The sequence below is a fragment of the Aspergillus campestris genome (genome assembly GCF_002847485.1).
Source record: "Aspergillus campestris IBT 28561 chromosome Unknown P168scaffold_5, whole genome shotgun sequence".
In the NCBI taxonomy this organism is placed as follows: Eukaryota; Fungi; Ascomycota; class Eurotiomycetes; order Eurotiales; family Aspergillaceae; genus Aspergillus; species Aspergillus campestris.
This window is the reverse complement of record NW_020194340.1, coordinates 450,558-682,707: the sequence shown is the minus strand read 5'-3', so window position 1 is coordinate 682,707 and position 232,150 is coordinate 450,558. Positions and strand designations below refer to the sequence as shown.

Below are 232,150 nucleotides of genomic sequence, written 5' to 3'. Positions count from 1 at the left end.
ATATATTAATGTCCGTTGACACTGAAGAGCGTTTCCAGCAACGTCTGTCAGTGTCAGCAACCACAAACTGCCTCTGAACTCCTGACCCAAGATAGTTAGAGTGGAGGAAAAGACACGGCACGGGCCCCTCTCAGGGTTGGATCGAGTCAGTCTAGGGCGGCTACCTCGACCAAGGGTCCCAAGGGAGTTGAACCGTAGTTGCGCTTATACCCTTGACCCGAGCCCCGGGGGCTGAGAGGCTGAATGGGGAGGGAAAGAATGGGACCCTTCAGATTGAGTTTCAATCGGATAGATTGGCTTTAGATTCATCCATGATTGGTGTTTGGTTTGGAGTTGGTAACCAGTAACCAGTCACCAGTGGTGGTTTTGTTATCCATTTTTTTTCTCTTTCTTTTCTCATGTTGGGTGGGCTTCTCGTTTGGAATTTTTTGTTTGTGTTCGAACTTCGCACGAGTTCATCCCCACTACTGGGAGAGTGAATCAATTACTAAAAAAAAATTAAGCAGGAAAAGAAATGAAAAGAAATAAAAAAGAGTAAAGAAAGAGAGATTCTGGTTTCCGTCACTGACTAGGATTGACACCTAAACGGTGAGGAATAAACTTCCAGGGTGACGACGCAGAGGATGCCTCATTGGACATGAGTAAACGAGACATGGTTCGTGTTTTTATTTTCATTTTCTTTCATTTTATCATTTGTCCTTTCTTTCGTTTTTATTTTCCGTTGCTTTTCCAACGGTCGACCCGGAAAGACCAAGACCAGTTTTGTCTTTTGAGGCCGTTGGGGTTGTCTCTGCTTACTTTCTGACCTGCTTCTGTTTTTCTTTTTCCCCTTCGTTTTCTTGGTTTTTCTCCTCTTCGACCAAAGGTCGCATTCGTCTGGCCAGACCCACGAGAGGCCGTTTGAAACGTGTCTGTAACTTACCCATCCGTCGCGAAAAAAGTTGATTTGCCCAGTAAGCTTCGGTTGAGGATGCTGTCACATCACCTTGCATGGCAGCCTATCATTTGACCGGCCTCGAGAGTGCCACCGGGACAATGAACGGCATGGCTGGCTGGCTGGTCTGGCCGTCGTAGCGATCTTATCCTGCTGATCGGGATCATCTCTAGGCGAGACCTGACAATTATTGATGGGGGCGCTTCACAGAAGGGACAGGGTAAATAGAAGCGAGGGTTAGTTTTGAGGTGGTGGTCGCACGAGGGAGAGAGATTTTGGTCGGCAGGACGGAGAATGAAGTAGCGAGCAACCGACAACTTGAACCGATGAAAGTGACTCCAGTACTAGCAGTAATGGCCATACCGTACACCGGGAACCAACAACCTGGAGTCATTCCCCGAGGTTTCAGTTCACGTCGCACACCCATATGCATCGCGTCCTCTGAATCTGGCAGCCACCATTTCGATTCTGATTGCCCGTTCTCGTGATATTCGAAGACTGGCGAGGCGTGAGCCCTACAGGGTCAATCCTAGGTAGGTAGGGAAAGTCCTGATTTCTCAGCAGCGTCGCACAAGGTCAGGGTGCACTGTATCAACCAGACAGTCCACACACTGCGAAGGAGAGAGAGGGAGAGAAAGATGGAGGAGTCCTCGAAGGCCGGGCGGGCCGGGCGGCTACGGGCATGGGGAAAGCCCTAAACCCGGCAGGCTGGGCGCAGCATCTGGTGCCTCCAGGGAACACAACTGGGCAAATCGGGAATCACGATGGTCCCCGAAGGGAAAAGGAATGAACCCCGATCAGAGAAGGCATCCAATCGCGGTCCCTGCTTTATCTTCAGGCCTTTTAGTCCTCCGCATTGCATCGCATGCTAATCCCCGGTGACATGGCGCTACGTCATGTCTCGGTACTCGTGCCATACAATCGTCCAGACAATCGCCAGTGAACCGCAGATGCGAGGCGACTGGTTGAACGGTTGATCGTGGAGAGGTCTAGGCATGCCAATCAAGCTCTATATCTATGGGTTGGCCGTTGTTGCTCGCTTTCTTGGATCTCGGGTCCAGACCCACGAGAGCTGTCATCTGCGTCGATTCTGACATTGACAGTTTGGCTCGTGGATCTCCATCTACTGTGTTTTAATCTGGTCGCGAATAGTACAATGCAGGTGTAGCTGGTGTTTGACTTCGAGGAAAGGGTTTGAATGTCTCAATGCAATGCACTGATTACAATATGCCGTGTAAATCTCCAGATATATATCTGTGCATATGTGCATGCACATAGTTGTACACTGGTGCATAAGATGCTTGGCGACAGAATATTTGGTCATGGGTTACATGTGCATCAATCATGGCCGACAAGACCGACACCATGAGGATTGCGGGTGAAACCTCGAGATCCTCAGATCGTCGTCCAGGCCGGCCGATTGGTACTGGCCTCGATTGGGCAGGAGACTGCGATTACGGAGTCGATCTAGGTGAAGGAAGCGAGGGCGTGGATCTAGGTAGAGAAAGGGAAGGAGAAAAAAAGGGGAAAAGCCGACAAAGACAGACACAATGCGAATGACGCCCAAAGACCAAGCCAAGAGAGTGACCACTAACCACCAAAATCCAGGTGGTCATCTGCAGGACCGAATTGGCTGCAGCCAGAGCTGGTATCCCACCAAACAGAACAAACTGCCCCCCTCCCAAAAAAACTCGTGAGTGCTCGGACCTCCTGAGGTTCGCAGACCGCGAGGCCCGACAGTCAGGAAACAGCGGCGGATGCGAGAGGGCCGTTCGCTCCACTCTTTGCTCCCCAGGGTAGTAGTCCGGCAATCCCTGCTTTATTATTATTATTTCAAATGATTTATTGATTTATTTATTATTGTTGTAATATTTTTTCTGTTATTATTTTGACTAATAATTTCAAATCCACTACTCTAGACATGCCTATGCGAGGTAACGCAACATATTTCGTGCGTGGCAGAAACCCCCTCCCCCTTGCTAGATGGAAAAAATCATCCACGATAATTTTCCATGTTTGTCCATGACTTTTGAAAAACGTGTTCAGGGGGGAAAAAGTAATCAATAGAAATTTGACAGGTAAGATAGAGTATTCTCCAGTTTTTCCTCATCAATCTAGTTCGTATGAGGAACGAGGTGATCCAAGTCAGAAGTTTCAGAATGAGACAGCCATCCTCCCAGCCGTTATGGGAAGTAGACTGACCCTGAACCCGTGCCTGAGGCAGACCGATTCAACCAGCCAGCCAGCCCCGGCGCTGATCGGCATCCAAGGGCCCCGTTGTTCCGTACCTGTAGGTCCCATCGCTCACTTCCTCACTCTCGCGGTACGGGATAGCCGATTGTTTTTCCTTTCCCTTTTCTTTCCCTTTTGGCCTGAATTCGTACAGGGTACATCCCGGTTAGGGGCGCTAACAATCCAGACTGCAGGGGTCGATATCAAATCCTGCCAGTGTCTCTGATTGGTACCAATCCCAGGGGACACCGGGGACCACTAACCTAGTCTAAAGCCGGCGTAGCACCGCGCATCCTAGTCCCTCGAGTGTACGGGGGGGAAGGAGACTCTTGCCCGGACTCTTCGTGATCTGTGAATCAATCAATTAAATCAGTCAATAAAAGCAATAAAAATCAGCAATTCATTACCATCAATCATAATGGCTGTGCTGACCAAACTTCCAGTCCCCCCCAAACTGCTCCATATATACCAACTTCTACCCGCGGAAAGCGATCTTATAGGCGAGGGAGAGCCTTAGTCCAATCTGAAAGACTAAAATAAGGAGATCGCCATGATGTTACCAGCCGTTTTACTGGGGGCGGATTGAGAGGGGGATGAATTATGACCTGTCACTTACACCTACATTTTCTTTTCTTTTTCCCTCTTGTCCTCTTTCTTGTTCAGGTTAACGGTGGTTGAGTCTGGCTTGTGTGTGAGACACCCTGGTGTTTGATCGGCTGTCTTTCTTGTCCCTTTCTATGGGGGCAAGTCTTTTCCTCAGCATTCCCTCCGCCCAATGGCTCTCGATTGGGATTGTCAGGGTCCTGGTATGCATGTAAGATGAAAAGATCGATGATCTATGTCCAGGGTGCGACGTCTGTCTGTATCGTCGAATCCTCCTGTATGACTATCTTGCCTTGTGTAGGTAACTACCCTCCCTATGTAGGTATTTGTAGGTATTCGTATGTACCAGTATGTACGGGCGTATGTAAGTATGTACGTCCGATGCGTTTGTACTCCTACACGGCAACCGAACCCTCCGTTCCACGAGGTTGGATGGCGGGCATCCGTCCACATGGCTCTCCCGTAACCCTCCCTGGCGTTTGATGCAATGCGAATAGTTCGTCACCGGGGTCCTGTTCTCCCCGAATGGCTGAATACATGCCCGAAGGTACGAAGGTGGCTTGTGTCTATATTCGAGATGCTGCAGAGTAGAGAGTTTAAATCGCAGTGATAGTGATGACTATTTGCTTTTGAAGTGGTAATGATTCTGAAAGAAGGTTCGCGGGTCGGGGATTGACAGCGGGAAGCATCGCTGCCGCCTAGTAAACTTTGTTGTATGGATGTAAACGTTGTTTGGAATGTGATCTACCTACCTTGCCTCGTACGGAGCTTTTGGATGCCCCCTTGCTTGGGACGCCATTGTATGGTGGCGTCTCAGCCCGGGAGTTTTGAGCCGGGGCGGGCCACAGGTCGAGGACCTGACGTTTGGCTTGCACTAACTGTGATAATAAACAGGATCAATTTAACCCATCATTAAGGGTGAGGACACGACACGATACAGAAGCTGGGTGGACGAGGAAAATGAGATCATGGGAAGTTAGCACTAGGGAAGGGAGACCCTGAGCTGAATGACATTATTCTGGTGACGAATCACCGAGTAAACCCGCTTGACTGGAGTCTGAGACCCTTCAGCGATCCCTCCTCCTTCCCTTCTGTTGACTAGGTGGTATATGGTTAGCACAGTTCAAGTTAAGCTGTTTGAGATAGGAACCCTAAGAGAAGCTAAGCCTAATCTATTCTAACTTAGCTTGGTAAATCGAGTAATCTGACTACCCAGTATGGATAACCACGCGAATATCAAACTCAACAAAACAGCGCGACTTTCAGGGCTCTTGCTTATCATTACCGAAAACTGTAGTGGGTTCCACCGGCCCCGCTGTACCAGAATGACAAATACCTTATTTTGCCGGCCAATCAGTCTCCCACATCCCCAAGGGTTGGCCTTGCACATCATGCCCGGATGTGGTTCAGGGGTTCGTGCTTCTACCCTATTCTGGCTTTTTTAGTCGAGATACTTTTCATTCTATTTTCTGTTTTTTATTTTATTTTTTATTTTTATTTTTATTTTTTTTTTGAGCCTTCCCTGTTCTCCATACGAGACTATAGTCCAAGTGCAGGTGACTGATATACTGTCTAGCTAACAAAGGACTACCTCCTATCTCCTTTCCTCACCGTGTCTTCTGACTTGTCCAGCCAGTCGGTTTCAACGGTCTTTAGCTCGTGGCAATTTGATAGGGTCGTATAGAATTCTTTGTATATATTGAAAAGAGCGACAGTTGATGTCCACGGTAAGTTTACTGGAATTGGGCAGCGTTGCTTCCCGTCACAATTGACAGCTTATCCACTTATGGCTGGCGGTTCAAAAGCCCGGTGCAGCTCCTGCTCTGTGCTTCATCGGATTTTGCGATGGCGTGCTCGAGGTGTTGACCTGGTGGTGATAAATTACCAGTACTCCGTAGTGAACGGGGTAACTTACAGAATCTATACTATAGGTTACAGCCTAGTGGATCGCGGTACGATCCATACTGCCCACAACCTACTGAAAGGCTCTCGTAATGACTCCCCTCAGCCCCATTTCCAACTAACCAGCGACCAGGAGTGTGACGGAGTGCGACGGAGGCCCAATGGCTCCATCTCTAGCCAAGTGGCTAGTTTGCATTGGGAGGTAAGGTCCGAGAAGGATGCCCTAAAATAATGCCCTAGACACACTGGTGGATGGAGGAGTCAGTGGATGATCTATCCGATCACGCACAGTTAGCCCATGACGAAGCTTATTACTCCCTTTTCCAGTGTCTTGGAACCGTGGTCGAGAATTCATCCGATGAGTCTCAGATCGGCCAATCAGCTCGCCCGATCTAAATCGATCCCCTGGGAAAATAGCCCGATGAGTCTTCGCTATGGACCCGTGGAGCATTCAATGGATGGCCCCGGGTGAAAGGAAACATCGCTAGTTTCAATAGTAGCTTCCCTTACAAATTTTTTCCCAATGCCCATCACACACGCACACAGTGACACACACACACACACACACACACACAGCCGGGTCCCGCACATGGCACTGCCCTCATTATCCGTGCTATTATCCTTAGTATCTTTTAGTTATCCATTTTTTTCGACGGCGGATGCGAGGTTCCAGTGTGCTGGGTACGAACAAACAGTTTCTCGGTCTATCACAATCATAGTAGCGCGATAGCGTCGACATTCTCCATGATGGAGGTCGCCATGCCATGCTCTCCCGACTTCCCCGAAATCGAAGTCGTGGGGCCTTCGTTGTCATATTGAACGCCTCGAGAATTTTCAAGACGCCGGTTCGTCTTTCGGTAGCTGAACTGCTGCGTGTGGTGCATGGCTAGTGGGTTGCGTTCCCCACGACTCTCAAAGACACACCGCAGCGCGTCGAACCTGTCTCTTTCTTCCCCTCCCCCTGTCCTGTTTCCAGGGGCAAGAATCCTTTGAGATCTGTCAATCGTCCACTAGTTACTGCTGCATATGCGGGCGGGATGGGGGACAACGCGAAAACGGGGCGCCCCCTTATGTTCCTACAGCGAATGTGAGCCCTTTTGGTTGGGTTCTATTGAATCATTGTGGTTGCATCTGCTTTTCCCCTGACCACCCCGCTCGCAGGAGGAAAATCCCGGTCATTCTAGCGTCCCTATTAGAATATTGTAGAACTGAACTGGTTCTACATGATTGTCTCGTGCTTCGTCGGACTATAATGAACCGTCCTCCCGATTGCCGGGCTTGCAGAGGGGCTGTGTTTCTTGTGGACTGGGCTGAGCTTGCAGACTGACGAAATCCGATGAATCTCGCTCTTGGGGACGTTGACGATCCCGGTCCAGTGTCCTGGGACGAGCTATTCGCCCTCTAGTAGCAGGTAGTACTAGCCTCCAGCTAAGCCATCCCAGGTGGCGAAAGTAGTGGTGGCTCAGTACGTACTGAGCTACACCGAGTCCGTACGAGTCCTTAGGAAACGAGCGAAGAAAGTCCGTAGGTATGTAATTTTCCATGTATTACTAATACAAGGCGTGGTACGGGGCACAGTACAGTTAGCGGGTTACATAGTTCATCTTCAATCTTTTCTCCATCCGTGCCCTCGGCGGCACCGACGCAAAGGTAACTTTCCCCCCTCCCAATCCTAGAATAGCGATTGCATACGATCAACATGTCGATCACAACCCCGTCGGGTAATGGAAAAGTCAAAAGATTCCAAATTCCCAAATTCCCAACGACGCTAGCTCATCCGTGTCCACATGAACGGGTTCGGGTTCATGTTAGTGGGTGTACTGGGCCCACGAGAGATCGGTCTGCTCTGTACCAGTGCTGTACGAGCCTATGAGCTGCTGCCGAAAAAAATATGGCTGGCTGGTCTCTGGAGCATGGCAATCAATAACCCGATCGAATATTGTGATTTAGTTTTATTAGTATTAGTGTCATCATTACTTCTGTGTATATTATTATTGATTTATTTTTTGACACTCTTGAATATTTTATTCTTTTTTTATCTCGTTCTCGTTCAATAGTGCCAGAGAAGAATCCTGCAGTCTGGTTACCTATGTTACTGAACAATGCACACCCGGCGGGACCTGCCGACTATGACGCTTTTTTTTTTACCCTTCCCTCGATCTTGGTACCCCTTGACTACTGAAACGCTAACACTTTCATCGACGGCAACTAGATCGGGTTGGTTGATTGTAATCAAATATTATTACAATCCGAATCCACTGGTTGTGTTTCCTCCCGTTCCCTTGGATCACTCAGGAATTCCTATTTCCGAACGGGTAGGGGCCCCGCCCCGCCCTAGGTAAACGATGGCTGTCGCCTTTTTCCGCACCGTTTCTGTCGCTCCAGTTTTCCTGTCAGGGACTGAACCTAGACGAGCATGGGCCAGTCCGTTGTCGGTCGGAGGGGGAACGGAATTGATTGAAGGGCTGTCTGAGCGGTAGGCAGTATCATGGGTCCCTAACTCCTCCCGTCCATTGGTGATGTCCAGGGTCCATCCATCGATTCCATGGGTTTGGTCGATGGATCGATCGCGCTGGAGATGCAGCCACCATGGAAATGGAAGACTTGGGACAAAAAGAGATGCAGCAGGTCTTGGGTGTGACTGGGATTGAATTTAATGGATTGATATTTATTTTTACTTCTTATCGTGTACTTTCTTTTTTCCCTTCCTTTCTTTTTCCTCTTTTCTTTTCGTTCGTTCTTTCTTTCTATCTATCTATCTCTCTTTCTTACTATTCTTTTCTTTTTCTGTTCTCTACCCTCTCCACCCCAGTCTTCCATAGTTCCATGGATCGGTGCCGCACGATCGGTCTCTGCACCCTTCTTCGTCATGCCTGCACATCTTTAATCTACTTCTCTCTCGTCCGTTCCCCATAACTCGTATACCGGGTGGCTTTGCTCGGGCGACCGTCTTGTTCGCCCCCTGAGCCCAAGTCTCCACACCACAGCTGTGACCAGATGGGGAAAGTAGTCTGGTACCTGGGCCATCGAAATAGATTAAAAAACACTGGGGACAAGCTCGCCAAGTCCAGGAGGGCCTGGTGAAGATCTTTTTTTTCTTTTCTTTTTCTTTTCCCATCTCACTTGGACGTCCCAGAATCAACGCTTAGCGTGACATTCCACGATTCCGACCAAGCAATAGTAGCGAGGAGGACTAGGTATGGCCCTGGGTATGTGGATATACCTGTCATGTGCCGCTATCACTTCCTCCATCCACCACCATCCACACTTGGACGACTGTCCAGGGTTCCCCCTGGCTCTTTTCCACTGTCTCTCCCCGTCTCTTACACAATGGATTCAGTCTGTGCTTCACTTTTCAAGGATAAAAATGAATCGAGAGAAATATGATGAAAAGAGAAAAAGAAAAGAGCCATACTAGTTGAGGCGCCTATTGTTCTTGTCTCACGTTGCAGGTCCTAGCACCGTTGTACTGACTCTGTAAACTATATCATATAGTCGAAAATCTTCCCCCACGATCTCTAAACAGTGGCGGTTGCAGTCTGTGCCTGGTTCTCACATACTCTTTTCTTTTCTTTTCTCTACTCTCCCTCCTTGTTCTGTCCTTTCTTTGCTTTTCTTTCTTTCTGGTTGTGTGGTTAGGTAGAGTGGATTTCTTCCCCATTGATGATGGGTCTGATGTTACCTAAAGAAGGATAGATAGTGTAGCAGGTTGAGTCCATCGCTGGGACCTCCCCACTTCTCGATCGGCTTGGATCTTTGTCATGATTGATGTTGATCATTATGATTCTGACAATACTCTATCTTGTCTTTTTTCTTCCTCTTTTCTTTTCTTTTGAGTTTTCTTGCTTTTTCTGGTGAGGAAAATCCTCTTCGTACGTAGCTACGAACCTATCTGTAATTCTGGAGTTTAATTCCTGGGATTCAACAGCTCTTGCACCTCTGGTTAGTTCCAGAGCTAGTTGATAGACTAGTACGGAGTACAGATTCATGAGGAAGGGGGGTAATGGTTACTTACCGTACGTATTGAATCGTTACCAACTGTAACAAAACCCCACCTGGAAAAAGAAAACAAATAAATAGATTAAAAAAAGGAAAAATCAAAATAAGATAAAGTCATAAATGGAAATTAAAAATTAAAAATCAAAAATCAATAAAATAAAAGAATTAAAAGAAATAAAATCATTTTCACTTGATTTAATCTATTTTCTTTTCTGGATAGTCATTATTATTATTATTATTCCTCCGACAACTGTCAGCTCCGAGATCTTGGATCAGATCTTCTCCTATAGCATGCTGGAAGGTGTGGAGCAACAGCCTTTTTCTCTGACCCGTCTCCTTGGTCATTGTATTCTGCTTGTAGCTATAATAAATCATCATCATCCCTCCTCCTCATGCTCTATTGTCCAACTTAGTCTTCCATCACATCTCGCCTCCCCTTTCCATCCCACTCTCCCTCGGTTTGATTATATCTACCACCTGGCAGACGCACCTGGGACTTCTCAAAATCCTCCTCACTTCGATCCATTTCCTATACCCTGCAGCCTGATCAGTGCCATTCACACTCCTTTGGGTTGCATTGGTCCATACTACTTCCTCCTCATTTTCACTCTTCCACCTACCAGACTATACTCGTCCTCTTCCAGCCACCTACTCCCATACCCGAAAGAGACCTCAACTCTACTACCGCTTCTCCCCGTGGTTAGCTTTCAAGTGCGCTAATTACACGCACTCACTCCTACTACTATCCACGGTACGTTGCCAACCCTTCCGGTTTTGAAGGAGACTTCAATCCCCCCGCGGCTCCCTCCCCCCGCGCGCGCCCGCCTTCCTGGTAGCCGCTCGCCCTGCGGCCTTACCTTGCCTGAACTTTGTCGCCAATCCATTTTAAACCCCCTCTTTCCCTGCAACACTTGTCATATTCTATTCTCTCCTTCAACCCTCTGATTCTGGTTCTTCTGTGCATTTGCGATCAGTCTTCTAATTTCACTCCAGAATAAACTGCCACTTTATCTTATATACAATGGCCCCCGCTCATCGCAGAGGACCTTGGGTTCCCGAGGAAGACCAGCTCCTCCTTCAACTGGTTCGCGAACAGGGCCCCAACAACTGGGTCCGCATCTCACAGCACATGCACTACCGGTCTCCCAAGCAATGTCGGGAGCGTTTTCACCAAAACCTGAAGCCGTCTCTGAACCGTGAGCCCATCTCCGCCGAGGAGGGGCTGATGATCGAGCGCATGGTCAACGAGATGGGAAAGCGCTGGGCCGAGATCGCACGACGACTGGGCAACCGCAGCGACAACGCCGTGAAGAACTGGTGGAACGGCAGCATGAACCGCAAGAGGAGAGGTCTCCCGACTAGCCCTCACCATTCCGCCTCCCGCACCTACAACGGCCGCATCGAAGCCCCGTATACGCGGGCCTCGATGGGCATGAGCAGCCCGACCAGCCAGTCTCGTTTCTCGCCCATCTCCAACAGCCGCCCCCTCAGCTCGTGGAAGTCCTCCTCGCGCCGGGGCTCTTGCTCGACCGCCTCGGTCGACTGTCCCCCGCAGTTGACCCCGATCTATACCCTTCCCGCCCTCAACCGCCCCATCGAGACCCCTCTGACCTCCCCTGCCTTCTCCGAATCCTCCAACACCCTCTCCATCGAGCCACCTTCCATGATCTCCGACCACAATTCCGTCTCCTCCGCCTCTCCCCGAACCGTCTCCTCTCCTCAGCTGCTGCCGCTCCCCCGTCAACACTATGGCGAATTCCGCAAGCACAGCGACGACCTATACTACAGCGGGTATCAACTGCCGAAACCCCTGGAGCCTTGTTCCGAGTTCTCTCTGAAGCAGCGGTGGATCGCGGATCACCAAGCCTGGAACCGTCCCTCCACCCCGTTATCACAGCCCTGGCATGCCCATCCCGAGCCTGCGCGGCCTGAGTCGTCGCGGGATTCCCGGATGGGCCTGGATGCGCTTTTGAATTAACGGCGATGGTTTCCTATCGCTTGATGACCGTATGAATTTCCTTGCCTGTGCTACTACTTTTTCTTGTCATCTATTTTTTGTCTTCTTGTATATGTGAACCCGACCTACGTCTGTCTTTAATCCTCTTTCTCCTTTTATTTGTGACTCTCTTTTGTTCTACATGGTGTACATTTTACCAGCTTCTCTTTCCACGGCGGGTTCGTGGATAATTTTGATAATCTTCTACTGGCGACTCGAGCCTGAAAGCCACTGGATGATTTCCCAGAAAGAAAGAAAATGAAAAAGAGAAAAAAAAGACTCTTGGGAACTTTTACCCTAATCACCATGTTTTGTTCTGGTTTCGATGGGTAATGTGATATGGTGGAAAAGGAGTACTGGCTGGGTTGCTTATAGAAAGGAAACTGGGAGTGATGGATGGATGGATTACCACTACTGTACTGATGTTTAAATTCCGGAGATTATGTGCAAGTGACCCGATTTGACTGGGATGGATTTAATAATACCCTTTGAAGCAGTCCATTATTGTCTTTGATTCTACCGTAATAGTAATCAAAAAATCAATCTAAATCTCCCGGATCACATTCAAATCAATAAGTAGATACTAGAAACCTAGACCCAACCAGACACTGCCCTACTACAGTTCAGCTAGGAACCATCTAACTTTCTCAGCTCCAGTCGATCAATCCATCACCCACCGACATGGGTAAAGCAAGGGATACACCCACTAACGAACAGAACCTGCCCTGCTTTGCTTTGCTTACCTTCCGTCGGTGGCTGGCTGTCACTGAACCGAGCAGCTGGCTAGCTAGCTAGCTAGCTAGCTACTCCCTGCTGTCTGTGTGTCTGTGAGCGAACCGAACCGAACCTCCACGGGAGGATATTCACGAGGGTGTGAGCAAGGGGGGGGGGGGAAGGGGCTGTTTCTGTGGGAGGGCGTATGGAGTAATTGTAATGTATGTATTGGATCGGAGGTTCCGAGGGAGGCACGACACCATCCTTGTGTGTTTTTTATTCTTGGGATTTGGGTAAGGGAAATCAATAGTAATGGGAATGACTACCTGGTCACTTAGTAGCTATATTATTCTAACAGTATTAGAGTGTGGATGTGAAGATGTTCGTTATTATTATATTATTATGAATAAATGAAGAAAAATGATAAAAAAAATAGTTCATATGCATGCAACACCATCCTTTAGGAAGCCCTGGATCGATAGGTCTCTTTGTAACCTAGCTGGCAAGACACCTACTTCCCTACCTAGCCTGGTACTGCTCGAAACGAGCTATGATTCGAGAGACCGGGGTGCGTGTGTCCAATGGATGGGGAGAAACGAAGATACTGTAGGGTGGTGGTGGTGGTGGTGGTGGAGGGGGCCGGGGGTAGGGTAGGGTAGGGTAGGGTATGGAATGGATGGATAGATAGGATGGTTCATGCATTGCTTCCCACCACCACCTTTTTCTTGCCACCCCTCCTCTAACTTCAGTACCTCTTGGGGGCAAAAAAGAGGTTCTGCTAGGATGTGAGTACACCCCTCCCCTTGGCTTTGCTTGGACCTGGTGACTGTTCGCGTTCCTTGGGGACTTTCCCACCGCTCATGTTTTGTTATTGGGGATAGGGCTTTTGGGTAGCTTTGTTTTTGCTGGTATACTTTTCTTTTATTTTACGTTGTTTAGTTTATTGTGACGTGTAAACGGTTTGAATTGCTGATAGAGAGGGCGCTAAGAGGGTTATATTCTCTGTACGAGTCGTAGATTACTTAGTACCTGGATACCCTAGGTAATAGGTGTAAGTAAGTGGCTATGTCTCTTCCATGAACTTACAACATCTACTTCCATGCAGCAGCAACAGCTAACTTCCCGGTAACTCTATAGCTCGACCACGAACTGCACAAAAGGATAAAAGCAATGCTCGTGACCCTATCTGGCAATCCTATCCCCCTACGTCCCTCTCCCGGGGCCATCCGCTGCAGCCCCCTTGTTGTGCGAGTCAGTTGGTTGTCAGTCAGTCAATTAGATCTTGCCTTCCCGACCCTTGTTCCCTCCTCTTCCTTATCCTCCTTGTCTTCCGTCCTGTCTTCGGCCGGAGCTAGGTTAATAACTAACGGTCGTGATGACGGACGAACTTAGGGGTAAGCTGCTGCTTTTTTTGGCTTGATGTTGGGTGACACTACCTTTGATGGTTTACGTTGACATGTAGGGATTTGTGTGTGCGTGTGTGTGGAGTAGATTTTGTTTCGTCTCCTTTTCCCGTTTCCGTGCTTGAAGAAGTCTGATGGTAAGGTATCCATCCATCCATCCACTTTACAGTCCGAGCGGGGATCTATGACTCGCGACGCTCACATAAACAAGGATAAAGGAAGTACAGACGATGATCCGTATCCAGGGAGGAAATTCGAAGCAAAAAACGAAAACGAGAAACAAATAAATATAAACCTGATAAATCACTGAGTCGAAGGAGTAAAGTCCCCACAGAGTACGTGCCACAAGACAGTCCACCCAGCCCGGCCTTGTCACCGTTTTCCGCCTAGCCATTAGTTCGTGGCTGAGATGGTCTATTGGCTGTCTTGGGTGGTCCTGACTCGCGACACGGCCAGCTCAAGCCAGCGAGTGACCCTGTGCTGCCGATCACACCTAGACGCTCTGCGATCTGACCTGGCTGGTTGGGCCCACTCTGGATGTGTCTACGGGTATTCAGTATTGATGATACGAGTACATTGCTATGGGAAAAGGAGGTATAGGTATGGGTAGGGAAGGACCAGTGTATGTGTGTCAGTTCCTTTCCGGGATGCTTCAACTGAGTGGTGATCTACTCGGAGACAAAGGTGGATTGTACGACATGCGATCCACATATTAGATAACCCTAACAATAGTGCCCATATAGCTGTCAATCTCGACAAAGAACGGAACAATTGGATTCCAGCCTCCACAATGCCAACGACACGACAACGGCAACGACAATGACATCCGTCAACAGACCCAACACTCTTTCCCAAACCAGCCAACCAAAAGCCAACTGAGACATCCCATCCATACGAACGATTGAAGATCTCTCACCTTGCCAAATCAAGGCAAGTCAAGTTAGTTAATCTCAGGATCCGATCCTGGAGCCATGATTTGGAATACTGGGCACTAGCGTCGCGATTGGGGCGGAGCTAGTGGGACCCTTTCCAGCAAGCAACACGCCGTGACGTATTGTACTACACCTCGACGTCTACGTCTGGTAGGTACTACCTTACCCTCGCAGGACGGGGGTTCCGATGCATCGTGAGGATTTGATAGTCGCCTGGTGGGGGCCCTTGACCGTTGCAGACATGCGATCCTTCATACGCCGGACATGACTCGATCGGGTCGGGTTCAACACCCGGTAGTTCCTTGTTGTACTTGGACTCACCTGTGATTTGATTGAGTAGGGGGCGCTGGAAGGTGATGGATCTTTTCGTTCTTACCAGTCATACTGATATATTAATCGTATATTAATTTATATTAATTGGTGGTGGACTGCATACCCCGTGTCTTGCTGTGATCTGCAGTGGACTGTATCTGTGCCTTTTTTTAGTCGTCCACTCCTGGTATGAAGCTTTCTTTTTTTTTTATCATTGTATTTTCTTATTGTCAATACATTTATTTCCTAAACACAAGATCCAAGTGGGGGATTACGAGCTTGCTCCTTCGTCTGCCCCTAGGGGCCACTAGGCTGATCACATTGTTAGACCTGCAGAGAAGGGTAAGGGTGCCTTGCACGTTGCAATCCATCCGCGGGGTTTCCCCTGGCTGATATTTTTTGGTAAATTATATTATATTACTGATACATGCATACATCATTACATACTTACATACTTTACCTAAATACATACATCCATATCGTATTCTCCGACTACAAGGCAAAACGAACACACTTTGTTTATACTTTATTATAGAGCGAAGCAAGCGAGCATAGTCTTAGATATTCAAGAAATCTCATACGGGGACACAGCAGCTGAAAGAATCCACTGTGAGTACTCCATACATGGGCCTGCTAACTGTCCATCCTTGTAGACAGGGATGGCCTGTCCCAGGTTAATTAGACTATCAACGTTCGATGCCAAACTAATTCAAGGGCTTACCAATCCGAAGCTCCCAATGTATTGCAGCTGGGATCATCTCACTGCAGCATACGCAGCTACGGATACAATCCTAGACAATGATACGAAGTGGAGGGAGTTCATTTCCTCTTTGGAACAGAAATTGATTTGTAGTAGATATCTCAAGTACTGTATCAACATTACTTTCCTTTTCTATCACTTTCTCCCTTTTCTACTAGATAATGTCATTATCACTGTCATTAAAAAAGCCACAATCTCAAACCCAAACCCAAGGATAGACATTATACAACCCTAGCGCGATACCCGATCGGGAAAACGCAGACGTTGCCCGCGCCGGGCTACACCTATCCCATCCCATTCCCTTACGTGGTTCCCGATCCTCACACAAAATTCTATGTCAAACACGACTCGGTGGGTGGCGGGGGTAATCCAATCCCACGGGCAAAAAAGAAAAGCATGTCATGATGATCTTCTGGTGGTCCCAGCTTTTTGCGCGCAAAACGCTCCCAGTGATTCAAGGCCGTGTGGGTGTGTGGCTCCCATGTTGAAACGGCTGCACCACAGTCAGGTCCTTCGTAGCTCCACAGAGGGGACGAGGGAGCTGAGTCGTGTTGTGCTGTTGGGTTTGCTTTTCCGGTATACTGACTCGGTTCATCTACACTTATTGGCTGTTCTTGTTTTTGTCTCTGTACGGTCTGTCGGTGAGATGCGGTGGATGTGGGACTACTGGATATCTTTTCCGTTTTTGATATGCTTGCCTTCCAATGATGCTGCTTGATTGTGGTGTCAGCGGTATTGTATATTGCAGGTGGTGTCTGACTCTGTAATGCCACCCGTTTAACTGTAATCAGCACTGACAGGCCCCATCGCTGTGTCAAACTCAACTAGTTTGTGTGGTTTCCATGCTGTGGGTTAAGCAGGGAAGTGAGTGCGGAATGCCAGGTAGAATAGCTTCCAAGAGGGCCTGCCAGGCGGTATTTACAACACATATGTCTATGCAATACGTATATACCTCCGTTGATGGTAAAGATGTTCGCTAACACGTCATAATTCGGTATATCGCAAAAAACGCTGACGGTGGATGATCGTAATGATGACCGAATACGGATCTGTCTACCGATATTTCTCGAAGTATAGAACCCCCAACTCTGCACAAACTAGGTGTATTAGCACTTTTTCTTCACAACAGCCTATCGAATCTGGAATATGAAGCTTACTAGCTATTTACAAGATTCCGTGCGAAACGTGCTGGTCAAAACCAGCAGCACCATTTTCAAGGCCATAGAGACCAGACTTGAGCATTCCGGAAAATGGGAGCAAGCTCAAAAGTTGCGCAAACTACAGCATCAATATATGGGGCTTACAGAGGACCAGTGGCAATATATTGCCGATTACTTCGAGTGTGAAGAGCTCCTACATCTAGCGACACCACTGCATAAAGAAGGGCTACGTCGTTGTAAAAAACTCAGGCATCAGCCTCCCGTTAACGATCCTGCTGAAGTGGACCGCCGCAAAGAACTAATTGAACGTTTTTGAAAGTACATTCGTATGTATGAGGACAATAGCCGCTCTGCTGAAGGGATTATGGGTCTTTTGAAGATCAAAATGGGACACACACCGTTATACCGAGCTATGACATCCAATCGACGCAATCCAGACTGGTATCTTAGCAAATGGCTTCGTGATGAATGTGCCAGCAAAGGGGGATGCTGTGGTCGATCCTGCGGCTGCTGTGAAAGTTTGCGATGCACCACGAGGAGTCAAAGGCTTTTTGGCCATTGTACTTTGTTTTGTGAATGTTGTGAGCGCTATACTGGTGAGGTCACGGCTTATGATGATGTCAGTTTGGTTTCGAGGGAAAGCAGAGAATACTTGCGATATGAGGGGCAGGTCATACTGAATCCGAGGGAGGAGGAAAAGGATACAAATTGTGCTCTTCTTATGAATTCCTATGTCTGGGGGCTCGACCTTGGGAAGAACGGAAAGATTACCAAAAAATCTGGCTCCGCGTGATGTTAAGTTTATGCAGGGTAGTTCAATGATACAAATGTAGTTGTCTCTAGATTCTATCTCGGATGGAAGCATGGACTGCTATTCAGTATGTTTCGTAGATTTAGAATATCATCTATTGATATTCTTATCACTTGTAGTAGTGCATATAAGAAGTGGCCCAGATGGCTATATTACTCTGCACGTTGAATAATCTGATATCCACTGCAAGTGTCTTCTGTCCAAGGCTATAGATGTTTTCAACTTACAGTGCCTAATGGAATCTACTACGGCTGTTGTGTTTACAAATACCAATTTCATTCACTGCAACTCAATCCCAGCTAGATGATACAATCTCTTCTAGTTCCAACGAGAGGCCCTGACGTGTATACTAGGTAGTGTAGAGGCAGTTATCTTGTACTGTCTCAGTGCCTCAACAGGCAAAGCTAGAGACCAAACCTAATCACTTGGAGGACGAGAAAGAGGTCTGCCACTATAGCCTTGTTTTAGACAATGATTATATTGGTGCGTGAATATACCATGTTTCATAGCTTTGGCTGCCTGCTTGAGTGGTATCAAGGAATTACTTCACAAGCTGTATCATGCTCCTGTAATCACTCAACATGGACCTACAATGAGTAACAGAAGATACTGTATAACTGTAGTGAATTGCCCTCTACTTCCCTTCTATGAAAAGGTGAATATATTCTGTAGATTTCTATGGGTGAATACTCCCACGATAGAGAAGGAGGATACTTTTCTCTTGATTTTTTACATTTCTCTTCTGTCTTCTCTTCTTCTATCTCCCACATATCTCTAAACCTCAGAAAGAAGGAGAAAGGAAAGAGCCCAGTTCTCTCCAGACTTACTAAAGCTTCATCTCTTTTGGCATATCCTCTTTCACATCAAGTCTCATATTCGCGTCTCTTGGCCTCATTGAATACCTCCTCTTTTCAACGGCCTTACATTCTTTGCACTTACTATCCTGTACTTTGCTCTCGAGCCAGGTAAGTAGCCAAGTGTCTTGAAGTGGTGCATTCACCATAATAACCCACAAGCCAGAACCCAAGATGGGAGGCTCCCACACGAATCTCAACCCAGAGGCCCCAGAGTTTGTCTACCACGGCGGTAAACCTAGTTCCATGGGAATCCCTGGAGAAGACGTGTCTACCAAAGATGCAGAACAGGTGACCTATCCCAGATAAGTCAAATATAGTACAGAGCGTTCCTAATCCGATCCACTAGGGTGACAACGACCAGAGCTTCGATGAGCCAAGGGCAAGTTTGCAAGGCGGCAAATTGACCGTCCATGAGGCAAGTTTTCTGAAGTTTCCAACGTTTTCCAAGAACCAGCCCTAATTTCATAAACAGGGCGAGCCAAATGATGTCTGGACGCACGCTGGTGACAGCTCCTCCACGGTAGGTCACTCCAATTGCTTAGACAAACCAAATTTGGCCATCCGAAGTATTCTCTAACTGATAATTCTTGGTTGTATACAGGAAAGTGAAAACGGAATCTCTGGCATTGTGGAAGACAACAGAGACGAAACACAGAACAATCTCATTGCAATGGCCGGTAGTAAATCCGCCGCCGCTCTGTATTTCAATGGCCCAAGAGAGAGCTGGCTTGCGTTTCAACTTCCCGATGCCGGGTTTCTCCCCGAGCAATCCCATTTCACCCACGGGGGCATAGCAGTATGCTTTCGGATATCTGACCGAAATGTTGCGTCAAAGCTCTCTGTTGAGGTCTTCGTGACGAAGGCAAACTCAAACGCCAAGCGAGCGTTGCACCCAGGCAATGTTGTTCATTCTGCTTGTCTGGATTTTACCTTGCATATTTCTGAATCGAATCAACCTCGTTGCATTCAGAGTTTTGCTTTCAGCACGCATTTTCCAATCAGGAAAGGAGGAAAGGTCGATGAAATCACGAAAGTCGAGTACGAAGACCCGTGCTATGTCGACATCGAGTTCACGACTACTGGTGGTGTGTCTCATGGGCTGTTAGACCCATGCGTTACCGAGTTTGATGATCAAGGCTAGAGACTATTTGCTTATCTGTACGGACTTACGCGTCGCGACTCTGAAGAGCTTCGTACGGTGAAGTTTCGTGTCGATGTTGGGGCCGAGCATGTTCGTGATACGGAAGGCCTCACTAGCGCTTTACAGCAACTCGCCAACGGTCTTCCCCAATCTCACACCTATGACCCTTACCGCTTGCGTGGAAAAAACATCCAAATTATGTATAAGCTACAGAGGCTTCGTGCATTTGTTCAGCAAGGTTGGGGCTCGGACATGGTCAAGATTCGTGCCGTGTCTTGTTACGAGGATGTCGATGCCTATCTAGTCAAGATGGCATACGGAGCTGTTCTCTAGTGGAGACGACCGTACGAGCAGATCAGAAGGACTCAGAGTGTTCCTTCGATGATTACATTGCGCAAACTCGGTCCCACTATAGTCGCAAAAGTTCATCTGGATCAGGATTTCTTGAGAGACGACAAACTTCCCTATGAGACGCAGGGATCGAAAGTCATCTTGCCTGAGTACACTGATGCCAAATTGACTGTTCGCATTCCCCAGCGATGTGGTCCCTCAAGCAAAATCCATGGATGCGGTTTTACAATTTCTGGATATAATGAGGACGCAGCACCAGGAGATATCCACGTCATCCTCTACGGGAATCCTTTCGGGAAGTTGCTTAAGGACGCCGAAACCTCCGTTGCCCACCCTGGGGTGATCGGGTTCGACATCAATGACGCGCCAGTGAGGCGCCAAATAGATGCTCTGGTGAAGCTTCAGTCGAACGAAAACGGGGTTGGTCGGTGGCTTGACCTCCTTCTCAACCAAGAACCCAACGCATTGCCAAATGTAGACCTCCTACGGGGCAGAGACGTCAAAATCATCAACTCTGCAGTGGGTCGACTGCTTAGTCTAAAGCATTGGAATTCCCAACAGAAAGCCGTGTTTAGGTTCCTTCGCATGACGAAGGGGGGTTGTTCCATCTTAGAGGGCTTCCCAGGGTGCGGCAAGACCACTGTCCTGGCCGCGACGGCAATTTTCCTTTACCACTGCGGCTTCAACGTTCTTCTCGTCGGTGCAAGTAACGCCGCTGTTGATGCTCTGGCCTATGCTCTTACCACACTGAATTCCATATCGTACATGCGTATTCGTCGTGTAGAAGTTGAAAAAAGAGCTAGAGTGTCTGCCAACCTGCGTGAGCCCGGTGAAGTCGAGGAGGCGAACTCAGAACTCGGGAAGCACATTGCACTGGTCGGCCTCCTACAGACCCTCAAGGCAACACTATCCCGAGATGCCGAAGGGAATCCCGAATATAGTCTCTTGATACATGTGAAGCGGAAGTGTACCGAAGCAGTCGCCAATGGTAAAAGGTATTTGGTAAACGTGGCGCGAGGGGCACTGAAATCGGACACCGAAATTCTGGACGGCAAAGCGGACCCGAAGACGCATGATATCCGAAACGCCTACAAGGTGGTTGAGGAATATCTCTCGCAGCCAAACACTCCACGCCCTGGTTCATCTTCCCCGGAGCACGACGAATGGCTCGCCCGAGAAAGTGCATTCAAGAAATGCTATGACAGCGTCGCGGACGTCGTGGTACAAGAAGCGTCTATCTTAGCCTGTACCAACAATCTGACTGGTTCACATCTTGTCAGAAGAAAATTTCGCAAACGGCAAAAGCATAGTTGTCATTGCGGATGAAGATGGGCAGGCTTTAAAGCCAGACGCGATAATCCCACTCGTGTCCCTTGATAGGTCACACCTCGTCGTTGGAACGATTCGAGGAGGCGACCGAGAGCAACTCGCGCCTCTCGCCATTACCGCGAAGGAGGTTCCGGGTTACAATGAATTCGGGTACCAGATGGGTAGATCACCCTTCGATAGACTCTGTCGTGCCCGATTCCCAGTGAGCGTTGTCTCGAGACAACATAGGATGGATCCCCGCCTCGCCAAATTTCCATCGAAATTCACATACTCTGGCCGAATGTCCGATGACCCCAGCGTGAATTTCATTTCTGTCAGGGCTGAGCTCGCCAATGCTCTTCGAGATTGGATAGAGACGAAAGCACCAGGAGCAAATTTCGAACACGTGGAATTGATCGGAATCGATGTCACTGACGGCACAACATCCAGAAATAGTCAAAACCAATCGAGATCAAACACCGAGAATGTTGTTGTTGTCATGGATCTCGTTGAATTTATCGTCCGCCGTGGTGCACTAGAAGATGTTACCTGCGCCATCATCACAGCTTACTCAGATCAGAGAAAAGAGTATGTTGGGAGACTGATGCGTCTGTCCGAGAAGCTGGACATTGCCTGGAAGGATATGCCTAAAGTTGCGACAGTGGATTCCATGCAAGGCCACGAAGCGGACCTGATCATCCTAGATTGGGTTGTCATCTCGGGGAAAAAGTCTGACCTCGGCTTTGCGGCTGATAATCGCCGCGCGAACGTCGCCCCCACGAGAGCAAGATCGTGTCTGATTGTTGTTGCTAACGGGGAAATCATCAACAATGACCGCCTCAGCGAGGCGCGGCCGAAGGAGTTCCACCCGGAGATCCTGGCTCATTGGCAACATCTCCTCTACAACGATTTGATTGTGGACGTGTCTGCTGCTGCGCTGATGACATGATGGTAAGGACGCCGGTGCATGGTGATGGGCAAAACTACTTTGTGATTTTGTCTCTCGCTACTCGTGGTAATTTCGAAGAATAAAAATATTCTTGAAAAAAAAAAAAAAAAAAAAAAAAAAAAAAAAAATCAGCCACTGCACCAAAATACTGAATCGATATAAGTTTGTATTCAACATCACAAGGTCCAACATCTTAGGGCCTTTGGGCTCTCTTGCCTTCATTTCTGCCTCCTTTTTGTTGTTCCCTCGAATTTCGACCTCGTTAGTCCTTTTGTCGGCATATTCGTTCCATCTCTTTAGGGGTGTATTGCCCTTATGGAAGGAACGCTCTTGCTCCTTTGTGCTTTCCTCCATTGCAGTTTCCAATATAGAAGGCAATCTAACATAATTTCTACGGTAAGTTGCTCCTTGAACACCAAACACCATCTTACCATCAACTCCATCTTACATCTGCGAAGGCATCCACTCTATCTTTTCCTGGTATCAAATCAGCACCATATCCAATTTTGTCCACATCTGCACAACTTTACTTAGCAAACACATTTAGTGCAAAACACGCAATCATCTCTGGTACCCGCGGTTCTCAATCCTGCCATGCCATCGATGCCGGGATTAGCCAGCAGTGCCCAGCACTGCAGGTGGTCCCTGGTGGAGCCCGATGAAAAACTACATTATAGCAGCTGCGATGACATGCTTTCCTATGCTAAATTATCTGGTTGGGATTCTTTTTCGGGGTCGGTGAGTACACAGATAATATGATCTCTGGGCCATATGTGTTCGATACAGTTGTTGACTTTACTTATAGCAAGCCAGTCATTGGCTTCTCAATTCAACGGCAAGCTGATGCAACCTGTGGGTTTGCACACTGTTGACAAAAGGAAGAGTACATCACTAAGATGATGAAACTCTCCGAGAAGCTCGATATAGCCTGGGAATAAACATACAGTTGCAATTATCGACTTCATGCAAGGTCATACAGCAGACCTTATGATACTGCATTGAATTGTCGACTCTGGCGTAAAGTCTGAATTAGGCTTTGCGGCAGACAATTGCCGCGAAAATGTGCTTTTTTTGTGAGGCATACTAGGCTATTCTAGTCTTCACTGCTTCATATATTGAGGTGGATGTTTTTAGGCACCAGGCCAGTGCCACAACAGATACTTTGCCCGTGGGACGAACTGGCTTTAGAGCCAGACGATGTCATTTCTTATAACATCCAAAAAATCAGACCTCCATGCCAGTAGTACTGGCTCTCCCAACATCACAAGCGGCAGCAGCATCACCAACGCTGTCGCAATCATCTGGGCCCTAGTGGACTGCTGTAGTCAACAACTCTGTGATAATTGGTCTCACGTGTCTAAGTATCACAATAGGCTTTTTGCGCCTTTTTCTGTTTAAGATCAAAGTGAGTAAAAAACTAATCAGGTCCTTGAGTTAAACGTGCCAGATATAGTGATTAACTTTACTTATAGATTCCCAAAACAACGTCTGTCGCCCTCCATGATCTCAGGTTCATGGGCCCCCTGGTGCTTTGGCGAAACTTCGAAAACGACGTACGAGATACATTTCGGAATACGAGCTGGGAACAACATCAGGCTATACAGTAACACGTCAATCAGAGTCAGCTACGGAATTTATATAGTTGACAAAGATAAAAAGTAGTATGCTACTCTTCTCTAGCCTTTGATCATGCTTATACTGACCTTAGGGACCACAGCAGCGAAGAACCCTCGTCCCCGGCCCCGGCCTCGAACACATACCAGATGGGGATATATATGTATATATATATATCTATGATCACTTTTTGATCAATTTCACCGTGCTCGGTCTCCACCAGGTGCCCCCTGGTGGGGTGTCCTACTGGCAGGCCTCGGCGCATGTGCCCTCAGCATACTGGGCAGCGGATTCGGGTTGTGGCTCTGGTTTTATTTCCGGAAACGGTGAGTACAAAGATAATATGGGTCCCCGAGTCATACGTGCTGGATATAATTATTAACTTGACTTATAGTTACGGCCTCATAGAGGCGAGCGTAACGCGGGTGGCGAGCACCGCAGGAGAGTTCGTGCAACTGGTAGAGTTACGTGGTATGATAGTTTTTACTAGCCTTTAATACTGTTTATACTGACCTTGGGTACCACAACAAAGGCCGCGACCGCAGCACCTCCCCCCTCCCCCGCGACCGCCCCCCAGCAGTGTCACCTCTCCGATTCCCAGAAGCAGGAATTGCTCCCCTGGCACCACCTCGGAAGGGAACAAATAAAGGTACTAAGATGCATGATTTGGGGGAAAAGGTTTAGTCAGCGCGCTCCGTGTGCTGCATGTTTTTGTTTTTTGTATACTTATTTGTCGCAATATAAAATTGCCTATATAAGAGTATCCACAGAGCTCAGAAGTGTCCAGACTCCAGACATCTTTTGTAGCCGAGTGGTATTCTTTACCACATTATCTCAACCGCATGAATTCTCTGTATAATTTCTGCAAATTAAATGATTATTAGTTCTTTGAATTTGTAAAACTAATATCTATAGCACATGTTCAGTTGGGATGCGGCCGACCACCACCATGCGTGCTTTATTGTAAAGGTCAAAAAAGCCAATAATCAGTCTAACACACGAGAATTTGGGACAAATATTTGGGCAAATACACATATGCATTACTATGAGTGTTGGAAAATTGGTTCGGACACATTTACTCTCCTAGTCATATGAGGACAGCACTGCGCTCTTTAGCATAGAGAGCAATGAGACATGCAATCAACCATGTCAACTGACTTGCAGTGTGTTCCCATATAAATCCTTATTGACTCTTATGTTTTTCTAACTATTCACAACCTTTTTATGGCTGCAAGTCTCATCAATATCATCAATATTTTGACCATTTCGATCCTCTCACAGAATCCCACAGAAACCAGGTAAATGTACTGGACAGTCTCTCAAAGCCTTTATAATCATAGCATTCGAGGTGCCAACGCTGTGGCAGTACACCGGGAACCAAACCTTTGCATACTGAATACTCAAATAATGGAAGAAAGGAGTGACTGTTCAGAGTGACTGTTCTTCTCACCTTCTTTTTTATATTCTACATTTCCTCCTTTCTTCTTTCTCTTCTTCTCTTCTTCTCTTTATCTCTTCATCTCTTCATCTTCTCCCTCAAGGCCCCTACATTTTCATACTCATCCTCATAATCGCATCTCACCTCCTTTATTACATTCAAAATTGTTAGCTCTTCATCTCAACATGCCAGTAATCCCTGTCATTATCTTCCCTCCCATAGAGCATCAGAGGGGAACAATCAGAGGAGGTGACCGACAGCAAATCCCCCCTCTGGCAATTACTGCCAACGAGGTGCCAGCTTACAACAAATATTTGAATTCCAGATCAAGAGAGAGATATATATATCAATATATATGATCACTCTTTGATCAATTTTACCGTGCTCGGTCCCCACCAGGGCCCACCTGGTGGGGATCCATAGTGGCAGGCTTCACGGTGAGCTTCATGAGCATACTGGGGTCAGCTGTCATCCAGTGGCTCTGGTCTATTCAAGAAAGATGTGAGTAGAAAGATAATATAGGTCTTTGAGTCATACATGCTAGATATGATTATTAACTTCACTTATACGTATCTATGCGATGGCCGAAATCACAGCAACACGAGTTGCCGAGTCACAAGTAGAGATCGAGCAGTTGGTCACCCTGGAAGGTCTGCATGCTAGTTATCTCTCGTTTTTAATACTGCTTATACTGACTAGTGACCTTAGGTCTGCTCAACGTTTGGAAAGCCAAGGCAACGAAGGGTCGGTTCAGAAGTCTGCGAACGTGGTGGAAAACATGTGAAAGATCCTAGGGACCTAGACTTAGTCTCAGAAGCACGGAGTAAAGGTTCCTTAAACCTGGACGATCTGCTATCAGGATTCAGGGGAATGCTGGCGCTGATACAGGCGATTATGCGTTACTATGTATATATCAATATGCAATACTTGATAGTCTGGTTATGCTTAATAGTTCTCCCACAGAAACTAGGAAAATCATATAGGATAATCTGGTAAAGCCTTTATAGCATTTGAGGTGCTACCTAGTACCTAGTACCTACTACTGAGACACTGCATTGAGAACAAAACCTTTGCTGTCTTGTGCTTACTTGACACCTGAGTAGTAACATTATAAAGCTCAACTATGTTATACTAGCGTTTCGTGGGGTCAATCAAGCAAAATAGCCAAGATTACTATTGACAGTCCTGTAACTATCTATACTCTATGATCTGCTATGTAAAGTCTAGTTAAAACCCAGTGAAATCCACCAGCTGGCGAATAGCGACAATACCCATCAACACAGCATTGTCTGTCTAACGACGTTATGTCCCGCGTATCCAGTGCTCCGTTGGTTGCACTGTCTTGCCTTAAGTCTGGGGACTCCCTACCAGGGTACTAGGATCAAGAATCGAGTCTACGTACGGATATTCCGGAGTAAGTCACAAAAACCAAGCAGGGAAGTACGCAATACCTCCAGACATACAGACAATACGGTATCGAACGTGTATTCCAATATAGAGAATACCAGTGGATCCAGACTCTGGTTAGCGCGGGCCGACTGATCGATTCCAGCCGGGGCGTTGAGATCAGACCCTGCGCAAGGGGCATTGATTGGCTGCCGGAAAATCTCGGGGTTGCACTTTTGATCGGCTAGTCTGGAAGTAGCTTAGTGTACCCGCCTTACCGGTCCGCCCGTGATCGGCAGAAGAAATAATTATTGATTGAGAATCAAAGGATTTGGTGTGAGATATAGTACCGTCGTGGTATATTACCTGTTTTGTATGGGTGCGTTTGCTTTCAGCTAGCCTTTTCTTTGTTTTCTTTTCGCTTTTTTCTTATTTGTTTGTTTTTCTTTTTCATTGTTATGGTTAACCTCTAGACTGTTGGATTATTAACAAAGTATTGCCATAATATATCCCTGATTTGATTTGAAGTGTCATCCCGCAGCTGTCATTTGACCCATCCTCACCACGATGGCATCCTCGATACCACCAGCGGCAACGAGTACTCGCTCCGGTCATTATAGGGTTCATCCCCCTGCCTTAGCTCCAAGACCAACAAAAACAAGCGTGCAATACCCAATACAAGTCTGATCTAACCCGACCACCCCTGTTGGGACGACAATCAGCGGCAGAGGTATTTGTCACGGTGGAGCTGTCTCTGTTCAACGTAACCATCTCTATGGACGAGAAGGTGCGTCGGTGGGGACGGCCACACCATCTACTCGGCACGACAGAGTCATGGCCACGGACAAATCAGGTCCTCCATCTTGAGGATGCGCGTCGAGAGGTCCAAGCACAAACCACTCTCGCCAAAATAGTTCCTGCCCTGACCACGTGGACTTTTTGTCACATACGGGCCGTTGCCGTTGACTTTCGTACCGTACCGTACCGTATCGGCTTTACCGAGCATATTGACTGACTCGCTAACGGTTTTTGGCAGACGTGCCTGGACCTCCTGGTTTGATTCGAGTTGATTGAATCAATTTGTTTTCTATTAATCTTGATCCATTATTTATTTTATTTCATCTTATTTTATATATTATATTCACATATTATTTATTAAATTATGATCATAGCATAATCGGTGTATCCGATTGCTCCATCCCATCGGCTACTCTACAACGCCGGGGCGTCTAACTATCGATTTGGCGAACTCAATTTGTCCCTAGATTTCAATTTCCATTCTCCCCGTTGAACAAAGGTCACCTCCCTAGCCAATGAGCCCCCCGGAGCATTGGCTTCCCTCACCCCAGGACCCATGTCCAATCTAATCCCCGATACAGGGCTCTCTCCCCAGAAACAACGCTATTTCCTCCCCGTCCCGAAGCCACCCAAGAGTCTTTCCTGCGTCTGAGTGGACAATCATATCTCTGCGCGTTGCATGCGGCGTCTTTTGATTCCAGCCTGGTCCCCGGCGTGTCGCTTGGGTGGTTGTGGTTTATTGCTTGCAAATACAAATACATCCCTGTTTGCTCCACTGTTGGACCCCACTGGGTTATTGGGTGCCATGTTTCTTCCTCGTCGCTAAGACGGATATGCTCGGATGAGAATGGTTGGATGGATGGATTTTCCTGATTGACTGATCGATCGATCGATTGAGATGCAGTCGCTTCCACATACCGAGCTTGCCATGGCTGACTTGACTTGACTGTCCTGGTTCGAGGATGTTGTGGCTGGCTGGATGGCTGCTGGCCGGAATGGCCGAGATGAGCGAGGCTGAGCTGATCGACGAGGGGAGGAAGCCCTCCACAAGTACCCATGTAAATGGGTATATTGGACTTTCGCCACGGCTTGTCCAGCTAAGCCATTGATCTTCTTCTCTCTCGGGTATCACGTACAGGATACATCCCTGCATACCAAGAGAACAGCACCCTGCTCTTCTTTTCTTTTTCTGTACGAAGTACTGCAGTAGCGAAGACAGGATGAACCTCCATGGTTGGCCCAGCCCAGCCCGGTTAGCCAGCTAGCCGTTCATCTATTTAGCCAGTCAGTCGGAACTCAAAACCCTAACTCCCTTCCTCGCAACTGGCTAGCTCCCTGTTCATCCTCCGTTGTATCCCATCTCGTCCATTTTGTACCGCGTCTTTCGCGGCTACTATTAGCTTTCGTGGCTGCTACCCCTCCCAGTGGCACATAGCTAGTGCGGAGGCGAGTTGAGCTTGGGCCGTTGGACTGAGGTGGTTTAATTCTTGGCTCGGTGGGCCTTGCTTTGCTTACATGGTGGTAATGGGTTGGTTTGTTAGGATGGTAAGATACTCGATTGATACGGTTATGCATTGACAGAGGTGTAAATACAGATGGATGGTGGGTATATGAGCAGATACAGATGAGCATTTGAATAGATAGATAGAGAGATACATGACCATCAGTGCTTCGCACCAAATAAACCAACGACACCATACACAAGACAGTACTATATCATCCTCATACCTAGGACTAATCCATGTGGGCGTACGGTTCCCGATTTCTTTTGTAACGTCCTCGCAGTGGACTTCTTCTTCCTTTCTGTTTTTCCGGTAGAACGAGTGTTGCCATGGATGTGACAGACGGGTTTGACTGAGGTATACGAAAGGTGAGCCGTGCTACTACTGCTCTCTCAGCTGCGGTTTATCGGTCGAGATTTTGGTAAAACGTAGGTAGTGATTTGGACTACTGGTGTGGGAATGGGACTGGATAGGTCCTTCCTTGTCTGTGGTGGTGTGGAAATTCTGGACGTAGGGATGTGGTGGCGTGGAACTGGCTACACCCACTGGTGTGGGGAACTGATGTCTAGATGCTTTTGGTTAGGGCTGTTTTGAGAGGCTGTGGCTTGTTGATGTGCCATGGTAGTCATTTGTTGCAATATAAGATGGCTGTAAAGGCGGACTCACAGAGCTTAGAAGTGTCTAGATCACTTATGTAGCCGAGTAGTATTCTTTGCCACATCATCTACGGTCAATTGTGTATTGAGTAGTATCAACTATGTATCCGTGCACTATAATGGAGAGAGAGGGTGTTACTGTGGAAGTGACTGCAATCGGTTGGCATGTCAGGTGACCTGCAGCATTTGCAGAGTCCTTTTCCCACTGTGCTTCATCTTGTATTTTCAACCATCAAGCAGCATTCTCCATAGTCCGAATATCATCAAATTCAGTGTTTAGGACATGTGTCCCTTCTCTGTTTTCACAGTTACTAGGTTGGGCTTGATAGGATTGAGTAGATGTGAAGGTAACTGGATTGGTGAGCCTACGACATGTCAAGAGGAAGCCCGGATGATATTGTAATCGACACTGCATCAAAACACGGATGGTGCTGAGGCAGAACACAACGTATCTACATCCGAACAAAAACCGGCATAGTGTCAATCGGACAGTCGACCTCCACTTCCTGCCCTCCCTCATGAACACGGCCCTCACCCCACAGCTTCCACGATGCTCCCTGCGGAAGATAAGCCCTTGTCTTGCGCTGTCCCGCCTCAAGGACCGGCACAACGAGATACTTAGAACCATACAAGTACTCCGTCTCGACGTCCCAGGCCTTCTTATCCTGCGGGAACTCATAGAACAGGGTGCGGATGACCGGCGTGCCCTTCTCGTGGGCCTCCCGCATCAGACCTCGCGTGTAGTCGCGGAGCTCCTCACGGATGAAAATATACTTCTTGCATATCTCGTATATCTCCTCCCCGTAGGACCAGATCTCATTGTTGCCTCCCGCGGCCGTCGGCTGCCCCTCTGGTTTGGGCTCCCTGTCCCCGTGCAGGCGCATCACGGGGCAGAACGCTCCCCACTGGAACCACCGCGTGAATAGCTCCCTGAACGCTGGGTCGTCTGGGTTGCCGCCGTGGAAGCCCCCGATGTCTGTCGTCCACCAGGGGATACCGGCCAGGCCCATGTTCAGGCCAATGGCCAGCTGATTGCGGAATGCTCCCCATGATGACGCGATGTCGCCGCTCCACACCAGCGCGCCGTACTTCTGGCTGCCGGCCCATGCGCTGCGCAGTAGATTCACGATATTGGTCTGTCCCTCTGCTTCCATACCTTCGTAGAACCCCCGTGCGTATTCCTTTGGGAAGATGTTGCCGATCTGGAGGTTGCTACCGGCGTGGTAGCGGTAGATGTCGAAGTCGTAGATGGAGTACTCTGGCTCGGCCTCGTCTAGCCAGAAGACTTTGATGCCCTTGTCGTAGTAGTTCTTTTTGGCCTTTTCCCAGATGTACTTTCGGGCTTCGGGGTTCGTCGCGTCGAAATGCGTCACGTCTCCGTCGCATTGCATGGCGACTCGCATGCCGCGATCGTGCCGGATTAGGAGTCCTCGTTCAAGCATCTCGGGGTAGTTCTCTGAGGAGTTCTCGACTGTTGGCCAGATTGATACCATTAGCTCGACGTTCATCTCTTTGAGCTCTTTGACCATCGCGTCTATGTGGAGGTTAGCTTTCGGTTTGTTTCGGGTGATGCGGGCTGGATCGCCATACCTGGATCCGGCCAGAATTTGGGATCAAAACTCCATTCTCCCTGGTGCTTCCAGTGGAAGAAGTCAACGACGATGACATCCAACGGGACCTTGCGTCGCCGATGCTCACGCGCCACTTCGAGCAACTGCTCCTGGTTCCAGTACCGAAGCTTGCACTGCCAAAAGCCCAAACCGTACTCCGGCATCATGGGAGCACGACCGGTCACTCTACTGTAGGCCTCTTCAATCTCCGCGGGAGTGTCGCCCGCCACAACCCAGTAATCCAATGATTTGGTTGAAAATGCCTCGAAGCTCATGGTGTTTGTTCCTAGCACAGCCCTCCCAAGACCTGGATTATTCCACAGGAAGCCATATCCGAGCGAAGAAACAGCAAACGGCACACTGGCCTGAGAATTGCGGTGGGCTAGTTCGAGATCAGCTCCTTTCAGGTTGAGGAAGGGCTGCTGATATTGGCCCATGCCAAAGATCTTCTCTTTGGGGTCCAGCGACTCGAAACGCATCGTGAGATGGAAGTCTCCTCCCAGGATTGGCCGCAGCTCACGCGCTTCAACCTCCAAAGCGCTGCATTTCGGGTCGGTCGGATCGCGGCGATGGCGTGCGTACTCTTCCAGAAGTTTGTTTCCCTTAGAGTCGTATATGATTATCTTGCCGCGATGGGAGACCGTCGCTTTGATCTTGCCATTGGAGATGCTGGCATCTTTGCCGGCTTGGATATCAATTGACGGTGGCTGGGCTAGGTTCGTCTTTTCAGATAGAGCCCAGTCTTCAGTCGGCATGGATGCCTGCTTTGTGGCTCTGATACGAAACGCATTCTCGCCCCATGGCTGTATCCAAAGAAGATGGTCGTCAAATCGAAAGACTAGCTTGTCGTCTTCGGCGAAGAGCATGATGGGAGGATAGATGATAGCTTGTTATCGGAAGAGCAGTTGGTTTTGATCGACCTGAGAAACCTGGAGAGTCCAAATCTGCAGTCGCATCTCAACGGATTGCTGGTCAGTTAAGAGCAGCAAACCTCTATTGATTTGCTTCGTCATTGCCCCTCATCGATCCGCATTTCCCCAACTGCAGTACCACCTGTTCCATAAGAGTAGGCCAATCCCCAACTTCATGCACAGGCTTTGCCCCGCTGCAGTCGTGTCACCAAATCCTGAACCCATTAGCTCTCGTTCTCCTCGTTAGTTCCCCTCGTTGGATGGACCAGCATGAGTGGTGGAATATCTCATGTCACTGAGCATGGCCTGTTCAAGATATTCCGTCCAACAATTGATGTTAATCACCGGGAAAACGCCTGGTTTAGATTGAGCTGGGACTATAGCCTAAAGTCTTGATAGATTGCCCAGTAAGTGCCATGGTCACGAGGCGGGGAAGGCCCGTGACTGAAACGACTTGACTACAGGTTAGTGTTTTCCAGTTTCCCGCATTGTCTCTTCATCCACGATTCCTTGGCTTTGACCTTCAATACTACTGGCTCGTCGTGGGCTTTGATGCAGCTTTCCGTCGTCATAGCTTCTCTAGTCATAAGAATGGACAATTCGCGCAGACCCATTACCTTTGACGTGGCGATGAGTTCAGAAGGGCCATACCGATCATCACATGCTGTCGTACTTCTACTCTCCCTCATAATGGGTAACTAGACTCATTCCATTTAATCATTCTGAGCTTCTGGTAGGGTCGGTTCCGGCTAAATAAAGCGTTGCAAATAAGACCAGGGACGACGTCTGAGAATGTGACTCGACGACAGCAGGGATGGTGGCCAATGGACGACTGGGCGGCCTCTAGATTCCACCAACACCCTGGCTTCAAAAATAACAGGATTGCGGGGCTCTATGTGCCACTATACTAGAAGCTTTCTGGCGGCGCCAGGACGACGACTTAGTCGTATAGTGGCTGTCAAGCCTCGTTGATTGGGATGTTTGAGTTATAGAAGTCATTCTTGATATAAGCCCGCTGTGGCCCCTTGCATTTTCCCAAGGACAGCTTTTAGGGACGACTTTCGAATACAATCGGATGAATTACTCTTAGAACGAACAATGGAGGCAGAAAATGACTCCAAAAAGGAGCAAAGTGCTCAATTAGAGCACCCTGATCTCGTCAAGAATGAAGCCCAACAGGCCTCCGAAGCCGAGCACCAGGCGTCATTCTGGGAAGCCCTGAAGACCAATCGCAAGGCTGTTTTATGGTCTGCAGCGATTTCTCTGACTATTATCATGGAAGGATACGACGTCGGTAGGAATAGCATTTGTCCTCAGTGCGGTTTCTTTGCGTCCTGAAGAATTCTGACAGTGATATATCATTTTAGGGCTGATCTTCCAGTTCTTCGCATATCCCACGTTTCAACGAAAGTTTGGGGAATACCAGGCGGATAAAGATGGTTACGAGGTATCTGGGCCCTGGCAAGCTGGTCTCAGCAATGGTGCCAATGTGGGAATCGTCATCGGTGGTTTCTTGAACGGCTTCTTGTCCACAAAATATGGGTACAAGAAAGTTCTCTTGGGCTCGCTGTTTTTCATGAACTGGTTTATCTTCATTTTGTTCTTCGCCCCGTCGGCCCCAGTCCTTCTAGTCGGTCAGATCCTGTGCGGGCTCACCTGGGGTGTGTTTGCGACGACTGGGCCTGCTTATGCCTCCGAAGTATGTCCACTGGCATTGCGTGGGGTCCTGACGTGCTATGTGAACCTGTGCTGGGCGATTGGCCAGTTCATCGCATCCGGTGCCCTCTACGGTCTATTGAAGATCGAGAATGAGTGGTCCTACAGGATCGCCTATGCTCTGCAGTGGATATGGCCGGTTCCTCTTTTCATCCTGATCTTTTTCGCCCCAGAATCACCGTGGTGGCTGGTGCGAAATGGCAAGATGGATGATGCGCATAAGGCTCTCGGGAAGCTGGACAACAAAGATCGCGAATCCCACCAGAAAACGGTGACTCAAATGCAACAGACCCTTGATCTCGAAAAGGAAATGGACGCGGGTTCGAACTACCTAGATTGTTTCCGGGGCGTCGACCGGCGCCGGACCGAAATCGTGTGCCTGGCCTTCGCGGGACAGGTACTTTCTGGGGCACCTTTCGCCTACACACCGACCTACTTCTTCGTCCAGGCCGGCATTGATCCGAGCAAAGCATATCAAATCGCAATAGGCGGCACCGCCATCTCGTTTGTGGGGACGATCATCTCGTGGTTCTTGCTGGGGTGGTTTGGTCGTCGCCAACTGTACATGGGTGGCATCACTACCTTGGCCTGCCTACTGCTGATCATCGGCGTGATCGCCTCTGCGTCCGAATCTGGCGGTGCCAAATGGGGCCAAGCTGCAATGTGCCTTGTGTGGCTCTTCACCTATTCGGTCACGCTTGGTCCCATCACCTTCACCATCATCTCCGAGACGTCATCGATTCAACTGCGCGCTAAGTCTGTGTGCTTGGCTCGAAACGTCTACAACATCGCCCAGATCATCGCGAACGTCATCGAGCCGTATCTGATCAACCCGACCGAGGCCGACTTGAAGGGGCGGACGGCCTATTTTTGGTTTGCAACGGCCACGTTGACCGCGATCTGGGCTTATTTCCGACTCCCTGAATGCAGGGGTCGGACCTATGATGAGCTGGATGTCATGTTTCATCAGGGCGTGTCTGCTAGGAAATTTGCCGACTATGAGGTCAATGTGTATGATGGGAATGCGCTCCGTAAAAGGAGCGTGGGGGACGAGAAGGAACAGACGGAATAGAATGCCAGTGGATAAGAGGAGGACAGGGACTTGTGTACGGAGTAGTTATGCCAGCATATAATCATTGCAGTCAAGGTTTATTTAGATACTGTGGACACCCTCCACGGGGCCTAGCTATACAGTGCGCAAAAGAGACAACAAGGATAAGAAAGAAGGCCGATCTTCTCTACGTACGCCGCCGTGGCTGAGGCTACATACATACAATCCCCCCCACCTTCCGCCCGCCCAAAAGACCTCCGCGCAACATGCCCCAATACCAAGATAAGTAGTTTTTGGAAATGGGGGATGGAAACACGTCCGAGATAATGATGTTGATGATATTCAGACCATGGAAAAGCTTGTAGATTGGTCAAATTAGAAGGTGGTCAAATGTGTGGGGAAAGGACTGCAAACGCCGTAGATCAGCTGACCGTTTGGCCGGTTGCCAGTCACTGCTTTTCCACGTAATTGACCTCAACAATTTACATGCAAACCAGCGACTATTCTGGCAGGCGCGAGGAGGGACCCGCAACAGATACACATGTCAAATAACCAAGTTACTCAGCTCCCAAGAGACCGTTGTAACTGCTCCACAGTTCACCAAAAACCTTTAAATCACACCAATGATGTCAAACGGTCAACTCCGCCACACTTGACCGGGCGGTGAGAGAGGAACGTCTCATTCTCATTGCCGAATCTGACAAGCTCCATCACTTGGCGATCAAATCGCCTCAACCCTCCACCTCACTCTTGCTTTATTTATACCTTGCTACTCCCCGTTGAATATCAATTTGTTTATTCTGCTCTGCAATTCCCCCGAAGAGTATCTTCACAATCACATTCGGTCCACCGTGCGACCCCACCATGGAGGTCATCGCCAGTGCGGACACACCTCTCCAACCGGGACCCTCCTATGGTAATCATCCGTTTCCCAGCGCCATGGACGCTTCTATGGATATCGATATGGACCTGGACCTAGGTCCCATGCCCGAAAACGAGCAAAGCGAGACCGTTCGGGATCCTATGACCGGGGCATCTACCGCCACCGAAGGCGCGGTAGACCCCGAAGAAGTGCTGTATGAAAAAGTTCACGTTAGAGGCGTCGACGAATTGACTACAGACAACATCAAAGAATTCTCAATGAGCCACTTCGCTGGAGAGAAGCCGAGCCGTGTCGAATGGATTGACGACACGTCCGCGAACCTGGTCTACTCATCGGCAGATGTTGGCCTTCAAGCCCTCTCCGCCTTGACACAAATAACCGAAGAAGAGGACGCGTCCTCCCTACCCGCCCTGCGCCTGCGTACAGCCAAGTTGCTAGCTAGCCACCCCGACTCGGTTCTCCAGGTGAGATCGGCCGTGAAGACAGATCGCAAAAAGGCACGCGCCCACGAGTCCAGTCGATTCTACCTCATGCATCCCGAGCACGATCCGCGCGAGAGACTACGACTGGAGCTTTCAGATCGACGGCGTCAAGGTGGGGATAGTGCCGATGGTGATTATAGACGAAGACGGTTTGACGATCGGGAGTTGCGCCGACGACGGGACCGCGATGCGGATGAGCAGTTTGGCGCGAGCATGTACGATGAAGGGGGCGCGACGAGCAGCGACCATACCGATAGACGACCGCGAAGAGGACACCAGGAGCTGTTCCCCGAGGACGAAGGGCGATCTTCTGGTCGTCTCCGCAATCGCAGCGCGTCCCCCGGGCGAGACACTTTGGTGGAACATGGACACTCGGAACCTGACGAGCGCGCCTCGCGCAGACGGTTCCGCGAGCGGTCGCCTGGCCGTCGCAACCTCGGAAAGGAGCTATTCCCCTCGTCCGGTGCGGGTGACAGCGAAGCTCCGCGGGAGCTGTTCCCGAACAAGCCCACTTCAAGTTACCTCAAAAAGGAACTTTTCCCAAATAAGGTCAGCAACCACCGTCGTTCCGACGCGATCGATGTTGCAGACGAGACTGCAGACCTTTTCGCCCGGAGAATTTCCCTTCCTTTAGTTGACGGTCAACAGGAAGAGGCACCATCCCAGCGCAAACGAAACATCGAACTTTTCCCGGATTCATCAGCACCAGCGGGTGCCCGTATTCGAGGATCCTCTGGTCGGGACCAAGGGTTTTCTATCCGCGGGTCTGCAGATGAGGGGATCTCGATCAAAGGACGGGGCGCTTCTGTCCGCGAACTTTTCCCGAATAAATATAACGGCAGCGGCAGGGCCGGGAGCAATGCGAATAAGGAGTTGTTTTCCGATAAGATCGAGGGACGAGGAGGCCCCCGGCGGAAGGCTGAGGATTTGTTTGGTTGATTAGGATTTTCGGACATTCGCCATGAACTTGATCATATACACACCATCTTATGAGCCATAATCGTTGTTATATTCGGGGGGATTTGCATATGGGGAGACCACTAGTGACGCCACTCAAAACATCGTGATACCAAATTAATTTTATACCATGTGATTTGACTCATTCTGTCATCCTCATTTTAAGCCCTCGTAAAAGAATTGTATACAAATACGTCAAGAGACGGCGGAGATTATTCCACACTCCAGATCCCCCGCGGTTGACGTGACTTTACCCGATACGATAGAGCGATAGTGATGGAGCGGGCACCACCGCTCCATCCCACTCCCTCCCAAACATTATCCCAGGGACTTCGGTCCCCTTCTGAAAACCGCCAGCGACCATGACTTCCCAGTCCCAGTCCCAGACCCCCTCCCTACCAAGCACCCTCGTGGCGCGCTTTCTACGGACAAATAATTACACCGAGACGCTCCGCGCATTCATCCGGGAGGCGGGCCTCCCGAACAACGTGGGGCAACCGAGTATCAGCAGCAGCAGCAGCCAGAACAACCACGGCGAGAGCAGCTGGACCATTGAGGGGGTGCTGGAGGAGAAGAAGGCGTTTGACAAGAGCGTGAATTTCGAGCGGTATGGGGGAGATGAGAAGGAGCGAGGGGAGTGGAGTGTTCCAGGTATGTACATATATCCCACAATTCACGTTTCGTTTGCGTGCTTTGACTGACGGTGTTGCTTGTAGCGCCCACGAAACCGAATCCCATTCAAACGCCTAATTCCGCGAACTTGTTGGCGTGCTCTGTAGAGCCGTGGAAGCAGGCTGTCGGCGGTGACAGGGACGGGGAGGAAGAAGAAGGAAAACAAAAAGAGAGCGGCGCGTATCTCGTTGCTACCGGCGCAGACAGACAGCTCCATCTATTCACAACCGCTACGGGAAACCACGTCGTCAAGTCGTTTTCGAGCCTCTCCGACTCGCCGATCTTGTCGTATACGACTGTCCGAAATGGCAGATACGTTCTCCTGACGAATATGTCGGGCCAGTTGCTCCTCCAGAGGGGCGCCGAGACGCTGGATTGCAGGAAGGACCATGCGAAATACGCGGTTAAAGTGGTCGCGCATGAAGAGGAGGATGCAGTATGGATTGCTACGGCTGGGTGGGACTCGAAAGTCGTTCTGTACAGATTGAGTATTCCCATCGAGGAGTCTGAGACAGGCGGCGGTGTCACGCTCGGGGAACCCGCTGCGTATATCACCCTGGCGTCTAACCCAGAGTCCATGCTCTTCGTCCGCCACGTCGACACGGGAGAGCTCATCTTGCTTGTCTCCCGGCGCGATTCGACACATCTCCACTACTATCAGGTCAACGACTCCAGTGCGCTGACACCCTACGAATGCCCTCTCCTCGGGACGCAGAACCTCGCCCCGCACTCCAACGCCTGGGTGGCCTTCTCGCCATCATGTCTAGCACTCAGCCCGGACGACCCGGGCCTACTAGCCGTCGCGGCGTCAACCACCCCACACATGAAGGTCCTCCTCGTGCGGTTACTATTCCCATCGCAATCGGAAGCCTCAGATGGCGACGGGACCGAGCCGCACGCCACGCAGGCCACGCAGGCGCTTGCGGCCCTGTCGCTGCAGAATAGGGAAGACGCGGCCATTCTCATCCAGGCGAATACCTTTGCGCCGCAGACGGCGTACTCCACCCCGCAGGTTGTATGGCGGCCTGATGGGTCTGGGGTCTGGGTGAATGGTGATGATGGGGTGATTCGGGGTGTTGAGAGGAGGACGGGGAAGGTCGCTGTGATGCTTAAGGATGGCCATGATACTGGGTATAAGGTGCGGTCTATATGGGCGGGCTGGGTCGATGTGGTTGGGGATGGTGGTGAGGTTGTTCGTGAGGAGTGGTTGGTTAGTGGGGGGTTTGATAAGAAGTTGATTGTTTGGAAGGCTGGTTGAGGTTGCATATGTAGGCAGTTATTTGTCTTGGTTTGGAGCATTTTCATTGGATTGTAAAAGATAAGCGTTGCATTGCATAATATTGAATCATATGGATTCTTGATAACTCTTGAAATGACTACGAGAAATCTGTAGCCCTCCGTCCATGCACCCTCGACCATAAGAAAACGAGATGTAGGGTGTTTGGTAATTGGAGGGCTTGGGATCTGATCTTGGCACGTTGATAAATCCTTCAGCTAACGCGTACGGGGTGAAACCGCGGTGCTGTACACACATATGCCTGAAAACGAAACAAAACAAAACGTAAAAGCAGAACTACTTCCATCAATCGACCAGCCCGTTCCTCGAATCTGATCAAGGAGAAATCACAGAGCCAGGAAAGGGAGGATGATGGTGTGGATCGAAGAATGGGACTTGGGGGTTGGTGATTGTATGTAACAACCGTCGCGGAACCAGCCCAGCCAGGCTATCCGACAGGACAGGAGGGGACGCTTTCATTGTCATCGCACGTGGGAGAGTAAAGGGAAAAAAACAGCTGCCGACTAGATCGAAATCGCTCTCATTTCAGAATTTTCGGGTCTTTTCTATTATTTAGTAGTGGACCTGATCTATGCGATCTCGCGCTTGCCCTCCTTGCGCTCCTTCTATTGGGGGTGTTAGCGATCTGCAGTTTCAATGCGAAATTGTGGTTTTGGATCGGGTGGGAGGCATTCGTGTGGGTGTCGTGGAGTAGGAAAGGTAGGAATCTGCCACGTACCAGAGCCTTCATGGTGCCATGAAGAGCGTGTCTGTGGTTGCGGCGGAACTTGGGGTCGACACCCTTGAGAGAGGGGTAACGGTTGGTCTTAGGCTTCTTGATACTGTTGGGAGGAGGGAGCAGTCAGCGGCGTATTCCGATGGATGAAAGACCGGACGATGTTGCGAGAGATTGGATGTGGCATGTTTGTTCGCATCAAGGTCAAGTCCCATCAACGTCATTCCAGGAAGTCCTCTCAAGCCGTCCAACATTGCCACATCCATCTCTTGGTTTCCCGTTCGCAACACATCCGATCAGATCAACCGGGATATACACACCCGTTACGGTGAGCCTTCTGGCTGTTGTGGTGCTGAGACGCGTTCTTCGACTCTGTAGAAAGGAAAGGCCTTCGTCAGCGATTCATTCCGAGCGACGTGGGAGAAAGATTCCCATTTTCATTGGATCATCCATATCCAAGAGAAATAGATGCCCGAGAAAACATAATGTCGAAGGGATCACGTACTGGCCATCTTGTCGGATTTTGTCGCAACTGGGAGACGGTTGACGGAAAGATGGCGGGTGAGGGTATCCTGAGATTGAAGCAATGGGCCGTCCGGCCAGCAGCGCTTCGGCTAGGGCTTCCCACTATCCTTTTTGTGTGGGATTTCGCTTACCGGGCGCGGTTAGCGCTGGTGATTGGTCCGTTGCGGCATTCGGGCATTATGTAATCTAATGTCCTCAGGCAACTATCTCCTTCTGACTCTCTTCTTGAAACCTCATGATTGCTTCTAAGTAGCATTTCATGGTCATGCGTGGTAGTATTTTGGCAAGGCAGTACATCTTATCTGACTGTTTCAGGTATTCAAATGGCTGGAGTTGCCATACCGTTTGTCGTCTCGAGGGGATAGATAGATGGGATCCCGTGATCGGTGACTCAGCTTCCTTACGAGCGTCGCATTTGTCTAAGTCTAACAGCGGGGGAAGTATCAAGACAAGTGCCAGTATTATTGTCCCGTCCATGATATATTATTTGGTTATGGACAAAGTTGACTATCAACCACTTGAGAAGGCTCTCGCATATCCCCAGTTATCTGAGAAGGATGCCGTGACGGAGTATTGCGGTTCCCAAATCACGTGATATCAAATGTTTGGACAATCGTCTGGACAAAAACAAACCAAACAAGTAATCAGTGGGATGTTATCAACTACAGAGTTAACATCGAATCAGTCTTTTAGGCAGTAAGAACTTCCAGCACCCTTTGGTGTCGCCCCAGGCGAATCAAGTCGCCGGACAGCCGCAGGGACGAAAGATGAAGGTACGCGTCGAGTATGTTCCTAGTAGTAGTATTCATTATTTCGTATGCGATATGTAAATGCTCTCTACCAATGTATCTCCCTATCAATAAAAAAAAGAAAAAACAATTAAGGAACCGACAGACAACCATATGTTATGAGGCAGAGGAAGACAAGAGTATGCTGGTGAATCACGGGGTGTGGCTGTTCGGTCCGGGAAACGGTAGGGCCACGTGACCGCAAGAGCCGCTAGGGAACAACCGGCATCCGACTTCGACCTTTGCACTTCAACTCAGGTTCCAGAGGGATACTATCACCACCGCTTCTATCCACCCAATTACACCATGAGCTCTCTCCGTTTCGCTCGCGCTGCCCTCAGGGCTCGTCCCGCTGCCTTCGGCGCTCCTTTCCAGCGCCGCGGTTACGCTGAGGCCGTCTCGGACAAGCTGAAGCTGTCTCTGGTTCTCCCTCACCAGGTACGACCCTTCGAACAGGACCACCCACTTACACGCGCGCATGTTCTCGAAACTAACCAAGATTTCTCTCCTTTAGACCATCTTCCAGTCGACCGGCGTGTATGTCAACCCGCCTTTGCCCTTACCATTTCCTTGATTCGCCGGAGGACCTTACGCCCCCCTCCTCTAAACGATCCCATACTCATCGATTCTTTCTCCATACAGTGTCCAGGTCAACATCCCCGCCGAGTCCGGCGAGATGGGTGTCCTCGCCAACCACGTTCCCTCCATTGAGCAGCTCAAGCCCGGTCTCGTTGAGGTTATTGAGGAGAGTGGTGCCAACAAGAAGTTTTTCCGTACGTCCGACATATCATCCGATGCCCGCTTCTCCGGAGCCTCGCATCGCCCTGACCGACAAACGGTCCGATTGTGAAAATCAACTCTAACACTGATATTTCTTCTTATTGTAGTGTCCGGTGGCTTCGCTGTTGTCCAGCCCAACTCCCAGTTGAGCGTCAACGCCGTCGAGGGTTTCGCTCTCGAAGATTTCAGCGCCGACGTATGTTCCGCGCCCAGACATACCTATCACTTTATACTAATGGATTACTCGTCCTGTAGGCCGTCAAGAACCAGATCGCCGAGGCCCAGAAGATTGCCGGTGGCAGCGGCAGTGAGCAGGATATTGCTGAGGCTAAGATCGAGCTCGAGGTAAGCCGTTCTGACCCGAAGATTATAACTACATCAGCGGCTAATCATGCAATAGGTGCTGGAGACCCTGCAGGCTGTGCTCAAATAGATACCTGGTGTACATATCCACTTTTGATTGCAGCTCTGAACGTGTAGAATTATAACAGCTCCATTGCGAGTTTCACTGATACTTCACCATGCGTCCATCCAAATAGAATCTCTCTGTTCTAGTACCCTTTGCAGTACTTGTCCAGTCACCTACCTGTCCGGGTATATGTGATCTTAATATTTAGGCTTTTTTTCTAAGGTCGGGTCGTTCCTTCCCGAATGGATGTTGAGCGCATCTGATAGCGTTCCTCCCCACCGCCTTCTATCCGGATGCTTTCTACATCCCCTACTCCCCCTCTTTCCCTCTTGCCAGTCTATTGCTCTACGGACATCGTTTCTATGAACTGATACTCTACAGCAACAATCGGGACATCCAATCAGCAGTAAAACAGTCAAGATGCAGTCACATCCGCCCTCTGTACTGAAAACACTAGACTGCAACTCGACGAGCCTCTCTACCCATCCGACGTCGTTAACCTCACCGTCATCTCCAGATCAGACCTCTTGCCTGCCAGCAGAGGAACACAAACCAGCGGCTCCATGCTGCAGCGATGCGCAAGACAGTGGTCCTTGTCCAGCTGGACATGACAATGACCCAAATCAAGCAGTATCTGGCGAAGGAACCGCCCGCTCGCCATTTGTTGAAATACCATTCCCTAGTTCAAATCTGGACTTGCTAGCCGAGCTGACGGACAGTGATTTCCTATTCGACGGACCGGAAATGCCCCTGAACCCCCAGAACACACCCGAGACTCGGGGTGGATCCTCGAACAAGTCTCGGGACAAGGTCTTTCAATCGTCTCCATTGGCAGAGCCAACTGCGCTAGCCTGGCTGACCGGTATATTCGAGAACTACGATGATTCCATTATTCAAGATGGGGCAGGTTCGCTCTCATCGGAGCCACCAGCAAACAACCGCCCAAGCCCAGCGGCACAACCTGCCCAGGACACGCATCAATCATGCCGGAAGTCGAGCAGTCTTTGCCATACGACGACGCCTTTGAGTCCTTCGAAGCCGAAGAGTACCCACATCCATTCCAAGGACCAACCTGAACCGGATCATGAAATAGAGCACATAATAGCAGAGAAGCCGAAGAAATCGTCAGACAAAACAAAGCTCAACCGGAGACGTTACGTTGCGCGGACTCTACGTCGAACTTCTTTGAAAAGCTTACGCACGTCGATGGACTACACATCTAGGGATCCAGAGCTACGTACTTGTGGCACAACTGAACCGCCACCCAATCTGAGCTCTGAGCCATGCCAGGCAAAAGTACCCGGGTTTGTTTGGTACGGCAAGTTGTGGAGTGCCACAGACAGCCCATCACGAGGCACCCGAGCGACAGGGGGGTCTACAGATGGTATGGCCACTTCGGAGACCTTGAAACGAATCGGTAGAAGCTACCTCCCTTTGCTCGAGGAGCTGGAGCATGGCCCGTTGTTCAAATGGAGCTTTTATCATTGCCAGGTGTGGATAAGCTTGTCTCATGGGGAAGGTGCAGAGGATCACAGGGCCCAGACTACTCGCACCCACAGGTATCAAATCAGTCTAAATATACCTGCGCTGCTCCTCTATGTCTTCGTTTTGATCATCACTGCCAATCTCTATATTTTCTCATTGAGCCTCTTTTCCAGAGCCCTTGATCGCGCACACCGGCTGCTGTCTCAATTCATGGACATTGTTCTCCAAGAATTGGAAACACTGCGCACCGATCCTTCCACACACAGGCTTCCGCCGTCCGTCACAGACTGTCTTTCCTGCTTGCAGAGTAACCCTCCCATTGATGTCGGGTTTGAGCTGGAAAGGGTTCATTGAACTGGGCCAGCTTCTTTGCCACTTCTTCCGATATTTGCAATGATGGCATTGCCTTTTTTTTTTTTCCTTTTTTGTCTTTCTAGGCCCCTAGTCCTTTGTCCTTTCTCTTTTCCCCCCAAATACTTTACCGTATACTTATACCCGAGCCCATGGGTCAAATTATGATCTACTCAGAATGACTTGCAGGGCGTGGTATCCCGATGACGGAATGCTTGGACGATCTCGATGGCGGTTCATAAGACTAAATTGTATTATATATGGGCATTCTTCTACCTAATTGTCATGTGTATATTAGTGTTCAAGATAACCAGATCATTGTCACAAAAAGCCTTGATGTAGAGTACACCGAGTACTGAATCAATTACTACATTGTCTGTCTTGCTTTTCTAGAACGATTCATCCGTCGACGATGGCATAAAAATTGTGATAAAACTATGAACAGACTACATAATACATTACAGATCTTGGGTAGCTCCATCCAGACTCTATCTAGACTGAGATAACAAAACAATAAATAAATACATACATACATAGAGGTGTATACAAAAAGTTAAAAGTAAGACGTTCTTCATACTATGTGCATGGGATTAGAGCAACAAGAAACCCCAACCACCAATACACTCTGCTTTCTCTGTCGAGAGTGAGAAGACCAAGGCAAACAGGATGACAAAAGAAGAGAAGAAAGCAAAAAAGCAGGAGGTCATGATATAATATGCATCCATCCAACATCGTTAATTGAACAAGCAAAAAAAGAGCGGTTGAGGTGGATAGGGAAGAAAATAAAGTATAACAAAAAACGTACATCCATCCTAGATTGATTTCGTTCTAGCACGGAGATTGGGTGGGTGGGTGAATAGATAAGTACATTGCGGGAGACATCATTCAGTGGGTAGGTAGGTAAGGTATTTGTTTTTCCTGAATCGTAGTGTTCAGAGGTCATAGGCTGTAGGCATCATTGGAATAGGGAGTCATTTTTTTGTCATCTTTTGGGGTCATTTTTTTCTTCGTGATCTTCGAGGTCGTGGGTAGTGTTTGAGTAAGGGTCGTTATGGTGAAGGGACATGAACGGACATGAAATGGAAACGGAAAATGAAAACAGAAGGAAATAGAAAATTCAACGCTCGCGACATAAGCTTATCGTCTCTTCCTGGTGATTGCGGAGAGGGATATCGTTCATGATAAGGGTAAGTGGGTAGGGCAAGAGAGGGGTTTTGGAAGAATAATGTAGGACAGGGTAAGGCAGGCTGGTTGTACTGTATCAAGTAAAGTCCACGCTGGGCTGCTGACGCTCTTGTCGCGTGCGGGCTCGTTCAGCACGTCTTCTCCGTCGATTATTGGCGTAGTCGCCGCTAGCTTCCGTTCCCGTCCATGTGCCAGGGGAGGTGACACTGCCGGGGCCGTAGGGCAGGCTAGAAGGGACGTGGGGCGGTGGGGGAGGTGCCATGTGGCTCATATCCATGTTCGACGGGGGATGCATCGCGGGAGGGACGGTAGAAGCGGCAGCGGCGGCTTCCTGCTCTCGTTGCATCTGCTCTTGTTGTTGGCGCTCGAGTTCCTCGACTCGGCGCCATCGGGAATACCCGCTCTCGTTGCCTGACAGTGAGCTCGCGCTTCCTGTACGGCGTCGGGAGCTCCGTCGGTCTCGGCGCCGGTTTTCGCGGTTGGCGGCTGCTTCCTCCTCTGTGAGCCTGCGGAGCGTGACGTGTCGGCCGTCTTCGTGCATCTTCACTTTGAGGGAGACGGGGGGCGACTCGACGTTGTCTTCTCGGTGTCTGCTGCCGCTTCGGCGACGGTGGGGTCCGGGAGCCGCGCCCATTGCCGGTCCGGCGGCGAAGTCGGAGACATCGGGGCGAGAGGGGTCGTAGGGTGGTACGTCCGAGGGGTGGTGGATTGGCGTAACGGGGGGTAGCTCGGAGTGTGGGCCGTCGACAGGACCGGAGGAGGCAGCGGGGCCTGGGTGGCCGTGCGCAGGGCCACGAGGGGGGCGTGTCATGTCGCTGGTGAGATCGGTGGCTGAGAAGGACTGGGTTCTCCGGTTGTCTCTTCGGTTCTGCGGGTAATAACCGTCACCGGTGTATCGGCGCTTGCTATTTGCTCGAGCCAATCTCTCGTCTTCGATCTCCCGACGACGCAGTTCCTCTATGCGGCGTTGATCGTCGTCGCCTCTGCGGCGGTTGAATATGTTTTTTAAGGCCGCAAACGCCCCGGCGCCTAGAAATGCATTGCGCGCCTTGTGGGTGCCGCCGTGATCGTGATGGGAAAGGTAGGTGCTATCGTAGAACTCTGATGATCCTGGGCTCTGTGGTCGGCTTGGGGGTCGACTCGGAGGCCGGTTCAGAGGCGTTCGGTGGGTTGGCTCCGGCCGTCCGTCTTCCATTCGGCTCATGGTCGCCTCGGTCATACTGTCACTTCGCGTGTGGGCGCGACTATACCGGCCCGATTCTGTATCGTCGTCTCGATCGCGACGCCGGTCAAACAGCTTCTTAGCAAGGAAGGCACCGCCACCCAGCGCGCCCAGCTTGAAAAGTTTGCCGCCCCAGCCGCCACGGCGCGACTCCTCGTCGGAATACTTATCCTCCGTATAAGATACTTGCGAGTCATCATGGTCTCTCTTCGAGCGACGCCTGAAGAGCGCAGCCAGCCCAGCGGCCCCCGCGCCCGCGGCGGCCATCCGACCGAAGTTGTGTTGAGGACGATCAGGGGGAGCCGAGGGACCGGAAATGTAGCTATGGCGACTGTCGTAGTCACTTCCCATGTGATACCCATCTGTGTCGTACAGGTAGGATAGCACGAAAAAGGCGAGCAGCAGACCGAAGGCCGCAAGCGCGAACAGGATAAACAATAACTTCGGGGAGCCATACAGGGTGAGTCCTAAGGGGATCTGGATGAGGCCCAAGAGGGCCAGGGCACGGCCCAGCCATCGATGCAGCTAGAACGATCAGAAGAGTCGCGCAATGAGACAATTTCACGGGACTTACCACTAGTTTCAGAGGGACATGAACCCGCTCGCGCTTGCTTTCTACCTTGTGGAGCAACCAGCCCCAAAGAACTTGGACAATCACCATCACATAGATCGCCAGACCGATCCCGTGATGAGGATTGGTCAGGCTCCTTCGCGGACCCACCGCAAACCAGCCCAGGACAAAGACGACAGTGGTCAGGAACAGAGTCAGGACCTGGCACCAGACATGCAACTTGAAAGCCCAGAACGGATTCGAGCGGGAGTAGTATCGAATGAGCATCACCGAGAGTGGCACAATCCCCATGAACACGATCGTTGCGATGACGGCATGAGCGATGACGAAGGTATGGTACTGAGGCATGTCTCTGAAGCGGTTTCCCATCCCTAGACCACAATGAGTACGGCGAACGCTTCTAGAATCCCGGACCTGGACTTACCGTTGTATCGCATCGTCTCGAAATTCACACCCATGAGATTGGGCAGCAAGAACGTATCGCGTCCGGAGTCCCATGTCCCATCACCCACGTGCAGTGTATTCGAGGCATAGGTGCTGCTGCCCGGATCTGTGAGATCGGAATTGGACGACATCGCGTTTACCGGGGCTTCGTATCACTCGCGGTCGTCGGTATGGATATCCCCACGGAGATCTATCGAGATCCCCCACTGCGGAGAATCCACCATGCACCGATCGCACCAGTCAATCGACGTTCGCAGCGCTTACCGATTCAATCCGGTGACAGGATGGAGACGAAAGAATCGAGAGGGATTGGGATGCGACCGCGATGGTTATCAGTTGTTCGGTGAGTTGAGGGCGTACAAATAGTCGGCGGCAACGGGTGAGAAATAATAACAATGGCCGAGTAAGATGAGAGCGGGGAAGCTGAAACGGAAGGGATGGAAAGCAATCGTGGTTCGATGCGAGGAGGCCAATAACTATGTCCGGTCTAGACCCAACCAATATACCAACTGCAGGACGGACAATTTGAGATTGAATAACAACCACGATCGAGAGAACCAAGGAAGAAGATGGAGAACTGAATCGATGGAATGCGATCGAGATCCACCGTCCAATCCGCATATCAACTGTTTGCCGTTTGGGGTTTAGCGTGCCAGCGCATAACCAGGACAACCGCTGACTCAGCAGCACTATCTCTCGATCACGTTATCTTTATCTTATCAGTCCAGGTGATCAACTCCATCTTCTCTTCGTCTAGATGTCTACACTAGACATCCATCTCTTGATCTGTGGAGATTCTCTCATTCATCCTTCCATGTCGCATCTGTAAATAGTTTCTCATCACTATAGCCAATCTTCCAGCATGTCTCAGCTCGAGATCTTTCTCAAGGCGCTGTCCCGGTAACGTCAACTGTCCCGTCCCTCGCGTGCTGACCATCGTGGGGAGCGTGAGGGAAAGGATATAGTGGCTGACCTCTTGGGTCTGTAGACTATTAGGGTGGATATAGTATGTGAATGGAGGGATATCGACCTCTGATGACCCGGTTCCTCGGAGATAAGACTAATCCGCGTTTACTTTGCCAGTACTTTTTGCTGGTCTGCGTCTTTTTATCCCCAACCAATAAGCAATTTCCGACGACGGTCGACGACGGGACTCGCCATCGATTTCCCGACAATCAACGTCCTGGGGTTCATCTGCTACATGGGGTATACCGCCGCGTTCCTTTGGTCTCCCGTTATTCGTGATCAGTATGCGGCCCGTCATCCCTTGGCAGAAGAGCCGACCGTCCGCTTCAACGACTTCGCCTTTGCCATCCATGCAGTCGTCCTCAGCATCATCACCTACACCCAGTTTTGGCCCCGGATTTGGGGGTTCGAGGTGTCACGTTTCCAACGCGTGAGTAAGCCGGTGGCCGGTCTTTTCTGGGGCTCGATTGCAGCCGTGGTCCTGGTGGTCTTCGTTGTGCTGCGCCAGGGCCCCAGCCAAGGTTATGATCCGTCGGCATGGGCATGGATTGATGTTGTAGGTGTTCTCGAAACAATTGACTTTTTCTCTTCATTCTTAATTTTTATTTTTATTTTATTTTTTATTTTTATTTTATTTTTTATTTTTTTTGTTCACTTCATCTAACTTGGAGGGGGTACAGGTTTATACTTTGTCCTACGTCAAATTGATCGTCACCATTGTCAAGTACGTTCCACAGGCATGGGTCAACTATAAGCGGAAATCCACGGCCGGCTGGAGCATTGTGCAGATTCTCCTGGACTTGATGGGCGGGGTCCTCTCCCTCGTCCAGCTGGTCCTCGACTCGAGCTTTCAAAATGACTGGAGCGGCATCACCGGAAACCCCGTCAAACTTCTTCTGTCCAACGTGAGCATCGCCTTTGATGTGGTCTTTATGGTTCAGCATTATCTTCTGTATCGAGATGTAGAGGATGGCCCGGGCAAACCACCCAATGCCGGTATCACCACTCCGCTATTGGACCCTCAACAACGGTCAGCGAGTGTCTAAGGTGGGGTGAGGGGAAAGGAAACTATTCCCGAATAGGAGAAAACTGTGCAGGACCCACGTCTTAGTCCACATCCTTGTCCCGGTCGAGATTGATGCCTGATTAGCCCATTTCTGGAATTTTCGTGGTTTTGTCTTGTTTTTGGTGAACATTCGCATTGGTCCAAGTTCCGGGCCCCATCGATTTTACTCGGTGGTAACTTTTTATTTACATGCTTTTTTATTTTCAATTTCAGCTAGTGAACGCCATAAACCAGCAACGAGCGGATGACACCGCTCTTTGGGCGGTCGAATTCATGGACGCTCCCAGAAACCAACCAGTCAGGGAAGGCGCTGCAAGGGCCGAAGATTACAGAGCAACGATCTAAGCCTAATTATGTTCAACGGTTGCACACTCAGTGGGGTCGCATTGAGGCTTATCAACCGCTCTCTGAGCGGTCAGATTGCTGAGGATCGACATTCCTTTTCCTCAGCCATGTCCGCCAGCCTCGTATGGACCGCCTGACACCCCTGTTCCCTGGGTCAGAAAGAGACTCGTGTTTACTTGGCACTTCCCCATTTCCGGCCGGTGGATGCGTGGAGTTCGATGCATGGATTTCCATGTTTCCCAAAAAGCATATTCTGTCTGGAAGTCTGGATGCCCCCCGAAAACTAAGCCTCCTTCCCCACCGACAGATTTGTAGCGATCGATGCCCTGCCCTGGGGCTCGGGCGGCGGTCTATGATTAGATGCGATGTTCCCAGCGAAGACATTGGCCCCTGTTTTTGCCTGCATGAGTTAGTTCGCAGCCTCCGTGGTGATTTGGTCTCCACTCTTGTCAATAGACAGCTGCCAATGGTAGTGGGGGAGGTCTCGTCTTTCGTCGAACGGGTTAGCACTCGGTCTTCAATATCGTTCGAGGTGCTGTCTGTCATTACCTTCCCAGGGTAAAGGCCAAATCAACGCTGCACGCGGGTGGAGACAGGAACCATGTGTCTTGGGTGACTCGATCCAAGCCACCATTTCTTCTTCCGTCTTGAACACAGACATCCCCGGACATACCCGTCGTACTCGCTTCCCTTTCATCAGCCCTACCATGGTGTTGACTGATCCCCCCTCCCCATCGGGCCACTGTCTGTTTCCCATTGTAGATCCCGTCACCCCGGATCCAATGAGGCTCCCTTGATCCCCAGGAAGACATGGCTCAGGTCCGTCAGATGGCCAATCACCGCGGAGGGTCCCCGCGACATTGAGGGACTAATTTTATCGCGGCCAGAGAATCCAACGGGGTCACCGAGCCCTAACGACCGATATAAGCGGTGGTTTCCTTTCAGCTGCAATCTCGCACCATTCTCGTTTGAGGTTCACAACTGCTATCTCCCTCAGCCATACTATTCTCGCTTGGGTAAAAACCCTGTAGACGGCTTAGAGCTGGAGGACGCCCTTCCCTTGACTCCTTCTTAAACCGGCCCTTCCATCGATGACTCGACGTGACATGCATATCAAATGTATTTATATCAATTTGTCATCTGAGAGTCGCTTTCACTCAGCTAATCTTGTCATTGTCAGCACGACCGATGGGACATGCATAGCCACATCTGACAACCTACCGAGTTCGGCTGTTTCCATTTATTACCATAGATCCACCTTGGCTCGATTTAAATATCCGCGATCTCAAAACGGGCACAGGCTAAGCAGAACAAGGTAAACCATATAGTTCCTTCCGTGCACTGACCCCATGGTTATTTATGAAGGCCCCGTTTCTTCGCCTCATACTAAAATGGACTCAAGGCACGCCTCCAGCACCCGCAGAATTCTACCCTCCAGACCCTCTTCGAGCCCTGCAGCCAACCCCACATCAGTCCCCATGACCGACGCTGCTTTCTTCCTACCTGGCTCCTCAATGATGCGCTCCGTGCCGGTGCCGTCACAGCAGAGCTTCTACTCCACAGCGACCTATAACCACCATCCACTTTCCGACCTGCACGACATGTCCGATATCATTGCCTACCAGATGGAGCGCGACCAAACGCGCGACCCCAGCATGGACCAGCTCTTTGCGCAACAGTCGCCCGCGTTCTTCCAATCCGACCTTGAGACCGCGCCGGGTCTGTCCGCCGGCGAGCCGTATGAGAATCCCATGCTCCTCAGCCCTAACCGGGGCTCTCACTCTCACTCCCATTCCCACTCGCCGTCCACCTCCACCACGACCAGCGCCGCCTATTCCCCCATGTCCGATCAATGGATTCACCCGGGTCCCGACTACTACCCCGTCCCCACATCCAGCAGCGTCTGCAGCCGCCGCAACAGCATCAACAGCCTAGCCTACAATCCCCACTCTCACCATCAACAGTCCCATCACCACCACCAAGACTCCTGGGACCACCATCACCAGCAACAGCAACAACAACAACAAAACGTTCCCTCCAAAGACCTCACCAGCTACGGTCTCCCGTTGGGAGACGGCACCTGGCGCTGCGCCTACCCCGGCTGCACGTCGTCGGCCGTCTTCCGACGCGGCTGCGACCTGCGCAAGCACTACAACCGCCACCGCAAGCACCTCTTCTGCCGACACGACGGCTGTCCGCAGGCGGTGTCCGGCGGGTTCTCCAGCAAAAAGGACCGTGACAGGCACGAGGCGAAACACAATCCCCTCGTGGAGTGCGAGTGGACTGGCTGCGGACGGGTGTTCAGCCGGGTTGACAATATGAAAGATCACGTGAAGCGAATTCATCGTCGGAGGGAGTTTTAACTAGCCCTCTCTTTCCTTACTTTCTTCTTGCTGTTTTGCTTTCTATCTATCTTGTTTTTAATGCTTTCTGCCGTTTATTCTCCCTTTGTTTTGGTCTTTATTCTGAGCGCTTTTGGCTTGCGTTGAGGGTGTCTTTTCTGACTGGGGACCTGCAGGCGGGTTTTCTCTCTATATTAGTATTACATTATGTCTATCTATATATTGTGATTGCTTCCTTTTTGTTTCATTTTTTTTTTTACTTTTATCGTTTGTTTCTATCTTGCATCGCCTTCACAAGTCATCTCATCCGGGGAAGGGGGAAAAGACACCGCCTCTACATCTGTATATTTAACCCTGACGATGCAGAAAATACAGTGAAGCATGTACACGAAGACACTAGGTATCATTCAGAATACTCTCATCCTTATTGAATATCCAAAAGATCAAAACATACTCCGTACTAAACTAGTACCGTAGCCCTACAAATCCATACATAAGGTCCAAAAACCAGACATACACATAGACTCCAGTAATCCGCATCCACCACAAGGCTAAGCTAAGCTTTTACATATTTAGCACACACACACACACACACACACACACACACAGACACACACATCCTCCTCCAAAAAGGTACCACGCTCCTTCGTACATTCTTCTTGAGATTAGCGCGGTAGCATAAAGCGTTAGATTAGAACGGGGCTGAGTCGGAGGCTGACACAGGCTGAAGCGAGGGGCGAGATTATGTATTTATGTTTCTCTTCTGTACGTATGTAGATATTAGTAGTTCCTGATGGTTTATGTTTGTTCATCCTGCGAGAGTATATCTAGCTGTTTATTAATAGTAACTTGATCCTCAACAATATGGCCTTTGTGCATTGACCTTACTAGCATACTTTTCTATATAATCTCCTAGACGAATGAGATCTATTGAACTATCCTAAACAAAGAAACCAGGTGTCTCATATCCTACCAAGTATCCATAAACCCGACAATGAACAAAACAAAGAAACCCACCATCCAACCGGCCAACCCGTATCTCAAAACCATCCATCTCAATCCCAACCACCCACCCAATCAAACTACAAAAAAACACACACACCAATGCAGCTGAATCGATCAAACCCTGGTAGAGCCCTACCTTGTACCTACCTCGCTTAGTCCTTAGTCTTACCAAGCTGACGGTGGATACCATTGGCGATCCCCCGAATACGACCGCGCGAACACGAGAGGTGTCGGTACTCGGTGGGGCTTTAGTTTGGATCTTACATATGTACTTGCTGTTTCTCCACTTTTGTTATGGTTGTTGGTTACTCTGTGGGTAGCTTTAGCTATTGCCTTGTTTGGGTTGCTGGATGGTGATGTGGGGGTTTAGGTTGGTGTGAGGTAATCTGTTGGTTAGTTGGGGTAAATATAGTTGTGACATTGGGAGGGCACTGCCTACCTATTGATCTATATATATATATATATATATGTATGTATACATATGGAAGGTAGTAGATATGTTGGTAGATCCGATTTTATCTGTCTTGTATTTGTTTAGATAGATTATCTAGATTCTAGATCATTCATGCTGGATGGCCAGGCAGGATAATACCAATATACCTGATTACAGGAGATATGGGTATTGATTAAAGGATACAGTGAAAGGTATATGGCTTTATCTGAGGGTTACTTTATTAGATAGGCATTAACTTGTCGCCCCTTCTCCTTGTGACCACGCGCCAGAAATACTTGCATAGATATATACGATATACATACGTGCTTGGGAGGCATATCTCTACTTTATTTTGGTATGATAAGCGGTATCTATAGTCAAGCATAAACAAAGCAGTACTTACAGCATCACCAACACACACACACACACGCACACACACCAGTGTTGCATCTATCTACTCTACGCCTCCATCTTCATCTAGATATGTATATTTGGGATATCCCAGTTTATAAGTTCAATATTTCACATAGATTAATGACGCCATCCCCTTTCAACTCACTCGACCACTCCGGACTACATCCCTTTTTACTTGCTGCTATCATGAAGCACCACTCATCATCCTATTCAAGTTAATCTGATTTAATTCAATTTAATTCAATTCAATTCCATTCCCAAGACGCCGTAGCTTTCTCTCATATAGGATATCCAGAAATGAAAACAAACAAACAAACAAAGAAGCAAATAGAAAGATAAAGATAAATATAAAGAAAAAAAAAAAAAACGAATGACCGAATGAACGCCGCAACCGCAATCTTATACAACCCCCACACTCCACCCATTTCTGGCAAAATGGGATGAGAACTCGTGTTATATGCGAAACAGAATCAAAAACACAAACAGAACAGGAGCGAATGACAGTGATATCTCGTAACTCTAGCAGCTGGTATCATTGATGAAAGACAAATCGATCAATCCAAGAAGAAAAAGAAGAGAAGGGGGAAAGAGTGAGTCATGATGCACATATAAAGGTGGCCGCGTTATTCTCGACTAGGCCGAGAAAGCCATCGAAAAAGAGAAAGAAAAGCAAGGAAGAAAGAAGGAAAGGGAAAAAAAATAAACAGGCAATGCTACGCTGCGTATATGCAAGAAAAAAAAGAATATTAAAGCAAGATAGAAGGGAAAAAATACTACCCGTGAGCTCGTCGTCGCCGTCCACGGGTGCTACCTTCGGGTCTGAGGGAAAGGACACTGTGTAACGCCGGGTCATCTCGACTCTTGTCCACGTGGTGAACCCGTACGTGTCTAAACTCCATTAGTATACCGTCACAGCCAATACAACCTTAGAAACATACCGCTGGAGATTATCTGGTCGTGGGTACTTATGTTGCTGGTCGGGACAAAACGGACACACGTATCCGGGCGAATTATGAACCAGGCCATGCCGGATCATTTCGTTTTTGCGTTTGAATCCTTTTCCACCCACGCCCCGAGAGCATCCGTCTACGGGACAGAAGTGGGGACGGTCTTGAGAATGGACGTTTGCGTGAGAGCTATGACTGTCAGTTCTGCACAAGGCGGTTACAAAGAGTAATGAGAGAGAGAGAAAGATGACTGACTTTAATAGGTATTGTGTTTGGAAAGGGGGAGCTGTGCATCCAGGATGGCGGCATTTATATGAACCGGTAGGGACTACCCCGTTGGGCGACGGATTCGCGGGGCTGAACGGCATCCGTTCGCATCCTCCCGCCGGTGGCGTGGGATCAACCGGGGTTGGGTAGTGCCCGGTTGGACTCTTACCTACCGGGCTGGCCGTATCGTACGGGGAGGTCAGATAGTGGATGTCGGATTTAAGGGGCGGGCGCCAGTAGGGAGCCTGGGAAGCGGGCGAAGATACGGCGGATAAATCTTTCGTACTCGCCGGGGACATGTGCGAATACGGGCTCGGTGGGATCTGCGGCGGGGGAAACGGCCCCGGGCGTTGGGACTCCCACGTAAAGTCATTCCGCGGTCTCTGTGGGGGAGACGTGGTGACCGGGGGAAGGGGGTAGGGCGATGTCCGATTGGTCGGACCGGGCGGCTCTGGGGGAACGCCCATCCGATACAGCGTGGTCTGGAGCGACGGCAGACTGGTGTGATTCTCCGGGGAGTTGGCGTTCGCGGTCGGCGGATGGAGCGCTGGGAGAGTATTCCGAGTGGGGCCCTCCGATGGTGGAATGATGAGCTTATTCCAGCTGAACGGCGAGTCGGGTTTCGGTTCCACCGGGCTACTCGGCAGCGGAAGCGTGGGAGACCGCGGCTTCGAGTTGAAGAAGCTGTCCTGAGGCGGGAGCGGCGCGTCCGGCTGAAGCATTTCAAGGGCACGCGATGCGGCCTCGTTCAACCCTTTTTCGTGATCAGATTGGGCCGTCGTTGGAGCCGTCGTTTGGATCGTCGGTTGCCCGGTCGAGTCGGTCGTCGCCGGGTTTTGGAAAGTTTTCCCTTTCGACCCCGGCTTGTAATCAAAGTCGACAAGATTTTCTAGCTTGAAGGAGTGAGTTCTCTCATATTCAGCAAGATCCGGACGGTTGGGCTCTAAATTTCGAATCAGCGCCGAGTTGCCTTCCGCCGAGGCATGTGTGGAGGTTTTCTGCAGGCGCTTACGGGATCCCGGCGATGGTCCCTCTCCTGTAGATTTCGCATCTTCGGCGTCGGTCGACTGCTCCTTCTCGTCAACTGCGAACGGCGGCGGTGTTGGTTCCTTAAGTCCATAGTGGATAACCTGGGGTTTTAGCTTGGGGGTGCGATAACCCTCATCGGAATCGGAATCAGTCATGGAGGCGGTGGTTTCGGACGCATTAGGCGTAGTAGCCTCTATGTATCCTAGGGATCCTTTCTTTTTTTTTTTTTTTTTTTAATATGATATCCCCGTGCAGCTTTGCGCCTACCGGGGAGACAGTAGGGCGGAGTGATTCAACAAATAAAGCACGAGGCGGTGGATGCCGTGGGTTCGGCCAATCAACGGGAGGTGCCACGTGCCCTGTCGAGTCGAAATCAGTATACGCGCCCAAGGCCGAGTTGAGGGCACGGGAGGTGGGCCAGGCAACAAAAAATAGACGAGACAACTACATGATTACACCGAAGAAAGCCAGGGAAAACAGGACCGGGGATTGAGTGGGGTGGTGGAGGAGGGAAGCCCGGATAAAGCATAGGCGGTGGGAGTTTGGAGGTCAACCGGGGACAAGATGGTAAACATTCATTTACCTAGACTTGGGTTCCCACCGGTCTAGGGAAAATCAAAAAAGGAGGCTGACCCAGCGGGAGAAAATTGGAAAGGAAAAAATGGAAGGTTGAGGAGAAAAGGGGGGTGAGGAGGGGAAAGAAAACGAGAAGACAAGAGCTGTACATGAATGGGGAGAGTGTTGCGCGCGAAATCAGATACAAACTGATCCCTCACTGGATAATTTGCAGCTGATGGCCCTGTTTTGGTGGCAAGTTTAATCCGAACCCCAAGAAACCAGCAAAGCCTTCAGGGAGGGACTCCACCGGGGCGCGCTTCGCGGGCCAGAAAGCCAGGCCTTTATCCAAGGAACATCAAGATCATCCCCCACCTTCCAACCCCCCTTTTTGAGGGCAGTGCAAGATGTAGGGGCGCGACAGATGTAAAAAAGTAAAAGATAGAGGATTGGGAATAGCCAAGTGTTTACCACATGTAACCAGAAAAGCAAAGGAGGGGGGAAAAGGGCCATCAAAAGGAGAAAATCGAACAAGGAAATTAAGCTTACCGAGTGAAGGTTCTCCAGGAACGGAGGACACGGCAGGAACCAGTCACACTGGCGGGTCTCAGATGAGGCTCAATCGGAGACTATTTGCACGTCACAATCGAGGAGCGGAAGCAACATGCCATGCGCATGAAGAGACTGCCACAGAATCGAGGAAGCGGCCAAGCGAGAGACAGGTTTCACCACAGCCCACGGACAGACGGAGATCAATCAATGATGCGATATTCCCGATCGTGAGAGAAGTGGAGGGGGAAAGAACCACGAGGTCATCCAAACCATAATCTCCTGACCGGTGTAGAAGAGGAGAGAAAAGAGTTGCAGTGGATGAGGGGAATCAAGAGAATAGTCGTAGTAATAACAATGGCGATAAAAATAAGTAGTTGGAGTAATAGTCGCAGTCGTAGTAGTAGTAGGAGTAGTAGGAGTAGTAGTAATCACAGGAACCACGATGGTAAGAATCGGGGCTAAATCGACCAGGTCGCCGATGAGGCTACCTTGGTTCGTTTGGAACGGGAGGTAAAAAAGTTCTTGGCAAGGGAAACACAGAAACAAAAAATAAAATAGTCAAAGTGGGAGAGTCAGAGGGGAAATCCAAAGCACATCGAGGGGAGGCGAAGAAAAGGTTGTTGGGATGGGAAGCGGTCAAGCGTCACTCTAAACAGTCACGGCAGAATAAGACCCCAGTTCTGGATGGTCTGGAGACTGGAGATTGGAGGAGATCGATGGATGACTGGGGTAGGCAGAACAGAAATAATGACCAGGTCAGAACCTCGTCGGGAGGTAGAGAGGTAGAGGTAGAATGATGGTCAGAAGGAATGTTTCTCCAAGAAGGACCTATGAATTCGAAAGATCCACTTTTGAAGGTGGAGAAAGAAGTTGAACCAGCCAGCAGGCAGGCAAGTTTGCTCTGGTTGGTCTTTAGGTCAGGGCCAGCTTGACTTGGCTGTTTTTTCCTTGTTCTGTGTTATTATCTGAGAGAGATCATTCCTTTCTTTCTTTTTTTTTGCTGCTGATTTATTTGTTGATCGATTGATTGATTGATTGACCTTTTCTTTTTTTTTTCTTTCTCCCGGATGACCTCTGTTATCTCTTTAAGAGGGAAAAAAACCCCCCCAATGATCAAAAGAGAGACCAAGACCAGGTCTGGAAGCTGACTCCAGACGCCACGGCAGCAAACAAAGTGGGGGTAGACACAGAGTCTAGTCGGGTTTATACCGTCCAGCTGATGTCGCAACAACAACACGTCGTCGCAATACCGATCACCTTGGTGCCTTAGGTATCTTCCCCAGAGTAAAATAGAGAAGAATCAAGGATCCGTCAAACCGATCGAATAAATGTCCTACTTGTCTGGTTTATGAAGAAGAATGATGACGATGATTATTATGGTGGTCACGTCCACGAGGTCGAGCCAGCCGCAGTCCGAGACCCGGCACTAAACCCAAACGGAGCCTCCACGTCCCGCCTCGGCGCGGCATGAGGCTCTCGTCTGTCCCGCCGGTCATTGGCGGATGCACGAGGGCAAAACGAGGAGGCTGAATTATTCCTCTGCATCGAATCGTGGAACATATTATCTATCTTTCTTTCTTTCTTTTTTTTTTTTTTTAAAAAAAATACAATTGGATAAATAGTTATACAAGCTGGTACGATCTATGAGATGAATCTATGATTAATCTATCATTCTCTATGATATTTATTCATGATCAATTCAGGGAAATAAAGAATATATATTCCAGAATAACAGAGATCCCACAGAGATCATCCCATGATTAGTAACCAAGGTGCTTCCACCGCCTTCCCCCTCCCTCGTGACTTGACCGCCACAAACAAGAGCCTTGCTGGCGCTATCAACTTAATGATTATAGACTTCGAGCCTGGCGTAGACGGACCCCGTCCGGATGGCCTTCCGATCCTCAATCAGCCGGACCGGGTGCAGGAAAGAAAAAAACAATAAAACAGAAAATTATGAAAAAATAATCGACTTGGCAGACTGCAAAGTACTGAAGACTCCGTATAAGAGGGAATGCTAATGAGCCAAATTTGATTAATCTTTCAATCTACGTATGGTTTTTTTTCCTTTCCTCTACGGAATACACTTTTGTTTTATTTATATTTCCCTTTATTGTCCTCATCCCCTCTGACTATTGATTAAATATTGATCCTACAATCAATCACTTCCTTCCGGTTGATATTTCCGGCCTTGGCAACCGTCGTGGTGTTTGGTCCAGTTTTCCTGGAGTGGATACCAGGTCGACTAAGTCGGTCGAAGATGATTGCCTAGTTGAGAGTAGGAGATGTGAAATATCTCTCGCGTTTTACTTCCGTCCAGAAAAAGAAAAGAAAGAAAGAAAAAAGGAAGGAAGAAGGCTAGGAAAGGAGAAATCAAGAAGCCTGACGATTGTGATTGCGACCAAGCGGGACACTTCAAAACCAACCAGAACGAATCGGATGCGTTCAGGAGGGGACCACCCTGCCTGAAGAATGGAATCTGAGTCGTTTCGTTGGAGCCGCCCGCTGCTCGATACCGTGGACCAGTCGACCGCATATTTTTGTAAGCAGAAGGTTTGGCTAGGTCGGTAGGGGAGAGAATTGGGGGAATTGGGAGGGAACTGGGGAGGGAGTTGGGGCAAAGAATGAATGGGTGGGGGGCAAAGATGAGATGAAAGGACACTAAGAGGAGGGGAAAGGAGGGGGGGAGAGCCGATCCATCCGGGATTACTGACTGGGCTATAGCCTAGTTATGGCCCAGTGCGACAGATTTGCCTCGAGGGAGTCAATCAATCATAATCTGCAGGGAATGGAAAGAGTATTACTGGAGGAAACACTATCAAGTGACATGGTACGATCAGGTTGAGGTGATAAACGATGGGGCAAGACAAGGCAAGGTCCACTTTTGCCTCTTTTGTTGGAGAATCAACCGCACTCCAGAGCATGAGCCACATCAATCTTACGACTAGATCCTTATATAGCGGATCTTGGATTCCACTATTAGTATCTAGGATCATACCTACCTAGGTAGGATGATAGGTTAGCATAGTACGATAGTAGTACCTAGGTAGCTACGAACAACCCCAGGTATAATTGGCCCTACTATCCTACTACCTAATTAGGCAGCAGACTAGCACAATTTGAACGATGGAACTATGTCTGACCATCATGGTATCATATCACGATCCCTGTTAAGGTGAACGGGCGACATCATCGCCATCGTCGCCCTCAGAAAGCACCCCCAGCCTCTTCCCCCTCCCGCATCCTTCCACGCTACATATAGTAACGGGAGCGACGATCACTCCACCTTGGAGAACTAACTACAGGGTTTCTTCAGATCGGTTACCAGCCTCACGTTGACAATCTCCATTCCTACTAGTATCTACGGCGTACATAGTACATACTCACTCGGACTACTCATGCCATCTGGTTCAGATAATTGATCAACACTGTCCATTATTATCAACACTGACACTGACTGACTGCCCGACAAGACTGGAATAACCCACCTAAACAACATGCGGCGCAAGCCACAACCAACGGGCATGCCACGGAACTCGGCGTAAACATTTCCTTCCATCGGAGGTCCAGCTATACCTACATTATGCATACATATATCCTTACCTACCTACCTACCGTAAGTGCGCGGCTGAATCCATCATCCATGGATATGTGTACGGAATACTCGATTAGGAAATAGGATAAGCAGACAAGAGTGCCAATCAGATACATTCACAACAACAAAGGAATCTCTTCCGCCAGACTAGAATAAACCATAAGGGTTACAAAAGTCAAAAGAACAGAAGGATCACACAGCTCGTGGGAGCCGCACCCAATAATACCTACTTACCTCCCTACCTCTATCTACCTACCACTTACTTAGCATGGTCCAAGCGTGGGGCTTAGTAGATGCGCTGTTGCTGACATGCATTCGATCTAGTCCCACTCGTTGGGGCTTACGGAGGAAAGCATGTAGGTAGGTAGGAGGTAAGGTGGGTTTGAGTTAGGACTAATCAATATCTGCTCATACAAGCACGACGTGAGAAGACACCAAGAAGGAATTATAATAGAGTAGGTCGGGTGTTTCCTGGCTTGGCGCATATACGAGGTGAAGGAAGGACGAATTTGGATTTAGGTTGGTGGGGTGCTGACGCTGCTGATGGATGGATGTCTGCCCACCCAGTACTCATCCTGGCGAGTGGGGATCGCGGGATGTTGACAACTGGCAAGAGGGTGGTGGGATTACTCTGACGTGCAGATTCGAGTTGCACTGCAGTTGGGTGGGTGTAATACTTTGGATTGAGTATTGATGGGGAGGATGATGGTGATGATGGTGATGATGACGATTATGCAGTGGGTGGGTGGAATGACTATGGATTGGACATGCGGCTGGTCTTCGCTATTCAATGAAACTGCATAAACAAACATCTAGATACAGGTCTACGATGATCACCGTAGACTGTCCCCTCTAAAATATTCTAGCTAGAATACCGTCGGGCCACCGATTCCTGCTTACCATGCATATACGGGTGACGTGCCTTACTCCACAAAAGAGGAGGTTCTGTTTGATCACCAAAAGGCCCGGGCGCAAATGAAATTCCTCTTTTTCTAGAGCTTGCCCTTCTGGCGCACCGCCGCCTGAGCCTGCTTGACGCGCTCCCAAGCTCCCAACGCAAACGGGGTCGTCTTCTGCGCGTACTCCGCCGCCCGCGCACTGCTGGCCTGTCTCAGCGCATGCCGGGCCTTGATCCCCTGCATGATGACCGAACTCCGCCATTGGAAGAAGGCATCCCCCCAGATGATGTCCGGCACGGGGTTCCAGCCGGCCACTTGGCCATACAGCCGCAAACAGTCGTCCCGCGTCGGCAGGCCAGCCGTCACGCCCGGCTGGAAATTCGCGACCGTGTGGTCCGTTCCGTCTAGGAAGTAAGGACTGGTCAGGTTGCAGACGTCCGACAGCGGATGCCCGACCGTCGCCATCTCCCAGTCCAGGATGCCAATGACGCGCGGCTCCGTCTTGTGGAACACCATGTTGTCGATCTTGTAGTCGCCGTGCACTAGCGTGCCTCGGTCTTGCGGCTGCGTCGCCTTGTTGGCGAAGAACCGCACCATTTCTGCGAAGTGCGGCAGCTCGCCCACGGGCTCCTTGCTTTCTACGTCCACGGCCTGCGACTGTGCCTTGGACACCGCGGTGAATGTGGCGATCTGGCGATCGTAGAACCCAGACGGCTTTCCGAATCCCTCCAGTCCGATGGATTGAGGCACAACCCGGTGGAATTTGGCGAGCGTCCGCACGGCGTCTTCCCAACTGTAAGGGCGTCAGCCATGGCCCCCCTTAACTTGACACACAATGGGGATAAGGGACATACAGCGCTTTTCTCTCCTCAGGCCCAACCTCAGGCATGGCCGGATCGATGAATATCCGCCCGTCCAGAAACTCCATGATATAGAAAGGGGTGCCGACGACGCTGGAATCCTCGCACAGGCAGTACGTCTTGGGCACGGGGACGTCGGTCTGTTCCAGCGCATGGATGATCTTGTATTCGCGCTCCACCTTGTGGGCCGTCTTCGACAGGAGCTTTCCGGGGGGCTTCTTCCGCAGCACGTAACGCTGTCCGTCGACGGTGGTGAGCAGGTAGGTGGGGTTTGATTGGCCAAAGCCGAACTAGACATCAGTTAATTACATACTGTCCTGGAATCCAGAGGCTGAAGGTATACACACCTGCTTCACCTGCAGGGGAGTCTTGATCTCGGGCACATTGCGATCGAGATAGCGCTCCAAGGACGGGATGTCAATGGGCTGGCGCACTGCTCCAGCCATGATCGCGAGGATAATTACCGACCGTACGGGTCAATGTAACTTTGGATATATACTGTGTATGGGAAACACACGATCACAGACCAGCTGGGACCAGTGCTCGAGGGGCTCGTAATAAGGGACCGAAGAGGCACTCTTTCTAATCGTCGCAGCCGTACCCGGACCGAGGCAAAACAGCCGTGTTTGATTGGCACCGGCTGCGGGGATTTATTAGTGCCTTAGCAGTAAGGACGGTAGTGTCAGTGGGCCTTTCAGCTGAAGTTGATCGGTCATAAAATTACTCATCCGATTATGCACAGCAGCAGTGCAAAATAGACAAATAGTTAAAACAAGGCAAACTAGTCAAACAGACAAACCACTTAACGCGGGACGCGTCTCACCGCCAGACGCGTCTCATCAAGGACTTCACTGGTTGGAAGCAAAAGAACGACAGAGTAAGGGCCCTGTCCATGCAGCAGCAATCCATACACCGCATATCTCGAGCCCTCCTCTCATCCAAACCTCATCATCCTTTTTCATCCTCCATCCGCCCATCCCTCACCTCCTCACCCCAAACAAGAAGTATCATGACCAAGGAGACCACGCCCCCACCTCCCGCTGCCACCGCCGCCACCCAACAAACCACCGTCCCCCACGAGCCTCCCTCCCTCCCCAACTCCCCCCTCGCCAAACGCACCAAGACCAACACCACCCAGGAAGAAGAACAGACCCAATCCGCCACAATGACCAAAGACCTCTCCACCTCGCAGGCCCCGCCTCCCCTGCTCGTCAAGAAGCTCAATGACAAGGCCCGTGCCCCCACGCGCGGCTCTGCCTTCGCTGCCGGCTACGATGTTTACAGCGCTAAGGAGACTGTCATCCCGGCTAAGGGCAAGGCGTTGGTAGATACTGGTATTGCTATTGCTGTTCCGGCTGGGACTTGTATGTTTCCTCTAAATATTTGAAGAGATTGGAAAACTCAAGGAAGACTAACTGGAATGAACAGACGGCCGCATCGCCCCCGCAGCGGCCTCGCGTCGAAACACTTCATCGACACAGGCGCGGGCGTCATCGACGCTGACTACCGTGGCGAAGTCAAGGTGCTGCTGTTTAACTTTTCTGAGGTCGATTTCACGGTCCAGGAGGGGGATCGCGTTGCTCAGTTGATTGTGGAGCGGGTGAGTTTTCTTCTCTTTTATTCTCATCTACATATATATATGATACTAACAGTCTTATGTGTACAGATCTACACTCCGGAAGTCACAGTCGTCGAAGAGCTGGAAGAGAGTGTGCGCGGCGCGGGCGGTTTCGGGAGTACTGGTACTAACTAAGTAGCACCTAGTGCAGGTGTCTTACTAGTTAGGCTTGGTTATATCAACGAGAAATATGAAAACAAAATGGTTAGATAAAATGAACAATCATGAGCTATTATACAGCAGGATAGTACTGGTTACCATGGTGGTTATTCAACCATCTCTTGAACCCATTCTCCGGTGTATATAGACGGATGCTAGATATCATGATGAAAGACTACCATAGAGCATTCTTCGGGCTTTTACATCGGTTTCAATAGTCTCGGATATGCTATGCTTATGTATGTCATAATCATTTCTATACTTCATAATAGATTCTATAACATCGCCTCAAACATCCATCTCATCCAAAAGCAAGCCAAGAAAAACCCAACAATTCACCCGCGACGAATCCCCAACACCATAATCAACCCACTCCGCGCAGAATACTTCTCCCCACTAACATCCCCCGGCAACAGATGCCCATCCCCATTCGCAACCAGCGCCTCAGCAAGCGTACACTTCCCCACCTCCGCAAACCCCAGCCCCCGATACAAGCTGACCGTAGCGTGGTTCTCAGGCTTCACCATCAGCCGCACCAGAACCTCCCGCGGAGAGACTTTGTAAGAAGCAAGGTAATTCAGCGCCTCCTGGCACAGTTTCTTTCCTAGCCCCCGCCCGCAATGCTCGGGGAGCGTGAACAGGCTGAGCATTTGCCATAGTTCTTCGCCGGTGGGGCTCTTTTGCCCTGATTCGGGGGGGAGGGCGAAGTCTGAGGGTGATTGTGGGCCTCGGAGGGTTAGTTGGCCGATCCAGGTGCTCGCTAATGAGCTCTGCGAGTCTGATGGATCGTTGTTTTGGGTGGGTGTCGCGGCGCAGATGAATGTCTCTTTTCCGGTCGCTGTGAGACGGTTGATCCATTCGGTGTCTGCGAAGGCGGATTCTATCTCGTAGGTCGAGGAGAACGACGTCGGTGCCACGGAGAGGGCATGCAGGCGCAGCTGTTTGTACTTTTGGGCTGTTGACGCCGTCACATCTTCTTTGGCGATGCGGAAGAATGAGTATTCGTAGTCAGTTGACATGTTGGAGATTGTAGGTGTGGAATGGTTATTTATGAGTTATATCACGAGAGTCATGGATGTCTGGCGAGCGGAATCGCGGGGGTTGTCCGATACACAAGTTAAATGACGGCGATCTTGATGCGCTTTGCCGGGATTGGTTCAGCGGTGTGCCGAGGATAAGGTGGAGTTTCAATCCAATTACTGGAGACGATGGAATCAAAGATAGAAAAAGTGTCCATTATAACTACCAGGTGGGGCGGATTTCGCTCTTTAGGTGTTATCACTTTATAGGACAAAATTCTTATCTAGCAAGAGACGATTTCGCCCGCTTTCTCACGCTATTATCAATTTCCCAGGATATCAAGACGTAACTATCGCTGCGCTCAGTTAGGTTCTTAGGGGACGCTTATAAACCGTTGTTCACTGTCTAATCTTATTATCTGATACTTCCCTTACCGGAATGAGTCAAAAGCCATTAAAGGCACATGTGTATATGTATGTTTCTGTTGAAATATTCTATTCGTATCATGACATCGGTATAATGCGTCTAATGCTAGTCTTTAATCTTTTTCTACTTTCCGTGTATGTGCTCTACCGAGGTAGATCCTCCTCCTTCCACTCCTGCGGGTGGAACTCCACCGTAGGCTCACGGAGGAACCGGGCATTCCGCACCAGCCGCACCTCGGCGGCTTTCGTCTGGCGGAGATGGAGGCGCTTCTGGGCGTCTACCTGAGCGAGGGCATTGTCGTCCGGGGCAGTCGGCGTGGCGGCTAGCTCCGCATTGCGCGCCTCCATGGTCTTCTCCAGCACGTTGTGCATGCTGGCCAGAACCTTGACAGTCGATTGGGCCAGGGGGAGATCCGTTGCCTTGACGTCATCGGGGGAGACCCAGGACCGCGTCGTTCTGAGGGTGGGTGAGGCGGCGAAGACGGCCTCGCGGAGTCGGGCGACTGTTAGCGCGGCGAACATGTCGCCTGTGCCGCTGAAGTAGCAGTCTAGAGCGGGGACGTCCACGCGGAAGAGGCGCGGGGAGCCATCGGAGCGGGTCGTGGATCCGATGACTGTGAGGGTGGTGGGTGAGGTAGTGGTGGATGGGTTGGTGGTGAGGTCGGATAGTTGCACGGAAGTGATGATGACGTGGGGGACATTATAGGTCTTGTGGATTGCGCTGATGGCTTCGGCGAGGGTGCTGAGAGAGGTGATTTTGACTCCAGAGAGAACTCTGCATGGATTAGTTTACCAGACGGAGGACTCGATCTTTATTCGATGCGAGGAGACAAATGAAAGAAGATCAAAGAAGAGAAGGATGGCGTACTCGGCTTCGAATTGATTGGGTAGAATCAAGTCGGCATGATGGATGACGTTTTTGTAGGCGGGAACCACATCATCATTCACATATAGACGGCCCTGGTCGCCCATGACAGGGTCCAACACTAGGGGTTGTCAGAAAAACAGAAAACACAAATGGCGGTAGGGTCTTACCCCAGAAGAACGATCCAGGGTTCTTCTCAGTCTTGCGCTGGAGATCCATGCCAATAGCTCCGACCGCCTCTACGGCAGCGGCGCTGGGGGCGTACCCGGACAGCATGACATCGAAGTCAGTGAGATTGCTCTGGCGCATGCCTTCATAGATGGTAGTGATCTCATCCGCAGTGGCGCGCGTGCCCTTGAATTGCCGGTATCCGGTGTGGTTGCCTAGACTTCTGATCAGCTGGAGGATTCATTCGCGTCATTGATGGTGACTATTCCGATGACTCACTGAAATGGACGGTGTTCAATGCGGCCACGTCGCAACCCAGTAGTTGCATGACCGCTGTGGCCATTTTGTTCCCGACATATCTAACACCAGAAGATTAGTCGCCATGGCCTGTTTATATGGCGGTGGTAGGGGTTTCAGCTCCCCCGATATCAAAATTGCGGGGGAGGGGCACCCTCCGGGCCGTATGGGGGTTGCCTCTGGGTTCACAGAGTCAGAACATGAACATACCCATAGGCTACCTGTTATTAAGTTCGGTTAGTATCACAGACATCACGCGTCGTTTAACGTTTTCCCGTGGCATACTTACATGACTGGCAATCGCCAGGACCCTGGTCTCGGGGACCACAGGATCTGCGGACATGACGGAGGGGCTGATCCTGACACGCACGGGGTAAGGGCGGGGAAGAACAAGAATGAGCTCGAGTAATATCGACAGGTTGTTTAATTCAGAAATCAATCAATTGTGACAAACGTGGGGATGTCAGATCTGAATTGAAGTCATCCAGGCTGGTTAGTCAGGAAAGATCGATGTTGGCCAAATGCGATCAAGTTCGGCGCCGGTGGAGATGGAGCATTCGGGGGGCCTTGATTGGCGGTGCCGGCCGGTCGGTCACATCCGTTCCATTCTTTTTTCTTCCATCTACAATCCTCACTTGTAGTCTTTGATTTTGATCTAACTTTGACTGATCTTTATCTTTTAGTCTTGGATTCATGCTAAGTTTTATTGAATCTAGTGAGGCATTCTAGCTGTGGATTCTCTCTCATTGTGTTGTTTTTTACGGAATGCAGGTGACTAATTCATAGAAAAGATTAACCTGCTTGACCTACTGCGGACTAAGGACATACGTCTTGCCATGACTTGAACTGCGGTGTTGCTGTGTGCTACTATTAGAAGAACCTCTAAATGCAGGTGCAGTGGAGGGATCTAGGTCCCATACTCGGATAGCTTGTCATCCCAAATTCATCGCATTGACTAACACTACTGAACTCGTCTTGCCGCGGACGATGAGAGTCCGCTCCATTCAGCATCGGACAACGCAGGACGTCTGTTCCGGGGCTTCTGCAACAGCGACTTGATACTCGAGATTGACTGAACGTAGCGGCCACTCTCCCTGAGGCTCAGCGTTATCGGATCATCTAGCTGCTTGCTATGACGCGCTTGCCAGATTTTCCGAATCGCAGCCTCCACGTCATCTTCACTGTAAGCGGCAATTGCCATGGCGGCAGCGAGGTATTGTGACGGTTTTCGATAATAGGGCCCTATCTTTCCATCATGGAAGATACCAGATTGTGCTACCTTGCGGGAATAATCTTGGAAGGTGGAGTATTCATACGCCCGAGATGTCTGGGCCTGAAACCAATCCTCGATATTGGGAATCCTGTACAGTCCCAGGAGCTTGGCATACTGGTTGGCTCTCTTATTCATTTGGAGCCGATTGATGAGCACGCGGCGCAGGCGCAGCTTCCCGCGGACGTCTAAGAGGCCTTCGTAGTATTCGCGGATCGTTCGGAATACCACTTGATGCTCAATCGTCTGATGCCCCGGGTTGGAACTAGAGTACTGCCGCATTAGGTACTTCATAGACCAGGGGGAAACCAGACCCCGGGCAGTCCTTCCGTAGCCACCAGTCGCTTCAGGGAAGTCTTCATCGACGACGAGGGGATGGCGCTCCTTCCAGGCAACAATCTCCGGATCGTCACCGTCGATGAAGCCTGCTTCAAACTTTTTCCTATCCCGCTTTGGGTGGGGATCAGAGGCCAACGCCGTGGGTAACTTGTCGTAGTTCTCTTTGTAGTGGTGCAGACTGTAGCCCGTCCTTTTCCAAAACTTTTCCTGCGATTCTGGGTCGCTAAAGACCGGGGAGGATCCGTAACCGTAGTCGATGTTAACTGGTAGACAGAGCCGGTGCATTTCTGCTACCAGGGCAATCGTCAATTCCCGATACTCGCGGGATGTGTCCTCATCCGGAGCCGGGGGAAGAAAGGGTGGTTCTTTCACGAGCTCGGAAATTGCGGCCGATGAAAATAGCCCACCAGCGTGTCTCTGCGAATTCGACCATGCAAAACCGAATGATTCCTGTTCCGTTTCTGCTGCTGCAAGGATTGTCGCTGTCAAATTTCTGCCGCTGAAATCTGTGGTCTCAACCCAATGACCGGAAAAACACGATGTCATAAACATAGTCGTCCGGACGCTTGGGAATTCCGAAAGAATGGATGCGATATGGCTGGGTTTCAGGTACTTTTGTTCACAGTCGCCGTCGGTAAGCAGATCAACACCGAGGCATAAGCCACCGGCAGAATCATAATCGCCGTGTGAGAAAATCATGATAAGTACGTCATCTCCAAATTCTGTGGCATCAGCAATCGTATTCTTTAGTTGCTGCATGAAGAAGTCTCGCAGGTCGTCTCCTTTCGGTCCGATCGTAACCTTTGCCAGTACCTGAGGTAACAGGTTCTCGTCGAGAACGACTTTCCGGGTTTCAAACGGATCCCCATGGATGAACCCAGAAGCCCATTTTGTTCGCACGGGCTTCGTCACTTCTGGTTCATCGTCATCAATTACTTCTAGCGTCACCTTGTCTTCTTTGCCGTATTTTTGCAAAAGATAATCGGGAGACATCGAGGTGATCCATTTTTGGGCTTTACCCATGCCGTCGAGAACATGCAGCCACAAGTAGAAATCGGATACCATCCACCCGTCACCTAGGGATGGGCTTGCTGCCTTTGAGGCGCTCGAAGGTTCATCAACGCCCAGAACAGCAATGACGCGGGTTTGCGGTGTGACATTGGGAGCATTTTGCGTGTCGCGGGTGGGAATCACAGGATCAACCTTGAGCCGCTTGCTTGCGTATTCCGCGTGCGCCTTACAGGCTTTGCCAGCTTCGTCTATGCTCCCATGATGCGCTTCTAGCTCGCTTTTTGCGTGTGCACGATCAACCTTGTATTCTTTCATGAGCAGCCGGGTGAGATATTCAGTCTGAGCAGCCTGTAAACTATCCCCATATCCACTGTCGATGATATCCTGGACTTCTTGAAAGTATATTTCCTTCCATTCTCTCAACAAGGGCACGATGGCGCGGGTAATTCCTCGTCTCTCCACGATGTCATAGAGGCTGGCGGTATCACTGACCGCAATTTCCTCCTGTGCGCAAATGTGCTCCACATTTTCCGGCTCAAGGAGCAGTAGGTATGCTTGCCATGCGACTAAAGACGCTTGTTCCGAGACTTCGCGAGTCTCACGAGCACCATGTATCATGTCCGCAATGGATAGTGAAGTCTGGAAACATCTGGCTGCTCGTGCTTGTGAACAGTTCAAGACAAACTGGAGAATGGCACGCTTCCCATCCTGCTCCGTAAACTTGGACTTTTGCATGAGACTCTCGAGCGCCTGCAGAATGTTGCCTGGCTTCTTGAGATTTGCAAGAGTCTGCTGGGCAGTTTCGCGGTCGATGTTGACAAGGCATTGGAACCTAGCGAGACATTCCCGCCGCCTGTCTCTGCCGTGATACATTCCCTCCGCCCTTGCTTTTAGAAAGATCATGTACATATCCTCATGTTCCGCAGTGTCACTTCTGAGAAGAATCCTGATAACCTTTTTGAGATCCTTTCTGGGTAGCTGAGTGAGCTCACCCGCCTGCTCTAGTAGGTCTTCAGGCACCTTCTCCTTCTTGAACGCCTTTCGCAGCATTGTTGTTATTTTGTCGTAAATCAGCGGACTGGCGTCTGAAAGTAAAATATTGGTGTTGCACTGTATGATGTAGGGGTTTCCAGGGTTGAAAGAGAGATGAAAAGAAGGATCAAGAGTAAAGTGAGAGATGGAGAGATGGAGAGATGGAGAGATGGAGAGATGGAGAGATGGAGAGATGGAGAGATGGAGAGATGGAGAGATGGAGAGATGGAGAGATGGAGAGATGGAGAGATGGAGAGATGGAGAGATGGAGAGATGGAGAGATGGAGTAAAGTGAGAGATGGAGTGATGGCGAGGTGGAGCAAAGTGAGGGATAGAGTAAAGTAAGAGATGGAGTGGAGTAAGAGATGGAGTGAAGTAAGAGATGGAAAGTGAAGTGTAAAGTGAATGGTGCTCTCAGACACTGCCCTTGAAGGGAGTGAATGAGTTGAGGTGAGTGATATAGATCCATGTGAGCGCTGACATGCCTAAAAGATAAGGCAAAAATCATGTCATGATGAGGCAATCATGTATTTATCCTTACAATAGTTTGGATATGCTATCTATTAAATAGCCAAATAGCTTCTTGTTATTCTCCTTCCATTCTAAAAATCTTGACTAGTTAACATAACGAAGTAGCTCAATATAGCCGATCGTTTGTATAGCCTCAACCTGATCTGAGATGTATATATGATCGGCAGGTCTGGGCCCACATTGATCTTATTGAGAGCCTTGGGGCCTGGGGGCCTGAGGGCCTGAGAGCCTGAAAGATGTGAGCCTCGAGCCCCAGTCATCAGTCTGCGAAGAGATTCTCCGGCCGAAGCCGAATGAAAATCGACACACCTTTATACTCTGTGACCACAATTGAGCGACCGATCAAACTTATGGTTCAATGTCCTGAAACATAAACAGGCATTCAATATGCAGGCCGATGATGAATCCATCGTGGCTGTCACTCTGATCAATCGATCCTGTGGATCTCCAACAATGATCAGCCTAGTATTCAAAGCCACATGAGGGTAAGATCACTTGCTGCCATCGTCAAGATCCCAACAGTTTGTGCCCTTGCAACACCACCCTGATGGTTCTATCCAAGACGGAATGGAATGTCGGAACTGGGACCTTTGCCTTCCACGGTTTCTGGGTGGGTCCCGGTCGAGTCTAGTGTCTGGTCCAGACCGCCGTTCGTCTTGGCCGTCAAAACATTTGATCGACTATTGAGGAGACAACCACGATGATCACCGGTCCTGCTGCAGTTGGGATCACGAGAATGTCCCCAGCCCGGTCGGCTCCAGGCATCCTCCAAATCCATTCGAGGATGACTATTGGGAGTTTGAACAGCCTCTCAATCCGGTTCTATCCCCAATTGACCCAGAAACCCCCCTCGTGAGCGATATGAAGACCGATAGTTTCTCCGACGCCCTGGGGGGCTCATCCTCCCATGGGGTGTATCGCATCATCCGTCGTCTCGATCACAATGTGTCTTTCCCTTTGTATTTCTGGGATGGTCCCTGGAGTGCGGGATTTGCACCCCGATGAGCTTGATCCTTGAGAGAAGCGACACCAGAGGATAGCCTGAGACCCACCAGAACAGGATCGGATAGACCAGGGTGTTTGCGCACTGGTCCACGGTCTCTCGGGTGACTTCCTGTCGTGCAACCCGGAGTCCGCCATCCCAACACACAGCCCTGTTCCTCTTGCCAGGGAAATCATGTAATCAGGGACGGTGTTGGAAAGCAGACTTTTCCATCTCGTGGGGACCCCTGAGTCAGGCTGTCAAAGGAAATAATTTCCCGGACTGCATTGATGGAGATGATTTGTCGAACTAGGCGAATCAAATGAGTCGAGGATTAATTAAAATACCTACACACGGGCAGTGACCTTGGGTCCCTACTGTAGCGGAGCCCTGGTCTGTAGTCTGCAGTCTGGACTGTTGTCGATGTATCATTCAGTTATTATTATTATTATAAACTCGGGGTTCTTAGGTAGTTGCCTACTAGTTCTTTCTTTTTTCTCATCGCCGGGCTGACACTCTTCTCATCTCCTCACCACCAAAACGGTGCGCTCGTTTTCTTTCATGGATGCAAGGGTTTATTTTCTTTTCCTTCCTATCTAGATGGTATTCTCTCGTTGTCATCAGTTATCAAATTCCTCTTAATTGTCCTCCCCCCCCTTCCCTATAATAGTTGTCACATCGGACGGGACGCTGGTGCAATGTCTCAATAGCCAATCCCCCCTCCTTCCTCTTGCGTTCTTTGTTAGTCCCGGTCTTTCATTTCGGACGCCATTATCTCAGTCCGAATCGCTTCATTCTCTCGTCACTCATACACCCTTCATACGCCGTGTAGATCGCTGGCGCCCAAGTCCGACCGTGGCGCGCCAATATGCACTGCCAGGCTCCTCAGCGGATGACGTCCCACTTCTCCCTGTACCTGTTGGCGACCATCGCGATAACATCTGTCGCAGCATCGGCGCTGCCTTCAGACGCTCAATCGGACCCGTCACCTTTCCAGAGTGGAGAGATCGTCGGCGTTGATCAACAAGACCGATCCGATGGAGCTCCACCACACGATCAGGCACCGTGGGAGCATCTGATCGTCCACGAGGGGAATCGGGGAAAGCAGGACTCCGACAAAGAGGGCGCGCACCAATCGCATTCGGACGCATCAGAGGAAGAATCCGGCGAATTCGACCTGTCCCTATCGGATCTGACACGGCGATCCCCCATCGACACATCCACCATCGACTCGGTTCCCTTACCGTTCGATACCAGCATCCTCAAGAACTTCACTGTCGCGAGTTGCCCCAAGTTCTTCAAGAAATTCCTCACCGACAAATCCATCAATGACTGTCATGGCATCTCCCTGCTCCTGCACGACTCCACCTCTTTCTTCCACACTCTCTCTTCGGCGCCGGCCACCTCCCGCATCTTGGATCAGTCCTGTAACGCGGACGTCAAAAAATGCTCCACCACCATGCGCAAAATGGCCGAGGATCTGATCAAAGACGACCACTGCGGGAAGGACTACCGAAACGGCAACCCGAACGTCGTCAATGCATACACCGACCTGATCATCTACGAACCCGTCTATCGCGCAAGTTGCCTTAAGAACCCAGACACGAAAGACTACTGTTTCGTCGACGCTGTCAAGAACCGATCCAACGCGGCCAACTACGACATTTACTCCCTGCCATACGGCGTCTCTCTCCTCAAAGACCCTTACCCAGACTGCAACGAATGTGTGCAAGCCTCTCTCGATGTTTTCGGCCGGTGGGCAGAGGTCGATGGCCAGCCCCTCGCGCGATCGTATCTGCAATCAGCCAAAAACATGAACGAGAAATGCGGCGCGAAGTTCTCGAACACGAACATCACAGCCGGTAGCGCTAAGATGACCTCCGGGGCGTGGGGGACCGTCGGTCGGCCTGACGTGGCTCTGGTGAGCTGCTTCATGACACTCTGTCTCGGGGTCGCCTTCATGGGAATGTTGTAGACTTCCCCTCCCTTGGCTGGATCCATCCTGGTTCGATCCTGTCTGTTTCAACAAGAAAGAGATTGAAGAGGAGCCTTCGCTTCCGTCCGGTCTCGCCAGCTGTCTTTACTGTCCGTTCACCTTGTATGAATACAGTTCTGACACGAAGCTCTTTTCGGTTCTTTTCGGCTTATCGTGGTAGATATGACAGCGATTGCTTCTTCTTCGTCTCATTCTTATTCTTCCTCTTTCATCTTCTTTTGTTTATTTTTATTTTTATTCTCTGATGGATATAAGATCTTAGCATGTTTGACTTGATTAGCAGATACAGCGGCATCGCATTCTATTTCATTTAATACCACCAATTATTTTTTTTCCCACATTCTCAAACATTATCAATTGAACTTTCCCGTAGTAAGTTCCTATATGAAGCATATACATACTCTAGAGTACACTCTAGGACGATTAGCCAGATCTAAGCAAAGGCCGATCATCGTGCCAAGCCCCGCACGTGCCCCGGTGCCGGGCCGACTCGTGACTGATTGTTTGTTTGGCTGTTTTGCCTTTCTAGAAACATACTTATCAGCCTGGTTATCATTGCATCTGAATGTGATCGCAACACTTTTGAATTGATATCGTCAGGAAGCAGATCTTGTTGAGAAGGATTGAGACACTATTTACTCCCTGATTGTTTTCTCTGCTGCGACGACCTGGTTGTCGGAGAACTATCCCCTTCAAGAGTCAATTCTGGCAACACTCACGGAGTCGAGTGCTTCTATCCATCATGGTAACTATTCACCTTCTAGATTTACAGGAAGGCCCTTTCTGACATTTTCTCCCCAGGTCCCCTCCAACGCCCCCTTTAAACCCTCCCCTCTCTCATTCGCCTCTCCCCGCGCGTCCCCTTTCCGCCGACCGTCGACATCCAGTTCCCCGCCCGCTGCCCAGACAGGCCGACCCAGCACCCCCGGAAGCTCCCCGGCCGTGGCTACACCCCGGTGGTGTCCCCAAGCAAACTGAATCAATCATACACAGCCGCCGACGAAGATTGTTCGCCCAAGAGCAGGGATCCGATTCCCCAGCCGCGCTTCACTAGAGAGGTGTCTCCCTCGCCGACCCGGGGCGGCGCCGCCTCCCCCGACCGGCCTGCCTCGAGCTTCACAGGTGTTAGAACGCAGGGCATGATGGGGGGGAGGTCGGCTGACGCTGCTTCGCGCTTGTCGCCTGCGCAGCTGAGGGAGATTCGAGAGGCGTTTCAGGTTTTGGATCGAGACAATGATGGCTCTGTTGATAGGGAGGACGTCGCGGATGTGTTGTCGAATGTTGGTACGTGTGATCTTATTTCCCCCATCTTGGATACCGTGGAGCTCTTGTATACCGTGGTACGGATACTGACGGTACCGTGGAATCAGGCCAGGACCCGTCTTCGCTCTCGCAGTTCTTCCCCCCGGGTTCGCCCCAGACGATTAATTTCCCGACGTTCCTGAATATACTATCTACGCTGCTGGATCCGCTTTCGTCGCGACAGGAGCTCGTCAATGCCTTGGCGGCGTTTGATGAGGACGATAGCGGTCAGATTGATGTGAAAGAACTACGGGATGCGCTGCTCCATACGGCTCCCGAGGACGGGGAGCGGCCCCTCAGTGAGAGGGAGATTAACCAGGTCTTGAGTGGGTTCACCGGTCGCCGCGCGTTTGGGGCTAAGATGTCTGGAGGGGCGAAGAGGGGCGATGTTTTCAAATACCATGAATTCGTTGACGGGATCATGGGCGGTACGACGAACAACGCTGCGTCCCAGGGACGGGCTCAATCGTAATGATGACGATGGTGGAATTTGGCGTTTTGGGCTGGAATTTCCGTATGCATAGATCGCTCTGGCAGCCACGATTCACGTATATTATGACTCGAACTGTATTGTTGCTCCTGCTGCTTCTGCTGCTGGTATTGACACTGCCGGTCTAATAATAGTAAGAAAGTATAACATTTACTAGGTGTATACTAAGCGACGCTGGGTGGAGCAAGACCTGACTATCGCATGCATGAGACGGCCTGCAACCCATGACGCCTCAAGTGGGCGGGTCTGACGCAGGATAATTGGATCTGAGACAGCGGACTAGATCGGACTATTGAACTGGACTTGGCTGGTAGCTGAGTACTGACTCGGGGAACTCATCATGGAATCTACCCTCAGGGTTTCTTTTAGGTCATAAGGATTCATGATCATCTTGAATATGCCGTAGCAACAGATCTGCTGTCCCCGCATTCCTCCACCCGGCAGAAAAAAAAGGAAAAGAAGAGAAGACACTAAGAGTGACGACGACTGACTGTCTATCATCTCACCAAATTTTGTCCTCTTCTTCTCTTCTCTTCCTCGACAATATTCCCCTGGTTAATCTGGAAGATGGTTTGTTCTTGTGGTGGGCTCCGGCAGACATAATCTCCCCCCTCACTCTCCTTCCCCTCCCCTGAACAAACCACCAGCCAGCCCCGACCACGCTACCCAGCCACCCAACCAGCATCAGCACCAGCATCAGCACCCAAAAGTCGCTGCAAGGCGTCACGGCGACGCCCGCCGCCGCCGCCGTCGACGAACTACGAAAACGAGCACGACGACGACCACCATGTCGTCCTCCCAGCCCACCCAAGCCCAGCTGAACCTCGCCGCACTCGCTCGTTCTCCATCACCACGAGCCATGCGAGGCCTTCGGAAGATTCAGTCCCACGGGGTCCTCTCCCCCAACTCTCCGCAGCCGCCGCGGCCGTCCGGGTTGAGCAGGACACCCTACACGTCACAGCCTTCTACCGCGCGCACGTCCGCGACCGCAGAGGAACTCGCCCTGTTGGATTCCCCCGTGCGGTTACGGTCTCATCGTCGCGCGCGATCAAATAGCGATGCCGGGTCGCGCGAGCTTCCGGCTATTGGGACGCAGCGTCGCTCTAGGAAGACTGGGTCGGGGGTGGGAGTGAGGAAGTCCGTGCTAGAGTCTTTCCTGAGGGATGGTCCCGTGGGAGGGGATCTTAGTGAGGCGCTGCAGGAGCTGCGGTACTTGGTGTTGTCGACGCGCGTGGAAGCTGATGGCGATGGCATGGTATGGAATACTAGATTTTATTTCCCTTCCTGTCGTTTCGCGTCGTTACGCGTCCCGCTGACCAGTTCTCTAGTCCACTTATCGGGTCTACCTTTGGCTTGTCCTGTTGGATATCGCCCCCGTACCGACCGACAACTACCTCTCGCTCATCCACCGCGGCCGCTCCCCGGCTTACACCAAAATCCGCAACGATACTTTCCGCACTCTAGCTACCGATCCGCTGTTCAAACGCCGCGTCACGGAAGCCAGTCTGATCCGGCTGCTCAACGCGGTCGCGTGGACGTTCCACGACGAAAAGAGGAAGAAGCTGCGCTCCAAATCCCGCCCGTCGGCGCGTCGACGCGACATCGAGCTGCTTATCAACACGCCGCCCAGCATCGCCGAGGAGGAGTCCGAACCGAGTATCGCAACACCGAGTACCAGCAGCGTCACGGGCCACAGCGGCAGCAATATCACCATCGACTCCGCCATCTACGTGCAGGGCATGAACGTCCTGTGCGCGCCGTTCCTCTACGCCGCCCGCAGCGAGGTCGAGGCCTACGCGCTCTTCCATACCTTCGTCACCCGCGAATGTCCAGGCTACATCCGCGGCGCTATGGACGGCGTTCACCGGGGACTGCGCCTCGTCGACCGCTGCCTTGAAATCATCGAGCCTAAGCTCGCGTCGTATCTGTTCTCTAAGGGCATGCACGCTGAACTCTACGCCTTCCCGTCCGTCCTGACCCTCTGCGCCTGTACCCCACCGCTCCCGGAGGTCCTCCATCTATGGGACTTTCTCTTCGCATACGGTCCCCATCTCAACATCCTCTGCATTGTCGCCCAGCTCATCCGCATGCGAGACACCATCCTCAACAGCCCAAGGTACGTACAGTACAGTACATACAATACATACATCTCTTTGTCTTCCCCTCCGCAAAAACAAAAATCACCCCAGCAACGGAACAGCCCCCACGATAAACAACAAAGAGAAGGGAGAAAAAAAAACGAGCTATCTTCGAGCACACGCGAAAAAAAATCAAAAAGAACCCCACAATCTACACCGACAGATCACCTCGACCCCTCACATCCACCTATCATATCCTGATTTCTACCTTGCCCTGGGATCCACCCATCCAGCTTAATCCTTTAGTATACTCTGCTAACAACACAATCAGTCCAAACAAAATCCTCCGCTCCTTCCCACCGCTCGACGCTAAAGAGATCATCGCTTTGACGGTGTTGATCGTCCGAAAGATTCCGGAACCGTTGTTCGCGGAGCTGATCGTCCATGCTAAATAGCCGGCGAGACGTCATACTCATACCTTGAATGGCTACGTGCATTGTTGTGTGGGTAGACTAAAACTAAACTTCTGGTTTGTCTGGTTCGGTTCGGGTGATTGCATAGTTCGTTTTTTTCTCGCGGCACTTTTTTTTTAAATTTTTTTTTTTGACGTGTATTATCTACTTCTGCATGATTACCCATTGTTGTTTTGTTCTGCTTGCTGTGTTTCACTTTGCTTACCCTGATTGTTCTGTCTGTTTGCTTTGTTCCCCTCTCCGATAAGGTGTTGTCTTTTCTCCTGTTTTTCTTTCATATTACCCAGTGGTCGGCGTTGCGAGTCCCTTATCCTTTTTTCCTGCATGTTACTGCCCCGTTGATACTATGTTTTCTGGTTTACTTACCTGTGTCACTGTCAGCGCTGTACTATTTCCCCCTTCCCGCAAAACTTCCCCCTCCCCCAACTTTACTTGATTTTCTACGCTTATGCGATAAGATGAGATGAGATGAGATGAGATGAGACGACACAAGACAAAACGGATGCGATGAGATGCGATGGATGAGAAAAGACGGATGATACAGACGAGGAGATGATGAAGATGAACTCCATGAATGATTGAATTGAACTGAAACCAGCCAGACTGCCTGGGAAAGACGAGAGACATGGGACTGTGCATAGCATGCGAAAGAAAAGTCAGTCTAGTCTAGTCTCCCCAGATGACTTTTTTTTCTCCTGATGAATATGGATATGGATATGGTTATGATCATGAATATGAATATGAATAATGAATGGAAGTTGCATTGTTTAGTTTCAACAGATTTTATTCTTTCTTTTTATGATGGGATACAGTATAGTGTAGACTTGAACGATAACAATAACTATTCTTTAGACGGTCCACATAGCCAGATAGCTACGTACATGATCAAGCTATACGAAAGGAAATGGAGTCAGAAAACTACTGCCAAAGACAATAATAGGATTAGGATTGATTTGATTTGGTCCGGTCAGTTGTACTCATGCTCTGGAGCTCGAAGATCCATCCATAGGTGACTGATAGATGACTTAGGGCTGTGGCTGCCGTAAACGGACAATTCATAGAAAGCAGTGTATAAATCAATGGTTATACTCAGCTAGTAAAGCCCGGGGGAATGTGCTGTACTATTGAATGTATAGATCAAGATTACTTGGCTTGATATCTCTTCTTTATTTCTTGGTTTCTTCGTCACGCTATATACCTCCCTCCTGTATTCGATCAAAGCTCGGTAGAAACAACAGCAAAAGAATTGTGAAAGGAAAACAAAAAAATAAATACAGGACAGAAAAAAGCACCTACCCAATATCACAACCAAACTACAAAACTTAGATACAGACCTATTTCGGCACCTCCTTTCTTCATGTACCAGTAGATAGGGGAGAAACAGAGAAAGAAACGGTTATTGATGCACAATATTCAAATATCAAGTCAAGCCAAGTCAAGTCACCACTGTTCTCTGTCCCACCCCTGACCCGTTGATCACTAACGGCTGGCACCGATCGGTAGTGGGCTTTTGCGGGGTCGGGGCGCTGCGCGGTGGTGTCTCGTTGTGATCTTGTGCGGCGTCCTGAGGGACGATGACGTCCTGCGCGGGAATGGCCGTTTCGGTGGTTGAGGGACTGTTAGTGTGGACGCTACTGCTACTCGTGGTGCTGCCGCTGCCGCTGCTGTTGCTGGCACTGCTGGCGTTGCTGCAATCTGACCTGGTGGAGCCGTGGGAGAAGCTGTGCGCCAGATTGAGACTGCGGTCCATCTTGACGCGGATTTTGGCGCCCTTCAGGAACCCGTTGTTGAATAGCGCTACGGCACGTTTGGCCTCTTCGCCGTGTCGGAACGTCACTCGTGCAAAGCCCTTACAACGTCCGGAGTCGGCGTCAGTCGGCATCTCGCACTGGTCGATCGTCCCTGCCTCGCGGAGGAAGTCTCGCAAATCCTCGGTGCCCGTCGTCGCGCTGAGGTTCTGGATGAAAATCGTCCGGCGACCCCCGCCTCCAGGGTAGCGGCCAGGAGGCCCGGGTGCGGCGGTGGGAGGTCGGCCTTGGTAGATAGGCTGAACTGGGTAGGCTGGGTACATGACTTTGGGAGGAAGCACGGGTGGCGCACCGCTGTGGTTGCTATGTCCCCCACTGAAGCGCATTTGGTTCTCGGGAAGGCCTTGCGGGTGCGGCATGGGGGATATGTGGTACGGAGGGAAGACGGTGAAGGTGACGGGGTCGCAGAAAGAATGTCGCATAGCCGGAGACGGCGGCATCCCTGCCATAGATTGAGACAGAGCATCGGCGAAAAGTGGCATAAAGGGTGGATGGGTGAAGCCCATGGGGTTGAGAACCGGGCCATATTCGGATGGCTGAAAAGTCGGGCTTCCTGACATAACAGGCCTTCTAGGCATGTTAGTTTGCCACCGATGGCTTTATCTGATCGTGGGAACGTACTCTGGAGACATGGGGGACGCAGGGACGGCCAGATTTTGCGTGATCCTCGGAGGAGTGGTGTATCCTGCAACGTAGCTGGGCGGGATGACGCAGCGCGGGCTCTTAGTTGGGCCAGCGATAGGGCGAGTTGGGGAGCTGGTTCGAGCCAAGGTGACGACCAGACTTTGTCCTTCCCAGCCGGTGGTGGATAACCGGTCTAGAAATAGAGGTACCGTTAGCGGGTCGATTCCAGATCTCGGTCTGACCACACCGATACGTACGATAAGTCCGCCACGCTTCGTCTTCATTCTTCACGATGATCTGCCCCAGACCCGTGGGGAACCCGTGTTGGTCATCGTATACGACGGCTTGTCGGATGTGCAGCGCAGTCTGACGGACCATGTCCTTCAGCTCTTGCCAACGACAGTGGGCTGGAATCTGCATTTTCAGTAAGACTTGTCATCTGGGAGGCAAAGGTGGATTTGATCGCACTTACCCCCTGTAGAAAGAGAACAAACTCTTCCTCAGATCCCCTATGCCTCGTCCCTCGTCCTCGCGCAGGGGAAGGCATGGTGTCTGCGGTGCGGAAGTAATGATGGCGATCCACTGACTCTGTTAAGCTAGCAATCGCTCGTGCCACGATCAAGAGCCACAGCAAAACCCAGGTCACGAGACTAATCCAGCCTCCGTTTGCAAGATTCCGGTCCAGATGGGGCCTAACTGAAACTCCAAAGAAGAGGGTACAGATATAATGATACCTCACTTAACTATCAGCATCATTGCCTTGAGAGAACTTGATCTAGCTCTTACCCTGGGAATATTCTAGACAGGGTTGCAGTAGTGAAAGCTGCAGTCCGATCTCAAAGAAAGAAACAGATCTAGACAAGCAGGTGCACGATGGAAAACAGAGACCCTAGGCCTTTTAAAAGAACGGGAAGAAGGAGCAGGCAAAGAGAGAAGAAAGAGGCAAAAGAAAGGTAAAAGAAAACTACAGTCCAAACCGATCCGAATCGATCTGCTTCCGTCATGGAGACGGGTCCCACATCTGGCGCGAGACGGCTCAGAGGCGGCGGCAGGAGTCAGTAGTAGGTAGAAATGCAGAGGGACAGATAATCGACGAAAGCTGCTGATGCATCTGCTGACGAATAAGGGGCGAACCCTTGACGGTCTGTCGGAGCAGGACTGGGTCGATTTCTGGCGCCTGGGATGTGTCAATTTGTTGCCAGTCTACTGGAGTAATCGGAGTGGATGTGCGGAGCAGCCTGATATGTCATGCATCAGCTACGATCGCCGGGTGTGATGGATAAAAAGGGAAAGAAAAAAAAAATCTACATAAAGAAGAATAGCGAGAAAAGCGGGATTATGGAAAGACAAACAAAAAAGGGAAAGAAAGTAGAGTGTGTGAGGGAGAAAGAGTACACCACCAAGCTCGTTCCTTACTTCTCCCGTGGATCTGACTCGAGGCCCTGGAATTGATTCCCCGAGCTTGACGGGCTGGCTGGATGGAAAGGGTTCGTTGTATGGAACGGACAAGGGATGGGATGAGTAGGGCACAGCCAGACTGTGTTACCACCCGAACAACGCATTCATTCCCTCCAGCTCTATTCCCGTCTCCCTTGGCATAAACGTTACACCGCTAGATCTCAGGGCAGCCACTCCAGCAATCGTTGGGGAAGTCCGTCCTGATGGATCATCATTCGCTGCGTTGGCGATTCTGCTGGTCCTCCCGAATGGCATTGTTCAGGATGAAGACCACCTGTCTCCCTGAGATTGATGAATGAAGAGTCAACCGAAAGGGGAGATGGTTTCATTGTGGAATAGAAGAAGAACAATCCATGTCCAGCGGTGATTGGAGGAGAGGCCTCGACTGTAATGTGAGAAATCACGCGTGGTGGTTGCTTTTTCCTCTCTTGTCGTTGAGAGAAAAAGAATAAAATAAATAAGTCGAATGTAATTAATAGGTGTCAGAACAAGAACCCCAGATTCGGTGGTGCTGGACCCAAGATGGTTGACGTATCAAGTCTGATAAGCGGTATGCACCAGCGGGGCTTGACTCGGGGGAGGGACGATCAATTTGGTACATATTATCCCATCACCCTCGCCTCGTTTGATGACGATCGTTCAATCCATTGTCGGGAGCCGATTCCGACATCTGAGCAACCGAACCGATCCAGTTTGATCAGAACGAGTACCATGGGTGTTTGCAGCATGTTTTCGTGTCGTCGCGATCCGTGTTTCAAATGGAGCGGGGGGATCCTGGCATCACCCGGCATGTGAGGGATCAACTCCTCACTGGAGACACTGGGGATTATTGCCACGTCCGGTTGGACTTTCAATTAACCTGGAAGATACTCCGAGTGGCACTCGCGGTGGGAGTGAGGCTCGAGTGAGGCCGTGGAGGAAGAAGAGAAAGAGGGAAAGTAAAGCCCAGAGTTGAAGTCACAAGATATCCAACTTAGTCATGCCCTGCATAATAACTTAACGAATATCTTCATTCATCCATCGCCATCTCTGACCAATTCCAACATACATACTCCGCACAATCTTGTTGGAACCAAACGGATTGTCTTGAATCAGAACGCTACTAAAAATCGATAGTCGGTCGATCGATCGATAGCCCGAACCGCCTACCGTGGAACGGGTCCCAAAGCGCTGGAAAGATCTGCCACTAGCCTGGTGGAAGTTTATCTCAAAGGCTGGGGCTGGTGGGTATTTTCCTTGCTCTCGGAAATTCGCAGACCTATCTCGCGTCGACTATCGTATTCGCAGACAGGATCATCCCGGGGGTTTTGACGGTCTACTCCGATGCAATCTGAATAATATTTACGAGACTGCCACGGTCATGAGTCGATCTGCTTTGTATCTGATCTGCCCGTATTCTGTCTGGCTGATAGGACAGTACTACCAGGTACAACCAGGTCAAGAAATAATTACTCGTTGCTGGTGGAGAATGTCTCGCGACAATATTCTAGCTACAGACATATAGCTAGTGAGTAGAGGGCTAGCCACGTAGCCTGGGCAAAGTAGGGACTAATTATGCGAGCATAATCTGTTTGTACCTGGTTCAGTGATGTACTACTACATTAATGATGGCAGATATATGTTATCAACCGCCTTTATAACTGAAACGCTTATACTAATCAAGCTATTCATCTTGCCATGTTATACATATAGTAAGAACATAGAGTTTGAATCTTGATATCGTAAAAACAATACATATGATGCATGTAATCATGTCTTATCGATAGCTGGCGTTCGCAGCATGACTGCCAGATCTATGACCAGATTTGTGTAGTGCGCTCCAAGGTCACGTTCAATTAATCCGTACCCACCCTGGGGTATGAGTCCTGACCATTCTTGGGTCCTAACTCAGCATACATACGTAGCATTTAATTGTGGATCCTGTCGTGGCCGAGCCGTGACCGGTTTCCTTCTCTCATCCGTAAACAAAGAGAGCAGTATTCCCGAGTCGATTGGTCCGCAGAGAAAAGTCCCAAAATGCCTCCTCGCTGCAAGGCCTAACGTTGAATCCTAGAAACACAGGCGGGTTTAGACCAGCGCACCTATTATATGCTTGTAAAAGCGATTGGGTGGTTCCTCAGAAGCAGCATGTTTAGCATGATAGTCCGCCTCTTTATTCCAGCGTCTCGAAATACGCCAGAATTCAATTTGCAGGCCATCCTCATCGCACCGTTCTATCTCTCCGAGTAGACACTCCCACAGGTCCCGGTTCTTGACCGCCGCCCCGGTGCTCGTCCTCCAACCACGCCGTAGCCATCCACGCACCCAGGATGTCGCGCCCTCAGCCACGTATCCAGAATCCGTCGCGATCACAAGTGTGCTGAGCCCTTCGCCTTCCCAGGCCCGGAATCGGAGAGCTGCTATCACAGCGCGGAGCTCGGCCCGGTTGCTGGTTTTCTGGTGCACTTCGCCTGTTGGTCCTTCGTTTTCAAGAGGGAAGCGTGTGAAGCCTTCGGATCTTGAACCGGAAGGCTTGAAAACGAAGCTACAGCCGGCTCTGGGATTTGCGCCCCCGTTGTCCAGGCATGCACCGTCCGTGTATATGAGGAACCGGGTGGCGTTGGTTCGATCAATGAAACGGCAGACGCGTGGTCTGGCTCCGTAAGTGAATTTAGGTGAGAACAGTGACCCTGGAAGATCGGTGACCCCGGGAGGGTCGAACGCGGTGGGAATGACGCGTCCCGTGCCGACTCTGGGGTCACTGGACAGATTGTGCCTCTGTATTATCTTGGGGCTCTCGTCTTCATCTTCAGAGGTTGTATATTTGTCTTCGGGGTTTTCATGTTCATCTTCGGAGTTGGTATCCTAGTCTTCAATTTCTGAATCGTCATCCAGAATTTCCTCCATGAAGCTATAGTCAACGGTGCACATGGGACAGACGACAAGCTCGTGCGCGCCACAGACTAGACGACCATTGGGAAGTTCGATAGGGCTGTCTGGGCGAAAAGACATTTTCCGGTCTGTTTTTTGCGTGAAACAGCGCAAATGGTCAGCGATGAATTGTGCGAGAGATTGCGGGCGAGAGAGTGGTATTTCCTCGTGGAGTGAGTAGGACTGTTGAAGGACCGTGGAGAGATGAAATTCTTCAGCACAGGTCTATCAAGTGACGCGTTTCTGCTGATCCTCTGAGAGATCAAACATAATGTACCCCAGATCAATGCTCGGCACGGATTGGAGAATGAGTGTTTTTTGAGCCACGCCCACCTACATAGTGCGTTTTGCTCAATCCATACGTCTTTCTACTTATATAATTTACCATATTTTGATCTATTGGGTATGTTCAACACTGAATCTTACTATACTTTCAGCGTGGGTCAAGAGACGGTGGCAAGTCTCTTCTACGCCGATCTTTCCTAGGATTATACCGAACCAGGTCCGCTTTGATTCATGTCGCACTGGATATAGGGTTACTTACGAGGCCAAACGTGTCATGATATATTTTGTAGATGGATGGTAATTTCCATTTCTATTGCCACATAACACTAACATGGATTCTCTGCAATTTATCACCGTGGATCAAGAATCCCCGCTGATGATTGATGGGCAGCGCGGTGTGGTCCCCAGCGGTATGTCCTTAGCAGATACAATCAAAAGGGTCTATTCAGATCCATCGCGATAGACAGTTGAAGCATTCAACTCTCGTGGAGCCCCTGCAACAATTGAAAGACGTCATGATGTCCTCTCTCCCTGACACTCGACAACACCCCGCGAAACCACTCGCTCTCAGGGTCAAAATGCACCTTCTCGTGTCCGATCAACAAGCGCACGGTGCTTGTGTGTCCACCGAGTGCAGCGCTGGACACAGGCGTGTTGCCAGCGTGGGCAGCCCGGTTTGGGTTTACATCGGGATGGCTTAGCAGCAGCTGAACCACGCCATCGTGTCCATTGGCTGCAGCCGCCATGAGAGGGATTTGACCGGTGATATCAGGCGAGTCTGCCTCGGCGCCTTTTTCTAAGAGAAGTCGAGCGATTTCCTCGTGCCCTCTATCAGCGGCCATCATAAGTGCCGTGGCGCCGTAGGTCGTTGTGAGGTGGACATCCAGCGTGGGATTTGCAAGGAGTAGCTGCACAATTGCTTGATAGCCCCCGTCAGCTGCGATGATAAGAGCGGTGGCTCCTTCTTCGGTCTGCATATTCACGTCTATGGTGCTTGATGTCAATAGCGTAGATAGAGCGGCGACACACCCAAGGTGAGCGGCCGCTATCAATGGGGCACCCCCGTTATCATCGCATCGGCAGTTCACGTCGACTTTGGAGCATTCGATCAACAATTGAACAATTGAGACAGTTTTATATTTAACGGCAGCATACAGTGGGGTCATTTGATCGTCGTTGAGTAAATTTGGTCGGTATGGGGATTGGAGAGCAATGACTCGATGACGGGCACGTCTCCCTTACGAACGGCATAATGCAGTGGGCTGTCATTTGTAAAGTTCTGGGCATTGGGATTGACATCCTTGCGTCCAAGGAGCAAATCAACGGCGTCTGTCTTTCCGTCTCTAACAGCTATGTGAAGTGCAGTCATACCGGAATTCTGCTGTAGATTCGGATCCATGCGACTAGCGATAATTAGCTGCGTGATGTCCGAGTATCCGTTCGAGATTGCATGCATCAAGGGCGTCATCCCATGTCGATCCTGGATATCATGCACTGTTCGGCCATCAGACAGAAGAAGGCGGGCAGTTTCCGCGTGATTGCCCTCGGTGGCAGTCATCAGCGGGGTTTTACCTTCCCAATCCTGGCGGTTGGGGTTTGTATCACGATGTTCTAGTAGAATCCTGACTACACCGAAGTGGTTATGCTCTGCTGCAAGATGAAGTGGTGTGCCGACCTCGCCAGTCGATCGACTATTCGGGTCTGTCTGGTGTAGTTCCAATAGTAACTTGGCAATCCTTGTCATCCCAGTCAATGCAGCCCACCGCAACAATCGCGCTCTCGAGAAGCCTCTAATATAAACACCGTCTCTTTCAAGTAATAGTTCTAACACATCCACGTGTTTCATCCAGGCCGCGAGCACGGTCGGAGATGGTTGACGTATGTGTGTTGGATACACATAAAAGCCAGAGAGGCTCAAGAGATTTTCGACAATTTCACTATGCCCTTTGGAAATAAAGGTCTGTAGCCGGGTTTGTCTCTTTCCCCGCGAGTAGACACTGTCGCATTCCAGCAAAATCTGGACAACGGCTTCGTGACCCTCTCTAACCGCCGTTGACAGAGGTGTGTCTCCAAATCTATCTGTGACGCTTGGGTCAAATGTTCGTGTCTCCAGGAGTAGACCAACAACGTCAGCGTGTCCATTCTGCGCTGCAATATGCAGAGGAGACCTTTGCCACTGGTGTCTGATTTTCAAGTTGGCATTCTTCTGCGGGAGCAGAAGCTGGACAATTCCCTTATGTCCTAATGTTGCAGCCGCTTGCAAGGAACTTCCAAAAAGCCCGTAGGGCCCAAGGTTCCGGTTCTGCAGCTTGTCTGTATTCAAAAGCAGCCTTGCAACTTTTTCAGAGCCTCTGTATGCTGCGAGTTGCAACGCGTCACCGTAAGCACCTTCTTTTTGACAGGGATCCGCCCCATTGTCAATCATAAATCTTGCCAGAGGTTCGTCATCATCGTATGCGGCGGCGTACAATGCATTTCCCAGAAGACCGTGGCTTTCAGCAACCTTTTTGTAGTTTGAGTTATCCATGCAGACAGTAGTTAGTCCCAACCATGCAGCCACGACCATCAGGAAGTCACCCTTCAAGATAAAAAAGGCCTCGCTGTCACTGTTTGTGGCCGTCAGGCTCTTCAGAACCCATTCCCTACCATTGTGCAGAGTCGTAGCGACACTTATCGCCCGCCGACAACTATCAACGGTGACGTGGTCGTTTGGATTGGCAGCTATACTCGACAGCGCTTTTAGTTGTGAGATGATTTTTGTAACCTGGAAGTTGCTGGCTGTATCCTTGTTCATCCGTTCGAGAAGGATCCGCGATATGAGGCGGTCTCCCGCAAAGGATGGAACGAAAGTGATGTGGAGAAGGTTTGATATGATAATTCCATCAACATATCCTAGGAGCAAGAGTTTCAGTATCAAGCTGCTAGATTAATGTGAGAGTAACAGCACTTACGGCAGACACGTCTCAAGCACAAAGATATCCACGAAATCCAAGCATCTAAACGCGAGGCATAGAACCTCCACGTTGAGATCTTGGAATCCCATCTTGTATCCCCTTATCGTTTGTGCCAGTCTGATGGGTTAAATAAAAATCTAGTCTGTGGAATAGAGTAGAATAGCCGATTCAGGGACGCTTCGAACGGTGGACTAGTACAGGAGACAGGCGGCTTAGTGAACCGCTTTCTGTATCGGTGCAAGCCACATAGTCATCCTTGAATCACACCAGGTACGGAATACCGGGGCTTGGCAAGTTGCATAATAGCCTTCGGGTGATGATCCGCCACTTTCCGGTTTGTTCATTTAGCAAGTGATTGCCTAGGTAAGAAATACAGATGGTGCAAGTGACTGCAATCGGTTGGCATGTCAGCTGACCTGCCGGGCGTTTCCCACGCTATCTTATCATCTATATTTCACTCATTCCTGCAAAGTTCTGCAACCTCTTCATAGAGAGAAAGTCATCAATCTCATCCTTTCTGGCGTGTTTTCATCGTGTATTTCCACACAGATGGGATGTCGTTGAAGATGATACCTTGGCAGGAACCCACTGCAGCGGTTACAGCAAAGCTTACCCGCATGTCGATCTCTCAACAATCAATGATCCACTGAGATCCTTGTCAGAAGTTGAACCCCTTTGGGTTAGTGGATATGGCGACAGGAACATTTGGATGAAATGATTTGATTGATTTAATCTACTGTTTTAATATGAAACCGACCTCTTTTCTACTTCAACCATTCATTAACCAGGGCTGCAGACAATGTCTTTTGGTCTCCATAGGCTATAACTAAAACTAGTTGGTGGGTCAGGTAAGGCTGTGTACCATAGCCCATTTCTGAGACGTTTATGGATTGGAACTATCAGTTTGACCGCTGATGATACATATACATCAAGACAATATCCTTGATAGCTCATACACGATAGTCCAACCCATCAAACAAATCCAGATATCACACCAAAGTGACCACAACAACCAGCAATGGCAACTACCTAACCACCCATTAACCCACAAACACCACCCAGTCAATCCCTATCCTACCACATCCCCAATACCAGACCCTGACAAACTCAAACCCACGAACGAACAATCAACGGCAAAGCCCAACCTTACTATATTATCGTAATAGGTACGGATAGCAGGCAGGTACATTATGTCCCACCTCCGGTCGAGACCCACCAACCCGCCCTCCATCCCACGGTTCTAGACCCAGACCGCCGCCGGAGTCCAATACACTCTCCGTTTCGGGTCCTACTATACTATCGACTCCTAGTATCGATCGTATAATATAGTGTAGTATAGCGTAGCATAGTGTGTATAGATTGTGGGGGTATCTATCCGGTGGGGCTTTGGTTCATTCATGTAGAACACGGAGGAAGGTGTGGATCTTGTTCATATAGATGGTTGTTAGTTGGATTTGTGGTGGGGAGGGATAGGAGGTTCTTGGCTGATCACGTAATGGGTCGGTCTAGATGGGCTGGAGCTTGGATGGATGGATGGATGGATGTCCGGGTGGATGGTAGGTCTGGTTTGGTTAGGTACCTGTGGATTGGATTGGATTGGATTGGATCGACGGATTGGCATTGGCGCTGGTGTGGTCGTGGTCGTCGAATGAAGTCGCTCGCTGGTCGGGATTTACTTTGTACTGTAGAAACTACGGTATGATTATTTGACCAATGATCAAGTTTGAATTGTATTCCACCGGCTAGGCCAGGCGGTGGTTATATCACACATGGATGGTTGTTGGGGACTCCGACAATGCTTCCCAGTCACAAATAAGTCTGGGTTTGGGTAATGGCAACAGCGCAGCTAAATCATATTCAGCCGTAGTATATGGATACAAAGTTCAGGGTCGCTGCATGCATCACAGCGCTGAAGGATACAAAAAAAAAAAAAGAAGAAGAAAAGAAAAACAATGCTATGCTGGGTTATTTCCACATGCACAGATCTAAGCGAGTGAAAATCATCATGCAGGGTATCTCAAAACGAAAAAACAAAGCTTCTATCGAGGATGCGCCGAAGTCGCACGGGTAGTGGTTCACGGTGGATAGGTATCAACGCGGATGCGAGCTAGTAAAGGGTAATCAGGCTCAGTTTGATCGACCGTTATTGCGCATTGTGTCCCGCTGATCCTTCCATCCCACCGCCTCGTCGGAGCCCGGGCGCAGCGATCGAATTTTCAATGTCGGTCGGGCGCCATTGGGCAGAGGCGAGGGGAAGTCGGTGGAACCGGCCTTTCCCCGAGGGAACGGAGGTCCGCTACTCGACGATTCAAATGAATCAACTGCGCCAGCACAGTGGAGTCTGGGGGTCTCCCGCACATAGGAGACGGTATTTGAGCGAGTGACCAAAAAAGGAAGAATGAAAAACACCAGAGAACCAATACGTCAGGACTGGCTGATTCTTAATTCGTAGGAACGATCGCAAATGGTAGGTAGCGAAGGTGATGACGAGGGGTGAATTCGCGATGATGTTGTTTTCTTCGTTTCTTGTAGGGTTGGGGTTGTTTGTTTGTTTGGTAAGAATTCGCTTCAGCGAACGAAGCCGACCATGGAGGCGCAGCGACTGCAGTAATAGGAATTCATTCCGAAGCGAACCACTCCCGGAGAGGACTCATTTTCCAGACACAGCGAGCGCTGACATCGCGAGCAGCGGACGATGTCGAACGACATGGCGTCGGGCGAGGAATCCGGCGATGGATGGGAGGAAACACCCTTGGTGGTGTTGGGTTGTGGCTGGACTTGGAGCGAGGGAGAGCTCATGGTGTCGACAATGGGAGAGATCGAAACCACTTCGCGCGGCAACCCAGGTCGCCGTTCAAATAGTGCGACCAGGTCGATTTGGAGGTGTGGTCTGATTCTGAAATTTTCCGGATCGCAGGTGCGTTGATGCCGAATGTCGATAGGAGGAAGAGAAACGGGAGGAAAATCGAGGAAGGAAAATATCGAGCCAAAAGTATAACCGACGACTGAAACAGGTAGTGATTAAAAAAAACAAGGCTGAGTCAAGCCACAGTCAATGGATATCCACGAGGTTCAGAGCGGAAGACCAATAATGTTCGTAGGATGTTTAGGCAGGAAAGGATCCGAGCACAAGGATGAGTTTAGAGTGAGATGGGATTGAAACAGGGAAGAGAGAGCGAGGAGGGAAGGTTGGAGGAGGAGAGAGAGGGGGGGGGGGATTTAAAGATGAAGATTGAAGAAAGAGCAGAGCTGTGGATGGAGATGGAAGAGTCAACAATGAAATAAGAAACCGGGAAATCATTCGAATGAAATAGAGAAATCATAAAATCAATCGTGGAGTAGGGAAATAAAAATGAAATCATAAAATAAATAATCAGATAGAAAATAATGGACAATAATAATGGAGGTAAATAAAATAATAATAATAATCAAATAATCAAAGAAAAGAAATTAAATCGAACAATTAACCTGTTTTCTTCTTGCCAGGATTAATGAATGAGCTGTCGCCAAGGAGAGCAGAGTGGTTGCAGCAACAGATCGATCCACTTTTCCTTTCCCTCCCCTCTCCTTCGTCGTGATTAGCGGGAACTTGGGAGGACCGGATAACACCACGAGGGGGGGATAATGATGATCAGGAGACAGGATGGGACAAGATGGGGGCGATGCGAAGAGATATCTGGGGCCCATCTAAGGAATGCTAATGTCAATCATTAGGCTGATACTCCGCAGGAGGTTTCCGCATCGGCATGGGGGGTTTCAGGATCAGGATTTCCACAGGGAAGGATGTCCACAGGCAAGATTGGCGCGTGTTTCCCCTCCAAGGCTGAAGGTGTCAGTCAACTGGAGGGTCAGGGAGAGGACGATCTGCCATGGAGATCCTCTCGGGGACCAGAGGATGGAGGGAGGAGGGATAGGAGAGGTAGGCAGAAGGACGATCGAACTCCGATCTATGGTCTGTGGGATTTATATGACAGTCGACAGAAGTTCTGTCCCACTGTTGAGGGTCGACATCAGAGTATGAAAATCAATAAGCTCCTATTGTTGACGGTGACAACCATGGTACGGATTGACCACGACTATAGCTATAGTCATTGTAATGTGATTACTAGGAAGACAGATGGCATCCCATGCGGCATCGGCCATCGCTATCCCAGCCCCCCAATCAGGCTTGGTTCCATACATTCCTCCCCGACGAGCGCCAGTAATCTCCGTCAAACGACTCGTGGAGACTAAAGATGAAATATGGTTGCCTCCTTATCTCAAGGTCAGTCATTGTCGTCATGGACTTCCTGACTGAGCTTGGGCGAATGGATTTCAGATGATCGACTGGGATGGTTCGGGCGTCTAGGCCGATCATCTTTCGTTAACTGTCCCAGTGTCCCCCCAGGAACACCGTGAATGGGTGAGTTTAATTATCATGAACAACTTTGAAACGGAGACCACCAATCCTCGAACTCGCCCATTCCTCCCCCCTTTTTTCACTTCTCGATGGGATAGGGATCTCCCCCATTCGGAGTGTCAATCAATCGACTCATGTCAACTCCTCCTCGTTATTCGTGGGCTGGCCTCCCTTCTCCCGCTTCCTTTGCGCTCCCCACCCTGGTTTCCGCAAACGGGTTTGTCTCGGGCTGTCTCATGGTGCTGGATCTTCCCGTTTGAAGGACCGCTGACTTTCCCCCAATGTCGACGCCCATTGGGTACCGAGTACCGAGTTCTGGTGCGAACCACCAGCTCAGTGGAGCCCGTGGCGCTGGGCGAACCATGAGCATACTCGGCTTGTCCCCGATGGCGAAGAGCCCATTCGACGAACAGTAACAGCTGTTCAATTGATAGGTGGAATGGACATATCGATCTATTCTCCAAGCAATCAACAAACCAAAGAGCATCGACCGATGTGCCTCGTGGGAAAGATGACTAACTACTAACTTAGCTAGCTAGCTAAACCATAACACAGACTAACCAACCTAACAGTGACTACTAGACTAGTCCAACCAAGAACGAAATCACAAACTGTGGCGGCAAGAGTGGTTCCATAATCCATAGTCTGCTGCTTTCTCCACCCCGATTGTTTCAGGATTGCGCCGTGACATGATTTGCAGAGAGACCAAGAATGCTCATTCCACCAACCCTATCCCTTTTTTTTTCGAACCCCCCCAAAATGAGTCCAACGGGCGGAGACATTTTCCCTGGGAGCTTGGAGCTAAGGTCGGTAGGTTCTTTGACTAGGGAGTAGTCGGAGTCGGAGGTCCTCGGCAGGACGATCCATGATAGGGATATAGGGGCAATCACCTCCATACTACCTATTCCTTGTCCTGCGTTCTAAGGCGAAGGTGGATTGAAGCGCTTCGTTTCTGCAGTACACCTATATCATTCTTATGTAATCTATTATTATCTAGGTTACTATGTATAAATTAATCCTTCCCACTACATATGAGCATTACAATCCTAGTATCCGTAGATAAGTTAGGCTTAGCGGATGGTCTGACCATCATGACCGGCGCCAGGCTAATAAATCACCTGCAGGACGAACAACGAACGAGTCCTCTCTAACAACCCTTCTAGGCTTAGACCCAAAAAGAAATGAAGATTAGATTGAAAAAATAAAAAAATAATTTAGGAAAAAAAGGTCAATCATCACAAGGAGAGAAAAAAATCTACCATGGCAAACAAGACCGGACTATCGGTTTTAGTAGGGAGCTAACTGGGGAATTCCCCAGCATGGTTGAACTTTCTGTTCACCTACATTTCCTTAGTTGGTAATAGATGGTAGACCTCCGGAGTATCCGTACTACCTACATAGGTAGATAGATAAGTGGTAGTGTCTGGTAGTGACCATAGTGTTTGTCCCCCCCTGGCCTGTCCATGCGGAGGACTCTGATCCAGGGGAAATCATGCCGAGTCAGATTATCTGCTAGTTTGGAGTCCGAGATAGCTACTGTTTTCTTTCCTATCTGTTCCTTAACATGATCGTGACTATCATTATCACCCGCCCCTTTTTCATACATACACCCTAGAGAATCTAAAAAATATAACCATAATCATCATCATAATCACAATAATCTACAATACCCATGCCTAAACATAATAAGGCAAAAGGCAACTCAAGTCTGATGCACCTGGTATGTACGGAGTAGACACGCACATAGATTTCGTACCTGGAGATATCATCCATTCATTCTATCTGTATGCACTCCTATCCACGTGATGCACAATCCAATGTCGGACAGCATCAACACCAATCGATCCCTCTCTTTTTTTTTTCTTTTTCTCCCCCTTCCCCAGCTTTTCCCCAGTCCACATTCCCTGCGCCCCGATCCTCTCTCTCCTTGCGTTTTTGTCCAGCGGACACGGTGCATCCTATCTTACATTTTACATCCTGCACATCGCTATCTTAGTCTTGACGACGTGGATGGAAAGAATCCAGTCACCTGACTGGGCTCAATCCCAGAATGGAGGTCTGATCAACACGTCAATCAAACGGACTAGAGATGCAATCCCGATCGATATCTTCATCCCACAGGAGTGATGTCACATTGATGATATGATGAAGATGAATAGAATGTCTTTACGAAAGCCAACAACGATAACAAGATATGCATCTTCAGACTCAGCCACCAAAACCCTGGCAATCATATGCGCCATCCATGCCATCTGCACTCCCCATACCTAAGCGACACCCCATATACGGAGTGCATGCATACATACCCATGTAGGTAGGCGTGTAACTACCTGTACCTATATACGGATATTGATATTATGGTTTATATGTATGCACTCCGCACATCCCCCATCCCTCCGCATCACATGTATCACCATGCAGCATAGCTATAGCATAGTAGTGCCTGAAGCGAACTATTCCCGTCCCGGTCGGCGTCTATTCCCACCCACCCCTCCTCTCCACTACGGATTGTCCGCTCTGCAAGCGCGTAAGCTAAAAGGAAAAGGGAAAAGCGAAACTGGGGACATCTGCAGAATGGTGTAATGGTGCGTGAAGTGCGCGGTCCGCTCCTCTATCGTACATAAGTTTGACAGCGGTCATCCTGCACGAGGCCAAATCGGTCGATGGTCCATCCCCGCTAGGAATGGTCTCATCGGAGTTGACGGCGAGAAGGGGGAAGCGTCCAAGCGAGTGAGTGATTTCTTGATTGGGCTTGAGTTTTTTTATCTTATCTTATTACTTCTTTGAAGAGAAAAAAAAATTTGTTTTCTATTTTTTCAACTTATTTTTGAACCGATGGAATCAAACAGACAAATTAGTGGATTTGATGCAATTCGTGCAACTAAATTCCAGTAACTAGGTATTAATTATGGACAATTCAGTGACATCATCGCACATACAATACCTTCCCTCTATCAGTCAAGTCCCCTCCCTTGTGCACGAGCTTACTATATTTATGCGATTCGGGGGTCAATAATACAAAGTGCTATGATGATTCCCGGAGGAAGTCCGTTTCGGCCGACGTAGAAATCTCTCTTGTCTGGCATCATCGAACTTGTGTCGCCCGGATGGAATGATGTCTTATCAGCGCTTGTTTTGTCCCCTGTTACATACCTCTGTCGGCGTGTCCGTATCGCATCCATCCCTTGGGCAGAGAGAAGAAATGATAACGTCATAACCTCCACCGGTAGAGAATGACGACAGTTGCCGAGGAAGGCGGGATTCTGACACTGCTCGTGTGATGGCTGGGCTAGATTTGATAGATTGGCTCGGGGATAGTACTAATCATTGCAGTTCTAGGTTGACCTTGTTTTGAGGACTGAAATGAATCTCCAAACTAGAAAGAAGGATGGAGGATGGAAGGATGAAGAGGCAGAAATTGAAGGCAGATCGAAGGCAATTGAGGGATGCGGCAGGAACGGGCAGAAGAAAGTAGCCCCGCCGACCCCGCCGGCTCCAAGCTCCGATAGCAACTTGGTACTGCGACTGCGACTGCTGCCACTTTACCTACCTCACTCACCGTACTCTCTACTTTCTCTTCCTTCGCTACCTTTATCTACCAACTACATCCTCAACGATACACAACGACAAACCTACCGAACAAACAATCGAAACAAAAAAACCACGACATCCGTCCTATCTTCCTCCAATTTCAATATGGCGAGTCCCGCTCCCAACCTCTACAGTTTCTCCGACAATGACGCCCTGGCCCAACAATTACGGCCCTACGTCCTCCGGTGTCAGAACACGGCCCTGACTCGACACACCAGCTTCCGCGTCGCCGTCTCAGGCGGATCTCTCCCGACCGTCCTGGCAAAAGCCCTCCTGGCCCCCGGCGACGGAACCCCGGAGGATACACCGCAGTTCGACAAGTGGGATGTCTTCTTCGCAGACGAGCGCGCCGTGCCCCTCGACCACGAAGACAGCAACTACCGCCTCCTGAAGGACGAACTGGTGGACAAGATCCCCTCGCAGCTGGGCAAGCCGCGCGTGCACGCCATCGACGCCAACCACGTCAACGACGACGACCCGCAGGAGCTGGCCGACTTGTACCAGGAGGAGCTGATGCACATATTCGCCGCCAAGGACAGCGTCAAGCTGCCTGTTTTTGACCTCATCCTACTGGGCTGCGGCCCCGACGGTCACACCTGCAGCTTGTTCCCCGGCCATGAGCTGCTGCGCGAGAAGGACGCTTGGGTCGCTGCGGAGTCCAACTCCCCTAAGCCCCCGCCTAAACGCATCACCTTGACCCTGCCGGTTGTCACCCACGCCATCCAGATCGCTTTCGTCGCTACCGGTGCCGGGAAGAAGGAGATCATGAAGCAGATCTTTGACGCTGGGGAGGATGGAAACCTGCCCGCCGCCTTGGTGAACCAGGGGGCCGGGGACAAGGTCAGCTGGTTTACCGATCACGCCGCTGTGGAGGGGGTTTCTTTCCCCCGGCGTGGGAGTCTGTAAGTGAGGATGACTGGCGGCTTGGGTGTTCTAGTTTTGGATTCATCCTGGAAATTGGTTGTACATGCTATGATGTGATATGGCCATTCTCTAGCAGTATGGAATAGCCGAGCATCGATTATCCGACAAACAAAATCAAAAACTTATTAGAAAAAGAAGAAAGAAAGAAAATCAGAGGAAAGATTGGGGGCAAAGGAAAACAAGCCAGGCTGCGATGTTTACTGCGGGGTATGAGGTCCTCTGTTGTGTCCATGCTTTTTTTCCTTTCTTATTCCTTTAGCTTAGTTCTTGTGTTTCCTTTGCCAGCGTCCTCTATGGCAGATTTGATTCCTGTCTGATGTGACCTTGTGTGTAAAAGTGTTGCTGCTGTCTATTATTGATATCACAGACCGTTTCATAATGGAGTAATGAACATTTCGCAATCCAACCAAAAATAAAACCAAAAGGATAGACAAGATGCTCTGTATGATTTCTGAAAAGTCATCCATCTGCAGTACGTCAGGAGAAAACCACCTACTAATAAGGAAGATGAGTCTTTGTCTGAATGCCGGACGATCTTCCCCCGTACGCCAAGAACCAGAAGGGTTGGTTGAGTTGGGACTGACCGCCCAATTATTCGATCTCCATCCATCCCTCCCTGTTTGTTGTCCCTCCTTTGCTTTCTACTCGACGACTCGGAGTTCGGTCGAATCACTCTAGAATCTCGATCTTGAGATTCAGCTTGTGTTGGACACAAGCTGCAATACAGGATAATCCATCATGCCGATCCCCACGCGCACAGTCTCAGTTCGCAAGCAGGTCAGTGGCCCCAGTTAATTAATTAATCTACTCCGTACTTGTCATCTACTCTGTACGACCTACCTTACTACCTATAATAACACCCTTCCTTTCTTAGCTTCTCCGGTGAGAAGATCCCCCTGTGTTCATCCGCGCATTTTAGGGATTATTTCAGTGGCTGACAACCTTTGAAAGCCCTCTACTGTAGGACGCACCACGACAGCCACGGCCACTTCGACAGCGGCAGTCAGCAAAGAAAACGCCCCCAACCGCCCGAATAAGAGCCTCCTTCCCGTCCGCGATGAAGTACGTCCCTCGGGCATCGCACGACCACAGAAGCTGGAGCCAAGCCGGCCTGTCCAGCGGGGTATCAAGCCCCCCAGCAAGAGCTCGGTGTCTCTTCCACAGCGACAACAAGAGTCGCGACCCCAGTCTTCGTCGTCGGAATCCACCACCACCGCAGCAGCGCCGGTCGCTCGCCGCCAGAGTCTGGTCCGTCCGAGTCCGCTGAAGAGCATCAGACCGCTACAGCCACCGACAGCTAGTGCGACTACGACCCCAAAACGGACGACCCCCGCAATCGGGCCCCCGTCGCCCTCCAAGCAAAATGCCCGCCCTATCTCCCCGCGGAAACCTCCCTCAAAGAACGACATGCTTCCTCCTCCGCGTCCGACACGGTCGGCGTCCCTCCGGCAGCCGGCGAGCTCGAGCGCAGGCGCGGGCGCGGGCGGCCCGACCGCAGCACGGGGCCACGTCCGACACCGCAGTCAGGTGCTGGCGCCGACCTCGAGCCAAACCGCCCGGAAAATGGAGCCCCCATCCCCAGCGACAGCAGCGCCGCGTTCGCGGACGCAGTTTTCAACCTATCAACAGCATTTCTCCCCCAAGAAGGCCACTCGACCCCCGCCTGCCGCGGCCCCGCCCCCACCGTCTACTTCGGGCCCTCCTCTCGATGCCTCGCTGATTCTTCCGTCGTCTGCGCCGGAGCTGACGACGCTCCAAACGGAGCTACTCCAGCTGAATCTCTTCCACCTGTGCTCGACGCGCCAGGACGCAGAGTGGAAAGCCGACGCAGAGACGCAACTCCGGAGCAAATACGACGCGGTCGCGAAGAGCTATCGAGTAATCGTGGGACAAGAGAAGGACCACCAGCGGCAGATCAACGGACAGGCCCTCCAGCACTGGGTGCAGAACTGCCAGGAACACAATGGGCACCAAGGGTTCGCAGAGCAGATCCAGGTCCTGTCGCAGGTTGCGCAGGAGGTGTGCGATTTGACGGAGGGTCCGGGCAGCCGATACCCGCGCATCGTGCAGGACTTCGAGGAGTGGTTTTTACAAGCGGATGAGATCCAGGACTACCGGGCCCACCCGCCGCAGTCGGGTGATCCTGCTCCGACGGCGGTATTCATCGACCCGCTGGACGGCGCATGGAAGGAGTCCGCTCAGGCGCTGGAGTTGAAGCTGGAGCACTGCCTGCGACAACTACAGAGCCTCGATATCCTCGGGTATCAAGAGATGGAAGATCGATTGGAGCAGTCGGCGCTGGTGCGGACGGCCCGACGGCTGGACGAGATGATCGCGATGATGGTGGAGGAGCTCGCTGTGATCCGTCGGATTGAAAGCGACGTCGTCAAATCGGAGCGTCGGTGGGTGAGTGAGCTGGCGCAACAGTTGACTACTGCGCCGACACCGCCGACCGAACGAGGGCCGAGATGCGGGGTGTGGAGTCGAGCGTATTGATTTCATGATGGTCAAGACTTTATTTTTTTTTCTTCGGGTTTTGGATGGACAACAAGCCAAACCAGGCACATAGGAAATGTGTCACGTCTATGAATAATGAACGAATAATGTGTTTCGAATCAACTGCCCCCCTACGACTATCATGGAAGCAACAAGTCTTCAACTATCCAGTAGTGTAATCCACCAGCCAGTCACAGTCAACCCATGCAATTGACCGCCGGTCATCACGAGGAAAGAAGGTACTGGATATAGAAAACCCATCCCCTGTCAGCCCTCAGCGAGTATTCCGGTTCCCCTGGACGTGGATGTCTGATATCGGGCATTAGTGTCGCATCGCGAACCGGTTTTCCTGCGCGGGATTATATTTCTCCTCACCTCCCTTATCAATTTCATTTGCCTTTGGTCTTATTTTATCTTTCCTGTTTTTGTCCTCGTCTCATCCTATTATATCCTTGCATATCGTGAAACCGCGATTAATCCCTCGGGGAAAACTTGTAAACAGGTTGGAAACAGGTTGAAAACAAACGCACAGACAAACCAAGCCAGATCCAGAACCGGTTTTCGTCTGTCCTGACCAGATTGAATCCTGGGCTACAAACAGATGGACAAATCATCGTGTTTATATTGCATCGGCCGAAGCTAACTACTACCTAGGTAGACTGAGATCGCGAATAGGGAAGTAGGATTGGTTGGAGGGAATCCTTCCACCTACGAACCTTTTTTTTTTCTTTTCTTTTTTCAAACTTGGTATTGGGATTGGTTGGTATCACTGTTAGGGATATCATCGTGTTGGTGGTAAATGTAATGTAAATTAAAGATGGCTTGATGGGATGTCCTTCATGGTGGAGGGAGATTGACGGTGCTAGTCGTGCGGTTCCAGCGTGGGAGAAGCTTGTATCAACTCTATAGATATATATATAGGTGTATAGTAAAAATGAAATTGATATCAAAAGTAATGAATCAAATAAAGTCAATCAATCAATCAATGAAACATAAAGTCAGGTACTTAGATAATACACCCAAAAGACACCTACTAGGTACATATACAAGCTGGTAAGCTACCTAGTACCCAGGTACAATAGTACTCGACAGCAAGAGAGGAACAGGAACGAGAAACCTGAAAGTGGAGAGTGCTACACTGATACTTTATATTCATACACCGTATTCTTTATCATATAGTAAAATCCTCCATATGATATGGACCAGAGCTCAGTCCCATGTGGAGAACCAGCCAATGGTGACATTCCTTAGATCCACCATGAGGTCATTGGCAGTCTGACATTTGCTTCGTTGGGATTAACCTTGTCTCCACTTTGCTTTAGCTCTTGACATTTATTGAGTTTTTGGAGGTGTATAGTATAGATGAATGATTTATATGGTTGATTGATATATATGCTTTTTTCTTTGACCAGTATATGGATATTTGATCTGTATAGATGTATAGATGGATAGAGATCTGTGGAATGTCCACAACTATCAATCGATGACTTCATGAGTTCTGCTTGGTTCTGGGCCGGCCGATCTGGTGATGCTCTTGTCCACTGGAGATACAATCAATTACTTTATAATCTAATAAGAATACATATATAGAATAGAATAGTACAGATAGAATATATATCTATCTATCTATCTAAGTGTATATCAATCAAAGATAGAAAGTATAGATGCAGAGTAAGGTACTATAGTTACCGAACCATACAGCCTTCGGCAGGGAAAAGTGTGCCTGTATCATACCGGCCCCGGGTCATTACCGGTTCCAAACCGACATTTTCCTCTCTCCTGGTACCTCCTCTCGTCTTTCTCCTCGTCTCTCTCCACATCTTTCTCTTCTCATCATCTTCTTCTCTTTCTCTTCTTCTTTTTCTTATTTTCTTCTTCATCCTTCATTCCTGCGTCTTCATCCTAAATCTTCATTCCTACATCTCCCTTGCATGATACATCCTGTCATACTGTCATACTGTCCTCCCGCCTCACATCAAACCCCACTGACCACTCGCCGCACGTCGATCCCCACTCAATTTCTCCCACTCTCCGCCTCGCTATGATCTAGTCTCGTTCCTTTTTACCTACCCCCCGGTCAGCCTCTGCCCATCATGAAAAATCATTCGATCTCCCTCTACGATCGCATCTGGCGTCGGGAGGCCGGCGATGCCTCCCCCTCGGCTAGCATCCGGGGCCTCTATGGTTCCAAGGAATGGATCGACAATTTAGATATCGTCAACGAGCTCGGTGGACACACCGGCTGTGTCAACGCGCTCTCGTACGTCTCGTCTTTCCCTCATCCTTATTCTCTTCATATCTGACAATGACAGATGGTCGCGTTCGGGTCAACTGCTGGCCTCGGGCTCCGATGATCATAACCTCAACATCTACTCCTACCAGCCCGACTCGTCCACCGCCCCATTCGCCCTCAACACCACCGTCTTCACCGGTCACCGCGCCAACATCTTCTCCGTCAAGTTCATGCCTCACTCCAATGACCGCACCGTGGTCACCTGCGCCGGCGACTCCCAGGTCCGCGTCTTTGACATCGAACACGCCGCCGCCAACCGCGACGTCGCCGCCACCTCCGCCCTCTCCGCCTCCGCCCGCAGTCAGAACTTCAACAACTTCTTCACCAACACCCGCTACCTGAGCGAGGGCAACACCAATGTCCGCGTCTATCGCAGCCATGCTGACCGTGTCAAGCGCATCGTCACCGAGTCCTCCCCCCACCTCTTCCTGACCTGCTCCGAGGACGGCGAGGTGCGCCAGTGGGACCTGCGCCAGCCCTCCTCCGCCTACCCCAAGCCCCGCGGCGGCCAGGGCTTCATGGCCTACCGCCCTGGCCTGGTCCACGACGACTCCAACGTCCCGCCCCCCTTGATCTCCTACAAGCGCTACCAGCTCGACCTCAACACCATCTCCTGCTCCCCCTCTCAGCCCCACTACATCGCCCTGGGCGGCGCCCACCTGCATTGCTTCCTGCACGACCGCCGCATGCTGGGCCGGGACCGCATCGCCGAGACGGGGGCCCCCACAGGCGCCCCACCCCGCAGCATGCGGGATGACGAGGTCATGGGCCAGGCCACCCGCTGCGTGCGGCGCTTCGCCCCCGGCGGCCGCCGGCACATGAACCCGCGCAGCGAGGGGCACATCACCGCCTGCAAGATCAGCGATGCCAACCCGAACGAGATGGTCGTGAGCTGGTCCGGGGACCACATCTACAGCTTCGATCTCATCCGCAGCCCCGATGCCGCCGCCGCCCGGGCCCGCGGCCAGTCCGTCCGCCAGACCCACGACCCCCGCCGGGTCGCCCACGCTCGGGATCGCAAGCGCAAGCGCCAGAAGCAACCGTCCACGTCGTCCACATCCAGCGGGACGCAGCCGCGCCGCCGCTCACGCCCTCGCGACGAGGACCCCGAATTGAAGTTTCGGGTCCGCTACGGCAACGGCGCGCTGGAGGACATCTCCATCCCGTCGCTGGCGGACACCGTCGGCGACACCCAGCAGAACGTCTTCGAGCAGGCCCGGTACGCAGTGCTGAACGACGCCCAGCGGCTGGGGATGGAGATCGCCAAGGGTCTGGTCAAGCTCCGCAAGGCCTTGTTCTCCCTCGACGCCGCCGTGCGCGAGTGGGACGGGTCCACCGAGGAGGCGCCGTACGCCGACGCGCTGTCCACGGCCTTGACCCAGGCGTCCCGGTCCCTGCCGCGCATGACGGCCGTCATGCGCGACTGGCGCTACCCCCTGAACCCCACCTGCCACGTCGTCAACATGCAGCAGACGCTGCGGCACAACCGAGAGTCGTCCTGGCGGTTCGTGCAGGCGGCCGGCACCTTGGCCAAGGCCTTGGGGGCAGACGTCCGGGAAACGGCCGCATCGGATGACGAGAATGATGATGATGATGACGACGTCGATGCCGGAGAGCAGTTCGACCAGATCCGGCTCGCCCCGGGTGAGAATAACTCCGTGGATCGAAGCGCTCAGTTCGGCTACGACTTCCTCAAGTCCATCCTCCTGTTCTTCGCTGGTGGTCGAGAGGCCGTGCGGGCCGGGTTCCAGCGCAACTCCGCCGCGCGACGCAACCAGGCGCGATTTCCCCTCGCCGCCGAGGCCGACGACAGCGCCATCGAGTCCGTCCTGATCCCCTACCTGCAGCGTCTGGCCGGCGACGACCCCGTGGTCAACGTCGACGCCTCGCGCTTCGAGCACGACTCCAGCCGTATCCTGTTCCCGACTCAGCAGGCCGCCGTGACCGCGTTCAGCCGCGTAGTTCAGCTGCCCTTGGAGGATCTGGGATCCGCCGCCTCGCGGGCCGACCCCGGCACCGGGGAGGAACGGAGCGATGCACCGCCCGTGCGCGCCCTGGACAGGTCTGCGGCCGCACGCTTCTGGCAGTTCAAGGTGGGTCGCGGGGTCTTGATGGCCGCGGGGTCCGGCGTCAACTATGCCTTCGTCAACCAGGCCTTTGGCGGGCTGCGTATGACGGTGGAGGACGAATCAGAGGAGAGTGAAGGGGCGGTCCCAGAGCGGTCGCAGGACGACACCGAGGCCACCCGGGAGGAGGAACCGATCCGCGACGTCCGTCTGATGATCGACGGGGGTTCACCAAGCGGCAGTCCCTCGGACCCGCAATCCCAGCCGGGACACCGGCATGAGACAACCATCGGCCGGATGTCTGCCAGCGGCAATGCGGAGATCAACGAGGACTTTTTCGAATGGAAATCGCGCGAGGATACGGAAGTTGACGGCGAGCCGGATGGCCCGGTGGAAGACGACGACGACGATGACGACGATGACGACGGGGAGGATGAATCCGAGGATGAAACCTCGGTCAGCGAGGATGAAGAGGACAATCTGGGCAATCTCATGGACGATTCGTCCGACGCGAATGATGATGATGATGATGACCTTACGGGTGATTATGATATCGATGCTGATGATGGTTCTGGCAACGAGCGCTTACTCCGCAACTATGGCTTTCAACGCACCAAACGCCACAATGTGCATTCTGACATCCCGTGCTCCTCGCACACCCGGGTCTATCGGGGGCATTGCAATGTTAAGACCGTCAAGGATGTGAATTATTATGGGATGGACGACGAGTATGTGGTGAGTGGTAGCGACTCGGGGCATGTGTTTATCTGGGATCGGAAGACTTGCGATTTGGTGAATATTCTTGAGGGGGATAGTGAGGTGGTCAATGTGGTGCAAGGTACACCTTTTCTCTCCATCTTTCTCTCCGTCTGTTCTCTCCCTGAACTCTGATGCTCATTCCCCAGGCCATCCCTACGAACCGACGATCGCCGCGTCAGGCATCGACAACACGATCAAGATCTTCTCGCCCGACCGCCACGCCCAAGAGAACGCCCGCCGCGGCATAAACATCCTCGACCCGAATAATCCGGCCAACGCGCTAGGTCCAAATGTGGACAGCTCCATCGGAGGCCTCAAAAGCTGCAAGCGCATGCACGATAGCTACCGCATCATGAACCAGAACGACGTCAACCGACAAGGTGGTTTAGACGATGCATTCATCACGGTGGGTTCCCATTCCCCCGTTCCCTGGTCCCAATCGCCTCTTCTGACTTGAATCAGAGGAACATGTTGGCTGAGTTCGCGTCGGCCCTGAGGGAGCGACAGGTTCCTGGTGGAGCAGGAAATAACCCTGGCGTGCAGGATGGACCTGCCTTGGTTCTGGATGATAATTGCAGCGTATGTTACCCACCTCTCTTTGGTTAGGGCATTAGGACTAACGGTTGCAGGTGATGTAACGAACCAACCACAAGGCGAAGTAAACGGGTTTCACGGCGGGTTCTTCCAAACGTGTCTTCTTCACTTTTATTTTTTCTTCAATATGCATGAGTGAACTGGCCCTATCATGTTAGTGTGCGTTCTCCTCGCGGGTGTTTGATTAATTTCATGGCGGCGTTCTGGAATTGAAAATGAATTACGGGGAGTTGAGAATGAGACTGTCTTTTCGCTTGAGCTTAACAAATACAGTGGTGTATGCACATGAGGATGTAGGTAGCTGTCAGCTGTTAGCTGTAGTGATGCTATAGATTGAGTGGTGCCTGAATATGCAGGTATAAGTCAATACGGTATCACCACGTGACCTTATCGTCTTCCCCGCATTCTTTTTTTTTTTTTTTTTTTTTTCCCTCCAACTCACCCAACAAAGCCTCATCTTATCGCAATCAATCCCTTATGCGAATAACCACCCAATAACCAAGAACACACGAAGTGACCACAACTATATACAATACAACTACCTACTATAATATCCTAAAATGCAATCCCTCCTCACCACCCGCTCCGAAACAACCTCCCGCCTCTACGCAGACCCCCACAACCCCCACCTGCACCTCGAGCGAGGCCGCGTCCACGAGCAATTGGGCTTTCCGGACTTGGCGTCCGCGGATGCGTATCGTGCGTTGTCATTGTTGGACTCGGTTGTTGATCCGGATGGGTGTGAGTTTCATGCGAGGCGGGTAGTAGATCAGGATCAGAAGGATAGAGATGCCGTCAGCAGGAATAGCGATGAGGATGATGGGGAGGATGAGGATGAAGATGACGATGAAGGATTTGCTCCCATAACGCAGGACGAATACGACGCTATAATCGGCGACGTGTACGCCCTCCTCGTCCGGAGTCTCGTCAGCTGTGGCTGTTTCCGCGATGCGTATGACTTTGCCGTGCGGGGGCTGGCTCTTTTGGGGGATAAGTCGCAGTCGACAGCGGCGGATGTGCTTCGAGAACAGATGCGCAATATCAAATCTGCATATAGAGCTCGACTCGGATCTGACGCCCCTGCCCCTCCTACCACCAACGAAGATGATATCCAGATCGACCCCAGCCGACTCCCCGCGCAAGGATACGCCCGCCGTGTCCTTTACCCGTGGAACACGCACGAACCGGACCGTAAAGCCCCTGAGACACTGGCGCTGCTCAACGAGCGGTTAAAGACGGTTGCGCCGAAGTGCGAAGTCCGTGCCGTGGCCTTGCCAGCCTTACACAACACACCCACCCCAACCGATACCAAAGAGCAAGGGCAAGAGCAAGAAGTCTCCATCCAGCTCGGCCTCTTCGCCAAAGAAGACCTCCACCCGGGTGAAGTCATCCTGCGCGAATCGTCGCTGCTTACCGCGACGAACCGTCTTCATGACGACCTCTGCGACGCTTGCAATGCGCCTCTCCCGGCTATCGACTCTGAGAACCCGCCTGTTCCGTGCGAAGAGTGCGCTGATGAAGATGATATTTTTTTCTGCAGTCAGGCTTGCCATGATGCTGCGCAGAGTGCCTACCACGGTGCTGTCTGCGGCCTCATGCATAACCTCGACTCTATCGGAAAAGATATTCCTGATAAAAAGGACAAGGCTGATTATCTTTACCTGCTGCTTCTGGCCCGCGCGCTCGCCATGGCAGCCACGCAATCCCTGCACCCCCTCGACCTCCCAGAAGTGAAATACATCTGGGGAGACTTCCACCCTTACCAAACCGACCCCTCAACCGAAGAGCAAGAAAAACAAAAAGAACTCCCCTTCTCCTTCCACCTCTCCATCCTCCAGCCCATGCGCTTCCTCGAAGAAATGTCCCTCGACCCCTACACGACCCTCCCCCACTACGATACATGGGTGCTTAACTCGCTGTACGCCAAATTCCGCGGCACAGCCTCAGGCAGACTGTCTACCTGGGACGGCGGCCCCGAGCTCTGCGCTGTGCATCCGCTTTGGTGTCTTGCGAATCACTCCTGTGATCCGAATGTGCGGTGGGATTGGGCGGCGGATATTTGCTTTACGGTGCGGGATGGGGGGAAGGGGGAGAGGGTTGTTTGGGGGGAGGGAGCTTCTTCTGGGGGTGGTGATGGTGGGATTAAGAAAGATCAGGAAATCTTAAACCATTATTGTGATATCGGCATGGATGTTAAGCAGAGGAGGGAGTGGGCTTGTGGGGCTCTTGGGGGGATTTGTCTGTGTGAGAGGTGTGTTTGGGAGGCTGAGCATTGTTGATTTTCTTGAAGTTCTTTCCTTCTTTTGTTCTTTTTTTTTCCCCCCTTTTGGGCAATGCTTGGTTGGTTGCTTGTTTGCTTGGGTGACTACTACTCGGACTCTGAAAATAGACTATATAGATAGACGATAATGTAAATAGATGACAGTTAAATAAAGATACCCTGTAATAATATTCTACCAGAGGATTCCCTTCCTATCCTATCATACTATCTTATCCTAACCCCCATACTCCTCCCAATACTACCAATAATACAATCCACTCCTTTCCATCTCATGTCCATTCTTCCAGCTCCCTATCCCCATACTATGCTACCTAATCGCGACAAACACTCCGACTCCGACTCCGACTAGGAGATCTCCGCCTCCGAGGCGGCGATCGCGACGGCGATAGCGAGTCGGAGTATCTTCGGCGTCTGGGTCCGTCCTTTGCTCGCGGTCCGTCTTTAGCTCGTGGTGGTGGAGAGCGAGATCGAGACAAAGACCGAGAACGAGATGGAGAAGGTGAGTCGCGACGGCCTGCGCGTCGAGGTGGGGAAGGACGTCTGCGCGGTGGGGTGATGGATCGCGAGTAGCTCCGTGCTCTGCGGCTGGATGGGCCGGGGCCTCCCTTGCGCGGCGGTGGACTGACGGAGCGGGAGGGCGAACGACGCGCGCGGTACGGGCTGCGGCTGCGGCTTGGGGACCGCGAGTCGTAGGACCGCGCGCGGGTGCGTCGTGGTGGGCTGCGCGACTTGGACACTGATGGCGAGCGGCTGTAGGTGACTGAGCGGCGGCGGCGGCTGCTCTTTGGTGGTGGGGAGCGCGACCGCGACGGCGTGTAGCTGTAGCTGCGCGAGGAGGCTGAGTAGGAGCGGCCTCGGCTGACGGAGCGGGCGGGGCGTCCGCGGCTTCGGGATGGCGAGCGCGAGCGCGAATACGATCTGGAGCGGGAAGACGGGCAGGTTGAGCATGATGCCGGGTGCGAGCTGACGGAGCTTGAGCGCGAGTCTGCGCTGGTGGCGCGGGCGGCTGGTAGTGCGGGGACGGTCGGCTTGGGGAGGTTCTTCAGGTGCTCGCGCATGTCCTCTGTCAGAACACCCAGTCCGATGCTGGTGAAGTAGTTGACGGAGAAGCGCGTCTTGCGGGGGTCGTCGAGCGGGAAGAGGCCCTCGAAGCTGGGGCGCAGGATCTCGTCTGCCGTCAGGCGCTGCTTGAGCTGCGGGAGGCCGAGGTGCTCGATTAGGTTCTGGAAGAGGATCTTGACGAAGATACGGCTGCTGGAGGTCGTCTCCTCTTCGTTCATGTGGATGACGGACATGACGTGCCATCCGATCGCGTCCGTGCTGAACATGTGTCCGAAGAAGGAGGCGATGTTGCGCAGCCGGTTGGTCTCGTAGCGGTGGATCGTGTCGTAGTATTTGGCAAAGGCGGCCTCGAACAGGTCCGACCAGAGACGGTTGATCTTGGCGAATCGCTCGCCGATCAGACCGTAGAACTTCGAGAATGTCCGTTCCTGCGAGCAACACTCGATGATCATCGACGGCAGCTCCGGCTCCAGGCCGGCCGGCAGGGAGATCTTCATCAGCTTGTGGCAGCATTCTTCGAAGTCGATACTGGACATGATTGTTAGGTAGATCGTTCGTCGCAGGTTGACGAGATCCGTGTTGCTCTGGTCCTTGATGTCCATCTGTTGCTCCTCGTCCGACTCCTCGTCGGAACTCTCGTCCGAGTCGGCCTCTTCGTCTTCGTCGCTGTCCTCACCCAGGATCTCCGCCTTCAGCCTTTTGTAGGCATCCTCGTGTTCCTCCCACTGGGGGTCGTATTTGAAGATGTTCAGGGTGTCCTGCGTCTCGAGCTCGTCGTCGAGACCGACCCGGTGGGTTATCTGGTCCTCCTCCTCGATCAGGTCCAACTCCTCTTTGACCGCCGGGTTGTCCTTGAAGCGATCCTTGCGGACCTGGAACAAAACCTCAATCATGTACTGCACTCGCTTATCAATGTCCGCCTCGTGGAGGATGTTCCGAAACTGATCGAACACGGCCAGGGCGATCGGGCCGCTCATGGCTTCCAGATGCTGCCCGACTTCCCTCGTCAAACCAACGGCGATCTCCACACTATCGTCCGTCGGCTTATGGAGCAACAGCAAGAGAATCTGGGCGGCAACCATCTCGTGCACCACCTGCTGGTTGCACAGGTGGGCGATAAACGTCGACGACGCGATACAGACAGCCTTGTCGTTTCGTTTAAACGCTTTGCGAAACTGCACGACCAACCGGTGAAGCAGCAGCTCGCCCACCTGCGGTAGCTTTGTGTTGACAATCGCCGCCATAGCAGCGTAAATCGGGGTGAAAGGCAAACTCGCCGCTTGGGCCTTCATGATACTCCGGCAGAACAGACCGCGACCGCGGACCAGGTTCTCGCTAAACAATTCCGGAACGATGAACTTAATGTTCGACACGTTCACCTTGTTGATGAGACCGTTGATCGACTTTTTCAACGCCTCCCACGCCATCCGCTGGTACTCCTTGCTCGTCTTGTCGGTGATCTGCGACTGCAGGGCGCGGAGTCGAGCCGGGGGAATGTACGTGCCGCCCGATCGCATGTTGAGGAGCTTCTCGTATTCCGCTTTGGCAGACGCCTGCTTCTCCTCCTCTGTCATGGGTTTGCGCGCGGCCTCCTGCTGCTCATGTTGACGCAGTCGCTCCGCCAGCTGCCGCTCTCTCTCGATGGCGCGGTCGGGGTCGATTCGCGGTACATCGCCGCCGTCTTCATTGTGGGTGTCCCCGGGAGGCGACCGGCGACGATTGGGCGAAGGAGATCGCGATGGAGGGGACCGTTTTCGCGATCCTGTGGGCTGAGGCGAGTAGGAGGCGCCTGGGGGAGGCGTCGGCACACGGACGGCGGACTGCAACACCACGGGGTCCGTCATTTTCCTGCGCCTTTAATCTTCCTCTTTCGGCTCGTATGTGGATGTATGGAGAATGGAATCCACGACCACACGGAAACGCTGTGAAAAGGAAAGGAAGGGGGTGACGGTGAGCTGATGGTCCGTCTCAAGAAATCGTGAGGCGGCGAAAAGGCAAGACGGCCGCTGGTCTTGGCCGGGAGTGTCACGTGACGCGCTCAGGAGTTGCGGCGCGGTGGCTTCTTGTGTTGGCGCGCTTTACGGAGTACGGGTCTTCCTCATCGTCAACTTGAAGCTCTCTCGTCGGTCGCGTGTGTTGCTTTTAGAAAGTGATTTCACTATGGTAAGAATTGATTTGTTTTTCTCCCAGCTGTACTTGGCTTTGTTTACAAAGAACTAACTGGTGGAAGCTGGGACAACTTGTAGGATCCGCCATGCTTTTGGCCGCAACCGCCATCTTCCTCTACTACACCACATGGACGCTGCTCATGGTAGGCTTCGCGCTCGGGTTCCCTACGATTACATACTGATTCTATTTCCAGCCGTTCGTCGATCCGGGCCACCCTCTGCATGACCTCTTCCCGCCCCGTGTTTGGGCCATCCGCATCCCCGTCATCCTGACTCTCCTGGGCTCCGCTGTCGTTGGAACGTTTATCGGCATTGTGATGATCAACAGCAACAAGAAGAAGGCCGCCAAGGCCAAGGCGGCAGCTGCGAAGAAGAAGACTTGAACGCGGATCCGAGGAAGAGGACCGTTGAGATGGGATAGGGTGAAGGGAGTGCCAAAGGTGGCTGACCCGAAAGTACCTACAGCTTCGGATGTGCCATCTGTCTGATATGACGTGTAACAATACCACTTTCTTTTTATTTTGGTTTCTTTCTTTCTTTCTTTCTTTCTGTCTTCCTGCACCAGCGTTTCGTTTTCACTGCATCGTCATAAAAGGGATAATGTACTGTCTCAAACGGAAAGAGACCAAAGATACGGAGACATCCCTCGATCTTCACCAATAATGACGGTGGGGAAGAGAGCGGATGGAAGCAGCCACTGAATTCAACCAGCCTTGTAGTAACAAGCCACTCCATTCAGGTGGTGAATTCCAGGCCACCCCTTCGTAAGGAACACCCGAAACCCCACGACGACACTTTCCTTGGCGTCGACTCCCATCCATCGCGTCATCGTTCAGTCACAGCCCGGGGGCGTGTACCAATGACGGACAGGGGCCTTACAGATGATGGGCGGTGCTGGACCCCTGCCATGCGACCCGTGACCGTGTCTCGAACGGAACCAGAGGACCTTTTCAACTACCGCAAGGGCGTTGGGCATTCCACCGGATCGTCAGACGGCTGATTGGGTCGACTCGAGTGGCGGCTAGGCCCGGAATATTGATGGAACGAGGATGAACCGGAGGAAGCTGGAGAGGCAAGAAACCTCGTTGATGACCGATTAGTCTCACAGCCTCATTTGTCAAGAATCTCCGGGTCATGACGATTGATGGTCATCCAGGGATCTTGCTGCTCTGGGCTCACTGGCTGCTCCGCCCAGGCGCATCACGTGGCAGCCTGCATTGGGACCGCGTGTGGTGTTTGGCTTGTTTGTTTCTATCACGACAACTCAGAGAGTCAAAAAGCGCAGTTACCCCTCATGACTGTACCAATCAATAGTACTCAACCGTTGAAGATATGGCTATGGTTGGTCCTTCATTTGCCAGGTAGTCAGTCTCAGACCTCGGATTGAGGGTTAAAGGCGCAGTAGTGAGCAGTTACTAGTCGGTGGTCGCAGGAGTCGATCCCCCACTGCAGGAGATGCGATAAGTCATTTGTTACGTATCGTGACAGTAGATACCATTATTACCGTACCTTGATACCATCCATCTCCCCAGCCATCCATTTCAGGTGTCTTCTCAGGTGTCTTGTAGATCAACCGATCATGGGAAAGAAGTGGAAAATACCGTCATTTTTAACTGTCAAGAAATATTAAACAAGTAGAAATATTGAACAAGTAGATGACCAAGATACCCTCGAGACCCAACAAACCAAATGATCACGATCCTTCGGGGATACCACCTGAGGGCCTCCTGAGGGTCCTGACAAAACGGTCATGCGGGGGATGTCTTACCTGATGATACAGATCAATACATACCAGATAGTCCCTGATACCGATACCGATAACAGATAACCAGTCAGCCCGATGTAGTCATCCAGACTCCTGACCTTCTTCTCCCCCTCTCCCACTCCCCCTCCTTCTTCCCTCTCTCTCTTCTTCTTCTCTGGACTACTTCTCTTGTCTACTTCGTCTATCCATCTTCACCTCTTAATGTACTAGTTCAAATCATCATCCCCACTTGTTGTTCTCTTGTAACTCTACTATACTAGCCGTATCTCGCCTCTGACGCTTGTTGTATCTCGGACATCGAAGCAGTGCTTCTCGGCCTGTCCAGACCTCCCGAGACCTCAGATCTACATCCTTCGCGTATCTTCAGAGTGCCTTTCACTCCAGGTACGCGACGCCACTGCGCTTGTTCCCGGGTGCTTTTGATAAGCCCTCGACAATCAACGGTTCTTCGTGTCGGTGGAAGCCTCGACACCGGTTATCTTTCACAGGTAGATCGTACGTCGCGTTTGACTCATCACATCTCCGTACCCCTTACCAGTGTCTCGAGGCTCTTGCTAACAGAGGTTGGTGGCGTTCCATAGTGCTCGCGGACTCGCTCCGATAGCATCATCTACCGTATCCCCTGCCTCGGTCGACCACGTCACCGGAGCCCTCGTCCTCCGTTCTCAGACCGATCCCGGGTCGTGGGAGCGGTCTTCCCCCTCGACATCTCATTGCCTCCCCGGAGGCAATCCCACCCATTTGTATGCCCCCGGTAGCCTCAGACGATCTTCTCAACCTGCAAAACCGGTCTCAAGCCGACCCGAGCCCGCTCCCCGAGGATCTGATTACGGTGAACCCGGAGAATGACCTGGGTGGGAGAAGCAAAAAGAAGGGGAAGAGCGGCAAAGGGAAAAGTAAAGCCGCCAAGGCGGCTGCAAAGCCCCCTCCGGACGACCTGTATGTGTCTGAACCCCGTTCACGGGAGGCTCAAGTGGCTGATCGTGGACCCATTTCCATCCACAGGATCGCAGCCTCGCCCCCGCTGCTGGAGCCGTCGTCATGTCCAGACCCCCCCTTACACCCCCCTGCAAACAATCATCATATAAACCAAATCTCCTCCCCAGTGCTTGATGCACTAGAATCGATGAGGGACACCCCCGATAACGATCTTACCTATCGTACGGATAAGTGGGCCAGGGCCATCCCCGTGGGCAAAAGCCCCCCGAACGATGCCGTGGACGGTGAGATGCCCAGCGGCTCCCCACTTGGCTTCCTCTCAACGGCGGACAAGGCAGGCTTCAGCAATCCGTCGTCGGCATCGCCCCCTGCCCGGACGAGGCCCCTCAGTTACGCGTCAGGCTACTCCAGCAACAACGACTTCTCTCGGCAGCAGTCGGTGGATCGCCCCAAAAGCTACTACTCTCTAAGCAATCCCGTCTCCACCCAGATGCCACCTCCGCCCCACCTACCGCAGCCGCACTTCTATCGGGCCCCGGAGATTGATCTCCCCATGTTCTCCGGGCAAGGCCGCGCCATGTCCGACGGTTACTCATTCTGTGCCTTTGACACCATCCCCAGTCCGTCGGCCAAACCGTCGCGGATGGGGGGCAATGTTCTCCTCGTCGGGTCCGACGGCGTCCTCGAGGTTCTCGCCATCGAGGACCGCAAGTCCCGCGGCGTGGGCAAGCTGAGCGGCCTCAATGGTCGGGTGGTGGATGCGAAAGTCCTACCGGGCGGCTCGTCGGATGATCCAGGGGTTCCACCGCGGCCGCATGTCGTCGTGATCATTCACGGGCCCTCGGGCCCCCCAGATGACGAAAGCCACGCCTCCTCCGCGGCGTCGGAGACACACGAGATCCCTGCCGCTGGCCGACAGGCAGATCACCCCCGCGATGAACCCAAATTTTACCAAACCCGGGTGGAAGTCTATTCGCTCCGGACAGGGGACCATGTCGCCACGCTGTTCACGACCAAGCCCACTCCGTGTCTGGATAATCTTCCTGGGCTGCCCGCGTTTGTGCCCCCACCATCAGGCAATCTGAAGCTCCTTGCGGGCGAGAGCCACGTCATCTTAGCATCGGGCGTCAGTGGGGAGGTCTACATCTACGCAGCGCATAGCTACCGGTGCCTGGGGAAGACGTGGACCAGCATCCAGCCCAAGGAAGCGCGGCGGTACTCGACGTCCTCCAGCTCCACTGACCCGGACGGATCGCGCACCGACTCGCCCAACGGTCCCGCCAACTTCGATGGCGCGATTCTTGCGCTGAAGGGCCGATGGTTGTCGGTGGTCCCACCGTCGGCGTCGGCCTATCGTCCATCCATCCGCGGGGTGGTCCCCCCGGCTCGTCTGCAGGGGAAAGTCTACGGGATCGAGACGCATAGCCCTCCGACAAAGCCAACCGTCAACTGTGACGCGGATGTCGGGGACGGTGAGAGCCTGTTCGACAAGCTGGCCCGGGGCGTCACGCAGGAGTTTGTCCGCGGCGCGCGGTGGGTCGGCGACCAGTCGCTGCAGGCCTGGAACAATTACTGGAACAAGGAGCAGCAGGCTGGACCCCCGGCGGCGCGGCGCTCCCCGCACATGCCCGACCTTCCCCAGCCCGGCTACGGTCTGTTCCCACCCACCCATGCCCAGGAGACCCCGACCGTGGCCGAGCCGGACCTGGTATCCATTGTGGACCTGAAACGGCTCGAGGATACCGGGGACGCCCGGAACGCACTGCTCAATCCCCTAGCGACCTTCCCGGTCCCGAACGGATGCAGTTTCCTATCGTTCTCCCCCAACGGGCTGATGCTCCTCACGGCCAGCAAGAAGGGGGATGTCCAATACGTCTGGGACCTTCTGCAGGTCAAGATCTGTCGCGCAGGCGCCTTTTTGACCGACGACGCCCCGCCACCCGGCCCCAATGTGCGCCAGATCGCGCGGTATCCCCGGCTGACCACGTCGCAGATCGTGGACGTGATCTGGTACCCGCCGTCCGGGGAACGGCTGGCGGTGATTACCCGGAAGGGGACGGTCCACGTCTTCGATCTGCCGCGGAGTGCCTTCCAGTGGCCCCCGTTCCGTCGGGCTCGCCCACCGCCCAGCAAAACCCCCGTCCCCGACCCGGCCACCGACGAACTGGCGGACCGCGCCGCCGGCAAAAACGCGCTGTCTGCGGCGATCAAACTGGTCGGGGGCAAGACGCAACCCATCCTGGCCGCCGTCCGCGGTCGGACGCCGTCGGTCGGGGCGGCTTTACCCGCCGTCGGGGGGTTTTCGTCCGCCGCCGGAGTCCGCGGCGGGAAGGTCGTGGCGGCCGGTCTCAGCAAATCCATGGGGGCCGCCTCGGGGACCGTCAACACCCTGCGGCACGTGGGCGAAAACCGCCTGCACCTAGCGGGGCTGAGTCGCGATCCGTCCCCGGGTCGCGTGGTCTGGATCAACCACCGCGGGCTGCCCTTCTTAGGCTTGGTGGACTATGGGTTCTTCCGGCTGTATCGGGTGCGGCGGTCCTTGTCTCCCCAGAAGCCCCGGCACCTCCAATCAGTGATCGGCAGCAAGGAGATCGAGTACCGTCTGCCGCCCACGCTGCAGAGTACGTGCGGCCCCCTGTCGATTCGGACCTTTCCTCCGGGGCCCGTCGCCTGCGCTCCGTTGGCTTTGCCGTCGGCGAATTCCCGGCCGTCGCCGGCGAGCAAGTCGAAGTGCCAGCCCCTCTCCCAGGCGGAGATTGAGACCAACGCGCCGTATCAGCCGTTCCACACCGATCAGCGCGTGAGCCTCTACATCTACACCGAGACGGCCGAGACAGACGAGCCTCTGGTCCCCACGGGGCAGTGGGTCTTTGGCGACGATATGGCGACGTCCAAGCTGCACGTGCGACCCTTCAGCTCCGGTGGCGACGAGGAGGCGGACGACGAGGGCGACGTGATGCACGGGCAGCGCCCCGGCTTGGGCAGCGGGATGGAGAACCACATCCGTCTGGGCAATAGCACCGGCCACGGCGAAGAGGTGGTCATCACCACGCGCCGGAAGAAGAAGCGCTTCCCCTCGACGACGTCGGGCGCGGACGAAGGGTTCTTCGAAGACGACTGCGACGTGGTAGACTGGCCCGAGAACCGTGTATAACCTCGGTCTTTATTTCGGCGGGGTGTGATTGACCTGATTTATTGATTGGGATTTGGGACCATAATCAGACTTAGACAGTATACGGGGTTTGGCGTTCTGAATTGGGTGACTGATGTACACTGATATTGGATATTGGATATTGGATATTGAAACTCGTCCTGACGGATTGGTTGACTGATCGATCGATTGATGATGAAATTGTGTGGGCTGAGTCCACCTTACCTTCGTTTTGCGCTGGCGTGCTTGGTTCATCTATCTGTCACACAACCATACCCTAGTTAAATCTCATAGAATTTTGAGACTATCCGGTCGTGATCGTTCGTAGATTGTAGACTGGAATTCACGGTGGATATTATGAATTCTCCACATGCTTGAACTACCGCATTTTGAACTAGATGAATCCACTCGCTTGATCCATCCATCTTTGCGAGGCCACATTCTTGAATACCTGGTCTGGTCAACTGGTTGTGATTTTCTATTGAACCTGGGTCTTGGTTGGATAGTGAGTGATACACGATATATATACTGGAATCCATCAACAGTGATCAGACCAACAAACATCCAAAAAGACCAACAAGTGGTTTGAAACATACTATGTTAGCTAATAGCTCTTATACTACATATATGACCATACCACTTAAACCACCAGTTTCGCATAATCATAGAAACACTGCATGGTATTGACACATATGATGGACATACTACCCAGTTTCGATTGACATTAATTAATATAGTATGCAGGACATATACCGGACACCCCCAGCAGTATAATATACAAACGGTCCTGTGGTCTAGTGGTCATGACGTCGGATTCTGATTCCGTAAGCCCCGGTTCAATTCCGGGCAGGACCTCTTCTTTTTCTTTTTTGGTTTTTTCTGCCCATTCTCCTGTGACGGTGGATGGAGTTGCCTATTCATTTTCTTTTATTTTGGTTTCTTTTGTATGGTGGGTCGGTTATGATTGTCGGTGAGGTTCATGTTGTTAAGTGTATGAATAAATGTTTGATTCGCGCATATAGTTAGTACCTGCGAAGTAGTTTATAGTAATAATGCCCTGTCTACTCCCGTGTCTGGAGAGAAGATTCATTCGAACCTCATGTGAGACATGTTTTTCTTTCCTGATAGCTACAGTATCCGAACCCTTGCATACTATATGTGGTTCTCTTCCAACAACAAGACCACCATGTCATAGTACAGTCTGCACGTACACTTCTTTGCTGCACGGCATGCTATGCTATGCCACCTAGAGAAGCCTGCGACACGTATAGTAGACCCTGTGCTTCTTGTGACAGACATAAATTTCCATGTATACCATGGGGTAGCCCGTACCTGCTCAGCTGCGGCCCTTCTTTGTCATGTGAAGTGATCCAGGTGGGTAGGCAGGTATATTCAGACTCTCCGCAGCTGGTGGGAGGCACGAGGATACAATGCAGGACATATATTTAGGAGGGTTCATCACTTAGAAAGCATCACAAGCCATGATACCAACACAAACAGAGTATATTAGTATCCACAAGTAGAGCCATGACAACAATATTCAAATAGATACAGCCCAAGGAGCCCCGCGATGAAGGGACCCCGCCCTAGCACCGTTCATTAACCCGAAAGTAACACAAAGAAAAAATACGAGCAGACTAGAATGCAACAACCAAAAGAAGTAGAAGAAAAGAAAAAAAAAATCAAAAAAGAAAAAGAAGAGGTCCTGCCCGGAATTGAACCGGGGCTTACGGAATCAGAATCCGACGTCATGACCACTAGACCACAGGACCGTTTGTTGATTGGGCAGATAGTTTCTGGTACTATCAGCGGATGTGTCTGCCTATTATCTCCTGCCCTAAATCGGGCTGTTTACCCGTATCTGGGTTTGATTGGGGTCGATTTTCAGAGTGATACTGGTAGATTCAACTAGATGTGTTGACTGAATTACATTCACTATTTCGAGGCAGTGACTGGATCTTCAGCTTTTCTCTCTCCTTCTATGGAAAATCATCTTGTTTGCAGATTAGTGGTAATACCAATGCTTTGGTTCTTGACGATATGTCTGGTTTTGCCTCTAGATATATAGTGCTATCAATCGTTGGATGTCTTACCTAGGCATCTACCTCAGGGACGGTAGCTGGAAAAAATAGTAACATCTAATTGCAAGCCATGAAAAATGTAGTCAATAAATTACCGCTAGACTCAAGTAGACTTCTCTTATAGATAGCCCAATACCTACCTGAGTTAATCCGTCTCATCCATCTCACGATTATCTAGCCCCCACTCGTAAAAGATAGACGTATATTTGCTCCCGAAGTAGAAATCCTTCGCACTCTCTTCTGAAACAAAGTAGCAATTATCGAAGTCGATCAAATAGCTAGACTGCGTCTTAGCCCAGGACATTGCCATCATTGACTGACAAGGGAAGGAGAGCAAACCATTTCCCCTTTTCGCTATCCCAGATTATATTCCGAAAGCCGGGGTCTCCGTGGTGGATGCCACAGCGGATGAGGTCTCTGCAATAACGATCAATCAATATTAACTCAATACCAAAACAATCTCGCGGTATGATGATTGGGAAGAAGGAATGACTTACAAAAAAGCCTCCTTGAAAGCCCCTCGTACCCGATCTCGTTCTCCGCGCTCAAATGCCCAAAAGTCACAGATATCAGTCCCCGACAGCCTCTCCATAAATATAAAAGTGATACACCCGTTAGGAACCCACAGGTTTTCTGTCTGCGTGCCACAACACCAGTATATCAGACGCGCTGTGGAAGCACAGTTCTTCTCATATAACTGGTCCAGAGCACAACATTCGGTTACAGCCATGGGGGAGCGTCTTGGATCTGCTTCTATTGCGCGAGTGGCGGGATCGGGGTGGACGAGCCTATCTGCTGACATTCTAGATAGTTAGATTGGAATGCATGGTATCAAGGGGCTGAGAAAGCTAGGCTCCAACACGGGAAACGTAGGTAAGTACGTACTGAGCGCGAATTTTGAGAACAGCTTCGTGGCCAGTATCGGGAGTGACCTGCACACAGTCGTAAATTTGGCGAATCTCGTGATAAGGACTGTCGCGATCGTATGCAGCTTGGGCTATTCTCTTTCCTAGTTTCCATCTGTCGCCGTTAGGTAGGTCGATTGTTTCGTCTTCGAGGTGGAGGTCGAATGGGCTGCGGCGTTTGGTCATTTTTTACTATGAGGTGTTGCGAGGGAGTTATGTAGAGCATGTAGAGAGGAATGACTAGTAATGCTTGTCTTTGTCTTGTTGTTGCCTGAAGAAATATGACTGTTGGTGGAGTACATGTTATGTAGACGCGCCAAGATCTCGGGCCCTCCGCAGAATGGGAACAGATGTCCAACATTGAATTAATCCTAATATCCACGATGTGATCTAAACTCTGTTTTGAACTATCCTGCTTGGTATTTATCTACATACCTCCATCCTACCCATCTGCCTGGGGTAATTAGGTATGTAGGCGGCGCCAAATGAACAGATGAAATAGATGTGTACCTCAGCGCACCGACCGAGACCTGCAGCTCAGTGCATGTCATATCATATCGAGGACTGCATTGGCAGATGGTCGGATTGGCACATGGTTGCGTGATCGGTCGGCTGTCCGGAGTGTTATATCTGGGGTCTTATTATGCGGGGTGATCGGCGGTGGTCTGTGTTGGAGTGGAGGTCCGTTGATCTGCTGTCAATCATGAATTTTTTTTTGGATATATTAGGTATTGTATTTTGGTTGATTTATTTATTTTGTATCGATGGATGGTAGACAATTACGAAAATACAAGACAATGCAAGACAATGCGACTAGGATTATTAGAACAGGCTATTGATATCAGGATAAAACACCGTATTGAACGCAGATTATGCTCTCCTCATTCTTCCATCTCTTCATACTGCGGGGAAATATTCATGGTCTGACCAATCCCTTACAGAGCCCAGGCAGCCAGAGCGAAGCCAACCAGACCGGCAGCGGACGCGCCGACCGTGAGCTGACCGGCGGCGGCCGCATTGGGAGTCTCGGAGGCAGAGGGGGCGGAGCTGGACTTGGAGCCCGACTTGGAGCCTGTATTTGGTTAGTGAGCATATGAAAGAGGGGGGAATGAAGAAAAAAAACATACTGTCGTCAGAGTCTTTGTCAGAGTCCTTGTCAGAGTCTTTGTCGTCCGACGAGCTGCCATCGGTAGCGGTGGCATCGGCGTCCTTGGCGCTCGTGGCGGTGCTACCGCTGGAACCAGTAGCGCTGGCAGGGAAGAAGTGGCTGCTGTAGCACTTGGACTGGCAAGCGGCGTACTTGTCGGTATCCTGGGGGGAGCCGGAGCCCTGGGGACAGGCGGCGACGCAGCTGGTGGTGTCGTTGGCCTGGGAGTCGCTGGGGCAGGGGACCTTGTAGCAGGCGGCCATGCAGCAGACCTCCTTCTGGTCGCCTATAAAATGTTATGAATAATCTCCTTGATTGTAAGAGAACGAAGAGATAACTCACACTTAGCAGCGCACTTGGCCTCGGGGGTGAGGGTGGCAGTGGGAGCAGCGGCCTCCGAGCCGGTGGAGGACTGGGCGACGGCCACAGCGACCAGAGAAGCGAGAACAAGGCTGAGCTTCATGTTGAAGGTTTGAAGAGACTGGAGATAATATTACTATTAAGGGTAGATTAGAGGAAGTAGATGAAAACGGAGGACTTCAAACGAGTGAAGAGGAAAGAGTCAAACGAAAGACGGATGGAGAGGAAGAGAGAAGAGAAGAGAGAGAGAGAGAGAAAGAAAAAGCGAGAGAAAGGAGAAGAGTTTGGTATAAATAACCATCACAAACCGGAGTGACAGCGCGGTGGCCAACGGGGTTAGTCGCAGCGCCTCTTCATTAGCGGGGTTTCACTTCAGCCTGGCAGCAAATGGGCCGATTGATTGAAATAATCGATCATTCTCATGAGATATATCTTTGTTCTTATATGTTTATTTATCTATATGGATATTTCTAAGATTGGAGATAGATAGATATACATATATATATCTTCATATACATATATATACATCTACTCTGCACTGAATATCAAAACATAGAAAGACCAAAGAGAGAAGTCTGGGGACAACAAACATGACTAACCCGATTCAGACGCCCTATTAATATCTTCAATCTTGCAGTCTCATCTCCACCTCAAACTCTGCATTTCCATCTTTCGTACTAGTGCTGTATGGTCTGGTATCACTTTCTCTCTGTCTCTCTCTTCATCCATGGTCTCACTCTGTACGATTGGACTAGACTCGACTGGGTCGACTGGTCATTCCTTGCTTGTCACCTCTAGCTGCAGCAATCCGGTGCATTCAAGCCAACCCTAGACTTGGCTCGGACCTATTTGCTCCATCTCTCTCTACCTGGACTCGGACGATCAGTGTTTACCTACTTATCTAGTACATCTAGTACTATTTGGACTATCGAGCTATCTACTATCTACGATCTACCATCATTGATAGGCCAAACATCCTCTCCACTCGGCTTCGCTACCCGTGCCGATCTCTCGCTTCCTGTCTGTCTCCACTACCCATCCCAACCCCAACAACCCCAATGACTCGCCAAGTCGTGTCCCCGATCCACTCGTGGAGAAATCCTGCAGTCATGGCAGACCTGGCAACGGGATCACAGTGTCTTTGACCAACGATACAACGCTCGAAAAGATCGTCTAGCCCCAACATGTCACAACAGTCACAACAGTCGCAACACCCCAACCCCCCCTTGCGATTCGCCGACGTGAGTCCTGTTCTATCGCCCCTCTAACTATCGCCATCTCGCGGACGTGACTAAGAAATGATCCGAGGTGGCCGTCACCTTCACGGCAGACCAATTCCAAGGCATCTACCGCGGCAAGAGATACCATGATCCCGACTTTGCACAGGTCTTGCAGCGCGCCCGAGACTATGGCTGCGAGCGCGTCATGTTGACCACCATGACCCTCGCTGGCGCCCACGCCAATCTGGAAGTCGCCAGGGAGTTCTCCGACATGTGTACAGTGACCCTCGGTGTGCACCCCTACCACGCGGGCGAGATCTACGCTGTCGACGGAAAGGCACACCTGCAAGAGCTGCGGGAGCTAGGTGTCGCTCTCCTCGCCGAAGGTCCGTTGTCGCCGCTGGTGGCGTTTGGCGAGATCGGTCTCGACTACGACTATCTCAACCGCGCCGACAAAGACACCCAGCAGCGCGCATTTCGCGACCAGCTCGACCTCGCCGTCGAGCTGCAGTTGCCCCTCTTCCTGCACGTGCGCGAGTCCTGCGCCGACTTTGTCGACATCATCACCCCCTACCTGCCCCGGCTGCCGCGCGGCGGGCTCGTCCACTCCTTTGCCGGGACCGCAGACGAGATGCACCAGCTCGTCGACCTCGGGCTGGAGATCAGTGTCAACGGGGTGTGTTTCCGCACCGACGCGCAGCTCGACATGGTGCGCCAGATCCCGCTCGACAAGCTCCATCTTGAGACCGACGCCCCGTGGTGTGAGGTTCTGGCTACCGATGAGAAGATTGCACCCTACTTGGCGGATGCGCGACCGCAGCCGCCGTCGCGCAAGCACAACAAGTTCCTCCCGGGCCAGATGGTCAAGACCCGGAATGAAAGCTGTACTATTGAGCGTGTGGCCCTGGTGGTTGCGGGCTTGAAGGGAGTGGCCGTCGAAGAGGTGGCGCAGGCTGCCTGGAATAACAGCGTGCGTCTGTTTGGGCTGCACGTGTAGCCCATCGTGGCTTGTATAAAGCATCTCTACATGTTGATAGATCCTAGACTAGAATTAGAATTGAGCAGTGATGTCTGCATATGTATTACACTCACTCATTGGAATTACAAGGATAATGTATTCTAATGATTATTAGTTAGTTGATTGAAGTCTATTAGGGAACAATGCTGTAGTGTAGTGACATCCTCTCTTTATCAATCCAATGCAAACACCCCAAACATCACATGACACCGCGATACCGCGACGCGCCTACTGCAATGAAGTCACCACAACTTCCAGAAACACCACAACCAGCGAGGTCGCCATGTCCGACTATGACGATTATTTCGACGACGGTGGCATGGAAAATTCCCTAGATGACCTCGCCCGAATTCCCCCAGCCGACGAAGTCGATCAATCCTCCCCGCGACCGACAAAACGCCGCCGCCTACACCGCGGCAAACCCACCCCAGCAAATCGCGACAGCGACAGTCTAGAGTCAGCCTCGGACTCCTTCGTAGACTACGATACAGATCCCTGCGAAGATGACATCCCCTCCCCAACCCAGTCGTCGCGCTACTTCGATGATCCGACCCCCCCGCCGCGCTCCAGAGTGAAGGCCTTCGTGCCGAAGCGCAGCGTGCCCCAGGAGGATATATTCGTTACTCAGTTGACGCAGCCGTCCTCGCCTCCGGAGCTGATTCGGGGCCCGCGATGGAAGAAACCTGATCCGAGACCCCCTGTGATGAATACCGTTCCGGCTGTACATCGTGGGGATGTGGGGGGGAGAGCGCCTGCGCCTGCGCCCGCGCCCGCCGGCGCGCAGGCTGCGGATGATGACGATGACGATGATATGGACGCTGCTATCGCTGCGTCGCTCGCGTCGTTTGAAGAAGAGAACTCCCACGGTGGCTTGTTCGTAACCCCCGAAGCTCCCGAGCCGGCTCGCGCCGCGCCTGCTGTGCAGGAAGGTAAGGCGGAGAGCGCGTCGTTCGATGACCTCCTCGACGATATCCCCGATGATGCGTTTGACTCGGATCTCGAGTCGTCGCCGCCGCCACTGGAAGATCCACGTGGAGGATCACGGCCTGTGGCACGGCCTGCGCAGCCGACGCCGATACAGTCCGTTAACCGGCCGCTGGGTGTGCGCCAGACATCGCTGTTTGAGATGGCCTCACAGAATCGAACGGTTCGACCGCCGCCGGTGGGGGAACAGGTGTTTGTTCCTCCGGAGAAGACAGAGCCTCCAACGCAGCACAAGCTGGACCCGGACGCACTAGATGCATGGCTCTACCCGACGAATCTGGGCAAGACCAGAGACTATCAGTTTAATATCGCGCAGAAGGGACTGTTCCACAATCTGCTGGTGGCGCTTCCAACGGGTCTGGGAAAGACGTTCATTGCAGCGACGATCATGTTGAACTGGTTCCGATGGACCAAGGACGCGCAGATTATTTTCGTCGCCCCTACAAAGCCCCTTGTGTCGCAGCAGGTCTCCGCCTGCTTTGGCATTGCCGGCATTCCACGCTCGCAGACAACCATGCTGACAGGGGAAGCGGCGCCGGGCATTCGGGCCGAGGAGTGGAAGGCGAAGCGGGTATTCTTCATGACACCGCAAACGCTCATTAACGACCTCAAGTCGGGGATCGCCGACCCCAAGCGCATCGTCTTGCTGGTGGTTGACGAAGCGCACCGCGCAACCGGCGGGTACGCGTACGTGGAAGTAGTCAAATTCCTCCGACGATACAACCAGAGTTTCCGCGTCCTGGCTCTGACAGCAACGCCGGGGTCGACGGTCGAATCCGTGCAGGCTGTCATCGACGGACTGGATATCTCGAGAGTGGAGATCCGCACCGAGCACTCGCTCGACATCCGCGAGTACGTCCACGCCAAGCACACAGACGTCGAGACTTTCAAGAACTCCGAGGAAATGGTCTTGTGCATGGACCTCCTGTCCAAGGCGTTGCAGCCGCTCGTTGATCAGCTGCGGAACCTGAACGCTTACTGGGGCCGGGACCCCATGGCGCTGACTGCGTACGGTCTGACCAAAGCCCGTCAACAGTGGATGCTCTCCGATGCGGGCCGGAACGCACACTGGGGGCTGAAGAACAAGCTCAACGCGATCTTTACTGTCTTGGCGAGCGTGGCCCACGGCATTGATCTCCTCAAGTACCACGGCATCACGCCGTTTTACCGCCATCTGCAACACTTCCAGTCCAATACCGAGGGGCAGAAGGGCGGCAAGTACCAGCGGGAGATTGTGAAGGACGAGCACTTCAAGAAGCTCATGAACCACGTCCAACCGTGGGTCAAGGACCCAGAGTTCATCGGCCACCCGAAGCTAGAGCATCTCAAACAGGTAGTGCTGAACCACTTCCTGGACGCCGGCGAAGGCGCCGAGGGTCAAAACAACGCCCACTCGTCCACGCGCGTTATGATCTTCGTCCACTTCCGCGACAGCGCCGAGGAAGTAACGCGGGTGCTGAAGCGGTACGAGCCGATGATCCGACCTCACGTCTTCGTCGGCCAAAGCACAGCCAAGGGCTCCGAAGGCATGGGCCAAAAGACCCAACTGGACATCGTGCAGAAGTTCAAAAAAGGCACCTACAATACCATCGTCGCCACCTCCATTGGCGAAGAGGGCCTCGACATCGGCGAGATCGACCTCATCGTCTGCTACGACTCGTCGGCTTCGCCTATCCGCATGCTGCAGCGCATGGGTCGTACGGGCCGCAAGCGCGCAGGCAACATCCTCCTCCTCCTCATGCAGGGCAAGGAGGAAGAGTCTTACATCAAGGCCAAGGATAACTACGAGAAAATGCAGGAGATGATCGCCAGCGGCTCCCGCTTCACCTTCCACGACGATAAGTCCCCGCGGATCCTCCCCGCCGGCGTACGCCCTGTGTCCAGCAAACAAGCCATCGACATTCCCGACGAAAACGCCGACCAGGGCTTGCCCGAGCCGCGGAGACGAGCCCGCGCGCCCAAGAAACCCCCTAAGAAATTCCACATGCCCGACAACGTCGAAACGGGCTTCACCACCGTAACTTCATTCCTCACAGGCGGCGACCGCCAACCTCAACCCAACAGCAAGAAAAAGACAACCCCCGCAAAAAAGACACCCAGGAAAACCCGCACCCCTACCCCAGAACCAGTGGCCGTCCCACCCCTAGAAGACGTCCTCCTGACAGACACCCAGCAACGGGACCTCGAACGCCGCTACTGCAACGTAGTCGGCACCAGCCCGCAATTCATCCGCTACCCGCGAAGCGACGCCTTCCCCCGCCATCAGCTACAGCCGCGGCCTACGAACGCCGTCAGACATGGCTCGTTGACGCAGCGGATGATTGGTGCCCTGCAGAAGATGGACCGGGTGGGATCTGATTGCGAGGGTAGATATAGGGAGGTTTTGGCGCGCGAGTCGAGCAGACGGTCAGGCGATTCGGTGCTTGATCCGCCGTCTCCGGCTCGCCGTGTTGCGAAGCGAAATCGGTCTGAGCAGTCTGGGACAAAGGATGGGGATGAGGGTGAGGAGGATGAGTTGATATCGCCCGAGCAGTTGCTGTCTTCGTTTTTTGGACCTTGACATTGGACTAGAATCCCGACGAGTTTATCGATGGATGGTTTGGATTGGTGTTTGGAACTATATTATTGATATGGATAGGTTCTGGCTGGTGTTGGCGCAGGCGCCGCACTGGCTAGACTGGACTGTTTTGATGACGACGTGATGAGTGATTTCGGTATAGGCTTGGGTAGAGAGGATGTATAAGTTTTTGAATACGAATACCTGACCCTATAATTTCACAACTGATTTACTGTAATATAATATGACAGGAACCGGTTTATATACCTGATATAGTATAATAGAATAGTATATGACTAGTGGCTACAGAGTAGAGTTAAAAGAATTGAATTAAATTAGAAAAATCCTGGCTTGGTATTAACACCAGCGCTGTACTGACTAGATGAATTTGTTTTGATAAAAAAATAATAAGTAATCTTAGTATGGTTTGGTAGAGATGAAGTGTAAGTTTTTCAAAATGAATATTTGACTCTATATATCACTCACAACTGGTCTACTGTAACAAAGACATGCTAACAAAAACCGATCCATACACCTGACACAGCGCAATAGAACAGTATACAAACAGCAACAGAAACAGCAATGGCAACACCAACCGGCAAAAAAGACAAACAAAGAAAGGAATAGAAAACAAAAGAGAGCGAGAGAGAAAGAGAAACTAAGCCTCCTCCTCCCCACCATCCGCCTCCGCCTTCAATCCCTGCGCCCAAGAAATCACCTCCCCAGCCGCCTTACCCTTCACATCAGCGACCCGAATCACCGCCGGCTGCGTCACAAACGGCATCTTCTTATCATCACCATCATCCTCGTCGCCGACCACCTCCGTCCGGAACCGAGTATGGGTCTCGTTGTCCTTGTTCCACAGCGCGAAGCTCACCGCGCCTGCCTCTTCGTACGCGACCTTCAGCTCCTCAAACCGCGCCTCTTCCTTGTCTTTCTTGGCTGGCTTGAGCAGGTGGCGCAGCGGGGACGAGTCGTTGCACAGCGGCGACAGTCGCTCCATGGCGGATTCCCAGAGGTTGGCGCTCGCGGCGGCGGCGCCGGCTTTTGAGATGGCGTATGGGGCGAGGGCTTTGCGCATGATGTGGGCGTATAATTCATCTTTTATTTGTTAGCTAGGCTATCTCTTGTCTTCTATTTTCTTTCCTATCGTGGTAGAAAAGAGATGGTAGATGGGGAAACTCACTCTCCAAACGTGTCTTCTCCCATGTGACCCTTCTCCCCTCAAGGATCGTCCCCTCCGCCAGAGCCAGTGGATTCTGCACCACATTCTTGAACACGTCTTTCGCCAGCACGACCACCGCCAGCGCCTGGGGCAGCTTCTCCACTGACCCCGGGGGCAGGCTGTCCACGAGCGCCTTCCAGCCGTCATCGGCCTTGGTGCAGTACTCGCCTAGCGCGCGGAGGAGGGCATCGCGGGCGTCCAGAGGAAACTCTTTGTCGCCGGGGAGGGACTCCACGGCGTGGTCGCGCGCCCAGTTGTCGAGCTCGGTTTGGATGGTCGCCAGGTGGGCTTGCAGCTTTTTGTCGGCGGCGGAGACTTTGGTGGTTGCGCGGGTCTTGTGGGCCTTGGATTTGGGGGCTTTGGGGCCTGCGGTGCGTTGTTTCTGGATGGGTTGTTGGTTAGATACAATACCTACTACTTAGCTATGGGGGAGGTCTTACTTTGGCTGCGCTGTCTGAGGCGCTGTCGTTGTCGGACTTGACCTTGCGTTTGGGAGGCATGATGCTGGTTGGATTGTAGGGATTGGGAAGTAATATGCTTGTGAGAAGGTTTGTGTAGAATGAAGAAGTGTACAGTCTTGTAGGCTGGTTGAATGTTCTGATCAGAAGGATATCGAGCAGTCTGTTAGGGCTTTATATATCTGTTCTTGCGATGTCCTTCCATATGTCCATGTTCAACTATGACTTTCCCCTCTTCCCCCAGAGATCCGTCTGCTCAACCTTACGCTTTGTCTTTCGAAATTGCATGGCAAGTGGCTTAGATCTGTCGGTTAGTACGTCCTGAGAAGGCTTTCTTTGTGGTTCTTTGAGTCGTTCTTTTCGAGTTCTTTTCGCCCTTTGACTTTCTTTATTCGATGGATCGGGCGTTGGACGTAACCAAGAACAGAGAGTCCTCAGAAAACAGAGAGAAGAAGAAGATGCCGAGAATACTATGCTTCAACTGAGAATACTACTCCGTTGTCGACTCCTTTGTTGTTTATTTTGAGAACCCCGGTAGACCTCGTCCGTTTGATCTCTTCCACCGTGGATTTCTTTTTCTTTCTGTAGTTTCTGTGACTTCTTTCATTTCATTCAAGCCATGACATGAACTGTATCACCCTGTCAATCAACTCAGATCTGGATCAAAGAGGTTGGACGTTGTTGGAAGTAACGGGGTAAAAATAGATGTGACGCTGATATCTCTCGGACGGACCCACCTGAAACGGAGTCAACAACACTAACCAACGACTCTACTCCCCTCCATCCTGAACCACTCATTCCACCGACAATCAGCATCCACCACAATCCTCCGTCCTTGTCCTCCCATTCCTTCATTCTCACTCTGAAACCATGGCAGACTCCCAATTCGACAGCGCCCTGTGAGTCTCCCTCCCCTCCCTCTTTCCCTCCTATCTCCCCTCCTATTCCTACCCCACACTGACACCCCAAAGCGACCTCCTCCGCCGTCTCAACCCCCGCGACACAAAACAGCACCTCAACGCCATCACCTCCATCGTCCCCGATCTAGCCGAAGACCTCCTCTCCTCCGTCGACCAGCCCCTCGAGATCCGCCGCTGCCCCAAATCCTCCCGCGATTACCTCCTTTGCGACTACAACCGCGACGGAGACAGCTACCGCTCCCCCTGGAGCAACGAGTTCGACCCCCCGCTCGACGACGGCACCGTGCCCAGTGAGCGCGTGCGCAAGCTGGAAATTGCGGCGAACGAGGCTTTTGATGTCTACCGTGAGCTGTACTATGAGGGGGGTGTTGGGAGTGTGTACTTTTGGGATTTGGATGATGGGTTTGCGGGGGTGATTTTGTTGAAGAAGGGTATGATTCTCTACTTTCTTTTCGTCCATCCCCCTCTGGGTTAGTGATCGAAATTGAAAGAAAGAAAGCTAATTTATTAGGTGTCACCCCCGGCGGCAAGAGCTCCGGCGAATGGGACAGTATCCACGTCTTTGAAGCGACCGATCGCGCCCGCATGTCCCACTACAAGCTGACCAGCACGGTCATCCTCCACCTCGCCAACGAGACCGAGGCCCTGGGCGAGATGGATCTCAGCGGGAATATGACCCGTCAGGTGGAGGTTGATCTGCCCGTCGAGTCGGATGCCAGCCATGTCGCGAACGTGGGTCGCTTGGTTGAGGATATGGAGCTGAAGATGAGGAACTTGCTGCGTATGTTTTGTTCTTGGTTTGGTCAGTTTTGGAAGGAGATGCTGATATAATTTACAGAGGAGGTCTACTTTGGCAAGGCCAAGGATGTCGTTGGGGAGTTGCGGAGTACGTATCCCCTTTTCTCTCTTTCTTTCTTTCCTTTGTTCGTGCTAACGAGATAGGCGTCTCTTCCCTCTCCGAATCCAGCAAGGAGCGCGCAAACCACGCTGAGATGATCCGGTCGATGCACGGGTAGTAGTTTACTTTGATTGTATGTAGATGAGCTGAGGTCCTGGTGATCCGCAGTTCGAGCGTGCCACTGGACTAATAATGGATTGCTCTCAATAATATGGGTATCATAACGCTGCCATTCCAACTGTATCGCCGTTCCTTATTCCCCAAGGGAGTAACACACAACTTCTCTTCCCTCCCAATGTTCCCTTCAAAACCAGTAGTTCATCAATCCACCTCCATCTTGCCTTGTCCCCCCTCCTGCCTCCCCTCTCTCTCCCCCGGACCCATCTGCTCCACAAACTCCCTCGCAGCCGCCCACAACTCCGCCTCCTTATCCTTCCCAACCGTATCCTTCCGACTATTCAACCAACTAATATCCAACGGATTGGCCGCACCAGCAGCCACCCCCGCACCCCCGCCGCACCGCCCGCCACCCCACCCACATCCGACAACTCCGGCGGCAATATGGCGGCCTCCTCCAGCGCGTAAGCCTGCCGTCGCAACCGGACATCAATGGAGGACAGCAGCGCGAAGTACTGCGCGGTGGCTTCTTTGAAGCGCGCCTTGTGGGCCTCGAGGGAGCGGTCGGCGGCGTCGCCGGATCGTGCGTTCGTGAGGGCTTGGATGGCGAGGCCGGCCGAGTGAATCAATTGGGCTACATCCTGAGGGTGGTGATATATGCTTTAGTGGGGGGCTGTATGTTTTTGGTTTGGTTTATGTGAAGCTGGGTTGGTTGCGCTGCTTGCTTCTTACCTTGTCTACCTCGTTTAGTTGTCGGATGCGATCTGCGGATGTGAAGACTTGATCGGGTTGTTTTGCGGGCTTGGGGTCGGCCATTGTGTCTGTTCAATTCCACAGAGGAGGGTGGTCCAATGCAGTAGAGGAGAGAGTATGATGTCTGTCGGATGAGCTCCAAATGAACCAGAGAGGCAGATCACGTGCTGTACCTGGGGAACCACACTAGTCTACTTTCAGACTAGTGTGGTTGATTGATGACATAATCTGCACTAACCCTATCCAGCCTAGCCAATATCAAACCCCAAAGCCGCAAAACTCCCCGTTTACATCAATGCGTACATCATTCTCCCCATCCAACTTCGCCGGTCGTTCATCTCGCTCTCATCTATCCTCTGGCAGCTGCAAGAGAGCGCGACCACCCCACCATGTCTGCGCCAGGCGGGGCCCCCAGCCCTGCTCCCCGAAGTGGTAGTCTCGGGCCCGGTGGAGGTATGCCTTCCCAGCAGCCCATGGGCGGTCCGTCCACCCCCGTCGGCGCGCCCACCCCGGGCCCTCCGCCGCCGCCCAGCGGTGCCATGTCGCAGCAGAATCTGAATCAGATTGTAGGTTTTATTATTCATTGATTTTTGTTGTGCGATTAGATGGACGTCGGGGTGTTTTATGTTGGGCTGGGATTTGTTGGAGAGCTTGATTGCGCAATTGCCTTTGTTGTTTGCTTGGCGTTGTCCTTGCTGTGATTGCGCTCGTGCCTTTTATTCATGTTTAGTTCGCAGAAGTCGCGCTTGGATTACTGACATGACTAGGTCATCGACTACCTGGCCAAGAAAGGCTACAGTCGTACGGAGGCCATGCTGCGCATGGAGTCCGCAAACCAAGAGATTGATGGCCGTCCTCTCCCCGCCCTGGGTGAAGACGCCCGACCTAAATACCGACAAGGATTCGGTGGGTTGCTCTACCCAGACTATCTAATTGACCGTGCTGACCACCTTCAGACCTGATAAAAGTATGGGTGGAAGATAACCTGGATCTGTACAAGGTATGGCCGAATGACGCCGTGCATTTGAACCCTCCCCGCTGACGGCTTCCCACAGCCGGAGCTCAGAAGGGCCCTTTGGCCTCTGTTTGTCTACTCCTTTCTGAACATGGTGACCTCGTTCTATCCCCAAGAGGCCAAGCACTTCTTCGAGTCCAACAAGAACCTGTTTCTGCCCGAGCACTCGGAAGACGTGCGCACGCTGGAGCCGATCGGTCTGCCCGAACATGTCCAGCACAACTCCACCGCCAAGCTGTACCGCAACAACAAGTACCGCTTGGTACTCAGCAACCCGGCGTTTGCCAACCTCATGCAGTTCCTGGAGAGCAAGCAAAAAGAGGGTGGCTCCGTCATGTCCGCCATTCTGAGCAGCTTCTGCACGATCATCACCCGCGAGCGCGCCGTCGATGACCGCTTCAGCTTCGCTGCCATGCTGGGCCAAGCCGGCGCCGGTCACACGTTCCCCACCGAAGATGAAGGCATCCCGGGCCACCACCCGGGATCGGCCTACACCGGTGACAATCCGGCCATGGCGGGCACCCTGCCTCGACTTCGCTTGGGCAGACTCCCCATGGAACAGACGCTCGAAGGGGACGTCAGGGGCGAACTCGCGGACGAAGACGCTAAGAACCCGCCGGCGGCGGGCCAGAAGACCCTCATCCAGGAGCTGGACCACATGATCAAGAAGGAGGACGAAGACGAAGCGCCGACGCGGGCGGAAATCCCCTACCCGCCGTCTACTGCTCGCGATGTGGCCATGGAGGTCCAGAAGGTCAAGGAGAACCGTGACCGGTTCCAAATCGAGGGTCGGTCGGGCGGCGTCGGTCCGGGCGTCAGTGTCTGCATGTTCACTTTCCACAACACTTATGATGGGTACGTTCTTTCTTTCTTTTTTTTTCTTTCTAGAGAAACAAGGCTAAACCCCACCAGAGTCAACTGTATAGATTTCTCCGACGATAATATGCTCGTCGCAGCTGGCATGCAAGAGTCATATATCCGCGTCTGGAGCATGGACGGAAAGAAGATCCCAACGACATACGAAAACGTAGACGACGGTTCCGCATCGAACTCCCGGCGTCTCATCGGCCACTCAGGCCCGGTCTACGCCGTAGCATTCGCCCCCTCCATCACCCGCACAGAGAACGCAGTCGCGCCGACAAACACGCGCTGGCTGCTCTCATCCTCGTCCGACAAGACCATCCGACTATGGTCGCTCGACCTCTGGCAATGCATGGTCGTCTACAAAGGCCACGACCAGCCCGTCTGGGACCTACAATGGGGGCCCTACGGACACTACTTCGTGTCCGGCGGACACGACCGCACGGCCCGCCTATGGGTAACAGACCACATCCGCCAGCAGCGCATCTTCGTCGGCCACGACCAAGACGTCGACTGCGTCGCCTTCCACCCCAACTCAGCCTACGTCTTCACCGGCAGCTCCGACCACACCGTGCGCATGTGGGCCGTCACAACGGGCAACGCGGTCCGCATGTTCACCGGCCACACGGGCAACATCACGGCCCTAGCCTGCAGCCGCAACGGCAAACTGCTCGCCTCCGCCGACGACCACGGCTCCATCTTCGTGTGGGACCTCGCCCCAGGCCGCCTCGTCAAGCGCATGCGCGGCCACGGCAAGGGCGGCATCTGGTCGCTGAGCTGGAGCGTCGAGTCGACCGTGCTCGTCTCCGGCGGCGCTGACTCCACCGTGCGCGTGTGGGACGTGACCGGGCCGACACCCGACGCGGGCCAGGGCCGCGTTGTAGGCGAGGCAGGCGGCACAGCCACCAAGATCGATGGCGGTGCTGCGCCGTCTGGGGCCGCGCAGTCGTCGAGCGCTGTGGGACCTGGCATGGGCAAGAAGAAGGGCAAGGATGTCGTCGTCACGCCGGATCAGATTAGCGCTTTTCCGACGAAGAAGAGCCCCGTTTATAAGGTGAAGTTTACTAATATGAATTTGATCATTGCGGGAGGTGCGTATCTTCCTTGAGCGATGATTATTTCTTATATTCTTCTTCTTCTGCTCTGTCTTCCTCCCCATTTCTCTTCTGAATATGGACTTGAGATACCATCTCCCACATCCGAGCAATGGGAAGACAAAGGAACAACAAACCAAATCGTGTATTTCACAATACTAGCAACTATCTAGCTAGATAGATAGATACAGGCGTCGGGGGTAGGCTACTAGGCTAGGTTAGCCAGGACGGGTGTTTCTTTTAATTCTATTCTTATTTATTTCATTTTACTTTTTCGATCTGGCTAGTACAATCCCAAAAGCACACGCAGATTCATTCATTTATTCATTTACATCTATTCCTGGTCCGTATATAACCTGTATACTGTGCAACTAAGACTTCTTCAGCGACCCCGTCCGGTCCCCTTTTTGCGCAGCCAGCACGCCGGCCCCAGCCCCAGCCCCAGCCCCAGCCGCAGTCCCCGATCCAGACCGCATCGCAGCAGAAGCCTGCATATCAGCCACCTTGGGCGGCAGCACCAGGGCACTGCGATCATTGCGCTTGTAAAAGTCGACGAGGATCTGCGCTGTTTTGCTCGGCTGGTCCTCCTGGATGAAGTGGCCTGCTTCGGGGAAGACTTGGAGTTGGTATTTTCCTGTAGCGTCTCGTTAGTACGTCTTTGACTGAAAGACAGGAAGAAATAAGGGAAGGGAAGAAAAGACAAACCCTGCATCTGACCAATCATCAACTCCTTATCCAACCGGTCTGTCCCAGCCAACAGCAACAACTTGCCTCCCCTGGCTTCGAGAAACTTGCGACTGAGGCCTACGAACCAGTCTTCCCAGAAGGGCTTGGTAGCTGCTAGGTTGGTGCGCCAGACCCAGGGCTTTTGCGGGTCGGAGGGGGAGGACTCTTCGTCGAGGAGGGAGGGCACGGAGACGCGCGCGGAGGCCTTGTTGCGAATTGTGCGGGAGCGGGTGCTGATTTGTTTGCGATTAGCGGGCGTGGATAGAAAGAGGTGTTCTGTGGAGAGGATGCATTGCATACTGCCAGTCTATGCCTGATGCGACGGATGGGAAACGTGAGGGTCGTGTGGAGAGGTACTGTTCCATGCTTTGGAGGGCGTCTAATGCGGAGCCTGTATTTAACCGTGATTTGTTAGTGTGTGTAGATCATATAGTATAGACCAATGCTCGCTACACGAGTGAGCCAGGAGGAGAAAGTGCATACCCTCCACAACATCCAGCACTGCATACGCCAACAACTTAGCCCCCAGCTCGCCGCTCCGCGCAACGTCCGTGATGACCGCGCCCCCGAGGCTGTGGCCCACGAGGACCATATCCGGTGGCTTCTCCCAGTGCATGCGCGCGTGTGTCTCGCGGATGACGAAGACGAGGTCTTGGGAGAGCGTCTCCAGACGGAGATCCATGTTGTCGCCTTCCGCTTGTTCTTCTTCCCCATTTGTACCTGCTGTTTGGCCGTGCGCGCGGGCGTCGACGGAGAGGATGCCGGCGTTGGGGAGGATGTGGCGGATCTCGTCGGCGCAAGTCGCGAAGGAGAGACCCGACGAGCCTGCGCCGTGGTGCATGACGAAGAGCGGCGCGGAGGCGGCGGAGGGAGGCGTTAGATAGACATGGTGCGTGATGTGGGTGGCGGGGTTGGGGAGGAAGAGCTCCTGGGTGAAGAAGTCGGTCCAGGGGAGGGTGGATTGGGTTGTCCTATATCAATTAGTCTTCTAATATTACTTTTTGAAGAAAGAAGAAAGAGAACGGACCTGTCTGGCCGGGAAAATAGCTGGCGGCTGGGAGAGGGAACCACGGTGTTGGAGGACGAGACGGACGAGGACTCATGCTCCTCGTCGTCCTCCCGCGGCGGGTCCATGACAGGGACGGGTGGATCCGCGGGGAGTTGAGCGAGCTTGGCTTTGGCAAAGGAACGGAGAAGGTCACTCATGGGGAAGGGAGCAAGCAATATAGAATGTGTGGGCTGATCTGGCGATGTTGAAGTTTCCCCGAAGCCCAAGACGATGCGGGGGATTGTGTTATCTTATCGGTGTTGCTTATCTAATTATACAGATTATGCAGGGCATAATTATCGGCCTCAGGTATATAGACTCGTGACGTCACACATCACGGCCTTCGTCTTTTCTCCTCATCCACGTCCAACGTCCAACGTCCAACAATCCAATTCTATCGATATCGACCATGGACGGAGTGAAACAGAAGATTACCAAACCGCAGGCTAGCGTCAATCTTGTTCCGCTTACCTGTTTGAAGAATGCTAAATAAGCTTCATCGATTGAGTTATTGGCTCCCCCATGACCAATGACCTCATCACCACACCGATAGTCAGTTCCACGGCAATCGTGTTGTGTATGAGACTGTGTCACTTATTCTCCCATCATGACATCACCGCTGCTCATCAGGATCACCATGTCGACAGCCTCTTATCCTCCATCCTAGGCCCAACCACCGTCCATCGCCGTAACCATCGCATCCCATCGACATGTCGTCTCTCTGGCCGAAGAACCGCTCCCCATCGCGTGGGGGCAGTCGCAACCACAATAGAAATGGAAATGGAACTGGCGATAGTAATGATCAAGAGTCTGGACGACCGTCTGTATCTCGCGATCCCGACGAGCGCACTCGATTGTTACCGCATGGTCAACCTGGTTATCTGAGCCCGGACGATCCAGCCGTATGTCTTCCAACAGAATCTAACGAAATATCCCAAATTCCTGACAAAAGAGAAACGACAGGTCTCCCCATACAACCTCTGGTCTATCCGCGCCCTGCGCAGCATCACCGTCATCCTCTTCGCCGTGACCTTCATCTGGTGGACATTCCTCCTCGTCTCACTCTTCGTAACACCACCCGGCATGCACACCCGCGGATCAGGCTTCTTCGCCTTCGGCTTCACGACGCTCACGCTGGCGGGCCTCTCCATGAACCTTCTCCTCTTCGCCATCCCCTCCCTCCCAATGACAATCTGGGGCTCCATCCTCGCAGGCCTGCTCACAATCGACTGGATCATCATCCTGTCCGTGCCGCGCCTCCGCGTCGAAGAAGGCTGGGTCGGCATCGCCTCCGCCATCTGGGCAATGGTGCTCGCCCTCTTCTATGTCCTGCGCACCCGCTCCGTCGCCTGGGGCAAGCGCGAGGAAGAAGAGCGTCTCACCGGCCGCGAGGAGACCCGCCGTCCGCTCCGCGAATGGGTCGCCGTCTTCGGCGAGACCGTCACCATGGCTGTTCTTGTCCTCGTCGCGCTCCTCATCACCGCGACTCTCATCCTGCGCGCCCGTGACGCCTCCCTCGCGCCACCCGGAAAACGCTACTACGTTAACGGAGACACTTACCAAGTGCACCTCGCCTGCGTCGGCCCTCCACCCCCTTCCACGTCCGCCACCAACGAAACCCTCCCCACCGTCCTCCTCGAAGCAGGCGAAGGCCCCGTCGAAGACTCCCTGCAGCCCTTCCTAGACGACATGCGCCAAGCAGGCCACATCGCGCGCTACTGCTACTGGGACCGACCCGGCCTAGGATGGTCCGAGAACGCCCCATCACCGTACAGCGCAGGCATGGTAGCGGACGCACTCTCCGAGGCTCTCGCGCTAGCATCCACCACAGACAAGGACGCCGACCCCCGCGCCGAGGGACCCTGGGTGCTCGTCTCCGCCGGAGTCGGCAGCATCTACAGCCGCATCTTCGCCAGCAGACACCTCCTCCAGGTCCAGGGTCTGCTCCTGATCGACCCGCTGCACGAGCAGTACCTCAATAGTCGGATCGGGGCCCCAGGCCGAGGCTTCCTCCTCTGGCTGCGGGGCATCCTATCCCCGCTGGGTGTGGACAGACTAGCGGGTGCGATCTTCAAGGGCCGCACGCGCGAAGACCGCGTCTTCGGCCGCTCTGCGTACCAGGGTGGGAGGGCGATTCGCGCCAGACTGCAGGAGAACCTCGTGGCGCGGTCGCTGACGGCGTCGGAGATTCAGACGGCGCGGCATGTCCAGATGGCGGATACGCCGCTTGTGGTTGTTAGCTCCGGCGTGGAGGTCGATCGGAGTGAGCGCTGGGGGAAGGCGCAGGAGGAGTTGACGCGGGTGACGAGCAATTTGAAGCATTGGGATACGGTTGAGGGGGCGCCGCATGAGGTGTGGAGGGATGTGAAGGGACGGCAGGTTTTGGGGGAGAGGTTGCGGGCGTTGGTGAGGGGTGGGGGGGAGGATGTCTGATTGCTTTCCTGGTTGGTTATGTCGACGGGAGGTGTTGTGAGAACATATGTAGTGGATTCTTTGTTGAAGGGTGGAGGTGATAGGTTTGTATATTTGCCTTATGTCTTGATTTGTGAAAGGCCAGATTGAGATAAGCGAGGACTTGAACTGAACATGTCGTCTGTACATTACCCAATGAAGAGTATATGCCATCCATTCCAAAATGTCAAATGTTGATACCTAGGGTCCGATGCATCCTGGTTCATAGTATATCCTATTCCGATTGAAGATGCATTGAGGCAATGTCCGCTCTGACACTTAGATCAACCGGATCCATGCACTAGCTTATTTATTTATCCTAGGTAGAAAGCCCATCATAACCATCGTCATCCAGCCAACCATTCCATCATCAAACTCGGAGCTCGATTCGAGTGGGCGCTAGCGAGGAATAAGGATATCGAGAAAGATCGGGTCGAGTCGGATATTTACCGGGTCGGGGCACAGATACATTTCCCTCGCTATCTTTCCATCTTTCCCTTGACTAAACTTCCATCTCCGCCAACGACCCGAATCGGATAAACGGCGAGGCGATGCACCAGTCAAATCATTCTAGACTAGCTCCCTTGAACCGCTTAGCAAGTTGTTCACTGTCCGACCGGGGAGATTCTGCCCGGGCAGTGGCCAGGCGGCGTTTGCCCGGTGGGACCACTAGGGAGGGAGATGCGTCCCAGCGGCGCTTGGGGGGGCGCTCACCACTTTCCTGAAGAATTGTCACCAGCGTCGCCCATCCGGGGGTGTTGATCAGCTGCATTCCATCCACCGGCCGCTTCGACGTTGCCACGCGGGCCAGCAGCGCTTCCTCGTCCTGGAATGTGTCAATCGACTTCCATATAGGTGGGGAGGGAAGTAAGAACGGGGGGGGGGGGATGCTACCTTGTTGAATGTCGAGAGGGAGTGCAGGAAGCATAGAAGGTGAAAGTCGGACACCGCGCGGATCGCTTGGTCCGGATCCCCGTGGGACACCAGCTTCTGGGCCACATGGCGCAGCTCCTGGCTCTCGCCGATGACCTCGCGGTTTTCGATGGGGAACTTGCTGTCGGTGAAGAGGGGTGCCGTGGCCGCTCCCGTGGGGAACCCGTGCGTTAACGTTACCAGCAAAAACTCGACGGGGAAACTCGGCTTGGCGTTCTGTTGGGCACTGACGCCGTACTCGTTGATCTTGCGGTAGAAGACCTCGGGGATATAGCGAGACCGATTCTCCGGGTCGTCCTCCTCCGACTGCACCAGCATGACCGACGGCTCGGCGGATGGTTCGACAATGTCGGCCCGCACCATCTCCACGGCGCTCACCGAGGCCTGGTAAGAGCTGACGGAAATGGCGCCGGCGTCGTCGCCGCTGAGGACGCACGTCACGAAGTTGGACCCAAACCGACCCGTGCGGCTCCACTTGGTGGCTTTGGGATGCTGCGCCTGCAGCCGCGCGGCGAAGGCGATCTCCAGCGACGACAGATAGTACGAATCAATGTGGCGCTTGCAGACGACGGAGCCGTCGCCTTGACCGGCGTCCAGCAGGTCCGTGAAGATGACGCCGACCTTCTCCAGGCCGCAGAGGCGCGCAACCTCGTCCACCTCTTTCTCGTTGGCCCACTCGTGCAGCGTGACGCCGTCGAGCTCGTTCATCTGCGGCGGCTCGTAGATCGCCTGAACGACGGCCTTGACGCCGAGCGGGACCTCCGTGTACTCCTCGTACGTGCCGTATAAGAAGCCCAGGCGCTGGGCCCCGGACTTCCGCCAGAAGTCCAGCAGCGAGTTGATGAGGTCGGGGGAAGAGAACTCGACGTGGTCGACGGTGCGAAACTCCTGCGGCTGCAGACTGATGGCGCTGGGCTGACACTTGCTGCAGATTCCTTCGGGCCATTGGGGATGGCCCGATGGGCAGTCGCGTGCGACCCGGTAGAACGGCTCGCTGAGCGGGGGGATGAAGGACTGCTTCAATTCGGATTTGTTGGTGGCGGCGTTGATCTTGCGCATGTACGAGTGGAAGGACAGGTGTTTGATCTTTTTCTCCGCGAGATATTTCGGGTCGTAGGGTTCCAGCGGCATGCAATAGTCACACATTCCCTTGGGCCCGTGCTTGCACATCTTGGAGTCCAGCTTTCGTGGAATCTTACCATCCTTGCTGTCCAACCTGTTGTCCAGTGGCGACTGTTGCACGACCTCCCACGGATTCTTCCCCGAGACGGCGGGGGTCTCTTTCTGTGGCACGGGGGCGCCGTCTAGGCGCCGGGACGTGTCATTGCTGACGGTGTGGCCGTTGGCGGTGCCATCCTGGGGTCCTTTTTCGGTGTATCCAATAAAAAGTTTGTCGCCGTGCCTGCGTTGAAAGGTGTCAGCGAATCCCGCACCGACCGGGAACTGCGGGTCTCCGATGACCGGCTAACCTTAGACCGACTTGTTCGATGGCAACGCCATCGAGAGTATTCAGAAACCGTTCCTCGCCACCAGTACCGATCGGTCGGTTGGACAGGCAGACCGATGATGGATCCACCTCGGAGGGAAGATGCTCCACGACCTAGGAGTGCGAAGAAGTCAGCGCGCTGTGATCTCCGCCCAAAGACCAGTGAGGGGTTTCGTTCACCTTCTCGTGGAGGGTGGGGAAAAGGTCCTTGGGGCTAACGGTGAGCCGGAACTGGCCATTTCGGCTTTCGAATCGGAGGATAATAGGGCGTTCCGTCATGGTGTCGAGATGCAGTTGGTGATGGGACGGCGAGGAGGGCGACGTAGGAGGGGAAACCGATGGCTCACGGCAATGGTGGAATGGGAGGATTAATCATTCAATCGTCAAGAGGGTTGCAGGTAATCAGTCAAACGGGACCATGGCGTTCGAGAGAAAGACAGATAGGGTAGGGGAATGAAAGAGAAGAAGAGTTGGTGGAAGGGAAAGACAGTAAGCTGAAGAGGGAAGAAAGAGAAGCTGAAGAAAGCGGAGGTTTGAAAGGAGCTCAAGGCTTATCGTCATCGGTATGGTGGTTACCATTGTTACCGTATGATATTGGGGGGGTATGACGTATTTGGAGTAATCTGGTTACCCGCCATACTTACCTTCGGACTACGGAGTACTCACTATAGAGGTTTATAGAGTAGGGGAAATAGCAGCCTCATTCTTACATATACAAACTACATGATAATTATAGTTCAAAGTGTCATGATTAGAAGGCTGTCTTCTACTTTAAACTTGAATAATTCAATTCGTGTGGTAGATTGCCTCGTGTTATGTCTCTCGTCCACAGTGATCAGTTTGACCATATACTGTAGCCCTAAACACGAAGAACTAACCACGGCACATCTAGCTGGTCAAATCTCCCAACCCGATAAACCGGACACATAAGCCTTCATGAAAGGTAAAGACCGTGCTGGATCATTTGACCTCTGCCGAGTCTCCGAAATATCGGTCATCTTGTTTGACATATAAGATACTTGCTCCGGTAGGGCTTGGTAGGACGCGCGGAGAAAAGATTTTATAGTATGCTATGAGAGCAATAATCAATTCCAAATCTCGGCATTTCTCTGGAGCCTCACCCTGTATCGTCCGAGATTTTGATTTATATACGTCTGATGCGTCCCTGCAAGGGAGATCACACCAAGAGCTAGAAAGGATCACGATGAGATTAAACTACGGAGTAGTATTGCGGACCTATCCTGACTTGCCATGGCTCTCGAAAAAGCAACGCACAACTTTTCCCCTTTGGAACGGACAAGGCTCTTCTTATATCCAAGGAATGTCGATCTGCAGGTATCAAAACAATCCGACAAGGATAAGGTCGTTTTATCTCCGAGTCCCAAAGGCAGCCCAGTACACTTGATCAGTCTCCCATCACTACTCCCACAATATCATAGAGACCGATAATTTAAGTATATGCATTCATTAATTATTCAAGAGGATCTAGATGTATACCCATCATGACCACACCGGGTATAAAATATAAGAGAGTCTGACAGCGCGTTGCCATAATCAGAGGATGGTGCACTTCTTGGGCAATCCACACGGACCCCCCTCCTCGCTCTTCGCCGCACGGCTCGCCTGCTGCTCTCCGCTCGGGCGGCTATTCTTCTGCGGGGGTTGTTGTTGTTGTTTTTGCTGGTTTTGTTGTGTTTGCGAGGGCTGGGATGAGGCGGCCGTGGCAGTGTTGCTATCATGTAGTCACGCGTGGTTGACACGAGCAACGTGCTCGTAGAAGGCCTTGCCTTGGCTCTCGGCGAGCTCGAGCTCCAGGGGAGTGGGCTGGCGCGAACCGTCGGGGCCCTGCATGTCTCAGTCAGATCTGACATCCTAACCAGGTAAAAGATAAGAGTAAAGAAGAGGAGATACATACGGCAAAAGTACCCGCACCCCAAGCACTGCCACCGTGGACCTCATTCAAGTTGGCCAGCAGAGGGAAGACAGTCTTGTATCCAAGCGGCACATAGATGAAGCCGTGGTGGGCCAGGGTCGACATAGCCGCCAGACAAGTGGACTCCTGACCACCGCCCTGGGTACCGGTCGAGACGAACAGACCGGCGTACTTACCCCAGTAGCCGCCCGAGGCCCAGATGCCACCGGTGCGGTCCCAGAAGGCCTTCCACTGGGCGGGGAAGTTACCGTAGCGGGTGGGGATGCCGAAGAGCACGGCGTCGTAGTCCTTGACGGTGTCGACTGTGGCGACGGGGTGGCTGGCCTTTGCGGGAGCGTGCATTTTGGTCAGGGCGTCCTCTGGGAGGGTCTCGGCGATTTGGTAGATGTCGGCTGTGCCACCCACGGCTTCGATGCCTTTCTTTTCGGCTTCGGCCAGCTTGACGATGTGGCCGTACATCGAGTACTGGATGGGATGGGTTGGTTAGTTTCTTCTCCCCCAGGATATTGAGTTTAGATGAGGGGAGGTATACATAGATGATAGCGATCTTGGGAGCCATTGTGACGGATTCGATTGATTGAATTGAATTGAAAAGAAGAGCTGAGGAGAGAGTCAATGCAGAGAGAAGATGCAGATAGAATATTGGATACTGCCAAGTGATGAGGGGAGGTAGGGAAGTTATATAGAAAGGCAGAACCCCTCCACTGGAGCTCAGCGTCCCACTTCTCCATCGTTACCAAGCCGAGTGTCAGCATCCTGTAATCGACTGAAAGTGGGGCTTTTCTGATGTAACTCCAATCATGTCGCGTTTCTCCCACTTAGTCGACTCTGACCGATCGTTGACAAATGAACAAGATCGGCAGTATGAACCTGTTTCTCTCTCTCTTTTGATGAACAAGGGTGGTGCATATTATTAACGATCAATAATAGATTATGAATACCAGTCTAGATCCAACTGATCATCGCGTTCTTTTATTTGAGTCTCTGTTCTAGTATATTCCCCATGATGGAGTTCTAAGCTACCAAGCTGTTTGCAGAGATCGTGATGTCATCTGTCGATCCACTTAGTGGCACCACCAAAATCTAGAAAACTAAATACAACCGAATTCCAGATGAAAATGTTTCCGCTTGGTACATTTCAGGATAAACCATTGGTTATTGCGGATATGGTATGCAGCATACCGAATTGTACCATGTTCATATAGATAACAACAACAAGAATAATAGATCATAATACATGGGTCAAGCTACCACGGGGTATCGAGGGATGGAAACCAATCTCCGAAAAAAAAGCCCAAAAAGAAAGCACAAAACAAGAAAAACCCAGCTCTAAACTATCCCCGTCCGCGCCCCCGATACCGTCCCCGCATGAATCCCCCACCGCGCCCACGCTCGCTGCGCCATTCGCGTTCCCGCTCCTTCTCCTTCTCCTGCTCCTCCCGGATCAACACCCGCTCCTGTTCCCGTTCCTCCTCCGTCTTCTCCACGCGCATCGACGGCGGCGGCAGGTTCTCCGACCACCGCGCATGTGCCGACTGGCACGCCTTGCCATCGGGACAGAACCCGGCCAAGTAGAAGGGACATAACCGTCGGCGGACGTGGCGTTTGGCGCACAGCGGTCCCAGCGGGCAGAACCCCCGATCGTAGTGCTCACAGGGCGGCAGACGCGCCTCCTCGCGCACGTGCTGGTACAGGCAGTCGTCGCCATTGGGACAGTAGCCGGACCGCGAGAAGGACTGGCACTCGGGCATGCGCCGCAGGTTGTATTCGTGGAGATACTCGCACTTCAGCCCCTTCTTGCAGAGCCCCTTGAGGAAATGTTTGCACACCAGCGACCCGTGCGTGGTCGACGGGGCCAGCCCCGATGCCGTGGTCGTGGAGGTAGTGACGCGTGACGGCGTCGGGTGGCGATCTGGGCAGGCGGGTCCTAGCGGACAGTGGCCTTCGCTGTAGGCCTTGCACACCGGCACGTCGCTGGCCAACCCGAAGCCAAAACTCTTGCGTAGGAACGGGGCGAAGGAGAGCTCGTCATAGTTGGGATCACGCGTCCGGTCGGTGGAGAGGATTTGCGCCGCCGTATGGTGCACGTCGGTCGTCATGATGGGCGTCGGAGGGAGGAGATGTGGTGATGATGAGGTGTGAAGCCTGGTGTGACCAACGGATAGGTTGCGTTGAGGACAACAGATAGGAGGTAATCCGTTGTTTAACTGGAAATCCTGGTTGATATCAATACCTCCGCCGGATTGAACACCCGGTTATTGAATGTCGCGGGCGAAACGGGGAGATGTTGGAGTTGGAGATGGAGCAAGACGAAGAAACGTGAACTTATCGACAATATTGACGAAAATGGAAGGCGGTGGCAATTTACCCACACCTCACCCAGCTCCCTCGAGTCCACGTGACTCGCTAATCACTATATAGTTCTACACCCAAAGATCATCGTGCAACAAAAATATATATAATCATTTGGCTTCTTTAAACAACCACCACACCTGCAAATTTCTAATAAACCATATGAGATTTTTAGTAATGATGGACTAAAGGACTACGAGTGTGGTAAATTTAATTTTGAAGCTAATACCTAGTATACTAGCCCTTCGCGATCAGAATTGCTTGTACACGCCGCGGCATAGACTCCACTAACCAGTCAAACTTGCCCTATTTCCTCCCACGCTTGCTCAATTATGGTTCTAAAATGAGGACTAAAATCCGCGTTGATTTTTCCATATGACTATATATTAGGACCAATCTCATAGATGCGTTGTTTAAGCATGGCCCGCGCGTGTTTAATGGGGTTGGAATCCGGTGAGTATGGTGGCCAGTCTACACGAAATGCCGTGATCATGAAACCATTCTTAGTTAACCAACTAATAAACAACTGGCTACAATATACTCTTAGCCGCTGCGCCAAAACGCTGATCAGCGTTTGGTGCTGAGCCCAACCCGACTGATATCTCCAATAATCAAAAGACATCGTGCCACTTTTGCGCTCTGTGCGTAATCATATGACATCTTATATTGCGACATCTACCAAATCATGGCAGATAGCGTAATTAAGCATGACATGTATACTATATATGTCATCAGTTGCTAAAATAGAGTACGAGTTTCAGTACTCAATAGTAATATTGATCAAAATATTAGAGTACAGAATAGGACATTGTGATATCGACAGCCTTTGCATTCGCACAGCAGTACAGGGAAACACAGTCAACCATAACCCAAAAAAACCCATACCAAGACTTTCTGGGCATGGCGCGCTTATCTAGCACTAATGATCCATGTCTAGTTAGACGATATATTCCGAGGATATTCAGTGATATGGATAGTTGACTAACCTCGCAATATCCGGTGCCGGGAATAGGCCCGCGGGAAAAGTCACAGCAGTTGCGCTGTTTAAGACCAGTCATTAATTGTATTGCCTCAAAAACTGTGTGAATGGAGACATAAACTTACATCTGTGCAGGCATCGCCAGCCCAGCAAAGTCCCTGGGTTTGGAAATTGCTGAGAGTTTCACCTGCGGACTGCCCTTGAAGGTTGGTGTCGGCGCTAGGAGCCGCCGCCAGGATGGAGGCAAAGAAAGAGGTGAAAACGACGAGAGATTTGAACTGCATTTTGGATGGTAATGTCTGATGCTATGGGAAGCTCGGGGAAAGTTGGAGCCTGAGAATATTGAGAATATTGAGAGAGACGGATGGTTGATTGATGAGATACTATTCACCTGGGGTAGTAGCCTCTTTTTATACCTGATGTCTATGGGGTCAACTCTGAGAAGTGATATATTAGGGCTCGATTATTTCGAGCTCTTCAACTCATTCCATTCCTTTGCTGTTCTAAGTCTTTATTCATCCTTGATATACTAAGGAATGTCTGGACCGGGCGACATCCCGACATTCCATTCCCAGATCACACAGCTTGTTGAGGATAAGAATGATATCTTTATGTTTTGGCTTTGCTATCCGCTGTGTCAAGCAATGAAAGATTTGCATGTTAGGGTTTGTATAGAATATCTAGGTTCTCTCTCTATCCCCCATGCGCTTACTACCTTATTAAAGGCACCTATGATTCTACTATCCGATCCCATGTTGTTCCAATAAATTCGAGTCTCCTTCTTGTCGGGAATGTGAGATAGCAACTCCTCTTTAGTAATGAATATAATGTGCCCGAAAATCTTTCTCTATATACGGTATAGTCTAATGGAGTACCCATGGACAATGGTTCAGGTGTATAGAATGAACATACCATCCCTTCTATCACTGGAAGTTTTCCAAGTATTCACCTGCCTGGGAGCTGGAAGAGATGGTCGGCATAGGAGGGAAAGTGTGCATCTTGCTCATTGCGATTTGCATGACCGTGCTCATTATAACGCCCTCCGTGCTAGTCGCGGATGAGGGTTGAGAGACCAGCTTGATAGCCTCACTTTAGTGCGTGTGTCATTCCTTTTTTAAAGTATCGGCTGTACAAACAGGTTTAAATTCCGGAGAATGGAGGGGGAGACGTAGAGGAAGAGAGAGAAATGTGCACTGTATTGGTATGCTGTGGCTGGCTGTGACATCATGAATGGCTTTTATAACCATCTATCTGTCCTCGTATTTGGACCCGGGGGATGATGATCAGCACGCGAAGTCTCGAACTTGATGAATGATCATTGAACAGTAAGGAGTGGAGTCTAGCAACACCATACTTGAACCGTTGAATGAAAGAATCCTGCAGTTACAGTTGGGCATATCAGGTTAAGTTCCATACCAAACGCTGGCCAGCGTTTTGGCGTAGGGGGTAAGAGATTCTCCATTCGAGGAGTACATGATCGCTGAATAGGGAAGTTTTCTCAGCTGCGGCCGGAATTCCTGGACTTCATGGTTTCCATGAGAGTAAAGAAAATCAAGACACTGTGGATGATCTCTATTATTTGGCTCATTTGCCTATATATCTTAGTTCCAATAAAAGATGCAGCTAGACAGGCTAGATGACTGGTAAGAGAAAGCTTATAGTAGGGCTACTGTTTTCTGTAACATCAATATTTGCGAGGAATGACTGCATGAGAGAAATACCAGCCTATCCCATCGAGAGAACTATAACCAGACCAACTGGGCCCCTCCCATGGATTGACTGGGGTCAGTAAAAGGGATAAAATATGGGAGATCGGCATACCGCCTGCCTTGATACCCTAAAGGCGAAGTATGATAGCCCCCAGGGCTCCCCCTGAGTTAAGAAATGTGAGTGAGTGAGGGCCACAACGGACTAGAACTTTAGTACAGTCCCAGTACATACCTCGAAATTGCTGGGGACTCACTTGAATCCTCCCCAGCTTAATTCCAAGAGCCGGAATGCTGTCAGTACTGGAAATGACATCGTGTTTCGGGGCCGAAGTTGCGGTCGAAGCAAACACCGGTAGTTATTGAATGTTGATCATTTGGCACAACAGACGCAAAGTAAAACAAGGACTAGCAATTGTTCGGCCGAAGACATGAAATTAATTGAATGTGGAATGCGCCTTTTCAGAGTGCCTCTCGCATTGGCGTACGGCCATATATGGACTGGCGTAGGCACCGAACGATCTTGTAGCTAGATATGATTTGCTATCGTAATAGGCCGTATATTGTTGGGTATATCAGTCAGGTTAAGCCCTATACCGAACGTTGGCCAACGTTTTGGCGTAGCGGCCTTGAGATATATGCAATAGAGAATATTGGAAGAGAAATAGTAGAACCGGCACCCAACTTACAGATTCAATCAATGGCATTCTACGAAAGTGATATATTCTTCAATTCAAATATCCCGTTGTGAAATCCGCTACTCTTTTCGGTCCAAGCGACCTCTCAGATTACCATCATCCAAGAAACTACCCCACATAGCCGCTTCGAAGAGGCGATTCACCTGCCAGGCATGGTGGCTCGCATGAGCGAGTGACCAGGCCAAATCATCCACTAATCCATGCGCATACATCACTGCCATAGTGATTCTCAATTCTTCCGCAATCTCGTCTTCTTCGACCTCGGACACCACTCCTGCCGTGACGTATTGCAGAAGGCGGCCGGAGAGAAGCCACCAACATTCATCGAATATATCCTGCTCACTGCTGGATTTGGCGCGTTGCTGTACTTGATCGCATCGTTCAAGGCCGTTGCAAGCAGTAGCCAAATGCCTACTGAACCCTGTGGTGCGGAAATCCACATCGAACGCCTCTTCAAGGTCCGCTTCCCTTTGGCCTCCCGCAGTCCGTCTGACTTTCGAAAAGCCAAGCAATGCGCGTCGCAGGAATCCGTGCCTATTATTCACAATATGCCAGGTAAATAATATGGAAACCATCCGGACTCCTGAGTCTGACCACCGCTCAGTATACATCCGCCCGCACGAGTGCGCATACGCATCATACACCCGTTGCAACGCTTCCTCGGTGACAATTCCAGTGTCTGTCACATCTGCAGTACCCAAGACACTGTTGGCTAGCTCGGAATTGTAGAGGTCGGATCCTACGTCGACGATATCGGTTTGCGGGTTGCTGAAGACAAAATCATGCATCAGTGCCGCTGGATCGAATCCCCGGGCTGCTGCCTCCCCTGCGGGTCGTGTGCTCCAATCAGCATGTTGACCATGCCGATGCCAAAAAGCGTATTATTCGTCAACAAGGGCGCCGGCCAGTTCTCAATGTGCAGGGTTTCAATCACTTTTGCTGATGTCATTGTTAAACCGTTTCCTTTGCTTGGGAGAATACGCCCGAGCTTGTGTTGATCTTCGCGCGCGCCATCTTTCCAGATCTTCACTCAGGGTTAGGTCCACAATGGCTTTCTTTGTTTCGGCTGGGTTCTCGAGGGTCTCGAAGGCTCGCATGAGAATGTTAATGCCTTCTTTTATTAGGCGCTCGAAATTTTGGACGTCTCCGTCACCGATCAGCTTGTGGAGCTCTGAATAGCCAGTCACTGTGGCACGCATCGTACACCAATAGGGCTCATCTATCTGGTCCGACAATCGAGTCCTTCCCTTGATGTCTTGGTTTATCAAAGACTTAGGGGAGATCGACAGCTCCCTTGCTTCCTCACACTGGGGTACACTACCAGCGATAATTGCCATAACTAATTACTAATGATTCAAGGCTTCAAAGGATATCAAAACCAGCAGAAGCAAAAGCAGGCGTGATCGTCAATTGCGAGACACCAGAGCGCTTTTCGCCCCGATATCTCCCTCTCTTTATAGTTCCTTCGAGAGCACTTCCCTAGCATATATCTCTTTGACTTAATAGGCTCACTAACACACGATTATTCACTGAACTTGCCACAGCAAGGTTTGTTTCCCCCAATATGGGTGGTCGATGCAGATACGAGCAAAACTTACTCAGTTATCCCATCCGAGTAATCTTCACATGAACCATCTTTTTCATGGGATCTTATCAGATTTTAGACACGAGATGCTCCTCCGAGCCAGTGCTTGGTTATACCTGTTTTCTCACGTGTAGGGTGGGTTGCATCACCGTACTCGAAGACAGACGAAGTCTTGATATTGCCTGGCGTAAACCGTCCTCTTTATAATAGATACATAGTAGATAGGTAGGTGTTAGGTGTTAAACTAGAAGATCCTTCCGTAAGCGCAGCCGGTGACACAATTTCCAGCCGTAGGGTTGCATCATCGATGTATGTCCTAACTAGACCTGAGCCTTCTTAAGGCTGTGTTCGTATAGTCTCCGGTATACACCGGAGAACATACGGATATACTTATCTTGTGCGCTTATATTAGATTATAGTATGCAATTAGTTTACTTATGAAGTAGATTGGAGCTCGTTGAAAGGTCAGATCGTCGGGGATTTCGGTTATGGTGGGTTGTTGGATGTTATGGGATGTGCGGGGGTGGATGCCCCGGGTTATACTAGGTCATGCTATGGAAAGATGGGATGGTTTGTCCATTGTAGATGGAAGTAGATTCCGCTGGTGTCTCTGTCTATGATGAACTGGAGATACGGCGTCTACGACATCCTTATTCAGCAATGGACGAGTTACCTCGACATCTCGCTACAGACTACTGACAATGGTGATATCTGGGTTGTAACCAGAGAGACCTCTCACTCTACACGTCCATGATCGAACAACACATGCAGCGGAGGATAGTCAATCTCACTGGCGCAGTTGGAAGTGTGCCACGAACCAGGGGGCCTGTCAGCCTACCGTCAGCGGAATACGGGCCCTCTAATTACTGAGCAAGTGAGGACCGAAGCTCCATTCGCCGCATCGTGACTTGGGTAGTTTTGACTATCTGTCTGCCCACGATGCCCTTCCGCGGTAGGCAACTGCTTCCGATAAAGATCACATGGCCTAGAATTCTAGGCTAGGATCCCCATTCCCTGTCACCGTACTTACTTCCCGCGGTGTGTCTCGAGGACCAGACGGATACCCTGCATTAGGGAGTGACCCCGAGCGAGCGACGACAACAACCAGTCAAAGTGGCGGCGTCGAGACTCGCAGTCTGTCATGCGGGGGAAAAGGAAAATCCCTTAGTCACTCGGACTAGGCGGCGCTTGCATTCTCTCCGTCCCCACATCTGCTGGTAGGGGCAAAAAGCAACTTCCAGGCTAGAGGCGAGTGCGAAAAAGCAAAACGACACCAAGAGGAAAGACGGGGAGAATAAATAGAGCATCGCCTCCCAACAGATCGTCCGGTCTAGGTAGAAACCAGCACTAGTCCCTGACCTTGAGTGAAGATTTTTTCCCCCTCATCGTCTGGCCATCCTCCTCTCCGCTTCTTTTGCGCGGTCAAACCTCCCGACAACCATGGCTGTTACTGGAGATCCACCCACGGAGCCTGGGTTTGGGTGTGAAAAGGAATGAACGAGGTTGGTGCGACCAATTACCGCCAGAGCTTTTCTCACCGAGGTCTGGCATGAACTTAAGCCAGCATGATCCTGTCCGTCGAGAGGCTGCCAGGGCATCCAATAATAGCATCTTCGTGATCTGGGGGATCCGATCTGGGGGGCAAAGTCCGTCGTCACTGTGCGATTCGGGCCGCAACCAGCTGGTCACAATGACAAGCGATGGTTCCCCGTATCGAGGATCCGATTCAACCAGCTGGGATCCATCAGATGAAGTCCGTCCAACCGTCAATCACTCACGTCGTCAATCGCTTTGTCGAGAGGCAACCTCGTAGTTATCGGGAGGCGGGGGAGTCCGACGTATCATATGAGAGTAAACTGGGCGTAGATTATGATTGACGGACCGAGCTGCACGGTGAATTCGAGGGAGGTCATGTCATTCTGCTTTTGGGCGAGCTGATCGGGTTGCCTTTCATTTATTTTATTGTTTACTTATTAATTTATTCAATCTTTGGGTCCACCCAGCTCTTTGTTTGTGACTTGGGCCGTTGTCCACAAGATGTGTGTAGGATTGGAATCCATGGGGCGTTCTCGATGGGATTACCCCACAGTCCAATGGGTCTGGAATGAATATATGAAAAAGATATAAATCAATAACCACCGAGGGGGAACAAGAACTATGACGGAGAACGGAGGGAAAGAAGAGAGAGAGAGAAAGAGAAAGCTGGAGAAGAAGGAACCCCACACGTGACAGTGAGCTGATTGGGGCAGTTGCGCTTCATCCATTCATCTCCATCTTCATCTTCATCTTGTCTTCGTCTTCTTTCTTCTGCTTCGTCCAGACTTTTCTTTGACTTCTCTTTTTATTTTTGTATTTATTTGCCTTCCTGACAATCTCCCATTTTCTTGGTCACTTCTATACCTCAACCCTTCCTCGCAGAATCCCCATGTTCTCCGGCTCCCTCTTTCCCCACTGGCGCCGCAAGGCCGCCGAACGCTCTAGCAGCAGCTCATACGAGGTCCCCTTCTTCCTCAACGCCGCTTACTATCCCAATTGGCGGATCTATCGCAAGCAACCGCCGTCATCCCTCCGCCTGGGCTTTATTTCTCACATTTTCTACGCGTTTGCCTGGTACTAAACATACTCACATTGCATACCGATACGTATATACATCCCCACGGGGGATCCGGTCGGGTCACTGGTTAACCAACTCCTTTTTCTTCTCTCTAGGGTCAAAGAAGACGGAACGGTCTATGTATTCTACCCCGTGGTGCATGTGGGATACAGTCAAGCTGACTCTGCCAGTTGAGCGATGAGTGGGCCGACACACAGATGCCGGTAGACGGCACCCAGGGCTGCCTCCGGGCGTTCGCGCAGATGAAGCAGCAGTACTCGAAGATGAAGATCATCCTCTCCGTCGGAGGCGGCGGGAAGGGGAGCGAGAACTTCGCCGGCGTGGCTCGGAGCCAATCCCGCGTCGAGACATTCGTGCGCACCGCCCGCGCCTTGGTCGACCAGTTCGGACTCGACGGCATCGACAGTGGGTTTCCTGCTCTCCTTGGTTGAGATCCACAATGGTGAACAGTCGGTATTGACTCCACGCTTTAGTTGACTGGGAGCACCCCTCGGATCCGCAGCAGGGTCAGGATTACGTTCGACTGTTGGCGCGACTTCGGGAGGGGTTGCCGACGCCGCGGTATGTATTGGCGACGTGTCTGCCAGCGGGCCAGTGGGCTCTCCGCAACATCGATCTCGGCAAGGCGTCGCTGTACGTCGATCTACTGAACATCATGGCGTACGATTTCGCTGGTCCCTGGGCCAATGAGACGGGCCATCAGGCCCAGCTGTATGGGCGCTCCAACGGCGCCATCTCGTGTCAGTCATCTGTCAACTACGTGCTGCACCAAGGGGTCGATCCGAAGAAGCTCCTGCTGGGGGTGCCCGCGTACGGGCGGTCGTTCTTGGGGAGCAGCAATACCGGACAACGGTACGCGGGGTGCGGTGGAGAGGACGGCGTCTTCGACTACAGCGACCTACCGCGACCGGGGGCCAAAGAGCACCACGACGACAAGGCGGGTGCGGCCTGGTGTTCTGGGGGGGATGGTGGGTTTGTGACGTACGACACGCCGCGGACGGTGCAAGCCAAGGCCAAGTTTGTCACCAAGACGAAGCTGGGGGGATTGTTTTATTGGCATATCGGCGGGGATGCACGGGGTTCGCGGAGTTTGATTGAGACGGGATATAATTCATTGCATGATCTTTGAATGGGGAGCCTTTCAACCAGACGAAAAAAGGGAAGGAAAAAATAAGAGAGAAAGAGAGAAAGAGAGAAAGAGAGAAAGCGAGAAAGCGAGAAAGCGAGAAAGCGAGAAAGAAAGAAAGAAAGAAAGAAAGAAAACAAAAAAGCAGAATGAAGAATCAAAATGGGCGGCTTCTTGATTTATGGCAGCAATATTCATGACGAAAGGATCAGGGGGAGGGACCGGGGGGAACAGCGATTGCTTTAAATAACTAGTACAGAGTACAGAGTACCCCCGGACAGTCTATAAGTATACACAGTACTATTGTTAGTTTGGTTTAGTCTATTTCATCCTTATTTATCATTTCTCAGTTCTTATTTACTATTTGTTGCTCATTTTCAACTGATAAGACGATGAAAAGCAATTTGCCTGTTTGCAGCGTCCTGTATGTACCTCGATTAGTTCGGTACTGACTAGCGGTGTGATAAGCATCACTTTTAACTTGGTATATTCCTTCTAGATAAACTAGACTTACTGATATCTAGGTGGGTACGGAGTACAATAGTACTATAGTATAAATAATTCTCCAAACTAGATAGATATTATATAGGAGGTATACTCAGATCAATCTTAGAATTGAACAGGTAGGTGGCTGGATACCCAGGTTAGGTACATCAAACAGATCATCAATGTTTGTAACTAGACAAAGCTACCATATCGATCACGTTTCTCTTTCTGCTGGAGCACGCCATAGGAGTCGGACTTACTGTAGTACTTTACTTTACTTTACTTTACTTTGACTACTTTATCTTACCTTACCGTGGGTACCTCTGGGATCTATGTATACTTGTATACACTACTGACAGGCTAGCGATAACGACAAACAAGGATTCGATAGCATCATTTTTGCCCGGGGAATGGCTTTTTTTATTTTGTGGATAGACTAGATACCTAGAACAATTTGTTGATCTACTCAATTGACAAGAGGGAGGATAAAAGAGAGAGAAAACCATCAAGCATCTGTGTCATTACATTATGTCGATCTCGCGTAACTACATTTGGTCTCTTTGCCTTTCCCTTCAGAAATGAATAAAAGGGGGGAAAGGGTCCCGATCAATATAGATGAAAGAAGAGGCCAGAGAAAGTAAACAGTTCTGTAGGCTAGACCTGGGATAGGGAATCGAGAGAGAGAGAGAAAAAAAAAACATGAAGAAGGACATTAAAAATCAAAGAAAAGAAGAAAATGAGTTAATGAAAACAAAACAGGATATGATATCAACGACATGATTTACTCAATCAATCAATCTAGCAAAGTTCAAAGAAAAAAGACGAAGAAAGGAAGAAGAAGAAGAAGACAGATCAATCACTTCCCTTCAGAATCTCGCCCACATCCAAATCCACCTGCAACTTATTCGCCGCCAGCGCAGCCGCGAAATAAGGCAGATCCTGGCCGTTGTAGGTCGTCGAGTTGCCCGTGATGTCGACGGGGATGATGTTGTTCTTGTACTTGGGGAGCAGCTTGGTGACGGCCATCAGGTCCGTATTGGCGGACATGTCGAGGGTGTTGTCGCCGGGCTTGAGGACGAGTTCGTTGAGGAAGGATTGGCCGATGGGTTTGCCGTCGACGGTGAGGTCGAGGGTTACGTTGCCCTGGACATTATTGTTAGAATTGTTGTTGTTATTGTTGGTTTGGGAAAGATGGGGTGGCATACCATGGTGATTGTCATGACGGATGGGTTGGGAATGAAAACTTCGCCCTTGAGGTTGGAGCCGTTGGGGCCCTTGGCGAGGTGCATCTTGCTGAGTTTGAAGCCCTCGAGCTTGTTCAGGCCTGTGATGGTCAGTCATACTGATCTTGATAGTGACAGAGTGGTAGTGGACCCACCCTTCATGGTGACGGTCTTGTTGTAAGTCACGTCGATAGTCGGCAGAGCCCCCTGCTTCAGGTTGGGCACGCCATAAACATTGAGCTTAACCTCCTTCTCGAGCATCACCGCCTTGGAGAAGTCCTTGAAGGCATCCACGCTGGCCAGGTCCAAGCGCTGATCGATGTCCATCTTCGTGCCATCATTGGCCTTGATCTCCGGCACGCGGACCGTCGCGAACGCGGCGGACCCGAGCAGCGACACTGCGGCATCGAAGGCGAAGATCGTCGGGTGGAAGATGCTGTCTGTGCCGATCACCTGGGTCTGTTTCAAGGTGAAGGCGTCCGTCGCAGGCTCCGTGATGGCCATCGCGGTGATCTTCAGAGTGGACTCGTTGATATCATCCTGCGCGATGTTCGGATATCCGACGTACACACTGCCTCAGACAAGGCATTATTAGTTTCTGCCCGGATTCGCAATTCAATTCAACCAGGGGAACATACACAGGAAGAGCGATCACCAGGACGACCGCGATGAAGATGATAACGTGGACCCACCACCAGCGCTTAAAGTGAGCGGCCACTCGCCGCCCAAGCGAGGGCCTCGACGACACATCGCTCACGCCCACCGCAGTGACCCCAGCTTTAGACATGTTGGGATCGATGCGAGTGGTGAAGGGTGAGGTGGACTGGTACTGGAATCAAGTAAACTGTGAGGGTCAGTGTGACGTAACACAGGAGAGAACTTTGTTACTCAAGCGACCAATATGAGGACGAGAAACAAAAGCCACCAGAACGGGGGGAGGAGAGCGGGGATTGCTGGGCAGTTGCTGGGCATTTGAGAGACGAACCGATGGTTGAGGGCGAAGAGGCTGATTTCAGCTCTGGATGTCCTGTCTGGGAAGGGTTAGTGACGGTTTCATTGACGACTGAGAAGGCCCATTTGAGATTAATGGTGAGAGAACGCTGACCTCTGAGGGGAGGGTTCTGCCAAACGGTTGAATGAGAGTGACCGTGAGATGAGGAAACTATCTAGCTATAAGAGAGAAACGAACGAAACGATAGTATCCCAAGTTTACCGAAAGCAACAGACCGTCCACGTCCCTTTCAAACAGAATCCAAAGCAAAGAGAACCGGAAATGGGACCCGCCAGACCATTGCAGGTCCCCAGGGCAATATATCTACTCCGGACAATCTTAAAAGAGGGCCAGACAGACCATCACATGTCTCCACCAGACAGTTCAAAGTGGTTTAGTTACTCGAGTCCAGCACCGCGGACCTTCTTTTAGTGTACGAAACTCGTGCAGAAGACACCTTCCACGCTGGCCGGGGTCGGGAGCTAGCTACACTGGAAGGCCCAACGCTCCAAAAAAAAGGGGGCAACGAAGGGACATTACTTAGTTAGTGGCATGGGCAATCTGTCAATCTCTGCAGACCTCGGCGGAGGATCACCATTTCCCGCGACATGGTTCTGAACCGGTTGATATCTGTTTCAAACAAACAAACCCTCGAGATATTTTCGGAACTTGTTGGAACCTAGGGATGATAAACCGAGGCAGGTGCCGTTTGTCAGACCGAAAAAGAAAAAGACAAGAAAGTCAAAAGAGAGGGCCACGGTGCATGTCAAGGAAGGTCAGATGGCAAAAACGACCAGTATCGGCGTCGAGAGCGATTGGTGGACCTGGGCAGAACTTTTCTCTCTTCCCTGTACTCTTACACCGGGCAGGCGATGCAACCCAACCTAGCGCGGGGCGGGGGGGGGGGGGGGGTGCGTGCCTCGCCTATTTCCCCAAATTTCCCCATGGGCGATCGGAGACTTGGCGGGAGCCAGGATCTCATTGGGCTCAAACTGAGACTAGCAAGCATCCAGATATCCCGAATGGGACTGGCGGGGCCAAGCCCAACGCGCCCCCCCGGGACACGAGAGGCGAATACGGAGAGACGGTGGCTGACCACCGGCCTGCTCATTGGTGTCACCCTTCGCAGGGAGATTGTGACTTTTGATTCGAACTTGGCCCATGGTCAGCGTTGGCGTCTGACTGTCTTGGCCCCCGGTCCCAGGGGAGGGCACCAATAGGCTCGATGGCCCCCGCCAATTTTTACTCCGGGGTTCTTTTTGCTCGCATTGTTTCGACCCCTGTTAGCGAGGGAGTCAGTCCTCATGTCATTTGTGGATGGTCCGAGATCGATCGACACGAGCAAATCAAACTGGGGGGGGGGGGGGGGGGGGGGGGGGAGAAGGGGGTGAGACAAAACATGTGGAAGGCTTACGGAGTCTTAAAGATCCCGGGGAATGGAGAAGGATGGAGGAATGGAAGGATTGACGAGAAGGGAAAGAGACCAATTTGGCTTGGCTGAGGTCAGGTGTTGCGCACGGGATCTGCCACTGTCACGGGACTGTCTGACATTTATGACTTGAGTTTGAACAGCGCTTCGACATGCATGATCACTCCAGACTTTGTCTCGCGAGGTGTTCGACAGAGAATGCACTCCATACTCCACGTCGATCTGCTCCACTACTGGAACGGGGGGGGATCCTCTCTGCCCTGTCGATCACCACCATCACACTTGACGGCGTCACAGCAGGTCCTGTTCGACAATACCCCCCGCTACAACTACTCCAGGGACTCCTATGAATACTGGTAAATAGCAAACTATCAATCAATTGCTGAAAGACATGCGACTATATATGATCATGAGTATCATCAGGTGTGATCTCTCCAACACAAATCAAGGAGCAAAGGAAGCGAATGATTCACAAGAAAAGAAATATGTGGAAGAAGAGGTAAGCAAAGAAAGGTTCAAGAAACAGGGAATCAACGAAGGAGAATGAGGTAGATCAAAGGAAAAAAAGGTAAAAAGAAAGATCACACAGTGATTAGAAATTATGGGGTATCCAAGAAACGAAGTATGGTGCCCACATAGAGCCGGTGGAAAAAGCAATCATATGCAAGTTCCGCTCAGTCAACAAGAAAACCTGCAGACCCAACAGAGAAGGGAAAGATGAAGCAATGGGAGATAAGGAGGGAAAGAATGGAACTGCCACGAGTCATGACCCGGGATCTGGTAAGACGGGTGGATTTGGTAGATGCGAAAGAAAAGGGAGAAGAAGAAAGAGAAAAGAAGAGAAGAGCAATGGAAATAAGAATGGGAGAGGAGAAAACAAGAAAAAAACAACGATGGAGAGATCAGGCTTCCGCGGTGGTCGACTTCTTGCGTTGGAACAGACTGCGGGTGCGAGACTTGTTGCGCAGCTGTTGTTTCTTGTCGGGCGTGCCGTTCGCTCGGCCGCGGCCGCGCGACGACGACGCATTCGCTTCCTCATCGGACATGTATTTCTCCTTGTAGATCCTAGAAAAAGTAATAATATGGTTAGTACAGGGCGAAAACAATCCAGGACATATCCCCACATACCAGCTATTTCCAACCATGCTGAGTCCCTTGGCCTCCGCCGCCCGGTAGAGGCGCGCGGCTTTCTTCAGGTCCTTCTTGCAGCCCACCCCCTCGGCGTAGCAGTAGCCCGCCTCCGCCAGCGCGTCGCCATCACCCCACTGGCCGGCAATCTCAAAGCAGCGGAGCGCAAGCACCTTGTCCTGCTCAATGCCCCACCCGTTCAGGTGGCTCACCCCCAGCTCGTAGACGCTCAGGGCGAACTGGGCTCGGTACGTCTTCTGCAGCTCGCGCGTCTTGGCGGGGACCGACGTGTTGGCCTCGTCCATCAACTCTGGACCGACCGAGCCCACCGCCTTGCGTAGCCACTGCACCCCCTCGCGCTGGTTGGGGCGCATGCCCCACCCGTGTCGGCAGGCGAGCGCGTAGAGCAGCATCCCGGTCGGGTGGTTCTGCTTAGCCGCGATGCGCAGGTGGTAGGTGGATTCCTTCAGCGAGCCCTTCTCGTGGCATTCAATCCCCTTGGACACATGGTCATCGGCCGTGACGACCGACGATGCCGTCGCGGAGGACCGGGCGGTCTGGGGGCGCACGGTCGACGCGGAATCTGCCGAGGACGTCGCGTCGGTCCGGTCCTCGGGGATTGAGGTCTCCGGCGCAGACGGTCCGCCGGGCGCCGACTGGGGGGTGGTCGCCTCCGGCGAGGGCGGGGCCCGAGCGGAGGGCGAGACGGCGGGCTCCGGCGTCAACAGACGGCGCTCGTGCGCGGCGGGTTCGTGGAGCGAGCGGGCCTTGAGCGACGAGGCCGACTGCCGCGACGGCGGGGGCGACGGGGAGCGCGCCGAGCGGGGCCGTCCCGTGGGACTCAGCAGCTGCTCCGTGCCCTCAAACAGCGGTTCCTGCCACTCGAAGTGCGGCGTCTGCAGTCCGGAGAAGACGATCGAATCCCGGGACGTCATGCGGCCGCGCGGGAGCGAGTACTTGGCGTAGATGTAGGAGGCCGAGGTGCCTGAGAGCGGCTCCTCGCCGGGGCGGCGCTGGGACTGGTCCAACGTGGGCACGAGGATCGGGGTGGGTTTGTGGTCGCGGTGCATTGACGTGCGGGCATGGGGGGTGGGGGGTTCGGGGCCCCCATCTGCGGGGCGGAGAGGCTGGTGCTGGACCGGCTGAGGGGGCGCGAGAAGTTAAAGGAGGGGCGGGTGAGGTGGTTGCCGTTGTTGGAGGTCTCCGAGTTGATGGATGGGGAGCGCGGGCGCGACGACCGGTTCATCGAGGACATGGGCGATTGGGGCATCGACATGACACTGCCGGAGGAGAGCTTGCGCGGTTTGGAGAAGGTCGAGCCGGCGTTCGAGCTGCTGTAGTCGTCGTCGGAGCTCTCGGGCTGCGGGCCCCGCGAGCCGGTGGACGGCCGCGAGAAGGGCGAGATCGGCGGGGCCAAGTTGTGGCGCGCAACGTTGAGTCGCGAGGCGGAATCGGAGGAGGAGGTGCGAGGTGGGCCGGTCAACGAGACGCCTGGAGGCGCGGGGGCATAGAAGCGACGGGGGTCCCCGGGTGGTCGGAGATGGACATGTCCTCCTCCGGGGAGTCGGCGCGGAGTATGTCAAAGGGGTTATGGGCGAGGTGGTAATTCCCCGATTCCACCCGGGGGGTCGCACTATCATCGCGGGGATCGCCCTGTTCATTTGCCAAGTGCGAGACTGCGCTGAGACGGGGGTGTTCGGACTGCGGGCGAAACTGCGGTTCCTCCACCTCGACGTTGGTGGTGTGCGTATGTTGGCGGGAAAGGCTGCGGGGGGCGCCTCGCGACAATTCCCCCGAGGACGGGGATCGGAAGTAACCCGGTCGCGGTTGGGACAGAGAGCGGGCGACGCTGGCCGGAGGTAGACGACTCAAGCGGCGGTCCCGTTGGGCGGACTCTTCGAGCTGGCGAGCCAGCAGCCGACCCTGGGCGGCGAAAGCGTCCAGGGGCGAGAGAGCGGGGGGGATTTCTCCATCGTAGTGTTCGATGCGCGGCGACGGGGCGCCGCTGCGGAAGGTCTCGTGGGATTGCGAGCGTTGCTCCCCCAGCTGCGGCCGGAGATTGATGATCGCACCGGGATGGGTTCGATCAACCATGGTCAGGAAGTCTAAAAGTAAGAATATAAAGAATAAAGATGAAAATCGAAACGGTCCAGAGCAAAGTGATCACAGGTCGGTCGGGTTCCACCAAATCATTTATATACGTTTCGAGGCGAGATTGAGAGAGGTGTCCGGAGGAGATTTATCAGGAGGGGGCCAATCTGACGGGGGCGGATTCTCCGGTGGGTTGGGGGTGGTAAGCCCCGGTGATACGGCCCGCTAAGGTGATGGAAAAGGGCGGAATACGAGAAGGAATGACAGCCCAAGAGAAGGTGAGAAGGGTAGGGGGAGAGAGAGAGGAAGAGAGAGAGAGAGAGAGAGAGAGAGAGAGAGAGAAGGAGGGAGAGAGGAAAGGTAGGTAGAGTTCAACGGGGTACACGTGAAGAGACCAGCGTGGATAGAGCGGAGGGTCAAGGAGCGACGGGGGTGGGAGGAGAGGGTGAGAATGGAAGGATTGGACGGGATGGATGGGATGAGTGGAGGGAAAGGGATTAGATCAGGAAATCAATCTCAAGCCCAGGGGAGACAGGAAGAACAGGCATCGTGAAGATGATGGAGGAAGAAGAGAGAGAGAGAGAGAAAAGAACAAAGCGGGAAAGGATGAAAGAAAGTGAGAGAGAAAAAAGCGCCCACGGTGGTTGTTGTTGTTTCGCCCTGACGATCACCCACTCCAACGAGGGTCCGTCTCCACGGGGTATTCTCTGTTACCATATTGTAATCTATCCACCTGATTCTTTTGTTCACTTGATATATTAGTATCTACCTTATTGTTCTATCGATACTATATTGCTACTCGGTATATTATCAGAGTAGAGAATAATACCTGACATGTTGAGCGGGGTGCAGCAGCAGCAGCAGCAGCAGCCACTGCAAGGGACGGGCCGTTTCAGGGGAAGAGAGACATCGTTTGATTGGTATGTTACGTACCGTACATTACATGATCTATACCTCATATACCTCCCGACGCTATATGGAAAGTACAATTCTCCGATTTATTGATTGCCTCAAAGTCAGTCCCTGCGATCAATTCCGGAACAGGCAGAGAGTGGACCATCCGCATGAATTCTGTCCAGAAATAGATCATTCATCGGGGGAGGAATGTTGTAGGCTGACCGGGTGAGAATTCTAGAAAGAGGAATGGAATCTTGGCCGGGATGAGACCCATGGTTGCAGAACGTCTGGAGTGGGGTCTCCTCTGGTCTATATATATGCTGCCATTGGGATCCATGGTTGTGGACATTGGAAATCACCATGTTGATTGTTATCATACCACTCTGTGTGTATTAATCTATTTGTTTATTTTATCATTCTTCTTCTTCTTCTTTTCTTGCGCTCTGCAATGGAGTACTTGAAGAGGAAAATTACCATCAATACGAGATTTACACATAGTGTGCCCCGTAAATCAGGCATCGTTGGGGTTAATTGCGATTCTCTCCACCTTTACTGAGAAGAGTTAATCCTCTTTCAACCTCACTCCACTTTCTCTCTCCCTCGATGGTTGAAGAATGTTCATCCATCTCTCTCTTGTAGCCGATAGGACCAGTTTCAATGGCAGGAGATCATCCCCACCTTGATATAATAACGGTACCGTTAACTGACATGGACGTTGGAGTCGGTGTACCATCTCTTCGACTATCTCTATCAACCGCCTCCTATCGACCATCTAGTATCTACTGCTGCCCCTCAATGGCGGTAGGTCTTAAGGGGTGAATCCATTGTGGGTCAGACTCACACTAATCTATTTTTTCCTTCTTCCTTCTCTCTTTCTGATATCGCTCCTATCCAGAGTTAGGTCTGTACTCTCAAGTCCCGTTAAGCTTATTCGAGTTACATCGTACAATCCGACCGGTCCAATCGCAGCGGAATCCCATCCCGCGATCTACTTACTATTTTTCCACTATATATATATTATTTATACTCCATCCTAAAATTACCCAACACACCCCAACTCCCATTGTAAGGCTGATGTAAAACCCAATCCCTTGGCATCCTAGCATCAACACGGCATCAATGGTGTGATTCCCCACCTGATGACACCACTCGTTCTTCCTGTCCTTGGCAGGCTGATCGTTGTCGGACAGACTATTCACTACCGAGTTGATCCTGATCTCGGTCGCGTCCATCAATCAGGTTGAAAGATGGATATCGTGGAGGTCCGCAACGTCATTTGTCTTCGGGGATGTGAAACTTGGGTTTGCTTCAGCTTTCTCCTGATCTACTTACATCACTGCCTGGGTAGGGCTTCGTTCTCGTGGAGGCTACCGTCTATGGTCAGTGCATACTAGAGATATACTTCGATGATTTTCTTTTTCTATCGGACGACTGTGGTTTTAGATTATGTTGTAGGTATATCCTTTTTGCTTGTCCTCCTTATATTATATCATTTATATATTCCATATTGTGGTGTCCTCTAAGTAATCGGCCGGGATGTCTCCGACATATATACCGTTAGTGACGTCGAGTCGCATATTCAACCCCGCCTTTCATACCCCATACCCCAGTCATCCCCATCACACATGCATTTTATAGTGAATACCGACATTAACAATCGACAACCACTATGATGATAATCTACTTGCTGTTGAACCCCACATTAAGTATCCCACCTCACTTTTCCTCGTGTTATCTAGGCTCTGTTTCTGCTCTCCTGCTACGTCTGCGTTTCCTGTCCCTGTTTGATTAGAGTTTCACTGTTGGAATCATTGGTGGGGTTGGATAAGAGGTGGTTGGATCAAGTATGTCAGCCTAGGAGATCTGGTCATGGATTCGATTATTTTTCGGTCCCGTTAAGCCAACGATTATGAGAGAAGAGTACATGCTTGCGCCACAATACCAAACCTTACCAATGCCGTCAAAATTCCACCCCCAAATAAAATGATAGAAATAAGAATGATAGAGAGGAGAGAATGAGAGAATGAGAGAACGAGAGAGAAAGGAAATAGGGAAGACAAAATTATACCTTCTCCCAATTCGTCTCGCTACTGCTCCCGCTGGGGCTGTCCCCCGGCGTGCGCTGTCCCGATCGCATCCCCAGCATCCATCCCACCAGTCCAGCCGGCACCCACTCACCAATAATGCTGTAAGTCCGCGCCCCTCGCCCGACAAACATCACCGGGCTTTTGGACACCTTGCGCCCGAAGATGTCCCGCGATGCCGGCTCCAGCGCGTCCATCACGGCGTAGTGCAGACTGCGTGCTGGAGATCCCCGCACGGTGCTCGGTCCCGCCGAAGCCACGGGCCGCTGCTCGATGCTGGATAGGTACTGCGGCCCGTACAGCGACCGCTGCTGCGCGCTCCATGCCAGAACCTCTGTGCCGGTGATGTGGCCCTGCGCGTTCCGGTACGGCGCGCCTAGGTCGATGTTCCCGAGCTTCAACTCGACCACGTCGATTTTGCCGTGTTGCAGGAGACTGAGCTCTCGTCGCAGTGATGTGGCAAACCCGGATAGTGCGCGGGTGGTGGTGACTTCGGGGCCTGTGAACGGGGCTGAGAGCGACGAGGAGATCGAGGGGTAGACGAGGACGATGGTGCTGTTGGTGTTGCGGACGGTGAGGAGTGGCAGGAAGAGTTGAGTGGTCAGAATGGGTGACAGCAGTCGCGCGTTAACGGTGTCGGCCCAGGAAGAAGGTGGGATCGTAGCCACGGGTCCGGTGCTGTAGTTGGGCGATGGCACGAGGATGAGCCCACTCAGCTGGCAGGTATGTGGCGGCACACCGGCCATCGGACTCTGGGGTTGGGTGATCAACGAATGGATCTCATTCAGACACGGGTGGATATCCGAGGGAGAAGACGTAATCTGTATGTATGAGTCAGTGTCTTTATTGTCCACTCCAAGGGAGTGCGGTCCGGCTTACCGTCGTAAGATCCAGCCAGAGGCTGCGAATATCCCCTCGATTCTCCGCCTGGACCAGACGCTCCTCATCTGCAGACGCCACGGTAATGTAGACGATGTATCCCCGACGTTCCAAATCCGAAGCGATGGCTCTGGTCATCGGCTCATGAGGTGACCCGGCGACAACTGTCTTCCGTTAGACTCTAGATCTCTCGGTTTCACGCAAACCGTCCAACTGCGGGCAACATACCAACTATCTCCTTCCGAGCGCCATTCCCAGCCCTGCGCGCCCTCCTTCGCCGACCGCCCAGCTTTTTATTTCCATAGTACAGCACGCAGCTAGTTCCCACAAAGGCGAGGATGGCAGCGCTCCACGCTCGGTTCCGGTGGACCCAGTCCTGCGCCCGTGTGACCAAGGAGCGTGAAGAATGCAAGTCCGGGGTGCGTTTAGGTATAGGTCGCACTGAAGAAGGTAGCCATGACTGATTGGAAAGCAGATCTCGAATTGTCGTGGCGGCGTGGTCGACCTGCCGGTCGATAGAATCTGCTACTTGCGTGGAGTACCGCCTTACGTCATGGGGTATCGTGGCAAGCTAGGGAAGATAGCAATAGATTAGAGTCGGTTTTGAAAGAAGAAACTGATCTCGAGTAATACTCACGTAGTCAAAGAAGAACTGATCGTCACTCGTCATTTTGAAAGGGGATGAAGACGGACTGAAGCTTTTGAAGACCAGGCAGAGAGGTGATGCCGTGAAGAAATCCACCGATGTTAGCAACGATACGGGCAAGTCACATGAGTCCCACTCGGACCCACCATGTGCAAGCTACATATCACGTGACTATACCACTTCCTAGAAAAAGCCATCACGACATCCTCCTATACAGATGGGAACTGATATGTGCTAGTTATCTTCAACTTCACTCTAGGCGCGCTGACAAACGATAAAACGACAAGTCTGATGAGTGAGTTACGAGTGGAGAACGTGCACTCGCCATAGGGCCGATGATCTCGGACCCTCGGTCATCTATCGGTCTAGACGACTATGCGTTGGATTATTCTAGAGACTAGTATATGAGTTGTCTACCGCAGATAGATTCAATCATCAGGAACAAATGCCTGGAATCGAGTGTATGCTCCCCATGCAAGTGTACAAATCCTCAGGCATCAATTATATCACGTGACCACATTCCTGGCAGGTTCCGTGGATTATCAATACAATTTCCTCGTCCTTTCAACTCCCAAGTGCCACCCTGTTCCATGACGCGGCTTCATCTCTGGGCTGTCTGCCTGGACTGTGGTAAATGATTTTATCGAGAACCTTCGGAAGCATAGAGTGTTCGCTCTGATGGATGGACACTGCTTTTTGCTAGGCTGGAGATAACCTGGCGGCAACGGTCCACTACATTCTTTACTACCTGCTAGTACTATACTACGGTTCCTCAATTTTAATTCACGATTTTGATTATCTGCACGCGATATCTCTTTGTCCTACTCTTTTTGGATGTTCAAATCATTTTTGTATTGCTTAGCCCTACAAAATGCGTGAAATAGACCCCCTGGTCCTCGAATACCAGCATGACAAGCATCGGCCCAGAGAATCTGAAGCCTTGATGGTTCTCCGAAAGGTTGCCTCCCTGGTCAAGCCAATCATGCGCCGAAGAGACTGGAAAGTTGGGACTCTGGCAGAATTCTATCCAAACCAGAGAAATCTGTTAGGTCTTAACATCAACGGCGGCCTGAAGATATGTCTGCGGCTGCGATACCCTTCCGATCAACGCCAGTTTCTTCCTGTCCAGGATGTGGTGGACACTATGCTGCACGAGTAGGTGGCTAGCTCCTTACTACAGATACATTGCTGACATACATAGACTTTGCCACATCGTTATTGGGCCCCACAACCAGCAGTTCCATGCTCTCTGGAATCAGCTGCGGGACGAGCATGAAGAGCTCGCCATCAAGGGCTACACCGGAGAAGGTTTCCTGTCCCAAGGCAAACGTCTTGGCGGGCGCCACATGCCTGTCGACGAGGCCCGTCGACAAGCGAGAGCAGCTGCGGAACGCCGGAAGACGCTCTCTGCTGGTTCTGGACAGCGGTTGGGTGGTGCTCCAGTCCGTCGAGGTACAGACATCCGCAGGGCCATTGCCGATGCTGCGCAACGGCGCATCGAGGTGACCAACGGCTGTGCCTCTGGCGCAGAGAACAGTACTGAGCTTGCGGACGAGGCTTCTCGGAACAACTTCAGCACCAAAGCTGAAGAAGATGATGCAAACGAGCGGGCGATCATGCAAGCTTACATTGACTTGATCGAGGAAGAAGAGCGGGAGCGGTACGGGCCTGGCTATATCCCTCCCAGCCAAGCGATCCCTGCCGGACCTCGCTCCGTGCTTTCTCCACCACCTCAGAGCGTCAATCCTCCTGCGCCGTCAGGGCCGTCTCAGTCAGTAGATCCCATCGACTTAACGATGGATGATCGACTATACGAGTCACCGTGGACATGTCCTACCTGCACCCTCGAAAACCCCGCCAACTTCCTCTGCTGTGACGTTTGCGCAGCCGAGCGGCCTCGACCATCCAAGCCCAGATCTGTGTCGGGCCCTGCCACTACTAGACCCAATGAGTCAGAGAGTAGGAAATCGAACAAGAGACCCCTTAGTCGTTCCGCGGCCCAGGAACCGTTCAGGAATCGAACCAGAGCTGTCGAGTCCCTCACATCCCTAGAACAGAAAGCTGCCAAACGGCCCCTGGGGTGGCTCTGCGACGACTGCGGCAGCTTTATGGAAACAGAATGGTGGACCTGTTCGAACTGCGGGAAAATGAAGCGGGCGTCATGAGATTGGCTCGCGCAAGAGTTGCTTGCACCTCCTGGGCTGGCCCGTAGCATAGCAATGTGTCACGGATTACGAGACATGAAACTTAATAGATCTAAACTCAAAATCTTTGAATAACAACATGATCCAGAGCTCGAGAATGCGGAATCTCTACAAATATCATTGATAGATTAGGCGCTCGAAGTTATCCAGTTATGCACACATAGTTATCCACAATATGCCATGTATGACTAACTATACCCTACCCGGCCCGTCCATCATCCCGATCCCGACGCCAAAACTTATTTTTACTCGTTTTTTTCCTCTTTCTTTTCTCCTCTTCTTCTCCATTGTGGAAAAACTCAACCACGAACACCAACAATAATGAGATAATGCTGTCAATCCACTGACCATCAGGTATGCTCACAACATCCAACTCTACCACAAACACAATCAATTCCCAAACCAATCAATCAATCATCATCACCCCGCCATGACCACAAAGCCACAAAAGACAAGACAAGGCAGGACCAGACAGGAAAAGCAGAGCACAAGCCAAACCAAACCCAAACAAACACAATAATAATAAAACACACCCTCGACACCTTAAATGATGAGAACGTTTCTCTAGAACCGGTATTTTTTAGGAAGAGCCGGAAAAGGTATGGCAGGGATTGCCCTTCTCAATCCTATGAGAGGGTGTCTTTTGTCGTCGGTGCTTAGAATGGTTCTTCTGAGATGGTGTCTTGGATGTGTTTTATTATTGTTTTTGTGGGTTTCGCTTGGTCTTGGGGGGGAAAGGGTGGAAGGATCTTTTCGATCTTTCTGTCTAGAACCCTCGCTGGATTTGGTGGTTACTCGCCTATCTGGCTAGCTGTTGGCTACTTGGGTCCTTGGCCTTGTCTTTGTGCTTGTCCTTTGTGGTCGGGTCTTTTTTTTTCTGCTTTTCTGGTGGATCATGCTGACTCGGTTTAGTTTCTAGGTTTCTTGTTTATACGCTGTAGATTAGTGGAGGCTACGGGGGACTATTATAGGGTAATGTCTAGTTATATTGAACATAATGAACATATTTTAATTACATCGAAGATATACATAATTTTTTTTTAACCTACACCCTCCTAGGTAGAAAAAAGCGTCTTGTAAACTCCCGGATATATAACTTTTGGTAGTAGTAGCCCATGAACCAACACCTCACAACGCCAATAGATATGCTCGTACAATAGGACAGACTCAGGCAACGCTAACAAACTGGCGCTTCTTGCCGGTCCCCGTCGTCCGCTGCTGCTTCTCGTAGAGCTCCTCGTCGATGTAGTCCTTGGTGCTTTCCTCCTTGACCTGGTTGCTGATGAACTGCAGCGCAGACAGGTTGAAGCCCATCTCGTCTTTCTGGCGCGCGAGCACCCGGCGCAGCGTTGACCGGATGCTGTCCAGCATCGGCCGCATGGTCTTGCTGGCGACGATCTGGCGGTGGTGCGTCTTGAGGATGAAGAAGAGGATCCGGCAGGTGAGGGGCACGTTCCACTCGCGGGTGGCCCAGATGTTCAGGAAGGTGAACAGCGGCGGGACCTTGGAGAAGGGCAGGACGAGCAGTGCGTCTTGGAGAGATGCGGCCGGGATCTTCTGCACAACGCTCAGGACGTGCTTTTCGGCGGAGATGTTGCCTAGCGCCATGTAGAGCGGGTTGCGCGTGGGAGGCGCCGCGTTGGGCTGCTTGGCTTTGACGGCGCGCCATTCGCGCACGATCTCGAGATCTTCCATGCCTAGCTCTAGCGCTTCCATGATGCGTTCACCGGCCATGAGGGTCAGCGTGGTCTGTTTGCCGGCGTCGACGGCTTCGGCTTTCTCGCCGTCTTTGTCGTCTTCCTGCTCGAAGGACGCGGTCAGGGTGTTGTCGTACACCTCCTCGAGCTCCTTCTCCCGCTCTTCTTCGAGGAAGAGCGGCTCGTCGGTCTGGTCCCAGGTGCGGATGCTCTTGTCGTGACTGGCGGTGACGACGAACTCGCCGGTTTGACTGATTGCCATGGCCCAAATCTCGCCGTGGTGGCCGCCCAGTCGCTGGATCTGCTCGAACTTGTCGCCGTCCCAGTACTTGATGGTGCGGTCCTTGCTGGCGCTGAAGAAGTTGTGCCCGTTTCCTTCCTTGTTGGTGGGCACAAATGCCACCGCCATGATACTGTCTTCGTGGGCCAGGAATGCCCTGTGGCAGTCACCGAAGTCCAGACCCCACAGACGGACCGTCTTATCAGCCGAACAGGTGACAATAAGCTTACTGTCGTATGAAATGTCCATGTTCAACACAGGGAGTTTGTGGCCGTAAAGGTTCAGGAAGAGCTTCAACGAGTCGGTGAAGAACACCTTGACGGTGTTGTCGAGCATAGCAACAGCCAACAGCCGGGCATCGGGCGAGAAACGGAGACTTAGAACATCGTCCGCGACCTTCAGCGTCCGCGTGTGGACCAGCTTCAAGCGCGGCGTGGTCCGCTTCGTGCCGGGAATTTCTTCTTGAACCACTTGGAAGTTCCAGAACTTGACGGATTTATCGGCGCTACCGCTCGCCAAGGACTTTCCATCGGGATGAACATGGAGAGACCACACCGGTCCATCGTGGGCGTTGATCGTCTCCAGGAGAGTCGAGGAGGCAATATCAAAGACTTCGAGCTGCCCCTCCTTGTTTCCAACGACAACGATTTTGTCACCAGGAAGGAAGGCGGAACAGAGAGAGTAGCCGCACTCCAAGGAACGCAGGCAGCTCTGGGTCCGAGTGTTCCAGACCTTGAGGCTGCCGTTAGAAGCAGACGCTAACATTCGATCATCCGAGCTCAGAGCAATGGACCGAATGTCGGTGCGGTGTCCCGGTATATCGACCGCGAGGTTTCGCGTGTACTCCGACTCATCCTCGTCCTTGTTCTTCTTGTTGGCCATGGCGACGTTGTAAGACTCCAGTTGATTGTTGGTGGTCGCGACAAGGAGCTGGAGGTTGCCAGTCGACTTGCTTCCAATCCAATCGAAGGAACGGACCTTTCCGCCGGTGCGGACGATCACGTACGAGACAAAAACTTCCGACACGGGTGCCGAGGAGATGTCGTCCACTTTGTCGTCGTCCGCTGGCGGAGCAGACTCGCCCTTCTCGGCGGCCTTCTGAGCCTCCTTCTCCCTTCTTCTCCGGCGCTTCCTCGCCAAAGCCTTCTGAATCTCCGTGGCAGAGCGGATCCGCCAAATCTCGACAGACTTCTCGGATCCATGGAATGCGACGTAATCAGCGCGCGGGTGGAAGCTGATTCCGATCGTGCGGTCCTTTCCATTCCGGTAAAATGTGCCTCTGTCCGTCAAGATCTTCATATCCTCCGAGCCGACTTTTTCCTTGGAGATCGTGATCGCAGCGCTTTCGTCGATCGACCAGACCCTCAGCTCTCCATCGTTGCCGGCAGTGATACAGCCACTCTGGTCCGGGGACAGGCCCAGACCCCAACACTCCCCGTTGGACTGTGCCACGTGCGTCTCAATGCAATGCTGCGAAGCCAAATCCCACACCTTAATCAAAGAGTCTTTGCCAGTCGTGATCAGGAATCCCGCGTGCTCACTGAGTCCGGCCGCATTGAGCATCTCCAAGGACGGAGTGAGGAAGTGAAGCGACGTGACTTGGTCGGTGTGTCCTCGGAGCTTGAAGAGACCGACTTCCGCCACAAGATCCCACACAATGATATCCGTGTCCTTTGAGCCACTCGCAATACGGGCGCCGGTGCTGTCGAACGCGATCTCCGTGATCGCGGTCTTATGGCCATTGAAAGAGATGATTACCGTGGCGGTTCTTGAGTCCCAGACGCGAATACTTCCATCTTCGTATCTAGAATAAAATACAGCACATGATTAGCATCATGACTGTCTCTCAGTTGTTCAGATCGAGTAAACTTACCCGACCGCAAAAATATCCTCATCAGTCGGGCTATGGGTGATCGCCGTGACCTGCGCTTTACACGCCGAGTCTCGCCATTTCCCCAGCAACTCCCCCTTCTTTATATCCCAACACAGGATCTCCTCACCGGCCCCGACGAAAGCCCTTCCGGAGCCCGTGCGGCGAGCAGCGCCTGCGATCCCATCGTCTCGGGCCCAGACAGCATTCGACGTCGCGGACGTAATGAGCCCGAACGTTTTCGAATGTTCGAATTTTCTGTCCCAATTAGCCTTCCATATCCAATCGGCGAACCATTGAACTTACAAGTATGACTTGACCATCGTTGGGTGACCGAGTCTGGAGAATAACTGGAGAGCTCCAAAAGATGGTCGACTTTTTTTTTTTCTTAGGCGCAAAAGAGAATAGCACGGGCGGCAACAACTAAGGCGGGCAGAACCATGTCCACCGCCTACCCCTTTCTCTTCCCCCCTCCCCGAAACACTTACGGGGGTTATCATGGGCAGCGAACTACGTAACTGCCTGACTCCTGCTCCGTACTCCCTTAATCTTATAATTTACTCCCCTTGACTCTTTCCAACCTACTTTCGCAAACAAGTGCTGTAGAACACTTGGGGAATTGTTATATTTTCAGTTGTTGATGGTATAAACACCAACAGAATGCTGCTTCTTGAATACCATAACGTCCTCATCCACACCCTCCTCACGGAGCGGTTCTCGGGGTACGGCTCCCCCTCCCCCTCCTCATATTCACCCCACCAACTGCTGTATACATCTACAAACATGTTTTTTGCTAACAAATGATCTTCCGAATTTAATAGTGCTCCCCCGGTATCAATTGATCAAGTCGTTTCCGACTTCGACGGTGTTACCTTCCATGTGTCTACCCCCGAATCGAAGTCCCAGATCCTCATCTCGATCAATGTGAAGTGTTTCAGAGAGCTGGTCCAGTGTGGTGCCCAGCAGGTCCTGGAGAGAGAATATGGGTCGTACATTGTCGCCCCCGAGCCGGGTTATGATTTCTCGGTATTGATCGACTTGGAAAACCTCCCCGCTGACCAGGAAGCGCGGGATGAACTCATCATGCGGCTGGCCCTGATGAAGCGTAACGCCATGGCGGCTCCGTTCGAGAAAGCCTTCAGCGAATTCTCTAGCCTTGCGGAGGAGGCTGCCCAATACACTTCTGAGTCAGCTCCCCAGGGGGTGAAGGAGGGAGGACAGGTGATGGCAATCCACTACCGGGAGGAGGAAGCCATCTATGTCAAGGCCAGCTATGACCGAGTCACGGTGATCTTCAGCACCGTCTTCCGTGAAGAGACCGATCGCATCTTTGGCAAGGTCTTCGTGCAGGAGTTTGTGGACGCTCGTCGCCGTGTATTGACTCTGCAAAACGCCCCGCAAGTGCTTTTCCGGAACGACCCTCCCCTGGAGTTGGAGGGTGTTCCTGGCCTTGCCAACGATGGCAAGACTAGCTACGTAACTTTCGGTAGGCTGTTGTGGCACCCCCCGTGGCACAAACATTGGCTGACGATGTGTAGTGCTCTTCCCCCGCCACTTGTCCGCCCAGCGACGTTACGACAACATCTCCCATATCCAAATCTTCCGCGATTACTTCCATTACCACATCAAAGCCTCGAAGGTGAATACCCAGTGCTGCATTTTTTGCGATGGACTGTTCGTTGCTGACATGTGTTTCTTTCCCCAGGTGTACCTCCATACCCGGATGCGCAAGAGAACCGCCGACTTCCTCCAGGGTAAGCTCAGAAACGACCTCCAGTGTCGATCCCATATGCTAACAGAGGGTAGTTCTCAACCGAGCTCGGCCGGAGAACGAGGAGCGGGAGCGAAAGACCGCCAGTGGCCGGACTTTCCGGGTGCAGGCGTAGAGCAACTGGCGGTGGAGTGTATGTGGTTTGTGTTGACGAGGAAACAAACGAGGGTCAAGCATACATGTTACACAGACAAACCGAATATGCGAATTGTACAGGATGGCGTCTCCAGAGAGATATCTCTGTGGCTCCTTTAATATATACTGAGCCCGTACATTCGTATCTTCCGCATTCCCTCCTACCAATCAATCGGCCAGTATAGAAACGGCGGTAACCACAACCAAACAGCATACTCATGGTATGCTATTTTCTGTAGTCATATCCAGAGTTATTGAGGAGACATGCTTGTTTCCACTGGATCAAGTTACGACGTGCAGGTTAAGTGGGGGAGCCGATGCGCGCGACTCGTGATCCATCACATTTATTTGTCTTTCGGCCGCCTTGCTTCTTTTTTAGTCTCCCACAACACCAACACCCTCAATTTCCCATTTTCTTCCCGACTTCTGGAACTTGTCTATTGTGAGTCGGTGTTCTGGCTTGTGGCTTTCTCTCTGCCACAGCAGGAGTCATTGTTGATTTCCATGTGTCTTTCCATGCCCCATGGTTCTGGATCGCTGGAGCGCCGTCTCAGCCAGGGATGTCAGCCCATCCAAGCTAGTTATCGAACCCATGACTCTGGTCTCACTAGTGACAGACTACTGCGGTGATCGGCCCTCTAGCACTGTGCCTCGTACCCAATCTGTACAATCTCCAGACCCTCGGCCTCAACCCGCGGCGCCGAAGAAAGTTGGACCTAATCTGGGTGAAGTGGACCCGATCATGCCCGTCCGATCCTCCCGGCCGATTATGTCCACCCAACCAGAGACAGGTTTGGCGCCCCATCTGTAGTGAGCGATTGGACGATCTAAATCTCTAATTTATTCCCTATTCAAGCGATCAACACCATGCTGGTCGACTATCCTCATCTGACTGGGACGGCTTCGATTGGCTAGACGGGCCCGACAAACTGGTTCACGGTCACGCAAACAATGCAAGGAGAATGGATTACTGGCCCACCTGGACGCGAGCTGGGACAATCCTTGTCTGCATCCGAGGAGTTGGGCGGAATGGAGACTGGGACCAGGCGACAACCCGATTGACTTGTGGTTTCGCTGGATCACACAGGCCCGAAAATTGTGAGATTCTCGGTCGAACAGGATCAGGGATCTGACATCTGTCACCTTCCCGTCGTTGCAGGACATTAACCTTTCGGTTATCCCGGATCAGTGAGAATCATTCCACCCGTGGGATTTCCCTCGCTTTGGTCGCAAATGAAAGGAGAATCCAAGGGTTTGTGACGGCACCCCACCCCCTACATACCTGCTTGCGTGATCCCGGCAGATGAGGCTAAGGCTGCATTGGCGTCTCCCAGTGTCCCCAGCACTGGGTCAGCCTAAAGAAGGAAGAACGCCTACGCCAGCAGACATTACGAATGCTGAGGGCCCCATCCATGCACGTCCTGGTTGTACACAATTCCAGCCGACCCGCCTTGTGATTTGAGGGGATCATGCCACAAAAAGAAACGTTGCCATCGTCGCATTCTTGTCCAACCTGTGCCTGCAACTCGATTTGTGCTGACCCAGGTAATTGGGCCTTTGGGGCGTCTCGCCAAGTCCGAGGTGCCCCCGGATGCAACTGCTACAACGTATAGATTCTGGCATTAGTTTGGTCTGGACTAGGTTCTGGCATTTCCCCGGCTCCTCTTACCACGTATTATTCCCCGTGTTCTAAGAGAGGCTCTCCGCCCTCTGGTCCATTCCCGGGTTTATCCCAGTCAACAAAATTCCTTACTTCGGAACTAATACCGCTTGGTCCTCGGCATCACACAGGACCTGTTTCTTTTACTTCTTTGTCTCTTCGTCCCCGGAATCAGCGCTCTGACACCGCTCTCTCCTCCCCGGCCAGTTCTCTTTCCCTGACTGATTCCCGGATATAACGTGGGCGGGATTGAATGTAATGACATGCGAGTATTTTGATTCAACTCCGGTCTAAAGTAAAATCTCCTGTCAGCTTTGTGAGTCTGAACACTTGTTCTGCCTTGTTTTATCACCTCTTAAAATATTACTCTTCCCCGAGATTCTATGATGGTCCTTTAGAGATCATCCAATCGAATCAGTCTCATGAACCCATTTCTATATCGTTATATCGTTCATGATTCCATTGCCGGGTTGCCCCAACCTGCCTACGTACCTCAGTTCAAGGGCAATGGCCTCTTTGGCTGCTACAATTTGTACCAGAATGTGCAGTGCGAATACCAAATCTTCTTCATCCCTATAGTCAAGCACGTTTTCAAGATCTCTGGCACGGCGAATCACCGCTCCTCTTCGAGAAATCGAGTTCAAGCGGAAATTATGTACTAATGCATCGATAAGCAGAAAGAAAAGCACAATTCACAATCATTCTGCCAGCGGAAGCAGAGGCCCTATTGACGAGACAACGGGCGGGAATGAGAGAAACAAAGGCCTCATGTCTAGCCATTTCAACGCCCTCCCGCTGGAGGTTATCCTCCACATCCTGTCGTATCTTCCCTTTGAGGCACTTGTTGCCTTCGGCGGGGTATCTCGCGCAAGTTATCGCGCACACATCCTGTGTCTACGGCGCCTGCGGTTAGCGGTCTTCGAAAAACGGATCCACTGCATGATCTCTCATCTCCAGGCGGGATGGGCTACTCCCGAGCAAGTAGGCAAGTTTGCGGGGGATGAGGATATCCGAGGAGACTACACGATCTCTATCATCCAACCCAATGTCAAACGCATCGACCACGACGCCGCCCGCAAGCCGTCAACGAAGACGAATGAGCCAAGAAGCCGCAGCCAATCGCAGCAGGACAGATCTCGGGTCCAGGACCAGATGATTCGCATGCAGAATAGAGTCTTCACCAAGTTGGTGAACCGGTACGGGCCGTCACTGATAAAATTAGAGTTCATGGCGTATGACATCGACATCGAAGGTGCCCAGGCTTTGTCCACCAAATGCCAACACACCCTGCGTCATCTGGCATTGCGCTTCGAGCATCCGCATATCCGAGATGGCTACATGAGGCCTAGTTCTTGGCTTCATCCTGCACCAGCCAGCACTGTCTGGAATCTTCTCATCGGCATTGGACAATATCAGGGCATGGGAATGTCGGGCCTGGAGTCCCTGGTAATGGAGAGGGCAGGCATCACGCCGTGGCAACTAATGATGCTCGTGAGGAATAATCCACGACTAACCGTGCTCAAAATGCGGACTTGCCGCGGCGTGCAGCCCGAATTCCTCGATTGGCTCGGAGGGGTGAGCAGAGACACAGAAGAGGAGGATTTCCTGCGGACCGAAGATAAATGCCATGTGCCCGGAGAGAATTTGGAAGTCCTCTGGCTGGAGAATTGCCACCAGATTGTGACCAAATCTCACGAGCATCCCAAGGACCTGGCCCATGACAGCTGTGATCTTGGGCTTGAATGGGTCCGGGGTCTGAAGAACCTCAAGGTGTGTATATGGTGTTGTGTTTTTTCAGACCGTAAGCTAACCGTCATGCCGAAGTCTCTCTCTCTCAACGAATGTATGAATATTTCATCCGAGTGCGTCGATCGGGCGAATCAGACTATTTGGAAGATCGACGAAGTCGTCTTGCCATACTCTTACCACTCCCCTGACTCAACCATCGAAGTGGACCCGGCGTTGCTATAATCTATGACGATCAATGGGCGTTTGGTGGGACTGGCACATTGTCTTGCATATCTCTTTATTTGGTCTTGTTCGGATTAGCGGGTAGTTTGGATATTGAGCGGGATTTTGATTGTCCTTGGATTGCATATCAAGAATGAACGATGTCATTAATGTTGGGGTCTAAACAATGATTCTAGAGTGATACACATTGCGTCTTTTGGTTCTTCTGGTATCTTTATCAATGTGTCTTTCAGCTAATCCTGTAAGGTGTATGGCTTGTCTATATTTGGTGTTGTCTCATTAACACTTGCAGAAGAGATATCTATGTGCCTTCCAGTCGCATTCAACCACATATAAAGCCCAGGTGTATAATAACCTGATGTTGTTGTGTCCTGCATATAATGTTTGCTAGTGATCGTACTAGACCAAATCATAGTAGTCACGTCCTGCAAAGTGACTGTCAAAGGAAAGAGGCCTGGGCCGTTCCAACCTGAGGCAGTGACTGAGCCTTCACCAAGAACTCCTCACCAGATCATCCATCATGTCCACAATCACTAACAGTCCAGCCGTCTCACTCCAACCTCAGCTGGAAGGGAAGAGAAACGAGAGAGAAAGAGAGTGAAAATGTACTCTTATGACTTTCTTCAATGCCTTCTCACTCTCGTCCGTTCTGTCCCAGAACTCCACATCACGAACTGCTCACCTCACTACTTAGTTTCAGATCGCATCGTCGACAGCGTTCGCCAGCGACGGTTCTCGGCGCTTACAGTGAACGACAGTATGGGCCCTACAGTTCGCAAGTCCCCCTCCCGTCTCTGGGGCCTTGTGCGCCAGAAAGTTTTTCACAAACGTCCTTCCACTCCGTCTGACCAACTCACCTACCTTTCCGACAGCCTATCCACAAACGAGGAGATTTGCCGCCTCAAAGCGGAGAAGGTAGACAGCATGGATAGCTACTCGCAGGCTATGATGGAGAAGGAGCGCAAGAAGATGCAGGCTCTGGTGCAGCAGAGATCTGACAGCACGGATGTTTCTTACCATTCTGCTGTGAGTTGACTGCAATCATTTGAGAGATAGATCTGACGAAAGAGCAGCTCATGATTCCGGAGCGTCCTACTCTTCCCTACACCATCAGCGCGCCTGAATGGAACGTCTACTCGTCTGCGGTCAAGTACCTGGAGATTCAGATCGATGAGGCGGAGGCGTGGCTGGCGAGCGTCTTGAGGGTGTTCACGAAGGTCTATACTATTTCAAAGATCTTTGTCATGATCCTTCGTCACTATGGCGTGGAGGTAAGGAGCAATGCAGTCCAAGTCCCGCGGTCGGGTGTCAACGGTGTTCAACTGACTGGGCTAGTTGGATGACGGTCCGGACGGCATCATGGCCCATCTCAACAGAGCGGAAGAGCTCGCCACTTGCGATTCGGTTCTCGCGCTGATCGAGAATGTGGAGAACTTGTACTATGCCGCCTATGCGCGTCTCATCATGGAGATTGCGAATGTCGAGCTGTGTTCCTACTTCACGGCGGATCTAGCCCCCGCAGGCCATCGCAGAGAGTCGCGTCTGCCCGAGCCCAAATTTCTGGTCAAGATCCTGCTTTTCTGTAAACAGGTGCTGGATTCTCCCTCCATCTGCGTCGTTCGCAACAAAAAGCTGGTTCAGACGCACCAGGACTATTTTCTCCGCTACTCCATGGAGAGATTCGTTGGCCATGCTTTCCCTCTGGACGATCTGCTGGGCTACCGCCGCTTTGTCCTGCGCATCGTCGGCGACCCGGACTCGCAGTTTTGCCAGAAGTGGGCGTCTGACAACCCGTCCATCGAGTACCAGCTGCCTGTGCAGGAAGTGCTGGCTATCCAGTCGGAGAAATACCTGACCTTTACCCCCAAGGCGCTCGTGGCCGACGAGATTCCTACTTCCGTCCTGCCGCTGGTCCGACGCAAAGACGATCCCGCGCGCTGGGAAAGAGAGCTGATCCGCGACTATCGCCAGGCGACTCTAGCCAAGCTGGAGGGCCGCTGCATCGGGGATATCCGCCGCGAGGACGACCGCCGACTGCTGGTGGAATACGCCAAGGAGCGCAAGTGCACCTGTCGTTCGGCCTGCGTCTGCGCCTGGGACTGCACCATGTTCCCGGAGCGTGTATGCCCCTGCGGAGACCGCGTGATGCGCGTCATGTTCGTCAAGCACCGCAAGAACCACGCTGATCGCCCTGTCGGTGTGCGCTGCAACAGTCTGGCGCGGGCTGTGTTCCAGGGTTTCTCGTGTCTAAAGCGTGACATTGACGACTTTGAGATTGCGGTGGAGCTCAACCGGGCGTTTTTGCTCTTCGCGGAAGAGATTCAGAAACAGCGCGTGGCTTCGATGACTAGTATGGCTAGAAATGGTCTGTGAGTCGTGTAGAGTTCTGGGGTTGCCTCTCTTCTGTTGCTTTATTTTCTCTTTTTTCCCCTGATTTCTCGGTTTCGTGTTTTCTTCTTTCTCCCTGCCTTCCTCCCTGTTCCTATCTTTCTTTTGTTCTTTTTTCAAAACACGTTTTGACGATGACATGACGCGACGAGAGATGCCATGATACCCCGAAACTGCGACGGATAGTCTACAATTAACGAGACCAACGAATACAAGAGATATGAATTGCATGGCCTGGAAGTTTGTATGTGTCAGTGTATATTGTACATGCGTGTAACTAGTAGCAGGGAGTGTTGCGTTCGTAATCCACCGCAGCAGCACTAATAAACATACGGTGTGATCCCTGGACGATCTCCCGACTATTCCCCGTGTCATCCAAACGCCTCACTCAGCCATAACAGCTTCGACCGCAGCAAAGACCCAAGACCAATAAACAACACGCCACTTCATGATGAAGTCCGAAACAAACGAGGCCATCCCACATCATGTGATCGACGGGTGGACTAGGGACTGTATCCATTGATTTAACCCATTTCATCAATTCTATGGAGTCGATCCTCGGGTCTAGTGGGTATCATGAGCCAAAGAAAACGGCACGATGATGTCATATGGTAATCAGATAGGTTGTAAACAGGGCAGATCATTCATTGAACTAGAATTGCAATTCTTAGGTAGTATGTCAGGAGATGGGATAGGAGGATTATGATATGTTTTGCGACAACTGTTCTAACGGTAGTCTAGAATGACACCAGTGGTGGCGACAACCAGGCTAAACCTTTAGGGCCAAGATAAAGATAGAATCAATCCACGTCTATCAGTTGATCCATTTGATCCATCAGAGAGCCTAACAGTAACGGGGAATTGCTGATTCGCCGCCTTGTGGTTGGCCAACTGGCGTGCGGATGCCTGGGTGCCTTAAATAGCATAGAAAAAAAAAATATATGGAAAAAAGGAGAAAAGAGAAAAGATTAACAGGGTAAAAAGATCCCTGGAGGATTTACGTTTCTTACTTACCTGAACAGGAAAAGAAAGGAAGAAAATAAAATAAAATCTGAAAAATAACGAGGGATTGAAAGGATTCTCGACCGGTTCAAATATGCAACTCCCCAAATAGAATTTTCCCCTTCTCCTTCTCCTCCTACTTTCGATTCATCTATCCATTTATTGTCCTCTTCCCTTTCCTTATTTCGAATGTCTCTCGTTGGTCTTTTCCTCCCAGACACATCACACTCGCGGGCATGGTACCTCCGACCGGTGCCTGTTCCCCCGTTAGACCCTCTTTCCGGATACTTGGCTCCCTCGCATCGCACTGTCGATTGCCCGGTCATGGTCACCACCACAACCACCACCTCAATAACCACGCCCTGCGGATCCGCGGCTCGATAATACAGTCCCGCCGATACCAGGGCGCCGTTTGGCCCTCCTACGGTATCACCACTCCCGTCCCCGATCCGCCTCCGCAGTTCCCTATCGCCAAATCGCCCTTCCGCTTCCAGACGGGCTATGCCTTGCGCGCCAAACGACCCTCACGGCCCTTTCCCCCGCCGTTCCTGTCGCCGCCGTCGTCTTCCTTCTCCGATCCTCTGACTACCCATTCCTTGAGTCAGGATAGGAGATTGTCCGTTGGGGGGGAACTCGTGCGAGGGCTCAACAACGGCGACGATGCCGTCCTCGTCGCGGACAACTTCCTGGCCGTCAACGATGGCGTGGGAGCTTGGATGACCAAGCCGCGAGGTCACGCTGCGTAAGTCGACTCCTTAACAGACGAGAAAGACCAAAGAAAGAAATCTCCTAACCTGATCATGCACTCCCTAGTCTCTGGTCCCGACTCCTCTTACACTTCTGGGCCCTCGAGGTCGAGCGCGAACCCGACGGCGAAAACCCCCCCGATCCGATCGAGTACCTCCAGCGAGCCTACGAAGAAACCACCCGGGCCACGACCACCCCGAGCGCCTGGTACGGCACAACCACCTCAGTAACGACGCTACTACACTACTCGCGCGACAGCGAGGGCAACCCCAAACCCCTCCTCTACGTGACCAACCTGGGCGACTGCAAGGTGCTTGTCATCCGGCCGCGGGAGAAAAAGGTGCTCTTCCGCACCGAAGAACAGTGGCACTGGTTCGACTGCCCCATGCAGCTGGGGACTAACAGCGTCGATACCCCTCGCAAGGATGCCGTCTTGTCGCTGGTCGACCTGGAAGAGGATGACATCGTGCTGGCTGCGTCGGACGGCGTGCTGGACAACCTGTGGGAGCACGAGGTGCTCACGCTGACGCTGGAGAGCTTGGAGAAATGGGAACAGGGCCGCCACGACAGTGAAGCTCCTGACCAGACGCATCCCGCCATGCTGACCGAGGAATGCATGGTGTTTGTGGCGCGCGAGCTGCTCCGCGCGGCCCTTGAAATCGCGCAGGATCCCTACGCGGAGAGCCCTTATATGGAGAAGGTGATCGATGAGGGACTGGCTTTTCAAGGGGGTAAGCAGATCATCCGGTGTTGAGTGTGGTAGTTGATGTGACTGACATGGACTAGGTAAAATGGACGACATCAGCGTGGTCGTCGGTCGCTGCCGGCGGAGAGAGAGCTGAATTCAGCTGTCGATCCCAGATTTCAAATCTTCGACAGTCTTTTGTGGCTAAGAACCACACCCCGTCTCATACGACTACTGATCGCCGAGACATCCAGGGAGGCCATTGACGATCGTCCGGCCCGATACAGGCAGACATGCCGCTCCGGCCGCTACGTCCTCCCGACCACGAGCGCCAGCTCCAAACGCTGCCCAAAGCGCAGCCGATTAGAGGCATATACATTACTACGTGCGATGAACATAATGCATTAAAGGATGTACTGGTTCGGTCTATTGGGATACGTTCTTTCATTCTCTATTTTTCTTTTTACACATATTACCTTTAACTAGATTACATGGCGATTTATTTGTACTATGGATGATACATGAAATGACACTAGCTATAACAATACATAATTAATAATTTACACTCCTATATCAGCATCAGTAATGGCGTAGTCTGACTCTGACAACCAAATGTATACTCCAGAGTCCATAGTATGACCGCACAGACCAATCCACACGCGCCTCACCGCCCGGCAAAATCCCGCAAAAAAAGTTTCAACTCCACCAGCAGCGCAAACCGACCACAACCGCCAATCCACCCTTTCCCCCCAAATAACCTCATTTTCACACGCTCAAAATGAGGGCCAAGCGATCGAAGAAGTACCGCAAGCTCATGCACCAGTATGAGCTCGCTTTCGGGTTCCGCGAGCCGTATCAAGTGCTTGGTGTGTATACCTGATTGAACTGTCTCATGGTATGAATATGACTGACTGGATTGATTGTGATAGTTGATTCCAGTTTTTTACATGCTGTGCATACGTTCAAGATGGAGTTGATCCCGGCGCTGGAGCGGACGCTGCAGGGGCAGGTTAAGCCTCGTATGTTTTTCTCTTCTCTATATTGAGTCGCCCATCACGGCGTAAAGAACGCAGAGAACACCAAAGAACAAGAAGAAAAAAACTAACAGAATAGTCCTCACAAAATGCTCCCTAGCAGCAATAATGGCCGCGCAGCCCATCAACCCCAGAACCAACAACCCCTACAGACCCTTCCACCTCCCCCCGCCCACAGAGGTCCCCCTCCGCCACTGCTCCCACAACGCGGACTCGACCCCCATCGACGAAACAGAGTGTCTGCTCTCCCTCCTGTGTCCCTCGGCGGACGCCAAGAAGAAGAACAAAGAGCATTACATCCTGGCCACGTCGGACCCGCCCGCGCCGAAGAAGGACGCGGCGGCTGACGCGGGGAGGAAGCGCAAGCGCGGTGGTGTTGATGAAGCTGCTGTTGCGTTGAGGCATGCGCAGAAATTCCGCTCTGCGGCGCGGTCTATTCCTGGTGTGCCGATCGTTTATGTGAAGCGGTCCGTTATGATTCTGGAGCCGATGAGTGCGCCGTCGGATGGGATTCGCGAGGGGTATGAGAAGGGGAAGTTCCGCGTGGGACTCAATGATGAAGCGATGCAGAAGAAGAGGAGTGCTGCGGGTGACGGTGCGGGTGCGGGTGATAAGGATAAGGATAAGAGTAAGAGTAAGGGTGGGGTGAAGAAGCCGAAGCAGCCGAATCCGTTGAGTGTCAAGAAGCCGAAGAAGAAGACGCCTGGTGGTGAGGCTGGGTCGAAGGAGGGTGGTTCTGGGGAGAGGGCCGCCGCGGAGCAGGATGAAGGCGAGGGCGAGGGCGCGCCGAAGAAGAGGAGACGGCGTCATCATAAGAGCGCGAACCAGGATGGTGCGGAGTCGGCTGCTGCTGGCGGGGATGCCATGGAGGAGTGATCTCTTTGTCTGGTTGTGGACTTTTTCTTCTTCTTTGAATATTGGTTAAAAGTGACTATGGTATGGCGTTTTGGTTGGAAGCGAGTGCGTCTCGTTGATAATGTACAGTCGATAGATCTCAATACCTACACATGTATCATGGGCGTAGTACTTCAACCATAGAAAGAGGAGTAGTTGATATACATGTAGTCCGATAGTATAGTATACAAAGGTCGCAACAAGAAAGCCAATAAACACCCAACACCATCTACCCACGCATTAACAGTCAAACCCAACCTAATCGACCTCACACATAGGCAGGCGTATATACACCAACACAGCTGAACAGAGAGAGATTACTTCTCCCCAGCAGCCGCACCCCCCGTCACCTCCAACGCCTTCTCATCCGCCCAGATCTTCTCAATCCGCCTGCGATTCTCCCTCGCCGTATCGCGGTTCCGCTTTGCGCGCGCGTACCGCTCCTCGCCCAGACACTTGTTCACGTCGCGCTTGATGTCGTTGCAGCTGCCGATGGCCTTGTGCAGGAAGCCTCTTGCGTGACATTCGTCGAGGGCGGTCATGATTTCTTCGCAGTCTATTTTATTGTTTGTTAGTTGGTTTTGTCTTTTGGAGAGTAGGCGTGGATGGGTGGGTGGGTGAGGTGGTTTATGATCGATTGGGATGGGGTGGAGACGGAGGGAATTGACGTACTTGCGTTGTAGGGCGTGTGTAAGTGGGAATGCATCTTGATCTGGGTTGACTTTGTAAGTCGCTTGTATATCTAGTCCTGTGGTTGAAGTTGACGAGAGAAGTAGATAGACAGATCAGGCTATCTACTCAGTCAAGGATGGAGAAATCTCCGAGCGCATCCCGGGCGGTGAGCGAAAAGCGGGCGGATTCTGCCGGGCGGAAAGACCAGAGGGGAAATTTGATAAAAAAAAAATGTCGAAAAAAAGAGACGGACTGACAACGATCAATGGTTTGATTATCTTGACTTTTTGACCTTACCTTTCTATTCTCGTTGACTATAGCAGACTTTCATCTTGTGGGTGAGTCGCTGACGGGGTATTTTTTATTTTACCAGCCTTCTCTTGAGTTTGGAGGTTGAAGTTTCTGTCCACTATACAGGCGACACATTCTTATTACAGCAGCCCATTCGGGTGATACGAGACGATGTCCATGATTACGACTTCTGCGTGGGTGCGCCGCGGCGTGGCGGCGCAGTTCCCTGCGAAATATGAGATCGATGAGGAGGAGATGAACCGTATATCGAAGCTTGCGCGCGAGCAGCTCGAGGACGCCCGGGAGGATCTGAGTGCTGCTCAGGAGGGCCAGGGCGACGATGATGAGATGGATGAGGGTGGGGATGCTAAGGCGGCCGTGCAGGGTGGGGGTGAGAAGAAGGGTGATGCGAAGGAGAGCAATGAGTAGGTTTCCTTGATCTTTCTTATCGTGGTGATTATGGTTCTAATTATTTTAGTGATGACGACCTCAAAGAATACGATCTCGACCACTACGACAGCGACGAGGTCGACGACGACGGCGAGAAGATCACCATGTTCGGCAATGTCAAGTCCCTGGCGTATCACGAGCCCAACGAGGAAGACCCCTACCTGGTGATGCCGGAGGAGGCAGACGAAGACGAGGAGCGCGAGGAGCTACAGATCATGCCGACGGACAATCTCCTGCTGGCCGGAAAGATCGAGGACGAGGTGGCGCATCTGGAAGTCTACGTCTACGAGGACGCGGCGGACAATCTCTACGTGCACCACGACGTGATGCTGCCGGCGATCCCGCTGTGTCTGGAGTGGCTGGACATGCCCGTCGGCAAGGCGGCCGAGGGGCGCACGACGGGCAACTTCGTCGCGGTGGGCACCATGGAGTCCGACATTGAGATCTGGGACCTGGACATCGTGGACTGCATGTACCCGAACGCGATCCTGGGCCAGGGCGGCGCGGACAAGGCGCCCAAGAAGAAGTCCAAGAAGACCAAGGCCAACCCCGAGTTCCACGTCGACTCGGTGCTCGCGCTCGCGGCCAACCGCCAGCACCGCAACCTGCTGGCGTCCGCGTCGGCAGACCGCACCGTCAAGCTGTGGGACCTCAACACGGGCAAGTGCGCCAAGTCCTACTCCCACCACACGGACAAGGTGTGCTCGCTGGACTGGCACCCGCGGGAGTCGACCGTGCTGCTGAGCGGCAGCTACGACCGCACCGTCGTCGCGGCGGACATGCGCGGCGCGGACGCCACCGCCCGCTGGGCCGTCGACGCCGACGTCGAGGCCGTGCGCTGGGACGTCCACGACCCCAACTTCTTCTACGTGACGACCGACGCCGGCATGGTGTACAAGTTCGACGCGCGCAACCCCCCCGCCACCCCCGGCGCGAGCAAGCCCGTGTGGTCGCTGCAGGCGCACGACTCGTCCGTCTCGTCCTTCGACATCAGCGGCAACATCCCCGGGTTCCTGGTGACGGGGTCGACGGATAAGCAGGTGAAGCTGTGGAACGTCGAGAACAACCGACCCACCCTGGTGGTGTCGCGCAAGATGGAGCTGGGCAAGATCTTCTCGACCACCTTCGCCCCCGACGCCGAGGTCGGGTTCCGCCTGGCGGTGGCGGGCAGCAAGGGCGTCGTCCAGATCTGGGACACCTCGACCAACGCGGCGGTGCGCCGGGCGTTCGTGTCGCGCGCGCCTCAGCTGGAGGGCGAGGTCAAGGAGCGGATGGTCGGTCTGCCGGCCGATCACGACGAATCGGATGACGATGAGGGTCCGGCGGAGGAGGGACCCGTGCAAGGAGGCGATGGCTGGGAGTCGATGGACGAGGATTGATTTGATAATGTTAAAGTGGACGGAAAAAGGAAAAAAGGAGAGACCCGTGACGTTATGATGATTGCATTCGGATTAGAATATTGGTTTAAATATTGATGAGTATATACCTATCTCCTGCTGCCTACATGACTGTATCTGGGTTATATTTGGTGTAAGGCAACGCCCCCTTCAGGCATGCGATGCAAACGTACAAACATGCCAACCTTAAACAGTAGCCTTAGGCATTATTCACCTCAGGCATATTCCACCTCAGGCACGGAATGCCCTGCCGAAAGTATAAGTCATGTGACACACATTAACTCCACCAATCGGCGGGCAGTAACAAGGCCGTGCGCTTCGACCCAGGGTTGGATGGAGAGGATGGCATGGATAAGCAGTGGACATTACGTGTTGTCCGAGGTTCCATCGTTCGTCACGGTCTGGGAGAACAGAAGATATCCGGAGCGATGGGCTCAGATGGGATCCACCGTTCAGAGTGGTTCTAAGGTACGGAAGTTGGACTGGTCCGATGGATGTGAAGAACTACTGCATCCTGCTACTCAACAGACATGTCGAGCCAGGATCGATAGTCACTGGGGAGGATTGGATACGTAGCGTGGGATGGATAAGAAGAACGCCAGGACTACTTAGTTAGGACCTTGGTCCTAGGTACTCCGTACTAGGAGGTGGTGATCTGCCAACTCTGTTTGATGGTAGGTATCAGGCCAATCCTGGGAGATGCCAAGAGGGGTCAGAAACTTAAGAACAGGTCACGATTCATCTGGCGGACAATTCATTCTGGATCCACTGGACCCACCCTTTCTTTCTGTCGACTCCACTGTTTTGTTTGGAGTCTACTACCACTCTGTTGGATAGGGAACATGGCAAGACATCTGCAAGAAGCGTTTGAGAGTGAGATAAGAGTACAAAAAGATACAAACATGATATCATCGCAGACTCCCCAGACAACCAGGTGTGACAGGGTCACGGGCTGAGACAACGCGGACGGGACGTCGGTTTCATGCGGGTTGGCTGAGAGGACCTCCAGGGGCTCCCACAGGCCCCGTCCCTGGCGCCATCGCCGGCCCTAACCCCCACTGTGGTTTAGTGGCGGCAATTGTGAGGCACCGGGGCAGTTTCGCTTTAGCTTCTGACTCGATCAGCCAAGTGGGCGCTTGGGCCGTTATTCCGTTAGAGTGATTCCTTTTTCTGTCTTTCTTAGTTTTTTTTAGTCGAGGGGAACCAACAGGTCGAGATTGTTGGTCGGTATCCAGGTTGACGAATGTAGGAGGGGCACAACCAATGTAGGTACAATGTAGGTACCGCCATCAGGTTGTACACGTCGAACGGTATGGCTGGAATAGAGGAACCCAAGGCGAGAGATATGACTCGTCCAGGTTGGGGATACCCTGGATCACCCTGACCTGTAACGTTACCTTCTCCCACTACCTCAAATTAAATCTCCGTCACGCTAGTCTGGAAAATGAACAAGTCACACCGAAGCATCATCCGCTTCATATTGGGAGGAGGGGTGGATGGTGTCGCCTCCGGAGTCCGTCTCCATATATCCTCCGGAAGAACCCCGGTCTACCAAGGGACGCGGTATTCCCATGAACCATTGACAAAGCGGAAAAAATAGCGCATTGGAACCAGAGGCAAACGAGGAAAGGGACAACCCAAGGGTAAAGAAAGAAAAAAGAGTAAAAGAAAAAGCGAGGAGAAAGAAGTAGACGAACAGGTCGGGAGACCCACGGGTGAAGAGAAAAAGTTCCAGACTTTTGAATCCGCTGTGGAGAAATCCTCCCCAAACGCCTAAGGCAGGACCATCTCAACTGTCCCGCCTTTTCTTCCTCTTTCCTCCTCTTCTTTTCTCCTCTTCTCTTCTTTCTTTTCTCTCTGTCTTCATCGTCATCCTTCGTTCACCTCCCTGGGGGAATTCTTGGTGAACGCTTCATTCCTTTATACCTTTCATTTTTCCATTCTTCAGTCCTGTCCGGGACTCCTTCATTACACTCCTACTTCCTTTCTCCTGGCGCGTCCTGGTTGTCCGCCCTGATCTACTGTGTCACTGCAGCAGATTCTTATCCCTTGAGTCGTAAAACACTTGAAAGGGAATATTCCGAAAAATTAAATAAAAATAAACCAGTCCTCGCCTCCCAGTCGATTGAGGGTCTAGATTCCCCATCCATTCGAGTTTCTTATTTTACCCTTTGCTGTGCAAGGGAAACCAAAGAAACAGGAAGAAAAAAAATATACGGCTATCTGGATCTGTACGACTACTTTGATCCTCCAACTTCGCGATATTTCGAGATATACGTCCACCTCATCTGTCTGATACCGGTCATTCCAATCACATACCGATCTTCCATTCCTTCTGTGACACCACCCCCGAGATCAACTGCCGCACATTCTTTGTCTTCTCACCAAGGATCAGCACTGGCGCAAACGATCACTTGTTAAAAATAGCCCGAGAAGAAGAAGCATCCGACGTTCGGTTTTCAACACGAATACAGACAGACAGATATATCATCGACGCTGGCCGACCGTCTAATCTCCCGCAACTACCTATCGAATTTCTGTTGAACCGTTGATCGATTACCCAGAAATTCACCCTATCCAACCACCACCATGTCGACCTTGACTCGGGCCTTCACCAAGCGCAACAAGCGCCCCGAGGTCTCCGCCCCGATGCCCTACCGCGAGAATCAAACCAAGTTCTCAGCCGGCACGATCAAGCGCGGAAAGATCTCGGGCCCTATGGAGTTGTTGTCGACGACCAATATGCTGGCCTACAACGCCCCCAATTTGCGATCCGCTGGATCATCCTCGACCTCGTCGCTGCAGTCGCCGGACGACTCCGAGTTGTCCTTTGCACACCAGAGTTTCGGGTCCCCCGCCACCACCCCCGACGACTCTCCCGTCGACGCCAATCCGCTCTCCGCGTATTTCCCCAAGCGGTCAGCCACGGTGACCAGCCACCCCCGCTCCTCCACCTCGACCGCGTCCTCCACCGAAGCCCCGTTGGTCCCCAAGCGCGCGCTGTCGCATACGAAGCGCTCCCACCAAGAGCTCGCCCGCCACCGCTCGCTGTCCCGGCTGTCACCGCCTCCATTAAGCTCGACCCGCAGCAGTCCCCAAATGCGACCCTCGCAGGACTACAAGCCGGAACCCCACCCGTTCGGAAAGGAGCTGGAGCAGGTCAACGAGGTGGCCGAGGAGTTCGGGGGGACCCGCATCTTCGACGAGGAGGAGATGTTCTTGTACAACAAGGGCCTGAAGAAGTTCACCGTCGACGACTACCTCGTGGAGATCCAAGATCTGTACGGCAGCATCTTCGACGATCAATTAGGTCCGATCGGCGCGGGTCCATGGTTATGAGAATCTTCCCGCTCGACGGATAATTGACGCGCCACGGAACATTTTCATTTGACTCCGCCGGAAATACCGGAAATGTGGAGCGGAGCTTTTCTTTCTCTCTGCTTTTATTGTTATTCGTTTATTTTTTAGCCCATTGCGCTCACGCTGGCCATGACCCACCCTTCTTCATTCGCTTGATGCCTGTTTGAACCTTGTTTGCTCTTGTTTTCACCATTTAGATACCAGGGGAGGACGTTTGTTCCCTATGTTATGATTCAGTGATGTTAAATTCGGCTTGTATGTGACCGCTCCTCGATGGGCGTGGGACTTGCGACGGATCTGCGATGTGACGAGGGGCCTTTTGGCTCCTCGGGAGTATACTGGGAGTTTGATTTAGTTTATCTGGTAGTCTGGTGAATTGTGAATCGATATACGATATGATTAGGAACTCGATCTGATGAAAGAACACCTAGTCGACGACTTGCTCATTTGTCCTCGCGAACGATTTGTAGTCAAGTCTCTGGCTCTGACATGGTGTGTTGAAGCGCCTGACCTCAACCCATTCGCAAAGCTCATTGCAAAAACGCGTCCATTTAGCTCTATCTATCTTATGAGCACCTCTTTTGATAGTTTTATTTCTCTTGATAGAGAAACAAGTGTGGTGTAAGCAGAGAAAGATGTGGTCACGCGTTGGTCACGCGCGGATCACGGGGTGGCAGCCTCAGGCTCCACACCCGCCCCACACGAAAAAATTGCATCTCCGCCTTACTTTTTCTCTCTCTCTCTCTCTCTTCCTGGTCGATCCGATTCTGGTCCTGTCTTTCCACTTCTCTCTTTCAACACCCCCTGCTTCGTCAATCTGCATCTGTACCCGGCAGCCATGTCCGTCTGGATAGTATCCCACAGTTGATTCCCTAGCTTTATCCCTAATTTCAGAGCCTCTTTGATCCGTAGCCGCCCGGTTGTTGAACCTGGTGGATCGGTCAGCCTTGCCACAAGTCGTGTCGTGTGCTTACCTGCCGACCTGCAACACCCGCTTACAACGCCATTTTTGCTGGTCAATCCATGATCAAACATAGGAACCCACTTCATCCCCTCGCACCAGCATATCGCGTTTTATCCCTTGATCGGTCATGGTTTCTCTCTCGTCGGCAACGCGCAGCCCAGCGGCTCCCCGACCGACCAACTCCTCCAAGATGCTAGCCACGTCGTCACCCGTGCCGATCTTGAAAACCTCCAAAATCAATACTCCCACCGCGGGGATTAAACACAGGATGGAAGAGATGGATCTGTCGTTATCACCGGCCTCGTCGGTCACGTCCGACCCAGATGCCCACCCGAGTCCCCGGAAGCGGACCAGGGTCCAGTTCGAGAAAACCGTCGAGATGCGGGAAATGTCGGACAACGAGGAAAAGACGCCACAGATTACAAGGGCGCCCGGCAAGAGCGCGGCCGTGGTGCGGGAAGAGGTGCGCAGGGCCATCCAGCGGCACGTCTCGGGAGCGGACAGCGAAAGCTATGACCGCATCAAGGAGGTCTTTGCGGTGGATCCCCGGCGACGGGATGAGGATGGGCATTTATCACCTGATGTACCTACACACACTTCATTGAGACACCATCTGTTGGGACTTTTGTCCAACGTCGCCGCCCTGGATCGCAGTTGCGATGGGCTGGTGAGCGCTGTGCTGAACAGCGAATGGCTCGGGCGGGACGAGTCGTACATCAAGCTGTATATCCGATTCCTTGGTAATCTGGCGGCCGCTCAGGGTACCCATTTGCGGTCGGTGCTGAAAATGCTGGTCGGGTATCTGGGGGAGCTTCCCAAGGGTACGGGTAAACTACCGGGCTATGGCCTCGTCCAAATACCAGATATCTACACCCGGGTGCACATGGCGCTGCGCCATGTGATGCAGTTGATCCCTTCTGGCAGCGGCACGCTGTCTCCGATCCTGTCCACGCAGTTCCCGTTCGACAATGATCCGGCCAAGACCAACATTGCATACACCAGGAATCTGATCCGGGTCATTGGCTACGCACCGGAGCTGCAAGCCGACATCCTCGCTCTCGTGACCGAGAAACTGGTGAAGATCGATGTGCAGATCCAGGTGGACATGGAAGACATCGAGGACGAGGAAGGCGAGGATGTCCTGCACAATGTATCCCCAGAAGCGCTAGTCGAGGAAGACGACGACGACAACGCATCGGTCATGAGCGACGAGTCGGTAGACCCGGAGTCCCGCCGCGTCAAGGCGATCAAGGAGAACATCGTCAAGCTGGATGGCATGATCGACTCGCTTTTCGAGTACTATGCCCCTCCGTTCACCAGTGGCACCTTGGACGACAAGGAAAACGCCCTGGACCTGCTACTGAGCCACTTCCAAACCATTGTCCTGCCGACGTACCGCTCTCGTCACACCCAATTCCTGCTCTTCCACTACTCCCAGTCGTCTTCCATTCTCGTGGACCGCTTCGCGGCCACATGTATCTCGATCATCTTCAACAAGACGCAACCCGCTATCATGCGCCAGTCGGCAGCCGCCTACCTTGCCAGCTTCGTCGCCCGCGGTGCTCACATCTCCGGCGAGGTCGTCCGTGATGTATACGACCTCCTCGGCACGCACCTGAACAACCTCCGTTCCGAATGCGAATCCTCCTGCCGCGGCCCAGACCTCCGCCGCTACGGACCCTTCTACTCAACGGCGCAGGCCCTCCTGTACATTTTCTGCTTCCGCTGGCGCGACCTGACGACGGCCGCCATTGAAGGCGACACGCCCGAACAAGTCGACGACCTCGAGCCAGAAGACATCATCTTCCCGCCATCAGTCAAGAGCGTGCTGCAACAAGCCATCCACTCCAAGCTGAACCCGCTCAAGGTCTGCTCCCCGGCGATCGTGGCCGAGTTCGCGCGCATCTCCCAGCACTTGAACTTCATGTACGTGTTCAGCATTCTCGAGACGAACAAGCGTCTGCGCATCTCCTCCTACCGCAACATGGCCGCCCTCGCCGATCCCCGCTTCAGCCAGGTCGAGCGCGAGATTCGCGCTGGCGATGACCTCGGGTACCAGCTTGATGCGTATTTCCCGTTCGATCCTTACCAGCTGCCTCGCAGTCGCCGCTGGTTGGAGGGTGACTATATCGAGTACCGGGGTATTCCGGGCCAGGGCGATGACGACTCGTCTGAGAGTGAGGCCGACGATGATCTCGACAGTTTGAGTGATGGGACGGGTACGGATGATGATGAATAAATCCTCCCCCAACTCTATGCCTCAGACGCGCCTTCCTTCCCAGGTTCAATTATCTGGGGAAAGGCTATTCGCATAAGGAGAGGTCGAGGCACGAAAGTTCCTTCCTGAATTCCCAAGTGATTCCGATTACAGAGACACATACATCACCTCTAATCAACACCCCGTCTCTATTGCATTACGCAATAAACAACAGCACCACCCAAAACCAGTGCCTGCAAAAAGTTTACCATGGAGTCTGCTTTTTTTTTGTCTTCTTTATTTTGATACACCGTTAGCGTGGCGTTCGGAGATCATCAACCTACCTACCCTACCTACCCTACCCGACTTCTCATCGACTGCTTGATTTGATTTGATTTGATTGTTCTATTCTCTGTTCATTTGTGTATGCGCTTGCTTGATCTGTCGATCGCTAGATACCATACTGTTGTTTCTTGTTTCTTGTTTCTGATTTGATAATTGATTGATTATGAGGAGATGAGGAGATGAGAGATGAGAGGATAAGATGAGAAGATGGAAATGATACTGAAGTGAACATGATACACAGGTGTGAATGTGGTGCGGTGTATCATAAAGGAGAGAAAATACAATGATTTGAACATTCAAGATTCTTACTCTAATTAGTAGTGGTAGTAAAAGTGATCAGATACGTAGGTAGTGAGTGGATGGGGAGTTTGTATATATTCATGACCACTATACTATACTATTGTATATCAGACCATCCTGCACCTTTTGTCTCTATTTTATCGAAAGAACCAGATTATATGACACATACATACCCAATCAAGCAAACATCAAACCAGTATAAACAGAACCAAACTCAATAAACAAAAAAACAGTCAAACGAAAAGCATCAAGCAGATACCAACATCCCACTCCTCAACCCAGGCACTTCAACCCCCACCACCTCCCCACCAACATCAACAACAAAAACAACCCTATCCAGCGCCTCCCCCCCATACCGCATCCAATCCCCCATCTGCCACCCCGCACAATACGCATCCCCATCACTATTCCATCCTCCCTGTCCCGGTAAATCAGACATAGCTTCACCATCAAGCGGGACGATATCAAGATTGATTCTCCAGTCTTGCCGGACTAATCTTTTCGAGGGATGTCCGAGCGAACTGGCTTCTGCGGGAGAGATAGGTGTTTCGATTCCCGACGGGTAGAGCCGCATGTCGGGGGAGAGGAGGCCGAAGCCGAGGGGGGTGTATTGGGTTTTGTAGATTTCTGTAAGGGCGTCTTTGATGGATGTGTTGGATTGGGTGAGGGTGGTGAGGTGGAGGCCTGGGCCGGTGGTGTGGGAGAGGGAGAGGGTTATGTTGGGGTTGGACTGGGATGATGATGGTGAAGTCCACGTCCCAGTATATTTGGCACTTTGGTCTCGGGTCTCCGCCTCAACAGCAGGAAGAAACGTCCCCAGCACAGCACGATACAATAGATCCAGCGCGCCGACGGGGCCCGCTGTGAGTACGACAACGCCAACACCGTACTGGTCTACCAGCGAGAATTGGGCAGTGTAGCCTAGTGCACCGCCGGATTTACCGAATATGTCGACTGTGTGTGGGTTGTTGGGGATGAGGTGTGTTGTGCGGAGGATTTCCCAGGGTGAGCCGACGAGGGTGCTGGGTGAGCTGGTCATCGAGGTGGGTTTGAGCCATTTGCGGACGGCGGCGGGGGTGGGGAGGATTGTGTGCGCTAGGATTGAGGTGGCGAGGGTGGTGAGGTCGTTGAGGGTTGAGAAGAGACCGCCGCCGCTGGTTGTTGGTTAGTTGATGGGTATATTTGGGTGGTGGTGGGTATTGGGATGGGATTGTTGAGGGTTGGTATGGGGGATGAGGGTATAGTGGGTGGATGGACATACGGGGCGTTGAATCCAAAGTCGGATCCCCAGGAGGAGGGGCCCGGTGGGATCACGGCTTGTTGGGTGTCTCCAGGAGACACACCGGTGTTGGTCAAGTTCAACGGCTGTAGGATCGTTTCCTGGAGTAGAGTTGAGTAGTTCTTCCCGGTGGCCTGCTCGAGACAGAAGGTGAACAGGAGGAACGACAGCTGCGAGTAGGTGGGCCTGGAGTTCACAGGGTTCACGGGCAGCGTTGACAGGAGGCCACGGAGGATTTCTGCATGCGCGTCAGTATAGCCTTGTAGACTATAAACGGAGATGACATACCCTGTCGAGTACAAGCCTTGGTACCGTTCAGCCCTACGACACCGCAGGGAGGATAATCCGATGGATCAAGGTGAGGCAGCCCCATACTTTCGTAATAAGGCTGGAGGTAGTAGAACTCGTAGACATCTATCTTGTTAGCATCGTTCATGATTACAGAACGAGAAGAATAGGGCATGCATACAATTCGGCGGAATCCCCGCTAGATGCTCCCCCAGCGTCTCCAGCGTGATCTCACTCCAAGGGATAGCAGACTCCGGCGCCGCCAGCTCAGGAAAGAAGTGCGTCACAGGGGTGCGGACATCCACCCCTGATTTCAACAGCAAGAGATCCGAGAACACCTTCGACACAGACCCAATAAGATACTGCGAGTCGCCGGTGACGGTTTCAGTTCCCTGGGTGTTGAGCGCTGCCCGGTGGTGGTATTCCCAGATGGGCTTTGCGCCCTGTCCTCCATTTGGGGAGACGAGACCGATGGAGAACGAGACGTTGTCTACGGGCCAGCCGGCGCGGATTTCGCCCTTGAGGGCGGAGTCTAGGGCTGTGGTTAGGGTGTGCGCTGCGTTCTTGATGTGCGCGGATTGGGACAGGTTGGTGGGTTTGGGGAGGAGGGGCCCGGCTCGGGGACAGCCGCTGTAGGAGGGGATTGGCTTGAGGGAGGGGATTGGGGGGAGTTGGGCTGTGGAGGTCTGTATGAAGTATAAAGCACTGGCTAGGTGGAGGAGGAGATGCATTGTGTTGTGGTTTCAATCTGGGGTGGGGGTAGATGGGGAAGAGAGTAGATATTAGGGTTGGGGTTATGTTCACGATGTCTCCTTGGAATGGGAAAGGGAGAATGAAGAACATGTTGAGAGAATCTTTCAAGGATGAATATTGGGGAGGAGGACATATATAGATAGATAGACAGGTATCCAGATATAAAAATACTAAGTAGAGTTGACGTGTGCTCGTATAACCACAACAGGCAAGTCTCGTATCCGCATAATATACTTCTGACTAACAAACCTAGTACATAACTAGTTGGATATCTTGGCATCATCCACTGCAAACAAAGAACCAAGAACAATCACAACCCAATCCCTAAAAAGGCCAAGAACAATACCTCCTGCACCCCCGATCATGGCGTCGGCAACAATAAAAGGAGCCTTTCGTGCCCTGCATGCACGGTGACACCCTGCACCATTGTCAGCCAACAAACCTACTACAACTCAATTACAACCTCGATATTGTTCCCATCCGGGCTTTACTCCGTTGAGATGGATATAAAACGGTACTACAGCGCTCTTGAAACCCGTGTTGGCAATTGGCTGCTTTTTGGGGGTCGCGCGCATTTGGGTTACTATCCCCGCGACACCTGGTGGCCGTTCCCTATTGATCAGTCACTCCTGGCTATGGAGGATCAGATGGCCCAGTCGCTGCGTTTGGCTCCGGGGTCTTGCGTTCTTGATGCTGGCTGTGGGGATGGCCAGGTGGCGCTGCATTTGGCGGATCAAGGCGGCCTGCGCGTCCATGCCATCGACGTGTTGCCTCAGCAGGTCCAACGAGCGCGGCAGAATGTCGCGGCGGCGACATCGCGAGGACATGCGATCGCGCGATCGAAACCCAAGGCGGAGGCGGCCGTGGGCGCGGTGACCGTGCACACAGACGACTACCACCATCTTACCACGGTGACCGCCAACTCGATGGACGGGATCTACACGATCGAAACGCTCGTGCACGCGTCGGACCTCCCGACCGTCCTGGGGGAGTTATACCGCGTTTTGAAACCCGGGGGCCGGATCGCCTTGTACGAATACGACCACTGGCGGGATCAAGGGGCGGCGTCGGTCGACGGCGCCGGAGACGAATCCCCAGCTATGGACGACAAAGTTCGTCGGTACGGCGCACTCGCGAGTGCGTCGTCTCCAGTTACCGGCAGAGAAGCTGGCAGCGGAGGGTGGGATGGCCTGGCGCAGGCGGTGGCACAGGCGGGTTTCGTGGACGTGCAGGAGCGGGACATTTCGGCGCACATCCGGCCGCTGCTGCGGTGGCTGGTCTTCTTCCTGTCCCTTCCGTGCTTGATCGTGGTGGCGTTGGGGGTGGAGTCGTATTTCATCAATACGTGTGCGGTCGTGGTGAACTACCGCCGTGGGTGGAAGTATGTGGCCGTGACGGCTCAGAAGCCGGAGGGGCAGAGCCCGAGATGATGCCGATCGCTGTGGATCCCACACTAACCACGGGAGGAATGTGACGCGATGGTCTCATGGTGAACCTGGAATCGAATTGATCAGACGCTATTGTACATGACTGTCGTAATCCCAACGCTTTTAAGAAAAATGCCCGGAACACCGAAAACGAAATCAAGAGATAGTGATGGTAACAATAGATGCAATGATATCAAAGAATACAGCATCAAACCAAGGATCTAGGATGACTTCTCGAAAATGGCCTTCATATCCGCGCAGGCATCGCGGTAGAGGATGTTGACCTTCTTCTGGTCCCGGAAGGGATTGGGGGACTTGTCCCAGGCGTGCGGCTCCTTCTCGATCATCATGGCGCGCACGTGCTTGTTGATGTTCAGCAGGCGGCGGACAAAGTGCTGGCCCTCGTTGAGGAGCATGTCCCATTCGCAGATGTAGAGGAAGATGTCGCGGGGCAGGGCATCGGCCAGGATGTCGTCGTGGGCCCGGACGGGGGACGCGTAGGGCGACTGGCGCGCCGTCCGATCCGGCAAGTAGGCCTCGTCAAAGAGATCGGTGAAGAAGTTGGGTAGGGTCTTGTTGGGCATGACACTCATGGCGCGGCGGTGGTCGCGGGATTCTTCAAAGTCCAGGATGGGGTACCAGGAGAACAGACCGACGATGTTGAGGTCACTGGCCGCGGTGTTGATCAGTTCCTGGGTGGAATCGGCCCGGCTCACCCAGCGGTCGTGCACGTCGTGGGCCATGAGGGCGCGCAGGCGGAGGGGGACGGTGACGGCCAGATTGCCCCCGGCGGAGAAGCCCGAGAGCACGATGCGCGAGACGTCGAGGCCCAGCTCGGTGGCATTGGTGGAGAGATACTGCAGGGCCAGGACGCCATCGTCGACGGCGGCGGGGAAGGGGTGCTCGGGGGCGCGGCGGTATCCCACGCTGACCACGACGGCGCCAACCTCCTCAATAATCGCCTGGGCCCAGCGGCTGTCATCCGTGGGGGATCCCAAGGTAAAGCCACCGCCGTGGAAATTGACGACGACGGGAAGTCGTCGACCCTCCTTGCGGCCGGCAACGTAGGCGGGCGGACAGTAGAAGGACAAGGTGACCCGGGCAGAACCGGACGGAAAGGAGCGGACAAAGGAGGGATACGGGGCTCGTGGAGGGGCGATATCATGCAGGAACATGCCGAGGCGCATCAGAGAGCGCCAGAAGACGGCCTGGGCGAGCAACCACCATCTCGAGGGGGGGGAGGGCATGTCTTCTAACCCGTGCATGCGAACTGACGTGTGATACGATAAGGTATAAGAATAGATCGAATTGATAGAGAGAAATGTGACGATAGGATTAGAGGACGGAACGAAGAGCCGATCGGGAGACTAAGAGAGTAGAGAGTGGCGAGACCAGTCTAAAGGTCGAAAGAAACGGAGTGGGGATGAGAGGCAATTTCGATGATAGACTGGTAGAGTACAACAGGAGAGAAAAGAGAGGAACACAAAGAGAGAGAAGATAGAAAGACCAAAAGATTGAAGAATACAGAGGAGAAGAAAGAAGATCGAGAGAGAAGTAGACAGAGAGAGAGAGAAGTGAAGATGAAGAAGAGAGAGGAAGAGGAGGAAGAGAGAGATGCGGTGATGGATTAGTATGAGACCGGTAATATCGTGATCTCGACACCGAGAATGGGTGGTAATCCCAGTATTGCGGTGGTATCAGGGTGTAAGTAAAGTATGACATCATCCAGGCCGGAATGGAGACCCGGTTCAAGGCTTGTTCGGATCGTCATTTCTTTCGCTTCATGTCATTGGCGATGATCATTATGATATGACTCTTGGTTCTCTTGAATTCTTGGGCAATTTCTTCTTTACCTGAGACAAGGAGATCGATTGACATTATTGGTTTGTGGTCCTCCATCTTTTATAACCCCATAATCACCCCCCTCATCTCATCTCTCGTCATCCGATCCCTGTTTTCTCTCGACTTCTCTTCCTCTTCCTCTACATATCTCCTCTGTCTTCATTCTCTGTTTTACTCTTCCTCTCCTATTGATCACAAGACACATCTTTAAGTGCATTGTGGTCCACGGTTGATGGTCGAGCATCTTGGTCTGCCGTCATTCTGATACCCCCACCTATCTCGCCAGTTGCCACTGTCTCAACCACCGCATTCCTCTTCTCCTTTCCTCCCTCCTCATCCTGGAAAGAGAGAGAGAGAAATTATGTCCATTAAACGCGCCTTGACCAAACTCACCCCCAAATTGGGGGAAACGGAGGAAGCCTCCTCCCAGTCGTCAACCTCCCCCCACCGTCGAAAAACCTCCACCGTTACCGCCTCCCCCCGTCGCAGCATTCTCTCGAGCTTCCTCTCCAATCGCGAATATGCCTCCTCCTCCGAAGACATGTCGGATGATTCCTCCATCACCGGCGCCCTCAGTAAAAACCAGCAAAAACGCCTGGCGCGCCAGCAACGCCGCAGTGGCCAGCGTTCACGCTTGAGCGAGGACCAGCAGCATTCCGAAGGCTCGGAACAGCGACACCGGGAGGATGTCGAGAAAGCGGCCCGCGAGGAGACCGCCGAGATGAAGGCTCGCTACGGGGATCTCCCCTTGATGCAGTCCCGCAATCGACCGCGAGAGTTACGGACCAGCTTCACCGACATCTCCGCCGACTTGGCCGGCCAGGAGGTCATGTTCACCGCGCGCCTGCATATCATCCGCCGCATGAGCGCCAAGCTGGTCTTCCTCGTCTTCCGCCAGCAGCTCGACACCTTCCAGGGTGTCCTGCACGAGCAGCTCGGCGCCAAGTCGCTGGCCATGGTCCAGTGGGCGGAACACCTCCGCATCGGCTCCATCGTGCGCGTCCAGGGCACCGTGCAGGTGCCCCAGGTCCCCGTTCTCGGCTGCACCATCCACAACGTCGAGTTGGCCGTCGAGTCCATCCACCAGGTCGTGCGCCGCGAGGAGCCCGTGCCCTTCAGCGTCTACGAGGCCGAGATCCACCCCCCCAAGGAGGAACACGTCGACGGCCGGCGCAACCACATCTCCGACCGCACCCGTCTGAACAACCGCCTCCTCGACCTGCGCACCCCCACCTCGCAGTCCATCTTCCGCATCCAGTCCGGCATCGGCAACCTCTTCCGCAACGCCCTGGACGACCAGCGCTTCATCGAGATCCACACCCCCAAGCTGCAGGGCGCCGCCACCGAGTCCGGCGCCAGCGTCTTCGAGGTCAACTACTTTGGCCGCCCCGCCTTCCTGGCCCAGAGCCCCCAGCTGGCCAAGCAGATGTGCATCGCCGCCGACTTCGGCCGCGTCTACGAGATCGGCGCCGTCTTCCGCGCCGAGAACTCCAACACCCACCGCCACCTGACCGAGTACACGGGGCTGGACATCGAGATGGCCATCGAGGAGCACTACCACGAGATGCTCGACGTGCTCGACACCACCATCAAGAACATCCTGCACGGCCTCTACACCCGGTACCGCCGCGAGATCGACACGGTGAAGCAGCAGTTCCCCATCGACGACCTGGTCTGGCTGGACCAGACCCCCGTCATCCGCTTCTCCGAGGGCATCGACATGCTCAACGCCTCGGGCTGGCGCGACGAGGACGGCAACCCGCTCCCCCATGATGACGACCTGTCCACGCGCGACGAGATCCGCCTCGGCCAGCTGGTCAAGGAGCAGTACGGCACCGACTACTACATCCTCGACAAGTTCCCCACCGGCGCCCGGCCCTTCTATGCCATGCCCGACCCGGACGACCCCCGCTTCACCAACTCCTTCGACATCTTCATCCGCGGCCAGGAGATCGTCTCGGGCGGCCAGCGGATCCACGACCCGGACCTGCTCGAGGAGAACATGCGCCGCGTCGGCATCGACCCGGACAGCATGGAGGAGTACATGGAGGGCTTCCGCTGGGGGGCGCCCCCGCACGCCGGCGCCGGCGTGGGCCTCGAGCGACTGCTGATGCTCATCCTCAACCTGGGCAACATCCGCCTGGCCACGCTCTTCTACCGGGACCCGCGGACCTTCCCGCGCCGGCCGCCGGTCGAGCGACTGCGGCACCCGGAGTCGTCGACGCTCGAGCCCCCTTGGGTGAAGCACCACCTGGGCACGACCGCGCCCGACGAGAGCCACCTGCAGCCGCTCGAGCACCTCATCGCCAACTACGGCGACGCCACGTCCACCTCCTACGGCGACGACCGGTTCAAGATCTGGCGCGACCTGGCCACAGGCGCCGCCGTCGCCTACGTGCCCAGCAGCAGCAACTACGCCATCATCCCAGGCAACCCGCTCTGCGACCCACGGCAGTACCACCGCATCATCGTACAGTTCCTGCAATGGCTGCGGCGCACAACCAAGTACCGGCCCGTGTGGCTGCTCTGCTCCCCAGCCGTCGAGACCGTGCTCGGCGAGCGACTCGGCTGGCGCAGTCTCTCCTGCGTCGCCGAAGAGCGCGTTGATCCGTCCCGGAACCTCGCCGCCGCCGACGGCGAGATCGCGCGCAAGATCCGCCACGCCGAAGGCGAAGGCGTCAAGCTCGTGACCCTCACCCAGGGCGAACTCCCGAATGACGACGCGCGACAGAAGATCGACAAACGCATCCAAGACTGGCTCGCCAACCGCAAAGGCACCCAAGTGCATCTGTCAGAGATCCGCCCCTGGTGGGACGCCGAACACCGCTGGTACTTCTACGCGGTCGACAAAACCGGCACGGTGTGCGCCTTCGTCGCGCTATGCACCCTCGCCCCCGCCTGGGGCATGCAAGTCAAATACAGCTTCGACTTCCCCGGGTCCCCCAACGGCGTCATCGAGCACCTCGTCACGCACGCAATCCAGACAGCCGCGCGTTCCGGCATCAAGAGCCTCACCTTCGGCGCCGGAGCCACCAGCTCCCTCCAGCCGGGCCATAACATGTACGGGCCCAAGACGAAGATGCTGCAGCATACGTACGACACGCTGGCGAAGCAGTTCCACCTGGTGCGGAAGAGCGAGTTCCGGGCGAAGCTGGGCGCGGTGGACGATCCGCTGTTTATCGCCTATCCGCCGCATGGGCTGGGGTCGAAGGGGATACGGGCAATTTTGCATTTCTTTGAAGATTAGACTTTTTTTCTTCTGTCTGTTTTCGGCACTTTCTTTGGTTTGGTTGTCTTTTCTTGAGCTGTCATGTTGTTTAGATGTTATGATTGTTTAGGTTGAATCTCCCCTATGTTGGATTGATTTGCTTGATGTTCTGGTTTTGCTCATGCTATGGTTCTACCATGGTGCGTTCTATCAATGTTATATGTGAGATGTATTTACGCTGTGTTTACCCTTTCTTAATTCAACGCCTTGTTTTATTGTTTTATTGTACTATGAGAGGGACTCACGTTCTCAGGTATGTTCATACATAGATGTCTACAATGGATGCCTCTATCTTTATCTCCCTACTATTGAATAGCACGTAGCTTTCCTTCTTGTTCGTTGCTTCTGCTCTCCATACCTTTTCTTCTGCTTTCTTTTCTCTAGTGTCAATATTAAGATCATTATATTATACATATTATCATCATTACTATACAATGTCATTATCGTACTTTCTTCCCTTCTGATTTCCCTTCTGTTTCCCCCTCTCCTTTACCCTCCCCCCTACCCCTACCCTCACCTAATACAGCAACCAACCTCCCCACCTCCCCAACCAACCCGCACGCAACCCCGCCGCCAAACCAGCCACAAGCACCACCCACCCGGCCGTCCTCACCAACGACCTCGGAAACACATTCCCCAAATACGGATCTAGCACCACATCCACCACAACAGGCGGCACACTCCTCATAAGCTCCTGATCCAGCGAGTAATAGTCTGCTTCGGCGCGCACGCGCAGGAACAGCACCGAGTCGCTGGTGAGGGTGGGGTCGTGCGGGGCGAAGGAGGAGGAGGAGGCGCTGTCGGGGATGAGGGGCGCGGCGAGGGGTTTGGGCGGCTGGGTGGAGAGGAGGAGGCTCGAGTAGAGGGTTAGGGAGGTTAGGAGGGCTGGCGTGGAGATTGTTGTGTGGGGGTGGTGGGTTGTGAGGGTGAATTTTGTTGGTTGCTTTGGATTATATTATATTGGTTAGTTTGGTGGATTTGTAGGGTAGGGTTGAGAGGGAGGGAGCGAGGAGGAGGGAGGAGGAGGAGGAGGAGGAGGGAGGAGAAGAAGAAGAGAGAGGTACCGTGGCTAGCCAGCAGAGGCGCACTTCGTAGCGTTGGCCTGGGGTGAGGTTCTCGAGGAAGTACCATGTGTCTGTGCCGGTGTCTCTGTTGGAGTGGTCGGTGGTAGGGTCGGAGGTAGGGTCATCGTGTGTCGTAGGAAAGGAAGCGTTCAGTTGAGTGCGGAGGTAGGAGCTGGACGGAGAAAGACGTTGGAGACCGAGATCGTCGAGGTTGGGAGTGAGGGCGGGGACGAGGACGGGGGAGGGAGCGAGGAAGATGGTCTTTTCGACGTTGGCAGAGGTAGTAGTAAGAAGAGAAAGGAGGGGGAGCAAGAGAGAGGGGGAGAGATGCATGTTGATTATAAGGATGTTGAATTTAGATAGAGTATAAGCATGGTGTATAGATCTGTTCTAGATCGTAGCCAGGATAGCTGCCTCAGATGCCTGAGAGTGCGTCATACACGTGACGCCAAGGATTCAAACAGGGAATGAGTCAGCTGCACACCGCACCATGGATAAACCGCGGTCTCGACCAATCAGCAACGTCCAATCCAAACGCGACCCAACTGGAACGTGATCAGCCCGACTAGAGAGCGGTTCGCCCAGTAGTGCGGCCTTAGGCGTGCGCTGTCATTCGTAGTCTTGTTCTGTGTCTGTTTTGGTCTGTTTTGGTCTCTTTCCCATCCACCTCTCTCTTCTTTTCCTCTTTTCCTCTTCTCTTCTTCTTTCTTTTCTCTTTTCTCTTTTCTCTTCTCTTTCCTCTCAATCATTTCAATACAATAATCTCTGGTTCGTCCCCCCTTCTCCCCCGTAATTTAGCCCCATTCCCACCCGTTCCTCTGGTGGGTGTTGTTCTTCCCGTTTAGGTATCTGACTTACCCCTGAAACTTCCGTACAGATCCATTTCAGGGTATTTTATTTTTTCCCCTTCCCCTCCCACTTTCCTCACCGTTTGTTATTACCTCTTCTCTTCATCTCTCCCTCTCTCTTCCTTCCTCTCTCTCCCCTCTATTTCTCTCCACCATAATCTCCCCAATTCCATATCGACAACATGAGAGAGGTTATTAGTTTGAACGGTATGTTGACGCGTCTCCCCTCTTTATTTCCTTTTGTTTTGTTTCGAGGACCTCCCGTCTCGTCTGTCTCCGTTCCGTAACTAATTGTTTTCTTCCCCTCAGTCGGCCAGGCTGGTTGCCAGATCGCCAATTCTTGCTGGGAGGTATGATCAATTAATACCATGAGAGTTTGGAGAAGTCTTCAAGGATGAGAAACTGACTTTGGTAGCTCTACTGTCTCGAGCACGGTATCCAGGTACGTGGCTTCGTGGCTTGACCGCCATCTCCAGTCGAGAGCCCAATACTCGGCCTGACCCAAGAATGTGTCAATCGACGGAATGCACATGATGGAATTCAGCTGACACATTCTAGCCCGATGGATACTTGACCGAGGAACGCAAGAAGGGTGATCCCGACCATGGCTTCAGCACTTTCTTCTCCGAGACTGGTACGTACCATGGATAACACATGGCACATGGCACACATGGCTTCAACCACCACCACAACAACAACAACCCAATTGACTCCTTCCAGGCCAGGGCAAATATGTCCCTCGCACCATCTACGCCGATCTCGAGCCCAACGTGGTCGATGAGGTCCGCACCGGCACCTACCGCTCCCTTTTCCACCCCGAGAACATGATCACCGGCAAGGAGGATGCCTCCAACAACTACGCCCGTGGTCACTACACCGTGGGCAAGGAGATGATCGAGCAGGTCCTCGACAAGGTCCGCCGTGTCGCCGACAACTGTGCCGGTCTCCAGGGCTTCCTCGTCTTCCACTCCTTCGGTGGTGGTACCGGTTCCGGCTTCGGCGCCCTCCTCATGGAGCGTCTCTCCGTCGACTACGGCAAGAAGTCCAAGCTCGAGTTCTGCGTCTACCCGGCCCCCCAGAACGCCACCTCCGTCGTCGAGCCCTACAACTCCATCCTTACCACCCACACCACCCTGGAGCACTCCGACTGCTCCTTCATGGTCGACAACGAGGCCATCTACGACATCTGCCGCCGTAACCTCGGCATCGAGCGCCCCAGCTACGAGAACCTGAACCGCCTCATTGCCCAGGTCGTCTCGTCCATCACCGCCTCCCTGCGTTTCGACGGCTCCCTCAACGTCGACCTCAACGAGTTCCAGACCAACCTGGTCCCCTACCCCCGCATCCACTTCCCCCTCGTGGCCTACGCCCCCGTCATCTCCGCCGACAAGGCTTCCCACGAGGCCAACTCCGTCAGCGAGATCACCACCGCCTGCTTCGAGCCCAACAACCAGATGGTCAAGTGCGACCCCCGCAACGGCAAGTACATGGCCACCTGTCTGCTCTACCGCGGCGACGTCGTCCCCAAGGACACCCACGGCGCCGTTGCCACCCTCAAGACCAAGCGCACCATCCAGTTCGTCGACTGGTGCCCCACTGGCTTCAAGATCGGTATCTGCTACCAGCCCCCGCAGTCCGTGCCCAACGGCGATCTCGCCAAGCTCGACCGCGCTGTGTATGTTCTTTCTTCTCTCCTTCTCTCTTTCTTTCATCTTGTTACAGTGCTAATTTCCACAGGTGCATGCTGTCCAACACCACCGCCATCTCCGAGGCCTGGTCCGCCCTCGACCACAAGTTCGACCTCATGTACTCCAAGCGTGCCTTCGTCCACTGGTACGTCGGTGAGGGTATGGAGGAAGGTGAGTTCTCCGAGGCTCGTGAGGATCTCGCGGCCCTGGAGCGTGACTACGAGGAGGTGGCCAGCGACTCGCTGGAGGAGGAGATGGAGCCCGAGTACTAAGCGTCCGCGTCGACGGGTCGATCTCCTGACTGGGCCACCTAGACGGAATGGGTCCGAGGGATCGATCGTGGGCGTCGCGTCCCTTGCAAATAGGAAGAGAGAAAATTGGCTTAGCAAGACTCTGATTTCTTTGTCTGATATATTTTTAATATCCCTGGAATCCGCGATGAATTTACCGCTCGTTGATCATTTTCTTCTTTTCCGTTATTCTTATTTCTGTAATCGATGTTTTGCGTTCTGTGATTAGTGGGATTCATATTGTGGGAGAGACGGGATGAACATGAATACACCGTGGGGAATCCCATCATTTAGATTTACAATATTCCAAGACCAAGAAGTGGTATCTGTAGAGGTATTAGTTTGTGAATCATGGCGCTTTTCGGAGGGTCAGAGTGGTGATCCTCATACTGGAAGAACAGAGCAATAGGGAGGTCAAGAACGGGACTGACCGCCCGGGCCAAGTCTCTTACCTAAGGCACCCACTTATCCCCAGAGGAGCTTCCACCTCTCCCTCCCTGCTCTCTCCTCTCTCTCCCTGTCCCTCTTGGATTGCTCTCTCAACTTCCTCTCTTTCCCACCTTTTGTTGTAGGGTTCACTACCTCCGACATCTTCGTCTCATCAATTACTCTATCTATCATCCGTCTCGTCCAATCTCCCTCTTCCCGTGTCTCTCCCCGCCCCATATACCCCCTCCCCCCTCGCCCTATCTATGCCCGTGCTATCGTCCCGGTAACCTCCAACGTCGACCGTCGACCCAACACCGACCAACTCAACCCCAATTCACGATTTCAAATTCACGAGCGTCGAAAAGGAGGGGAGGCGCTGTTCCCCCCCCTAGGTGATCATTATGGCTGACACTGGTGAGTGGACTCCGTCCCCCCGTGTTTAGCGGCTCAGGGACGACATCCGCGACTCCCCTGCCACCGCAACAGAAGAACAGCTGGAATCTTCCCTATCGGATGCAGACGGATCTAACGAATGCCCTCTGGCAATTACAGCGCGTCAACAAAACCTCAATTTGACCCCCGAGGAGAAACGGGCCTTTTACCAGCTCTTCCAGGCCGCCGACACCACCAACCTCGGCGTCATCACCGGCGAGGTCGCCGTTCCCTTCTTCGAGAAGACCAAGTTGGCCCCGGAGACTCTCGGTTTGGTAGGTTCATCCGATCAGAAATCACAACGAGGACATCCCCATATCCCCCGCAGATGGGAGGGTCTGTGTCCGACGATCTTGGGGGGGAGCGGAGGCTAACGTGCTGCGTCCCACGGTATACAGATATGGCAGATTGCAGATAGGGAGAACCGGGGTCTGTTGACCCCCTCTGGGTTTGGGATTGTCTTGCGCTTGATTGGGCACGCCCAAGCGGGCCAGGCACCGACGGAAGAACTGGCGCTACAACGTGAGTGCTCGTCAGGGGCGATGGCCTCTCTACCTCCCCTTTTTTAAGAATAATAAACGCTGACCGGTCCTCCTATCCCAGCCGGCCCGTTGCCCAGGTTCGACGGCGTGGTGATTGATGTACCCCCCGCGCCCCGTGAGGCCGGCACCACCAGTCCGCCGCCTGCCGCCGGCGCCCCGATTCGAGTCCCTCCCCTGAACCCCGAGGATGTCAACAAATTCGTGTCTCTGTTCGACAAGTCGGACGTCGCCCGGACTGGGGTCCTCTCAGGTAAGCCCACCTCCCGGAACGGAACGGGACGGTACGTGTGGTACTGATCCGGTCGCTCCATGTTAGGTGAAATTGCGAAACAGATCTTTGAACGCGCCCGGCTGCCGAATGATATCCTGGGTCGCATATGGAATCTGGCCGACACCAAGCAGCGCGGTGCTCTGGATGCGACCGAATTCATCATCGCCATGCATTTCTTGACCTCGTACAAATCTGGCGCCATGAGAGGCATCCCGCAAGTCCTGCCGCCCGGTCTCTACGAAGCCGCGGCGCGCCGAGGATCCGCTCGTGGGTCGGTGGGCTCGCGACCTGGCCTCGACGTGCCCCCGGTCCCTGCCATCCCCAAGCAATTCACGGGCCCGCAGCGCACCCAGAGCCCCATCAACCGACAGCAGTTTGGTTCCCCGCTCTCGGCGCAGTCGACCGGCGGGGAGTGGCTCATCACGCCCGCGGAGAAGAACCAATTCGACAGCATCTTCGCGACGATCGATACCGCCAAGCTGGGCTCCATCAGCGGTGATCAGGCTGTGGGCTTCTTCATGAACGCGCAGCTGCCCGAGGAGACGCTCGCCCAGATCTGGGATCTCGCGGACATCGATGCCGACGGACAGCTGACCAAGGATGAGTTCGCCGTCGCCATGTACCTGGTCCGTCTGCAGCGCAGTGGCAAGGACCCAATCCCCCAGGTCTTGCCCCCTGCCCTGATCCCCCCCAGTATGCGTCGCCGGGGCTCCGGGTTTGTCGCGCCGGCGGTGGGCCCCGCGCAACCGCCGGCTCCCGCCTCCGTTCCCGCCCCGCCTCCCGCCCCGCGGACGGCGGCTGATGACCTGTTCGGCCTGGACTCGGCCCCGGCGCCCGCCGTGCCGGCCGCCCCCTCCCAGGTCGCGCAGTCGACGGGGGGCTCGAACTCCGTCTTCCAGACGCCGGTGTCGCCATCGCGCGCATCCCCGCCGGGTCCGTCCCCCGCCGCCACCTCCTTCAAGCCGTTCATTCCGAGCTCCTCCTTCGGTCAGAGCCTCCAGCCCCAGGTGACGGGTGGTCCTCCGCCCGCGGTCCGGTCCCCGCCCCCTCCGGCCGATGATCTGCTGGGCGACAACGACCCCGAGGAGTCCAAGAAATTGACGAGTGAGACCACGGAGCTGGCCAATCTCTCCAACCAGATTGGGTCGCTGGCGAACGAGATGCAAAACGTGCAGACGAAGCGGACCGCCGCGGAGCAGGATCTGACGCAGAACTCGCAGCAGAAGCGGGACTTTGAGACCCGCCTTGCACAGGCTCGGGCCATGTACGAGCAGGAAGTCAAGCAGTACAAGGCGCTGGAGGAGCGGCTCACTGCCTCCCGCACCGAGACCAAGAAATTGGAGCAGGAGTTTGCCCTCCTGGACGGGAGTCGGCAGGACCTGCAGAACCAGTACGACCAGATCTCCGCGGCCCTCTCCGCCGACACCCAGGAGAACGCCAGCCTAAAGGAGCGGATCCGCCAGGCCAATACCGTGGTGGCCCAGCTGAAGCCCGCGCTCGACAAGGCGCGCTCCGAGGCCCGGCGCCAGAAGGGCCTGGTCGCCATCAACAAGAAGCAGCTCGCGACGGTCGAAGGCGAGCGCGACAAGCTGCAGGAGGAGATCGCTGAGGCTTCCCCGGAATCGGCACCGGAGCCGGTGCCGGAGGAAGACCGGGCTGCCACGCCCGCGGCTCCCACGGCCGCCAGCCCGCCGCCCGTCACGAGCCCCGCGGAATCGACCACCAGCCAGAACACAAACCCCTTCTTCCGACGCACCGTCACGGGTTCCAGTGACGGGAATCAGCCGTCGCCGCAGGTCTCGAATGACCAGCAACGCGCATTCGACAGCCTGTTTGGACCGTCCTTCGGCGGACCGTCCGCCGGCGCACCGCCCCCACCGACGTCCTTCGGCGCCCAGTCCCCAAGCACGTCGCGAGTCCCGACCCCTTCCATGTCCCCGCCGCCTCCCCCGGAGTCCCGGCAGCTGACCCCGGGCGTCCTGCCGCTCACTGAGCTCCACACGCCGACCTCCTCCACGATGGCCTCCCCGCCGGCCAGTCGGGCGGGCGGCACGGATACCGCCAGCCAGGGGGCGCCGAGCGAGGCTGCCGGACCGACCTCAGCCGCCTCCCCGTTCGATGAGGCGGAAGAATCCAAGCAGCGCTTCCCCGAAGTCCCTGGTCTTCCCCAGGATGCCGCTGCGCGTGCGGTGTCCCCGACAACGGCCGAAGGCAAGCAGCCGGGGAAGAAGGACCCGACCTTCGACGAGCTCTTCGGCGGCCCGGCGCACCAGCGCACCCAGTCGCAGAAGGAGAACGATTTCGACGAAGCCTTTGCGTCCATGAAGCAGGGGAGCCAGCCCAATGGCGCCCAGGCGGCCGCTCCGTTCGAATTCCCGCCCATCCGGGAGCTTGACGACGACGAGGAGACCACAGACAGCGAGGCCCCGAGGGGTTTCGATGACAATTTCACCCCGGCCCAAGCGCCGTCGGGACCGGCGCCGACGTCGAAGCCCGCTGACTCCATCGAGCCCTCGCAGCTGGCCGCATTCCCCACCCCGGGATCCATGCCCACGTCCCCCCAGTTCCCCCCGTCGCCCAGTGCCCAGCAGAGCCCCCCGAACTACACGCAGAGCGTTGGGGCGCCGGAACCGGGGCAGGCTCCCCCGGAATTCAACGGCCTCCTACCCGGCCGCGGTGATCCCACCGCTCCTCCCGACGCGCCCCATTCCGTGGACCACGCGACGGGCGAGCCCGTGGTCGGCGGCGAAGCGCCCAAGGAGGCCCCCGCCGCCGAGCCCAGCACCGGCAAAGCCGGGGGTCCTGATTTCGAGGCGGCCTTCGCGGGTTTGAACCTTGCGCCAGCCAAGGAAGACGACGACGACGACACCGACACCGACACCCCGGACCAGAAGAACAACGAGGACTTCGACTTTTCGTTCGACAACCCGGCCCAGCAGCAGGCGGCGGCAGCCGCAGGCGCACAGGGCAGCAACGCCGCGACCCCGGATTTCTCCACCTTCCACAAAAACCCCAGCAGCACCAGCCCCCCTGCAACCACCCCGGCTCCCCCGCCCGGCGGTAGCCAGACGGAGAACCACGACTGGGAAGCCCTCTTCGCCCCGCTGGACAACGTCGCGCCGAATGGATCTTCGGCTGTAGACAGGTCCAAGGAGCCGGGATGGGCGCAGAGCAACACTGAGGACGACCTGATCCTGCAGAAGTTGACGGGTATGGGCTTCCCTCGGGATGATTCACTCGCTGCGTTGGAGAAATTCGACTACAATATTGATAAGGTTAGCCCCCCTCTTTCTCCACCTGTTGGGACAATACCTTCCCAAAAACGAGAATCAATCCAAGTAAAACAATATAAGCTAACAACAGACAAACCAGGCCGCCGACTACCTCACCTCGAAAGTCTAACCTTTCAACCTGAACCAAAATCAACTATATCAAATCACCCCCCTACCTCCATTTGATTCCCTCCTCTTTCTACCCATCTCTCGCTATCTTAATTCTTACATGCGCACAATAAGTCCTATCCTGTCCTATCCTGTCCTGTCCCTAATTACTTAACTATTACTACTACCTTAGTATCTATTATATCTGCACATAGTTTTTTCAGACAAGTTTAGCCATGGTTTTGCTTGAACGTTTTGTATTCCTCTTTTGTTTTGTTCCCCCTTTCTGTTGATTTTGTTGTGTTTACTGTGTCTGCTGTGTCTGCTGGTTTATATTCGAAGTCGTATGTCTGTCTGTCTGTTTGTCTGTCTGTATCTGGTTGATTATCGATGGATTCTTGATATTGATATTGACATTGACATTGACATTGATGGATCATGGATCACCCCGTTTTCTATCTACATTTTCCTTCTTTCATTTTCTTTTTCCCATTCCTTTTCCCTTTCTCTCCTTTCTACGTCTCTCTCCTTTTTTTTCTTTCTTTCTTCCTCTCTTTTCTCTTTCCTTTTTCTTTTCTTTTTCTTTCCTTCTGTCTACCACATATATACATGCACGCATACATACCGCTGCTGCTGCTACTTTTACTGCTATTGCTACTGCTACTGCCATCACCATGTATATCTACATACATACCTACCTATCTATCAACTCAATCATTGATTTAAAGAACGGCTTAGCTAGTGGTTCTCATAATGTATCTCATTACTTAATAGCTTGTTTCTCATACAACCTTTGTGTAGCCTTCCTGATAATCCGCCATAAGCCAGTGTCTAATCCATACAGTACGATATACTACCTGTCCCCGGTTTGTAAGATAAATCCAGCACCAGCAAATTCCCTTGTCTCCCCCCTTCCGCCCCCCAGAGCCAGTAGAATCAATGAAACCCTCATTTGACCGGCCCTTTCGCGACCGTCCCGCCCAGCGAACTCCTCACATGCATTCTCGACTCTTGCTCCAATTTCACATCTACCCCAGTCAGTAATCAGCCATGGCGAAGACAACGGACCACTTACGAAAGTCTTCCACCGAGCGCTGCACCGTGACCTTGCTTTTGGGGCTCTTTCCGTGCATCAAATTGTCAAATGCCTTGGAACGCTGCAGAAGGTAGTAAAGCCCCCCCATGATCGAAAAGACCCCAAACGACAGGACCCAGATGCGGACCACGGCCACGATTGAAGTCCGTCCGCCGACGAACCATCCAAAGAGGCAGAAAAAGGTCGCGATGAGGTCCACCACTAAGATCGCTGCGGTCAACTGCCACGACGGGACCGACGACCAAAACGGTCCATTGGCTCGCGTGATGAAGATCAGCCAGTTCTCAGTCAGGGAGATCTCGAGAAACAGAACCTCATCGCGTTTTCCAAAATTCTGCACTACCCCGCCTTCCTCACCATTGTTTAGCATGGTGGTCAATGTCACCCAGGTCCCGATCGCGAGCACAATCCCGAGAATGACAGACATGCCCCAGAGCTTGGGAAGGTTCCATTTCACGGGACTTTTCGAATACGGGGCCTTGTCGTAGGCAATGGCTAGCGTTGCAATATCCGCAAAAATGGCAATGAAGACGACCAACTGCAGGTTCAGGCTCTCGTTCATGATCGCGATCCATAGACCCAAAAAGATTTCGAGGTGGAGCGACAGAGCAATCCGGTACACGACATAGGCGTACATCCGGTGGAATATTTGGCGCGAAGTCTTCAGAGCGTCGATGATAGCAGACAGTCCAGGAGCCAGAAAGACAATGTCAGCCGCCGTGCGTGCGGCGTCCGAGGAGCCCTCGACTGCGATCCCAGTGTCGGCTTTCTTGAGGGATGGTGCGTCATTGACGCCGTCTCCAGTCATCGCTACCAGGTATCCGCGCTGCTGCAGGATATCCACGACGTTATACTTATGTTGAGGGAATACTTCCGCAAATCCATCGGCAGCCTCGACAAAGTCGTATATTTCAGACCCTGGCATCGATGCCTCCTCCCCAAGACCAAGACGGTCCGCGTTGTAAACGTTGGTGCCCATTCCGAGATGACGGGACGTCTCTCGAGCAATGCCGATGGCATCTCCAGTGAGCATCTTAATCGATAGTCCAAGAGATTTGGCCTCGTTGATAGTCTTGGCCGTATCGTGTCGCGGAGGGTCAAAACAGGGCATGATCCCAAGGAGTTCCCATAGCCCATTGCCATGTTGGCGAGCGACTCCAAGCGAACGGAACCCCCGAGAAGCGAATTCGGCTACCTGGGTCCTGTAGGCGACCTTCACTGTTTCTGTGATATAGGTCTTGTTTTCAAGGTCCCCGAGAATAATATGTGGAGCTCCTTTGACGCAAGTGATCTTTTCGCCCTGAGGGGACTGCACTATAGCGGTAACCTTTTTCGAGACAGGGTCGAAGGGTTGAAATTCAAGCAACTTGTACCGCGAAAGCAGAGATTTGGCTCGAGGATAGTTAGGCAAGGCCCTGAGAAATGCTTTGTCAATAGCGTCGATGCCATTCGTCTTCCGAGAAGCAGCCAAGCAGGCGGTTAGCATAAGATCTTCAGGGTCCACCCCGGGGACTGTGAACGGTTCATGGAGCTTTAGCTTATTCTTCGTTAGGGTACCGGTTTTGTCGGAACAAAGGATCTCCACGCCAGCGAGGGACTCGATGGCTGACAATCTCTGAACAATCGCTTGTTTCTTCGCCAAATATGCAGCACCGACTGCCATTGTGGTGGTGACCACGGCAGGAAGACCAACCGGTACACCGATCATGGTGATGGCCAAGGTAAATTCAAGGATGGTTATGATGTCGTTTGAGCGGTAATACGACGATACCCAGACAACGAGGAGTGTGAGAACCACAAGCACCAGCAGCACAATCCCAATTTGATTGAGGACCTCAGTAAAGTGGCCTGCACCAGAGGCAGCGGCATTCACCAATGCAGCAGCACGTCCGACGAACGTCTTGTCTCCCGTGGCCGTGACGACAATGCGCGCGTGGCCTCGCTTTACAGCTGAGGAGGCATAGCACGTATCTCCTTTGGTCTTGTCAACAGCGAAGGATTCGCCCGTGATGGAGGACTGATCTACTTGCAGAGTCAACGTGGTGAGTAGTCGACCGTCGGCGGGTATGATCGTTCCCTGGTGATATTGGTCAGCTGTTGGACATGACTGGAGGTCGCATATTTGGAATACCTCTTCTACTTTCAAGATATCGCCCGGAACCACGTCTGCTGTATCCACCTCGATTATATTGCCGTCTCGCACGACCATAGCCGTCAGTGCCAGGGTTTTCTTCAGTTCAACCACGATGGACTCGGCCTGATACTCTTGGACAAATCCAACAACTGCATTGAGGGCCAGAAGAGCGCATATCACACCGAAATCTACCCAATCGCGAAGACCAGCCGCCAGAATTGCAGCTGCCTGTTTGCAAGAGTCAGTGTATCAGTCCAGGTGCCAAAGTATTCTCAGAGAGTGAGAACCCACCTCCATCACGAATTGGATTGGTCCGACGAAGTAAGATAGAAATTTGAGGAACAGGTTTGTTTTTTCCTCCTTCATTCTATTGCAGCCATACTTCTTCCGTCGAAGAAGGACCTCCTCCTCCGTGAGACCGGTGTTTGGGTTCGTTTGAATTATTTCCTCTGGCACTTGAAGAAGGCCCCCCGGTTGGCTTAGCCTATCGTCATCGACATCACTCTGACCGTCGAGAGACTTGAGATCCTCGATCAGGGCGTCAATATCCACGTCCTTCTCATCTTGGGACTCTCCATCCTCTTCTTTGAACTCGTACACCGAGCTCGACGGATATGACTTTCTGTTTGCGGTGGTCTCCTTCGGCTTGTCGTCTTGTTTGGTTCCAGAGGCGGACAAGACCCTGTTCAGGGTCGGAAAAGATCTGATCGGCATGACGATTACCAGAGGGGTCACGAATTGATGTCAAGTGGATGTATACTTGCTTGTAGATCTATTTGATAGTATATACCCAGTGGGCGAGGTCTTCTATTGACTGAGAGATAAAGCCATGACAGCATTGTGACCGGGATAATAGCCGCTGTTGTCAATTAGACAGGAAAGTGCAGAGAGGAGAGTGAGGTACGACTCCCAAATGAAGAAGGAAGAGGGATCGTACCTGCTGCCTTTGTGAAGATGGGATATCAGACAATGATACTACTGGTGATATATAGTAGTATCATGCTGTCTTTGTATCACCCATGATGGTAAGAGGGACGGATTGGTATCTTATGTAAAAGTCAAAACCTCATGCAATATCGACAAGCTATCTGGATCTAACCGAGAGATGAAAGTAGAGTCAAGACATAAACCACCTGCAGTACCTGTTGAGTAGGAGTTGTAGATGTAGATATCCCAAAAGATATGCTGAGATAAGCAGAGACGTCATCGGCAAAACTCGCCCACGCGCCAAGCATCGTCGCCAATCCATCCATCCACCTTCCGCCTTTGTTTGACATGGACGATGGGTCAGATCTCACCATGTTCCTCTGATTTACACCATTTTGAACTGAACATCCCATGAGACCTATAGAATTGTCAGATTGATCATCTATTGACTCGCTGGGTTGCTGCATGATCGCATCGCCCGTTCACGATTGCGACTACAGCGTACTACCACTATACATATTGCACAGCACGCATATCTTAGGCATCTGTCACGCCCAGACCCTCCATGAATCTATATCTGTCTATACTCAACAAAGCTATATCTAGCTTCCCCTAGTCTCGGCCACTCTGACGGCTGCCAAGCGACCATGAATCGAGAAATTCCTGGATTCTACTATGGTAGGTGTGCGAATGCAACCTAAGCCGTGGCTTGACCCATTAATACCGTCTAGATCCCGAAAAGAAAAAGTATTTCAAGGTTGAGGCGAGCCATAAATCCGCCCCTGGATCTAATTACTCCAAAGACGCCGTCAAGCGGAAACGTAAAGAACACGAGGTTGTAACCTGCATCTCAACACGAGATCCATCTTGTCTGCAACCCCACTGACGTCGCCTAGAAACGTCAGAGAAAAGTCCTCATCACCCAAAGGACTGCCAAAGAGAAGATCAAGAAGGCTGCCTTTCTGGAACATCCGTTCATCGGAGCCATACGCGAACTGGGCTATCAGCCCTCGTCCAATGGCTTCCGACTGGAGCAGCGGGGCTTGATCTACGCAAGCCAGTTCCGTCGGAATCGAGTGCACCAGTTTGAGCCGTGGCCAGATGATGAGTACTCCATCAAACATCTGCTGCGAAACAGACGCTCCGGGGTCCTGATTGCTAGTGAGTGAGACGGCTTTCATCCCCGGTGTCATTCTCTATTGGTTGCTGATCCGATCAAGGTGGCCACCGTGGTGGTGAATCTTCAGTCTCGTGAGCCAAACCTTTCGAAATTGGGTCACAGAGCATACTGACCGTCCAAGGGTATGCTTTCCAGACTGCGACCAAGGCAAATGGACCTACAACCGGACCATGGAACGGGTCCTCTTCAAAGAGCCATACAGGGTGCGTCCTATCTTTACCCCGCATTGTTGAATGTGGAATAGCAGAATTGACTGGGATTAGATCTCATCGATATCATTAAGCCATACCGGCTACCTGCTGTGAGTTTGTATTGTCATCCTCAGCTCCTGAACCTCTTATTGAGATGCTTCAAGAGCCACAATGGACAGTGGCCCGCGGGGCGACTCGTTCCTGGCACCACGAATGCTTCCCGACCCCGACGACGCCGGGGATTATCGCTGGCCTTCTTCTTGTATGCTGCCCCCTAACATCAATCACTGAACCTCATCAATAACCCATAACCAGCATTTTACTCAACTCGCATCGCCCTCACCCCTTCCCTATGGTGTTCAGCAGCATGCCCAGAGGGAACCACCCCCCGATTCGCAGTCGGCACATCGCAAGGCTTACACACGATTGAAGGATTCGCAAGTTACTGGTCTCTTTCCAAGAAACCATTTGCCAACGACGTATTGACAGGCAAACCAGTCACCCACCGCAAGATGGACTCCTCTCACGCCCTTGTCACCAGCGTTGAATGGCTCTCCTCGGACGTGATTGCCGGTGGTCTCCTAGACTCAACAGTCTTTCTGCACGACCTCCGCAGCGGAGGCACAGCAACCCGACTACAACATACGCACGCCGTCTCAAAGATCCGGAAAGTCGATCCATATCGAATTGTAGTAGCGGGTTTGAACTCTGTAAGCCCCTTCCTCCTATAACAAATCATCCCCCACATACCATCATCCCCATATAGCAAACTAACAGCCCAGCTCAAAATGTACGACATCCGCTACCCACCCAACGGCCTCCAACGGAACCCCAAACCAAACAACAAACAACACACCTCCACAAAACCCTACCTCTCTTTCCCAGACTACTCCCCCACCAGCACCCCCGACTTCGACATCTGTCCCGAGCTTAGCCTCCTCGCCAGCGGTCAGTCACATATACCCTTCCCACCTCAATCCCATCATCATCAACAACCCCTAACAAAACCAACCAACAGCATCCGACGACAACCGCATCCAACTCTTCTCCCTAACAACAGGCGAGCAGATCGCCTCCCCCATCTCCAAATACCAGTACTCGCAACCCATCTCGTCTATATGTTTTGAGCCCGGCGATGGGTGTCTCAAGGGTCCGCAGACGCCAAGTTTGCTGGTGTGTTCGCAGGCTACTGTTGATGAGTGGAATTGGTGATTGGGAATAAACCATAGCAGGAATGTAAATAGTCAATCCTACTCTGTTACATATGCACAAGGGAGGAATTGGATATGAGATTTTCTTTCTAGTAGTTGGTTTGTTCATTGGTTATTATATGTCGTTCTATATCCCCCGTATATCGAAGAGTAATGTCAATGAAAATAATCGAAAAGAATCGAAAGAAAACACCATCCATGATATCCCATGCAAGAAAAAAGAAAATTAATCCAACCCCCCCGCCAACCACTCCCCAACCTCAACCCCCACAGTCTTCGCCATCTCCCCAATCCAATCCCCCGAGACATTCACGCACCACTTCTCGCCCGCATCAGCAGACGTATTCCCACTACTCAGCCCGCCAGAACCGAGTCCCATGCGTCCACCACTGTCGCGCCCCGCGGCAGGGACGACGAGGCGCAGACGGCGCAGCGTAGCCAGCTCAGCGTAGATCGCGTCCGACATGGCGGCGAGGCGGACGGGGTTGGAGGGGGGGTTGGGGTCGACGGCGTGGTAGATTGCGACGAGGCGTTCGAGGGGGAAGGGTCTTGCTGTGAGGATTGTGGAGGGGCCTGTGATGCCTGCGGCTGCGGCGGAGGTTGTGGCTGAGGAGGTGGCGAAGGCGTTGTTGAGGGTGTGTTTTGTGATGCGGGTTTTGGTGCGTTTGCCCTTTTTGGGTGTTGAGGAGGAAGCCGTTGCTGCGTTGCGGGCGTCTTCGGCTTGCGCTTGGGAGAGGACTTTGAGGCGGCGGCGGTGGTGGGCGCGCTTGTTTCGGGCTGAGAGGGAGGAGGAGGAGAATTTGGAGAAGAAGATTGTATCGAGGCGTTGGGGGATGTGGGAGGCGAGGTATGCTGATGTTAGGATTAGGGTTGGGAAGTAGGGGAGGGTGGGGAGGGGAGATGGAGCTAGAACGGCTGCTGGAGGTAGCTTGGTGGTGCCGTTGCCGGAGAGGGACGATTCGTCTGTGACAATGTGGTGCACGAGCGCCGACTCGCCCTGATGGCGGAACATAGACCGGTTCTTGACCAGCAGTCGCGCAAAGTCCCACTCCCCGATGTTGCCCGGGGGTGTCTGGCCGTCGGTGATGGGAGACACGAACTGCGGCCAGAGTCTCTCGCATATGGAGCGGAAATTAGGTATGGATGCCACTGTAGGCCCGACTAGCGAGTCGTAGATGGCGTACACGAAATGCGGGTAGAGCCTGGATGCGACATCCTCCGCGAGCCCTGTGGCCGGAGCGCCCAGGTGTAGAATAATCTTCGCCGCTTCCACTCGCGTGTACGGAGGGAAGTTGATATGAGGAACACCGGCGGAGTGAAGAAACAGCGGGCGCGGCGTGGTGCTGAGGATGAAGACGACGCATAGCGAGGGGATCTTGAATGCCAGCACGTCAGCTATAACCATCCAAACTCGGCCGCGGTACAACTCATCGTGCTAGTATTTAGCCCAAAGTCATAAACAGCAATGAACTCACCATCTCCCCCAGCCTCGCCAAAGCAGGCAACAAAGTATACGGCGCCTCCCGCTGCTTATCGATGCCATCCAAAACGAGCACGAACTTCCTCCCGGGCCTCGAAGCAAGACACTGGCCCAAGAGCACAGCCAGCGTACTAACATGCTCACACCTGCCCTTTCCGAACGTCTCCCACTCGCTCTTCAAACCCAACGCTTCCAGCGCAGCCCACAATATCTTCGTCAACAGATGCCGTCCCGTGATACATTCCGAGCTGCGCACAATCCCGTGCGGCACGTCGAGGGCGGAGAGAACGGCGCGGACGATGGTCGATTTGCATGTTGCCGATATACCGTGGACGACTACCGTAGATGGGCTTGGGGAATCATCCTAACCGATCACAGATGAGCTGTTAGCTACATATCGGGTTGGTTTTCGGGGACGAGACAAGATGCCCGGGAGATCGCGTACCCCGAGCAGGTTGGCAAGTTGCCTGCTTTGCAGCTCTCGACAGGGCCATTGCTGGCTCAATGACCGCGTAACTTCTGCCGGCAACATATGGCGTTCACTGTGGACGACTATTCCAGCATATATGCTTGAGCTTTGAAAGTGATCGGCGCACTGGATCTGTGAGCTCGCCGAGGTCTTATCGCCAACTTTTCCGGGGCGGACGCGCGTGGTCACATGTTGTCCACGTGACTTCACCTACATAGATTCTGGGCAAGGCTACTATGTCTTTTCTATGGGCATTGCTTTCTACGTAGCTCTCTATTCTATTGTTGACTCTTTAGAAGATTTTGTTAAAAATACTTGATTGCCTAAACTATGGGTACATCTATTCTACCTAATTCCATGCGAAATGGCAGTAGTTAAAACGTCCAGCCAGAGACATCCCAAGATGTGAGATATGGAGAAAAAGATGGTACAAAAAATTCGAGACCAACCACATCATCAAGCACGCAGGTAAGGTAAGTGCCTCAAAGATCATCTCCCAATTACCTTGGAATCGCGATGTTTCGTGAGATGCACATGACCGGATCCTGGCTCGGGGAAGCTCGCTGCAATCCAAACGACAAAGGGGAAATAAAATAAGATAGAAACACACTGTGGGGGCTAATAGAAAGGACGCATGTATTAAACAATGGTCTTGGAGCGATCCGGGACCGGGGGCGAGACCGAAAAATAAAAAGAAATTAAATCACAAGGGGGAAAACAAGGAAAACTTGGGATACAACCATCCATCTCATCCGTCTTCATCCGCCTTGTTTCCAAAGCGGTGCAAAAACGAGAAAAAGACAGGACAAGGGAGAAAAAAAATACAAGGCATATGCAAGATGGGTAGTCTTGGTCATAAACTGCATCGAATCGTCAAGATAACAGAAAAGAAGAACAAAAAAAGTGAACCAAGGACAACGATGCAAAACGGGTTGCTCGAAGATAGATATCCTGGTTATGATATCAAAAGATCAAAATCGGAATTACCCCAATCGGCTGGCGCGTCTCAAGGTGGCCGTAAGTCATGAAGATCGTATCATCATCTCAGTATGAGTACAAGCAATGGTCAGGAAATGGCGATCCAAGGCGCAGCGGAAACAGGTCAGAAGTAAGCGTACAGCTGACTCTGAGCGCCGAGATTGCCATTCGACTGAACAGCAGGAGCAAAAATACCCGGGTTGTCACCAGCCCCGCCCGAGGGGGTGTTTCCGGTAGAACCGTTGCCAGTGGCGGGCACAAAGTTCTGGGTTCCAAACTGGGGACCAACGCTGGGGACAGAGAACGGGGTGTGTTGATACATGAACGTTTTCTGGGATCCTTGCAGAGGTCCCGGGAGCTGGGACGAGTTCATCTCGTTGGCATCCACTTGGCCATTGGTCGCGGCATTGCCCCTCCCCGAGCCTTCGGCAGCCATCATCTTCCCGGAGATACGACGGCCATGAGGAGTCTGGCGGATCGAGGGCAGGATCGGACGCACGGATTCGATAATTTTGGTCCGAGTGTCGGCGTCCGCGAAATCCATGGCCGTCTGCACGACATAGTTCGCGAACGAGTCACGCAGCATCTTCTCCAGCTCGGCACCGGACAGCATCTCATCAATCATCAGACGGCGGACCGGGTTGTCGGCGGTGCGGAGGCACTTTTCGATGACATTGGAGCTGAATTTCTGCTTCGACAGGGCAGGGATGTTGCCGCGGAAAGTCTGACAGAGAGGCTCGGTGAAGGAAGGTTCAGCAAGATCCAAGATATATTGCACCACGTAATTGCCGAACGGATCCTGGACCAGAGCAAACGCGTTGGAGGTAATCTGGGCAATCAGGCGAGCTCTCTGGTCCCCAGAGGCATGGTCAATGCAGCGCTGAAGCACGCAGCATCCATGACGGTGCGTGCCAACGACCACGCAATTGGCCCCAACGGCGTCGTAGATGAACTGGGCATCTTCGGCAGAAAGGCGGTTCAGACACTTCTGGATGACATGGTTCCCGTTCAAATCCTGAACCAATTCCACGACATGATCCTCCAGAGAACGGATGACGGTCTGGGTCTGTTCAGGGGTGGAGATGAACTCGATCATTTTCTGCAGAGCTCTGGTACCATGCTGGTTCAGTGCAATCTTAACGAGTTGGGAAGCGGCATTGTTGATCAAAGCAGTCCGCTGCTCGTCATTAGAGTACTCCAGAAGTTTCTGGCAGAGATAGTTGCCGAAGGGGTCAGTCATGAGCTCCACAACGTGAACGTGAGTTTCATCGAAGATCAACTGGACGTGTTCTGGGGTACGCTCCTCGAGCTTCCTCTGCAGATACCGACAGCCATGCTGATCCTTGCAAAGGCCGTACAGCTCACCCTGGTAATGCTCAAGGGGGTAGTTGGTAAAGCGCGACAGCTGGGAAGATTCGTTGTCCCCGTTCCGACGGGATGCAGCACCCTTGGCCGGACTTTCCGCCAGGCGGTAGTTGCCGTAGGGGGGAAAGCCGCCGTAAGATGGGGCGGGAGGATAGTTCTGCACCTGGCCGTTCACCGGCACCTGATTATTCATGTACGCTGGCATGCCATATCCATAGAACGGGTTCTGGAAGGCGGGGAGCGAAGTCGGAGACATGGTGCTAGCACCCGAGGGGGCCGACGTCAGTTGGGGACCAAAGGGCGTAGCATTGGCCTGCAGGGTGGTTTGGGAGGGCCGGGAAGTGTGTAGTTTGGGTTCCTCCCTCTCAGGCGAATCCTTTTGCGGACGGGAGTTCACTGCATTCACAGGGATGCGGCCCAGGCTGGCATTGTGATGGTGGAATTGCTCAGCATGGGTTTTGGGGGGTGTGATGGCAGGGTTGAAGCCATCGCCCTTGACCGTCGGGAGATCATTGGTCGAGTAGGAGGACTGGAGAGACATGGGGCGGCTGGAGGCAGGGGTGATCATGCTTTCCTGGCTTCCCTCACTACTGTAGAGGATGTTATTCTCCAGGGAATGTCTGGCAGCGTGACGAGAGGCATTGGACGGGTTGGACTGGTTCTCGTTCTCAACACGGAACATGTTCAAAGAGTGCTGCGGCATGCTTTGATGGGTAGACCGGTGGCGATTGTGCGAGTTCCAAGTCTCCGGGTTGGGAGTACGGGAGTTAGCCAGGTCAAGAGCAACGGGGTTGGCAGACAGCTGCAGGTCCAGTCAGTCTCTTGTAGGGCTCAGTCTATACAGTTGGACTTACCAAGCCAGAGTCATCTCTTCTGGACAGAGTAGGAAACTTCTCGTCAGGGTCGGTCATCTTGAGGTAGGACTTGATGTCAGGGGTAGGAATTCGATCGTCTTCCTTGGGAGTTCCCGTGTCGTCTTCGTTGTGGAAGAGATACTTGGCGGCATTGAAGGAATCCAGGCCGGAGGAACCATTGAAGCCCGAGACATTAGGGCGTGCCTGAGAGCCCATCCCCGCGGAGGGCATTGAATAGCGGTGAATACTGGCAGAAAGTCAGTGAAACAGAAAAGGACAATGGTATGGACAAGCATTCTCCGCAGGGGTCACTTGAGTGATTCACAGTCCGCTGTAAGCCGCCAAGCGCGGAAGGCGGTGAAGGAATACAATACACCAGTGAATGGAGACGAAACAAAGGGCGGCAAAAAAAATCACAATATGATGAAGGGGTGACTCACGAAGGACCAGGTCGAAATGGAGAAGTGGGCTCCGGACCGAAATCTTCTTTCTCCGAGTTTCTACGAGACCCAGGCACCGAGTGCACCGAGAAACGACCAGCCGGCGGGTGAGAAGAAGTGTGGTTCATCTGCTGGCTTGGAGGGCTAGACACCTGGGAAGGCGCAAAGACGTTGAAGAACCCCGGAGAGGAGGTCACGCTGGAGGTCGAGAAGCGGGTGGGCCGAGTGAATCCAGCCGGAATGTGGTTCTCACGATACTCGGGAGGAGTAGTTGGCTCGCTGACCGGGCCCGACAAGCCCGCTTTGGCGAGATCCTTCGCTAGCTGGTCCATTTCATGCTTCTCTCTCTCGTGCTGCAGATCCAGGAGTTTCATATCTTCTTCGAACCTGCGTTTCTGCTCACGCATGTACTCTATATGCTGGCGCTTCTTCTCAAACTGGCATGGGGTCAGCTGAATTGTCGTGGGAGTGCGAGGCCAATGGCAAGTGAGGTAAGGGTGAAACGAGAAATGAAACAGGCGATGAAGTGAGAGTGAGGGGAAAGAAAGGTCAAGGTGTGGCAAGTTCACAATGACACCGGATTGAGGTGTCAATAGGCAACAGCGCCAATTGTTACAATATGGGATACCAGAGCGAAAGGCGACCTTTGCCCCATTTAACAGGGAGGTCACGCATAAGAGGGTATGTGAGAGAACTGATAACTACAATGCAAGCGATTGAAGGGGCGACAGGGCTTGTTGGTGTTGGGCGCAATGGACCATAACGGTTGCAGGACACTTACAGATGACAGGAGGTCTATGGGGTCCGGCACTTGAGTGACATTGCCGACATTGCCGACCTGATTTAGGTAGTTCCAGGACGAGAGCTTGCTAGAGTCCGTGGTAAATCGACGTTGGAGGTTCGCTCGGACATCGCCCGAGGGGCGCGAAAATGCGGACACGAAGTTCGAATGGCTAGGAGACAGAGGACTATAACCGGGGAAGGTCGATTCGGACGGAGGCGATCTGGGGGAGGGAAATCGCAGCTCGTCGAGGCGTTCACTAAGCCCGTTCTTGAAGGCCATGATGGGCGGCTATCTGTGGTGGGGATGTAAAGCAAACGGGACTAATATCATTCAACAGCCAAGACAGGTCAGAAAAGCGATCACGACATGATATAAGAGGGCCGCGGGAGAGCTCAAACGAGGAGGGGGGGTGGGGAGGTCGGGAGGAGATGTCAGGGGGAGGTGGATTATAAACAGCCGTGGCCAGCGGATTCCAAAGCCTAATATTAGAAAACACACGAGGCTAGGCTGGGAACCAAGGTACAAGGGAAAGACAAATAAAAAGGAAAAAAGCAAAAAATCCAAACAGAATAAATAAAATCAAAAGGGAAAAAAGAATTGAATAAATTAAAAAAGAAAAGCACAATCAAAAGAAAGAGGTGGTCGGCTGGCGGTGTGACTTCGATAACGGGGGGGGGGGGGAGGAGGAGAGAGAGGGGGAGGGAAGCATGTAAGGAGTCGGAGAGGGGCTGAGGGGTGATTTGGCGGAGAAGATCGCAAGACAGCGCAACGACTCACACACAATGAACGCCTCGAGAGTTTAATTTCCGGGGACTTGAATGGACGACGGTGGTCGCGCTTTGTTTTGAAGTCGCAAGTAAGGACTATGTCGAAGGAAATGGAGAGATATGGGTGTGGTTTTGTGGACGGAGAGGGGAGAGGGGGCGCGGTGCGTTCTGAAGATGCGGAGATCTCGATCAGTGGTGATTCACGCAGTCGGGTCAGGCACCACCAACCGGTTTAGGTTGTCGTAACTGCTGCTGCTGCTGCTGTTGCTGAACCCTACGGCCTCGGATCGAGAGCCAAGTGGGTCAAGAAGCCAGCGGATAAGAATAATAACACAAACGAGTGAAATAAGGATGGGGGGGGGGGAAGGAAAAGGATTGTTGTACAAATAAGGATAAGAATAAGCAGGTCAACCAAAGTCCAAGGAAGGAGGTGAGAGAGAGAGGAAAGAAAAGGCGTGAAGAGAGGTCGGGAGTTCCGCTGATGGTTGAGGAGTGGGAGGCGAGAGGGGGAAAAATCCAGACCAAATCAAACCGAACCAAACCAAACCAAACCAAACCAAACCAAACCAGGGCGGCGGCTGGGAAAAGCCAGCGGGGAGGCTTGTTCATTCGTTGGTTCTTTGGGCACTTATGGATTAGTTAGTACCTATTCTTTGTTGGTGCTTTGTTCATGTATTTTACTGGATGCGATTTGGTTGAATACCGACATATATCTTGGGTCTGTATGATCCATGGTTCCCAGTTGACTGCCTTATCTTATACCATCGATTCAGTGTACCTTGGTATATATTCTTATTGAACTGTAGATATTATCTATTATCTATTGAGTTTGTAAATATTGTCTATTCTCTCTATTGTTTACCTGTCTATAATTCTCTATTATTCTTCCTGTTGGTCATTATCGATGCTCAATATAATACAGTCAGACACTATACAATACATCCATACCAATTGTTCCATAGTATAGAAATGACACCAATCATGCTCAACAGGAATAACATGGTCATCCTCATCAGATAATCAGATCTACAGAGCTATCTCCCCCCGGGCCTCCTCAACGGCATCACCGTGCATCGATGCTAGTTGTCCAACACCCCATGCATCATCCCTTGTCTCTTTTCTATTCTTTGATTGATTATTGATCATTGTTATATTTCTTTTCATTTGGGAATGTAGTTGTACATATCTGTCTGCCTGATTTCCAAATACAATGCCTGAACACATTCGCGACGAGTTCCCTTTCTGGCTTGGCTGTCCATTTGACTCATACATCTATACCTCGCCAAGACACTACTCTCCTCTATCTCGATCCTGTGTGACAACACCGAATAATACTGTATCAAATACCGGTGGATCATTATAGCAGACCTTTCACCTTATTTACCACCACTCTTATACCATTCCATGGTGGTCTCTTCGGTGGAGATGTAATCTCAAGTGTATTATTCTCACCTCGTTCGCCAGTCCCTCAGAGTGAGCTGTCACTTTTCCTTTTTACATGACAGCCCCTTCCCGGATGATCAGCATTGCCTTTTGGACGGATCAAGACTGAATCACCTTCTCCACGAGCCCTCATTGGACGCTCCCCGTATCTGAACAAGGTCATTGCGATGGATCCATGATGGATGCTGCTCCTGCACGGCCTTGTTGGGATCGTGCTCTGTCCTCGAGTCGGAGACTTGAATAACAATACTAAGTAAAATGGAAATGAAATTGGGTGTTTAGGCTGCACTATGACGAAGCAATTTCAAGCTCATGATGCCCCACCCTCCATCTATCCTTATTATCTTTATTTGTATTTTACTCGATTTTTTTCGCCTGAACCTTCTCTCTTTTGCATTTCCACCCTGTTACCTTATTTTGACTTTCCGAGGCCACAAAGGATCGTCTTTGACAATTGGATACACTAGCCTATTCATTACCGTCTCGTGTCATAACAGAATGAACAAAAACCCCCGAGCCACAAAAGAGGCGGTCGATGTGCTGGTCGAGAGCGTGGCCGTCCTGCAAGTGTTTCTGCATCAAGTGGAGTCGAGGACCCAAACGGATTTAGAAAAGATGTGACGGCGGATCACGCCCTAACCACCGCACGTACCTGGAACCACTGACCATCACAATTCTGAGTTTTTTTATTTTATTTTACTTTATTCTATTGTAGTTTGTGATGCTTGTTATTGACATTTTTTAGCTATAGCTGTGGTGCAAGTCATCGTGTCTACCTATTAAACCAAAGTCATGATTACTGGAATTTATCGCGATATCTCACTATCAATCTGACATCATGCCTGGAATTGAATCAGCGATTTGATGCCCCAGGTTGGGAATCGGTCTGACCGAGTCCAAAAACAACAACAACAACAACAACACCAACAATTACAATATTGACCAACAAAACAGAAAAAGAAAAGACGAAAAAAGTCCATAAGATAATCATGATTGCATGCATGCTTTGGCAAAAGCATCCGAAACACCTTTTTACGGATTGCCACGCGCGAACCGAAGCGGTTCGCGGCGTGGTGGCGATGAGGAGTTGTTTCTACCTACCTACAGTGTACACCGGTGTCGTGACGGCGATGGACCTTTCAACTTACCGTATTTAGTTACCGATTGAGCAAGAGCTTAATACATTACCGATTACAGCAAGGGTAAGCGCAGCAAGGTGGTCTGGATCCATCCCAACAATTGCTGTGGACTGTTCTTTTTCCTTTTTTATAATATTACTTTCTTTCTTTTTTCCCGCTTCCGCTTCCATTTCCATTCTTTCATTCTCCAATCTCCATAACCCGCGCCATCGAATTCTGGAAAGAGGGGCGGGGGGGCCCTTAACCCTTTTGCTTAGTTTCGTATTGAGGCGGATACGTACCAGGGATTGCGGACAGCAAGGACGGGAACGAGTATCGGATATCCATGTTTTCGCCCTGCGGTCAACCATCCCGGTTCCACGGGTCTGACTGACGATTGAGTTGCTGCCTGCACTGTCTTGGAATTGCAATCCGCTGTCCTTGCAGAGAGGGAGGCTTTTTTTGGCTGACTGTCAGACTGGTCACTGGTTATGGGCCTTGCTGGCGGTATCATTCTACGATGTATTGTACCTACTACCTAGTCGTACTGTTTCTCCACGAACTCCTCGAGTTACAGTAATCCCGACCCACCCTCGTGCAATTACGATCCGGCTGGAGTTTCCCCTGGATTTGACAGCCTCTGATTGGCGCGGTGCGAGAGAAGCGGTGTACGACTTGGATACTGGAAGTAACTGGAGCCTGAAATAAACTTAACCTGGTCCCATCGCGTTGAATTCCACCATGAGCGCCGCTTTCTACCAATCGCCGTGCCGGATCTCATCTCGCCCTATCAGTCAGAATCCCCTCTTTTCGATCCATCAATTACCTACCTACCTTACCCCCACACAACGCCAGGCCAGTTGTTTGGACTAGTCGGGGGTCTGTGAGGTGCTGATACTGACTACTGTTAACGGCCGCCGGACGCAAAATTATCTAGCTACAGAACTAGTTACTACCGTCTATCTGCCACTGGTAGATAGGTATAGTACGATCGATATAGTATGAAATTGATACTTAAACAAAAGAGACAGCGGAACTAGTCCGCACGATTGAGTTAGGGAGTAAAACTAAGGGAGCAGAATTAGGGCACAGAAACCGTTCGCGTAATTAAGCCCCTCCATTAGCCTCACTGCATAGTGATTCCCGGGGTTGCTGTAATCCTGCACGGAGCAGTCTAGAGTCATAGTGCAGTGCAATTGAGTTGGAGACGCTAGACCACCCCACCACTAGATACCAATCATGTTTGATAGAGGCGCCAAAGGGGGATATCGCCGCCTGACCAAAGCCAATTACTCTGGGCCACTTTTCTCGCCGTGGGCTCTGGAAGCTATTCGTTCTTCTTCTTCTTCGGCTACGGGCTTGTGCCTAAGGTTAGTAGGCAGGTATGTGACGGATCGTCGTCCATTTGAGACATGGTCGTTGACTCGTTGTATCGTGATACAAACGGTGACCGCGGGAGGATGATCGATGTCTTGCATTCTTGATACGAATGTCTATCCAAGCCCTAGCTGAATTCTAGATTTAAGAATCCTGGTAGTCCCTCACCGATCCCGATGATCAAACTAGCTCGTTCGACGATGGTGGTTTCGAACGCTCGAGCAAGGTAAGGTAGGGCCACTATAGGCAATAATACCCAATCTAAATTACACTATCCTCCCCTCAATATCAGATCGCAACTTCACCACACCTTGACCGTCAATCTGTCCATCAATGACAATCGCTCATCGCCTTGCTGAACGTGGTATCTCACACACCCGGTGACCTATTCCCGGGTCCGGTCCCGGTCCAGTCCCTCCACAGCAATCAAGTTGATTGATTGATTGTCGGGCCTGGCCAAGCAGGGGGCAAAGCCCTACCCCGATATGACCTCATTGATCTCCGCGCTCCATCGGGTGCCACAACCGTTTGACTCAGTTGCCACTCAATCTAACTTCCTACCAGTCTAGCTGTTGGAGAACTTGTTCCTGTCAGTCTGGCATGCACCGTGTGAATGTACCGTTGAATAAAACCGTCCAATCCATAAACCAGACCATGTGATGTCCTTTGAACCGTGCATACAATGGATAACTATGTACTACATAGAACAGTGGATCCCGCGCGGCGGTATATCCAATGCGGCCATTATCGCTACAACATCGACAAACCAACCAGTCCATATAATTCCCCGACAGGAAATACATTCAGGCAAAGTACAAAAGAGAAAGGCGGGTGGGGGGAAGAGGGGGCGGCCTTTCTAGAATGCCACGCCAGGTGGCGAACAGGCCTCGAAATTGCGGTCAACACATTCCTCACCCCACAGACATCTGATCTGGCTTTCTCTGGGTAGACTAGAACGATGGTTTCCCCCCACATAGCCGTGCACGCATGCAAGCTTCGATGTTTCATTGATTCGATCCCCCTCTCGTCTCCATAGGTGAAATTTCCACCGAGGCGATTCCCGGTTGCGATTCCGGGCCGGTCCAGGTCGGACTATCATTTGCGCCAGATGCGCCTGTGGTTACTGGATAACAGCTTTGCTGTACATGAGGCCATGGTACTAAACTCTGATTCCAGTGGCGAATAAACTCAAAAAAGGATTAGATAGAAGAGAAACGTGTCAAAATTTCCCCATACCATATACAAGAACTGGATAGAATATCTTTGTTGCCCAACCCCGCAAGCTTGGCCTCTGATAGTCGACGCCGTGATAAGTCGCTCGGGGCATCAACCGCGCCGAGATCTTCTTTCCGCTAGCTAGCTGTCATTGCCTCAATCAAGGTCTAATCTAGGGCCTGGTTTAGACCTTGCCTCCCCCAGGAGCCGCCTCTACTAGATAACTAGTCCA

At 52.3% G+C, this 232,150-nt stretch overlaps 80 protein-coding genes and 2 non-coding genes across 82 annotated transcripts; 44 read left to right on the top strand and 38 right to left on the bottom strand.

Moving 5' to 3' along the window:
- The first annotated feature begins 8,137 nt into the window (after positions 1 to 8,137).
- Positions 8,138 to 8,729, top strand: P168DRAFT_140149 (uncharacterized protein). The gene has a single exon (XM_024832753.1). It carries the CDS (start codon positions 8,261 to 8,263, stop codon positions 8,585 to 8,587), a length of 327 nt encoding a protein of 108 aa, XP_024693429.1. The 5' UTR covers positions 8,138 to 8,260; the 3' UTR covers positions 8,588 to 8,729.
- Positions 8,730 to 9,483, top strand: P168DRAFT_140150 (uncharacterized protein). The gene is made up of 2 exons (XM_024832754.1): positions 8,730 to 9,088; positions 9,167 to 9,483. Exons 1-2 carry the CDS (start codon positions 8,871 to 8,873, stop codon positions 9,312 to 9,314), a joined length of 366 nt encoding a protein of 121 aa, XP_024693428.1. The 5' UTR covers positions 8,730 to 8,870; the 3' UTR covers positions 9,315 to 9,483.
- A 767-nt stretch (positions 9,484 to 10,250) lies between these two features.
- flbD (putative MYB family conidiophore development protein FlbD) lies at positions 10,251 to 11,715 on the top strand. The gene is made up of 2 exons (XM_024832752.1): positions 10,251 to 10,421; positions 10,664 to 11,715. The coding sequence occupies exon 2, from the start codon at positions 10,692 to 10,694 to the stop codon at positions 11,646 to 11,648; it is 957 nt and encodes a 318-aa protein (XP_024693427.1). The 5' UTR covers positions 10,251 to 10,421; positions 10,664 to 10,691; the 3' UTR covers positions 11,649 to 11,715.
- A 7,071-nt stretch (positions 11,716 to 18,786) lies between these two features.
- P168DRAFT_317875 (uncharacterized protein) lies at positions 18,787 to 19,756 on the top strand (the record flags this gene model as incomplete). Its single annotated transcript, XM_024840149.1, has 4 exons — positions 18,787 to 18,903; positions 18,962 to 19,021; positions 19,088 to 19,135; positions 19,217 to 19,756. The coding sequence occupies 4 exons, from the start codon at positions 18,787 to 18,789 to the stop codon at positions 19,754 to 19,756; spliced, it is 765 nt and encodes a 254-aa protein (XP_024693426.1).
- Positions 19,757 to 21,214: 1,458 nt separating this feature from the next.
- Positions 21,215 to 22,364, top strand: P168DRAFT_225041 (uncharacterized protein; the record flags this gene model as incomplete). Its single annotated transcript, XM_024833116.1, is given in 2 exon segments — positions 21,215 to 21,416; positions 21,436 to 22,364. Coding segments are annotated over 2 exon segments (1,131 nt in total), but the record flags the coding sequence as incomplete, so codon positions are not given.
- A 5,740-nt stretch (positions 22,365 to 28,104) lies between these two features.
- On the bottom strand, positions 28,105 to 28,777 carry P168DRAFT_140057 (uncharacterized protein). Its single transcript, XM_024832750.1, has one exon. It carries the CDS (start codon positions 28,656 to 28,658, stop codon positions 28,143 to 28,145), a length of 516 nt encoding a protein of 171 aa, XP_024693424.1. The 5' UTR covers positions 28,659 to 28,777; the 3' UTR covers positions 28,105 to 28,142.
- A 1,328-nt stretch (positions 28,778 to 30,105) lies between these two features.
- P168DRAFT_267548 (putative glycosyl hydrolase) lies at positions 30,106 to 32,247 on the bottom strand. The gene is made up of 2 exons (XM_024835049.1): positions 31,349 to 32,247; positions 30,106 to 31,292 (listed from the first exon to the last, which is right to left on the bottom strand). The coding sequence occupies exons 1-2, from the start codon at positions 32,232 to 32,234 to the stop codon at positions 30,211 to 30,213; spliced, it is 1,968 nt and encodes a 655-aa protein (XP_024693423.1). The 5' UTR covers positions 32,235 to 32,247; the 3' UTR covers positions 30,106 to 30,210.
- A 1,130-nt stretch (positions 32,248 to 33,377) lies between these two features.
- P168DRAFT_317872 (general substrate transporter) lies at positions 33,378 to 35,067 on the top strand (the record flags this gene model as incomplete). The annotated part of the gene is made up of 2 exons (XM_024840148.1): positions 33,378 to 33,573; positions 33,647 to 35,067. 2 exons carry the CDS (start codon positions 33,378 to 33,380, stop codon positions 35,065 to 35,067), a joined length of 1,617 nt encoding a protein of 538 aa, XP_024693422.1.
- Positions 35,068 to 35,573: 506 nt separating this feature from the next.
- P168DRAFT_289693 (NCBP3 domain-containing protein) lies at positions 35,574 to 37,493 on the top strand. Its single transcript, XM_024837059.1, has one exon. The coding sequence runs from the start codon at positions 35,911 to 35,913 to the stop codon at positions 37,348 to 37,350; it is 1,440 nt and encodes a 479-aa protein (XP_024693421.1). The 5' UTR covers positions 35,574 to 35,910; the 3' UTR covers positions 37,351 to 37,493.
- Positions 37,494 to 37,730: 237 nt separating this feature from the next.
- On the top strand, positions 37,731 to 39,298 carry P168DRAFT_326607 (uncharacterized protein; the record flags this gene model as incomplete). The annotated part of the gene is made up of 2 exons (XM_024841145.1): positions 37,731 to 38,019; positions 38,085 to 39,298. 2 exons carry the CDS (start codon positions 37,731 to 37,733, stop codon positions 39,296 to 39,298), a joined length of 1,503 nt encoding a protein of 500 aa, XP_024693420.1.
- A 608-nt stretch (positions 39,299 to 39,906) lies between these two features.
- Positions 39,907 to 40,755, bottom strand: P168DRAFT_317869 (60S ribosomal protein eL29; the record flags this gene model as incomplete). The annotated part of the gene is made up of 3 exons (XM_024840147.1): positions 39,907 to 39,942; positions 40,056 to 40,158; positions 40,709 to 40,755. 3 exons carry the CDS (start codon positions 40,753 to 40,755, stop codon positions 39,907 to 39,909), a joined length of 186 nt encoding a protein of 61 aa, XP_024693419.1.
- Positions 40,756 to 41,618: 863 nt separating this feature from the next.
- P168DRAFT_289688 (F1F0 ATP synthase subunit delta) lies at positions 41,619 to 42,681 on the top strand. The gene is made up of 6 exons (XM_024837058.1): positions 41,619 to 41,803; positions 41,880 to 41,902; positions 42,008 to 42,138; positions 42,253 to 42,341; positions 42,401 to 42,490; positions 42,546 to 42,681. The coding sequence occupies exons 1-6, from the start codon at positions 41,672 to 41,674 to the stop codon at positions 42,576 to 42,578; spliced, it is 498 nt and encodes a 165-aa protein (XP_024693418.1). The 5' UTR covers positions 41,619 to 41,671; the 3' UTR covers positions 42,579 to 42,681.
- A 2,970-nt stretch (positions 42,682 to 45,651) lies between these two features.
- P168DRAFT_317866 (uncharacterized protein) lies at positions 45,652 to 47,943 on the bottom strand (the record flags this gene model as incomplete). The annotated part of the gene is made up of 3 exons (XM_024840146.1): positions 45,652 to 47,322; positions 47,372 to 47,739; positions 47,793 to 47,943. 3 exons carry the CDS (start codon positions 47,941 to 47,943, stop codon positions 45,652 to 45,654), a joined length of 2,190 nt encoding a protein of 729 aa, XP_024693417.1.
- A 665-nt stretch (positions 47,944 to 48,608) lies between these two features.
- Positions 48,609 to 50,107, top strand: P168DRAFT_289686 (putative L-cystine transporter). Its single transcript, XM_024837057.1, has 4 exons — positions 48,609 to 48,712; positions 48,801 to 48,818; positions 48,896 to 49,334; positions 49,459 to 50,107. Exons 1-4 carry the CDS (start codon positions 48,675 to 48,677, stop codon positions 49,822 to 49,824), a joined length of 861 nt encoding a protein of 286 aa, XP_024693416.1. The 5' UTR covers positions 48,609 to 48,674; the 3' UTR covers positions 49,825 to 50,107.
- Positions 50,108 to 51,473: 1,366 nt separating this feature from the next.
- P168DRAFT_326602 (putative C2H2 transcription factor) lies at positions 51,474 to 52,552 on the top strand (the record flags this gene model as incomplete). Its single annotated transcript, XM_024841144.1, has 2 exons — positions 51,474 to 51,504; positions 51,592 to 52,552. Exon 2 carries the CDS (start codon positions 51,668 to 51,670, stop codon positions 52,550 to 52,552), a length of 885 nt encoding a protein of 294 aa, XP_024693415.1. The 5' UTR covers positions 51,474 to 51,504; positions 51,592 to 51,667.
- A 2,204-nt stretch (positions 52,553 to 54,756) lies between these two features.
- Positions 54,757 to 56,823, bottom strand: P168DRAFT_267530 (uncharacterized protein). The gene is made up of 3 exons (XM_024835048.1): positions 55,586 to 56,823; positions 55,322 to 55,519; positions 54,757 to 55,271 (listed from the first exon to the last, which is right to left on the bottom strand). Exons 1-3 carry the CDS (start codon positions 56,779 to 56,781, stop codon positions 55,157 to 55,159), a joined length of 1,509 nt encoding a protein of 502 aa, XP_024693414.1. The 5' UTR covers positions 56,782 to 56,823; the 3' UTR covers positions 54,757 to 55,156.
- A 4,682-nt stretch (positions 56,824 to 61,505) lies between these two features.
- P168DRAFT_289684 (uncharacterized protein) lies at positions 61,506 to 61,875 on the bottom strand. Its single transcript, XM_024837056.1, has one exon. The coding sequence runs from the start codon at positions 61,811 to 61,813 to the stop codon at positions 61,649 to 61,651; it is 165 nt and encodes a 54-aa protein (XP_024693413.1). The 5' UTR covers positions 61,814 to 61,875; the 3' UTR covers positions 61,506 to 61,648.
- A 445-nt stretch (positions 61,876 to 62,320) lies between these two features.
- P168DRAFT_267528 (phosphotransferase family protein) lies at positions 62,321 to 63,622 on the bottom strand (the record flags this gene model as incomplete). Its single annotated transcript, XM_024835047.1, has 3 exons — positions 63,435 to 63,622; positions 63,082 to 63,377; positions 62,321 to 63,020 (listed from the first exon to the last, which is right to left on the bottom strand). The coding sequence occupies exons 1-3, from the start codon at positions 63,531 to 63,533 to the stop codon at positions 62,321 to 62,323; spliced, it is 1,095 nt and encodes a 364-aa protein (XP_024693412.1). The 5' UTR covers positions 63,534 to 63,622.
- Positions 63,623 to 63,975: 353 nt separating this feature from the next.
- On the top strand, positions 63,976 to 65,008 carry P168DRAFT_289681 (deoxyuridine 5'-triphosphate nucleotidohydrolase). Its single transcript, XM_024837055.1, has 3 exons — positions 63,976 to 64,455; positions 64,516 to 64,687; positions 64,754 to 65,008. Exons 1-3 carry the CDS (start codon positions 64,097 to 64,099, stop codon positions 64,838 to 64,840), a joined length of 618 nt encoding a protein of 205 aa, XP_024693411.1. The 5' UTR covers positions 63,976 to 64,096; the 3' UTR covers positions 64,841 to 65,008.
- Positions 65,009 to 65,199: 191 nt separating this feature from the next.
- P168DRAFT_281179 (GNAT family N-acetyltransferase) lies at positions 65,200 to 65,883 on the bottom strand (the record flags this gene model as incomplete). Its single annotated transcript, XM_024835914.1, has 1 exon — positions 65,200 to 65,883. The coding sequence occupies one exon, from the start codon at positions 65,881 to 65,883 to the stop codon at positions 65,200 to 65,202; it is 684 nt and encodes a 227-aa protein (XP_024693410.1).
- A 524-nt stretch (positions 65,884 to 66,407) lies between these two features.
- P168DRAFT_267522 (pyridoxal kinase) lies at positions 66,408 to 68,119 on the bottom strand. The gene is made up of 6 exons (XM_024835046.1): positions 67,929 to 68,119; positions 67,850 to 67,860; positions 67,622 to 67,701; positions 67,345 to 67,557; positions 67,178 to 67,295; positions 66,408 to 67,084 (listed from the first exon to the last, which is right to left on the bottom strand). The coding sequence occupies exons 1-6, from the start codon at positions 67,980 to 67,982 to the stop codon at positions 66,454 to 66,456; spliced, it is 1,107 nt and encodes a 368-aa protein (XP_024693409.1). The 5' UTR covers positions 67,983 to 68,119; the 3' UTR covers positions 66,408 to 66,453.
- Positions 68,120 to 68,570: 451 nt separating this feature from the next.
- P168DRAFT_289679 (uncharacterized protein) lies at positions 68,571 to 71,514 on the bottom strand. Its single transcript, XM_024837054.1, has one exon. The coding sequence runs from the start codon at positions 71,307 to 71,309 to the stop codon at positions 68,601 to 68,603; it is 2,709 nt and encodes a 902-aa protein (XP_024693408.1). The 5' UTR covers positions 71,310 to 71,514; the 3' UTR covers positions 68,571 to 68,600.
- Positions 71,515 to 74,017: 2,503 nt separating this feature from the next.
- Positions 74,018 to 74,695, top strand: P168DRAFT_215580 (uncharacterized protein; the record flags this gene model as incomplete). Its single annotated transcript, XM_024833079.1, has 1 exon — positions 74,018 to 74,695. A coding segment is annotated over one exon (678 nt), but the record flags the coding sequence as incomplete, so codon positions are not given.
- Positions 74,696 to 75,542: 847 nt separating this feature from the next.
- P168DRAFT_281175 (putative calmodulin) lies at positions 75,543 to 76,574 on the top strand (the record flags this gene model as incomplete). Its single annotated transcript, XM_024835913.1, has 3 exons — positions 75,543 to 75,545; positions 75,688 to 76,084; positions 76,171 to 76,574. The coding sequence occupies 3 exons, from the start codon at positions 75,543 to 75,545 to the stop codon at positions 76,572 to 76,574; spliced, it is 804 nt and encodes a 267-aa protein (XP_024693406.1).
- An 805-nt stretch (positions 76,575 to 77,379) lies between these two features.
- On the top strand, positions 77,380 to 79,125 carry P168DRAFT_296547 (putative mitotic check point protein; the record flags this gene model as incomplete). The annotated part of the gene is made up of 3 exons (XM_024838121.1): positions 77,380 to 77,847; positions 77,921 to 78,708; positions 79,002 to 79,125. The coding sequence occupies 3 exons, from the start codon at positions 77,380 to 77,382 to the stop codon at positions 79,123 to 79,125; spliced, it is 1,380 nt and encodes a 459-aa protein (XP_024693405.1).
- A 1,398-nt stretch (positions 79,126 to 80,523) lies between these two features.
- On the bottom strand, positions 80,524 to 82,588 carry P168DRAFT_139795 (RNA-binding protein). The gene is made up of 5 exons (XM_024832748.1): positions 82,362 to 82,588; positions 82,048 to 82,309; positions 81,833 to 81,989; positions 81,573 to 81,768; positions 80,524 to 81,518 (listed from the first exon to the last, which is right to left on the bottom strand). Exons 2-5 carry the CDS (start codon positions 82,120 to 82,122, stop codon positions 80,579 to 80,581), a joined length of 1,368 nt encoding a protein of 455 aa, XP_024693404.1. The 5' UTR covers positions 82,123 to 82,309; positions 82,362 to 82,588; the 3' UTR covers positions 80,524 to 80,578.
- A 2,512-nt stretch (positions 82,589 to 85,100) lies between these two features.
- P168DRAFT_234373 (putative ribonuclease H1) lies at positions 85,101 to 85,760 on the bottom strand (the record flags this gene model as incomplete). Its single annotated transcript, XM_024833411.1, has 1 exon — positions 85,101 to 85,760. A coding segment is annotated over one exon (660 nt), but the record flags the coding sequence as incomplete, so codon positions are not given.
- Positions 85,761 to 87,632: 1,872 nt separating this feature from the next.
- On the bottom strand, positions 87,633 to 89,374 carry P168DRAFT_267510 (ankyrin repeat domain-containing protein; the record flags this gene model as incomplete). The annotated part of the gene is made up of 2 exons (XM_024835045.1): positions 89,180 to 89,374; positions 87,633 to 89,120 (listed from the first exon to the last, which is right to left on the bottom strand). A coding segment is annotated over exon 2 (1,389 nt), but the record flags the coding sequence as incomplete, so codon positions are not given.
- Positions 89,375 to 91,418: 2,044 nt separating this feature from the next.
- Positions 91,419 to 92,199, top strand: P168DRAFT_139715 (uncharacterized protein). Its single transcript, XM_024832746.1, has one exon. The coding sequence runs from the start codon at positions 91,666 to 91,668 to the stop codon at positions 92,074 to 92,076; it is 411 nt and encodes a 136-aa protein (XP_024693401.1). The 5' UTR covers positions 91,419 to 91,665; the 3' UTR covers positions 92,077 to 92,199.
- A 497-nt stretch (positions 92,200 to 92,696) lies between these two features.
- P168DRAFT_139724 (uncharacterized protein) lies at positions 92,697 to 93,507 on the top strand. The gene is made up of 2 exons (XM_024832747.1): positions 92,697 to 93,155; positions 93,185 to 93,507. The coding sequence occupies exons 1-2, from the start codon at positions 92,877 to 92,879 to the stop codon at positions 93,413 to 93,415; spliced, it is 510 nt and encodes a 169-aa protein (XP_024693400.1). The 5' UTR covers positions 92,697 to 92,876; the 3' UTR covers positions 93,416 to 93,507.
- Positions 93,508 to 97,277: 3,770 nt separating this feature from the next.
- On the top strand, positions 97,278 to 100,592 carry P168DRAFT_235324 (nagb/rpia/CoA transferase-like protein; the record flags this gene model as incomplete). The annotated part of the gene is made up of 3 exons (XM_024833460.1): positions 97,278 to 98,048; positions 98,600 to 98,663; positions 99,061 to 100,592. The coding sequence occupies 3 exons, from the start codon at positions 97,278 to 97,280 to the stop codon at positions 100,590 to 100,592; spliced, it is 2,367 nt and encodes a 788-aa protein (XP_024693399.1).
- A 1,666-nt stretch (positions 100,593 to 102,258) lies between these two features.
- On the top strand, positions 102,259 to 106,594 carry P168DRAFT_303952 (WD repeat-containing protein). Its single transcript, XM_024838805.1, has 5 exons — positions 102,259 to 102,852; positions 102,905 to 105,789; positions 105,857 to 106,116; positions 106,173 to 106,289; positions 106,340 to 106,594. Exons 1-5 carry the CDS (start codon positions 102,686 to 102,688, stop codon positions 106,346 to 106,348), a joined length of 3,438 nt encoding a protein of 1,145 aa, XP_024693398.1. The 5' UTR covers positions 102,259 to 102,685; the 3' UTR covers positions 106,349 to 106,594.
- A 270-nt stretch (positions 106,595 to 106,864) lies between these two features.
- Positions 106,865 to 108,726, top strand: P168DRAFT_303951 (putative MYND domain protein; the record flags this gene model as incomplete). The annotated part of the gene is made up of 2 exons (XM_024838804.1): positions 106,865 to 108,555; positions 108,723 to 108,726. The coding sequence occupies 2 exons, from the start codon at positions 106,865 to 106,867 to the stop codon at positions 108,724 to 108,726; spliced, it is 1,695 nt and encodes a 564-aa protein (XP_024693397.1).
- A 16-nt stretch (positions 108,727 to 108,742) lies between these two features.
- Positions 108,743 to 111,607, bottom strand: P168DRAFT_289664 (MIF4G-domain-containing protein). Its single transcript, XM_024837053.1, has one exon. The coding sequence runs from the start codon at positions 111,489 to 111,491 to the stop codon at positions 108,897 to 108,899; it is 2,595 nt and encodes an 864-aa protein (XP_024693396.1). The 5' UTR covers positions 111,492 to 111,607; the 3' UTR covers positions 108,743 to 108,896.
- A 294-nt stretch (positions 111,608 to 111,901) lies between these two features.
- Positions 111,902 to 112,198, top strand: P168DRAFT_317846 (dolichol phosphate-mannose biosynthesis regulatory protein; the record flags this gene model as incomplete). The annotated part of the gene is made up of 2 exons (XM_024840145.1): positions 111,902 to 111,958; positions 112,010 to 112,198. The coding sequence occupies 2 exons, from the start codon at positions 111,902 to 111,904 to the stop codon at positions 112,196 to 112,198; spliced, it is 246 nt and encodes an 81-aa protein (XP_024693395.1).
- Positions 112,199 to 114,325: 2,127 nt separating this feature from the next.
- On the top strand, positions 114,326 to 117,673 carry P168DRAFT_234471 (uncharacterized protein; the record flags this gene model as incomplete). The annotated part of the gene is made up of 2 exons (XM_024833417.1): positions 114,326 to 114,519; positions 114,586 to 117,673. The coding sequence occupies 2 exons, from the start codon at positions 114,326 to 114,328 to the stop codon at positions 117,671 to 117,673; spliced, it is 3,282 nt and encodes a 1,093-aa protein (XP_024693394.1).
- A 780-nt stretch (positions 117,674 to 118,453) lies between these two features.
- P168DRAFT_t93 lies at positions 118,454 to 118,525 on the top strand. The gene has a single exon. It is a non-coding gene; the product is annotated as a tRNA-Gln (tRNA).
- Positions 118,526 to 119,370: 845 nt separating this feature from the next.
- On the bottom strand, positions 119,371 to 119,442 carry P168DRAFT_t88. Its single transcript has one exon. It is a non-coding gene; the product is annotated as a tRNA-Gln (tRNA).
- Positions 119,443 to 119,687: 245 nt separating this feature from the next.
- On the bottom strand, positions 119,688 to 121,185 carry P168DRAFT_139538 (uncharacterized protein). Its single transcript, XM_024832745.1, has 4 exons — positions 120,637 to 121,185; positions 120,249 to 120,554; positions 120,091 to 120,168; positions 119,688 to 120,029 (listed from the first exon to the last, which is right to left on the bottom strand). Exons 1-4 carry the CDS (start codon positions 120,840 to 120,842, stop codon positions 119,897 to 119,899), a joined length of 723 nt encoding a protein of 240 aa, XP_024693393.1. The 5' UTR covers positions 120,843 to 121,185; the 3' UTR covers positions 119,688 to 119,896.
- Positions 121,186 to 121,538: 353 nt separating this feature from the next.
- P168DRAFT_303947 (uncharacterized protein) lies at positions 121,539 to 122,539 on the bottom strand. Its single transcript, XM_024838803.1, has 3 exons — positions 122,146 to 122,539; positions 121,784 to 122,089; positions 121,539 to 121,728 (listed from the first exon to the last, which is right to left on the bottom strand). Exons 1-3 carry the CDS (start codon positions 122,264 to 122,266, stop codon positions 121,592 to 121,594), a joined length of 564 nt encoding a protein of 187 aa, XP_024693392.1. The 5' UTR covers positions 122,267 to 122,539; the 3' UTR covers positions 121,539 to 121,591.
- Positions 122,540 to 122,854: 315 nt separating this feature from the next.
- Positions 122,855 to 124,380, top strand: P168DRAFT_310338 (TatD family hydrolase; the record flags this gene model as incomplete). The annotated part of the gene is made up of 2 exons (XM_024839387.1): positions 122,855 to 123,404; positions 123,472 to 124,380. Exons 1-2 carry the CDS (start codon positions 123,348 to 123,350, stop codon positions 124,378 to 124,380), a joined length of 966 nt encoding a protein of 321 aa, XP_024693391.1. The 5' UTR covers positions 122,855 to 123,347.
- Positions 124,381 to 125,710: 1,330 nt separating this feature from the next.
- On the top strand, positions 125,711 to 128,134 carry mph1 (3'-5' DNA helicase). The gene has a single exon (XM_024837052.1). The coding sequence runs from the start codon at positions 125,774 to 125,776 to the stop codon at positions 127,943 to 127,945; it is 2,172 nt and encodes a 723-aa protein (XP_024693390.1). The 5' UTR covers positions 125,711 to 125,773; the 3' UTR covers positions 127,946 to 128,134.
- A 251-nt stretch (positions 128,135 to 128,385) lies between these two features.
- Positions 128,386 to 129,824, bottom strand: P168DRAFT_289658 (uncharacterized protein). Its single transcript, XM_024837051.1, has 3 exons — positions 129,608 to 129,824; positions 129,129 to 129,549; positions 128,386 to 129,043 (listed from the first exon to the last, which is right to left on the bottom strand). Exons 1-3 carry the CDS (start codon positions 129,665 to 129,667, stop codon positions 128,601 to 128,603), a joined length of 924 nt encoding a protein of 307 aa, XP_024693389.1. The 5' UTR covers positions 129,668 to 129,824; the 3' UTR covers positions 128,386 to 128,600.
- A 207-nt stretch (positions 129,825 to 130,031) lies between these two features.
- cap2 (F-actin-capping protein subunit beta) lies at positions 130,032 to 131,656 on the top strand. The gene is made up of 5 exons (XM_024837050.1): positions 130,032 to 130,524; positions 130,597 to 130,976; positions 131,057 to 131,326; positions 131,384 to 131,431; positions 131,488 to 131,656. Exons 1-5 carry the CDS (start codon positions 130,496 to 130,498, stop codon positions 131,559 to 131,561), a joined length of 801 nt encoding a protein of 266 aa, XP_024693388.1. The 5' UTR covers positions 130,032 to 130,495; the 3' UTR covers positions 131,562 to 131,656.
- A 108-nt stretch (positions 131,657 to 131,764) lies between these two features.
- P168DRAFT_326578 (mediator of RNA polymerase II transcription subunit 11) lies at positions 131,765 to 132,376 on the bottom strand (the record flags this gene model as incomplete). The annotated part of the gene is made up of 3 exons (XM_024841143.1): positions 131,765 to 131,875; positions 131,935 to 132,201; positions 132,293 to 132,376. The coding sequence occupies 3 exons, from the start codon at positions 132,374 to 132,376 to the stop codon at positions 131,765 to 131,767; spliced, it is 462 nt and encodes a 153-aa protein (XP_024693387.1).
- A 258-nt stretch (positions 132,377 to 132,634) lies between these two features.
- On the top strand, positions 132,635 to 135,587 carry P168DRAFT_289656 (putative transcription initiation factor TFIID subunit). Its single transcript, XM_024837049.1, has 5 exons — positions 132,635 to 132,879; positions 133,081 to 133,219; positions 133,270 to 133,313; positions 133,369 to 134,183; positions 134,241 to 135,587. The coding sequence occupies exons 1-5, from the start codon at positions 132,703 to 132,705 to the stop codon at positions 135,295 to 135,297; spliced, it is 2,232 nt and encodes a 743-aa protein (XP_024693386.1). The 5' UTR covers positions 132,635 to 132,702; the 3' UTR covers positions 135,298 to 135,587.
- A 41-nt stretch (positions 135,588 to 135,628) lies between these two features.
- On the bottom strand, positions 135,629 to 137,442 carry ppe1 (putative ribosomal protein/carboxylic ester hydrolase (Ppe1)). Its single transcript, XM_024841142.1, has 5 exons — positions 137,037 to 137,442; positions 136,493 to 136,980; positions 136,310 to 136,400; positions 135,989 to 136,242; positions 135,629 to 135,917 (listed from the first exon to the last, which is right to left on the bottom strand). Exons 1-5 carry the CDS (start codon positions 137,213 to 137,215, stop codon positions 135,655 to 135,657), a joined length of 1,275 nt encoding a protein of 424 aa, XP_024693385.1. The 5' UTR covers positions 137,216 to 137,442; the 3' UTR covers positions 135,629 to 135,654.
- On the top strand, positions 137,423 to 139,723 carry P168DRAFT_326575 (mitochondrial integral membrane protein). The gene is made up of 2 exons (XM_024841141.1): positions 137,423 to 137,959; positions 138,021 to 139,723. Exons 1-2 carry the CDS (start codon positions 137,768 to 137,770, stop codon positions 139,488 to 139,490), a joined length of 1,662 nt encoding a protein of 553 aa, XP_024693384.1. The 5' UTR covers positions 137,423 to 137,767; the 3' UTR covers positions 139,491 to 139,723.
- A 229-nt stretch (positions 139,724 to 139,952) lies between these two features.
- On the bottom strand, positions 139,953 to 142,427 carry npl4 (nuclear protein localization protein 4). The gene is made up of 4 exons (XM_024837048.1): positions 142,108 to 142,427; positions 141,911 to 142,041; positions 140,403 to 141,843; positions 139,953 to 140,334 (listed from the first exon to the last, which is right to left on the bottom strand). The coding sequence occupies exons 1-4, from the start codon at positions 142,204 to 142,206 to the stop codon at positions 140,074 to 140,076; spliced, it is 1,932 nt and encodes a 643-aa protein (XP_024693383.1). The 5' UTR covers positions 142,207 to 142,427; the 3' UTR covers positions 139,953 to 140,073.
- Positions 142,428 to 143,230: 803 nt separating this feature from the next.
- Positions 143,231 to 144,829, bottom strand: pst2 (putative NADH-quinone oxidoreductase Pst2). The gene is made up of 3 exons (XM_024837047.1): positions 144,393 to 144,829; positions 143,843 to 144,325; positions 143,231 to 143,772 (listed from the first exon to the last, which is right to left on the bottom strand). The coding sequence occupies exons 1-3, from the start codon at positions 144,417 to 144,419 to the stop codon at positions 143,671 to 143,673; spliced, it is 612 nt and encodes a 203-aa protein (XP_024693382.1). The 5' UTR covers positions 144,420 to 144,829; the 3' UTR covers positions 143,231 to 143,670.
- Positions 144,830 to 144,919: 90 nt separating this feature from the next.
- yth1 (cleavage polyadenylation factor RNA-binding subunit YTH1) lies at positions 144,920 to 146,249 on the bottom strand. The gene has a single exon (XM_024837046.1). The coding sequence runs from the start codon at positions 145,957 to 145,959 to the stop codon at positions 145,195 to 145,197; it is 765 nt and encodes a 254-aa protein (XP_024693381.1). The 5' UTR covers positions 145,960 to 146,249; the 3' UTR covers positions 144,920 to 145,194.
- Positions 146,250 to 147,059: 810 nt separating this feature from the next.
- Positions 147,060 to 147,542, bottom strand: P168DRAFT_289648 (uncharacterized protein). Its single transcript, XM_024837045.1, has 3 exons — positions 147,317 to 147,542; positions 147,199 to 147,252; positions 147,060 to 147,131 (listed from the first exon to the last, which is right to left on the bottom strand). Exons 1-3 carry the CDS (start codon positions 147,473 to 147,475, stop codon positions 147,126 to 147,128), a joined length of 219 nt encoding a protein of 72 aa, XP_024693380.1. The 5' UTR covers positions 147,476 to 147,542; the 3' UTR covers positions 147,060 to 147,125.
- A 2,112-nt stretch (positions 147,543 to 149,654) lies between these two features.
- P168DRAFT_317832 (uncharacterized protein) lies at positions 149,655 to 150,794 on the bottom strand (the record flags this gene model as incomplete). The annotated part of the gene is made up of 3 exons (XM_024840144.1): positions 149,655 to 150,129; positions 150,229 to 150,421; positions 150,530 to 150,794. The coding sequence occupies 3 exons, from the start codon at positions 150,792 to 150,794 to the stop codon at positions 149,655 to 149,657; spliced, it is 933 nt and encodes a 310-aa protein (XP_024693379.1).
- Positions 150,795 to 153,605: 2,811 nt separating this feature from the next.
- Positions 153,606 to 154,923, top strand: P168DRAFT_235425 (glycoside hydrolase family 18 protein; the record flags this gene model as incomplete). The annotated part of the gene is made up of 4 exons (XM_024833470.1): positions 153,606 to 153,790; positions 153,890 to 153,914; positions 153,965 to 154,199; positions 154,268 to 154,923. The coding sequence occupies 4 exons, from the start codon at positions 153,606 to 153,608 to the stop codon at positions 154,921 to 154,923; spliced, it is 1,101 nt and encodes a 366-aa protein (XP_024693378.1).
- A 1,335-nt stretch (positions 154,924 to 156,258) lies between these two features.
- P168DRAFT_296530 (DUF3712 domain-containing protein) lies at positions 156,259 to 157,416 on the bottom strand (the record flags this gene model as incomplete). The annotated part of the gene is made up of 4 exons (XM_024838120.1): positions 156,259 to 156,549; positions 156,612 to 156,730; positions 156,785 to 157,200; positions 157,268 to 157,416. The coding sequence occupies 4 exons, from the start codon at positions 157,414 to 157,416 to the stop codon at positions 156,259 to 156,261; spliced, it is 975 nt and encodes a 324-aa protein (XP_024693377.1).
- A 1,108-nt stretch (positions 157,417 to 158,524) lies between these two features.
- On the top strand, positions 158,525 to 158,951 carry P168DRAFT_139169 (uncharacterized protein). Its single transcript, XM_024832744.1, has one exon. The coding sequence runs from the start codon at positions 158,565 to 158,567 to the stop codon at positions 158,838 to 158,840; it is 276 nt and encodes a 91-aa protein (XP_024693376.1). The 5' UTR covers positions 158,525 to 158,564; the 3' UTR covers positions 158,841 to 158,951.
- A 1,000-nt stretch (positions 158,952 to 159,951) lies between these two features.
- On the bottom strand, positions 159,952 to 162,271 carry P168DRAFT_317829 (uncharacterized protein; the record flags this gene model as incomplete). Its single annotated transcript, XM_024840143.1, has 4 exons — positions 159,952 to 160,114; positions 160,178 to 161,162; positions 161,252 to 161,731; positions 161,812 to 162,271. The coding sequence occupies 4 exons, from the start codon at positions 162,269 to 162,271 to the stop codon at positions 159,952 to 159,954; spliced, it is 2,088 nt and encodes a 695-aa protein (XP_024693375.1).
- A 2,590-nt stretch (positions 162,272 to 164,861) lies between these two features.
- Positions 164,862 to 166,859, bottom strand: P168DRAFT_303934 (DUF1776 domain-containing protein). The gene is made up of 4 exons (XM_024838802.1): positions 166,766 to 166,859; positions 166,357 to 166,699; positions 166,129 to 166,292; positions 164,862 to 166,070 (listed from the first exon to the last, which is right to left on the bottom strand). Exons 1-4 carry the CDS (start codon positions 166,796 to 166,798, stop codon positions 165,228 to 165,230), a joined length of 1,383 nt encoding a protein of 460 aa, XP_024693374.1. The 5' UTR covers positions 166,799 to 166,859; the 3' UTR covers positions 164,862 to 165,227.
- Positions 166,860 to 167,355: 496 nt separating this feature from the next.
- P168DRAFT_251613 (metalloendopeptidase WSS1) lies at positions 167,356 to 169,122 on the top strand. Its single transcript, XM_024834279.1, has 2 exons — positions 167,356 to 167,929; positions 167,976 to 169,122. Exons 1-2 carry the CDS (start codon positions 167,646 to 167,648, stop codon positions 168,937 to 168,939), a joined length of 1,248 nt encoding a protein of 415 aa, XP_024693373.1. The 5' UTR covers positions 167,356 to 167,645; the 3' UTR covers positions 168,940 to 169,122.
- An 852-nt stretch (positions 169,123 to 169,974) lies between these two features.
- Positions 169,975 to 173,161, bottom strand: P168DRAFT_326566 (snoRNA-binding rRNA-processing protein DIP2). Its single transcript, XM_024841140.1, has 3 exons — positions 173,132 to 173,161; positions 172,829 to 173,083; positions 169,975 to 172,759 (listed from the first exon to the last, which is right to left on the bottom strand). Exons 1-3 carry the CDS (start codon positions 173,146 to 173,148, stop codon positions 170,146 to 170,148), a joined length of 2,886 nt encoding a protein of 961 aa, XP_024693372.1. The 5' UTR covers positions 173,149 to 173,161; the 3' UTR covers positions 169,975 to 170,145.
- Positions 173,162 to 173,353: 192 nt separating this feature from the next.
- Positions 173,354 to 174,919, top strand: P168DRAFT_289634 (actin-related protein 2/3 complex subunit 2). The gene is made up of 5 exons (XM_024837044.1): positions 173,354 to 173,547; positions 173,647 to 174,311; positions 174,364 to 174,464; positions 174,531 to 174,579; positions 174,632 to 174,919. The coding sequence occupies exons 1-5, from the start codon at positions 173,486 to 173,488 to the stop codon at positions 174,709 to 174,711; spliced, it is 957 nt and encodes a 318-aa protein (XP_024693371.1). The 5' UTR covers positions 173,354 to 173,485; the 3' UTR covers positions 174,712 to 174,919.
- A 1,469-nt stretch (positions 174,920 to 176,388) lies between these two features.
- Positions 176,389 to 177,137, bottom strand: P168DRAFT_289633 (uncharacterized protein). Its single transcript, XM_024837043.1, has 2 exons — positions 177,069 to 177,137; positions 176,389 to 176,686 (listed from the first exon to the last, which is right to left on the bottom strand). Exon 2 carries the CDS (start codon positions 176,654 to 176,656, stop codon positions 176,492 to 176,494), a length of 165 nt encoding a protein of 54 aa, XP_024693370.1. The 5' UTR covers positions 176,657 to 176,686; positions 177,069 to 177,137; the 3' UTR covers positions 176,389 to 176,491.
- A 22-nt stretch (positions 177,138 to 177,159) lies between these two features.
- P168DRAFT_251605 (F-box protein) lies at positions 177,160 to 178,445 on the top strand (the record flags this gene model as incomplete). Its single annotated transcript, XM_024834278.1, has 2 exons — positions 177,160 to 178,161; positions 178,216 to 178,445. 2 exons carry the CDS (start codon positions 177,160 to 177,162, stop codon positions 178,360 to 178,362), a joined length of 1,149 nt encoding a protein of 382 aa, XP_024693369.1. The 3' UTR covers positions 178,363 to 178,445.
- Positions 178,446 to 179,286: 841 nt separating this feature from the next.
- On the top strand, positions 179,287 to 183,341 carry P168DRAFT_296523 (uncharacterized protein; the record flags this gene model as incomplete). The annotated part of the gene is made up of 7 exons (XM_024838119.1): positions 179,287 to 179,388; positions 179,436 to 179,633; positions 179,698 to 180,731; position 181,726; positions 182,247 to 182,494; positions 182,566 to 183,230; positions 183,286 to 183,341. 7 exons carry the CDS (start codon positions 179,287 to 179,289, stop codon positions 183,339 to 183,341), a joined length of 2,304 nt encoding a protein of 767 aa, XP_024693368.1.
- Positions 183,342 to 183,962: 621 nt separating this feature from the next.
- P168DRAFT_251596 (rRNA-binding ribosome biosynthesis protein UTP23) lies at positions 183,963 to 185,217 on the top strand (the record flags this gene model as incomplete). Its single annotated transcript, XM_024834277.1, has 3 exons — positions 183,963 to 184,050; positions 184,114 to 184,203; positions 184,298 to 185,217. 3 exons carry the CDS (start codon positions 183,963 to 183,965, stop codon positions 185,092 to 185,094), a joined length of 975 nt encoding a protein of 324 aa, XP_024693367.1. The 3' UTR covers positions 185,095 to 185,217.
- Positions 185,218 to 185,247: 30 nt separating this feature from the next.
- On the bottom strand, positions 185,248 to 185,839 carry P168DRAFT_326561 (COX assembly mitochondrial protein). Its single transcript, XM_024841139.1, has 2 exons — positions 185,785 to 185,839; positions 185,248 to 185,668 (listed from the first exon to the last, which is right to left on the bottom strand). Exons 1-2 carry the CDS (start codon positions 185,816 to 185,818, stop codon positions 185,430 to 185,432), a joined length of 273 nt encoding a protein of 90 aa, XP_024693366.1. The 5' UTR covers positions 185,819 to 185,839; the 3' UTR covers positions 185,248 to 185,429.
- A 213-nt stretch (positions 185,840 to 186,052) lies between these two features.
- Positions 186,053 to 188,001, top strand: P168DRAFT_326560 (rRNA-processing protein PWP1). The gene is made up of 2 exons (XM_024841138.1): positions 186,053 to 186,500; positions 186,554 to 188,001. The coding sequence occupies exons 1-2, from the start codon at positions 186,247 to 186,249 to the stop codon at positions 187,902 to 187,904; spliced, it is 1,605 nt and encodes a 534-aa protein (XP_024693365.1). The 5' UTR covers positions 186,053 to 186,246; the 3' UTR covers positions 187,905 to 188,001.
- A 2,510-nt stretch (positions 188,002 to 190,511) lies between these two features.
- P168DRAFT_235272 (uncharacterized protein) lies at positions 190,512 to 191,261 on the top strand (the record flags this gene model as incomplete). Its single annotated transcript, XM_024833454.1, has 1 exon — positions 190,512 to 191,261. The coding sequence occupies one exon, from the start codon at positions 190,512 to 190,514 to the stop codon at positions 191,259 to 191,261; it is 750 nt and encodes a 249-aa protein (XP_024693364.1).
- A 1,112-nt stretch (positions 191,262 to 192,373) lies between these two features.
- P168DRAFT_235487 (rDNA-binding RNA polymerase I transcriptional factor) lies at positions 192,374 to 194,485 on the top strand (the record flags this gene model as incomplete). The annotated part of the gene is made up of 1 exon (XM_024833473.1): positions 192,374 to 194,485. One exon carries the CDS (start codon positions 192,374 to 192,376, stop codon positions 194,483 to 194,485), a length of 2,112 nt encoding a protein of 703 aa, XP_024693363.1.
- Positions 194,486 to 195,335: 850 nt separating this feature from the next.
- On the bottom strand, positions 195,336 to 197,386 carry P168DRAFT_267429 (serine hydrolase domain-containing protein; the record flags this gene model as incomplete). The annotated part of the gene is made up of 4 exons (XM_024835044.1): positions 195,336 to 196,242; positions 196,350 to 196,605; positions 196,680 to 196,781; positions 196,837 to 197,386. The coding sequence occupies 4 exons, from the start codon at positions 197,384 to 197,386 to the stop codon at positions 195,336 to 195,338; spliced, it is 1,815 nt and encodes a 604-aa protein (XP_024693362.1).
- A 229-nt stretch (positions 197,387 to 197,615) lies between these two features.
- Positions 197,616 to 198,903, top strand: P168DRAFT_289623 (class I SAM-dependent methyltransferase). Its single transcript, XM_024837042.1, has one exon. The coding sequence runs from the start codon at positions 197,909 to 197,911 to the stop codon at positions 198,836 to 198,838; it is 930 nt and encodes a 309-aa protein (XP_024693361.1). The 5' UTR covers positions 197,616 to 197,908; the 3' UTR covers positions 198,839 to 198,903.
- Positions 198,904 to 199,056: 153 nt separating this feature from the next.
- P168DRAFT_234198 (alpha/beta hydrolase) lies at positions 199,057 to 200,082 on the bottom strand (the record flags this gene model as incomplete). Its single annotated transcript, XM_024833402.1, has 1 exon — positions 199,057 to 200,082. The coding sequence occupies one exon, from the start codon at positions 200,080 to 200,082 to the stop codon at positions 199,057 to 199,059; it is 1,026 nt and encodes a 341-aa protein (XP_024693360.1).
- A 554-nt stretch (positions 200,083 to 200,636) lies between these two features.
- On the top strand, positions 200,637 to 203,926 carry erdS (aspartyl-tRNA synthetase, cytoplasmic; the record flags this gene model as incomplete). Its single annotated transcript, XM_024837041.1, has 1 exon — positions 200,637 to 203,926. The coding sequence occupies exon 1, from the start codon at positions 201,039 to 201,041 to the stop codon at positions 203,922 to 203,924; it is 2,886 nt and encodes a 961-aa protein (XP_024693359.1). The 5' UTR covers positions 200,637 to 201,038.
- Positions 203,927 to 204,462: 536 nt separating this feature from the next.
- P168DRAFT_326553 (uncharacterized protein) lies at positions 204,463 to 205,374 on the bottom strand (the record flags this gene model as incomplete). The annotated part of the gene is made up of 2 exons (XM_024841137.1): positions 205,010 to 205,374; positions 204,463 to 204,888 (listed from the first exon to the last, which is right to left on the bottom strand). Exons 1-2 carry the CDS (start codon positions 205,340 to 205,342, stop codon positions 204,463 to 204,465), a joined length of 759 nt encoding a protein of 252 aa, XP_024693358.1. The 5' UTR covers positions 205,343 to 205,374.
- A 300-nt stretch (positions 205,375 to 205,674) lies between these two features.
- On the top strand, positions 205,675 to 208,131 carry P168DRAFT_289620 (tubulin alpha chain). The gene is made up of 6 exons (XM_024837040.1): positions 205,675 to 206,064; positions 206,167 to 206,207; positions 206,273 to 206,299; positions 206,416 to 206,491; positions 206,578 to 207,532; positions 207,595 to 208,131. Exons 1-6 carry the CDS (start codon positions 206,040 to 206,042, stop codon positions 207,815 to 207,817), a joined length of 1,347 nt encoding a protein of 448 aa, XP_024693357.1. The 5' UTR covers positions 205,675 to 206,039; the 3' UTR covers positions 207,818 to 208,131.
- A 534-nt stretch (positions 208,132 to 208,665) lies between these two features.
- Positions 208,666 to 212,911, top strand: P168DRAFT_281135 (EF hand domain protein; the record flags this gene model as incomplete). Its single annotated transcript, XM_024835912.1, has 6 exons — positions 208,666 to 208,678; positions 208,817 to 208,971; positions 209,095 to 209,218; positions 209,300 to 209,488; positions 209,555 to 212,784; positions 212,882 to 212,911. 6 exons carry the CDS (start codon positions 208,666 to 208,668, stop codon positions 212,909 to 212,911), a joined length of 3,741 nt encoding a protein of 1,246 aa, XP_024693356.1.
- Positions 212,912 to 213,837: 926 nt separating this feature from the next.
- Positions 213,838 to 216,833, bottom strand: P168DRAFT_317810 (plasma-membrane proton-efflux P-type ATPase; the record flags this gene model as incomplete). Its single annotated transcript, XM_024840142.1, has 4 exons — positions 213,838 to 213,917; positions 213,965 to 216,062; positions 216,117 to 216,347; positions 216,411 to 216,833. 4 exons carry the CDS (start codon positions 216,831 to 216,833, stop codon positions 213,838 to 213,840), a joined length of 2,832 nt encoding a protein of 943 aa, XP_024693355.1.
- A 547-nt stretch (positions 216,834 to 217,380) lies between these two features.
- On the top strand, positions 217,381 to 219,708 carry P168DRAFT_310312 (uncharacterized protein). Its single transcript, XM_024839386.1, has 10 exons — positions 217,381 to 217,724; positions 217,778 to 217,881; positions 217,943 to 218,207; positions 218,267 to 218,297; positions 218,348 to 218,429; positions 218,490 to 218,527; positions 218,582 to 218,679; positions 218,733 to 219,127; positions 219,200 to 219,365; positions 219,436 to 219,708. The coding sequence occupies exons 1-10, from the start codon at positions 217,694 to 217,696 to the stop codon at positions 219,627 to 219,629; spliced, it is 1,404 nt and encodes a 467-aa protein (XP_024693354.1). The 5' UTR covers positions 217,381 to 217,693; the 3' UTR covers positions 219,630 to 219,708.
- Positions 219,709 to 219,854: 146 nt separating this feature from the next.
- Positions 219,855 to 221,640, bottom strand: P168DRAFT_251565 (origin of replication complex subunit 5 family protein; the record flags this gene model as incomplete). Its single annotated transcript, XM_024834276.1, has 3 exons — positions 219,855 to 221,003; positions 221,104 to 221,472; positions 221,554 to 221,640. 3 exons carry the CDS (start codon positions 221,638 to 221,640, stop codon positions 219,855 to 219,857), a joined length of 1,605 nt encoding a protein of 534 aa, XP_024693353.1.
- Positions 221,641 to 222,679: 1,039 nt separating this feature from the next.
- Positions 222,680 to 226,277, bottom strand: P168DRAFT_317807 (putative RNA-binding protein; the record flags this gene model as incomplete). The annotated part of the gene is made up of 4 exons (XM_024840141.1): positions 222,680 to 224,722; positions 224,775 to 225,021; positions 225,215 to 225,651; positions 225,996 to 226,277. The coding sequence occupies 4 exons, from the start codon at positions 226,275 to 226,277 to the stop codon at positions 222,680 to 222,682; spliced, it is 3,009 nt and encodes a 1,002-aa protein (XP_024693352.1).
- A 2,148-nt stretch (positions 226,278 to 228,425) lies between these two features.
- Positions 228,426 to 228,887, top strand: P168DRAFT_138445 (uncharacterized protein). The gene has a single exon (XM_024832743.1). The coding sequence runs from the start codon at positions 228,521 to 228,523 to the stop codon at positions 228,827 to 228,829; it is 309 nt and encodes a 102-aa protein (XP_024693351.1). The 5' UTR covers positions 228,426 to 228,520; the 3' UTR covers positions 228,830 to 228,887.
- Positions 228,888 to 228,955: 68 nt separating this feature from the next.
- Positions 228,956 to 229,276, bottom strand: P168DRAFT_138444 (uncharacterized protein). Its single transcript, XM_024832742.1, has one exon. It carries the CDS (start codon positions 229,225 to 229,227, stop codon positions 229,045 to 229,047), a length of 183 nt encoding a protein of 60 aa, XP_024693350.1. The 5' UTR covers positions 229,228 to 229,276; the 3' UTR covers positions 228,956 to 229,044.
- Positions 229,277 to 232,150: the final 2,874 nt, after the last annotated feature.

Bases quoted from the DNA above. Each gene is read 5' to 3' on its own strand.
- ppe1 (XM_024841142.1), bottom strand. From the start codon at position 137,215: ATGAGTGACCTTCTCCGTTCCTTTGCCAAAGCCAAGCTCGCTCAACTC. The intron at 136,401-136,492 runs GTATGCACTTTC...GGTTAAATACAG, and splicing joins AGTGCTGGATGTTGTGGAGG to GCTCCGCATTAGACGCCCTC. The intron at 136,243-136,309 runs GTATGCAATGCA...CAAACAAATCAG, and splicing joins GCATCAGGCATAGACTGGCA to CACCCGCTCCCGCACAATTC.
- P168DRAFT_303952 (XM_024838805.1), top strand. From the start codon at position 102,686: ATGAAAAATCATTCGATCTCCCTCTACGATCGCATCTGGCGTCGGGAG. The intron at 105,790-105,856 runs GTACACCTTTTC...CTCATTCCCCAG, and splicing joins GGTGGTCAATGTGGTGCAAG to GCCATCCCTACGAACCGACG. The intron at 106,117-106,172 runs GTGGGTTCCCAT...GACTTGAATCAG, and splicing joins TAGACGATGCATTCATCACG to AGGAACATGTTGGCTGAGTT.
- P168DRAFT_251613 (XM_024834279.1), top strand. From the start codon at position 167,646: ATGCGTGAAATAGACCCCCTGGTCCTCGAATACCAGCATGACAAGCAT. The intron at 167,930-167,975 runs GTAGGTGGCTAG...TGACATACATAG, and splicing joins GTGGACACTATGCTGCACGA to ACTTTGCCACATCGTTATTG.
- P168DRAFT_139715 (XM_024832746.1), top strand. From the start codon at position 91,666: ATGACGAGGGGTGAATTCGCGATGATGTTGTTTTCTTCGTTTCTTGTA.
- P168DRAFT_289686 (XM_024837057.1), top strand. From the start codon at position 48,675: ATGTCTCAGCTCGAGATCTTTCTCAAGGCGCTGTCCCG. The intron at 49,335-49,458 runs GTAGGTGTTCTC...GAGGGGGTACAG, and splicing joins CATGGGCATGGATTGATGTT to GTTTATACTTTGTCCTACGT.
- P168DRAFT_303947 (XM_024838803.1), bottom strand. From the start codon at position 122,266: ATGAAGCTCAGCCTTGTTCTCGCTTCTCTGGTCGCTGTGGCCGTCGCC. The intron at 122,090-122,145 runs GTGAGTTATCTC...AACATTTTATAG, and splicing joins GGCCAAGTGCGCTGCTAAGT to GCGACCAGAAGGAGGTCTGC. The intron at 121,729-121,783 runs GTATGTTTTTTT...AACCAAATACAG, and splicing joins TGACAAAGACTCTGACGACA to GCTCCAAGTCGGGCTCCAAG.
- P168DRAFT_139169 (XM_024832744.1), top strand. From the start codon at position 158,565: ATGGGCGATCGGAGACTTGGCGGGAGCCAGGATCTCATTGGGCTCAAA.
- P168DRAFT_140150 (XM_024832754.1), top strand. From the start codon at position 8,871: ATGGCCCTGGGTATGTGGATATACCTGTCATGTGCCGCTATCACTTCC. The intron at 9,089-9,166 runs GTTGAGGCGCCT...TATATCATATAG, and splicing joins AAAAGAAAAGAGCCATACTA to TCGAAAATCTTCCCCCACGA.
- yth1 (XM_024837046.1), bottom strand. From the start codon at position 145,959: ATGACGACCGACGTGCACCATACGGCGGCGCAAATCCTCTCCACCGAC.
- P168DRAFT_138444 (XM_024832742.1), bottom strand. From the start codon at position 229,227: ATGCTTTTGCCAAAGCATGCATGCAATCATGATTATCTTATGGACTTT.
- P168DRAFT_289693 (XM_024837059.1), top strand. From the start codon at position 35,911: ATGGAGGTCATCGCCAGTGCGGACACACCTCTCCAACCGGGACCCTCC.
- P168DRAFT_326566 (XM_024841140.1), bottom strand. The intron at 172,760-172,828 runs GTAAGTTTACTC...ATTTTATTCTAG, and splicing joins GAGGATATTTTTGCGGTCGG to ATACGAAGATGGAAGTATTC.
- P168DRAFT_289656 (XM_024837049.1), top strand. From the start codon at position 132,703: ATGTCTGCGCCAGGCGGGGCCCCCAGCCCTGCTCCCCGAAGTGGTAGT. The intron at 132,880-133,080 runs GTAGGTTTTATT...TGACATGACTAG, and splicing joins AGCAGAATCTGAATCAGATT to GTCATCGACTACCTGGCCAA. The intron at 134,184-134,240 runs GTACGTTCTTTC...AAACCCCACCAG, and splicing joins TTCCACAACACTTATGATGG to AGTCAACTGTATAGATTTCT.
- P168DRAFT_140057 (XM_024832750.1), bottom strand. From the start codon at position 28,658: ATGGGTACTTGTGGAGGGCTTCCTCCCCTCGTCGATCAGCTCAGCCTC.
- P168DRAFT_289681 (XM_024837055.1), top strand. From the start codon at position 64,097: ATGACCAAGGAGACCACGCCCCCACCTCCCGCTGCCACCGCCGCCACC. The intron at 64,456-64,515 runs GTTTCCTCTAAA...TGGAATGAACAG, and splicing joins GTTCCGGCTGGGACTTGTAT to ACGGCCGCATCGCCCCCGCA. The intron at 64,688-64,753 runs GTGAGTTTTCTT...TTATGTGTACAG, and splicing joins CTCAGTTGATTGTGGAGCGG to ATCTACACTCCGGAAGTCAC.
- mph1 (XM_024837052.1), top strand. From the start codon at position 125,774: ATGTTGAACTGGTTCCGATGGACCAAGGACGCGCAGATTATTTTCGTC.
- P168DRAFT_139795 (XM_024832748.1), bottom strand. From the start codon at position 82,122: ATGCCTTCCCCTGCGCGAGGACGAGGGACGAGGCATAGGGGATCTGAG. The intron at 81,769-81,832 runs GTACGTATCGGT...CTCTATTTCTAG, and splicing joins CGAAGCGTGGCGGACTTATC to ACCGGTTATCCACCACCGGC. The intron at 81,519-81,572 runs GTACGTTCCCAC...CATGCCTAGAAG, and splicing joins GCGTCCCCCATGTCTCCAGA to GCCTGTTATGTCAGGAAGCC.
- P168DRAFT_289648 (XM_024837045.1), bottom strand. From the start codon at position 147,475: ATGCAGTTCAAATCTCTCGTCGTTTTCACCTCTTTCTTTGCCTCCATC. The intron at 147,253-147,316 runs GTAAGTTTATGT...GGTCTTAAACAG, and splicing joins CTGGCGATGCCTGCACAGAT to CGCAACTGCTGTGACTTTTC.
- P168DRAFT_289684 (XM_024837056.1), bottom strand. From the start codon at position 61,813: ATGCGCCAAGCCAGGAAACACCCGACCTACTCTATTATAATTCCTTCT.
- P168DRAFT_289664 (XM_024837053.1), bottom strand. From the start codon at position 111,491: ATGACGGACCCCGTGGTGTTGCAGTCCGCCGTCCGTGTGCCGACGCCT.
- P168DRAFT_138445 (XM_024832743.1), top strand. From the start codon at position 228,521: ATGATGCCCCACCCTCCATCTATCCTTATTATCTTTATTTGTATTTTA.
- P168DRAFT_140149 (XM_024832753.1), top strand. From the start codon at position 8,261: ATGGAAATGGAAGACTTGGGACAAAAAGAGATGCAGCAGGTCTTGGGT.
- P168DRAFT_289688 (XM_024837058.1), top strand. From the start codon at position 41,672: ATGAGCTCTCTCCGTTTCGCTCGCGCTGCCCTCAGGGCTCGTCCCGCT. The intron at 42,342-42,400 runs GTATGTTCCGCG...CTCGTCCTGTAG, and splicing joins TCGAAGATTTCAGCGCCGAC to GCCGTCAAGAACCAGATCGC. The intron at 42,491-42,545 runs GTAAGCCGTTCT...ATCATGCAATAG, and splicing joins AGGCTAAGATCGAGCTCGAG to GTGCTGGAGACCCTGCAGGC.
- flbD (XM_024832752.1), top strand. From the start codon at position 10,692: ATGGCCCCCGCTCATCGCAGAGGACCTTGGGTTCCCGAGGAAGACCAG.
- P168DRAFT_267530 (XM_024835048.1), bottom strand. From the start codon at position 56,781: ATGACTGATTCCGATTCCGATGAGGGTTATCGCACCCCCAAGCTAAAA. The intron at 55,520-55,585 runs GTCAGTCATCTT...TGACAGTCATAG, and splicing joins CAAACACAATACCTATTAAA to CTCTCACGCAAACGTCCATT. The intron at 55,272-55,321 runs GTATGTTTCTAA...AATGGAGTTTAG, and splicing joins CGACCAGATAATCTCCAGCG to ACACGTACGGGTTCACCACG.
- P168DRAFT_289623 (XM_024837042.1), top strand. From the start codon at position 197,909: ATGGATATAAAACGGTACTACAGCGCTCTTGAAACCCGTGTTGGCAAT.
- P168DRAFT_289620 (XM_024837040.1), top strand. From the start codon at position 206,040: ATGAGAGAGGTTATTAGTTTGAACG. The intron at 206,208-206,272 runs GTATGATCAATT...TGACTTTGGTAG, and splicing joins TCGCCAATTCTTGCTGGGAG to CTCTACTGTCTCGAGCACGG. The intron at 207,533-207,594 runs GTATGTTCTTTC...TAATTTCCACAG, and splicing joins GCCAAGCTCGACCGCGCTGT to GTGCATGCTGTCCAACACCA.
- P168DRAFT_289634 (XM_024837044.1), top strand. From the start codon at position 173,486: ATGCTGCTTCTTGAATACCATAACGTCCTCATCCACACCCTCCTCACG. The intron at 174,312-174,363 runs GTAGGCTGTTGT...GACGATGTGTAG, and splicing joins GACTAGCTACGTAACTTTCG to TGCTCTTCCCCCGCCACTTG. The intron at 174,580-174,631 runs GTAAGCTCAGAA...AACAGAGGGTAG, and splicing joins AACCGCCGACTTCCTCCAGG to TTCTCAACCGAGCTCGGCCG.
- P168DRAFT_139538 (XM_024832745.1), bottom strand. From the start codon at position 120,842: ATGACCAAACGCCGCAGCCCATTCGACCTCCACCTCGAAGACGAAACA. The intron at 120,169-120,248 runs GTAAGTCATTCC...TCGTTATTGCAG, and splicing joins GCTTTCAAGGAGGCTTTTTT to AGACCTCATCCGCTGTGGCA. The intron at 120,030-120,090 runs GTTTGCTCTCCT...GACGCAGTCTAG, and splicing joins GATAGCGAAAAGGGGAAATG to CTATTTGATCGACTTCGATA.
- P168DRAFT_289633 (XM_024837043.1), bottom strand. From the start codon at position 176,656: ATGTCATTACATTCAATCCCGCCCACGTTATATCCGGGAATCAGTCAG.
- cap2 (XM_024837050.1), top strand. From the start codon at position 130,496: ATGGCAGACTCCCAATTCGACAGCGCCCT. The intron at 130,525-130,596 runs GTGAGTCTCCCT...GACACCCCAAAG, and splicing joins TCCCAATTCGACAGCGCCCT to CGACCTCCTCCGCCGTCTCA. The intron at 130,977-131,056 runs GTATGATTCTCT...CTAATTTATTAG, and splicing joins GGTGATTTTGTTGAAGAAGG to GTGTCACCCCCGGCGGCAAG.
- P168DRAFT_267522 (XM_024835046.1), bottom strand. From the start codon at position 67,982: ATGTCCGCAGATCCTGTGGTCCCCGAGACCAGGGTCCTGGCGATTGCC. The intron at 67,558-67,621 runs GTGAGTCATCGG...TCAGAAGTCTAG, and splicing joins ATTGAACACCGTCCATTTCA to GCAACCACACCGGATACCGG. The intron at 67,296-67,344 runs GTAAGACCCTAC...GACAACCCCTAG, and splicing joins CCCTGGATCGTTCTTCTGGG to TGTTGGACCCTGTCATGGGC.
- pst2 (XM_024837047.1), bottom strand. From the start codon at position 144,419: ATGGCTCCCAAGATCGCTATCATCTAT. The intron at 144,326-144,392 runs GTATACCTCCCC...CATCCCATCCAG, and splicing joins CCAAGATCGCTATCATCTAT to TACTCGATGTACGGCCACAT. The intron at 143,773-143,842 runs GTATGTATCTCC...TGAGACATGCAG, and splicing joins GGGGTGCGGGTACTTTTGCC to GGCCCCGACGGTTCGCGCCA.
- P168DRAFT_289679 (XM_024837054.1), bottom strand. From the start codon at position 71,309: ATGCTGCGAAAGGCGTTCAAGAAGGAGAAGGTGCCTGAAGACCTACTA.
- P168DRAFT_326560 (XM_024841138.1), top strand. From the start codon at position 186,247: ATGTCCATGATTACGACTTCTGCGTGGGTGCGCCGCGGCGTGGCGGCG. The intron at 186,501-186,553 runs GTAGGTTTCCTT...TAATTATTTTAG, and splicing joins GATGCGAAGGAGAGCAATGA to TGATGACGACCTCAAAGAAT.
- P168DRAFT_310312 (XM_024839386.1), top strand. From the start codon at position 217,694: ATGAATCGAGAAATTCCTGGATTCTACTATG. The intron at 217,725-217,777 runs GTAGGTGTGCGA...AATACCGTCTAG, and splicing joins AATTCCTGGATTCTACTATG to ATCCCGAAAAGAAAAAGTAT. The intron at 218,430-218,489 runs GTGCGTCCTATC...GACTGGGATTAG, and splicing joins TCTTCAAAGAGCCATACAGG to ATCTCATCGATATCATTAAG.
- P168DRAFT_267548 (XM_024835049.1), bottom strand. From the start codon at position 32,234: ATGCTCTTCGCCGAAGACGACAAGCTAGTCTTTCGATTTGACGACCAT. The intron at 31,293-31,348 runs GTATGGCGATCC...ACCTCCACATAG, and splicing joins CAAATTCTGGCCGGATCCAG to ACGCGATGGTCAAAGAGCTC.
- npl4 (XM_024837048.1), bottom strand. From the start codon at position 142,206: ATGACGGAACGCCCTATTATCCTCCGATTCGAAAGCCGAAATGGCCAG. The intron at 142,042-142,107 runs GTGAACGAAACC...TCGCACTCCTAG, and splicing joins TCCCCACCCTCCACGAGAAG to GTCGTGGAGCATCTTCCCTC. The intron at 140,335-140,402 runs GTAGCATCCCCC...GACACATTCCAG, and splicing joins CCCTCTCGACATTCAACAAG to GACGAGGAAGCGCTGCTGGC.
- P168DRAFT_326575 (XM_024841141.1), top strand. From the start codon at position 137,768: ATGTCGTCTCTCTGGCCGAAGAACCGCTCCCCATCGCGTGGGGGCAGT. The intron at 137,960-138,020 runs GTATGTCTTCCA...GAGAAACGACAG, and splicing joins TGAGCCCGGACGATCCAGCC to GTCTCCCCATACAACCTCTG.
- P168DRAFT_326561 (XM_024841139.1), bottom strand. From the start codon at position 185,818: ATGCATTCCCACTTACACACGCCCTACAACGCAA. The intron at 185,669-185,784 runs GTACGTCAATTC...ACAATAAAATAG, and splicing joins ACACACGCCCTACAACGCAA to ACTGCGAAGAAATCATGACC.
- P168DRAFT_139724 (XM_024832747.1), top strand. From the start codon at position 92,877: ATGCTAATGTCAATCATTAGGCTGATACTCCGCAGGAGGTTTCCGCAT. The intron at 93,156-93,184 runs GTCGACAGAAGT...CCCACTGTTGAG, and splicing joins TCTGTGGGATTTATATGACA to GGTCGACATCAGAGTATGAA.
- P168DRAFT_303934 (XM_024838802.1), bottom strand. From the start codon at position 166,798: ATGACGAGTGACGATCAGTTCTTCTTTGACTAC. The intron at 166,700-166,765 runs GTGAGTATTACT...TATCTTCCCTAG, and splicing joins ATCAGTTCTTCTTTGACTAC to CTTGCCACGATACCCCATGA. The intron at 166,293-166,356 runs GTATGTTGCCCG...AACGGAAGACAG, and splicing joins CGCTCGGAAGGAGATAGTTG to TTGTCGCCGGGTCACCTCAT.
- P168DRAFT_289658 (XM_024837051.1), bottom strand. From the start codon at position 129,667: ATGCCTCCCAAACGCAAGGTCAAGTCCGACAACGACAGCGCCTCAGAC. The intron at 129,550-129,607 runs GTAAGACCTCCC...CAACCCATCCAG, and splicing joins CCTCAGACAGCGCAGCCAAA to AAACAACGCACCGCAGGCCC. The intron at 129,044-129,128 runs GTGAGTTTCCCC...AACAAATAAAAG, and splicing joins GGAGAAGACACGTTTGGAGA to ATGAATTATACGCCCACATC.